The 288,358-nt window shown below is 39.1% G+C and overlaps 1 protein-coding gene across 7 annotated transcripts; it reads right to left on the bottom strand.

Annotated features, from left to right (window-relative positions):
- Positions 1–124,587: 124,587 nt before the first annotated feature.
- EYA1 (EYA transcriptional coactivator and phosphatase 1) lies at positions 124,588–270,976 on the bottom strand (the record flags this gene model as incomplete). 7 transcript variants are annotated; one of them, XM_079533783.1, is made up of 19 exons in its annotated part: positions 124,588–124,668; positions 132,965–133,065; positions 135,015–135,136; positions 135,421–135,535; positions 135,710–135,870; positions 136,065–136,123; positions 158,191–158,280; positions 164,776–164,859; positions 166,045–166,184; positions 176,150–176,336; positions 176,771–176,849; positions 183,213–183,354; positions 187,454–187,599; positions 187,974–188,043; positions 189,938–190,021; positions 202,009–202,071; positions 203,944–204,071; positions 205,467–205,516; positions 270,944–270,976. In XM_079533783.1, the coding sequence occupies 19 exons, from the start codon at positions 270,974–270,976 to the stop codon at positions 124,588–124,590; spliced, it is 1,935 nt and encodes a 644-aa protein (XP_079389909.1). The 7 variants fall into 7 exon arrangements, with proteins under 7 accessions (XP_079389909.1, XP_079389910.1, XP_079389911.1 ...); XM_079533784.1 differs by lacking the exon at positions 202,009–202,071 and having other exon boundaries at positions 166,045–166,187; XM_079533785.1 differs by lacking the exon at positions 202,009–202,071.
- Between the last annotated feature and the right edge of the window lie 17,382 nt (positions 270,977–288,358).

Below are 288,358 nucleotides of genomic sequence, written 5' to 3'. Positions count from 1 at the left end.
TTCTGAAGAGCTTTCCTTCCAGACAGGCATTTCCACAGAAGGCTGCAGTGGTATACAGCTAAAAATCGTTCAGTTCTTTGTTACCTGTTTGCACTTGATGAGATTCACAACATGATTACATGTAACATGAAAGAATGAGTCAAGCATTGCACTGAATTTGTTCCCACAATTAAAATGAAGGAAGTTACATTTCCATCCTGCTGAATGACTCAACCTATGGCAGCCATAAGACTCAACTGCAGATAAACATGTGGTCAAGACCCATCACGTTAATTAACTGACAGTGATCATCAACTCTAAATATCACTAGCTGTTATCTGTCCTGAGTATTTCTTGAAATTCTTATACAGAATCCCAGAATGATTTGGGTTGGAAAAGACCAGTAAGAGTGTTCAGTCAACTGTCAGATCATCCCCACTATGCCCAATGACCATGTCCCGCAGTGCCACATCTCTGTTTCTTGAACACCTCTAGGGATGGTGACTTCACTACCTCCCTGAGCAGCCCGTTCCAATGCCTCACCACTCCTTCAAAGAAGGAACTTTTCTTAATATCCAACCTGAAGTTATCGAGTTGGTTGATCATCAGTTCAAACAGAGGAGAGCCTCTATCTCACAGCATCCTTTGTCGGAGGAAGAGAACGAAGGAAAAAATATATGTATACGGGAAGTTTTCAGATTTTTTTCCTTGTTGGCTTTCAGCACTGACCCAGCGAGGCGGGAGCTACAAGCCCCGCAATCCGGCTCCTCACCGACCCGCAGCCAGGCTCTTCTGCCCCGGAGGCCGCGGCGGATGCTGCCGGCAGGTGGCGCTGCCCCTACACGGAACACCGCCCGCCGGCCCCACGCGGGGCCCCGCCGAGCCGAGCGGGTCGGGGCTGCGGTAGCCGCAGGTCCCGGGGTAGTGCTCCTGCGGGGGCTTGGGGTGCAGCCGGTGCATCCTCCTTAACGCAGGCTTTTCTTCTTATTATTCACGTTTGTTTTTAAAATCATGGGTTTTCTGCTTTAGCACTTCTTCACATAACAGACTGGGTCTGAATAAGTTGATGCATCAATTGTGGAAAGTATAGACAGCATTTAAAAAGCTCGCTGCACAGAAGTGAAAAACTAATAGCAGACCGTGTGTCTGCTTTGTACAGAAGTAACAGTGTGGCAACTACTTCATATTTCTGGGAATAATTACTTTACACTTTATTATTTATTTTTCTTTTTAAAGATCAATGTTTCTAAGACATTCCAATTTTCAGAGTTCAGTGTTCAGCTTGTTCCAAAAATGAGGCAGATGGAGTCTCAAACAGAGCACCCCCAGCTACTGGTTGCTTCTGGAAAACTAAGCCTGAAACTACAAAACTTCTCACTGCCACTGTATTTGCTGATAGAAGCTCATGCTGCCATCTGAAATATTTTGGCCTTCAGAGCAGACACAATTATGCTGTCTCATGAGCTCATCGCCAAGTCAAAAGTATTTGCTCAAATCTTTCTTTTTTTGCTGGACAAACCTCAAAAGATCTGCGTTCAGGTTTGATCGGAACAACCACCCAACGGGAACGCAGTAAGAAGCAACGGTCAGTTTTGGTTTCAGATCCAAATTTATTCAGAGCTCAAGGAAGAAACAGAACAGAAAGGTGATTTGGGTGTGTTTTGATTCACCCTTTTGTACCTGAGGGGCCCACAGAGAATTTTGGATCTGAATCCAAGCGTGTCTGAAATGCGGGAACTTTGGTTTGGTTTGGATCTACCTCTCACTGCTTTGAACTGTTTGGGTGTTTACTTGAAACCTAGCCAACCTGTTCCACATTTTTTGAATTTGGAAAACTGAGTTGGAAATGTGACAAACTGACTTTTTTTCTTTCCTTTTTTTTTTTTTTTTTTTTTTTTTTTTTTTTTTTTTTGGTGTTATTTAACAATTTCAGTTCTGAACAGAAACCAGAAATGAAGTCTACACATTGCAGAGCTTCTGGCACTTCAGCTGACAATGAGTGTTTGGTAGCAATGAGGGCAAAGAAGCACAGATGCAAGTGTGCCTGCACAGTTCTCAGCGTCTCCTCACTTTTTACAGAGTACCAACAGAATGAAATGTAATTCTATTAGCAATGATTTGAGAAGGTGCAATGTTGAGACACCACATTTCCATAGATGTTTCAATAAAAAATAGACTTTCCTACTCTTTGATTTGCAAATCCAAAGGCTGGATGTAGCTGTGGGCAGCCTGGTTTGGTGGTTAGCACCCTACACGTAGCAGGGGGGTTGAAACTAGATGATCATTGTGGTCCTTTTCAAGCCAGTCCATTCTGTGTTTCTATGAAGAAAGTTTGGTGAGCCTCATTAACAGAAAATTGCTTTCATCGTGTGTGCCTTCAGTTTTCTGTAGTTCTGGGCACCTGAAATAAAAGATCCACTGACTTTGGGGGGTTTTTTCATCTTCTCATACATAATATGGTTTGAATCTTTAATGCATCATGTATCCCACTTTCACTTATTCAAAAATGTAATTATGTAAATATAATCAGAGCATCAGCACCAACCCTTGGCTTCAGAATCCTTCCATAGCTACACATGATTTTTATTTGAATTCTTACTTCATGTTAGTTCTGATGATCAGTAAAACATTATTTTAAAAGTAACCTGTGATCTGATCAAGAACCTTGAATATTGGAACATTCAAACAGCTTTTTTTGATTGTGTTTTTTCTTTTCCTTGCCATTTCACCTTTTACATACTTTAAGTTATCTCAATTTATTACAAAGGCTATTCATGTCTATAGATCTATTTAAATCTGCTTTCTAGCAAAGAGAATCTGCTGACTTCCCTTAAAATCTCACTGAAGCAAATATTTATACAATCGAAAACTGGAGCATATGCGGGTTTTGCTCAGGTAATTTATGAAACAAATGAGGGCCAAAAAGTGAAAAATCAGCATTTATCTTGTGCTAGCAAAAGTGCATCTCTCAAGTGAGTGTATAAAGCTGTCTGTGCATGCAGAGGGGAATCATATACACAAGTGCTACTTGCAGTCATCATACTCGGCCCCTTTTCAGGTACGTATATTCAACAGTGGCAAAGAAAATATGAGAGAATTAATTTTTAAAAAAGTCTTCCTGAATTAAGTCTGTATAGCAAATCTCTGCAGATAGTGATCTGAAAATTCTGATGTAAAAGAATAAGTATTTTAGCATATTTCTTTTGGGTTGGCAGAGTAAGTACTGAACAGCTTTCTGGGAGCTTTACCATGACAAGGAGCCGTGCATAGATCTCACAAAGTGCTTGAAGGATGACTGCAATAAGTCAGAGATAGTAGCTAGAAATGTAAGTAACAAGGTCACAGCTTATTTCTCTTCTAAAACAAAATAAATTGCTTGATGCTTCAAGGTGAAGAGCTTTAAATTTGCAGAGTGGATTTGCTTGAGCTGACAGTCTTTGAAGAGCTTGACCTGTAACTTGTATGCTCCTGTTCTACTGCCAGCCCAGCCCCATAACTCACCGAGATGGAGAGTGACAGCCTCACCTACAAAGTCATGTCTTCTCCTCGCTGGAGTTCACAGGATTAGCCTCCTTGGAAATGCTAACAAAAGTCTGAACGTATCGTATCACTGTTTGAGACAGCAGTGGGGATGTTTGTGGAACCATTCACTGTCTCAGGGCTAATCTCCGGGATAATTTAGATTGACCTTACAGATCTCTGGAAACCCCATTCCCCATGATGGACTATCTCCATTATATCCATCCTCAACCTCAAAGGTTTAACCCAAACTGACATCACAAAGTTATATCAAAAGCTTCAAACTGATATATATCTTTATATCAGTATAACCCTCAAACCCTCTTCAGTTAGACTTTACCTTTTGCTTTAAGGTCTCTGAGCCCCCTCGCAAAAACACTGTATCTACTGTGAATAATGCTAACCAGAGAGCGCAGGACATCTTGACATCTTCTTGTGTTTACTTTTTCGCAAGATGGATCGCTGTGGCAAATAGATGTAAAGTATCAAAGAGCTGCCCCTCTTGTGTTTGGGAAGGTTTTGAAATCGATCGGTGAGGGCTGGGAAGGGAGCAGGGTTCTTCACCTTAGCAAAGGTACCCCCGGGGCAGGCTCTGCCTCCTGGCATGGGAGGCCAAATCATTCTCTGTTCATGAAGGTATTTATAGCCATAATTACAACTTTGACTGCAGAGTACATGGCCAAAGGCCACTAGAAGCATGGGGAAATATGCACTAAGAGCATAATTCCAGTCTGAAGCTGAGTAAAAGAAATTAATCATGCTACACAGATTTATTAAAAACTATTCTGGTTTCAGGTGAGTAGAGTTGATTTTGTTCATATTGTCTGATATGTTGCTATGTATATGTTGTCTGATATGATGCTTTAGGAGATAAGAAATGTTCATAACACAGATATGTTTTAGTTCCTGAGCAGTACTGTACAGAGCCAAGGATGTTTCAGCTCCTTGTACTGAGCTGGAAGAGAGCAGAACCAAGATAGCTTTGGCCAAACAGGCCAAAGGGATGTCTTATACCATCAGTGTCATGTGAAAACTAGAAAACTGAGAAGGGTTGGCCAGGGCAGCAGTCGCTGTTTAGGGACTCAATTTTGTCGCTGACACTGTTTGGGCATCAATTGGAGGATGGTGCTGGTCCTGCAGCTCCTAGGATCAGGAATCTCCTCTCAGACATAAACTTGCTTCTAATGGCCCCCATGACCTGGCCTGCACTGCCTGAGCCTTCTTGCTGACCGCTGACTGCTCCCCACCAACAGGCTCAGGATAAAGCTGGCTGAGCTCAGCCATGCAGGTACTATTGCTGCCTATATAAAAAATGTCCAATTAAGCACAATTATTGGAGGGCGAGGAAGATGTAATTGACTTTTTAGCCCAGGAAAAAAGCTGCCCCTCACACCCCCAGTTTTCATATGTGTCTTGCACTGAACCACACTATAGAAAAGGCATTATCCCTCTGATAACTAGAGATTACCCAGCTCCTTGGCTCCATCAAGATGTTCCTGCCATCCCTGGGTCACAGAAGATAAATTTTACTTTTTGGCAGTTTTGAACAGGTTGAAGAACAGTTACAGAATACAGAAAAAAAATACGTACCTGAAAAAAGCAGGTCAACCATCATTTTGCTCTGGCAACTGTGAAAGTTTTTACTTCCAGACTACTTTTCAAGCACTAGTGTCAAAGATGGAGTAATAAAAGCAGATGAAAAATAATGATGCAAAGAGGCCATGTGTCTTATGGTTTATGTACAAGACAGAAGCTGACATAACATTGAAGGCTATAACTGTCTGGGAGGCACCAGCCTTTGGAGAACATTTTTTTCAGTTTCCATGTTGGTGATGCTCTGGGGAGTACTTATGTGATTGTTTCTCTGGTCTCTATGATTTCACAATTATGCAATCTACCTCCAGGGATGTGATCTCTTGACTCAAGAATAAAACAAAGATCTTAATAAAAATGAATACAAAGGTACAATAGAAAAATGGATTTTAGGACAAAGCATGGAAAATTTGAAGCATTCCTACAAAGGCGTTTAAACAATGCCACTCACTTCCATGTACAGAAAGAGCAAATTTTGGAGCAGACAGTGAAGTCTCCTATTCTGGTGGTATAAAACAGATTTCAGCAAAACACTGGAGAATTTCTGGTGGAAAATCCTCCAACGTAAAAAAGAGCTGATGATCCATAAATTGGAGGATTTTCTAACAGAAAATATGCCAATGTACAGATTATTAACTCTTTTTGCCTGTTTCACAAGAAGAGATTATCAATCCCATGGAGCTCTTACCTATGGTATATCCATTTTGGGAGTCCTTAAAGAACTGCTACATAAATATGCCTGCTGTGCCTGGCAGCATAACATTTTGACTGTAGTAATAGTCCTAGTTCTAAGTCCTAGGACTTAGAAAGAAAGCCCATGGGCTAACCCACCAAGTCCATCCACTGATAGGGTCAGAGAGGAGTAGGTGCGCATCCATGTAAAAAGTAGTTTGAATGGTGAGCAGGAAGTCAGGTCAGCTAAGGCATGTATGACCTACAACTGCAAGAATCAGGTGAAACCCCAGGAAATGTGTAAAATGAATGGTGTGAATGAATAATGAGAATGTTTTCTCCTACTCTAATATAAAAGTAGCTTTGTTTAAGAAGTGCCAGCCACTTTTCTTTCCTAGTTTTTCACATCCAGCTCCCCAAAGTGCAAGTACTAAAATTCAGCTAGTCATTAAAAAGAACCCCTATTCAGTCTAGATATTGATGTTAATAAAGTAATACATTCAACAGTCAGTATAAGTGACTTTGTTTTTAACTGCACATGCAAGCATCCTTCCCATTGCTCGCTCCAAAGATCCTCTCTCTGTTACAAGTGATTTCACAACTATTTCCTTCCGTCTGTGGTGGATTTGGCCTAAATTTCAACTACATTTGTGCATTTTTTGTTCTGGAATCACTAACAATGAGTCAAAGAATCAATTCAAATGATGTGATTTATGTGAGAGTTAAGTGCCACTGAAAGGCAGGGTAACTCATTCTCAAGACTGATTGCTGCTGCAATATTTGGTGTTTTTCTTAAAAGTCCCAGGGAGAGTTTCATGAGAATCCAGTTACTTTAAAATAAAAACCAACAAGTTTCAGGAGACTCAAAAATGGTTATGGGAATGTTAAAAGGGAGGCTTCTTAAAGGCCTAGAAGACAAATGCATGAATATTTCAGCAAAAGAGCTGAACTTTCATCATTTGAATGAAAATTTTAAACCAAGTGCTTAGATAATAACTTTTGAATGATTGCTTTGGTGATGCTGAACAGAATCCTCAGCTCTCAAACACTCTATCCTTTGTGCCTGTTTTGGCCTTCAGGAAGAACAGTTTTACTCAAGGGTTAAGAGGTGGAAGAAGATCCTTTTATTAGTAGTAGGGAGAAATCTGTTTGAAGTGTTTTGGTTAGGATACGAAGAAACATGCCCTAGCTGTGTTTGGCAACCTTGGTGCTAGGACATTCAGCAGTGCTGGGCAGTGCTGGGGCCCACAGCCTGCCCCAACAGCTGTCAGACAGGGTTTGGGGTGCTGCAGGCCTCTGCAAATGGGCACTTAACTTACTAATATATGTGTGTAGATGTATCCAGTTAGATGGGGACTTGCATATCTAATGATGGCAGAGACAACGCATACACCCATTGTAGTTGATTCAGTGACTGCAACCTGCTGCCATGTAGCTGTTGGAAAAGTGGTCCTCGTGGTGTATGAGAGGGAAGAACTCATGACTACCATGTATCCACAAGCTAAAGCCCTTTCACAGAGACTGAAATCAATTAAGACAGAATGCTAAAGGAATGGGATCAATAGGGCTGCCTATATGAGGTCAGTATGGCTTGGGAAGTGTTGCCAGAAACTTCTTTGATAGGCCTGGGCATCCTGGGGCAAAAAATGAACTATCAGCTATCAGGTATGTGCTTGGATTGGCTGTGATCCTGAAGGCAGCCTGTGGACAGATCTGGAGATCACAGTATCATAGAATCATAGAATTGTTTAAGTTGGAAGGAACCCTTAAAGGTCATCCCAACTCTACTGCAATGAAAAGGGACACCTATAGCTACAACAGGTTGCTCAGAGCCCCATCCAGCCTGGCCTTGAACAGCTCCAGGAACAGAGCAGCTCACCCTTATTGTAAAAAACTTCTTTATATCCAATCTAAATCTCCCTTTGTTTAATTTGAAGCCATTTCCCCTGGTCCTGTCACAACAGACCCTGCTTTCTTATAGTCCCCTTTAGATATTGAAAAACCTCTATCAGGTCTCCCTGGAGCTTTCTCTTCTTCAGGCTGAACAGCCCCTGCTCTCTCAGCCTGTCCTTGCAGGGAGGCGTTCCATCCCCTGGATCATTTTTGTGGCCCTCCTCTGGACAAGTTCTAGAAGGTCCGTGTCTCTCCTGAACTGAGGACTCTGTATCTGGAAGCAGTATTCCTCACCAGTGCAGAGTAGAGGGGTAGGATCACCTCCCTTGACTTGCTGGCCATGCTTTTGATGTAGCCCAGGATATGGTTGGTTTTCTGGGCAAGGACACATTGCTCATGACCAGCTTGCCATCCACTAGTATTCCGAGTCCTTTTTGGCTGGGCTATGTTATATCCTTACAACCACTGGTTTGTATTGGTAGTAGGGATTGCCAGGTGCAAGACACTTGGCTTTGTTGAACTTCATGAGATTCTCCTTGGCACTTGGGCACTACTTGAGCCTGAGATGAACTAGAAGATTCATTAACAGCAAACTGCTCTGGGGAATAGGCCCTCAAAATAGGCAAAGCTGTACCTTTGAGTTAAAGGCAGTAAGAACCAAAGCCCACTAGAATGGGGAAGGAACGGTCAACTTTAAGTTGGATACTGTATAAATGCAAAGTATCTGGGACTTCCGAAGAGCTATTTTTTACCTGGTGTGGCCAAAAGGAATTGTTTGGTTTGAGTTAATTTCATAAAACAGACCCCAGGAGGGAGATTCCTGCATTGAATCACCTGATGTGTGGTGTGCAAGTACCCCTGGGACTCATCAGGGGGAAATATATGGAACGGCAGCAGATGCTGCTTGGGGCAGGAGTGACGTCTTGTCAACACTCATACATCAGCGGTTAAAGGTGCACTGTTCTGTAACAAGGATTTCATGTTTCTTGAACTTAAGCTGCCCATGCAGCAGCCTCTCTGCATTGGCCAGGAAACAAGAAGGAGAAAAAGTTCAACTGCATCTGAGGCCATGCATTTACTGTCTGTGATTAACAGATCAGAGTAAGTATAAATTTGGTTTTGTAAGAAATATGCTTCATGTTTTGACCTAAGTCACATCACATGGACATGGCTGAGGAGTAAGAAACAGTCTAAGCTGAAGTAGTGAATCTAGCTAGCTGTTATTTGCAGGTCATGTCACCCATGTGTTTTGAGTGCTTAGAGGCTCTAACTCTCCAAACTAAAACATTTCACCATAATTGATTAATCGTTTGGCATAGAACTTCTTAAACGTTTTATTCTCTGGGTGCTATTTTTCACGTTTTGTCTCCTTATTAAAAACTGTACTCGTCCAATCAGCTCTCAGAAACAATGACCTATGACTCATGTAACCATTGACAGACTGTTTTGGAACAACTCACAAAAAGCTGAAATGCATTAAATGATTCAGCTAATGCATAAATAGAATACAGGGTCAGTTTGCAAGCCATTTGTTAATAGACTAAAGGGCTTGCTTCCCACAAAAATAATTTAAAACATAGTTTATCCAGATTCTTTCAGAACAATTCATTCTTTCCAGAGTCTCCCCAATGTGAATTACAGATGTAAAGACTAGCCTGAATATAGTTGTCAAAGGCATAAAATTTTTGCAGATTTTGGACAATTTTTCTTCCTTATATGTTGGCAAAACACTAGCTAGCTATGGTAGTCTAGCCTGTTGGGTAAAATTCAAGAGCCTTCTTTATTCTTTCTATGGATTCAACAGTGAAACCCCTTTTATGCTGAAGTATTGGGCATTTTCTCTCTCTATAGAGTTTCTGAAGAGCTGTAACAATCCTGGTTGAGAAAGTCAAGAAAGCAGAGAGGAAGATCTTTGCTAGAATAGAAAAGGGCCAAATGCTGAGCCTGTAAACTCAAGTTGCCTGGAGGACTGGATATGACTGGAAGAGGGTTGGAAATTACTTTCTCCAAATTTGGTTATGTGGGAAAATCTTTTACTGTTCTGTGTAGTTGCCACGTTTCATTACAGAAAGATGGAAATGCCAACTAACTACTAAACTAGATATTCCCCCCTTTTCCTTGCAATGCAATTACAAACATATAGATACCAAGCTGTACTACAGGTTAAAGGTTATCCAGACCAGTACTCTGTTTTCAGTAGTACCCAGTGGCAGATGCATACCAAAATGCAAAAGAGTAGAGCAAAAAGATAGCGAAAACTTCAGTAAATTCATCTAGAGTCTGCTGTTCACAATCTTCCTCACTTAGACATAGCATCTGATTTTCTGATAGCCTTCAACAGATTTTTTCCTTGAGTTTATACAATTACTCCTTAAATCCCTGTAAACCCTTCACCACAGTTTTACCAAGGTTAGGGTTAAGATTCTTCTATTCATTTTGAACATAATTCTGTATTATTTTACTTCCACTCTCCGCTCACTACATATAGCTCCAAATAGTTATGTACATTGTACCAGCTCTTTCCCGTTCCTTCCTTCATTCCACTGTGCTAAAATGGCAGCCAGACATAACATGGCACTTGCTTGGTTACAGTATGCAATTCCTTTTAACATTACTGACCCCTCTAATGACTTTCTTGGGCACTCACATGGCTGTCAGGGAGTTCAGGCTTTGGCAGCGGTCACCAACCATTCTGTGCTGAGAACTGCCCTGTTCAGCAGCAAGCTATGTTTTGGTCAGCTGTGTCTGCCTTGTGGCTTCTCTGGGATCATTTCCACACTGTTGAGAACCCATGGGCTGTTGGCAGACACAGACTGAAGGGCTCTGGGTAATCCAAAGTGCAGATGTGCTTAGGTGCACTTTTTGTTGAGGACCGACTTGTCCAGATGCGTGAATATACAAGTCATATTACGTCACTGAGTGCAGCTGGAATGGTCTTACTGCATGGTCATAAGTTTGCATATAACTATATGAAGTCTTCCTGGTCTTACAAGGCTCTTCTTTCAAAGGTCAATCATGTTGTTCAGATATATTCCTAATGCTTTAATGTTTAATTACGATATTGCAAAGAACTATGAAAGGTCTACTACTAGAATTTCCTATTAACATACCTTCTAAATGATCCATATTGTATAAAGTAATATATTTTGAAATGAAATATAAAACTAACAAAAGCAAACAGCTTTATAAATGAATACATCAGTTTTGTTATAAAAGGTAAAGGAAGGTATAAAGATTCATTATTTTTCACACATGGTTGTGCTTTAAAAAGAATCAGGTGCGCAGAGGTAAGTTTCACAGCCAGTTTCAATGGCATTGTCTATAAGTCAGGCTTTCATTTCTTTTCCTCTTCATGAGATCTGAAACAGATGCTCTAAAGGGTTACCTCCAGAATTTAATTTTTTCCAACTGGAACAAATAACACTATGTAGAAGCAGGGACAATAGGTGAAATTTTGTGCTTTTGAAAACGTGTCAAACAAAACCAGGAGTTGGTGCTTTTCTTGTGAAATGAAAATTACAAGTTTCCTGGGACCACAGGGAGAGTGACATTAGAAAGACATTGGAGGCTAATCATGATTGCCTCTAAATAAGTTTAGTTGATTAGACGTGTACATATATATATTAATGTATGTTTTATGTTGTTGTGGTTTAATAGAAATTCTTAACTGTGAAGGTGGTGAGACACTGGAACAGGTTGTCCAGCAGGCTTGTGAATAACCCCTCCCTGGAAGTGCTCAAGGCCAGGCTGGATGGGACTGTGAGCAACCTGGTCTAAAGGAACGTGTCCCTGCCTATAGCAGGGGGTTGGAACTACATGATATTAAATGTCCTTTCCACCCAAACCATTCTATGACTCTATATACACCGTTAATTTGTAATTCTGTAAGAGGAAAAATGATATTGTGCTGGATACTCTTGCGTAAAGTCTGGTTGCCCCTCCCACAACTGGTAAACAGAGATGGCAATAGATAGGTTATATACATCTGTAGGAATTTCTATTGCTCATTCCTATGGCAACGAGAAACTCATACAGTGGTTGTTCACCTTCAATGTAATTTGCAATAATGCTAGTTTTAGTATTCCTTAACATGCAGAACAAACAGATTTCTTATCTGTGTGCACCAATGCAAAACAACTGAAGTATCCTTTGTAATTATTGACAGAATCAGCTCACATGTGCCTCATGAGGATGCAGTGACTAGTCAAATAAGTACAGGCATAGCAACCTGCAGTGAGCTCTATTTGGATTTTACCAGTTTTAATAATCAAATACAGACTATTTCTCTGTATTTTCTGATTACTTTTGATGACTTGGGAAAGTCAAGTCAGAGGTTTGTGATTTTACTCACCTATCTGCTTCTCAGAGAGGAGGAAATATTTCTGAATGTCATCTAACCCACAAACTATATGTATCTCCCATAACCTCTTTATATTAGCCAACATAAAGAAATTCTTAAGGTATTTTCTGAAAATTTAGTTTTCTGAAAGTATTCCCTGTCAGAAAATACAAGATGTTATGGAACCTTTTGCTGTGGGGCTGTTTAGAAGATAGTTGCTGGATACACCTTCCTGGGTAAAACCAATGAGCCACAGCAGAGCGTGTTGAACAGTGATGAAAATTGAATGCATAGATTAATTTCTTTTGTCTGCATTCTTAGGAAGGCTGGAAGAAATATGTAGTGAATATATGAAAACCTCATCTGAGCATGTTGCAGACATATGAAAGCACATAATGATAGATCAGCCTTGCACACAATGAGAGATCTAACTTCCCTCTTGGACTTGCAATAATATTATTCTCCAGAAACGCTCAAAAATCAGTAAAAAACTAGCCAAATTAATAGTGATTGAAATATATCTCATAGCCAGACAAAATATTTGCTATCATAAGGTAAATAAGGATCAAAAATGAAGAGATTAGTGAAACATATACAACATTGTCTATACATTTGTATGAACAAGCCTCAATCTGAAGAGATACAATTTTCACCCAGAATCTTGCTGTGAACAAAAACAGACTGTGTAGATATCAGTAATATTTCACTGTTGTAAAAGTAACCTGAAATATAAAATTCACAGCGTGCATACATCTGTGATAGAGTAGCAAAGAAACCTGACATAATCAAGTTAGTGTAACCTGTTAGAATTAGGGTCAGAAGTACCCACTGCAGCAGCCTGTGTCATCTGGTTCCCTGTCAGGTTTAATGGGGTTTATAATCGAGTGTAGGCATTTGTGTTAAGATTTCCTATGGGAAAAGAGAGAGGAGGTGGCTAATTTGTTACTGATAGCACTAGACACAAAGCTATGATATGGCCTAAAAACTATTGCTATTATCTGTAAGGAAATCCGTAGCATGGTTTGCTGGATGTAAGTAGACGCAGTGGGAACATGCTTAACACTGAGCTGTTACCAGGGTTTCATCAAGTGAAGCAGCAGCCACTCCTTTATCTGCAAAAGCGATTAGATAGCAAACTCGCACATGATTTGGTTGCTGAGTGGTGCCTGCACGAACTCGCTGTTTTCTCTTCACACCTGCCCTGTGTGGCACATGACAAACAGTAGTGAGCTATTAGCAGTTATTGACATTTGTCAACTCTCTGGTTTTCCAGCAGGAAAACGGAAATGGCAGCAATCATGCCCAATTTAGTTTCTCATGATGTCAGGACTTCGTGGACTCACACACACATCAAGAAGCACCCAAAAAAGGTTTACAGATGTGCGGAAGGCAGTCAGCTATGACAGTGATGTTGCCAATGTTGCACATGGATCAACTAACGATTAAGATATCAAAAGCGATCACTGTAGCTTACTGACAGCAAGCTCAATTGTTTGCACCTGTTTCCCCTGCATTACACATGAGTCTGGAATGGATTACCCTAGCTTGTGCTAGACACATTTCACCTTTCCACACCATGATGTACTCCAGCAACATCTCTGCTCAAGATCACACAACTCACTTTTCCATAAGGACCAGGAAAGAGAAGGAGACGATTTGCTGCCTGTTTTCTCCTTGGTGAAAGGCTTCAATTGCTATGGTAATATCTTTACTTATTGCTTCTCCTCTGCAGAATCTGGGTACTGACTGAGAGCTGTAAATCAGGCATCAGCCTGACTGCTAAAATCCAGAAACAGGCCCGTGCTTGATCTCCCACGCATTAAAACAACCTCTTACCATACAGAATTTGTGCAGGAACTCTGAACGCTCCAAGGTCAGATGCACAGTTGACTGAACTAGCTCTGATACCTGTAGTAATAATCACGAAGCAGCCCAGATCTTCTCCCTGGGAGGAGAACCAGAGCCCCTGCAATATCACAGTGGTATGATTTTCCTGGACTTAGTTTCCAAAGTTAGCTGAACTAGTTAAACCTAAGCTGCCACAGGTATATCTATACCAGGCTGCTGTCTGCCTCCTGCTGTACTTCAGGGGCAGCTCTTGTATCAGACTGCAGGCACACTGCTGGGATCAGACAGCTGGAAATGTGCACAGAATGTTTCAATAATTATTGTACAAAGGCTGCTTATTCCAGAAGCTCTTATCAAAATATATTGTTAGTAAAAGGCTGGTGTGAAGACCAGGCTGAGCGGTCTAAATTGTTGTTAGAACCATTCAGAAAAGAGGAGGATAACTTCAGAGAAAACCAGTGTTTATTCAGAAATGGTTTTCTATGAAAACAGGCTAAATTTATTTCAGAACATTCAGAACAAATAGTCCTTCTCATTGTGTGTGTCACGTACCAAATGTGGGAGCTGAGATGTGCCAGTTAGTTAGCAATAACTTTTGCATGAGGTCAGAAACAAGAAGACTTATGCCAAGCTCAAAGCAAATCACACTTAATGTATCACAAGTATCTTGTAGATATCACAGATATCGTGTTGTCTACTATATGATGTTGCCATCTACCATAGACTTATACATGCATACAGTTAGTTATTGTTGCATTTCAGTAGGTGTGATTTATCTGAATGTAATAAAATAAAATTCCATCCTTAAGGCAAATAAGATTTTGCTTTATCAATACAAATCATTTAGCTCACTGTGATTAATACAACTTTTTGATCCATTTCTTTACTTTGCAATGTTTTGTCCTCATTTTTCCATGTAAACTAATGCAGATTCTAGTTAAGAAATTATAGAACAGCATAGATATTTTGCCAAAATGAGCACCATCAGTATTTGTTAGATCACATGGGTATGTTTTACATATTATTATAGTTGCTAAAGATTAAAACTGTAAATAAAAGTTATAGATGATATGCAGGAATAATCTTAGTTATATGGGTAGAATATTTCAACTTGATGGGCTTGTTTCATTATGGTAAATTTGCAGAAATTTAGAGAACTAAACAGACAAATACTTTCAGCAGCTGATTCTTTAATCCAACACTGGATATGACTTTTTCTGAAGAAGCTTTTGCAATCAGAACTTGATCAAATTAGATAGAAAGTTATCTGCAGATCCCAATGGAATAAATGTAGGGCATTAAAATGAAAATCAAACTATTCTTCACTTGTGCTCCTGTGGCTTTCTAGTGCATAAATATCAACACAGGCATTCTTTAAACATGTTAAGAATAAAGTATCAGCTTTGAAAATAGATCAGCTCTTTGTAGTCTAAGCTTCTTTTCTTGTTAGACTATTTTTTTTTTTAATCATCATTCATGTTGTAATTATTACACTTAACAAAAACCACCGTTCTCCATTCTCTCACCATTGCTCTCACTTGTGTTCACAAGGTACTGTCCTGGGACTGAAGGGGCTGAATGTTATTTCTCATTTTGCTGCAGATAGCTGGTACTTTATCACTACAGACCACTGTTTTCCAACCTATAAGGTGGATATAAAATTATTAGTCTACTGGATCAGAGAAGAAGAACTAACGAAAAAAAGTCACAGAAAAAAAGTAAATACAGAAGGTTGGTGCTTACTTCTGTCACTGTTTACAGAACCACAGCATGGCTGAGCATGGCAGGGAGTTCTGGGTCCATCTGCTCCAATCCTCCCCAGCACCCAGAGCAGGGTGCCCAGGTCCACATCTAGGAGGATTTTGAAAGTCTTCAGGGAAGAGACTCTACAGTCTCTCTAGGCAGCTTGTGCCAGTGTTGGGTCATCTTCGCAGTCAAAAAGTATTTTCTCATGTTCAGATGGAATTCTGTATTTTTTGTATCATGGAAGCCAGATGCAACCTCACTGGTGCTGAGTTGAGGGGAAGGGCCTCCTCCCTCCACTAAATGAAAATTTAGCAGATTGACTAGGTAGCTTATGTGTAATTCCCTATTCAGATGTAGCAGCATTTCCTGGGGAAGGATTCCTGAAACATGAGAATCATTAAACTAACCCTCTGGAATCAATGGAACACTGACAATTTTGGAGAACAATAACAGTGATAGCTAATTAAGATCACAGATTTTTCTGTTGTTTGTGGTGTTGATAGTCTAATATTTCCCCGAGATTATTTCATTAGAGTAGTATCCCCCTTTTTTTTTCATATTAGTAATCTCCAAGAATTAGGAAGAGGTATCTTAACAAACCAAAATACCCTTGTGTTTTAAGTTGTTTCTAGATTAGAAAGGCTCAGTGCTAATGTCATGTGTGGACTCCAAGTGCAAAAGTCTCCACATGCCATTTTGGCAAATCCACTACTATGGCTGAGTGAGACAGAGGTACTCTGTAAGATTCTTGGGAATTTAAGGAAAAGTAGGAGACAGAGCAACTTAGCACTTCTATTTCCCCTTTAAGGTAGGACATTTGGGTATCTTTTGATTAATAATAATAATAATAAGCATTAAATATTCAGCATTCCAACAGCTTTGTTATTGCTCTTATTTCTGTTTCACCTCCAGGGTTCTGGCCAGAGCCAGGCTTGTCTGAAAGACAGGCAACAGCTGGACTGCAACAGAGATTGCCAAGAAAGCCTACCATGTGTTCAGAAATCTCACTTGTTCATTCCAGGCACGCATTATTTAGAGAAACTATGGCCGCCACACTAAACTGGAAAATACTCTTTTTGGTAAAAACATCAGAATTTCCATATAAACAGTATATATATATATAACAGTAACATATATAAAACAGTAGTATGATTGCTTTTTCGCTTTTCTGTATTTTACAGTAAATTATTATTATTTTTTTTTTTTTTGTGGGATTTTCTGATCTATTTTTCTTCGTGTATATTAAAACAAAGCCTACATTTTAATTAACATTACAAAAGATTTCCTTTAAAAAATCTCTCAAATCCCAAACAAATTCCTTTGGCATATATGATATCACAACATCAAGCCCTTCGACCTCAGAAAAAAAAATAGCCCAATAAGAAACTTTTAAAGGCTTTTATTATTTTTTTTAAAGTCATTTATATGCAACTGCTGCTGATCGTTACCTAAAGTCATTATTTCACAAACATAAGCAAAGTAAGTGGGTCATAGAAATGGGACAGACATTAACTGAGGTATGTGGTCAGATTACACAGATAAAGTGATATGTAAGAAGGCCCCAGACTACTGGGCCATAGTTCTAGGAAATATTTTTTACAATTTAGAAAGATGACTCCACTATTACTGCACAAAGAATTCATTTTATACCATACCACAGGTAAACAGAATAAAAAATGCACTATCACAGTTGAAGTGCATTTGTTTATACTTTAGTGTTAGACTGGGCCACTGGCCTTCATAAAGGCAGAACTCCTGATTAAGTCAATGACATCTAAAAGGTTTAAGAGAATAAAAGCTTGCATAGTCTAAATAGCTGTCCAGAATTAAAATTGTGTGCGCATATATAGATATACCTACATGCTTGCACACAATTGTATATATATATATGTATATATTATACACACACACAGATATATTTGTGACATCTGCTCCAAAAATAATGCCTTCTATTTTGTTTTGTAGTCCATGCCATCAGATGGCAGATGGTGGTGGTATGGCAGTAGGAGTGAACCTTCCTACCAGTATTCCATTACATGTTGTAGTTGTGTGACAGATGGCAGCAGAGGGGCAGTTTGACAAAATGGCATGGAAGTGTGTATGGAGCAAAAGTGTGTCATTGAATTCCTCTATATGAAATAAAAATGCACCCACGGTCATTCATAGATGCTTGTTGTACATTTATGGAGATCAAACAGTGGATGTGAGCACAGAGAGACAGTGGGTGGCTCATTTCAGCTGCAGTGACAGTGAAATGATCGGCAAACCATGTTCTGGAAAGCCACGCTCAGCTGAAACACCATGATATGAAATGCATCTTGATCATCCACATGAACTGGCCAAGGATGGTGACTATATTGAAAAATAGTGTTTTGTAACTGAGAATTTGCACTATCAAATAGTGTTATTGTTCTCTTTGTGTCTGTTTAGGAAATAGGAAGCATTACTTTTGGAGCAACCAACATATATATACATATATATATACGTATATATACACACACATATATTTGTTTATGTATCTTATTATTACTACATAACATATATATATAGATAAATAAAAGAGTCCAGAGAAACAAAAACATAGAAATCAGAATCAGAGAAAGGAAAACACGAACATATATTCTCAGAAATGTGTCCTACAGGGCATTTTCTAATGGTGGCAGCACAGGGGGGGAAATAAAGCAGATCTGAGAACAAAATTATTAGGAGCTGATGTTGCCAATTTTACTTTATGCAATGCATAAAATACTTATTGGTCATTGATATTCAGAAATTGCATGTCATTCAATATGATGATTACTGGTAATTAGCTGAATCGAGATCTTCCGCCTTAATTTAATTTTTGAGGTACCAATCCATGCCAGCAAACTGATGTGGCTTAGCATTGCAGATAAGAGCTGAAGCGCATTTGGCATGATTACAGACAGGCAGAAAAGGAAAACTAAGAAACTCTTAGGTGTGCAAGAGATCTTGAGGTACAAGGACTTCGCTAAAATCATAGGCATGCTCTCAACTTTCTATGCATTTAGAGGGATGAAAATCCAAACATTTAGCAATTTGGTGTGTGAGCACATATATGTAACTTCTCTAAAGGTGTATTATATATCGTCTTCTTTAAACCTGCCACCTACTGCTTTTGTTTGATGCTTCTTAGGGACAGACAATGAGCAGTTGATCTGTATCTGTCGTGCTGCTCTTAATTATCCAGCCCTCTCTCACAGCCTCCCTCAGATGTCTTTTCCAGGCTGACAAGCCCTTGCCTACTTAGCTGTTTCCTGCCTGAACCCTTCTCTGTCCCTTTGATCATCCTTGTTGCTTTTCTCGAAATCTTTTTCCATTCCCTCTCATGTGTTATGAGAAGAGGGATCTGACCTGCATTCAAGACGTGGGCAGACTCTCTGTGCAGCTGCAGGATGACCAGTAGACACTGAGTACACCAGATGACATCTAACCTTGGTACAGAGCCCTGAGAACTCCCTGGTGACCCTCTTAGTTGTGAAAGTAACTTTGCAGCCCTAGCTTCTGCTTCTATTACCACTCTTGCTTATGCAAATGCTTGGTCATTCCTTTGAAGTACTGCAATAGTTTTCTGAGCTATGATTTCCCTTTATGAAAGATTGTCAGATGTTGATTGAGCACAGAAGCAGTAGGTGACACCTCCCCTGCTGGCATCCTGGCACAGATGCACAAAAGGCAAAGCTAAAGACAGCATTTAGTTGTCCATAGGAGGTGAGACTTGGAAGAAATATACAAACTTTCCACAATCAGCTAGTGACAAATTTAGTATATAAAGACATTTTGTCTGTGTAGCTTACTCCTTAGATTTGTAGTGGTTGTAACATTCACACACAATTGTTTATATATACACACCATATTGATAATTGAACAAAATGCCAGTGAGGTCTACAAAACTCATGTGCTACAAGCTGTTGTGAAACTTGAGCTGAAACCACAGTCCAGGTTATATATCTTCCTTTTGAACCATAAAACCTTGATGTTTATATTTGTTCTCTCTCTCTCTCTCTCTTTTTTATTTTTTTTTCATTAAGTTCTCTAAAATAAGATGAAGAATATAAATATGAATATAAATATAAAATGAACTGAGGCAGAAAAAGAGCACATAAACTGCTGAAAGTCACACAGGTACAGGAGTGTGTGGGGAAGAGAGTGCACATTTCCAGGCTCAGGTTAATGTTAAGCACAGGGCCATGCCACTTCAATAAGTTGGGGCTAATTTTATCGACAGTATCAGTAACAATGGGGAGAAAGAGGTTTCAAAAGGGCGATTATTTCTCTCTAGTCCCATTCAAACTAGCTTTGTGAGTACAATCTCCTGATTGTGAACACTTGCAGTGCTTCAGTGCTTCTGTGGTAAAAATGTTATTTGCCTCAGGGCTATTTGAGCAGAAAAAGAATATCTCGCTCTGGTAGGAAAGTCTATCTTAGGCAAATGAATCACTCCTACATGACCATAAGCAGTACAGATGCGTTGTAATCACTGCTTAATAATTACTTTCAGATCAAACAATGTTCAAGAGATTACCACAAGTGTAAGATGCTCTAAATGAAAGGACGGGACGTTTTGTACAGATTGATAGAGAGAAGCAAGCTGTTACTTATAGGGGCAGCAACTCTGTGTTACTTTGTGTTATATACTCATGCATGGTGAGGCAGAACCTATGTTCTAAGCACAGCAGGAATATGAACAATCTCCGAGCTCTTGTGATTATAATCTTATTTAGCCAAGCCTTCCTTCAATAATATTATTGATTCAGAAAGCCCCTGTAAAACTGTTTGTGCCTTCTGTGGAATCTCCCCCTCCTCCTGGATGATGTTTGTTATTCTACATGTGTGTTATGAGCATTGGTCAAATTATTTGCCCTGATTCTCAGAAGCCTCTCATCATTGTTTAGAATCAAATTAATCATGCTGCACACACATTTCCTTTTAGTCTGGGGAATACCCAGCAACAAAACACCCACACAGTATCCACAAGATGAGCAGGTTTCAGTCTCGTGACCATTAGGTTCGGTTTGGTTTGGTTTGGTTTGGCTTGGCTTGATTTGGTTTTCTCCTGCTCCCTCCCCTGCTCTTTGTAAACAAGTGGTATTTATCTAAGCATCCTGCACTGGGCAGCTGGCTGATGGGTCCCTCCAGCTGGATATCTTCTCTACATTTAGCTCGACCACACCTGCTTCAGATAGCAAACAAGAAGTGTTTTTATTTTCTGCATCTGAAAGAACGGGGAAGGGAAGGGCTACATGAGATGAGGTTGGGGCAGAGGAAAAGGGAAAATCTTGGACAAATCGCACCTCTTTCAGCTGTAATACTTCATGATGTTTTCAGATCCCATCTGGCCTTGTACAGAAAAAAAGAATGAAGTTCAAGGGCTTTTTTCTTTCTTTACTGCTGCACTACTCTCTTTAACACAGTTATTTCATTATCTCTTGCTATCATTTGATCAAATTTATCTTCCATTAGAACTTCCTTTCCCTTGAAGTAGACAGTGACATGAGAATGCATGCCTTTCCAAGCTTTTATTGTTCTGAATTAAGAAATGGTAGAATGGTCTCCTGAAAGATTAATGACTTCCCGTAAGCATCTTTGTACCTGCGGACAAGCAATTACAAAAATATGTTCAAAAGAAAACAAGAAAGGATATGAGAATGTGTTGGCCAGGTATTTCTTGGCAGGCAGCAAGCTTAGCTTGTTACACTGCCAGCATATTTAGAGCTAAGGCAACTTCTGTCCTGACCTCATGTATCATATTTTGTTTTGTACATTAGTAGCAATATTGGCCTTGTAAGAAGAACTGTCACTTTACAGGTATTTTGTTGATGCTTTGTTGTACTTAATCTCATGTATATGTGCTCGTACCTGTTTCTGGGAGGTAGCTCTATGTTCAAAATTAAGAGTTAAGGACTGAGTATGCTGTTCAGCATTTATACAATTTCAGCAGCTATTTCATGCTGATGGATTCTTGTTTTCCTTTCTAGCTTTTTGTTTTTGTTTCTCTTGTGCAGAGATTTTCCATAAAGTTTCTCCTGGGCTCACAAAAACAGTAAATTGAAGAATCTTGATGATTGCCTAAGTCTTAAATATTCTCTGCTTGGATAGTCTAAATATTGAATATCCTTCATTTGACAGTCTTCTGTCACAGCCTCTGAGGGAGGATGGAAACCTCCAGAGCCTCCAGTTTCTGACACTACAGTGCGGACTGATTGTAACTTCTCAGCTTCAACTCATCAGCGTGAGCAAGCAGGAGCTGGTGAAGGGGTACTTGGAGCTGGAGAAGTGCCTCTCCTGCACTTTATCCTGCTGTTATGTTCAAATTAAAGGGACTGGATTGGGTGTAGCCATGATGCACTTGATCTCCCTGTCTACATACTCAGCCCTATGGTAACTTCAGCACAGACGTCTAATCAATGTGAAATTGCTTAATTTCAACCATTTTCTCAGTAAAGCCAGTAAATCATGATTTCCTGATTCTGAGAGCTCAGCTGTGGACTCAGATAAGCACATTTCTTAGGCGACCACATTTTGTTATTTCTGGGGTTCTTCAATGAACTGTAGTATAAAATCTCTCCTTTGAAAAAGATATTCCATGCCTGCAGATAGCTAATACAACCCATTTTTTGTAAACATATAAGAATATACTGTTCATATACGACCAGTATAGTACAGTCTATTTTGATGTCAAAGTAGTTTCAGTGGTTAGTGGACCAGGTTATTGCCCACAAGTATCAGCTCAGCCAAGTATGCATGCAGGAGAGTACAAAATTAACAGCAGTAAGCAGAGAATGATAGAATCAAGGCAGAGACAACTCATGTAGATGTACTTTCAGACAGGAGAGTAATTGCAGGACTTGAGACCTTGGCTAGCTTAAAGAATAATTTCAGAATGCTGTATTTGCAGTTATTGCCTCTAACTTTGTCTTGGAGTTCTGTGAAATACAAGGAGGGCTCATGTAGAGTCAGCTGCTCCAAGAGGAGTGCTGTTGGAGGTCCGGACGTGATTTAGTGGAGGGCTATTAGAGTAGTATGAGTAGTATGGTTAGGTTGCAGTTGGAGTTGATGGACTTAAGGTCTTTTCCAACCTGAGCAGTTCTATGACTCTATTATTCTATGATTCCAACAGTTCTAACATCACACCATGGCTTCATAAAATAGGAAAGGACTGAGTTTCTACTCATCCTAGTTTTCGAAACAAAAAAGCAAATATTACTAAATACCATGCAGGTGGGGACTGCAGTTTTAGGGACTCTAGGAAAACTCACCTATGATCTGTTCACTTTCAGTTTTATTTCTGTTTTATTCTCAAGTCCAGATTAACTTTATTGTAGTGTTTTATTTGGGAGTATCAAATCTTGTTTTGTTCGCTGTTACCTTTTCCTCATTAGAGTTACCATAATTTTCACAACTATTTAGTTATTCCTTTAAATCCGTTCTCTCTTTTGAGTCCAAATCTCATTATCTAAAGGATATGGAGTAGGATAATTTTCCATACAGCTTTGAACGTATCCAAAATTTTCTGTGAAAGAGCATGCAGAAGTGAAATGTAATGTACACAAAACCACAAAGAACTGCTCTCCTTTATAGAAAATCTTTCCAAGAAAGCTGAGACAAACAGTTCTTGTCCTGTTCATTTTGATGTCAGGTGAAAGGAGGATTAGCCTGAACATAAATACATTAAGAATGTGAATGTTTAAAGTTATTGTTTACAGAGAAAACAGGAAAGTGTCTTCAGTTTCTAATTTCTACATGCATCTTTTCTTCATTGGAAGTGCCACATGCTCCAGCCGGTGGCCCTGAGTAACTGAAATGCTCATACTGAGCTTTAGCTGGCTGCATGGAGGTCTTTCAGCAATGGGATTTAACATTCTGACCTAACATTTAATGTATTAATCCCAATTTTATGCTTATACTAAGACTCTCTGCTGTATTAAATCAACCTAGGTTAATTCCAAATTAGGTCTCTCCCACCCAAGATCAATAGGGCCAGTGTTTTGTTCCCCAGAACTGACCACCCACTTTTATGAGAATCTGCAGTGAATTAGAAAATCTGTCATTGCTGGAGGAGCTGGACAGCTAGGATATGGCCTGTCATTCCTTCCATACAATATGCACCCTTTGTCTGCTATCTCTTAAACTAACCTGACATAATTTAGCCTCCTGGTCAATGGTATCTTTATTCTCTCCGAAGGAATGCTTCGTTTGCCAGCATTATTAAGAAATTTCTGGACAATGTTTAGTGGCTGTGCAATCATCCAAGGTTCTATTAAAAAGCCATCTGGGTAATTAATAGCACATTTGTTCTCAGCCTCCTCCCAATTTGTCCATTAGTGGAATAAAAGCACAGGACAAAGGCTAATGTGGTTCGCTTATATTTTACAAGAATTCTTCAGGAAGTTGAAAACACATGATAGTTTTCTAAAGATGCTTATGTTTATGGGCACTCTATGACAGTGGCAAAATTGCATAAGGCAGGGGCTCCTAAGCAGACTTCTTCCCTGCCAATGGTGGGTTGAGCATTGCTGGTGTGCTGCCTCGCAGTGACACTGCCTGGCCTGAGATGAGGAGGGTCAGCAAATTGTCTCCTTCATCTCCATCCAGTTACAGCTGATAAAACTGATTCCAAGAGCCATGTCAGGGAACCACATCAAATACAGCACAGACGACTTTTATACTCTTTAAGTTGATATTTGAAGGCTTTTCTGAGGTTTCTTTTTAATGTCTCCTTTTGAAAGCAGGATTACAGCCTCAGGCTGCAATCTCTGAGGTTTTTTTTTTTTTTTTTTTTTTTTTTTTAAATTCTTTCCCTTTCATTTACCCTTTCTTTTTCCTGTCCCTTGAAATCACCTGAAGAAGAAACACTTTGAGATTTTAGAAGTTTGTTGTTAAAACTAAAAAACTCTCCACTTGAGCTTGAATTTTTAGTCCTTTTATTCTTGTTTTCCCTCCTATAAGGAGGATAGTTACTATTACTTTGTGTCTATTGACATAGAAGCCAAGTCTGCATCTTTCAAACTACTGTGAAATGAACAATTGCTGAATAGCTATGCTTCAGCAGCAGGGATCTCTCTTGTACCACAGACAATTAAAACTAATATTTGTGTGTATGCAGTTATAATTGGGTGTAGGGCTAGAGCTGGTGTAATCCCAGTGGTGAACTCAACAGGACCATGATGATGTACACCGTGGGTGGATCTGGCCTCATGAGAAAAATAAGTCTAGAATTCATAAACTGCTTTGATGAAAATTTGGGTTGTGCACAAAATGTGATTTTTTTTTTTTTTAATTAAAAAAAAATATCTTTCTGTGGAAGTTTTGGTTTCTTGGGGTTGAAATATTGAATTTCTGAAAACTAAGACTTACCCATTTGCCTATATTGCCTCAGAGGCTGAAAGGGATTACATTTCTGTTGTTTTGTTTGTCTTCATGGGCTGTGCTCTGGAGGGAAAAATGCAAATCCCCAGTGAATCACAAGACGACATTGTCATGGTTCACAACCTCCTTGAGATTGCTGTGCAGCTTCAGAGAGTCAGTCCAGAGAGCAGCTTGCATTCATACTCTACAAATGCAGTCCAGAGTACAGAGCACCACACAGTGTTTCTGAAATCACTAGCCTCCGCTTCTAGTTAACTGCTTGGATTTGATTTTAGTTTTCTGGAGGTGAGTGTACCAGCTTGTTTATGTCAGTTTTTGTTTCAGCAGATTCCGCAGGTACAGCCTACTTGGTGACATTTGAACTTTCTTGGGTTGTGCTTCCCTTTTGTACCAGCTTTCTGTTTTCCATACTAGCAGTACCTTTTGAGGCTCCTTCATCTTCTGGTTTAGCAGATAACTGAGATCAGTAACAAGAAGACTGTAAAATTAACACTGTCACCATCTCCGCTGAATTTTCACAGCTAATGGAATTTCTACCTGAGCGATAAGGAGTCAGTTCTTTATCTTTTTTTTTTTTTTTTTTTTTTTTTAATCTTTTCTTTCTTTATCTTTTTTTCTTTAAAAAGTGAGCAGAGTTTTTTATATATAGGATTTCATTTCTAAAGCAGTTTTCCACTGGAAAAATGGAAAAACTTTCCTGTTCCATATTCAGACCTCCTCCAAGAGATAAAAGTTAAAGTTCCAGAGATAGCTTTTTTCCCACCTAAATGGAGTGTGTTGGGGTTTTGGCCTGGATTTTGGCCAAAACAAAGAATGTGTAGAGCACAGAAACAACACAGCAGGTTTTTAATTTACTTTTCACTCCAATGCTTCCCCCACACTTGTGTGAAGAAGCTCTTTCCACAGCAGTATAAATGTTTGTTGACACTTCACAACCTCAAGTGCCTATAAGAAAGTGATTATAAAGGAAGTGCTCTGTAAATACTCAAAAGGCTCAAGCTGGTATGTCTAACTGTGCAGCACCCATAGTTAATTTTGTTTGCATGGTGTAGGCCTATTGACATAAGTGATGCTCCCAATAAAGGTTGTTTAAGGTAATTAAAGCCCTTAAAGCTTCCATTCTGAGCTAACTGCATTAAAATCAGCAATGCACTTGTAGTACCACTGATTCTGATGGACATGTAGCTATCTTGTTTCTGCCACATCAGTCAGAAGGCTTAAAAATTCTTTTTTTTTTTTTTTTGGCAAGGCACAGCTTCTCTTACACAAAGTGCTCCTTAGTGTCTTAGTGCTGTATGATGTCACAGTGTCACATTTCATCCTGCCATAACATCCCAGCTTTCTCTGGGCAAAATCGTTTTCCATCTGTGGTACTGAAAGCACAGGACCTTACTCTATACATAGCCCTAAGAACTTGAGAACATTTATTCTCAAGTGAGACTAATGAAGACCTTTTGGGAAGTACACACATCTTCCTACATCTTCAATAAAAAGAGACAGAAAGATCACATGGAAGAATAAAGGATAGTGAAATGTGCTAGAAGTCTAAAAAACAGTCCACGGGAAGATACCTTTTGTAGAAAAAGAATAAAGAAAGATTTCAGCACAGCTTCAGTTCACAGCTTCCACATATTCCAGCCTCTGCATCTACAGCCTCAAGTTGCTTTTGTGCAATCCCTCCAGATCTGCCAACACCACTCCACCATCAGATGCACATTCCCCTCTTTTACACCTAAGTTAACTCACAGAACAGAAACCTCAAAATAATGTTTTGTCTTTTTTCCCCCCTTCTAGATTCATGTTGGTGTACAAATCATTGAATTTCTGAATTATGAATGATGCTAGTTGTGTCTGGTACTTTGACAGAAGCACTGAACCCATTTTGTTTAAAGTTTTACAGGCTTTTATTTTTCTACGCATTTCCATTCTAAGTTTGACTTCCGCATTGGCTCACATAAAAGCTTTCCTCCAGGAGACCCACAAATTTTTGTGATGGGGCTCAACTGAAACGCAAAAGAATAATTTTAAGATTGTCCTTTTGGTTACTGTAATTCAGTGAGGAGAGTGGGGCATTTCTTGGTAAGTCTTAATTAGCTGCCTTGAAATTGGGAAACGTGTACTTGAGGTTTTTAATTAACTCATTTTGGTGATATTGGTGTTTATCCGGGTCCAACATAGAAATGACTGATTTTGTAGGTCACTTAGCAGGAAGTCTTCACTTGACACCAGTTGTGTTTTAGCTGTGCCATCCTTTTCCACACTGATCTAGACCTTTTTTTGTGAGACTGTGCTGGAGGAAGTCTGACTGACTGTGAACTACTTCTGTAGGGCATTTTTTGTCCCACTGACTTTCTGAAAAATGAAGGGTGCCTTCTGTAAAACTTATAAACAGTACAAGCTGAACTGCTTCTGACCTGTACTCGACCTATTCAGCTTCTTCTGCTCCTGACAGACTTTTCAACAGTGAGCTCGCTTTTTTTCCCCCTGTTAGGACTTCTCCTCTCCCCTTTTGTTTTTCCTTTCCCTTCCATTTTATCATTTCTTTTCTTTTTTCTTCCCTCCTCCTCCTCCTCCTCCTCCTCCTCCTCCCCCCCCCCCCCCCCTCCATTTCCTTCCTTTTACCTTCCCCTTCTGCTTCCCTGTTTTAATTTCAATTAACTTTGTTTACCACTATTTGTGCTCACACTTTGCTCCCCCCCAGGTTCCTAAAAACATTCCTAAGAGCAAGAAAAGAACCAGGAACATTTCATTTACCACTGGTAGCAGAACGTGATTACTGAGAGCATTTGGCCCATAGAAAAATAGTACAATTTGGGAGAAAGTCTCCCAGCCGTTTCATAGAATGACATACTATGACAGAATGTCTGCACAGAAATCTGTACATATTGAGCTCACATACTCTGGGGTTCTGATGCATGTGTTAGAAGTGGTCGAATAGGGAAAGAAAAGTCTGTTTTCTCTCTTGTGATTTTTATATTCTCAAAGCAAAGTTTCATAGTCAACATAATTTCATTTTAAGTATTTCTATTTTCTGTATTTTCTGTTCAGTTTTATGACACATTAAGGACAATTCCTGAGGTGCTAGATATGTGTTGATGAGTACAAGTTAAACACAAAGTATTTCCTAGGAAGCTTTTCACTGTCAGATAATGTATAAGTAACACTTATCCTTTCTTCTCCATGGTGCTGTTTGCCAAGAGAGAGCCATTTAAGATGACATACTTAAACTAATATTTTTATTTATATTGCACTGATTTTCAGTTCAGTTGGGGAGAAATGCTGGAGATATGTCTCTTCAGTAGAAAAATACTAAGGGCAAGTAATTAGAAATTATGTAGAACAGATTATTGGACTAGATGATCTTTTGAGGTACCTTCCAATCCCTGACATTCTCTGATAATGTGATACGAAATCACTGAAGGAAGATCTGTATGCATTCATTTTCACAGTAAGATACAGCATGTTAATTTTTGCTTCTATCAAACTGCTCTAACAACTTCTTTCACTGATTAAAGACAAAAGCCTGCTATATAGAAATCACCACATTTTTTTCCCCTATTAAGTCAAACTCATTAGAAAACCCATAATAGAAACACACGGACTGCATTCAGGTGAACAGATTATGAACTAAATAAACCTTGTAGATCCACACTGTCTTGTTCAGTGCTTATGAACTTCAGCGTTTGAGGGGTTTTCAGTTGTTTATGGAAACAAAAGCTGTTACTGCAGTGTCCTGTTCAAGAGCCACATCTTTCAGTTTTTTTTTTTTCTTCTCTCGTGTTCCATTTCCTATGTTCCAGCTACCTTATTGCTGGCAGAAAAGGAAGGAGACCTGGATTGCTGGGTTCTGAGGTAATAACTGAGTTAGATTTGTAAATAGTAAACAGATGATGAAGAAATTTTTGTTGACTGATAATGAAAGCCAACTGAAAAGTGCAAACATAATAACATTTCTGGAAGTCATACACTGTAATTAATCTTCTTGTCCTGTTCATTCAGGATCCTTCTGCTAATGGGTCTTTGCCAAAACACAGTAATCAAGAAGGTGGAACATAGCTAATTCCCCATGTTCTTACAAAATGATTTCCTGATCATAACTTTACATTTTCAAGGTGACCCCTCCTTATGCAAGGTCACTGAAAACACTTAATAGCATTAGTTAATTCTTTTACTAAGCATTATAGTTTATAATGTTACTGGTTCACTTGTTAAGAAAATCAAGTATGCTGCACCCAAAACAGTTACATGAATAGCAGTTTTACAGTTACATGAATAGCTGTGTAGTTTCCCCATGCCTTAAGAATTTCACAGAATAACAGAACTGCGGGAGTTTGAAGGAGCCTCAAGAGATCATTAAGTCCATTGGGTCTTGAATATCTCTGCAGAAAGAGACTCCACAACCTCTCTGGGCAACCTGCTCCAGTGCTCCATCACCCTTAGCATAAAAAAAAATTTTTTACGTATGCTTGTAGGCATCTTCCTACCTTCAAGTTCTAGGCCTATTGCTATGCACCACTGAGAAGAGCCTGGCCTCATCCATTTGCATCCCACCTCCCTTTAGATATTTATAAATATTTATCAGATCCCTCCTTAGTCTTTGTTTCCTCAGGCTGAACAGACCCAGGTTACTCACTCTTTCCTCATAAGAGAGATGCCCCAGGCCATTAATAATCATAGAATCACCAAGGTTGGAAAAGACCTAGAAGATCATCCAATCCAACCGTCCACCTATTACCAATAGCTCCCACTAAACCATGTCCCTCAACACAACATCCAGTCTTTAACCTTTGTGGCTGTACAATCAATGAATATACAGATGCTGTAACCATGATATATAAGAGAGTTTGGCTAAGCAGGTTATTACACCAAATAAAAAAACAAAAACACAGATAGAGCGCTTACCCTTGTCCTGGGCTTGCTGTAAAAGTCCAAAGAAGAGATACCCAGAAGAGATCCTTCCCTAGTGGTAGTCAGCTCTTAAATGGGGTCTAGGAGAGGTGGAGCCAGGCTCCATCCCTTCCAGCAGCACAGGTGGATTGCCTTCACCTGTGCTCCCAGGGCTGACTCATTGCTTGTCTCAGGTGATCAATCAGAGGTTCAGGCTGTGATTCAGCAGTTCCCATACAGTGGCCCTCTGCTGGACTCCTTGTAGGAGATCTCTGTCTGTTTTTAACTGTGGATCCTGGAACTACATGTTGAACAAGACCAGACTCAGCACTGATCTCTGGGGAACACCACTGGTTATACGCCTCCAAACTCTGTGCCACTGATGACCACCCTCTGAGCTTTGACAGTCAGCCAGATCTCAATCCACCTCGCTGTCCGCATATCTATCCCATACTTTCTAAGTTTCATAACAAGGATGTTATGGGACATGGTGTCAAACATGTCATGTTTTGTATTTATTTGCCTGTACCTTCCTCTCCTCCTCTTCACATCCTTCCTTGCTGTCATCCCAGTCTCCCACTCCCACCTGATTTCTACGTGACTCAACCCTCACATTTTCTTTTGCAGCTCCCAGCCTCTTCTGAAGTTTGCCTTTTCGGTGTAACCCTGGTCCCTATGATTCCCCCGTCTGTATCCCTAGGTCCCCTTCAATAATTTCCTCTTTCTCAACAGTTTTATATCTCATGATTTTTTTTTTTTAATGTTAACAAATTTAACATACTTTCCAAGAAAAAAAAATTAAACAAAATCCTTTCCTGTTACTGTAAATATGAGGTCATGGTTCTGCATCTGATTTCTAATGATTTTCAATTTTTTTCCTGCTTTTCAGGAATCTTTTTAACTCAAGACCATAACATGGATGATGCATGATGACTACGCGAGCAGCACTCACACATTCTTCATCATTTTATAATATTTTAGAATGGATCTTCTTAGGAGAATAATTTACTTATACATCCAGAAAAATCCAAGAATCAGAATGTTATTATCCAATTGCTGGTATGTTATGCCCAATTGGGAAGTATGCAATGAATTTCAAGTCTGCATTTCACTGAGGAAGTAGACTCCCAGTGTCCCACATGTCTTGTTGAAAAAAGGTAAATGCTTCCTAACATTTGTTTTGTTATTCTGGGACTCTGGTAGTGCAGAGAAGGAAATATTCGACAAGTTCTTCACATTGCTCTTTTTTTTGTTTGTTTTTTAAATCCTGAAGGTTAAACTGTCTGCTCTTTGTTCCTCCTTTTAACCACGATGTGCTGGAGTATACATAGCATTTCTGGCAACATAGATGGCAGATTTAACATTGACACGAATTAGGAACTTCTGAAAGAACTGTGCTTTCTGATCTACCAAAAAATGATTGCTATGAGAGAACTTAACATAAAAGGAATAAATAATTTGAAAGATATTTAAAGATATTTTCTCCGTTGCATTCCTCATATTCTAGAGGTTGTCATCCCGTTCCTCCAAGGGTTTCCTGAGATTTATTTGGGAAGGCAGAGGGAGAGGATGGTTAAGGTTTAAGAGTTAGGATATTTCAGGAGGTGTGATTGTGGTCTTGGATGTTGATCTCGTGTATAAAGTTTCCCTTAAGCATTAATATAAGCTGTAGATAAATTATTCCGAAACAAAAAGTAAGTTGGGTTTCCAGAACTGAACTGCAGAAACCAACCACAGTTATGGGTATGTGCAATTATAGCAGAGGTTTTAAAAATAACAAAGCACACACACCAAAAAAGCATGACTGCAGCCAGGAAAGTAAAAAGATATTTTGCATATCTGAGCGAGCTTATCTATTGCTGCTGAAGGGCTTCAGAAAACTGTTATAGCAGAGTATGAAATTGAGTAGTCTTAATATTAAAGCAGTTATAAATCTTGGGATAGAAATCCTTATTTTCTTCTGTGTCCTTAAAAGCATACTTGTTTGAAGCATCAGCATGAGATACTGTTATATATTGGGACTACTTTTAACATAACTCAGTAACAAAACATAAAACACAGAAGTAATATCTCTGGTCATATTTATCACTAATAAGTTTAGCCAGAAAGATTTCACTGGAATAAATGGACACTTTATGTATGACATTTGGGAAAATTTTCAATCAGTCAAGCTTAACCTTAGGGCTCCATGAAAGTATAGAAACACTCTCTTATACAAAGCAAAATTGTAAGCAATAAAATAATGAGAAACATTAATAAAAAATAATAAATAATAAGAAGATGAGAAGCAGTCCAAACAGATTGCCAAATACAGATTGAGCCAAAGCTAGCTCCAAATCTAATTTTCTTCCATGCTGAATAAGTAGTGTGATGGATAGGCAGGAAACAATAATAGTGACAGATTTTGCCTCTAGGAAAGTTTTTCAAAAATGTGCTCTCTATGTGCCATATCCATAAAGAGTGGAAAAACTGTACCCTGACTATCTTAGGTCAAACCTAGGTCAAGATCAGTAGATGCAGAATTGCTTGAAAATCTGTACCCAAACAGCAGTTACTTAGCAGTTACTTATTACACATACAGGTACGACTGCGCAAGGACATCTTCATCCAGTGTCCTTCAGCAGCACTGTCAGTATAGACTAGACTGGTAGAATAGCAAATATGCTAATCAAATTCAGAGGCAGCACAAATTTGAGAGGGGACTCTATAGCAGACTATAAGAAAAGATCAGAATTTAAAATAAGTTCAAAAGTCTGAGGAAGTCAGAAATCAATTAAGTGGATTAATAGAATTCTACAGAGAAAAATTTGAAGGAAGGAAAAAATTTGGCCTTTTCAAGGTGCAGTGTAATTGGCTGTGTAAAGTAAGTAAACAAAATAAAAGCCAAAGGGAAATGTGGTTCTAATACCAAAAGCTAAAACTTAAGAAAAAATATTTTATTTGTTTTTTATTCAGCTTTATCTGGACCACATAGGCATCTCTCCTTTCAAAAAAGGTGCAGATCATTTAGAGACAGACCAAAGGGGCAGCAGGAAAAAATCCTTATGAGACATAATCCACAAAAGGTATGAAGTTAATGAAGATGCATATAAGGGAGAGGAAAAGATTAACTGTTTCTTAACACATCTGTAGAAACCAAAACATCATCTGCTGGGAAGAGCCTAGGGGTAGACTTGAACTGCCTAGGGGTTGGCCATTATCAGGTCCCTCCATTTCCATGCTCTGCAGTTATGGAGATGGAGACAGTTCAATTTAAGCATCTGTCATGTTTTCTTTCTTCACGCTTTCTGACCTGGTGATTCATGGAGCTGGGGACAGGTCCAGGCGTGCATTAGAGTTAATGGATGTTTACCCAAGGAGAAATGTCTTAGCACTTGAGGTATTCAAAACTAGATGAAATTGGGAAAAGGCCCTCAGCAGTGCTAGGGGAATTTGAATGCATGTGTGCATCATGTAAAAGCCGGATCTTCCTTGACAATCCAGAACCATTAGTTAAAGCTCAGGCTTTATTTAGACCTATGCCAGTCTGTTATGTGCCAAAGGTGTTGCACACACTGTTGGCAGGCAGTGTGGAAACGTGCAAACTCCAGCATTTGCAGCATGCTGTTGGGTTTCTATCTCTCTGTGCTCTGTGCATATGGACTTCTAAAACAATTAACTCGATTTTTTTTCAGTGAAGAAAAGTATTTGATGGGGACTGGGACTGACATTTGGCTTGGAGTCCCCAGGGCAGCCTCGGGAGAGTCTTTTCTGAATTATGGGTTATGTGATGAAGATCATGTAACTTCTTAATACCTTATTTGTGACGGTGGAGAACACAGGCTAAATAGCACAAAAGAAACACAGAACTGTCATCTGGTTCCTAAACGGATCTCTGTCTGTTGTTGCTGCATATTCTGACAATAGTAGCCTTGTCCAGCTGAGTCCTGATAAATGAAATATACAATATAGCATTTGTGTGCCTGCAGGGAAAACAGGCTTTGATTTCTAATTTTAGTTAGTTCAATACCTTTAAAAAAACACACACACATCACAGGCACCACCACCAAATAACCCATCAGTACAACAACCAGAAAGATGTGTATGATGTTTTATTTTACTAGTGATAGCGTCTTTTTCAGTGAAGTTAGACATTTCACTCATAATGAAAATACCCTTTAGTTAGAATATTGAGTATTCAGTTCAGAAAATGCACAATAAACCTGGGGCAAAATATTGTGCCTCCCCTCTAAATTTTTCAGACAGTAAAGTAATGTGTTGGTATGAATAAAAGGTTTGATTGTGGTAGTCATTTGTTTCAATTCAGTTTGATTTGAAAATGAAAATTGAAATATCTCTTCAGGTTAGATAGCAGTGCTGTTCATCCTTAACTTACAGCTTGTGCTGGGATAGCTGAATGCCAGCTACAGCAATGACCTTGTTATGTTCATGTGTCAAGAAAAGAATGAATAAGCCTGATCTGGTCTTTTGCAATACCCTAAAAGTTTTCCATCCTTTCAGCTCTCTTCCTTTCCTTTTTCATGCTGGAGTCCAGGTGTCCCAGTCCCAAACAGCCCAAAATGCTGTTCAATGAGGCGTGTCTGGCTCACACTTGTCCTGCTGTCTACATGTTCCTACCACAGCCCCCACTCCTCCCACACAGAGTCCCTATGCACGTTTTGCAAATGGAAACCCTCTAGTACAAAAAAATCCTAGAGCTTTATAAGCTTTAAAAATTTCAGTGCACCCTCGGAAGAGATCAGTAGTCACTAAGAGTGCTGTCAGTGTACCAGGCTGTTCTTACAGGAAAGGAATTTGTTAGCTGAAGTTATCTGTGAATATCATTTCCTAAGATAATTCCTCAGAGCCACCCCCGTTCCCAGAGAAACACAAACTCTCTTTCCTCTGCAAAATCCTCAGCAGTCTCTGCCAATCTTATTCAGGCAAAAAGTCATTAAAATTTAGTCACAGAGCCTTGCTCGGTCCCCTTCCCAAGGATTCTTTTTTTTTTCAGGTACCAAAAGTACTGCCTCCGTTACTACTGATTTTAATTATGTTTAATTTTATGCACGTAAGACTTACAGAGTTGTATCCTGAAGTTTCTTTTTTAATTTTTTTTTTTATTTTTAACTTCATATATAAATTTATTAGTTGCCCCTGTTTATTCATATTGGCAGAATCCTTTAATGTAGTGTTAAATAGACTCCTTTGACACACTTATTCTGATAAAAATGATGAAGTAAAAAAGGCTGATGAACAAAGTAATGAGTAATTTGTGGGAAATGGTATAAACAGGCCTGACTACACATCGGCTTTGTATACTCTAGGCTTTTGGTTTTCAGTATCTGTCAAGATTTACCTTCTACTTGTAATTTCTAGGTGGATTCCTGTAGTCACTCCAGGTCTCAAAAACTGTGCTTCTTATGTCCTCCATATCACAACTCCTTATAAATGGTGGTTTTTTTGGTTTTTTTTTTTAAAAAAACAGATGCTTCCCATATAAAAAGTTTCTTAGAACAAAATAGATTTCAGGATCAAGGGAATTAGGTAAACTGTGCAATTACAAGAAAATACATGCTCCAATGCAACTGGAAAGCACCATATGGGACATTTCAGACTGCAACAGTCCTGCAAAAATCTACTTGTTGAAAGAAACAGACACTGCAAGGGCATTTAATCATCTCACTTTCTTATATAAAAGGAAATCCCTGAACTCCTTTAGAATATCAGCTTTGGATATAATTAGCCTGGTGACGATAATGTACTTCACAAAAAGTGGTCTTTTTTTTCTGAAAGATTTCAAGTATCCGAGAAACACATATATCAACAGATGTTAGCTCTTGCCGCTGTCACCCTGTGACTTCAGCAAAATAGAACTGCAGAACAGTTTTGCCTTAGCTACCTTGAAAAGTGTGAAAGGTAAATAACAAGGCCAAGCAAATGCCTTTAAGACGTGTCAGGAAGTTTAGTTCATGGAAAATGTTGTGATCCTTCTATTCACGTGTTGTGCTTTTGGGCATCCAAATGCTGTGCAGGTACAACAGTTCTTTGAAATCTTAGTTCAGAATATGAACTATGGTGGTAAGACCTAACTGGTGACAAATCCATCCTAACTTGTACCTAACTGGTACTGGAGGAAACCCCCAGCACAGGCACAGGCTTAGGCTTGTTGACAAGAGCTTTACTTCATTTGATGCAAAATTTGCCCTAATGTGACTGCTGTCATTTATGATGTAGTTACCAGAACAATTACATCCACATTAGGGGTGGCTAATGTACCTGCAAGGAAATCCCAACGTACTCATTACCTAAAGCTCACCCAGCCAATATAACCTGAAGTCTAAAATTTCTATTACATTTTTTTTCTGTGGTAAACTCAGTAGCTGGCATGCTTGCTAATACATTTTAGTGGCTGAACATAAAAGGGAATTTGCAAAACCAGTGTCGACTGCCTGGATCCCCCTTTTCAGGTGTGAAATGTGAATCTAAAGCATATGAGCAGCTACAGCAATGGCAGCTTGTTACACAATGACTGTCTTTGTTAAAAGAGCAAGCCAGTCTTACTAGAACCTGAAATTTTGCCATCTATATGACTTTAATCAAACCAACAGATGTTAATCAGCTGGCATTGCTTTGTTCACATAGAGTGTTATATGCTGCTTCTGTGGAAAAGGACTTAAAAGAGAAAGCAAAGCACAGATGTCCTAAGCTCTAAACCCTGGGACCAGATGATGAACTAAACTGGAGCTGCTTGTGTGAATACCCCTTACAAAACGTTCAGAAATGAATTAATGTTTTTCCTTTCTGCTTCTCACACGAGCTGTGCTGTTGTGTGATTACTGTCATAACATCATCCCACTCAAAACTCAAGTCTTTGTCCGAAGTGTATTTTTTTGTTTCTAAGCAGGACATTTTCATTTTTTTTTTACCAGTATGAGTAAATCTGCACACATCCTTGGAAGCCAATAAATATTATTTTAATCAAGGGAGTAATGCTGCCTGACCTCTGTTATTCATTAGGACTCTTTTCCTACTATGAAGCTTTTAAAAAACAGCTAGAAATTTAACTACACTTCAGCACTGAAGCTAAAATAAATGTTGGCTAATATTTTTGGCTTGTTTTGGAAAAATGCAATCTGTGTGACTGAGTGAGACGTTATTTTAACAGTACTGGTAATTTGCTCTGGCAGAATGATATGATCCTTTTCTGCTGTTTTCTAATTTCTGTTTTTGAATTTTTTTATGCCATTACTTTTTGTTATATAAGAAAAAGGAGATTCAACTTTGACACGATTAAAGAGTCCTGACTCAGCACAGCACATGCAAGCCGCTTCAGTTCAAGTGTTCAAACTCATTAATTATGTCAAGACTAGGCTAGTTCACTCCATGCTCACAAAGGAGAAAAAAATTGGAGTAATCATGGATAGGAAGGTAACATCTCTAAAGAATGCATTTGCATAACAGCTGAAAGGGGGATTGCTCATTTGATGGTTCCTATGAGAGAGTGGAGAATGGTTGGGGGTGTAGACTGAGATCATGATGTCAGTTAAAGCACGATGTCCATGGGTGTTCACTGATTCAGCCGTAGTGCTGGTATCTGGCAGACCTCGGCATTAGCAGTTCTGTTGAGCAAGAATCCAACTTTAAAATGCTCCTTCTTAATAAGATCCAGAATTGGTTCTAACTGGGAAACACTGCACAGCCTCTGGAGAAAGAGATTTAGGGCTATTCCAGGCACCTTCACACAAGAAGTACAGATGGGAAGGACAGTATAGAATGTAGTGGGCATTTGGGCTGTGACTGGGACAGAACCCACAGGGCCATGTCAGCACATTTCCAAACTCAACCTAAGGTTTTACGAATATGTGGAAATATTAGGAGAGTCTTAGAGTGCTGTAACTTGAATGAACATTCGGTCGTATCTTTCAGTGTATTGTAGGAACCTATTCTATATCACATTTGATATCAGCTTTAGTATTTGATCCACTATAAAGAGAATGAATATGCTGGTCCTCCTTAGCAAAGAGAAACAAAGACCAATTTAGTGCTAACGATGCCTAATATTATAGACTTCATGTAAAAGCTCAGATTTTGACAGAACCTGTGGCTGAAGTTGTCCCAAAAGAGGTGACAGCAGGGACTCCTGAGATGTGATGGACAGCCAGTGTTGATCAGCACATCATCCCATATGCTTTAGCACAACACAGTCAAATCTGAATCAGATTGGTTTGGTGAATTCAGGTATACAGCCTCTTGAAACATCCTGATAAATGATGAAAGTAGCTAGTAAATTTTGTTCTATCTTTGCTTAGCAAATTTGATGGATACCCTGTAGCTGCTGTGTAACCATAGATATCACAAGAACATCCAGTTCTCTTAGGCCATAAGAACTGAGAACATCCCTTCCGAAAGTCGTATCACTGTAGCTTTACAAAGTTTCTTGTGGGATGCTCAGAGAGCAAAAAATTAGCTGACCTGTCTTGCTGAGTTTACTCTTCTGTCCTGAGCTCCGCAGCACCACTGTTTAGCAAAAACATTCAGCATTGCTGGGATGTCTAACACTGACGTTCTGCAACTTGATTAATAATTACACTATCCAAATTCAAGGATTGGATGTTGCTGGGAAGGCATCCTTTTGATCCAGATTTGAGACAAAAAGTTGTTGCTATACTGGCACAGTTATTTTTGGAGGTTGCCATTCTTACTGAATTGTCCAACAACCACAGGAGCAGATGAATCAAGTTCTTTTGTTTGCATATTTATGTCATTGGTTTAATGTCATTTATGGTAGTGAAGTATTTGACTTGTCAAACTAACTTAATGGAAAATTCACAGGAGTTCCAGCTCTTCCTGTGGTTCTGCCTGTACAGTATGAACAACTTGGTGCAAACCACGGCGAACCGCCACTAGTCACTTCTCATTACAGAGAGCAGACATTTAAGATGTAAAAATCCTACATCTTGTGGTGCTGTCTGGAAAGCAGAAACTGTGATTTGTGAGACAATCCTGACAAAAACTGAAAATTGTGGAATATACCACTCCTAGAGAGTTTAGGAGAACAATGAAAAACTGAGAAGTTTGTAACCCTCCAGTCTCTAAATCTGGCTCTTCTCTGTCTTGGATCAAGGGAAGGGAAAGAAAAAGGGAAAGAGAAAGGAAAAGAAGAATTAGGAAGGGAAAGGGGGAAGGGAAGGGAGATTAAAAAAAGGGAAGGAGAAAAGGAAAAAAAAAAAAAGGAAAAGAAAACAAAAAAAGCAAAGCAAAACAAAGGAAAAAGAAGAGGAGAGGCGAAGAGAGGGGCAGAGCGGAGAGGAGAAGAATATGTATCTTTTATTTGCATCATAATGAAGATTTTTGTTCCTTCCTGAGTATGTTTTAATTAAAATATCCTAATTTCTCTGTTGTTTATATGCATTCATTTTATCAGTTTTAGAATACAAATAATTATTGAAACTAGAGTAACCTCCCAAAATGAAATGTGAACTGTGGATAAATAAACCAATTTATTTATGTCCTTTCTTTGCAATACGCACAAACACATTTTCCTCCATTATTTTTACATAAGTAGTTTAGACCCAGTCCTATTTTTTATGAAAATCTACAGGACTGACCTGAAAGTTATTTTGAGATCATTAAACAAACTTGAGTAACAGGGTATTTTTATCAAAACAGTGCAAACAAAATACCTTTGAATTTTGAATTGATTATTTAAATCAGAGGGGAAAAAAAAAGAAACACTTGCAAGAAAGAAAACATTTTAGAAATTCCTTACTCCTTCACTTCAGTAGTGAGACCATTAGCCATAATAGTTACGAGCACGTTTCAGTGAATTAGAGATGCATTTTTATTCACAAGACTTGAATGTCTTTTTCTACTCACTTTTTATATTCACTTTTGTACCCACTGTAGTTCATACTAGAGTCCATGGAAAATTAATTTTCAGTCTATACAAAAAATAGTGTAAATCAAGTACAACAATCTCTGGAGCAACAGAAATTTTGCCGACTTTTCTTGTTAAGATGATTTTCAACATTTTCAGCATTTTCTGGCATTTACTGTGTTTGCTTGGTTGAATTGCCTTCATCCCAGCTACATTTTTTTAAAAGATCTTTTTCCTGTTTGGTTCTCTTTGTTCTTCATTGTTTGGGCTGATGCCTAGAAACCCAACGGGAAAGATCCTGCAGGGGTCTGACCCTACTTTCTGACAAAGACCATGCACGTTCATATATGCTGCAATAATCATTGTTCTTTCACAATGAATTCTGCTGAAATAATAAAAAAGACAAAAAAAAAAAGAAAAATTAAAAACAATATCCCATATAATAATCATGAGAATGAATCACCAGGGGAATTAGAAGCAGACATTTCACAGAATCAACATAGATATTAGAAATTTGAAAAGGCAAATGAGATATTCACATGCAGAGCAGAGAAGCGAAGCTGCAGTGCAGTCAGTCCTTAGGAGAGTTGAAATGATTTAATCCAGAACTGTTCCTATGGTAATCTTGAATATGTAACAAATCTCTGTAACCAGTTAAACAGTGAATCAACAGCTGGTGATGGATTAATGTACTATTTCTCAACGTTTATTCCAAGCCATTGCTGTTCATTTTTTGCAAACTGGAAACTAACACATTCAGATAATCACAGAATCATAGAATTGTAGAATGGTTTGGGTTGGAAGGGACCTTTAAAATATCTAATTCCAATCTCCTGTCATAGGCAGAGTTGCCACCCACTGGAATGGGCTGCCCAGGTCCACATTCGCCGTGGCCTTAAACACTTCCAGGAGTGGGGCAACCTGTTCCAGTGCCTCACCACCCTCTTGGTTAAAAATTTCCATCTAGCATCTAAATTAAATCTACCCTCTTTTAGTTAAAAGCCATTCCCCCTTGTCCTATCACTATTAGATCATGTAAAAAGTTGGTCTCCCTCCTGCTTATGATATTCCTTCAAGTACTGGAAAGCTGCAATGATGTCTCTCTGGAACCTTCTCCCAGCTGAGCAAGCCCTACTCCCTCAACCTTTCTTCATAGGAGAGTTGCTCCAGCCCTCTAATCATCTTCATGGCCCTCCTCTGGACTACAATATTGCTTTCCCAGAAAATGTCTGGATAATTGAAATCCCTCAGCATGATGAGAGCCTGTGAATGCAACACTGCTTGCTGCAGAAGCAAGAAAGCCTTATTAACAGACTCCCTTTGATCAGGTAGCCTGTAGTAGACTGCAACCACCAGATATCCTTTATTTGTTCAGACCCTAATTTTAACCCTCAGGCTTTCAACCTGGTCATGGATGTTTTTCAGAGGCAGCTCTTCACAATCTATCCAGTTCTGAAGTTAGAGGGCAACTGCCCCATCCCATCCCTCCTGCCTTGTGTATTTCTTCTAAAAAACTTGTAGCCCTCAATCATAGCATCCCAGTTGTGCAATGTCTATGCAGTAGCAATCAGGTAATGGTTTTCTACTTGCACCGTGGTTTCCAGCTTGTCCTGCCTGTTCCCTATACTGTGTGCATTAGTGTGGAGGCACAGTAGTTGGCTATTGGTTGTGTTACTTTCTTGGAGGAGGCCTCCCACATTACACCAAGACAAATCTGAGGTTTCCTCCTGATGCTTCCTAAAGTGACCCTGTTCCCAGGCTCTTCTCTGTAACTTAGAATTACATCTCTTTCCTGTATCAAATCCAGTGTAAAGCTTTGGTACTCATCCCAGCCAGCTTGCTGCCCAGTGTATTCTTGCTCCTTCTGGTCAGTTGTATCCTATCTGACATCAGCATGCCCAGTCTATCAAAGGTGCTTGCAGGACCATGGTACCTGCAACCCTGAGCATAACAATACCCATGCAGCCACTCATTCAACTGGTCTGTTCTCTTCCTTCTGCCTTGGTCCTGGTCTCAGACTGGGAGGATCAAGGAGAACAGTACCTATACTCCTCATCCCTTCAACATCCTCCCACGGGATATAAAGTCTTTTAAAATATTTTTTAATTTCCATGTTGCAACCTTATGTGACACAGCTTGAAGGACAAGGAACAGATAGTGTTCCTCTGCCTTTATCAGATCTGTTAAGCTCTTTTTGATATCCAGAATGCTGGCCCCTGGCAGGCTGCAAACCTCTCTGGAGAGATTATCTGGGTAGCAAATGGGTGCCTCAGTGCCTCCCAGCATGGAGTCCCCATAGGAATATTCTATGATAACCTGTAGAATGAACACATACATATTACTCCATGCTATGTTCGAAAAGCATCCTACACTTATGGTATTAAGTAAGATTGTTCACAAAGCCTATCTTATCATATTAGCAATTTCATACATCCCTCTTAAGAGTAACATGAGTTTGTGTAGGGTGAAATTACACCTACTTGTGAAGAGAATGAAGTTCCTCAGCAGTTTTCTCACTCACATGGTATTAAACTTGCTATTCTGAAACCTGACATATTATGGATTAGAAATGTAGATTTATTTCTCTACATAAAGACTTGCCATTGTTTTTGGCAGCAGCCTACTTCATACAAGAGTATCTACTATATAGCCTTCTTTCTTGACATCTACCTAGAGCAGAGCAGAAGTGTCATTTCTATGTTTACAATGGTGGATATTTGGGCTAGGAAAGATGATGGGGGAAAGACTTTTCTCTAACCAAATGTAAGCCAGCTATGCCAAAATTAGATTGAGAAGGAAGATAGCACGTGGAAAATTGCAGCAATTAAGGCACGGTATTTTAGTGCAAGTCCAAGATGATAGCCGGAGTGCAGTGACATTTATCAATAGCTACAACATAGTTTCAACAACAACAAAAGAGCAACAATCTGCTCTCTGCCCTTGGCATGATAATTTGCCTTTTACGTTCTGCATTTTCATATATTAGTTTGGAAATCAGAGGACCAAAACAATCAATCAGCAACAGATGTTCCATACAATCAGCATGGTACGTGAATTCAGTTAGCATGCAAATTGTCATCCCTTGGCTATTCATGTGGACTGCTGGGAAAGCAGGCAGCCTGCTTTGCAAAAATAGATGGAAGGAGTATGATTAAAATGTCTGGATTCAATCACATGTTTAATCGCCATCCCCTTTTTAATCTCAGATACAGTGACTGGTAGCTATTATGACAAAAATTTGAAAATGTGCATGACACACAGTGGCACTCAGGAACCTGATAGGTGGTCTGTACTTGATCAAAGTGATCAAAGCTTTTTCCTCTGTTTCCCCTTGTTCCACCTCACCACAATAACATTAAATGTAAAAAATATGATTTATATGGGGTTGTGCTATAGTCCTTTGTTTTTTTTTTTGTTTTTTTTTTTAGGCTAGAGTGTTAAAAATTGCATCTCAGTTTTTCAATGAAATCAATAAATTATTAATTACCACTCCTTAAAATAACAACAGATGACTGTGCTATCTTTTAGAAATGGATTCTCAGAGATAAAACAGGGGAATAGATATCTGCAAATACTTTATCACTGCTTCCCCTGCGTTAACACAGGGTAGTAAAATCCTAAGAAAAGTTTTGATGTGTTCCAAAAAAAGCCTATTCAAATTCTCAAACTTAAGGGTCAGATAACAGTAATTCTTGCATTATTTTGGCATGTTCTAGCTGTGGATATGTGCCAGAAGGTCAGAGAAAAGTAGTAGAAAATATTATAATCTCAATTTCCTTTTTAAAATACAAGAGATTGTTCAGTTAGAATATTTGGCTAAGGTATTTATTGTTTATTCAATGAACTGACATGCCAAAAAAGAGCAGACTCTGAGGAATAGGAGGGTGAGTAAAATTTCCACAATCTAAGTGCTTGCTTGTGTGAAGAGTTCCACTGGTTTCAGAGGGACTATTTTTGTGCGTTGCATGATCTAGCTCGAAAGTAACCCAATTGACTTGAGAAGGAAAACGAAGACTTTCAGGACACTCTAAACTGGGGATCACCATAAATGGCAACATGTCAAGTAAAGGGAAATCCTCTGATGGGATATTCTGAGGATCAGATACAGTACAATTGGGTAATGATGAAGAAATAAAAGAAAATTTGAAAGGAGATTCTAAACTGAGAAGATTTACAAACATGGCAAGCTAGCAGAATCTAAGACTAGGGAAATTAGCAACCTGGCCAAAAGGGATAAAATAGTATCTGACTTGGGAACATGCAAGCTATGAAAGCACAGGAAAAAGGAATCACACAATTAATACCAGAAACCTATGAAGCAGAAATGCCAGTAAAAAGAACTGAGCAGAGAGGTGGCTCCTCATCTGCTCTAAGCTGCAGTTGGGAACATGAGATCATGACAGACCACATTCAGAAATTTGCACAGAAGGGAGAATGTATGAGGACTCACAGTTTTGAGAAACAAATGGAGCCTGAGATGATCGTTTTTCAGAGTTGTGTCCCAGCCTTTATCTATCAGCTCTGACCTTTCCTGGTATAATGGGTTTAACTTTCTGAGGAAGGTGGGTGATTTTGGAGAGTCAAACCTTTCAACCTGTGACAAATAGTGCATCCAGTTCCCATGTCCTTTCAGTGTGCCTCTAGCTATGACAACCCAATCTCTCTCTGGAGTACCAAAACAGTACCCTTCCACTATAGATCATAAGTTATGGAAAATGTGAAATATTGGGAAAAGAGATAGCAAGTTAACAAATAGAGAACAACGACGCTGCCTGCTTTTACAGCTAATGTGTTATAAAAAGACAACATTTGCCCCTGTCTTGTAGCAACTCTGCTAGCAATGGGAGGATCACGCTGTTTCTTAGAAATGAAAGGCTGTATCTGAGCCATTTAGGTTGAGAAGAAACACCGAGTGCCATAACAACAAGGGTAGCATATGCCAGTGGATCAGATGCAATTTGTATATTTTAACATTGAAACATTCTGTCCTGATTAAAGCTTAATCGGCCAAAACACTGACTGCAGACTTCTTGGCTACAGTGAACACAAATATTTAAAATGAACGGCTCTTGATTAAAACAGTGAATGCGTACCACGACTAACACTGCTAATATTTAAACATAAAGGGAAGGAATGAAAATACAGAAAGTTCCCAAGTTGCCCAAACAGAACCACTGTGAAAGTGACTCTGAAGTTGGTCACTTCACGTTATGATATTATCATTTTATTAAGACTAAGAGAAATTAAGTGACTGTTATTTCTGGTTTTAAATTGGACTTGGCTGTCCAGCTGGCCTTGTTGCTATTGAAAACAATATCTAAACTTACTTTTCATCCCATTGTTTGTAAGGCAGCTCTTGATTCCCCAGTATTACAGGGCATTGAGCTCCAGAATGAAACTGAAGGAAATTTCATTTTGCTGCTGGCAAGATGACCAGGAGAAAAAGGTTCACTTCCATGTTGTTACATGGCTCCTCCAGACACAGCTTTTAAAAGTTTTATATTGTTCATTTACTTCCATGAACTTACTAGTCCTTCCTTAGTAGAGGACACATTTTGGAGAAGATGATGGAAGATGGAGGCAGGAGCAAGCAGAAGACTACATAGCTGTCACTCACAAAAGCTGTCCCAGTTTTCAGGTCTTTCTATTTGTCATGGTTTTATGACACCATTCTGTTCCATCAGTGTTTGAGTTAGCAGCCTTTCTTTCCTAGAAGTCTTATGGAGGACTTTGCAATTCCCCCCACAGACCCAGAAAATGATGGAACATGCATTCTGGCTGGGGCTTATTCACAAGAATGAGTTGTAGTATTAATTTTAGATGAAATTTCCCATCCTTCTTTTTCCAGAAGAACTGCTCATTTCATAGGAGCAGGTCTCATGTTCCAGCAGTTCCCTGATGTACAGAGTTATGTGACTGATAGATCTGAAGAATCAAAACCCCTGGACTTACTCTCTTAGCACCAGAATTAAAAAGTGAACTTGTCCAGTCATAAATGTAGTAGATGAAAGGCAAAAATTGCTGGCTATTTCATGAAAAAGGCCTAATATTGTAGAAGCATTGCAGCCTAGAAAGTATTGTAGCCTTGTTCTAAGGCACTAGGTCTTTATTCCAGTTGTTAATCCTTTCATTTGATTACATGTGAATTGCTCACAGAACACGAAGCATATACAATAGCAGTCAGGCTATGGGAATATAAAACAATTCCTCCCTCCACTGAGTCAAGGAATGCTTCTGCCAGATTCAAAAAGTTTTTCGGATGGTCATGTATTACTGTTAGTGGTGTTTTTGAGTTTGAGTAGAAGATGAGGGGAATTAAATACTCATTTATGCAGTAAGAAAAATTGGAGAGTAGGCAAAAATTCTGCATGGTCCAGGAATTTGCATATGCATTTTAAAATAGATTTAAAAACCAAACCAAACAAAAATCAGTAAAAACCCCAACTTCCTCTAAAGTTTCCAAGGCCTAATTCTGTCATTTTCTTTGTTCAAAAGAATTTAAAATAAAAGATGTTAACCCATACTCCATTGTTACATTATAATGGCAACAACACATTTTCAAAGCAGTGAATTTCTAATGGGACTTCAGTATCACCCAGGCCTTGTAAAGATTTTTTGAGTAACCATTTCGTCTCCGAAAATACAACCCAAAACCTTTGTAGACAGGAACTTTCTGTAAAAGTCATATTTGACAACCATTGAACCAAAAAAATGTTTTGCAATGAGAAACTACCATCTGTTTACTATATTAAATACTCAGATCTGTGTGTTTTTATTAGAATTTTTTCCTTTACAGCATGCAGTGTAGAAATAGCATGACATTTGGGAAGATTACAAATTCTCTCTCTGGGTGCAGGTCACAGACAAGAAACATTATATTTGATTCACTGCTGTAGAAGTGGATGTAAAGCTAACTTGTCAGAGAGAGGATAACATATTTTCATATCAGCTCTGGTACTTTTATTTGGCTACTGGCTCTAGTTCTGTTTAACATCTTCATTAGTGAACTGGATTAGGGGGCAGAGCATAACTTCAGTGAATTTATAAATGACACAAAACTGGGCAGGGTGGCAGATACATCAGAGGGCTGTGCTACTGTTCAGATGGACCTGGAAAGGCTGGAGAAATGGTTTAGCAGGAACTTCATGAAATTCACAGAATCACAGAATTGTAGGGGTTGGAAGGGACCTCCAGAGATCATCGAGTCCAACCCCCCTGCCAAAGCAGGTTTCCTACAGCAGGTCGCACAGGTAGGCATCCAGGCAGGTCTTGAACATCTCCAGAGAAGGAGACTCCACCACCTCCCTGGGCAGCCTGTTCCAGTGCTCCGTCACCCTCACTGTAAAGAAGTTCTTGTGCACGTTTGTGCAGAACTTCCTATGCTGCAGCTCCTGGCCGTTTCCCCTCCTCCTGTCCCCACATACTGCTGAAAAGAGTCTGGCCTCGCCAGTCTGCACCCACACTAGGTATTTATAGACCTGGATCAGGTCCCCTCTCAGTCTTCTTTTCTCAAGGCTAAATAGACCCAGTTCACTCAGCCTTTCTTCATAAGAGAGATGCTCCAGGCCCTTCACCATCTTTGTGGCCCTCCGCTGGACTCTTTCCAAGAGATCCCTGTCTTTTTTGTACTGGGGAGCCCAGAACCGGACGCAGTACTCCAGATGAGGCCTCACCAGGGCAGAATAGAGGGAGAGGATCACCTCCCTCGACCTGCTGGCCACACTCTTTTTAATGCACCCCAGAATGCCATTGGCCCTCTTGGCCACAAGGGCACACTTCAGGCTCATGGCCAACCTGTCGTCCACCAGGACACCCAGATCCCCCTCCGCAGAGCTCCTCTCCAGCAGGTCATCTCCCAACCTGTACTGGTGCATGCAATTATTCCTCCCTAGATGCAAGACTCTACACTTGCTTTTTTTAAACCTCATCTGATTTCTTACTGCTCAGCTCTCCAGCTTCTCCAAATTCAGCAAGAAGTCTGCACTTGGGAGGAACAATCCCAAGTACCAGGACATGCTGAGGGCATCCAGCTGGAAAGCAGCTGTGCTGAAAAGGCTCTGGTGTCCTAATGGACACCAAGTTAAACACAAGCCAACAGTGTGCCTGTGCTGCAAAGAGGGCAAATGGTATAGTGGGCTGCATTAGGAGGAGCATTGCCACCAGGTCACAGCAAAGAGGATGGAGCCAGGCTAGGTTCAATGGTGCCCAGTGCCAGGACAAGAGAAAATGATGAACTGGAACATGGGAGGCTCCATCTGAGCATTAGGAAGCATTTCTATTCTGCGCAGGTGGCACAGGTTGGCCAGGGGCTGCGGAGATGCCTCCTTAGATATCTTCAAAAGCTACCTGAATGTGGTCAATTCAAAAGCATAAACAAAAAATAAAACAATGAAAATAAAGAAAAAAGAATGGAGAGGATAGGATGGAAGAATAGTTACATTTCAGTCTTCTAAGAATAACTTCGGAGTAGCTGGTGACAGAATATATTGAATCTGGATTTGAGGCCAAATTCTCTGCTGCACTAAGTGAAACTTGATTGATGACACTAGAGCACTAATCACTTCAGCTGGCAGAGGAAACAGGCCTTTATCCTATGGGATTCTTTTAACAAGACATATATGACGTGGATTGATAAAGTGAATTAAAGTTCTTAAAGACATCAGCCATTTTAATTCATGTCTTTGTAACATTTAAGAACCTATGAATCTTGTCCTGTGGAGAAGTAGGACTATTACTGGGTCTCTATTTAATATTATATGTTCAGAAGTGTTCAAGAGAAGATATGAGCATTGAGTTGCAATTTATTTACTATAAGACATATTTCTAACAAGGCTTTTGAAAAGATCCTTCTGCCAACAGCTCTTTATCCTTGCTAGAGGTTCTTAGCATGTTGTGTCACATTTCAGAATTATCTCACATTTCCTCCTCTTTCCTTGCTTTAGGCCACCAAATCCCAACTAACAAGATGCTTTACTAGAGAAGCATAATGATGTTAGAGAGGAGGCGTGGCACAGAGCCCAAGCTAATATTCTTTGCTGTGTTTATTATTATGGGCTCTGTTCCAGCACTGCTGGGGTGGTTGGTGTGGGAGGGATAAGGAAGAAGAAAATGGAAACAAACTGATGTTGGGTATAGTGTGGGAATGGGGCAAGAAAAGAGGTGTATGATGCTGGGTGGAGGGATGCAGATGAGGAGAATCCATCTTCAAAAGCATAATGAGGTTGACATAACAATCTTGAATACTGGAACAGAGTTGGATGAAGTGAAAATCAGCAACTGTGAAATAATTTAGGAAGCTTCAAACAGTTATCTATATTCATTTGGCATCTGAATTAAAGAGGTAAGAAAATGAAGCAATGCAATGACACTTTGAACTTTCTCACAGTATGTAAATGAACACTTTTTTTTTTTTTAATTATTAGAGCAGATTACAGTTATTTGGCTAAAACCTGTACCTTGATAAATCCTGACAGATCTGAATCGCTGTGGTTCTGGCATTGTATAGGGGAAACTAAAGTGGAAGGGTAGTTTATGTCACTGGAATCAGCAAAGAGTTAGTGATGATCATGGAGATGATGTGGATCCTAAATCCAGGATCCTATGATACCACGGGAAGTGTTTTGCTTCTGTGCTGGCTGTTCTTGCTCTGAAGGAAGCCGTTACACTTCTGGCAAGGCATGGGACCAATCTGTCCTAGCACAACAGATCACCTAGCTGTCCAGAGCAGAATAGATGTCCAGAAGATGTACAGGGCATTTGTTGTGCAGTACTGATTTCCTTTGTGTTGTCAGTAGGTGGTGAGAATTACAGCAGATCAGATTTTCTGCTGTAGAAAAGAGCTGGCACATAGCAATTACAAATAAAGGGAACACAGAAGTTAAGAGTAAGATCTCTTTGAAGCCACCTTAAAGTGCAATTTTCAGCTGCAGATTCAGACTTGGACATTGACTTTATTGTTGCCTATTCTGCAGTTACTCTTGCATCCAACAGCTGGGGCAGCCATAAGCAAACACACAGCATGGGGTGAGAGCTAATGTTAGCTGATGAAAACCATTGCTGGGGATCAGAACAACTGACAGAATCTGTCTTGCTCTTCTCTGCAGTCACTCTCTCACCATTTACAGGAGAAAATCTGCTGTGTCCTCGAAGACTCAAAGACACGTTGGATCTTTACTCTCCACTGCAATGGTCAGAGACCTCTGTGTTCTCATCAGCTCAGTTCAAACAACATTAATTGTTGGCGTAGCAGAAGAGGAAAGGAAATTTCACATTTTTATTTCTTTGTTCTGTCCACCAGAGTAATTAGAGAATAACTGTGCTTAATGAGGTTAAGATAAGAGGCTTTGATACTCATCTGCCATCACGGTATCAAAGATAATATTTACTCAAGTGGGATTTATATTTTTCTTATCTCTCAATACATCTCGTCAGCATCGTGTATGTCACACTCTCTTGCTGTGCTCTGCGAATATGTCATCTTTCTCTTTTTCTTCCTGGCTGTTTTTGAAGAGTCTTGTCCAGACTTCTTTCAGCCCTGGTAATGTGTTAACAATACAGAGTTGCACTTTGGAAAAAGAGCTCCCCTCAAACTATGTTTCTATTATTCCAAATCCGGAAAAGAGAATGTAGTGAACATCCTTCTACGTTTCTCTCATTCTACTGGATTGACCCTCCCATACATTACATCTGGAACAAAAAGCCACCTCCTAACACCAGCTTTAAATCTTAGTTGCATATATTGTCTTTGACCAATGTATTTCTCAGGCTCTCTGAACCCAAAGAAGTTGAATATCTTCAAAATCCACTGCATGATGTTATTATTATCCAAACAAGGCTAGCTTAGTGGCTGATATTTTAGACTGCATATTTCTGCTTTAAATATGTTCACAAGAATATTATCAATCCCAAAGTACTGGAAAATCCTGTCTTCATTCAGAGTCAAACAGATTTGATGCCAAACATTCAATATTTGTGATGTAAAATCCCATGAGATTTAAAAAAAAAAATAACTTAAAGTTTCTCCACCTGTTTGTTCCTGATCTTTTAAAGTTATACTTGGAGTACATCTCTGAGATAGTCTTCAAATCCAGAAATTTTTTGAAGTGATTGTAGCTTTTAAAATAAAGTTGAGAGTATCAAATGTTTGTCTGACCTAGGAGCACTATAAAACACAACACACACAGTCAGGAAGCAAGAAAAAAATGCAAAAGTTGGCAACTGCATTGCAAATCAAAATGTTAGCTTAATTGCTTTTGAACAGGGAAGAAGTTGATTAGTCTAATTATCCATTTTTATTCATTAGTAACTGAGTATTTATGCACTAAGAGTATCCTTTAAGTAAAGGCAGTTTAAATAATGATTAAGTGCTTTTTCCAGTTCATAAAGCCTATGTTTTCTGATGATGGTCTAATATTAGGGACCTTTTTTCTCTTTTGTCCTGGACTGAAATGTATGTTGAAATCTTGTGTAATCATTTTTCAACTTGCTGCAAAATAGGTATTTTCATTACAAGTCCTCAGAAAGCACAAAGAAAAAACTGTTAATTGGTGTTGACTTTTTTGTTGTTGTTGTTGTTGCTAAAAATCTCAATTAAGTAATAAAACACAGTTCAAAGAAACAACTTGATATCATTTTGTCTGGTCACATGTTGCATCTCTGGCCATCTCTTTCTTTGTACATTCACTGTACATTCTCAATCAATTATCTTGTTTATAGTGCAGTCAAAAGAACTGCACTGCTTCTTTCTGAATGTTTAAAAAATGTGTAAAGACGTGCTCCAAACAGGGATTTAAGTGGAAAACATTAACTAATTGATCTGTTAAACGTTTCCTCCTCATTTCCCCTTAGTCTGGAGACTGAAGGGAAGAGCAGCATTTTTATGATGTACTAAATGAGCCATTTGGCAAATGTGAATGAGCTGCAAAGTGGAAGGAACCCAGTGCTGCAGTGCTGCTGATTTATATCATGACTCTACGTATAGCAAGGGCTTCTTACTGCAAAGCAGGACTATGATCTCTGCTTGATGTTCCAAAAATCTGTTTCATCAGGATGTCTGTTGAGTCAATCAGTCTCCCTTTTTGCTTGTCCTTGTAGTTTAGACACAGTTCTACTTGCACAATTTGTGCCTGTATCAGAATGAAAGTTTGCAGTAAACTCTATCTGCCAATGAACAAATAGATATACAGACTCATATGGATGCATGCTTCTCAGCAGATACTTCTGACTTATCATGAGTTGTCAGGGACTCCCAGAGAAACATACAGAAAACTGGCTTAGCACATGCACACATTTTTCCAGTTGTGTAATGACTTCACTGAATAAGGACCAAAGGACATTGGATTTACCACCACTCACAATGGGTTATAACACTGTGGTTGCTGGATGATTTGTGAAATGCAGCAAATCTACCTACTGATGGACCTACTCTGGTTGTTAAGCTGCAAAACCATCTGCTTCCAGCATGCCAGTCCTTTTCTCATTACCAAGGCTCCTTGTACAGAGATCAATGGCTGGCTGGCCACGTCCTTGTACAGCTTCCCCAGCAACCTGCATCTTGAATCAGTACATCTGACTGGGATGTGAATAGAATGGTGACACAAAGATATTTTCAGTACCTCAAGTTTTTCTAGCAATCTCCTGCTGATAACCATGCTTGTATCATCTTTGAGTGTGTGTACAGTTATACCAGCATAAATGCAGGTATACAACTGTAATGTTTTCCTATTTTGGGAACTTGGCACCAGACCAAATCATGCTCCTAATTAAATGATCAGCGAAAAATCAAAGTGCTGGAGAACTTGCACTACTGCTAAGATAACCTTCTACAAATGTCTGCACTGTTACTTCCCTTGTTGTGAAGTTTTTCGTGTGTGCATGTGACAAAGCAAAGGAAATAAGTCTGAATTTAGCAAAAACAAAGGTTTGTGTTTCTTCTTGCACCTGATTAACAGCATGTTTAAAGCCTTGACTTAACTCAGTTGGTACGATTTGTTTTTTGTGCATGGAAATTCAAACTATTTGCAGGTGTTGGTACAGGGCAAATAGCATCTCAGCATTGAAAAGCATTATTTTTCTGTGATTATTTGGTTAGCCTTGAGTTTTGTTATGTTAGTTTTTGGTGGGTGCATTTCACTTTCATTCTGTTCCCATCAAGCAAACATGTTCAAAGCTGAACAAAAAAACCTGAACCCATCTTCAATTTTTCTAAATTTCAAGTTTTCTACATAGAGAAAATTACTTTCTTTAGGGAAAGGATATTGTTGCATATTAAGCTGCTCTGAGACTCCCGCATTATAATTTCCTACACAGAATTCCTCTCTTGTATTATGTTCTGCCATACATACAGTTGTATTCACTGTTACTGAAAGACTTCATTGGGTACTGTGACTGCAGCAGAGTAGCCTGTTCTGCTCTTCCTAAAATATATCTTGGATCACTTTGAAGTGCATCATGCAATCAAAAATAGATGTACTTACCCTGTGCTTGCAGATTTTTCCACAGAAAAGGAAAAATATTGCTGCATGTGTGCATACTCAGTCAGAGACCAAACAGCCTGGCTGATGTTTTGAGAACCCTTATGGTAAATAGCTGGTATTTTTAAACAAGGTTGGCCTTCATACACACTAATGAATTTCCAAAGAGAACCCATTATGAGCTCTGCCAAAGCTTTCCAGTGTCCTCTAGTTTCTTCCTGAATCACCTCCAACTCTGCTGATGTGGTCTATTTTACACCTTGTAGCAGCATCACTTTCTCTCTTATTCATTGCTGATCACGAGACTGTCAATGAAGTAAAAGGCAACTTCAACAACCATCAGACCTGCATGCTGATATCTAAGTACTTTAAAAATATTTTTTACTTCATATAGCTGAAAATGTTGGAAATTTCCAAGATAACCCATTTAAAAAGATTGCGCTCGACTAGGCAGGGATCACTAGCCAAGTATCAAGACCGTAGCCAGTAAAACTGAACACCCATTCCTCTTTCTGCTCTCCAGAGATGCTGCCCTATCCATCCCATGGAAGTTCCATGACAGAAGTAATCAGTTAAACTGGTAGTGAGGACTTCAGAAAAAAACAACAAACTTATATTAATAATCCTGTTTGCTTCAGCTCATTTCCTTTGAGGTCAGAAGTTACTAAGTGATCCAAGGAACTGGATTAGACAGCCTTTAAAGGTTTAAAGGTTCCCAAAATTTCTGAAATCAGGTCAGCTTCAGGCTGTTTTCAGTCACAAAAAAACACAAACAAAACCCAGCGACTACAAAACAGGAATGACTTGCGACTCCTGTCGAGACAATTATCTGAGGATGGCAGGAGGATGAATTTCAAAACAGAGATAGTAAAAAACATTTATTTTATTTTACTTTAATACTCTTTCCATTTTCACTTGGGATCCTAAACCTAAAAGAAGCTACCAGAATAACAAAAGAGTGAGGTAAGTTCCTGGCCAGGTTTTAGGTTCAAATTTTCTCCTTATATGGCTAAAGCTTATTAAACCACACATCTGTCTTTAGGTAATGGGGACATAAAGTGTACACTGAATGCTGACAAAGCCAGGTTAGTTTATTTTCACAGAATATTTGAGACTGCTCTTGCTTGTACGGAAATGTCAGTGAGTACCCTTCCTGAACGTTTGATTCTTCCCTTCTTTTTTCCTTAAAATTAAAGCAATTGAAAGGTCTGCCTTCCAGATTCTTTAATATTACTAGACTGAAGAAACAGGCCAAAAATTTATATTATTCACTATTCTGAATATCAAGGCAGGCAATATTTATCACCTGACGTATTTGTTATTCTGCCCATCTGCTCTTGCACATATAAAATGGCCATAAAAATCAAACAAATTCTCCAAGGTGAATGGAAGATTTTAAAACTGGTTTATTTTCACACACATTTAAAAAATATATTTACTTCCAAAGTTCCGAATATAAAAAATCCTGCTTAAAATGTAGTCTCCAAAAACACAACTGGCAAGGTAGCAATGACAAGCAGATTAAAGTGGGAATAAATGTTACAATAAGATTAAATATTGCATAAGAGGGGGGAAAAGTATCTTAAAGTGTCAAAATACCTGCCAAGTACCAGAGTATCCTTCGGCTATGTTGAATTTGAACAATTTCCCATTGTATCACCATCATCCATTTCTAGGCCACCTATAATTTTTAAGTTGGCTTGTTAAGTAAAGCACAAAACAACAACTCAATAAAATTGAGTAATTCCCTGGAAACATTTTTCAGTTCCTTCCCTCTTCCTTTCCTTTCACTGCTCTCTTTTAGAAAACAGGGAAATGAAATAAATTTAGGACCATATTTTCCTTCAGAGCAGCAAGCTGTAAATACCAGGTCTTAAAGACCTGTCACCTGCAATTTTTTTTTTTTTTTTTTTTTTTAAGGTTCAGAGAGTTATATTTACCACAGACACTGAAATAGTTGCCATTCAAAGCCTAAAAAAAAAAAAAAAAAAAAAAAAATCACTGCAGAGCATTAAACCCATAGGACTTGAAAAATGGTCTGTGTAGAGGGTTGAACACTGAAATATTTATTACCAAAACTTGACATCTACTAAAATATTTTTTTTTTTTTGTTGGTTTAAACCATCATTCAGAATTTACGGTTGTCACTAGGATGATTTCTGTGGGTGATTCCTCCGACTGCTTCCACCCTGCAGGGACTCCTGTGGGTCTCTATGTATTATCACATACACAGCACCAGAGAGACTCCAGGGCACAGGGAATGTCAGTATCCCATCAGGGCTTCCCAGCTCCTGAGCACTACTCTTGCTCTGCATGGAGACATGAACATAAGAATCACACAGAATCACAGAATGATTACTCAAGATTCTCAAAACACAATTAATATAGATGTGTAGCACTTGGAATAATTTTTAAAATATTTAGAAATGAGACAGATACTATAAAATTTATTGTTTGTGATTTCCCTCCTGGTTATAGGCTCCCTTTAGGTACTGAAAGGCTGCAACGACGTCACCCTGCACCTTTTCTCTAGGCTGAACAAGCCCAGCTCCCTCAACCTGTCTTTGTAGGGGAGGTGCTCCAGCCTCCTGATCATCTTTGTGGCTCTCCTCCGGACCCTCTCTAACAGCTCCCCATCTTTCTTGTACTGGAGGCTCCAGACCTGGACACAGTACTCCTGATGGGGCCGCACAAGAGCAGAGTAGAGGGGGACAATCACTTCCCTGTCCCTGCTGGCCACCCCTCTTCTGATGGAGCCCAGGATACCATTTGCTTTCTGAGCTGCAAGAGCACACTACTGGCTCGTGTTAAGCTTTTCATCCATCAAGACCTCCAGGTCCTTCTCCGCAGGGCTGCTCTCAAGGACCGCTCCTTCAGGTCTGTATGGATGCCTGGGATTCCTTTAGCCTAAGTGCAAAACTCTGCACTTTGCCATGTTGAACCTCATCAGGTTCAGCCAGGCCCACCTTTCAAGCCTGTTGAGGTCCCTCTGAATGGCATCCCTTCCTTCTACTGTGTCAACCGCACCACTCAACTTGGTGTCATCAGGAAACTTGCTGAGGGTGCACTCAATTCTGTCATCAATACAATTGATAAAGATGTTAAAGAGCACTGGTCCCAAGACAGACTCCTGGGGGATGCCGCTCATTACTGGCCTCCACCTGGACATAGAGCTATTGATGACCATCCCTTTCAACCAGTTTTTTATCCATCGAGTGGTCCACCCATCAAATCCACATCCCTCCAGTTTGGAGAGAAGGATGTGGTGGGGGACAATGTCAAAGCCTTGCTCAAGTCTAGGTAAATGACATCGGTCGCCTTTCCCTTGTCCACTGATGCCATCACTCCATCATAAAAGGCCACTAGATTTGTTAAGCATGACCTTCCCCGGTGAAGCCATGCTGGCTGTCTTGGATCACACGCTCACTCCTCATGTGATCAAGCATGTCATCCAGGATGATCTGTTCCATGATCTTCCCAGGCACAAAGGTGAGACTCACCAGTCTGTAGTTTCCAGTGTCCTCCTTGCTCCCTTTCTTTTAAACGGCAGTGATGTGACCCTTTCTCCAGTCATCTGGGGCCCCACCTGACCGCCACGACTTTTCAAATACGATGGAGAGCAGCTTGGCAACCACCTCAGCCAGCAACTTCAGAACCCTCGGATGCACGCCAACCAGCCCCATAGACTTGTACACATTCAGTCTCATGAGGTGGTCTTGGCAGGGTCTTGGCTCAGAGCTGTGAAAGCCTCTGCAATACAGCTGGGATGCATGTAGAGCATGGAACTGGAGGAGTGTGGCCAGCAGAACAGGCTCCTTGTATGCCATTCCAAGGTGGCTTACGCCTGCTGAGCTTCTACCTGCCTGTCATTTCATACATGCCTAAGTGAGATATGAGTGATCAGGAGGGACTAGAAGGAGAATGAAGGTTGCAGGCTTCAAGAGACCCAGGCATGAGGTGTGGCATTTCTCCTTGGTTTTTGTTGCTCTTTGTACCTGCTGTGCATGTGCACTTAGCATGGCAAACAGAGATGGAAAACTGTTCTGTTAGAAGAGGCAAAGATGTGTGCCAGCAAATCGCTGTGGTTGTCTAATAGTACTTTTTGTTTCTGCAGAACTTCCCTGTCATTGCTCATGGCCTCTGCACCTTGATGGCATCTCCTGAGTACCAGCAGTGACTCCACATGTCCAGCCTTATGTGGAATGCTCTGCAGAGTAATATGTAAAGATGAAATGAGTGACATGAGATGAAAAAGGACAAATACCCATTCTCTAGAAAAGGCTAACAAGGGGACTGTCTATGTATGTGTGATGCTGCAAGATCAAGAGCACAGTCACATCTCACCTTCAGCCCTGCAAGCTCAGCTGTAGCAGTGTTAGCATGCTAAGTGGGTGTGAAGGAGTGGGGGGTATCAGCTAACAGAAAAAACCTACATCCATGCAATCCTTCACTGCACTGGAATGGAAAAAACTGAGAACAGCTTGCTTCGTTGAAGATGTAACTGCTGTACACCTTCATTGCTGAAACCAGTCTGAAAGGAATAAGCAAGGTTTTTACTAATGCTGCCTCTGCCACCATTGTTTTTTTTTTTTTTTTTTTAAATAACTCCACCTTTCTTTTTCTAGTGCTTGCTGCAGCTTTTAAACCACAGACAAAGACTGAACCCATAGGAAAACGTCACCCAGAGAGCACAGCTGTCCTATTAACTCAATCAGTGTAGTAAGGAGTGCTTTTGGAAATTTTAAATCCTACATTCTTATTTCTCTGCTCTAGAAGAGAATCTCCAAAGATTGCACTCATATCTTTGGCATCATTAATTTTGGTTCTTCACTGAAAGCCAGACAAGTTGTTTGTATATGCATTAATGTTGCCAAACACTGAAGTTAAATAAATAAAATCTATATCTGCTCCAGTCTGTGGTTCACTGATGAGAAATGTACAGTCTCAAACTATACCTGTCTTCTGGAGTATTATATTCTTTTTCCAATGGTGCTAACTTGTTTAAACCTACAGTATTGACCAGGAGAAACTACAGCTTGGTGTTCAGATGGGGAGGAGATGAGTGTCCTTCCAGTTCATGCTGATGTTTCTGGAAGAAAAAAAATCTTCTCTACTTAAGCTTAAAGGGAGAAAGTGCTGAAGTGTTGAAAAATACATTGCTTCATATTTCATAGAAGTGTAGTGTAATAATGACACAATTTCATCAATCAATATATTTTTCATAAACACTGTAGTTTTATGGAAAAATAATTTTTAGGATAAATAAGCGACAAAACACAAGTCTTTTTTTTTAAAATAAAAACATGGGATGTAATTTAGTTCAAACAGAATCTGAATTCCTTTTCTAATGTGAAATGAAACACTTTCGGGAAATGGTTATTATTATTACTTTTAAACCCTCTTAAAAAGACTGGCCAGATACTCTCTATATTCTCAGTATTTGAATACTGCCATCAAAGTGGAAAGATGGACCCTTATTAAATGGAGGGTAATTGAGAAAGGTTAACATTTCAAAATATAAAAATAAATCCCATTTTAAGAACTGGTGACATAAGGTGGATTCAAATTAAGCAATACAGGACATACTAATTATATATAATACAGTAATCTGAGGAAAAAAAATATTAGACTTAAAATAGACAATTCTTGTCAATAAAATACAAGTCTTACATTAAAACAAAAATGTGATTCTAAGCACTAGTCACCATAGATAATGAATATGAATTTACTTACTTTTATTTGGTTGAGCCATTCAAAAGTAATATCACTTGCATTGGCTGAGGAGAAGATTAATGTTCGTACAGACATTTGGTTTCTTATAGATCCATAAGCATTCAATATTCTTTTGGCTTATTTTGGGAATATGTACTATTGTTTGTCGCATATAGAGCAAAGGAATCTGAATATGAGCTTTACCTCTGGAGTTAAAGTTCAGGAGGAAAATGGAATTGGGAGTTTTAGTAGAGAACACTGGTGCTGTAATACTTTCTAAAACTGCAAATGCAATTTTTAATTCTTGGATGGACTTCCCATGTTATGTTAAAGCAATTTACCCCCACGCACCATGCTCTTTATTGTCACTTGATGCATCCTTATTACTTCTCCAGGTATTAAAGGGGTACGATATGTTTTCATTTCATTAATCTTCTCTCAGGGGGCAGTGATGAGTTCATCCAACTCTCTGCTCTCAAGACTGAAAATTCTTTTCAATTAAAAAATCATCTCCACAGATGGTACTGGCATTAGCAGCAGCCTATTCTGTCTACAACAACAAATATTGAGATATTTCAGGAATTACCCTATAAATCACTGGACATGGAATGATCTCCAGGATTTGAAAAAAAGAAAAAAAAAAAAGAAAACCGCAACCAGAAGTTAAGATTATGAGAACCTGGCCCATATGGTTTATTGTCTCGTCAATGTATCAGTTTCATCACTGTGTCTGGACAATTCAATTGCATGTTAAGGTGAAATATAGTGAAAAATTTAACAAAGCTATTAACTGTAATTATGTTACCCAAAACATCAGGATCACAAAGGTGATATTAGAAATGGTTTAAACTCAAGGAAAAAGCTCTGTTAAAGGGGATTAAAGAGACCATTTATGAATAGGATGGATTTCTTCCAACCCCCTATGTGCAGAAAGCATGCAGTGCGTGAATAATTCATCCAGAAATTCTATCGTGAAGTTGTATCAGTTTCCACAGTAAAACCTGGCTGTAGAGGAGGAAAATACATCAACATCTGTGACAGGCCCTATGAAGAGACAGTTGCAAAGCCTTTCAGGCACCAGGAGCAAACCAAAATATAATAAATTCACCGAGTGTCAAATTTGTGTCGGCTGAATAGTGACACCATATGTCTGGGTTGCTGTGTCACTGCGGGCTGCCCCACAACAGCAGCCCCTGCACCTCCCATTCTCACCCCACCCCAAAGACACCCCCACAGCTTCATAAAGCACACCTTGGCAGGAGAAGTGCTTTAGCTACTGTTTTCCACCCCCAAGATGGATAGAGACCCACTTGATATATGTGATGCCTGACTGCTCCTTTAAATCAGAGCTCGACCATGTATTTCTATCTCCATCTCCTTCTAGGTGAAACGGTCACTTCCAGTCCAAGGCAAATCCTCTAATTTATTGTGTGATGAAACAGAGGCATCTGGGCCTGAGAAGATGGTTAGCATTCCAGGAGAGACAGGCTTTTCTCAGCCTGAGGGGCATGAAACAAACCTTAAAGCTTTAGCTGAAACTGGCTGACAGGGCTGGTGGCAAAGCTTCGCTGCCCTGCATGAGGCTCTCTCTTGGATGCAATTGTCTTCCCTGCAGCGAATAAAGACAATAAATTCTGGTCTGGTGCTTGTGCCCCAGAAAAAGGTGCTGACTGCACTGTTCCTACTGTCTGATCCCTGCTGGCAACTGCCAGACAAATAAAACAGGGGAAAGAGAAGGGGCGGGAAGTGGGGGAAACACTAAGTTTTATGCTGTTAAGTTGGGTTTGTTCAACAGAAAAAGAAAGGGCTAAAGAAAGAGGACTCAGTGTTTCCCTGGACAATCTGTGCTAGCAGGTGAAATCAATCCAGATGACATATATGACTGAAACCCTTGAAAAAGCACCTGAACTTCTCTCAAGTTGTTCTACAAATTGTCTCAGAAGCAGCCAGCTTGCATTCTGTTTCAGAAAGCTCTTTGTCAGCAAAAGCCTGCCCATTTCAGTGCTGTGCCTGTGGTTCCTTACGCCAGAGCCACCTTGCCTTAGCTGGTACCTTTAACAATTCTGTGTTACATAAAGCTCCATTTAAAAACGGAAGGTAAAACATTTTCTGACCTGTGTGAAGATGATGAGAAAATAGACTGCTATTTAATGTGTCACAGCTAGCATATTATCCAATATGGTGACAGAGACAGATGAGAGCTCTTAAGAGAATATCAAGGAGCTATTAACCTCCCTTGTTAAGCAGAAGAATATCAAATAAACATAAAATGAGCCCAGTTAGAATCACAATTTTGGATTTAGCAAATTCAAACAAGTGTGAATCTATGCAGAAGAAAAACCTTGTAGGAAACTTTACTGCCCAGCAAAATCCTGCATTTTTGACACCTGGTCATTGGAAATAATCCCTAAATACACTTGCTGTGGAGAATAGGGAGCAAAGTCAGTAGAAAAAAGCAAAAAGAAGCAACTACGAGAACAAGTGAAATCCACTGCAGGTTGTTCAGTTACAGACATCTATCTGTCATCATTGCTTTTATGAACATCAGAATCAATGACCAGTCTGTCAATAGCAGGAGGAGAAAATGAAACCATGTCTTTAAAATAGAGGAGAAATATATCGCACATTTATCTGTGGGCTGTCAAACTCACATGCATATGGAAAATGAAAATCAAATTGCCCTCTAAGCAGATCATAAGTGGGGAGGATAAACTCATACTGGAATTGTTTTGGTTTGTACATTTTACTAATTTAACTTTTGGAGACAGGCATACAAAGGTGCGACTGGTGAATTTTAGCAAGTTAAAATGTTTTCTGCTTTGAACCAACTAGGCGCAAGGAGATGCCTCTTAAAAATGTAGGTAAATGTCAGGTTTATTAAATAATGAAAAAGGCTGTCTTATCTTACTTTCACTCAGCATCTGTTTAAGTGCGAGTAGCATAGAAGAGAGGTGACATTTTTGCTGCATTGATTCCTTACTTCCAGTTAACAGATTAGCCATTCCTATACGCTCAAAGATTCAACAGATTCAATCTCTGTAAACATTTCTATTGCCAGGGCTTATAGTACAAGTTCTCTAAGTACTTGCATCAGTAAGACCTGGTTGTGAAAAGAAACACCGTAGTAGTTGTGAATACTAATAATTAATCACAGAATGGCTAGGGTTGAAAGGGACCTCAAGGATCATGAATCTCCAAGCCCCCTGCCACATGCAGGACCACCAACCTCCACATTCAACACTAGACCAAGCAGCCCAGGTGTATAATCAAAGAATATTAGGATGCTATGATCACAAAATAAACAAGAGAATTAGGCAAAGCAGACTATGATAACAAAAGGGAATAAATTGAAGGCTTACCCCTATCCTGGGCTCACTCACAAAACACCAGCAGAAGCAATCTCCAAAAGAGATCCTTCCCCACTGGTAGTCAGCTCTTAAATAGGTCTAGGAGGGGTGGAGCCTGGCTCCATCCCTTCCGGCACCACAGGTGCATTGCCTTCACCTGTGCTCCTCTGGCTGACTCATGGCTCGCCTCAGGTGATCAATCAGAGGTTCAGGCTGTGGCTCAGCAGTTCCCATACACCAGGACCCCATCCAATCTGGCTTTGAACACCTCTAGAGATGGGGCATCCAAACCTCTCTGGGCATCCTGTTCCAGCATCAAATTAATAAATAATTATTAAATAATTACTGTTTCAGTTTGAACTTAATTAACTCTTGACAAGTTTATCAAGAATTATTGGCAGTAGAGTTTACTAGCTGGCAGCAGCGGTAGTAAATTCTTTCCAGAACCAGACTTTTGATAGCATGCTCAGCTCTAGTTGGTCCCCTCCTGCCTTCTTTCTTGCTTCTTTAACTCTAATATCAATTTACACAAGAGCTTTCTCATTTTGTCTCCAAGCACTTCAGCTTATGCTGACATGACAGAAATTAACCAGAGCACATGATGTTCTTCTCTATTCTCCATGGCTTGGTCTCAGGGGAAGGTCTCAACTGCAAAGAGAACATCAAGGTACATTCAGTGTCTACAGCACCATATTCTTGAACGTGGCAACAGCTCTTAGAGTAACACACAATACATTCCAAATAAATAGCAAAAAATGAACAAAAAGCAATGGTGCCATCCATCTATGAAAACTTTCAAAAGAGCCAAATGGAGTGACCTTATCTTCTGAACTACTGTAATTCACTTATTTGAACATAGTTGTGAGCATGAAGCTGGGATGAGGGAACCCACTACTTTCTGGAAAAGTAGAAACATTTGGAGAATTATACCCGTGAAAGTGACCTTTACCCCTAGAGCAAAGAGCTCTCTGAAGCATAAATTGCAAAGAGAAAGAAGAAAGAAAGGGCTTTAGCTGCTGATCAAACTCTCTTGTTCTCAGCAATCATAGTACCAAACAATTAAAAAAAAAACATCCCTGAGAGAATGGTTACTTAAGATACTAAGAAGTCCTTTCAATGAAAGATTTTCCCCTAAAACACCAAAGAAATTTCAGGTTAATGACTGATACACTCACCATGCTATATTTAGCTGAAGAAAGTACACTACATTTATTTATTTGTTTGTTTATGAACAGGTGTAGTCTGAACTCCCTCCACTGCAAAATCAGGCTGATCTGTATGTCCTCGACTGTTTCAGGTTTTATGCAGTTACAGAGTATCTGTGAGAAAGCATGGGATATTTACTATAGTGAGATAAGGCTGTGTGAAAATGCCTGCACATCTCCACAAAGACTTAAAGGCTCAGAATCTCAGGTGGCCCACTTTGCACTTAAAACAAACGTGAAATTTTGTGAGCACAGCATGGTGAGCAAAAGTGATCCATTATCTTCAGTGGGTTGCAGGCAAAGAAAAGCTTTTCCATGTACCCCACTCTCCAATTATCTAATTTAAAAAGGCTCTTCACTACTGCACCCCCAAACCTTGTGTAACAAATCAGATGCAGCAGTAGCTTTCTGGGAACGGTATCATTTCCTTTATTCCCTTTCAAATTCCCCATAAACCTTCAAAGCTGATGCAATCAGTCTTCAGCATTTTGCCTTCACTTGGGTGTGTGACTTTATTTTTGTGCTACAAACGTGCTTACATATATAGAGCTAATGATAGGATTGAAACCTTGGCATCAACTTCACTTCACTACTGTCTTGTCCAAAAGTTCCGTGGAACTTCTACAAAAATACTCAAGAAAACAAATGAAAGCACCAGCAAGATGAATGCCTGCTTCTTTTTTCTTTGCTTGGCACTAAATAAAATGAGCATGGAAATATGATTGCCATGGAATGTATTATGCAGTCACCTCAGTAAAATGCAAGAGTTCCCTGGTTATATAAATGAAAGGGATTAAAGAGGCTAGTAGCCCAGAGCGAAGAAGGGCTTAATTGAGTGAGTCTTTAGACCTTTGATGCCACAGTGATTTTCTGGGCACTGACTTCCACCTTAAAAAATGATGTAAATGGAATGTGAAACTATTTTAAAACACAACCAAATTCAGTCTCTGCAATAAATATCTAGATCATGCCAGTCTTCATAGACCATTTTTATCCTCCTTCTAAGAATATGAGGGAAAAGAACACATGAATTTCATAATGTGATTCAGACAACCAAGGAACAACTGGGCATCGTAGCACATGACACCAACTTCATCATGGACTAAAGTATTTCCAGTAGAAATAAACTGGAACATTACTGGTATCCAAATATACCTTAGTGAAACCACTAGGATTTCTCTTCAACTGAAATTCCAAATCTGAAGAATATTTTCTAGAAGGTTGATATATTTTTGTGGAAACTGTACTCAGAGAAAAAAGAAAGAGAAAGAGAGAGGGGAAGATGGATTTTATATTAATAGATATTTTTTAATATCTTGATCTGATGCGTTAATAAAAGCACTGATTATTTGTTATGAATGATTTCTCATCTCCAAAAACCTTTTTGGTACATGATCTATCTCCTTCACAGTTATATTTCAAACCAGATTTTCATTTCCTAAGCAGAGACAGAATTGTCTGGTCATCCAGTTTATCTTGCTAGAGTGTGTTGGATTTATATTACATTTACATAAATTCAATATCACACTCAGTGTAATAAAAATGAAAAGAAGAGCCATATGTTTTACATAACAGCATTGCTGTTATGTTACAGGAATTCTAATAACTTGGTAGGCTACAACAGCAACAAGTGAAATGTACCAACTTGAGTGGAACAGACTGCTCTTACCAATTTTCAATAAAATTAAGTGCTGAGCTCTGAACAAATAAAACCTTGTAGATACCCTGACCTGTTCAGGTCTCCCTGGTGTTTTGATTATTTTCTGTTTCTGCTTCTGTACATCTTCTCAAGAGCTCTGTTGCTCACTTTGCCCTAAATTGCAGTTATCTTCACGTCTATTTCCTTTTCAGTCTAGATTCTTAAATGTCACACTCTCATTCCCAGATTATTGGGTTTTACATAGGAAGCATCAGTGAGCAATAACAGACTTCATATTTGGCCATCAGTCATTCAAGCTAAATAGTACAAAATCAGATTTTAGAAATCTTGTCTCAGGTATAGATCTTACCAAAGCCAAGATTATTTTTACCATACTTCTCTGAACTCTCTCCAATTTGTCCTTATTTTTCTGGTCTACCTCCCCCGAAGTTGAGCACAGACTTTCAGGGCTGGTTGTGCTATGGCTGCACAGGAAAGAATTTGTTCTGTGTGAGGTGAAGCCTTCCTCTGAGGAAAAGAATTGGAAAAAAACCCAACAAAGCTCTTGTTTTTAAAAAGCACTGTGGTTATATTTCAGCATATCTGAGAACAAAATACTTACCTGAATATTTTATAATAGTATTATGACACAAAGTATAAACATAGCTTATTATGTATTTCACATACACACACACACACACACACACTGTGAATGCCACGATAGTGAATTTATTTAAAAGAAATATACAAAACACTATTAAACTAAATATATTAAACACTATTAAACACTATTGAACACCTCCTCTTCTGAATTTTTTTAGTGAGATATTTGCACTGTCAAAGAAATGCAAATATCTTTCAAGGATTTTTTTAAAATTGGTCTTCACTTTTGGGTTTCAAGTAGACATTTGAAGTCTTTGAAGCAGAGTTGCCCTCTGTTTTACCTAACGCAAGAGCAGAAAACCTGTGTGGACCAGAAATCACCTTTAGGCATCAAACCTGCAGCCTCAAAACCAGTAAGTGAGTTTCACACGTCCCTTCTACACAGCAAAATTTTTAAAGCAATGCCAGAAACAAAAAGAAGATGAGCTACCTCATAAACCCTTGGCTACCAATGCTTGCCCTGGAGTCACAAGCCCATTGTTTACCTTTTCTTTTGAAGCCTGGGAAAAAATATATCAAAGTACTTCGGGCTGCCAGAACTTTGCACACACAGACACTGGCATTGTGACAGGAAACCAGATGAGAAAAGATGTCTAGGCTTAAATATCACACTCACCCCTGAGCTTTTCTTGAGAACTTGAAAGCTAGTTTGCTTCAAGTTGATGATTATAAAATCTTGCACAGAAATGGAATTGCTGTACAAGTAACCTGTTCTTCCTCTGTGACTCTGCTGGTCCTGACATAGTGTGGCATTTTTTTCAGCCAAACTGAAATAGGAGAAGAACTGAAATGGATTACTTTGTTTTCCAACCCATGTTCAGCTGTTCCTTACAGTTTGACATTGTCCAGTGGAGATGAAAGTGCCAGTTTGCAGAGAAAGTGAGTTGTTTTGTAGAATCACATATTGATTTACAGAATGGATACAGATCCATTTAATATTGAAATACCTGTCACAAAATCATGATGCTCTACTAGCAAAACTCCTAGCTATAAGAACATTGTTTCTTCAATGAAATATTCCCTTTTCATCTGACCTTCCAAGAGAAGATTTCTTTTCTCAGCACACTTTTCATCTGTACTTTGCCTGTCTCCAAATAGATATTCCATTTACTAGGGGAAACTGTGATGCAAACCAGTAACTTTTGACCACACAGGACTTGCATCTTTCAGATACTACAACAAATGACTTCAGAGAGCCATCAGTATAACAATCCCATACAATGTGTTTTCTGAAGTATTAGAGAAGATAATTATGCTATTTAAATGAAAAATAAAACTTCCCTTTCTTGTTGTAAATAATTATCAAAGAACTCAGGCTTCCTGAAGCAAAGACAGTTTTTTTTTGTACTAGTTCTGTGTATCAGAAGTTTTCTTTTAGATCACAACTCCAAGATGTCCAAGACTTGGAATAAACAAAGAAGACAGAAAAAGACATCCTCTGAACACACACATTTCTGTGTTGCAAAGTATCTGCCCCTTCTCTCAGTGGGTTCCTTCAAAAACATGGAAATTGGGCAGTAGATCCAGTTTCCTCGGGTATACTTAGCTTCCAAGGATGTTTAAGCTATTACCCTTTGTTTCTATGTCTAACACACACATCCCTGTTGGCACTGTCTTATAGAGATTGCAGGGGCTGAGGAACTGAAAGACTGCAGCCACATGTAAACATAATAAAAAAAGGATAAGGCATAGTAGTGCAATAATAATCTTATATTATGCATATCCTACTCATTCACATCTACCACTGCTGCAACATTCCTCTGAGAGACCACCCTGTTGCACAGTATAATAAGGTGATACCTTCTCCCATCCTTCTCTAGGTTTTCTCTCTACTTAAGCAACTTAGCATCTTTATATTCCAGATGTTCCCACTGAAAATCATTTCAATAGCATATTGAAGAATAAACTGTTCCAAGATGTTGGCAACTACCAACTGAAATTCCAGTAACACACAATCTTAACATCAAGATTCTCTGTTTGAGCAATCTCTTTGCTCTGGGCTGTATTCCAGCAACACCCTTCTCCATTGTCCTAGCAGCAGAAATAGGAACTGTGAACATGAAAAACCTTGGGGACCAACTCAATTTGAGCAGTGCATTCCTTTTTGAGGGGACAGCATTCACAGCTGTTGCCCCTATAAAGCCCACCTGGTCAAATAGTGTAAGTGTCCCCAAACCTATGGGTCTGCCTGTGAAGCTATACTGCAGCCACAAATTAGGAATTTTTATTATTAAGGATTTTTGTAAAAACATATGTTTTTTCTTGACTAGAATTTTGCCTGATAAAGGTAAATTAAAAAATAAGTCTACAAGTAAATGCAAAGGATTGTTATTTCATGTAGGTCAGTATTTTTTGTCACAGAGGGACTTGCACTGTAACTCATCCAACACTTCCATGTTCTTGTTTCCAGAATTCCTTAACATCTGCACCAACTGTGGACAGAATTTCAAAATGCAGATTTTGTGACTCTAAGACCCCTTGAGAACCATTTTGACCTCTGCAGGTTCCAAACACAGAGAGTAATATCGTATTTTGCCCCTCTATCCCAAACCAGGTTTTGGTTATATGGAAATTGACCTGTACTGATAATGTAGTCTTACAGAAGTTCAAGGCAGAGTATGCCTGTGAAATTAACCAGATCGATACCTCTTATATTTTCACATGGCGATGGAAATTCCCTCTGTGTTGAGCATGTACCTGAGATAAATGACCTCCTTCTGAAAGAGCTCACATTTCTTTAGATCCCATTTCCAACTGATGTACTTAATCTTATAACAGCTATCTGTAAGTTCATGAGTTCATTCAGGAAATGGTGAGTGTGCACTAAATTCTCATCCAGTCACATGCAAGCAAGAGGTATGTCAAGAAATATCTTCTCCAGGGACGTTGTAGATGTCTTAAGAGAATGACATGAGCTAAATCCAGAACTCTCACTCAAATAATAATCTTGTCCATATATTTTGGATCCAATTCCACCTTTTGAAAGGTGCCTTTAATAACAAGTTTGAAAAAATATAGATGAATCTTCTAGCTCACAGCCTTACTCAGCCAGTTGACAAAAGGTAGGACCTTTAAGATACACAGAATCATTTAAATGCCAAATAGCTCTAGTCTTGGTTTTAGGTTTTCTTTTCAAATAATTGGAACTATGAGCGAGACCCCACAACTGGTTGAAAGCATAGTTATGCTTTCAATGCCTTTTTAATGCTATAACAATCTTCTTAAAAATGGTAACCACAAAGATACCTATGTGGTTGTACCTGATCTTGCCTTACCCCAACAAATAAAAGACAAATTTCTGCTGTGTTTGGAGAGCAGTTTCCTTTTCCTCATATTTTCAAATATTTTTATGGTACTCCATTTAAATGTACAGCAATGTCTGGAACCACTCCAATAAAAACTCAGAGTCCACAGTCCCTCATTATCCTGTAGTGTTTTCCTGGAGCCAACAGATATGGAATTGCACATCTTGCAACCGTGGATGTGTTTTTTATCTGCTGTTGCTTAAAAAAACATTTAGTCAGGGATTTGAAATAGGTCTTGCTACAAGCCCATAGCAAGGCTAACTGTGAGAAATTCCCCCCGTTTTTTTACGTCCAAGAAATTACCCTGATGTGGTTGTAATGATGAGTACATTCAGCACAGATCAGACAAACTCCTCACTGCAATTCAGCTTCATGAAAGCAATTGAGTCCCATAATGCTTTTATCAGCACATGTTATGAAACCATGCATGAAATTTATGTGTTTTGTAATGTATTTGAGCTTTAAGTTACCAACACGTAGCAGAATTTTGTAATAGCATTGACATGATCAATATTTTATCATTTGCTTACTCACTTATTATAGTTATAATTAGAAAAATTTCATCCTGCTTTATCACAATCCACAACAGCTTTCTTTCCTCACTTGTTCCCACTTCATCTTGCTGTATCTTTGCTCACATCATGAAAACAATATGGTTAAAATTCAAATCACATGTGAAAATGTAGTCTTACTACATTTATTTATCTATCTATCTATCTATCTATCTATCTATCTATCTATTTATTGTCCAAGAAGCGATTCGCAAAAACAGCAAAAGAAACACTAAACAAAAATGGTGAAAGGATCCTTTCCTGGCTTGGGAATTTGGTTGAGATTTCTGAGTTAATAACTCACAGTGATTGAGCTATAACAAAACCACTTCATCCCCAAGACAACAGAAATTATGAGATGAACTCTGGAATAAAATCAAGGATTTTTGTGGGGAATCTCACGTGGTCCTGTGGAGCAAGAAGACTTGTAGGAAATGTCTTTGAAATCAAAGTTTATGAATCACTAGTGTCTATAAAAATTTGCCTGCAGATGTTATAATATACCCCTTCTGTTTGATTGCCAAGAAGGTAAACTGGAAACACAGTAGATGTATAATGAAGGCATGCAAGGATTATCAGTGTTATGTACACAGAGAAAACCTTCTGTTGATGCAACTTCTGCAGCTGGTATCAAAGTGCAGACATTAAAAATTACCTCTTTGACTCAGATTAGTCCTTCTGCATATGTGCTGTGCTCTACTATTTGCTTGTAAACGTAATGTAAGAATTCTCATCAGCATTTCCAATCCTTTTCTAATCTTCAATCTGCAATCTACTTCGTTAGAGCACCATTCAAACCTCTTCTCAAATTCCTGCACCACTGCTTCATGACTTTCTTGATTTTCTTTTCCTCCTTCATTTTATCTAGTGTCCTATGCTTGGGAAAGACTGCATCACCTCACTTCCACCCTTTTTTCCTGTGAACAATAGCTAAGTGTTAAAACTTACAAAAAGGTATTACAGGTGCCAAGGATGGAGCCTGTTTTCCAGCCACTATCCTACCACTTATGCAGAGTTTCACACAGGCTGGAAAAGTCCTTATCTAATGCACTAATACAAAAAACAAGTTAGCTGGTGACATGAGCCTTGAGAGGTGCTGAAGCAGAGCAAAGTGTTTGTAACACAGACCAGGATTTCTGTCTATGGCCATTTCTTAGCCTAGCTAGCTGTTGCTGAGTGCCACGTCCACTGATATTATCCATAACTGTTATAAAATATTCTCTTCTCATTATGAAGAAGCTGGTGTAGCAACTCTACCTGAGTTCTTTCAGCAAGTTTAAAGACATGTCTTCGCTTGGCTGTCATAGATCTTGGCTTTTCTCAGTTTTCTTGGTCACATATTTAAGAGATAGAAGTAACCCAGAGACCTTGACTTTGGTTTCAGCTAAACAAACTTGGTGGGCATATTTTTTGTAACAAAGATCCATGGTTCCACAGTTATAAAACCATTTTTTTTTTCTGTAGAATGGAGGATGGGGAAGTGACACGTGCTTCCTTTGCTTTCTTTGCCCTTCATATGGATGGTTGGGCACATGTGAAAATAAAATCTGGCTGGGAAATAATTCACTGAGTTTAAGTAAGTGATGAAACAGCATGATGTATAGACTTAAACAAATTGTTCAGGCATGTGCACATAATGGCTCAGATATGTAACAGGGCATTAAGAAATCTGGACTTCTTACCATATAAAAATGTGGTATATATTACTGAACCACTCCCCTGAGCATCTGTATCAAAGACAATGCTTTAAGACTCTCATTTTCACTTATGCCACTGAATGCTTTGTGATAGAGAGGGAAAGAATTTGAGCTCAGCATTTCCTGCTTTTGCTTATTTTTTGAATATAGAAGTACTGTATGCGTTTGTGAAACTGCTACATCAGTACAAAGGAACTTATGCCAGGCTGCTGTAATATTGCAGCAGAAGGAACTGAAGGCAAGGATCAAAGCAGGTGGTCGTCTGAGAGAGCCTCCATCTGTCTGCAAGTGTGAATGAAGAGGGCATGAGGTGATAGCGGAGATGGTGATTATGCAGAGCCCAGGAATATAACCTCTTTCTCATTTTTTTACTTTGTTTGCCTCCATTTCCATTGGCTGGAGACAGTTTGGAGTCTGCGGGGTTTTCCAAGATGCTTTTAGTGATTGAAACAATAATCTATTCTAATTTTCCTTGCTTGCATTGTCTACTTCGTCTTCCCAGTGCTGAAATATCATATTCGTTTCGGAAATAAGAGAAGGGGCATTGGTGGAACAAGTCAAATTAGAACAAATTGATTTAGCACTAAAAAAAGGTAATCTGCTATATAAAGTTTGTAATTATTTTAAAAGGAAATCATTTACAGAGCTGCAAATGAAATAAAAACATTTGGGACAAAGTAGCTTGACATCTAAAGAGAGATGCCTCTTGCAATGAGGAACAGCAGCTCCGCTACAGCTGCAGAAATAGAGTGCCATAAAACACAGTCTGAAGTACTCATAGGTTTAGTTCTCGTCTCACTGAATACATTTCCTCCCGTGTTCTCAAAGACTATTATCCAAAACTCCACAGAACCAAAAAGAACTTTTCAAGCTCTGTGAATCTTCACTGTTGATCTTGAAAGTTTGTGATTCCTTTCAGCCATACTCCACAACCAATCATATAGTCCCTGAAATAAAGTTCTCCCACAGTAGAGCCCAACTAAATCCTGCTTGTACTCAAGACATAATGCTTCTCCCACTCTTAGGCAGAGTCAGATTTTCCACTTACCGTGGAAGATAACTTCTAATCCAACAAACATAAGAACCTCTACACTATTCATGTGCTTAGGGAACTCATGTTTTTCTCTTTACCATAGTTCATACTTTATTTCCAAAAAAACCTGTCAAAATATTCCAGCAATCCTATTCATTTTGCATAATAGTTTTTGTTTCCTTATTTCACTCATTATGGTTGCTTCCTCTTGTTCAAACCTTTGTACATTCCCAAAACAATATGTACACTCTTAAACGCTTAAGGTCTGTCTGAATCCTGACTGTATAAGAGGTATCGGTATATTTACATGAGTATATGTTCAACATAGGTCTTCTGATGATGTATATCTTTCTGCTAACTCTTTTGATTTCTTTTGTTGTGGCCATATCCCAAGAATTAATTTCTGCTCTTGTCAGGTATGTGATTCAACTACAGCATGAATTCACTGAAAGGCTCTATAGCACTTCAAAATGTATCACAAAGTGATTTTCCTTCCACAGAGGAAAAAGGTAAGTCGTTCCTAAAACCATTGCTAAATTATCTGATGTTGGCAATGATTCAGAGACTATCTACAAACACAATTATAATCATTATGTCTCCAGTTTCCACAGGTCTGGCCAGAAAACATTTCTCTCCCAGACTATATCTCATTTCATCTTTTTTCCTTTGTCCCTCTTGCTCTCTTCTTCATATTTAATTTCTCACACTTCTCCCTGAATCATTTTCTCAGTCTCCACTTTGGCTTCCTATTCTAATTATACATCCATCTGTTAATAACAGTCAGTGCAAGAAAATTCCAAATGAACCTGATTTGGCTCAAGATATTGGGTTGTTTTTTTTTCCTTTTCTAAATAAATCTCAGATAGCTAATAAATTCTTAAATGTGGATACTAAAACCTGTGTGTATGAACTTTGTTCCTAAAATACGTATCTTTGTGTACAAATATAAGTTATTCAATAGTTTTGAAAATCTGCAGATGCCTCTGAAGTGCCAAGTGTATGTTTAGACACAGACCTATTCAACAATTTTAACTGCAAAATTTAAACATTTACAATATCCTCAGTCTTCCATAAGGGATCCACAATCTTGTATAGAAATAGATCCTTTACACCAGTAAAGTTTTAAGTTACTACATTCCAGCTTAGGGGAGGCAGGAAACAAATCTGGTTGAGTGGGGATCTGCTAGTCAAGCAAAGGGATAATAAGGAAATGTGCTGTTAGTGGAAGCAGAGATGTGCGGCCTGGGAAGAGAGCAAGCATGCCTGTAGAAGTTAGATTAGGAAAACCAAAGCTCAGATGAAACTGAACTTGTCAAGGGATTGTTGCTGTTAAAAATAACAAAAAATTATTCTGTAGGTACGCTGGTCAGAAGAGAAAGGCCAATGATAGTGCACCCCTCTGATAAGGGAGGAGAAGGGAGAACTGGCAACAACAGTCACGGGGAAGGCTGAGGTATTCAGCAAGTTCTTTGCTTCAGTATTCACTGGCAGTCAGGCTTCTCATGTCTCTGAAACTCCAGGCAGGGGTTGGGAGAGTAAAATCCTTCCCAGTGTAAGGAAAGAGCAAGTCTGAGAACACGTGAGAGTGACCACATACAAATCTATGGAGTTTGATAACATGCATCCCAGGATTGTGAGAAAACCAGCTGATATGGTTGCCCAGCCAGTCACCATCATGTTCAAAAAGTCATGGCTGTCAAGTGAAGTTCCCAGTGACTTAAAAAAGGGAAACATTATTCCCATTTTTATGAAAGGCAGAAAGGAAGACCTGGGGAACTACAGGCTGGTGAGTGCCACAACTATGCCTGGGAGTATCATGGAGCAGATCCTCCTTGGAAAGATGTTGAGGCACATTTGAGATGAAGAAGTGATCTGAGACAGCTGTACTGGCTTCACCAAGGGCAGATTGTGACTGACCAGTCTGGTGGCCTTCAGTGATGGAATAGGGGCAACAGTGGATGAAGGAAGAAAACTAATGTCACCTACTTGGACTTGTGCAAGGTCTTTGACATGGTCCTACATGAACCCTTTCCGCAAGGGTTCTAATGATAGAGTGGAAAAGTTACAATAAATATACAATTACATTGCATTTTTGTATTTCTTAATGACTTCAGCATAGGTAAACATATGCAGCCATAGCCTGAAGAGTAAACTGAATAATGTCACATTTCTCATAACTTGTTTAATAGAGTTGCTTCTTAGCCAAGTTAATGACATAAGAGTTCAAAATGAGCTGCAAGTCCCTAATTATTAACAATCCCCTTTCTAAATAGTATACAGAAATTTGAGAAATCACTCTGAAGAGAATTACTGGTCTTTCAAATCCATTCTTCTTCTTTGTCCTGCTATTCATTAACCATGCCCCAAAATGCTCTCCACTCACTGCTGTTAAACTCCATGCCATTTGAATCTTCATCTTTTGTTAGACTTCAATATCCTAATTATGATTTTAAGTGAGAAATCTTTCAGTAAACCCCAACTTAAACCTACTTCTCACTTCTAATTTCATGTCACAGTGTAAAGAAGACATTGGCCATGACAAAGTCAGCCTTTTTTATATTATATTTGCTACATTTAAATTGTCCTGTCAGCACCAAGGACATTCGAGCTCTGCAAAACAAGAAACGGCTGTAATACAGCCAAAAGAAAAACCAGTAAGGAATTTTCAGAAAGGATCTTTAGGGAAGATTTTACAATGTCAATATTTCCTTAATTTGATGTTCATTATTTAATTATTAATTATTTTATTTGTTTAGACCAGCCAGATAAATATGAACAAAAACCTCACAGCTAATAACAAATTCTACGTGGATTTTATTGTGCTATTTGTAAATAGAGCTTTGGTTCCCAGATTCAATCTCTTTCTCTAAAACAGGGGTCAAATGTAAGTTGGGAAGATGTAGGTAAACTGCTTTTTTTCCCCATTAAAAGTGATGAAGAACTTCCTTATACAATTTAAAAGACATGCCTGTGGTGGTATGTGACAGATTGTCTGCCCACAATGCATTTTTTCTTTCTAAACATCCTGTCTGTTTGCTTCAATGAGTTCTGAATTGTCTTATCTGTGCCCCAAGGGAAAAAAGTCAGTTGTCTTAATAATTCTGTGTTTTAGGATGTTTTAAAAGACTGGTGTTGTCTATGAGGAAGATGCACTCTGTGGCGCATTCATTAGTCCTGGTACTGGTTGTGGCTGCATTCAGAGAAGATGCTGGAAAATTATAGAGGTCCCTTGTGGGCTCAATACCTGTGAAAAGTAGAAAAGAGGACAAAAGTCTGCTTAGGTCTTCTCCTGAAATGGATCTGCATCATGTAGGCCAAACCCTTCAGGCTACAGAAGTGTTCACTGGTTCTCCCAAAGTGGTCATAGTTGAAGAACAACATTTAAAAGTGTTAACCAGCTGCAAGTAAGAATGTTAAGCACTTCCAAAAATCATGATGTTTTTGAAACAAAGAAGTGCCTCTCTACAGCCATATTGGCAAATAGCTTCTCTCTTACATGCATGACAGCAGATGCAAAGTCTGTAAAAGGGATTAGCGGATGAAAGCCTCAGGAATTTTGAAATGAAGTAGTGAGGGAGGAAATTAAACTCAAAAATTGAGATGCCAATTTAATCAGTTCCCTCAGAACTGATATGAAATGCTAAAACCAAATCAGTTGTTTACCAGTACTATCAGTATTTTGACAGCTGTAATCCACTAGATTCTCAGGACTTAGTGCAGCTGTCAGCCCAACACGGTCCCTACTCTTAATGAAGTAAATACATTACCATATGCTGTAAAAACCTGGCCATTCTGTATGTTTAGATAGAATGCTAGTCAATGTAGTCAGCGTTGCTTTTTGTGCATAGACCCTTGAATTCACTCATGATTGTACTGTATTTTTGCTTTTGTAGTAACCATGGTTTCTTTGACTGCAGATATAAGCTGGCAGGCACATTCCCCAGCTGACATACCTCGATGTGGTTCCATCTCACAAGTTCATGTTAGGACCAGCTCTAATAACTAATAGTACAAAAATTCAAGAATACCGCACAAAGCTAGATGACAGATGCTTGGCTTTCTTCCATGAGCTGGTAAATGAAAAGATACAGCTTTCTGAACAGTCTTTCTCAGATACCTCATCATGCTGGACGTTCCCCAAGCATTCAATCTAGGATGAAAACATTTGTTTTTTGCTTTGTTATGATCCCTATGACATAAATGTACCTTATAAAGTCCCAAGAGTGAAACTCTTTCCTTTCTCAAAGCTGGGATAGAAGCCACTGTTTAAGGAGCAGCCAGCAGACAACCACACAGGACTTGAGAAGGTGACCTTTCATGTGCTTTGGCAAATAAAGCCTCCCAGCATCATTGTCTATACAGGACTAAAATCTGTTAGGATAATTAGCTAACTTAAAAGACATATCTGTGACTTTCTCTGCCTTAACAAGAGGCAAGACTGAAGTAATTCAGGATGACTCAGGATGATTCACTTTGATTAACTGCATCCCTAGAAACTTGCACTCATATATTTTGTGGATTGCTACCAAAAAGTGCACTAGGAAATAGGCTCAGTAAGGCAATAAAATAAGGTGGGAGATAGGCCACTGCCAAAGGACAATGTGCATTTCTGCCAATGTCAAATTTTAGCAGCAAGTGAAAGGAAAGGAATCAAATGTGTTCTGTAACTAGGTTGCAAGATAATGATGGCTCGAGCAAATAGATTTTCACAACACAGCAGGTGATGCTGGCTATATGCAAAATATAATAGGCAGGTGGATAGGACTAATATTATTGTCAATTTATTTCTTCTTAATATTTAAAAGAAGAAATGTTCTCACTTTTTGTTGTTTTGGAGAATGGAATTACAAAGGTCCTGATGAAACACAGTCTTTCTGAAAAACTCCCAAATGTCTGGGCCCAATATTTCATCAGTGTTTGAGTATATCCAGGTCTTCTTCTGAAACACTTTTCTGCCTTCTTGAATGTCAAAAGTGATCTTGACAGCTCTCTTTGACACCAGAAAATATTCCACGTGGGTGCAGCTTGTCACTGGCAAAAATGATGCAACCAGCACAAAGTGACTTAAGGAGGTGATTGGAGGCAATGGCTGCCCCATGTGACAGGACTGCTGTGGTCCTCTTACCTGCACAGGTGTGGTTATCCCCACAAAAAGGCCAACAAAAAGGCACACTATGCCCAGTCAGGTCAGGTGCTGCATGGCCAAAAGGGCATGCACAGGCTTGGGCTGCAGCTGACAACCTCAGTGGCCCCTTGCACCTGGCACCCACACAATGCTGCTGGTGCAAATAAGGGCCAGATGGGTGTCATATGCACAAAGTCAGTGAACCCACATGTCTGCCAGTGTCTTCTGCCCATTCAATCACACTATGTAAATCTCTCAGTAAATCCATCCAAAGAGTGGCAGTCCAAAGCATCTTCCATCAATACTAATCTTACCTGAACCACTGCCTTGGCCATGCAGACAACCCTATGGGCATCTACCTGTGTGCAGAGGGAATACCACAATCCTCCATCGTCAACACACCTTGCACCTTGTTTTTGGACTGCTGAGCTGCCCCTGTATGCAGCCCTGGCTGAATTTGTTGTTTACTTGTGCCTAAGGATAGCTCACTCCAGTCAAGCAGAGGTCCCACTTGTGATCTTGGATAAGGGAACCTGAGCATCTCTTGTGATGAGCACAGAGCTGCATGTCTCTACACCAGAACATGAGCATAACTTCTGCCTACCTTCACCTCCTGATATTCATCCTAGACTGAAACACTGTTCTAATAGTATTCTGAGGCTGGTTTAGCAACACTGTAATTTACTCCTACTATCCTCCCAGTTCGCTATGTGACTTTGATACAATCCATTCATAGCATGCACAAAAAACATTTTTTAAATTTTCCTAGCTATTAAATTCACAAGGACTATTTTTCAAATGTTTATGAATTATTTTGAAAATATTAGATACTAGTGATTAAGCGCTTACACTTTTGATTCTCTTGGAATTCAGTTTTGTTGCTAATTCAGATGGAGGATTGGGCCCTAATAAAATTTTATTTTCTGTATTTAGATAATCACCAGATACATAATAATTTCTATTTAATTTATATTTTAATATGTTTTATTTTTTTTAAGTTATTTGAAAAAAAAGTAACTATTTTAAATATAATTTACTTTAATTCAATTCTTTAAATTATTAAAATATGCAGATTGGAAAATTAGAAAATTAGAAATTACTACTGAAGTCTTCATTACCTTCTCTGCCACTGGTCTCTTTTGCTATTTTGTATGTAGCAGTAGCCATACTGCCACATATGGAAAGCACAATATACGTTTTTCTTTCTGTTAGTGTATACTATATTCTCTTCATTATAACAAAACATCTCTTCATCAAATGACTCCCAAGATAACATGAACTCTGTGTTGTGATCTAAAGGGATTGCATTATACATTTGCCTGAAGCTTCCATTATTAATAGACCTTCCTTAGCTAACTGACATTCATTTGAGACCACTGGATTCCTAAACTTCCCTGTCCCTGCAGTGTTAACTCAAGATTCATGGTCTCAAGTAGAATGGATAAATCAAATAAAATATTTTCATTATGGGGTCTCAAATGTTGGTAAGCTGACAGTAAAATAGACACAATAAAATTATATTGAAATATGTTTCTGTAGAACAATATGGTTTTATTCCCCAGTTTATTATATTTCCCTATTACTTCAATTTAAGCAAAACAATCATTTATTCACTACACTTGGTTCTAGTATTTTAAAGTAAAAAATAATACTAACATCATTGTGTTGTAATTGTAATCAAATTTGCATGGAAAGATCTTCTAAAATTATTTTCATGAATCTTTGAATAGTGTAATTAACATGACAGGTTTTTATACAGTAGTGTTAGACTGCACCAGCTATACTATGTCAGTCAGTACAGACGTAATATGATTCTCTGGTAGGGACAGGTATGAGATTTGTTTTATGTCAAGGCTTCCTTTAGATTTTTCCACAGACTGTGATGAATGGCTTCTCTTTTTAACCTGTCTTGAATCTCTCCTGTGTTTTGAGTCACTTTGAGGTCTTTATTCCTTTGTTTTCAGCACGTTGAGAAGCAGAGATTGAGAAGACACTCACAGAAAGATCCCGACCCTGTGCAGACAATGCCAAAACTCTTTGATTTTTGGGCACCAAAACGTCCTGAAATTCATCAAGGTGCAGCAGACAGCTTGCAGCAACAGTGTAAATCTGCCCTTTGATATTCTTTCCACCACTGAAGCTGATTTTTGTACCACAAACCATGACCATTTCTTGAGCCTTCGTAAAATACCTGTATGTTTATAGTGCACAGTATGTAGCAGAGTCCCCAGGGTTCACTCCTTCAAGCACAGCTGAAGTATCTAAGGGAATATTCACCCACTTGGCTTGATGAGCAATTTTTCCCTCTGTTCCTGCTAGTTCAGGAGAACATGGATTCCCACTCAGAGCTTGTGCCAGCAGGTGATCTAACCCTTAGCAATGTCCCGGCTTCATGGCTGGTCCTGAAATCCTCACAATTGTGTCATATTGCCCTCTGTGGGGTATTTCTACCAGAGGAAAGTGGTGTGGCATGTTTTCAGAAATACAAGTCTATCATTTTATTTTCTATACACTCAGTGCATTCTTTTTTAATACATTGCTTGTACTTAACACTTAATGCACTCTAAAAAGAGTGATGATAAGATATGTGCAAGGCTACTTCTGTACACAAGCTTTCTAAATTTCCCTTTGAAAGCAAATCACTCTGCCCAAATGCAAATAAGAAGATTGCATCTGATGTGTCACCTTAGGAACTTAATTGAAGAGATTTGAATATATGCCTGGAAGTATCTTTTTCCACTGACTACAGGAAAAGTCCAGGTTAATTGTCTGGGATAAATTATTCACTCAAGTGAGGTTCCTGAACTTAGACAGTATGAATGTCTCTATTGCCCAGAATTTTTGTCTTAGAGGTAGACTACTAAATGTGGGCAACCAGCAGCTGGGAATACAAAGGCATTAGCAACCACATTTGGACAAAGAGTGAAGAAAAAGTAAGTCAGAATATTTACAGAGGAATGTGTTCTTATTTTCTCTATTTTTAATAAAGATTATTTTGCTGTTTCAAAGATTTGTCCTCCTTTTCCATACCTAATAGAGAGGGACACTTCTGAAAGTTGTACTCCTTTTTGATTAACTCAAAACAAAATATTGCTTTCATCTAGAGGCTTGAGACGTGTGTGAGCCATGCTTGTGTTCCACGATGCCATCCCATCCATGAACCAGGCTGGGCCTTTCACAATAGCACTGCATCCATTTATACTGTGGGGTCCAATAGCCACACACCAATGGACACATACACTCCTCTGTGAAGGAGCTCAAAGACAATCAAATATATAACATTAATTGCGCTTGGGATTTAACCAATGCAGGACAACATCTCAGGAGGCTTCATGTGTTTTTGAATGCCCTGAAACTCTTAAAAGGTTGTAGCGACTCTCAGAGAGTTAGGCTAACACTAAAACAAATGAGGATACTGAGCAAGAATAATATGAGCTCTTTTCCCAGAGATGTCTGCAGCAACTGGCATGTCTGCATGCAGAGCTTGGTGGCCTCTCTCCCGTGGTGTTTGAGACAGCACAGCAGCAGCTGGTGAGGGCACTCAGGCTAAGTAAGTATCAAGAGTGCAAAGCAAAAGGGGGGATGAGGTATCCTTTGCTGTCTTGTGCACAGGAGAAACTGGGAAATGTCACAGCAACAGCAATCTGAAGGCTGCAGGGCAGACCTGAGGGGGCTGATGGTGACATTCCCCAATGGAGAATAAAGTACCCACACTGTTTCCCTCCCCTGGGAGGGAAGCCAAGGATTTAACCCATGGGGAATAAATTATACTCATAAAATATGAGGCATCAACTAACGTAATTAGCTCAATTTAGATGCACTATTGACATGACACTAGCGCTTATTACTAATGAATATGCTGCTAATGAATCATTAATGATGGGAGTATCTAGCTACCATGCTTATGAATGCTTTAGTAGGGAAAGGTGGAAAGTTCATTTAAGCTGCTGGATTTTGTAGGCCAGTTTGTTGTCTTACTCTCAAGCTTTCTGTTCTGCTATTCTGAATTAGGTTTTTGAACAAAAGGAAAGAATATGTGTGGATGTTTGAGGAAACTGGTTGCCAAGGGCAATGGCACCTGAGATCTTGAATTATTTCCTTACATTTTGTGTATATCCAGCTACTACTTAATTGCCAAGATACATGGGCAGAGGGCATAGAAACTTAGAAATATCTAACTGTGAGTAAGAAACAAATCAACAATGAGTAGACCTAGGAGAGGATATACTGGGAAAAGAACATTTAAACATTCAGAGGCGGAAGAGACATTCTCAGAAGGTATTTGCAAACAGAAACAGCTGCATAAGTGTGGTAATTATGAAGAATAATGGCTGCAGAAATCTCTGTTGCTGCAGGGGCCCTATCGTGAACCTCGGCCCTGATCTGAAAAACTGGACCTACTCAAGCAGGCGCACAGGTAGGAGCAGAGATTTTGTGAGCAGAGGCATATCACCAGTGTACCACATGACCTGAGTTGTAAGGAAGGGAAGGTTCTGATCAAGCCTTGTGCAAGGTTGTTAAAGTTCAGCTGTGACTTTTGGCACAAGAGAGTTAATTACAAGCCCTAGTGTGGCAAAATGATGTTTTTAGAGTGTCAACTCTACTTGATACGGGGAGAGTTGGATAGCTTTCAACGCTATCCTGTAGGCTACCTTGGAGTGAACTCATCATTTATGCTGTAACATTTCTCTTCTAATCAGACAGCAATTGGACTTACAGAGATGGATCTAGGGGAGATTTCAAGCCTTTCTCAGAACTTGTAGCTACACCGAGGGAGAGATGCTACTCAATGAGATAGAACAGGTGACTACTGATCCTGAAGGCATGTCATACTTTGTACTGGCAAGACTAACTGGAGCCTCACCAAAACCAACATATTTTACAAACTGTTTGCAATATGAGCAGCAGGACGTATTAATGTGGCTTCTTTTGATAAGCTGGCTTAGTTGCTGAAACTATTCAACTGATGGGATTTTGCAAGCCCAGTGTTATTCCTTGTTATGCCCTTGTTAGTTGTCTGAAGTTTCTCTAACATCAAAAATTGTCTATTCAGAAATGGGCACCTTATAGAGTTTTCAGTTGAGAAGGATAATTTCTCTAAATTTTGAGATATTCATAATTACTTTATCAGTTCAAAGCCCAGGCAACCATGCTGGCACCTTCATAGAGATCCTCTCCATGTAATCCCAGTGTAACCTCCATTAGATATTCATTTTCAGAACCAAAGCCCATCCTGGATTTCTTGGTTCCATTCTACTATGTACTACCATGGTACTTAAGACAAAGTCATGTGTAGGAAGGAAGGACACTGTTGGATGTCAGATGAATAGAAATTGCACAAATATTGTCTTAAAAAGAAGAGTTGTCTGCAATAGTTATCTGCAACATTACTTAATTAATGCAAAATCTCCCTTTGATGGCAATGCCCCAGGCACAAAATGAATAGTTTTGAGTAAGATGACTTGTAGAAGGCTCTGTTTTACATAACCCCACAGCTTTTGTTAAATTTCCACTTGACAAGCAAACTACTCTGTCATGAAAGCAAAATTTAATCTTCTGTTTCAGCTTGTGCATTGTTTTTCCCCCTAAGATTCACTAATTCAAAACCAAATTACATTTGTTGGCGGGTAAACTTTTTATGAGCTTAAATCATATTTTGTTCTGAATTCATAAGCTAGTATCTGATCTTTGAGGGGAGAAGGGCATCTCCATTGCAACCCCAGCAGCCAGTGGAACACAACTAGTCAGGATGTTTCTTGTTTCCTTGAAACAGCCCCTTTTGCATCATTTCTCTTCCTCTTTCTTAGCCCAGATTAGTCATATATGTCATAGGAGTCCACTGATCCGCACTGTACCAGATTGTTTCAAATTATTTTGCCACATACCAGGTTTTTAAAAACAGTGAACTGCAAAAGTCACACAGTATTTACAATTTATGAACCGAAACAGTTTCTTATCTAGATGTCATTTGATTCTGAGTAAAACAATAACTTGTAGAAAGACCATCCTCTGATAAAAAACAACAGAACAATAATTGAACATGTGGTGCAGTAGTGCATAGATTTTGGAGTAGTTCAGCATGGTATGTGGATTTGCAAAGGAAAACAAATAGAATTCAGGAAATGCTGCTTGTAAACTAGATGGTTTGTCTGTGCAGTCTCCTGGCTTCTGTTTCTTTCTTGAATTACAGTATCTTGGAGGAGATCGTAAGTGATTCTCAGTTCAAAAGAGAGTACAATAATTTCCCTGGAAGTCAGACTTGCAATTTTTTGTGTTGTGCCAGATGTCAGGCAGAGTGTTATAACCTGGGCTACAGCAGGTAAGAACTCTAAAAATTGGAGTCTTCCCCTCCTTACAAAACATGTAAGCGTTTGCTAGCATTTGCTGCGATTTTCCCCAGCAGAATTTTTCAGTGCAAATATGCAGTAAAATACCACACATCTCCAATAAGTAATGAGTGTGTGGAGCTTATAAAACAATAAGGATTGCACAGATTGGAGCCTTGAATCCACACCATGATGGCTCAGGTTTCAGGATCAATACTCTAATTATCCCAAACTTTAAAAGTATGCTAAAAAATGGTTTTATGCCAAATAAAGGAGAAGAAAATGGAAAAGACATTTGCAGCATGAACAGGCATGTCTATGCCATAAAGACTGGGTTAGTTTCAACAGAGTTGTCAACCCTGGGAGCATTTAATCATTGTGGTACTGATATGTTCTTAAGTAAGAGAGGTGCCATTACTGTGCTGTATTTCTTTCAAAAAGCTTCAAAGCATTTTCAAAGCTTTAAAGCATTATGCTCCTGTACATAACACTTCACAATCCGCATACATGTACTTCTAGAAGGCAAATTCTCAGTTACGTTTGCCTGCCTCTTTCTCCCATTCTCCCATCTCCAGGGGGCCATTCTCAGAAAGTTATTTTCATTTTGGATGCCTCATGGAGGATGATGTGTTGTGTGCCGAGTTCCTCTGATAGTCTGGGCATAAACACAGTATGGTCAGGCTGTAGCATTTGTTAGAACTTGGTGTCTAGCAGAGCTTCAGAAAAATCTGGGCCCACCAGCAAATTCTGAAATATTTGAAAACCTGGTTCATGGTAGGTGTTTTTCCATGTGTTTAACAATGTGCTTTGAACAGAAAATGAAACAGCAGTATTGAGAAGACTGACTTCAGGATGGATTTCAGCTTCCCAGTGGCTGAGCTTCTTTCTGGCTAGCATCTCCCAGCTGAGGAGTGACCATGCCATGCCCTCTGCCCGGCACAGCTGCGAGTGCGCTGGGGCTGCATTCCAATGCTACCCATGGACAGGTGATGCTGCATAGCTGGAAAGCCTGTGGCTCCAGTCACCCGCTCTGCCCAATGACAAGCTCAACTAACTCCAGAGCTCAGCTTAATGCATTTGGGAAAGGATTCCTTGCACTGTGAGTTTGGCCATGTCATTTCAGTGCAGGGCACATGAATGTGCAGTTCTACATAAAACTCTGGTGTTTATAGTTGTGCACTGAAAGGTGGACAGTGGTTCTGACAGCAGAGTTTGGTTGTGGCAGTAAATAGTCCTAAGAGGTTTCACATAGGAAACAGTTTAAGACTTGTAGTGCCTGTTCAAATCACAGATGTGCATATCTTTCAGTCATTCCCTGAGTATCTCACATACTGCAGAAGCCAGTGTCTGAAGTATGGATAGAGTAAATTATCAATTAGTACATTACAATTCACTGAGAAGAGAAACATATCTCTCCTACCTCAGATATTTAAGTAGTCTTTTATAGCTGGTTACTCTAGTGGTGATTAAATACAGTTCTGTGTATGTATATGAACATGTTCATATATATTGAGAAGCCACTGCAATAATTCAGTAGTGTTCTCATCTATATTTGAGCTGGTGAATATTCTTAATGTTAATTTATCTATGTGTGGAAGATAAATATTAAGTCTCTCTGAGTTTTATATTTGAGACCTTTTTATATTTTCTTCTGTCTTCAAAAAGGGATAAAGTTTTAGGAAACTTCCATCCCCCCAACATCTTGCAGATCTGTCATCATTTTTTGCAGTTTGTTGCTGGTGGTGATTTGCTTCAAGAGAACAAAATGGATTTCTAATGATGATGAAGTTTACGTGGTGGTTTTGTGATAAAATAACATCCTTCTAAGTCTTCACAAAACCCACAGGTGAGGTCACACAAATCAATGAACATGAGTTCTGTAGTAGCTATACATTAATGTAATGTCTCTAAATTTTTTGTGGTAGAACTTAGCACTATTGAAAACACATTTTTTAGTCGACTGAAGCTGATTTACAGCCTAGTTTATAGCAAATTTCTGATCAACGCTCTTCACTATCCTGTCTGATCTTGTTCTTCCCTCTGTTCCTTTAATCACTCTTCACCATCGTATAACTGGGCCAATATCTGACTTTAAAGTGACCTCTCAAGTGCTTGGTGTTCGCGTTGGCTTGAATTTGGGGAAAAAGAGTTTACACAGGCCAGCAAACGTGAGTGCCCCACAGAAGTGCCCAAAATAGCCACGATAATTGTTTTCATATTATCTGTGCCGTAACTCCACAATGATGTATTTACTGCCTGATCTGGCAGAGATACAACAGCGTTATTTGGGCAAGTACATGTCAGACATTCCTGTGTTTGTAATTATGGTTCCTTGCACATACCAGATGAGCTGAAGCGTGGCACAAGTGTCTGTGTGTTTCTTCAGCCTAAATCTGTACAGTTGCTCTAAGCTTTCACCAGTCTGGCAGAGGAATCTCTTGTATTCAGCCTTTCCTCTTCAGCATGCAGACATTTTTATTAAATTACGAGAGTGCTGAAATGTTGAGACCATCCTCTGTACATCTGATACAAATCAGAAGGCCAAGTTTTTACTCATACGAGTAGTTCAATTAATTTCAATGGAATCATTTTTTTTTTGTTGTCATGTTATTCCTGCCGTGTACGGGCAAACATTGGGAAGAATTGAGACTTTTGGTTTCTATTATATTTTCTGTGAACGAATGTGACATAGCTGCAAAACTGGGAAGTGAACCTGGTGAAACTGCTGTGTACCACAAAGGGTACTGCCAGAGAAAGTCTCATTCCAGTCACATTAAGGGGAAACCTGATGTATAGGGCAAGCATCAGAAATATGGTGTATAACCACAAGAATTCCCAGGCATATGCTGCTAGTTAAATGGTTTAGAAATTTTACTTCTCACATAAAATCTAATATTAAGAATATGTATTTTTTAACTTCAGAACTCAAAACACTGGAAGAGCTCTTCATTTCAGCAGATCACCATTCACATGTTGATTTTTTTTTTATTTAATTTGTGGTGGAATACTGAAATTTATTTCCACTGCAAAACTTAATCGTGTCTGTGTGAAGAACTGCAGATGAGTTGGGAGTGTAAGGTATTTTTTCTAATTAAAGCCAGGACTTTTGCTTAATTAGATCTGAGTAAGGATTTCAAAACTTGGGTCTGACATCTTTTGCGTGTGTGATAATTTTATTGTGGCAAATAAATTAGATTCAGCCTTAAGAAGTTACATTCATTGCAAGATGGAAAAATAGGATAAGGCCAAGACAACTTCACTGTTGCAATTGGTTGAGCTCTCTTGAGAAACTTAGCAGTCTTGGGAATATTTTGCAATAAGAGCCCATGTCCAGGCTGCAGTGAGGCTGTGATGGTGGATCAGGGCTCCTTCCAGATATTACAGTCACGTTACTTTTCCTCTGCTGGAACTTACAAAAAAAAAATCCCTGGGGATGGAAAAAAACACACTGTATGATATATATGATGTATGCTGGAGGCTACAGAAAATAAAAAGGCTGCTATGATTTTTGTATGTCAACTCATTCTGAGTAGTCCTTGAGTCCTCTTTTTAAAAGCCACCCAGAAAATATTTACAGTTATTTAAGTTCCCCATTGTCTAAACAAATTTACTCATTAAAAACAACTAAGTACAAAAAACAAATGTACCCAAGCATGTAAACTGAATGCAAAAATCTGCCAGTCATTTGTGAAAATGGTTTTGATTTGACTATATCTAAATTGGTGGGGATATTATTTTCCCTCAGAACTACTGATGTGGTTTTACATAAGGGGTTTAATAAAATAGGTGGCATTAGCAAAATGCAAAAAATCTGTCAGGGATGTTATCACCTAATGCTGAGAGGAAGAAGCAATAAGCACTGTGCATTTCTTTGAGTCAAATGTACCCCCTGTCCTTTCTTATGAGAGGGAATCCAGAGCTAGTCTGATAAATGTTCTGTTGTTTATGAAAATAAGCAACATAAATGGTACTGTTATAATTCTACTTATCCTGTAGCACACATGCAGGTCTCTCAGAGTGAGACCAGGGAAGCAGTCCCTAGCAATTCCTATAGCACTGTAAGCACCTTGTGTATAATGATAAGCAGTGCCTGCAGACCTTGTTTGTTTCATTACTGAAATGGAGCATCTGTTGCCCAAAGTCTCAGTGTAAATAAAGATCTCTTCCATTTGTAGGTGGGAGAAGAAGCAAAACGGTGAACTGAGGGAACAGGGGTTCTTAAAATCAGACCTACGCACAGCACAGCTGGCCTGACCAAACCCTGTCCCTGCTGAGAGATGTCTGAGTCCACATGCATAGTCAGACTATGAGAGCTTCCAATGATGCAGTGGAACAGGTTGCCCAAGGCGGCTGTGGATGCCCCATCCCTGGAGGCATTCAAGGCCAGGCTGGATGTGACTCTGGGCAGCCTGGTCTGGTGGTTGGCTACCCTGCACATAGCAAAAGGGTTGGAACTAGATGATCATTGTGGTCCTTTTCAACCCAGGCCATTCTATGATTCTATGATTCTATAATTCTGTAAAACACAGGAAAAAAAGTATCTCCTTTAGGAATCTCTCCAGGAATAAATATCTGTTTTTCTTACAGAACCACTGGCACTTTTATCTGTGTGTGACTTGCAATATGCTTCTCTGATTCACAGCAAAGAAAGATGTTTGTGATTTCAACAGGTTTATAAGTGTCATCTCATTATTTGTTAATGGATCAAGAGTGACAATATCTGAAATCTGTAGTGGTATGAGAAGTGCTGGATGGCTGCTTCCTGACTGTTCTGTCCAACAAGAAGGCTGATGTTTTTTGTAAATACAGATATCTCAACTTTATGTCAAACCTCATTTTGGGTAATATCAATTAAAAACATTACAGATCTTTAGTGAAAACAGAATGTACTGCTTCCAATTTGCTCAATAAAAATACCATTTAAATGCGGTGAGAGTCAGTCAATATTTCCCAGCCAAAATTTTTCATTGCAGCAAAATATTTTACTCTGTGGAGCAAAAGTATTGGTCAAAATCCTGGAGCTTAGCACATTTCCCACAAGAAGGAACGATAATCAGGGCTCATTCTGTGCATAATAATTGCATTGCTAAAGCTTTGTGGGCAGCTTTCATTATACCTTTCATTATACCTTTCCTGTGCAGTATGTTAGTTAAATTAGGGCAGTATTTACTTAAACATACATGCTAGCACAAATCTGGAACAAGACTCACTGGCTTCCAGAGATTTTGTAAGGATTTATACTGTTTCTAATAGAGGACAATATTGGGCGCTTCTTCTTTGCTCTATCTGCAGATATAATTTATAAATCCCCAATTTGGGCTCTTCCATCCTCATCGTATATGAATCTCTTTCCCTAATTGAAGAGCTTTAGGACACATGCTGAAATTTCTGGCACTGGGGTTTAGTATCTCCCTGGGTTCTGTAGAGAGATACTAAAAGGTTCTGAATGGTCATTCACCCTTCAGAGACTGGGGGCAGCTTTGTAGCAGCAGTTCATCACTGACTGCTCCGAATAATCAGTGCCCACTCCACACTTCAGTAATTTTAATTCTTCCATGGCATTTTGCATTGCCACTGCTGTCCTTGGACAAAATCTCCACCTCTCACCTTGCACCCATTGTGCAAGCAGCTCAGTGGCTCTTCTTCACCTATGAGGCATGCACATGGTGACAGAGAAGTAGTTATGTAAATCACAAAGCACTCTGTTGTCCTATTTTGTTTGTTTTCCAGAGGTCTCGAGTGTTAAACTATTATTTGCCAACAAGGGGTTGCTTTTTTTCTCTCCCAGCACTGCACAGTACCAGGTACACTCTCAAGGAGCCAGCTATGATAATGATGAAATTTGGACTCAGCGTTACAGAGGCAGAGGAGAGCTGTCAGCCTACTTCCAGACCTCATCCCTCCCTGGCCAAATACATCCTGCTGCCACACAGGAGCTTCTCTCACAGGCACCAAGTGGGAAGCATGCAGGGTTTGCCTCATTCATAGGCTTAAATGGATTTGGCTGCAATTATGTTTACCATTTTTTGAAGAAATTTACATGTGTTTTTTTACTGTGAAGTATACTGGGAAATGTGTAAAATATCATAGCCTGTGAGATGAGCAAACCCTTTTTCCTTCAACAACATCAATGATTTCCAGCAAAGGTAGTGCCCAGCTGCATATGTTTGCAGTAAATCTTCACCTTCTCCACATGATTTGCTGTCTGTAGGAATACTGATGCCTTTACTCAGTAAGAACTTTATGGTTTGATAGCCATAAAGAAATAGCTGGCCTGCTAGAGTGGTTACTGTATACTCTCTCCTCCTAGTTAGTCAGAGTTGAAATGTGTAGAAATGCACATACAATTCTTGTCTGTAACTCAATCTTCAAGAGATGTTTATTTATAAGCTTATTACTGTGAAGATACGTGTCTTAGGTCAGCAGTGCTCTAGAAGTCCCTTTTGATAGCACAACAATTAGCAACAGCCTCAGCCTGCGGGGATCCAGATCCAATCCTCAACCAGAACCAACAGCTCAGGCCCATTTCTGTCCTTGAGCACCTCTCCGCACACTGTACACAAAAATCAAAGGCATGGGCATGTTGTATTTAGGAAAAAGATTTAGTAACAAATTTAGTAAAAAACTGAAGCACTTCTGTAATATCCCTTACAGTCAGGCAAAATGTATGTTTAAAATCATAGTATCATAGAATCATTAAGGTTGGAAAAGACCATTGAGTCCATCGGCCCATCCCCACCATGCTCCTCAGACACATGTCCTTCAGTGCCATAGCTCCACATTTCTTGAGCACCTCCAGGGATGGCTGCAGGTTTCTTGAGTACCTCCTTGGGCAGCCTGTTCCAATGACTCACCACTCTTTCTGAGAAGAAATTGTTCCTAATATCCAACCTCAGCCTCCCCTGATGAGACTTGAGGCTATTACCTTTTATCCTATCACTGTTACCTGAGAGAAGAGGCCAACCCCCACCTCGCTACTACCTCCTTTCAGGCGGTTGTAGATAGCAATAAGGTTTCCCCCAACCCTCCTTTTCTCAAGAGACTTAAAAATGGAAGGCAGAAGAGATTTAAAATCACTACATTTAATTTCAACAGAAGAATTCTGACAGGAAACCATAACTATGAAAGCAGGGGCCTTAGCCTGAAACACCTGTGATGCAAATACAAGATTGCTGTGGATGAACAGGGAGCTTTTCATGAGGATCCAGCAGAAAAAGAGAATCTACCTTCTGTGGAAGAGAGGACTAGCGAATTGAGGAGAGTACAAAGACGTTGTTAGGATGTGCAGGGAGAAATGGCAAAAGTCCAGCTTGAGCTCAATTTGGCCATTGGGGTAAAAGAGAATAAAAAACTCTTTTACAAATATATTAACATTAAGAGGAGCGTTAAGGAGAATCTCCATCCTTTACTGGATATGGCAGGAAATGTGACCACTGAGGATAAAGAAAAGGCTGAGGTTCTCAGTGCCTTCTTTACATCTATCATCTTTGGAAGTCAGACCAGTTATCCACAGGATACTCTACCCTCTGAACTGGAAGTCTCAGATGGAGAGCAGATCAACCTGCCATGATTCAGGAGGAAACAGTTAAGAGACTTTGTACTTCACCTGAACTGCCACAAGTCCATGGGGCCAGATGGGATCCACATGAGGGTTCTGAGGGAGCTAGTGAAGGTGATTGCCAAGCAACTTTCCAATATCTATCAGTTCTCCTGGTCAACCAGAGAGATCCCAGAGGATTGGAGGCTTGCCAATGTGATTCCCATCTACAAGAAGGGTTGTAAGGAAGATCTGAGGAACAACAGGACCATCAATCTGATCTCAGTGCCTGGTCAGGTTATGGAGCAGGTCATCTCGAGGAAGATTATACAGCATATATGGGACAAAGGAGCGATCAGGCCCAGACACCATGGGTTCACGGAAGGCAGATCCTGTTTGACCAACATGTTTGACCTCCTATGCTTGAGTGACCTGCTTAGTGGATGAGGGAAAGGCTGTTGGTATAGCCTACCTTCAGCAAAGCCTTCAACACTGTCTCCCATGGTATTCTTCTATAGAAGCTGGCAGCCTATGGCTTGGACAGGTACACTCTTTACTGAGTAAAGAATGGGCCGGAAGGCTGGGCCCAGAGTGGTGGTGAATGGAGTTAAATCCAGCTGGCAAATAGACATGAGTGATGCTTCCCAGGGGTTGGCACTGTAGCTTGTTCTGTTCAGTACCTTCATTGATGACCTGGATGAGGGCACTGAGTGCATCCTCAGTAAGTCTGCAGATGACACCAAGTAGGGAGGAAGTGTTGATCTGCCTGAGAGTAGGAAGGCCCTACAGAAGGATCTGGACAGGCTGGATTGCTGGGCTGGGGCCGATGGGATGAAGTTCAACAAGACCAAATGCTGGGTCCTGCATTTTAGCCACAACAACCAGAGGCAATAACACAGGTTTGGGGCAGAGTGGCTGGAAAACTGTGTAGAAGAAATGGACCTGGGTGTGTTAGTCAATGCTCAGCTGGACATGAGCCAGCAGTGTGACCAGGTGGCAAAAAATGCAAATGGCATCCTGGCTTGTGTCAGGAATAGCATTGCTATCAGGAGCAGGGAAGTGATCACCCCTCTTGGCACCTGTGAAGCCATATCTTCAATTTTCAATTGTTCAATTTTGGGTCCCTCACTACAAGAACATATATGTTGTACTAAGGGACATGGTTTAGTGGAAAATATTGGTAGTAGGTATATGGTTGGACTGGATGATCTTAGAGGTCTTTTCCAACCTTGGTAATTCTATGATTCTAACTAATGTATAGTTAGGGAGTTGTATTTTGTCACTCATTCTCTGTACCATTAACATGAACTTTTTCCCCTGAAATCCTATATGATTTCAGCACAAAAATCTTATTTATGGAAAGATGTCAGTTTTTAGGCAAGAAAATGAAACAAAAAAAAAATTTCCAATTGAAATATTCCAGAAGAGAAAAAAAAAAAAAAATCAATAAAATTAAGTATTGTTTAGACAGTGATTCTGTTTTCCTATTTGATACATTCTTGGAATGGAAAACAAAGAATTCATTCACTTACTTAAGATCCAAAATTTCATTCATTTAATGTTCTAGTTCTCCGCTAAACGTATTTTCAGCCAGATCAGTAGCACTGTACATCTATGGTTCTGCTAGTCATATGCTGTAGGGTATTTTGTTACCTCAATTATATATTTTGAATACCACACACATGCATTACTCTAGAATGGGCAAGCACTTTTCTTCTGGATATTCCCTTACACTTATGACTGACATCCTTAAATGCTTACTCCATTTGTTAAATGTGTTTATAATTTGATAATGCATTCCAAGAAAATTGCTTAGAGCATCAGGTACTTGGAAAGTCTGCAGAGCAAAGCCAACACATACTTGTACACTTCATGGCCATTTTTTCCAGCACATCACATATTTTCCTTGTCCTATTGCTTGCTTTTGCAGCTTATTAAAGTAGAGCTTTCCTTAAATAAATATTTAAGGACTGTAATCTCTTGAGCTGCAGATATCATTTCTATCCGATTTGAGGTCTGCACCTACAGTCAGAAAAATAGTCCAGTCAAGAATCAGAGCTCATGACCATAAAATCATAGAATCATACAATCATAGGATTACAGACTCATAGAGTCCTAGAATCAGAGAATCATAGAAAGGCTTGGGTTGGAAGGGACATTAAAGATAATCCAGTTCAAACTCCCCTGCTGCAGGCAAGATTACCACCCACCGGATTAGGCTGCCCAGGAATCCAGTCCAACCTGGCCTTGAATGAGTCAAGGGATGGAGCATCCGCAGCTTCTCTGGGCAGTCTGTGCCAGGGCCTCACCACCATCTCACTGAAAAATGCCACCCTGACATCTAATCTAAATTTTCTCTTTTTTAGTTTAAAGCCGAAAATAAAAAGTTCATTTTCCTACTGTTGATAAGTTCTGTTTAAGTATTGGAAGGCCATGATCAGGTCTCCTCTAAGCCATCTTTTCTCCAGGCTGAACAAGCCCAACTCCCTCAGCCTTTCTTCACTGGAGGTATTTTCCAATCCTCTTACCATCTTTTGGGCCCTCCTCTGGACCCACTCCAAAAGCTCCATGTCTTTCTTAGCTGGGGACCTCAGGCCTGGACACAGGACTCCAGACGGGGCCTCATGAGGTCATTGTAGAGGAGGACTACCATTTCCCTCAGCTTGCTGGCCACCCCTTTTGATACAGCCCAGGAAACTGTTGGCCTTCCTGGCTTTAAGTGTGCACACGAGTTGGCTCATGTTAAATTTGCTGTCTACCAGAATCTCCCAGTTTTTCTTGGCAGGCTGTACAAATATCTGGAATTGTCCCAACCCAAGTACAACACCTTGCACATGGCCTTGTTGAAACTCATTAGCTTCTGGTGGGCCCACTTTTCATGCCTGTCCAGGTCCCTCTGGATGGCATAACTTCCTTTTGCCATCTCAGCTGCACCACTCAGCTTAGTGTACTCAATCTGATCATCTGTGTGACAAAGATGTTAAAGAGTACCAGTCTCAAGACTGGCCTCTGGGGAACAACATAATCATCAGCCTTCACCTGGAATCACAAAAACCTTCTGGCTGTTACCATTCAACCAATTTCTTATCCACCAAATAGCTTACCATTCAAACCTGTATCTCTCCAGTTTAGAGATAAGGATGTAGTGTGGTACCACCTCAAAAACCTTGCACAAGTCCAGGTAGGTGACATCCATTGCCTTCCCTTTGTACACCAATGCTGTCACTCTATCATAGAAGACCATCAGATGGTCAGGCACAGTCTGCCCTTGGTGAAGTCATGCAGGCTATGTCAGACCACCTCCTTGTTTTGCATGTGCCTTAGCATAGCTTCTAGGAGGATATGCCCTATGATCTATGAGGTGAGGCTGAGGTTTATTTCCCAATAACTTTTGTTCTTGCACCTTGCTGATTTTCTTTTCACAGAGAGGGTAAGAAGTAGTTGTGTCAATACTGTGCTATATTCCCTAGTAATTTTTCTAATGCAATGCAATTTCTATTAAGGCTCTATAGTTCTTAAGCTTTTATATGGAAAAGAATTCTCGCAATAGTCACACTGATATGCCTAAAAGTGGTGACAGGAATATAAGATAAATAGAAGCTAATGAGAAAGTCCACTTCCTTGGCAGAAGGAGGAGAAAAAAAGCAATTATTTCTAAAATTCATTTAGAAAGATATTTTACTGTGATTGGACTTTTTTCTTTTTGATACAGGTAGACCTTCTAAAGGTAGATTACCAGTGAGAAGCAAAAAAATGATGTGAGACTGTAGTAAAAGTCACTTCCATGCTTGCGTTACCTGACAATGAATTTTTCTTGAAAGTGGGAGTCACTGGCTCAGTGAGGCTAGAGGAGCTTTTCTTCTGCAGGTGGACATTATCTGCAAAGCAAAGGCAATCAACCCTACTGCAGAACCCTCTCAAGCAGAGAGAAAGAGCAGTCTCCTGACCTCCTCCATGTTTGCTACATGCCTGAAGCAATGATGGCTGGCATGGTACTGCCCATATAGCCCAGGGAATGGCACGAGGGGCAGGGAGGAGGATGAGAAGGCATAAGGAAGTGCTTGCTTGGACCAGGATGCAGCTCGGAATTCAGCCAGTGTCACAGCTCCGACTGGCAGCGAGGTTAAGGATCATAGACACAAGGAGAAAAATCAATAACTGCCTGTAAGCATCCCTGGTTGGTAGGTGAGCTATCCCAAAAGCACTTGTCAGATTAAAAAAAAAAAAAAAAAAAAAAAAAAAAAAAATCGCAGCTACTGAGGAACTCTGTTCTAATTACAGTGCGAAAAGTAAGCAGAGATTTTATGACTGACTTCACCATTTTAACATTGCCAAGCAGCCCCAGAAAATTAAATTGGTTTGACCTGACTCTATGACTTGTGTTATTTTTCAAACATATCTTACTCTTGCCAAGAACATTCCTTCAGGAGTTTGTTTATCAAATGGCAATTATTTTAACATTATGAGCCACGAGCCGTCACTAGGCTAACCACAGATTTATTATTGCGATAGGCAAAGAAAGCAAGCCCACCAGTTTCCAGTGGGTGTGGGGTTGTTCTGTCCCTGGAGCCAGCTTGCAGCTGGGCTGCTCCCCTCACATGATCAAGTAACACCGGGGAAGACTCAACAGGCCCTGCCTGTGTGACTTTACGGATCCCCATCAATGCAGTAAGGCTCTGTGTCTGCTCACAGCGAGCTACTCCTGTGGGAGGAAGAACTTCAAGCAGAGTAAACACAAATCCTTGGAAGAGTTCTCTGCATTGCTTTATTTTCCTGCAGACTTTCTGAAGGGTCAACAAAGACTTGAAGCTAGAAGGGATCTCTGGAAGTCAACTATTCCAATCTCCTAGCTCCAGCAGGGCAAGTGGCACACTCACTCAACTTTGCTGTTCCCTTCTCTAGGACTTTTTCCCTCCTGTTTTAATTCGAAGAACCTCAAAGCAGTTATTTAACAGCTGGGTTTTCCAGGTGAATTGCTTACCTGTTAGAAACAATTTGCACACTCGTAGTAATCTGAATGACTTGACTTTTGGCTGGTGCAAGTGTGGAGAGTGTATTTCCTCAAAAGGCCGAATGCTGGCTTCTCTCTTGATGGAAGGTTGCTGAGACAGAGGTAGATCAGAGCTTGGCAAGACATCACACACAATCACTGCCGTTGACCTCAATGGAACTGCTCCTGAGCTGTGGGTTAAAGAAACTAAGCCAGCTCTCCTGGCTCTCGGCTTTACCCTGCACAGACTTTTAAGGCACAATTTCAAAAACATGGTTAATTTTTTCTTAAGCATTAAACAATACTTCATCTTGCTGCAGGCTGATATAGCAAGACAGGTTCACTTTTTACGCCAAATTAAAAAATAAATCTGTCCCCAGTTTTCACCTGAAGCTGACATTTCCCTTGCTCTCTTTGTGTATAAATTGCAAAGTGGTAGCCTAAGGGAAGACGTTTGAAGAGCTCAGTGTTTATAAAAGGTCTATATTATATTTTATATATATAGGCAGCAGCTATAGTCTCTGCCTTTCGGCCTGAGGGGAAGGCAATGGTTTCCTGCATTGTGGAGCTGCAGCTCCTGTCTGTAAGCAGGTACACAAAGCTCCCTTTAACTGCCTTGAAATGAGCAGTGAGATGAAACATGCCCGCTGATGGTTAACAGATCTGTCCCTGAAGGCTGCTTTCCTCAGAACATGGCATTTGTTTACACTCAGCTAAAGCTTTTAGCATTTTCGGGCCTATAAGGGGATTTGGCTGGTAGCCCTGCTGCTGATTGTCATATTCCCTAGCTAGAAATGTCAGTTACCACTTTCCTTTCTTCTTCCGTTCATTACACTTTTTGTATATTTTCTCTCTCGTTCCCAGGAATTAGTGATGACATGTGCCATTTGCATATTACTGTAGTCCTTCCAAGGGATGTGAGCACATACACAGCTTGCAGCTTTTAAGCCTCTGGGGATTCAGGGGACCAGGGCTACATAATGTCATCTGAATACTATTTGTAGCATCTTGCTTATAGAGAAACCTATTGAAAAAGAGGAACTGTTCGGCTGGAACTGATTATGCACAGATATTTCTTTTCTTTCTGATCTACCAGGGTGTATTTTCTCCAAGAATGACAGAAGGCATTTTTGGAAATCTATCACAGTATAACTAACTGGAAGAGTCTCGGAGCTAGAACTATTTAACCTACTCTTTTATTACCACACGGCCCTGAGTTGCCATACAGCTGATTTCTCAGGTTTCCCTTTGGCAAGCCCTGGTGGGGTCATTGCTCCACAGGGTCTGCCTGAGAGCCACCATAGGCTTTCTCTGCTCCTCTTCTGTGTTAACCCCTAATGTACAAGGGAGAAACGCTCTCAGAAAATAAGATCCCCTAATGTATAATCAATGGATATTAAGATGTTACAACCACAAAATAAACAAGAGAGTTAGGCAAAGTAGATTATGATAACAAAAGAGAATAAATGGAAGGCTTACCCTTATGCTAGGTTCACCCACAAAACACCAGAAAGAGGGATCTCCAGATGAGATCCTTCCCCACTGGTAGCCAACTCTTAAATAGGTCTAGGAGGGGTGGAGCCAGGCTCCACCCCTTCCGGCACCACAGGTGCATTGTCTTCACCTGTGCTCCTCTGGCTGACTCATGGCTCACCTCAGGTGATCAATCAGATGTTCAGGCTGTGACTCAGTAGTTCCCATACACCTAACATGCAGAATGCACCACGGTGCCAGGCTGAGGCTCAAGCCCACAGAACAGAATCTTCTATCTTAGTCAGATAATGCAACCCAGTTGCTGCTGACACACCTTTGGGATTTCCTAGCCTAGTTCCAGCTGCTCATTCCAAGATCCTAGCTAGACAAGACCTCCATTACCTATTAAAGTTCTTACCAGGGTTCATTCACAAACAAAGTGCTCTGACAATGATGTAAGCTAGGACTGAGAGGCAATGACCTGGGGGAGGCAGGTAGGAACAAGCAGCTGGGAATCAGTAGCAGCTGACTTCATTTGCCTACCACAGCTGTCTTCAGCTTTTTGCAACACCAACCTGAAGGTTTTAACTACCCTGCAGTTGTTTTACTTTTGTCAACCTAGCTAAAAGTTTGGAGCTTGTCCTAGGTCATGAGCTAAGGTCCCTTCTCTAGAAAAGGAACAGGCACTACCAGAAGAAAGTTCATGGCTTAGGTATGTGTCTTATGTACTTTCAGAACATCTCAGATCACCTGGTTGATGGTGAATGCACAGGTTAGGCAACCAGGCTATATGGATTGGTCATTCAGGGATCTGTGGAGGCTGCTAAGTTACTATCTTGTCCAGATTTTAATGCCACTGCCAGACCAGTGAACACTCTGCAAGGGATTTATCTAGGATGTGTCTTCCTCCTTGATATGAGTTAGAATTTCTGCAGTAAGACAGGAGACTTTCTGTCACTTCCATGCCACCCATCATGCATACCATTGCCATTATTGCCATTATTTCTGTGCTGAGTCAAGCTGCCCTATCCCAGATAGCTGTATTAGACTATCTTTCTAATCTCTAAATCTAGGGAAAATTAATTGCATTTTAAAAGGATAAGTATGTTCTAGTCATGAGCATGCTGGCTATAAACTAGTTAGATCAGAGAACATTAGTAAGTAGCTACAGCAGCAGGAAACTCATCTCAGGCTACCAAACATGTCCTTACCAAAACTTTATCAAATACTCAAATCAGCACTCCTTTTAAGCAGGGTTGCATTCACAGCAGTATCCAGTAGTTACTCAAAAACTAAGGCTGCATCACACAAATAACCTGTGTGGTAATGAAATGTGCACGATCCTATTGCCTTGGTCAGCCCCCAAATGAGGTTCCAGATTCTCTTTAACAAAGATTCTGACCTAGAAAGGCTGATATTTATTAAAAGACCCACAGTAATCCCAGCTCAATTTGTGGCCAGGCACTTAGCTTTTATGTATGATGTATTAGAAAATGAGGTTGTTCCTCCTCACACTACAGGTTTCATTTTACTCCTTTGTGAGAAATTCCTCCTTTTCAACCTGCAGTCCTGGAAAGCATTTCAAAGCCTGCCCTGTTCATGTGATAGTTTGGTAATTCTTCAAGAACCAGTGAATTAAAAAAGTGACACCGTTCTCCACTCTGAATTCCTGAGGTGTATGTCAGGGCCACTTGGGTTGTTTCTATTTTGTGCCAATGCAGGAATTTCAGAGGTAGCTTATTTGATCTTAGTTGGTGACTAACAATGCAACCACCTTTCTAATAATTCAGCTGGAACAGCTGAATGTCTGTGTCAGTATGAATACTGCAAAAGGAGACCCATCCTGACAAAATCTTTGTTGGAAATGCCATGCAGGAACTTGCACAAAGTGCGTGTACAGATGCCTACTTTTTTCAAAGACACCTGTTTGGATTAAAGCTCTTATGCATATATTCACTCATTATAAAGTATAATGGCCCTGCCATTCAGATAAGACTTACAGAGATTTCAGTGGGCACTTGCGCCTTTGAAAATTCACTTCTATATCTCAAAGAGAATCAAGGCATGTATACTTTGTGCAATGGAGACTTCTGGTGTAGCAGCAATTTGAGCTAATGCCATGGGTGTTATACAGGGGACTGTGCCTAAGCTTACTGTTACTGTTGAATGACAAGTGCTTTTGGAGGAAATTGTGAAGAAGGTAATATTCTCTCTGCTTCAAAAAACCTATCAAGATATATATTTTAGTACAGTCTGTTAAAAAAAATCTACATCTGTTTTTTAATTGTAAATTACAAATGTGCTTGCTAGGCTTCATATCCTCCTGCTATCCTCTGGACAGTCCAGTGAAATCTCTGCTAGACACCTCATGCTACACAGCCCAGCTGCTGTCGGATTCAGTTTCATTAGCCACTTCCTGCCTGTTCTGTGCTATTACTGGGACTCTTAGTTATGCTCTGTCTCTTCTTCCAGTCCACTCCCCCCTCCTTCCCCTCCTACCATTTATTCTCAATAGAGTCATATAGTGTAAGGTACATCAGCTCCAGTGTCTTTTCTGAGCAGTTTTCAAAAGAACTGATGCTCTTAAATCATGCACAGATGAACATATCCAGTTTCACAAAAGTATACATAAATTATTAGGAAAGAAGGAAAATTTAGGCAATGACCTCAGAACCAGCAATAGCAGGGCTGCATTTGTAAGCTGTACTTCATAGTGCCTGACAGTGCAGTGGAAGCATTGATGGGGAAGGGAAAAGACTGCTGCATTTTTGGAGAATGGATGCTGTGCAGGAGATTAAGGTTGCATAGGATTTTTCTCCCTTTACTTCATTACTACTTTTCTTGAAATGTCACATTTCCAGATTGATTAGATTCCCAAGTGATTGATTCATTTGTCCTTTTTGTTAATAAAACACAGACCAGTCATTTTTAAGTGCTCAAAATAAATTTTGATTTTGCAAAAAAAAAAAAACAAAAACAACCCTCACACACATGAATACATTTTTAGAATAGATGTACATCCTGGCTATCCTTGAATTTGACATACAAACAAAATATACAAACAAAAAAATACCCGTGGTCTGAAATATTCTTGCATCTCAACAGCCCAGTGAAAAGTCTGCTTTCTGTTGTCCAGATTATCACAGCTAAGTATATATGGCTTTTAAAAAAGCACGAAGTATTTGTTTTCCTATCTCCCTCAGTTTTCTCTTGCCTCTGTGCGTGGTTGTGTAAGTAATCTGAGGTGAATGTTCAGCCTCTGAGGCTACAACTCTTCTAGAAAATTAAAAAGTGGCAAGGAATGTTCCAGGTGTTGAACTTCAATTGCCCATAATGCTACATTTTTAAAAAAGTCCCAGAGACGTACCCAGGCTTGATGTACCCAGGATGTACCATGGTTTGAGGGCTAGCAAGGAGCAAGAACCCTTCCCAGAGGGTCATCTGAATGTGGGAGGGCAAGAGTCTGATAATGTGAGCACAAGTGTAAGTTGTCCTGAGTGCCTGAGAGTGGTTTCAAGAAAATTTAGTTTATTAATGGAGGTACATTTTGAGTAGTGGTAGGATATAAAACACCCATCTTATTTCAAAGGAACAGTTAATGGGCCCACAGAAACTTTGATGTGCCAAGATACTTAACCAAGTGAATAGCCACTGTGGCAGGCAGCAGTGTAACTCATACGCTTGAGGTTAGCATTTTCCTTGTGACATTTCTGGGCTGAAGCTAAAATATGAAAGCTTTGGGCTATCTGCTCTCTCCGAACTTGGGTCTTCACAGGACAGTGTTTAGTTACGTTATGAAAAGTATCCAAGGAGAAACAAACTCAGCCCAACTTCAGAAATGAGCTCTTTTGTAGTACATCCACTCACTCTATCTGTCCTGACAGGTTCAGCTTCTGGCCACTGGTGTTGTTACTCTAGATCTGACTTGTATAGCGTAGAAACAGGAAAAGGCACCAACGAAACCTCACCTTTCCTGCCTCAGTAGTCTGATGATAAGACCTGCATTGTCATACCAATTTGCATCTTTGAAATTGCACAGTTGAGGGACAAAGCCCATACAGATGTGGCCACTGTGGCTGACTCAAATCTGACAGCTGTCATTCACATATTAGTTGTAAAGCAGACAAGTTGATGAAAAGGGGAAAGTTTCACTGAATTTTAACCATCTGAAAGCTATATTTCTGATACAATCTTAATTGTTTCCTTTGAAGGAGGAACTTCTCTAAAGGTAAATTTTAGTACCTCAAAGAATCGTCTTAAAATGGATGACTTTTGAAAGTGCATTGATGTACACTAGGCAGCTTTTATGTAGCTACAAGTGAATCCTGCTTTAAATCCTTGCACTGGGATTTGAATATCTTTCTAAAAGTTATGTTCTGTTTCATTTAGATATAACAGACCTGGTGTTGCTCAATAAAATTGTGTGGTCTGGTCTGTAATCACATAATAGGGACTTCGCAGCATCTCTGGGTTTAAAAGCTACTGGTAAGTGAAGTTTTGTGAAGAGATAGCATACCTTAAATGAAAGAAGCATGACATATAAATAAATATATATCTATACATATAGATGTCTTGGCATGCCCAGGGCCTACCACAATCCAAAGCCACATACTTGGCATCAGTTTTGACATGGCATCATTTAATATCGGACAGTCTTTGCAGAAGCAGCCAAAACAACAGTGTTGGTTTGAATGTGGGTTTTGGTTGCCCTTGTTGACTGTAAGAAGTGTCAGCAGAAACACTGACATAATACAAAGAGATTCTGATGGAGACAACTGAGCTGTGATGATTGTTTTTTCATATGAAACTGTGGATGTGGTGACAACTCTGGCAGACTCGGGGCAGCCAAGCACTCACTGCAGTTGACTGAGAAATAAGATCATTCTGCCAGGATAGATTAGAAGGGCATCTGCTAAAGCTGACAGGTTTAGAAAAGACAAACATTTCCTCACCACCTTTACCATTATTTATCAGTGATGACAACTGCCCCACTCTTTCATTCTCCCCTTGATTCTGTGCCCCCAGCAAAGCAAACTGTACATCTGGATTTCCCAAAACTAGGGAAACAAAATCTCTGTAAATTTCAGGGAAGTCTGCTGATCAGGGCCAAAGGCAAGAGGCTGCAGACAGGGAAGGCAGGATAAGCAGCCAGGAAAAGAGGAGTCTTGCTATTTATTCAGGCCACAGAAAGCTCAGAATGATGAGAGCAAACGTGGCATCCCAGTGAGGACCAGTCTAGGAGATGTAACCTCAACACTGCGCACCTTGTCTGTTGGTGTTCTACTGTGGTGTGCATGCATAGCACCAGTTTCAAGAGAAACAGAATAAGTGGGATGCACAGAGGTTCCAGGGAGTGTCTGTTAGAGTAACACGATGATCAGTTCAGCCTGATATAGTAACTAGTAGAGAGCAAGCAGCCTGAGTGTGAAAGGACAGTCCTGTCAAAGCTGTACAGCTTGATTATAAATAGCTGGGCATGTGGTCTTCTACTACTTATTAAAGACAATTTACCTCTCCTTCTACTGCAGATTAAAATGCAGCAACTTTTTAGAAAGAAGTCAAGCAACTCAGTCAGACAAGAGGATTTTCCAGGTCCAGAGAGCACACCAGTCTCAAAGTGGAAAACACAAAAGTTAATTGCAGTTTCTCTTCTCCTGCCCCTTTCCCTTGACCAATTTGTCGTATCTGATTGAGGCTGGCTGATTTTATATTTATTTTTATTTATTTTATAGTGCAGATGACAGATCTAGGCAGGCAGCACTACTTATACAGTAGAACTACCAGGGAAGCCCAAGCAAATCTGTGCCAGCTCATGAAGTTAAAACAATTTTGCATATAAAAAGGAAACCATAGCTAATTAACACCAGGCAGGTGGTCTAGTTGGTAATCTAGAATCCAAACTAGGTCACAAGGGAATATGGGACTTGGCAGATGAAACTGTAACTAAAATCATCTCCCAAGACCAGCCAAGTGAGAGCAGAGCCAATTACCCTTACGAAAAAATATGCCCGTGCCAGTCATTTCTGGGAAAAACAAGCCAAGGACAAATGACTGCAACTCTCAGAATGAGCATGATTACATTTAGTCTTCAGGGCTTTGTTTCTAAAAGGGTTTTTCGTTAAATGCCAATCTTATTTAGTCAGATTCATGGTGAGATCAACATCAGTCTTCATGGTGCTTTAAGGAAATCTGCAGGGAAGAAGACAGGGAGGTGTCAATACGAAAGCAAAGAGGAGGTTGTGAAAATTTATGTTAAATTTAGGTGAGGCTTGAAGGAGGCAATAGACCCTGCTGAGTTACAAAAGTAAAAGCAGATACCAGCAAAGCTGGCTGTGTATCAACTGCAGTATCAGAGACTGTAGCTGTTACCAAAAGGGGGGAGGAGTTTTTGTCCAGAGGAAAGAAATGGAGAAAGTGAGATTTGTGAGGTGAAAGGCTCCACTGTTATACTGAAAATAAGACATGATCAAATACAAGAATGGTGTCTTAAACCTTACCATGAGTAGTGTATGTGCTCTTGGAAACTGAACACCCAGATCGTGTTTTCAATCGGTGGTCCTTGGGGATACAGAAATTATTCCCTCCCCTCAAGCTCCTGAAATGTAATCTCATGACATACTGAAATGAGAGAACAGACTGATGGGGACTTACCCACAAGTTAGAGAAAGAGCTGATAGATTTGGACTTTTAAAAGCTTATGAAGAGCTTGCAAATGTGTAATGTAACAGTATGTACAAAGCCCCAGCTTTTTCTTCTGCTGAAGGGACGTTCTTCCATCCGTCTCACTATTCCCATGGCAGAGTTCTCTCGTGTGAAAATAACGCATATAACGCATACTGGGAATACAGCCTGTAGGGTCAATTGCCTGCAGTTTAGTGGAGTCCTTTGGCAAGCAGTTCAGTGAAGCGCTAATTGTCGTCCGTGAGCAGGAAAGTAGCTCTTTAGCTTTAATCAGCCTCATGGTACCATTTATTCCTACTAATATAAATGCTATTATGGTAATTCTATAACAATTCATGTTTATACTTAACTAAGATTATGATTGCTCTCCTTTGCATTGCAGAGCTCACATGCAGTCGCTCATACCATTACATACACATGCCTAAAGCACAAAAGGTTCTTAGCTGGTTCCCACTTGCATGACCTACTGATACCAACCAGCTGGAGCCTATGTACTTGCGTGGAAGGCTTGCCTTGCAAATATTACTCAGCACAATTTAAACATACAATGCAACCCTAAAATTCAAAGGGATTGGGATTTGTTGGTGAAGAAATTTTGCGCCACGGAGCGAGGTTTTTTGCCAGATCCAGCTGGACTACTTGAAGATCTCCTGTCCCCATTTTCCACTCCTGTCTCTCCAGGCTTTTTCCCAGCCATTAATTCCACATCATGCAGGGTCAACACAGCCAGATTAAATGCAAAACTCGTCAACATGGTAGCATGGTTTGACCTAATCCCCCAGCTCTGCACTGAAGACAATTATGAAACATTCACCATGCTTACCACAGAGGCTGTGTTGGCATAGGAAACATTTATCACAGTAACTTCTTCTGGCACCACAAAGTTTGCAAGGTAAATGTGTCATGCACAGATGAGAAATGAGGCTGATCACAACAACTAATTCTTACTCCAGGGATACAGAAGAGAGAAGCGATGTGTCACAAATGGCACTGAAAGCTATTTCCTCTGGAAAATAATAAGAAGGAGGGGAAAAAAAATAGAATAAGAGGGCAAGAAAAGGGAAACGTTAACGCTGGTAGTTGGAGTAGCAGTATGAGAACATATTTTATAGCACTGAATATATGAGAAGAGCTGTCAAACTTCTATATCAGACTAGGAATGGACCATAGAGAGCTATATCTATTTCATCAATAGAGAGGGAAAGTTTATTCCCCCTTTTCATATCATATTCTCACTAACATACTTTTCCCTAGACATGCTCCCTTGTAACTGCTTCTCTTATGTCCTCAGTTCATAAAACAACATACGTATATATACTTTTAAAAGAAGTGCAATCTGACAGCTGTGCAAGCTGTATCTCTTTTCTTAAAGTGTTCTACTTTAAGGAAAATGCTGTTGCCGTTTGTTATAGACTGATAAACTAGCTAAGCACCATCATTTTACAAATCCATACATTGCTGACCTGCTGCAGGAAGTTGTACAATAAAATCATTTGGGATTCCGGCGTAGTTTGTGCACAGTGGAATGTTGGACTAATTATGTAGTTGTTATAATCTCTATAGAAATACTTTTCATTTTCTTGAGGGAAATATGTCTGAATCTTTAAGAAGCTTTGTTGCTTTTATTAAAATTATTCTCTTGGACCATTATCATACTTGTTGATTCGGGCATTCCATTGAAACTGAGCTATTATAAAACCACCCCATGGTGATCTTTGTGAAACTTTTAATTATTGAGTTAAATAAAACATCAGTTGTCTTTTAATGACTAAAATATATCCCTGCGCTCAGACTTTCCCCAGAGTTTACCAGGTGCATTCAAATAAATACTGAAAGACAGCTCTGTTATTATCATTATTACATTTATAGTGCCAGATAAGTGCCTCTTGTATTCTAGAGAGAGATAAATAGAAGTCTAAGTATGCTTGGGCTACTTAGCAATGTAAATGAAAATCACAGGAAGAGCGATTCTAGGAGAATGAAACAGAAGAAGGTCAGTGTTTGACTCCCATGGAACAGAGCTGATAGCAGTGCATAGCTACTGTGCTCCAGTTAGAATGTTAATTAATGTGTTCAGCATAGGTGACACAGCCAAATGCCATTATCTCCCCAGTTTTACAGAGGTGCCGTTCCTGAAGCACAGGAAAGCAATGCCCAGGGCTGGACTGCTCCTCTGCAGAATACAACTGCTGTTCATATGGCTCCAAGCCCAAGCACACTGCAAATCCCATTATGGCTTTGTTGTGCCTGAAGCAAAAAGGAAGAAAGAGTCCAAAAAGGCCTGGGAATCACATTATGGAACTTCTTGAGTTTTGCCCGGAGGCCTTAGATGCTCCCATCCCCTCAGGACATGTGCCAGCTGCATGCGTTCATGGCCCCAGCTCCTGGCAGGGGCACTGGAGTTACTGATGCTTTGTGAAGCAGGAGTGGTCCTCAGCAGGGTGAAATGCCTCACTGAAGCAAATTCTCTTCTCCAAGTTTAGCTAGAAGCATGAAAACGTCATTAATGTCTTCGCCATCGGTGTTGCTGCTTTGCAAAATTGGAAGTTAAAACAATCAACCATGTGATAGCGCTTTGATGATGCAGGTGCTACTGCTGAGCAGGACCCAAAACACCCTTTGGGTGAAGACAGACTCATCCCATTGGCCTCTCTGTGGTTCAGATGATGTCAGCTTTGCTGCTCCCTGACAACCAGTCCGTGCAGATGATAGTGTTACCTTCTCCATCTTGATCACTCGTACCAAAAAGATGGAAGCTTGAAGGCTGTTGAGAAAGAAGAGAAATTGAAGAAGGAATAACGTAGCTTGTAAACAGCTTTGGTTGACTATGAGCCCTGTGTTCTGAAGCACAGGTAACACTAAGCAAAGGAGGCACACTTGTTTCTACCAGCACCTATTTTAGTGCAATTTCCCCAAGAGCACTCCTTTTCCTCATGATCACTCTACTGAATCAGGCTATTATTCAGCTTTCTGTCTGCTCAGCTTTGTCTCTACATTTTGTGCAGCCCTTTGTACAAGCAGCAAACACATGGAAACACATATACACAAATCCAGCTACATCCTACGTAACATAGGGCCAAAGCCCAAACTGTTTATTTCCATTTTGGAGGAGGATTTTACGTCCTTTGAGCAGAGCATAGGTCTATGCTCTGGGTTGGCAGGCTGTTAGTACTGGAGCCATGAAGTTCCACGTTACTGCTTAACGGTTTCTCCTATTGCTGAGTATCACCTTAGCCCACTTACTTCAGTAAATTCATGCCCAGCCTGTTCCATACTGCCTGCTTCAGTGTAGCTCTTCCTTGGCCAGCATGATTCTCTCTGCACATTGCTCTTTCATTTCGTATCAGATTTTCTGCACATTTTGTCTATGCTATGCACTAAAAATCAATAGAACAGGTTGAACAATTAAATGCTAATAAATAACAACTGAGACAAGACTGCAGTTGTCATTCACTTTAAGATGTTTTAATCTCCACTAGCGAAGCTAACGTCATGCTCCTGAATGACAGCAAACACCAAGTCAGTGCCATCACCACTGGCAAAAAATTTCTGAGCAATCTGCACAATTACAAGATTGCAGTGAGTGATGCAAGTCTATTCAGAGAAACTCCTGCACCAAAACCAAGGAGTCCCTGTACAGTATCATTTTCAAACACCCAGATTCATGGAATCATTCCACAAAGTGACTACACCAACGCAGCCCAGACTTTCCATGTCTGCCTATTTGCCTAGGGACACGCAGGGAAGTGCAGGCAAACCAGCTCGAGGTGGGAAGTCACTGCACATAAATTACAGCACACTAATCCCTTCCACAGATGCTCTCATTTGGGTGTAAAACGGTTTAAGGTTATTGAAGTTCCATGCCACCCTTGGCAGGATTTATTTACATTTCCTGTGTGAGCCTGTGGTTTGATGTTTCAAAATGGTCAGCAGCAATAGTAGCTTAAGAGAAACTTTCTCAGTTTAAAAAATAGAACAAAACACCTTTTTTTTTTCTTTTTTTTTCTTTTTTTTTCCCCCCCTTAACTGATTTTTCAGCCGGATCAGTTCTCCAATCTTATTGACAATGAAGCTGCATAAATGTCTGGTAGCATGTTGGAAGCTTTCCTTTTTTATTCAAATAAACTTTATTCTGAATACACTGAGGTTTTGTGCCCAAATTTAATTTTGAGCAGTTCAGGGTGATCCCATTGTAATTAATCCTGTTCAGTTATGCCCTACTTACTAGCATACTAAATGCAAAAGTAATTTCCAATGAACGTCCTAATTAGCTAGCTACATATACGCATGAATCTTAAGACATAAACAAAACACTGTACATTCAGAAGCTTTCTTCTTCATCCTATGCTTCATCAAACCTGTTAAATACTTTCACAGTGGAAGCAAAGCCCAATGCAGAATCAGTGAAAGAACATGAAGTCAGTGCAGTCACTCTTTGGTTAGTAAAGCATAGTTCGAGAAGTATAAAGCTTACGTCCCTGAGGTGAGTAGGTACCTTGGACTCAAATCACCTCAGAGAGGCAGGCTGCCTAAACCACACATATCTTTACTGAGAAGGTTGGCTAGGGAAGTCAGGGGGAGGCTGGAAATAGGACTGAAAGCAATAGCAAGTCTGGGGAGCTCATACTGAGAGTAACACATAGGATTGCAAGTCTCTCTTATCAGTCTTCTACCTCAGAGGCCTATGTGGAGATAAAGGAGTTCAGGAAAGGAAGAGAGGAGTTGGAACTAGAAGTGTGAATGAATCTGTACAAAGTGGAAGGAAAGTATACTGTAATACCAGCATGGAGTAGTACCTGCTTCCAAGATCCCCAGGAAATGGCCCAGGATTTGGCCATGGAATTAAACATGGAGGTGATACAATCTCTGTCATGGAGATAGACTGAAGAGTCTTCCTGTAGTAGGGAAAGCCTCATCAGCTCTCCAGCTACTGAACTGGACTGCCTAACTAAACAAGAAGCAATGACATTTATTCCACAGTTAAGTGTGGTTGGGCACACTGGACAAATACTGGGAGAAATTTCACAATAGTACCTAGGGCTGCCCAAGAGTATTAATCTCCAATATCTCTGCTGCTAAAGAATGAGAATACACCATTCAGGTGCATTTGAAAATGTTTGAATTTAAGAATTCTCTAAATTCACTAAATCTATTATCAATTTAGGATTATTTCAACATCAGTCAGGAACATTCTTTGAATAATGGACTAGTTTCCAGCTCCCTGGCGAAACTCACCTTGATCTGTGTTATCATTTAGACTCCATCTGAAAACACCATTAATTTAAATAAGCAATAGAGACTGAAATAAAATTCCATTCATGCTTAACTCTCCAGTGTGGTTTTGAAAAACCTTTCTTCTTTAGCCAGTCTTATGTTACATGCTGGATGGTCTTTGCTTTGACCACCTCATAAAAAAAGGCTCATAAATACTTTTCATGTGTTATTTAAACTAACAGTACTCCCTGAGGCACCGTGCTTTTATTTTTAAAAAATCCTTTGTGTATTCCAAAAGCATTTCTCAACCAGTAGCAGAGGTAAACGTATCTTTTAACCCAGGAAAGCCATGTTCTGTCAATATCAGACCACAAATTTTCTTTTTCCATGCTGATAAGGACAAAACATTTCCAACAACTTCCACCTGATTTATGTGCTTTCCTTCTAAAAATCATCAATTTTTGAGCATAAGTGAAAATAATGGGAATGGTTCTGCTTAACTTGATGCTTTCCAAAATGAAAGGTGCATTCCAAGCTCCTTACCTGAAGCATGAGGAATGGGAGCCCCCCACTGCAGCTGCCTGGCAGCTATGGGAGAAGGCATGAGAGCAACACCTGGGCTGGCTGGGAGGGAGCCTGCCTGGAGGAGAATGGTGCTGGTACAGGTGTGGTGGGCACTGAGAAGGGAGCAGGTGGGTAAGTGGGAATGCAAAATTGCACCTGGCATAAGGGATGTTTTGTTCTCCGCACCTGACAAGCATACATATCAATGGAATTAAGACCTACTGCAAGCAGAAGGACCTGTTCATGATAAGAATGGGAAACAAAAAATTCAAAGCAATATTGATGGGATATTACATTTAACCAGATCAGATGTAAAGGAGGATTTAAACCAGAATGCTTAGAAACTAGATAGCCCATGGCAGAGTGTTGGGCTAGATGACCTTAAAGGTCCCTTCCAACCACTCTACGAATTGTTATTATACAATTGGATAAACACAGATATCCCAGAAAATCGAAAGTGGTTCTTCCACATTATGGTTCTGCTCACCATTGACTTCCTGGCAAAGTCAAAAAACCCAACCACTCTTTTTGGATCACAGCCCAAGAGTTTTCTTCTCAGCAATTTACAATCTGTCACTTTCTTTGTATTATCATGAACTGGGGAAGAAATGACATCACTTGAGTGAGACAGGTGTTCTCATCCCAGCCTCCTTGAATGACTGCAGGCTGCAGTGCCTACAGAAAAGGGCTGGAGATAAAACCAAGAGACAGGGCAAGATTTCTATGCCAAATCTTTTCCTCAGACACTGCTGCTATCGTGGCATCTCCTTCAAGACATGGAGAGCAGCTGGCAGGAAATGTAACATCTTCCTAGTGGCTTAACTTGATGCTTACAACAGAGCTTACAACCTCTGCCAGGACCTGACAGGCCTTTAAAGGTTCAAGTTTGTTTAATACATAGATGCCTATGTAACAGTTTTGCATCGTTCAGAAGAACATGCAAAAGCACTAATTCTTGCTGAGATAAATCACTAAGATCCACTACAGCTGACTTGGTAGATATTTTAGAATAAATTTTAAGGAAACTGTTTACATATTATTTTTAACACTTGCTCAGTGAAATGCTCTTATTGTCAAGGCTTCTTCTCCATTTCTCTTCACCGTTTTGTAAAAACAAATACAGAGGGAAAGAAAATATCATCTCCCCACCTTCTTCCTCAGCAAATCAGATAGTAAAAAGTATGAGGGAGTTCAGCATTGTATTTGGTGAGAGAGAGAGAAAAGTGGCTTCAGAGCTGGCTTAATAACACTGGAACTGAAAGAGCCTTTTCTGTGTAATGATTTCTTTGTCTCTCTCTCTCTCTCTCTCTCTCTCTCTCCTATTCGGATTATACTCTTCAGACAAAAGCAAACCTTTCCCAACACCAGTACCATTCAGTGGACACAGTAGCTCTAGATTCATTTTCAGCTCAAATTTCATGAAGTGTGAAAGGCTGCTGGGCTGTAATCATCTGGCATACACCTTGAGGATAGCCAGCAAGAGACATGGCCAGGGCAGTTGTGGAGGTACAAACATTGCTTGTAGGAGGACTTCTCCCCCAAATGTCCTACCAAATTTAGCAGGAGACAAGATTCCTCTCTGTTGAGCTACCAACCTTAACCTTAGAGAAGTGGGAAAGCAGGAATTGTCATCACTGTCATCACCATATGCTTTTGCTGTGTGATCACCAAGGATAACTTTTCTCTGTTCTGTATTGCGTTCTATATAGGACTAGAAGCAAGAGCTGGACATAACGATACCCTCTCAAGGGACACAGGTTCAGCAGGAGAAGAACTGTCACAAAAAAAAATCAAGGCATCTGGCTGAGCTATGGAGATCTTGGGGAGTGCATGCTGTTCAACTCTACACTATGTTTGGTAGTCTAGCTCTAGCTCTGAAAGTGCCCAGGTGCCCCTGCAAGCATAGCAGAAGTAGAGCAAAGATTCAGTGTTCAGGAGTGGAGCTGCTGCAGCCAGATCAGCCCAGCTGCTCTGGCCATGGAGCAGGGCTTGCACTCCTTCCAGCTCTGGAGACAGATGGGTTAAGCCCCAGACAAGCTATTACAAGATTTTTCAGCTAACATGGACTTTAAAATTAACCGCAGGTGCTGGCATGGCACACAACATGTTCTCTAAGCCAAGTCCTTTCTCCCAGCCTGGCCAATCCTTTCTCCTAGGCTGCTGCCCACTGTTTAGTTTAAGAAAGATAAGTAATAATTGCTGTCTTTCCAGAAGCTGTGTTATTCAACCAAAGCCATTTATTTTGCTGGTTTTTATTCTTTCCTATCCTTTTATTTTATTTTATTTTTAAAGATTCGAATTGTTGTTATTTACTCGACGACCTCAACAGTGCTTACACAAAGGATTAGTGGAATATTCAGACTGAAGCAGTCAGCATCTGGCAAGCTAGGTGCCACGGCAAAGTCATGGAGACCACAAGCTAGGTTTCTGGGCAGAGACTTTTACCATTATCCTATTTGTTTTTCTGGGGTCTTTGGTCTTTTTCAGCAGCTATGCCAATTAGTGTTATTAAAACATGGTTCTTTAGGATTTACAGTCTGTGCCAGAGCTGGGGAGCTCTGGCAGAACAAAATATCAGTGCTGATGGATAAATAAAATGACAGTTGCACAGGTTCAACTTTTGGCTGAGTAATTTCAAGTCACAGCAGTGCCTTTCAATTGTCATTTGTTCACCTTCTGTGCAGCTAAGAAAACTACAAACCACTGTAGATTTACAGAAAAATATAAGATGTCAGAGTTGGTTATAGTCTGACCACTAGGACTCTGTAGCTTATTTTTCATGGGCTATATTGCTAACACCATGCATAATAAATGTGTAGAGAACCAACTTTATTCATAAAACTAACGCGATTGCTTCCTCCTATCATCGTTTAGACAGGCTTAAATTCTGCATACTGTTGTAATGAGTGTTGTAATAAGTTTGAAATATGGACTTTCTTTTAGCCATAAACGCAAATACATGCTATTTTGTTTATTTTATCTCAGGCCACCTTTGGTACACTCTTATGTATTTCAGCATGAGCTTGGGTCTTCATTACCTTCCATCATTCAGTGATTTTCCCTTCTAATAATGATATATTCAGAAAAAAAAAATTGCCCATGTTTACTATCTCCACAATAATCCATCTTTAGTGAAATGAAGATATTTTCTGAAACTTAAGAGGTACACGTGTTTGCCTGTTCTGGTTTGGATGTGATACAAATTGGTGGCAATCTCTATGTCAGATTTGGTCTTTATATCACAGCAGGTTGTTTGCTAACACTTTCCTATGCAACCTACTGTATGGGACTTGCTTTAGCAAAGAGCTGGACAAGATGATCTCCAAAGGTCCCTTCCAACCCCTATGATTCTATGATTCACATGGTATTGTGAACAGAAAAGTTATGGGTATATGGCTCCAACAATAGAATTGTTCAGGACCACACTAGATGGGGCTTTGGACAACAATGTCTACTGGGAAGTGTCCTGCCCATGGCAGGGGAGTTGGAACTAAAGAATCTTTAATGTCCCTTACAACCTAAACCTTTCTAAGATTCTGTGATTGTATGAATACTGACAGATCAGAACCCATGGATCTGAGGAGTATACTCTGGAGGAATATTGAATAGGGCTGTACATGGAATAGCTTGACTTCAGCTGTTACAGAGCACTCTGTGTATTGCATTGAGGTAGTTAATGAGTAAGATGAGCATGGATCTAGAGAATACTCCTGCTTCCTAATATATCGTGTCACATGCTAGATAGAACAAAAAATAACTGATGGCTAAAATACTGATTTCTGCATAAACATCGATTCACAGACAACTTTATCAGAAGATGAGTGTGAAGTAAGGCATGGTAACCCCAGTCCATTTGGGAACTTATTCTCCCTCACAGTGATATTACCTGTGCAACTCATGCTGGAAGTGAAATCCAAGTGACTGGGGACTCTACCGCACTGATCAGAGAACTAGGGTATGCTTGTTAAGTATGTGTCAGCATAGAATCATAGAATCATAGAATCACCAAGGTTGGAAAAGACCTAAAAGATCATCCAGTCCAACCGTTCACCTATTCCCAATAGCTCCTACTAAACCATGTCCCTCAGCACAACATCCAGCCTTTCCTTGAACACCCCCAGGGTCGGTGACCCCACCACCTCCCTGGGCAGTCCATTCCAGTACCTGACCACCCTTTCTGAAAAGTAATACTTCCTAATGTCCAGCATGTTTGTATACTAGCTCAATCATGAACTTACTGCATCATGGTTAGCTTATCTCCTTTAGTGAGGTAAACTCTTGTAGATTAGAAACAATGCCATTTGGTTATTTTGGGGGATTAGTAAAGCAAAGGACCAAAATCTAAATCTCAGTCTTTCTACCAAACTGTGGGAATAGTTGGGTTGAACATAAAGACTGCAGCTGCCCCTCATTTATGCTTCCAAGTATGACTGAAAGGGGTCTAGTTTCCATTTCCTGTTAGAAAAGAGTGGATTAAAGTACTTTTTCCATCTAGGAAAGCCAAAATCTCCCTACATTTTATGCTGCTAAATTAGAACGCAAACCCTTGAATCTCACCTACGAGTCTAATAAAACCAATCAACTGGTTGATTTGAAAGCAGCATTCATAGTTCATCTTTAGACTTAAGTTACACTATCAACCATTTACAATAGTCTATTCCTCTTTTACAAAACAATTAGGTCATTTAAAATAAGATGTTTATTTCCGTGAAATTATTGGCAATTAGTTTGTCATTTGGATAGTAAAATCATCTGTCCAGAACCATTCCCGCCAGGAAACTGAGGGTTTAGAAATTCCATGCACTTCCACGCTTTACAATGATACCACAAATATTCAGCAGAAAGCCACTGTCTAAGAATTAAACCTGTGTCTTATGGAACAGACTCCATTTGCCAGCATGTTTTCAAAATTACTAGAATGGTTTTAGAAACCTGACCAGAGACAACATAAGCATTCAAAATCCTGCCAGAGACCTACACAAGGTTTGAACATCAGTCTATATTTGGTACAGATGAAAGAGTAATTAGAAGCCTGTGGAAAATATTAGTATCTGAGCTGTAACTTTTTTTGCACATTTCAGGTACAGTACTCTCCATCTCAGAACAGAAGGAAATGTATTATACACTATTATGGAAGTATTAAAGAGATTCTGTCTCAGATGTCAATGTTTAAAACATTGGGGTATCATAGAATATGGAGGAGGATATTATACCCAGCAGGGAGACATTAAAATGGCAAGAACAGCATCAGAGAAGATCAGCTCTTCATAGGAAAAATGTAGGAGAAAAGATGGTTAAAAAAAACAAAAACAAAACAAAAAACAAAAACAAAAAAAACAGCATGAAATCAGTATCTTCTCTCATCACCCAGTGGCCCGGCTCAGGACTTGGACTGCTCAACAGGAAAGAGGAAATAACAACAAACCACGTTCTCAAGAAAAACAAGGTTCAGGAACCAAATAAAAGTCTTCAGAAAAATCTCTGGCTCAGGAATGCCATAGCAATGGTCAGGCTTGTCTAGCTTCTATTTCTAGTGCTTATAAAAGGGCAATTATTAAGGAAAAATGCCAGTCAGCTTTCATATCTACACAGATGCCTGTAACTTTTATGGATACTAGCGGATGTCCTAATGTTTCGGTTGTGTAGTAAGCAATTTCCATTTAAGTTTTGGTGGAAATTTTGTCTTTGGATTTAATGGAAGTAAATTTTAGCCACCATAAATGAATTCCAGCCCTGCACATCTGCAAGAAAGAAAATTACCAAAAAAATTTCAAGAATTTTGATTGTCAAAACTCCTCAGTTGTCATTTAACAAGCAAATATGTTAGCCCTTTTCCTATGTTAAGCAAGGACAGCCAATGTCAGCAAGCACCTTTCCTCCTAAAAAGATGCTAATATTGTCTCTGTCACCTGTTATTTGCATCCATCTCCTGACTGGGGCTGGGGTTGAATCTGGGCAATTTTAGTAGAATTGCAAACTGTAATTTTATAAGAATACTGCAGAAGCAGTCCTAGAGAACTTACCTGTGATGTAACAGAGATACTACTGCACTAACCCCTCACAGCCCCAAATTAATGACAAGCACCAAATGGCATGGATGTAGCTCTCCAATATCTACGACATAGATGCTCTACTGAATGATTAATGAGAAACATATAGATAATGAATACATAGATAGATTTAAGAGCTGGAACACAAATTTAGAGCGAGGTTAATAATCCCTTCTGTAACTATAACATTTACTGAGGTAAAAGGAAATCATATGATTTTGTTTCTATTCAGTTACTCATCTCTGTACATAGAACTACATTTGTTTATTCTGGAGAGGACAGAAAATACTGTTGCATCTGTTTTAGTTCATCCAATGAATTTTGCTGAGAGCAATGGGCACATCTGTAATTCAACAGCATGAGTGCATGCTGCAGAGGCAGGAGCCCGGAATTTAATACCAGCTTCTAGGATCTCCTGAATTTTGCATTAAGCAGCTGTACAGAGGCACAGCATTCTTGCTCTGCAAACACTGTATTGTTCCCTCTCTGTTCTCCTCTTCTTTCACTTTGTATTGGGTTTACATGGCTTCCACATCTCTCCGTGGAGAACACACATGCCCACCTGAAAGTTGGGGAGCTGCCATGTACAATACTTAGCTTTGCTGAGCATGAGGCTTTTTGGGGACAGAGCTCAAGTGACGGTTGGACTAGATGATCTTGAAGATATTTTCCAGCCTTGGTGATTCTATAATTCTATGATTCTACGTGCCTGGGTCATCCTGTGGCAGTTCTTAAACTGGAAGCACTCCATGTTGGGCAGCTCTTCATTCTTTCCTATCCCTTGTTTGGGTTATTTTTCCCTAGATTCATTATGTAACATTTTAAAGACAAATTCATTCTCTTTCTACTTGCTGCACACCTCCCCTGTATTGCATCTCCCGTCTCTGCAGTCTCAGCCACCCAGTCCAGCACAATTTCTAGCTTTCATTCATTTCCACATTAGATCTGACGTGAGCTGGCAATGAAGAAAATGAAGCAGTCAGGTTGATCTCTTTGCAAATGCTTCAATTCCTACTTTGGAAAAATAATGCTGCATCTATACATACGACTGGAAAAAGCACAGTGTCAAAGGCCAGCCCAACCCCTCAGGGAGCAGCTGTCAGCGGCCCATGCAGGGGATTTCAAAGAGTGGGGGAAAAATACAAACCAAGCCACGAATAACATCTTCCCATCAAGTAACTGCCAGCAGCGGTGAAGCAAAGGAAAGGACAGATCGCATACAACATACTCATGCACTGGGCAGAATTCCACAAGGTGTTAGCTGGCAACATCAGGTGTCTTCTGTTGGAGCTGGCAGTCACATACTTTCCCATTGGATAAATCCAGATTTTTATTTTTCTTCTGCTGTTATTTTAGCACCATTAACAACTAATATCTAGAAACCAGAAATGGCAATGTAGAATATCAGTACAAGCTGAAAAGTATATTTTTTTCCTGTGTATGAGAATGTGAAAGCTTTTTTGCACTAACATGAAGTGAAACAATGATGCACAGTTATATGGATGATTCAGCTGGGCAGATGTAAGAGTTTTATTTATCTCATAGCTCTTCTGCAAACAAGAGCGAAGGGCTTTTTTTTTTGCAAATCATTTGCTATGAAGTTGGTGGGACAGCAGGCTCAGTAACGCACCATTCTAATTTCATGGACGTGACCCAGCTTGGAAATATCTGTATTTGTTAAGGAGAGGTTCATACAATTTATACATGTTACAAAAAGTTCACACAGTAAGTTATGTATATTAAGGAAAGGTTCACACAGTCGGTAGGCTGTGGAGGGGCTCCAGGACACAAACGCACAGATTTCCACATCCTGCTGGGGATTTCCTGGTGAGATTGTACAGGAGCTGCACAGAGGTGACAGGGACATTGCAAGAGAGAAGTTGGGAGAGGAGCAGAAGTGGCAGCTGTGCAGCCTCCCCATCTACAAAGAACATGGGAAGAGTGGTGCAGGACCACACCTGTCCCCTATGCAACACAGAGCAACATGTCTCTTTACAACCATTCTCTGCTTACACTGCAGGGCAGAATTCAAGACCCACATGACATAGAGAAGCAGGAATTTGAAGGAAAATGAAAAGGAGAATTTCTAACAGAAATTTTTTGGCTTGCATTTTTGGGTCCTAAGCAAGCTTTCCAGACACGAGACATACATCATAATTGCTATAATTAATTTCATATTTTTTTGGCACTCACTGTTACATAGATTTAATGATTTTGCAGAGAACTAAAGCAACTGCAGCTAAACATTTTTATCAGTGAGCATCTAAGAAATGGAAACTTCAAGCAGTAATGACATTCCAAAAAGCAGACTCTGATCTTACACATTAGCTGCATAATGCAATGCACTTCTACTCTACAGGAATCTTATCTTTTTTGCAAGTTAGCTTGTTTTGTTAAGATTTAAATTGTGTCTTCATATGGAATTCCTTAAAAAATCATTAATTTTCTGAGTGTTGGGAGCTCAGAAAGTAAAGCCATCGGCTTCAGAGGGGTGTTAGCTGCCTCTTTCTGTACACTGATTCCCAGAATAATTGAAAACTTGTAGTCAGAATATAACTGTGACCATCCAACTTCCACGGTGGTGCCAAATATATAGAAGCAGTTTGTAGCTGATCAGTTTAAGATGTTAACATAAAATATTTAGGCCACACAGCCTTCATTGGTAATGTCAGGTAGTGTTTAGCTACAGACCTCAAAGAACCTGTAGCAAATGTTTGGAGCTAAGCTACCCTTGCAATTGCACATTCTTGGTTTAAGATTAATCTGAAATGAGAAGCAATGGTGAAAGAGGATGTCTTTAAAACACTGTGACCATCCACCAGCCTAAACACCAAAACAGAAAGCACATTTTCATGGGCAATGCGGGAGCACTCCTGAGCAGTGCATCCAGAGAATTGTGGGCTGGACACTGCTTTAAAGACAGCTTCCTAATGCCTTGCTCTCTGGCAAGGGGGTTTCAGTTTCCAAAATGCCTCAAACTTTGTAATCACAGAAGATGTCAAATCACATAGGATTAACCAAGTTGCAAAATTCATCAAATTACAAACGCTATTTGTGCTCCCAAACACTCTGAATTCTACTGTTCAAAAGAATCAATTCAACTTTTATGTAGCAGAGAAAACTCCTTGAGCCTTCTAAGGGCAAACAACTTCCTAAGCAGCAATTTCTGATACCTGGTTAACATAATGGAACGGAGTCCCTCACATGTGGTGGGACTATAGATCTTGCACTGCCAAAGAGCAAGCCACACTGCAGCAAAACCCAAGCAAACATTTGTTGTAGGGAAGGAAAATGATACAAGAAAGGAAGGGTGTTTGGAACATGGAGACTGATAATACTACAGACTTGCTTGTAGTCCATAACCTTTATTTTCAGGCTATTTTCCTCTTCTACAGGATGGAGGGAGATGCTAAGGGTTAGACACAGAAATAATTTAAGTAACTTGAAGTGGGACACAGACAAATGCTGCAGTGCAACTCTTCCTTCCAAAATCATCAGATCTATCAGTTCAACTTCCTTGTAGTTAGTTGTCTGATCTCTTTACAGATGCTCAGTCACCGTTGCCAGCTTGCTCCCATGGCCAGTACAGAGCTTGAAAGTAGCAATTTCTTCTAAATATTTTGAGGGCCCAACCAGGCAATCCCAGTTCATCAGACACCAGTAGGATCAAGTGTCACAGAATCACAGAATCATAGGTGTTGGAAAGGACCTTTGGAGATATTCAGTCCATCTGTCCTACTAAACCAGGCTGCCTACAGTTGGTTGAGCAGAAAAGCATCCAGGTGGGTTTTAAATATTTCCAGAGAAGGAGACTTCACAGCCTCTCTGGGCAGCTTGTTCCAGTGCTCTGTTACCTGCAAAGTAAAGAAGTTTTTCCTTGTGTTCATACGGAACTTCTGATGTTCAAGTTTGTCCTCACTGACACTTGTCCTCCCACTGAATATTGTTGTAAGGAGCCTGGCCATATCCACCTGATTCCTGCCCCTTAGATATTTATAAGCATTGCTAAGATTCCCTCTCAGTTGTCTTTTCTCCAGGCTGACCAGTTCCAGGTCTCTCATACAAGAGATGCTTCAGGACCCTAATATTTCTGTTACCATCCCCTGGACTCTCTCTAGAAGTTCCCTGTCTTTCTTGACCTGAGAAAATTAGAACTGGACCCAGCACTTCAGATGTGGCCTCATCAGGTCAGAGCAGAGGGGGAAAATCACCTCCCTCAGCCTGCTGGCCACACTCTTTTTAATGCACTCCAGGGTACCACTGGCCTTCTTCGTCATAAGGGCACACTGCTGGCTTATGGCCAACACATTGTTCACCACTACACTCAGCTCCTTCTCGCAGAGCTCCTTTCAAGCAGGTCAGGCTTTAATCTGTACTGATGTGTGTGGTTATTCTTCTCCAGATGTAGGACTTGTTCTTGCTGAACCTCATAAAATTTCTTTCTGCCAAGCTCTCCAGGCTGTCCAGCTCTTGCTGAATGGCAGCACGGCCTTCCGGTGCATCAGCCACTCCTCTCAGCTTTGCATCATCAGCAAATTTGCTGAGGGCATTCTATCCCTTCATCCAGGTCACTGATGAAGATTTTGAATATTAAGATGCTGAACCCAGTACCATCCCCTGGGGATGACTAGACTCTGTGCTACTGATTACAACCCTCTGAGTTCTGCCAGTCTTCTAGTTATTAATCCACATCACTGTCCACTCATCTATCCCACACTTTTTAAGCTTATCTACAAGGATGTTACAGGAGACAGTGTCAAAAGTCTCGCTGAAGACAAAGTAGAAAACACCTGCTCTCCCTTCAGCTACTCAGCCAGCCATGACATCACAGAAAGCTAGAAGATTGGTCAAGCATGATTTCCCCTTGGCGAATCTATACTGACTGCTCCTGATAACTTTTTTCTCTTCCACTTGCTCAGAGATGAAATCAAGAATAAGCTACTCCACCACCTTCCCAGGGATGGAGGTGAGGCTGACTGGCTTGTAGCTTCCCAGGCACTTATTCTTGTCCTTTTTGAAGACAGAAGTGACATAGGCTTTCCTCCAGTCTTCAGGCACCTCTCCCATTCTCCATGACCTTTCAAAGATAACAGCAGTTTACCAATCACTTCTGCCATTTCAGCACTCGTGGCTGCATCCTGTTAGGGCCTATGGATCTGTGTGTGTTGAATTAGCCTGAACAATCTGACCATATCTTCATCAACAAGGAGCAAGTCTTCCTTTCTCCACACTCTCGCTCTTAACTCCACGGTCTGGGATTCCTGAGGGTTAGTGTTAGTAGTAAAGACTGAAGCAAAGGTAGCATTCAGTAACTCCACCTTTTCAGTGTCCTTCATGGCGAGGGCACCCACCTCATTCAGCAGCAGGTCCACATTTTTCCTAGCGCCCCAGATAACATGGCAGACATCAGTTAATTCTGCAACATGCTGGGAATTGGTGCAAAGCACTCCTTTTGGTAACTGCTGTTGTAATTAGACAATCAGTTCAAAAAGGAAGTTTTGCAGACTTAATCCCCTTTCTCTCTGAAAAGACACAAACCCTGTCTTAATTAAGCCTTGTATTTTCCAGCTTGTGACACTGTCCGTCTTTCCCTTTGAACTTATATTTCAGTGTGGCAACAAAACCCAGATCTCATTAGACAAGAAAGCGGGCACTATTGTTCACCAGCTTCCTTTCAAATCTCAAATCTTGAATTCCCATAGATGTTCAGGCCTGTAGATTCTAGAGAGTAGAGACTTGCTACAGCCCTGAGTGCAATGTCTGAATGATCAGGTTAATTCATTCACAATATGTGTGATCTAGATGACCTAAACAGGCACCACAGCAACTAACATTTAGTCACTTGCTTTTCGCCAGTCATCTAGGCACATGTTTCCAGGACAGCATGCACCAAGTCCGAGTCCTACTACATGTTTCTGACCTTCTTTAGCTCCTCCTCCTGCTGCCCATCAAACTTTTGTAAACCAGAAGCACCTATTTTTACACTATTTGACATCTCAGGTGGGCACAAACAGGTGAACAACTTGTGTCTTAGGACAGTGAAAAGATGAGAGATGTCTCCTCATTACAAACCTAGAGAGGAGAAATATCATAGACCTACATACAAGAGAGTTGTTTAATATGTTCACAAATCAATTTTATTAATTTAAAACAAAATTAATGAAGAAAAATACTGTACACAATTGTGGACACAACACACTTTTTGTACAATAAGGCCCAGATAAACTGTTTTTTTTTTTTTTTTTTTCAGTCCGCAAGTGACTAAATATAGAAAAGAGATGGAAAAAAAAAAAAAAGACAACCAACCTCCATTACTGTCTACTTTGAAGATGCTTACTTGAAGAAAGGGCTAGTTATAGTCTTGGTTTTAAAAACTATCCACAATGTGCTTCATGTATGTATGTGAGTACTGTGTGAATTCCAGTACTCATACTGGGTAAAGTAAAGCACAGGTGAAAGTCTTGGTAGGATAAAAACCTCGTTGTTGGTAATAAAACAATCCACAAACATTTAATTCTAGCAGCAACATTATTCCTCCAATAAAGAATGGTGTTTCTTTGCAGCTACATTGGTGCTTTGTAGTTTTGCAGATAGTTGTTTCAAGGCTGGTGTTTTTAGCAAAAAAAAAAAAAAAAGAAAAAGAAAAAAAAAAAGAAAAAAAAAGAAAAAAAAAGAAAAAGAAAAAAAAAAGAAAAAGAAAGAAAGCAAAGCTGGAGAATGAAACAACAAATCCAATGCTTCTTTTTAATGAAGAGATTTGAATCAAGCAAAGGGAATTGGTACAATTCACGTCGAATAGTAAGACTAACAGTTTATCTGATCAAGTACCTCACGGCCTTCAAGATTAGAAAAGTCACAAGTCACAGACAGACACGGTCTAGGTTTGTCCTGTAAAATGGATACAGACAAAAGCAAATTTTAACTCCTTGGCAATAACTATTTCTGTATTTCCATTGCCGGCAATGGATGTTATATCTTAGGAAAATCTGACTCCTGGTGGAAGAGGATTAAAAACCTTAAATGTATATGAGTATCTTGTTCAATTTCTCCAAAATATTACCATTCCTAATTTCTAAAAATAATGATCACAATAATTTCCTTTATTTTTGGATGAGACATAAACTAGTTGGTACTCAGATTCCAGTTTAAGTCATGTCATAAAATATATTTGTGTTCTCTATTTCTTTATGGAATCTGCTAATTCATTTGTCAATACTCTAAAAAAGTGTTAAGAGAGCAAACAGAAGACAGCAAAGTACTCCTCTTCAGTTGTGTTTTATCTATATTTCCTTAATGGGGGGAAAGAAAATCTTTTCATAATCAGAACAGATGAGAGAGGAAAAAGGTAGAGAAATAGCTGAAAAGAACAAAACCCAATTCCTATTGACACTTGACATCCATGCTTTTGGTCTTGACAAATTTATCTAAAAAAATCCATTATCTACATATTTATATCCAACGTGTTGACAAGGCACTGCACAACATTTTGTGCACACGTAGCCTCATTCTTCACCAACAAGGCATTACTATCTTTCAATAGCATTTACCTTAACAATATGTAAAAGAATCATTCATTATTACAAATTTACACAAAAATTCTTCCTGTACATGATTGTCTCAGTGATGTACCTATTAGTTTAAATTAGACATATTTTAAACTACTCTGTAATGTGCTAAAATCAAAAGTAGTTGCTGTATCGTAAGGCAAAGGCTTACAATAGCCTTTCTTCCTATTACACATATCCTCAGTTATATGATGTCAAAATACAGTCTGTTCATAAATAAGTAAAGATGTACAGAGTACCCTGGGTATGAGAACCAAAAAGTAAACCTTCTTTAGAAGAAAATTACTCCACTGGTATTTTGAAAAATCTCAGTCTTCATTGTGCAATCAAGTTTGCTGTGTTGAAGAAACGGCGTGTGTCACATTGAAGAGTTTAAAAACTACAAAGCACTTGCAGGTCCTTTTTTCACAGGTATGAACCTTTATTTCCTGTTTCTTCCTTCTCCATTTCTTTTTGGTAGCAAATATAGTAAAGATGAGCTGTTAAAACATTTGCATGGCTTATTTTTGTTGGACTCGCAGTACCAGAGTCAACAGCTGTTCTGAAGAAAAAGACATGCTCCTCCGTTTACTGAAAGGGCAGGGGTTAAGACCAATTGCAGCTGTACGTCAACATGTTGAAATCACAAAGTTCTGTAGTCCAATGCTGACACAAGACACAGGCATACCGTCCATGGGCAGAAGGAGGCTCTGGGGTTTCAAAGTGCTGCTGGGCTGCTACAAGTACTCCAGTTCCAAGGCATGGTGAAGGGCCATAAGGTCAGAGTGGCTTGAGATCCTCCAAAATGGCATAGCATGCTGTGAACAGCACAGACAACATGTAAAAATAACCCCAAGCATTTTGGTATTCAGACCCACCCATTGTCTTCTGCAAGAACAAGGTAACAGTGGGAGGAGAGAGCAACTCAGAGCTGTTAAAACCTCGAGCCCTTCACACTTCTCTCTGATTTCTCTGACACTCGAGCACAAATTGTCAATAATACCAATAGTAGCAAACCTATTTGCCAACAGGAAAGACAGGAGATCTTAAGGATCTTAAGAAAAACAGACTGCAACATTTTGAGGAAGAAACTGCTGTTTTCTAGGAAAAAAAAATTAAGAAAACTGTTCCATACATGAAGCAGGTGGGTAGTTTGAGAAAGAGAATAGAACTTAGTTAAAAAAAAATATATATATATAAAAAAAGGAAGTAATATTTACCATCAAAACATATTATTTGGAAAACTTTCCCTGGCAGGTGAGTTACAAACACAGGAAAGATGATTCAGAATAGCTCATATGTTGCTCACATCACTTGGAAAGGAATTTTATCCTGGTGGTTTGTATAACATCGCTCATTGTTAGCACTGATCTTAAAACATATTTTCCATATGGGACAATTTTAAAATAAAATCATATTTTTTTCCTAGTAACTGTAATAAGATCTCAGTCTGGAACACATATATATGCAAAAAAACACGCATATATGCAAAGAACCTGAGGGAACCAAAACCACAACTACCAGGAAAAAGTACACATTACCTCATTCATGAAGGGTAAAAATCTGATTAAGAATACTTGCTATCTTTATACTGTAAAACACCGATTAAACTGTCAGCAAGACTTTTCACATAAATACAAATAGATAACCATCAGCTTTCTTCAGGAAATTTTCTGTCAATTTCATGGGAAAATAGTTTCAATGCACCAATATTTTGAAGGCTCAACATGACCATGTTCATCATCTCACTGGGTCAGCTTGTGTCTGACATCTTTAGGAGGCAATTTAATATCACAATAGCTTCTGGGATCCCCAAGCATTTTATTAACAGCTTCACAGGAACTGTTTTCTTCGTTCTTCAGTACTTCCTGCACAAATTCCTAATTCTATTTAAATCAGCAGCAAAACTACATCTCTTCTGATTATCATTGCTATGCTGAGCCCCCTTTTTCATTCAGGCCTTCATTCTGAAGGAATTAGAGAACAATTCTGAAAACAACGTAAAAGCACAATGTGAAACCCTCTGTTTCCTGGTCCACATTTACTGTAAACCCTGCACATCTGCGTAACAACTATCCCATCAATCCAACACCTTAGCACAGAGCTTGTGATAAATTCATCCCTGGAACTCAGGTAAACCGGTCTGTATATAAATAATAATTATTTTTAGGAGGACAACGCCGCAATCCAGATAACACTGTGACGATGAACTGAGTTTGATGTGGGGAGTAAAGCACAGATTTTAAAAGAAACGGAAGTGGGTAAGTAGTGGCAAGTCTCTCTGATGTCAAAAAGCAGCCATTAAGGATGAATCAACTGCTGCACTTGTAAGAGGCAGAGGAGATGAGGCTGGAATGGTATTAATCAGCTAGACTGGGCTAAAAAGAAGTGCAGGACACACACAGCAAGGAATCTGGAAAATGCACACCAAATAAAGGACAGGCGTTAGCAAAAAGAGCTGTGCAATAAGAGAGACTGCAGAGTGATGGAGATATCCATATTTCAGGGTTTTCATTTCAGAACAGCTCTAGCTCACTGTTATGGAAAATATACCTACTAGCAGTTGGAGAACATTTGATAAGCACCTCTTGTTTAGTTCTATCCAAAAGAGATCAATTTTTTGCCCTAAAACAGATGTTAGCAAAAGCAGAGTAAGGGGGAAGTCTCCTTCCTTACAACACTCCTTATCTGGATTAAAATGTAATATAGATGTATCAACAGCTGCCCACATGCAGGGTTTCACTAGCTTTTAGAACCAAAAAATTATTCAGGAAGATAACAAAATGACTCACAAGGAAGCACCACTGGATCGGTTTCTATTCTGCTTCGTTTTACCTTAGATTGTCACAAAGACTTAAGATACAGTTGTCTAAGATAAGGGAAGTAAGTGAGCCACGTTGCTGATGAGAAAAAAATAATATTTCAGGAGACAAGTGAGACGTTGTTGGCATAAATGCTTATAGTATTTCCAAAATGCTTTACACAGTATTCCTCTCCTTAAGAAAGAAACATTAAACATGACTTCTACTATTTATTCATCTTCAGTGCAGACTTCTGTGCCCCAGCAGCAACAGAAACTAAATGCAATCAGCTCACTGAGTTACTGCTCCATGTCCCAACACCCCGCTGTTACACTATACAGACTGTCCTCTCTGCTCTGCCAGGTCAGGTATTACTAGTTTCCAGCTCAAATCTTTCCTAAAAATTTCATTTCTTGCATCATGCTCAGTAAATGTACGAACAATAACAAATAGAAATAAAATCGCCTAATCATGCTGTTTTCTGGGCTCTCCTAAAGCTTCTGTGTTCCTATCTCTTCTTTAGACTGCAAGATCAGAATTTAACACCTGACGGGGGCATTACATCAAGGACAAACAGACACGGTTTCTGCTTGCGGCTGATCCAAGCTGTGCTTGCAACCAAGAGTACTCAATTTTGCTGTCTCCATTTTTGTGTGGTTGCAGCTTCCCTCTCCTTGCCCAGGTGCAAGGCAGCACCTATCTGTTCTCTCTGTCAGCTTGGAAACTGCTCTGCCTCAACCACTGGCTCAGAGAGGTGTAAACAGCATACCTAAGTGTGGTGCAGGGTTTGGTGGACACCTGCCCTTGAGTAGTGTCTGCAGAAGCCAAGAATCAATGACATGGAAGCCCTCCAAGGACATACAGCAAACTAATGAATAGGGAGAATTGTAGTAATAAATTCTTGGCTTCCAGCTCCCCACCTCATGCAGCTCCATCAGCATTATACTGCTTCCGTAGTAACAACCTCAGCACCACAGAGCGTATACACACCAGGCGTCAGGGTTAGTTAAAGACCCTGATTGTTTTCACAGAAGGTTTAGCTTCTGCTAAATCAAATCACAGTGATTCTTGCTATGATGCTCATATGCAATATCAAGTTTTGGATTACTCTCAGCTGTTTATGGTCAGAGTTTAAAACAAAAACTTTAAGTGATCATTATTTTGGCCGTCTCTTTGCAAATCTGAAATTCACTTAAGAGTCCTCTGCTTTATTTATATCTGGTAAAGGAATATACCTCCATTTACTCTATTCGGTTATAGTAGCGAGACGTGGAATGAGAGCCCGGAGAGTCCCATGAAAACAAAGAGGTTGTGTAAATCTCAGGATTATAATTATTTTAATTTCTCCTGCGTATAGGTCAAAGGACCAGCCGCACACTCCCAAGAAATGAAACACGTCAGGAACGCAGCGGCTGCATGAGGACTGGAATCTGCATAGGCGCTCCGTGCATGGGGCCCATGTGGCTGACTCAGATCTCTATCAGTCTCACCCTACGGCACAGACTTCATGGCTAAGGGGAGGGGAAACAAACCTGATACAGATCTATATATAGCTACATGCATGCATCTGTGTATGTATATGCAGCCTCACACATGTATGTGTCCATATATATGCATGCTTGTTTACTGGGCATATACAATAGTTTTCAACTTATCTGATATAATAAATGACTGTACAAAATGATCAAGCAAAACCTTATACGTATTTCCTGTGTTGGCGTGCCCTGCTTATCCACAAGCACTGTCAACAGTGAGACAGAGGCTCATTTTTTTTCTTATGAAATGATCGGACAAGAGTTTCAATGGATATATATTCACTAAAAATTACCTTTAGAAAGCCCTCACTGCCAACACTTAGCACACACATTGTGCCTAATACGTGTCTTCTACTGTGAGCACACCAAAAAATGCTAATATATCATTGACTGACGCTCGAGAACAGATGACCAACACTAACTGCTAACAAACAGCAGCCTAGCTGGATGCATTATGAACTAAAGAAACTGTCAGAAAGCTTTTCTTATTGCTTACAGGGGGAATGAATGCCTAGGCTGGTAGTAAAGCAAGGGTTCTGCACACTATTTCACTGTGTTCCAAGTAAATACCAAACTTCTGTCTATGAAAAAGCATGAATTGCGTTGTAGGTGTTTAATAATGTGACACTTGACAATAAATAAAGCTATGAACATTTCAATTCCATTCTTAAATTCAATACGGTGGCAGAAGGTTCACTTTGCGCTTAAGCAAGAAAAGTTAAATTATTCATTTAGTAAATCTAGTAATTATAAAATTATTCAATAACCTAAATTACTAAGGTATCTAAATTTTGAACTAGAGGCAGTATTATTTTCAGCATGTATCACTAGAAGAACAAAACTCCAAGTATTCACCAAAATAAACAAAGTACTTCAATAAATGCACAAAACAAAATCATTTTTTTGACTGAGTAACACTGGAAACTGCAGGCTATCCTTCTTCCCTTAAATGAATTCATATTTCTAGAGAAATCTCACTCCTGAGATTTGCGACATATTTGAATTGAAAACTCATAAGTTTCTGTCATCTTTCGCAGTATTTTTGTTGTGTTTCTGCCAGATTTTTCTAAGTGGTCGCCTTTACTTCCTACCCAAACCTAAGCAGCACAGTGTGACTGCGAGCTTTAAAGCAGTTGCAGACTGGATAGCCATTTATATTCTATTTATTGCTCTGTGAAGATTTATGATTTTTCCTCACAATTTCCCTCCAAAGCTGAATGACCATTTCTCCTGACAAAGGAAGAAACTGATTTGCCCAGGCTCTCCTGAATCACCTGATGTAAAATCCAGCTCCTCCATGAAGAGACGCTCCTCCTTTTGTCTCATCTTGCAAATCAGAAATGCTTTGCAAGATTCTCCCAAGTAGGAAACCTCAGGAGTTTTTTTTCGTTTGGTTGTTTTTTTCCTGCCTTACGAATATTTCCCAACAAAAAACTCAAGACAATGGAGTTTCTGGCAGAGAAACCCAGGAACTGATTCTGCATATGTCACCACAGAGGCATGCAGACACACAGGGAAGGAGGCAGCCCCATGCCTGGGCTTGCTGCAGGCACGTGCCCCCACAGCACCCAGCCGTGAGCACTCCCTGCCTTCTCCTCTCTTTTCCCTTTCCCTTCCTCTCCCTCTTCTCCAAAGGTAGCAACCTCCACGTGAACTCTGCTGCTGCGGCTGCCCTGCCTCCTGAAACCATCCAGAAGGGTACAATTTCTCCTCAGCCTGTAATGCAAACGGCCTAAGGATTTTAATTGTCTTATATTCTGCAGGAAGTGACAGCTAAGGCAAGGTGTTGATACCATGGCTTGTCCTGTGTTACATGAAACTTAAGAGTGTGCCGTTTCCTCAGTGTGCTGTATTTATTTCAATCGATCAGGAGAGGCATTTTACAAAATACCAATCTCTCCTCAACACATTTCTGAAAAGAGCAGTGACCTTTTAACCTGTATGGAAAAGAATGTATCATCAAATTTTTACTATAATGGTAATAAAAAAAGATTTAAAATGCGTCTTTTTTCTTCTGTTGTATTGACTCAGGCTTTTCAACAGACAAAGTACAACAGTAAAAAAACCTTGTCTCATGAAAAAGCAACTGGCTAAATTATTAGTAAGTTATTTTAATAACAAATCTTAATTCTATGATCTCCCAGGCTTGAAGCTCTTTTCACTGAAGGAGCAGAAAAAAACTAAATAGATTTTAATTTATACAGTCATTTAAATATACTCTTTATGAACTATACATAAGCAGTGAAGAGCTATTTAAATTTTAAAGAAGGGTGTACTGTCTGTGCGCTACGTAAAAAAAAGTACATATACTAAGGGCTTCTCCACAGGTCAAACTTCTTCAGCAAAGTGCAGTACAAAGGAATGACATAAACACTGTTCCTGCCTTGACAATATCACAGAATCACAGAACTGTAAAAGTTGAGAAGATCACTAAGATCACCATTAGCCTTTCACCACCATACCAGTAAACCATGCCCCTCAGTACCACTTCTACACTCTTCTTGAACACCTTCAGAGATGATGGCTCCATTACTTCCCTGTTCCAATGCCTCACCACTCTGTCTGAAATGAAATTTTTGCTAATATCCAACCTGAACCTCCCCTGGTGCAACCTGAGGTCATTACCTCTTGTCCTGTCACTAGGTTTCTGGAAGAAGAGTCCAACCCCCATCGCACTGTAGCGTTCTTTCAGACAGTTGTAAAGAGTGATGAGGTCTCCCCGAGCCTCTTCTTCTCCACACCTAAGCCACTCCCCTTAAGACTTGCGTTGCAGACCCCTTACCAACTTTGTTGCCCTTTCCTGGGCAAACTCCAGGGCCTCAATGTCTTTCCAGTAACGAGGGGCCCAAAACTGAATATGCTGATAGGAAGGAAGCTACTATGTGAAGGGATAAGCAAGGCAATGAGACACTTAAGACAGTTTTGGCTGACACGCTTCACATTTTCTGTGGGAATAGTCTCAATTTTGCTTGCAAGCACTCTACAGAAGGTATATGTTTTTGCAGTTTTCTAATACAGCAGTACTACTCATTCATTAGACAGGTCATATGTCTTTGAAGTGAAGCACAACATACTCTGTGGCACACTCCTGTACCTATTCCTCCCTATAATGCTAAAAAAACAACCTGAGGAGCAGTCAAAAAACAATGCACCATCTGAGCTGAGATTAGCTCCAAGTACTCTGTGATTCTCACTCTGGCGCTATGCAAGGACAAAACCAAGGATCAAGTCCTGCTTTCACAGCTTGCAAGGGGGAGTTCTTTTCAGGAGGAGCAAGGAGCAGGACAAGAATCACAGAGATGTTTCCTTTAATCAAATTAATAGTTTTTGCAGAAAGGCAAGGTTACTGATGTACTTAACTGACTTCTCTGGAATTGTTTTAAAAAACAGTTTAATCCAGAGCCTAATCTAGTATGCTTTAAATCTACATTTCTTCCAATAAGAAAGAATATACAGAAGCAATGGGACAAAGGAACTTTCTGTGCTGCTACACCTCTTAGCAACTGGAAGGGCTTTCTCCTATGCTTTTCTGAATAGTTTTTCCTGTTGAAAAAATGCAGTGAATTAGATAATGTTACCAAAAGGACTACTCCTGCCATTATCACATACGACACTATTTCACCAAGCAACAGAAAAGGAACAAAGAAGATTTTTTTTTTCCCCCCCTGATCTTAAATGCAGCTTTTAAAATGTAATCATTTACAGCGGGAAAACATTTCTCTGCAAAGATGAAAGGCATTTCTGAAGGAAAAAGAAGCAAACTGTTCCCGTCCGTCCGCCAAAGGGATATATGAAACTGATGCTCTGCAAAGTGCTGGGACGAGCCGGGAACCTGCCTGAAGTGCTCCAGGGGCACAAACCCCTGATTTCAGAAGCAAAACTAGTCACTGTGCATCTGGTAAAATGTCATCTGAACTAATTAGTTTTACTCTGTCAATCTAGTAACAGTGGAAACAGATATAGAAGCACCGCAGAGATATTTCTGTGCTAAAAGTGAACTTGTGTCAAAGCAATTTACCTTTAAAGGGAAGAAATAAGTGAAATGCTCATTTTCCTACTCTTTCTCCTATTGCTCAAATAGCCAAAATTATGCCTTTTTCCTTTGAGTAAAGACTCTTGCTCAGGTAGATGAGCAAGGCTATTATTTGCCAGCGGGAAGTTTTGCTTTCTATGGATCTTACTCCACACTGGGAAAAAAATGTATTTTTCCCCCTCTCTCCCAGAGGCAGGGAAAAAAACAATAAATAGACATGCAAATTGCATCCTCTGCTAATTTACTGAGGTTATGAATGCAGGATAAGACATGAGCATTTACCTGAATACAGAATCCAAGTTACGGTCCCACAAGAAAACTGTTAAACTACTCCAGACCTACATGCATATGCAAGGTGTGACATATATGTATTTCATCCGGTCAAATTTCACACTGCCTTTGATCAGTAAGAATCACCATTTTTTGCTTATATTCATAACATCCGATGTGGTATTTTGGGATGCCAATGAAAACAGAACTATTAGTTCTTGGCACAAAAACCAGGACCCATTTTCTGGCTCCTTTCTGAAATAAGCCAAATATACATAGCTAGCATAATGTGTCTTTTGGAGAACAGCGGGGCACATTATTATCTAGTTTTATGCAGCTTTCTACCAGATATGATCAAAACATTATATTTCATAAAGCAAAGATATTAAAATCAAATGCCAGTACACACTGTTGCATATGTAAGAAAGGATAATTTTGGTTTAAGCGTCTTGAAATCTTGAAAAAGGGCCATTACCTTTTTAGCGCCTTGCTCTTCTTCGACACCATCTCCTATAACCACATACACTACTTTTCTTCCAAATCTTTGAATTATTCGCTCAAAACAACTTTCCTTTCCTGAAAAAAAAAACAAACAAAAAAACAACTGAAAAGGATAAGTGGTGAGGAGATATCACCAAATCACTAGTTAGTATTAGCCTGGACCTCCCCAGTACTTTAATACATAATTATTGCAAGAGAACAGAGAAGAGCCTCTCCTGCAGGATGGTGTACCCAGGCTTATTGCAGCTTTGTTCCTGCCAGAACAGCTGACAGGCAGCCTTCAAATCTGCTCTGAAAGGTCATTTAATGCACACGACATGGTAGATGTAGCGTACCACAGGTCTGCAGTATCACCTTTCTCGTCTCCTACACTAATCTGAGACATGTTTTGGTGGGGATTCCCCCACCAGGAGAATTCTGAGTAGAAATTCTAGCTTTTTCTCCACAACCTGTGACAAGATTAATCACAGCTCCTGAAACAGTAGTATCCTGACTTAGGAGGTCACAAAAAAGATTTAGGTTTAAATGCCTGTAATCCAATACATGGTCAAGGTCCTTGATCCTGCACTGGGATCCATTAACGTAGCTCATTACTTCAGTGCGTAGACCTATGGAAATGATCCCAGTTCTGTACAGTGTTTCAGGCATCGATACTGGGAAGCCAGAATGTAAGTAAATGCCTGCAGTCGAGTTTCCTTAAATGCTATCAGTCTGAAAGATCACATCAGCCCAGCCAAAATGCACGCTTACCTGTGTACCTACTGCATGTCTAGACCAAAACCAGGAAAAGTTGTGTTTTTCAAAATAATTATTTCAGCTACAGGACAATACCAGCATAAGAGCAAATAGATTGGAAATATAAAAAAGATTTCTTGTCAGCAGAGAAACCACACTACTCAATGACATCCTTTCACATTAGCGCCAGGTATAAGGGACCTGCGACATCCTTTCACATTAGCGCCAGGTATAAGGGACCTGCAACACTAGGTTAAAATGGTGCTGAAAAATCATAATCGTGCCACATTACAAAAATCTCCTGATTTCCTGTGACAGTCAGTGACTGAAGACAGTATTCCAAAAGTACTCCTTGTTCTGTGTACTTAAAGTCATAAATGAATATTTATTACAATGCTTCATTTAAAAGGTGTATTTGAAGTATTAAAATTGAAAGCTCTAACTCACAAAATTTCTATAGTCACGTAGAGTGACATTTCCATCTCAGAAATGGTTTTAAATCCTTTACAGTAATGCTTTCAAATTTCTATATAAAATGCTCAACCAAGGTATTTAAAAAAAACAACAACAAAACCAAACAAAAATAACCCACCATTTTTTCTTGGCCATTTGAGCTTCCTGTATTACAGATACTTAAGAACACATGAAAAATGTTTCATGTTGCCAACAATTTTGAGGGAATCTGAGACAGAACAGATACGTCATAATCATGTTAAAAATTACAAGCACCATTGCCATCTGGTACCATGTATTTCTACATACTCAGAATAACATCTTTCATATTGAACCAGAAAACAGAAATAAACATTTGCCTGGCTGAAGATTATTACAGTCAGTATGAATAAACTTAAATAATTACATTCTGCAGCAAAATATTCTTGCTTCTGGTAAGCTGTTTAATAAAATTTGCTCCAGAAGACATGAAAACGAATGCAGCCAGGTTTACCTTTACAGAATTACTTGTGTTAACCTGAGGTGACTGCATAGGTCTCTACTGACAGCCTACCACAAAAACACCTGCATTGCTACATACGCTCACAGTTTTGAGAAAATGTGACACAAAATGATTATATTTCCTCCTAACAGAGGCTGCATCTGTGTTTGTAGAGCTATATGAGGTTCTTTGCAAAGTGCTTTTATGATGTCTTAGCATGAAATGTCCTTTCTGAGATATAACATTAACCCGTATGCTTCTAAATATATATTCAAGAATGTGGACTACAATTGCTTTTTATTTAGACTTACTTTTATTATTTCAAATATAGCACAACATTATAAAAATAGCTCACCTATTTTAGTTGCGCTGTAAATATTCTCTATGGGAAATACAACCCCTAATCCATACAACAAGACTTTTGCCAGAGCTGGAATTAGCTGTGTAGTTGTTACAAGGATATTCACACAATTTGTCCTGTGGAACAGAAAACACAAATATCCTTTTTAACAAAGCAAAGCAAAACAAGGAAAATCTTACCCCTCCAATCAGAATCCTTCACTATTATTATTGACACTTCTCAAAGAAAGTTACTATTCTCTGCATTACAGGAGAGCAAGGCACAGAACATCAAGGTTAGATCAGAACAGGGAATGACAAGAAGGACCCCCATAGCAGCATTATGCCCACAAGACCAGGCAACCTCTTCTAAATCAACTGCACACATCTTTACGTTCTGTAACTACCCCATCCATACTCACCTTGAATGAATAAGGGTGAGTGCTTTCAGTGCAAGTGTTAACCAAGAATCTGTCAAAGCTTCAATTTCTGCTCTTAGTTGTAGCCAAGCCTCTCTTTTTGCTGGACCAAGAAGACCTGTGGAGTAGATAAGGGCATGTCTGCACTGAAATTAAGTGACATTCTGTCGTTTTCCTTTGCTTTCAGTAGTTCAGATACAACTTCCCATACAGTGCAAAAAACAACAACATAAAACTCCTTCCGTTTTACTGGTTCTCATTTAAATCTGTTACATGCTTCATAGTCACTTGCCTCCAACATTGTTTTTGTAGGTATTGTATATTTCTTTTACTCGTCTGTAGCGGAATGCCAATTTTCTCATCCAATCCACTCCTCCACGCACCCCTGTCGCAAGGCACAAATTAGCACTGGTGGCAGCTGCGGGAAAGCCATCCGTTCCAAAGTTATAGGTGCTATTTGGAGATAAGAAAACCCCCAAATTAACAAAAAACAACAGGCTACATTCAGCCACCAGCTACTCGCTGCTAGGTTGGAAAGGCTAAAATAGCTAAGAAGACAATGTGCTACTGTAAGCATTACAGCAGTTATCGCTTTCCCAGGGAGAAGCATGCAAAGCAACATTTTACCTTTTTCAGTTCTCTCGTACCTTAAGTCTTGACCATTGTCATCCGAAGACACGTCATCAATGTGAACCTGGTCGCATTCCTAAGGTGACAGAAAGACTTTAGGATTTTCTTGATCTTGCAAATCTTAAGAAATAAAGCTATTAAAAAAAAGTGAACAATCTATTCATCAGGGATATTTTTAATTGTGGAAATCAGTAGATGGCAGTCTTGTTAAAACAACTATTTTACCTATTCCTTGCACTCATTTCTTAGTATGAACGCACACCATCATTAGCTACTACTGTTAAATGGCTTTCCAAAAACATGTTTTTGTGTTTAGAAAGGAAAGTGGTTAAAAACAATTAGCATATGTGTTCCATAAATGTTCTTGTAGCCTTTCAGGTACCTTAAAACATCATGCTGCTCAAAGCTGATTCAGTCAGTGCATAAGTGTAACTGAAACCAGACATTTTGGTAAATGTAACATATTAGAAAAATTAAACCTGATGCTAACCGCCAATGAAATTATGACCTCTGATTGCTGTTGAGCCACACACCAACACAGCCTGAGGCCAGTGTTTCAGAGGAGCGCAGACGAAAAATCTGTTCCTAGTTTGCCATTCATTTGAGAGTTGTGAGTTTCCTTCTCTCTCTTTGGTCTTAGTGCATGAAAGCAACATGCAAAGATGAAGAAAATCCAAACAGAATAGCCAGATCAAACCATCTTTCTTCAGTGACTTGTATGCAAACTAACACGGCACATTTATAATTAGCTTTGTCCATCACTAAAATTAAAAATCATAATGCATATTGTTTACCCAATAAAAACATCACTATTAACGATTTCAACATTTGGCAGGAAAACAAACAGACCTCTGGCACTGTAGATCAATCTCAATTCAATGCTTGAAACAATAATGGATTTGAGTTACTTTAATAATTTCCTCTTCTCTCACTTAATGTGAAATCCTATAACAAACATAATCTATTTTAAATATGAAAATATTGCAATCCTTTATTTTTGTGTTACTGCTTTCCTCTGAACAAATTTTTCTCTCTCTATGGATTTGTGAGGAAGGGAGGGAAGACAGAAGTGGAAAGAAACTCAAACCAGCTGTTCCCTAACAGAATTAAAATCATGACCCTCAACCCTTTTTCTAAAACATCTATTTTCCAGCCAACCCTCTCCCAGCAAGCAGCAAGCTCCAAGGAGGAAAAGACTTTGACCCTGTAACCTTCTCCTCCTCTCCTGAGGTCAACAACCTCAGATAAGAAAAAAGCTGAAGAAATCTATTTAGCCTCACATGATGGCTGTGATTTCTAGATTTTTAAAAACATGGGTTTAGGAAAAATACACCAGAAACTTTTCAAATGATTTAGAAGAGCCATGTGTGGTCTTTTGCACATCTACAACTTACTCTGATGCATACTCTTGGGTATTTTATGCATTAATAGCTCATGCTAGATGAAGAGGTAAAAGCAACCATCACAGGAAAGACAAAGGCACATTTGGTCATATTTAACCACTATGTCATGAATTTCCTTCAAAGGCAGACCAAATGCACTAGATGTACAGATACAGCTGAAATTACAAGTGTGAACATATGTTGCAAGGCTTTGAAAAGCAACTTGGCTACAGAAATTCAGAAGCTTCTTCAGCAAGCTCTCAAATTCACAGAAATTACTTTTTTTAAAATTTAAAACTGAAAGGAGTTTCCCATTCAAATGCCTGTGAAGAATTCAAGTGTGAACTGAAAATAAGCAAATGAAGGCACACCTCCCTGAGTCTGTGAATTTCCCATTTTAGTTTCTCTTCCACTGTTCACTGACTAACCTATGGCTCCATCCATAGAAAATTTTAGCTTAAGTTGTCAATGTAGCAGTGAAAACTATCAAGTTAATAGCCTCCTCTCTCAGTATGGAAATGATGAATGACAACTGGAAAAAGTTGCTGGAGGATTCAAAATAGAAATTTTGGAAAAAGAGACAATTTCTTTTTTTTAGCAACCACAAAACTAAAGGAAGGAGTAGAAGATCATCTTAAAAGCAAGTCTGAAAGAAGGAATAATTCTTACAAACCTCAGAACTCAACTATCTCAGGTAAAAGACAGGAGTAGAAAGGATGAAACCATTATATCTTAGATCCCACAGTCAGAAGTGGCCTGAGGACCTGGACGCAAGGTCATGGGACCATCACAAACACTTGGACACCTTTCCCTTTTCATATAACCTACTAAATCTACTCAGCATGTAGAAAGTGAGAACTAAAATGATGCATTAAAAACAGAATCATCATACTGAAAGAAAGAGGGATTTTGGAGAGACAAACCTGGAAAAGAAATCAAAACCAAAAAACGGTGGTGTAAAAGCAAAGGAACTATCAAGAAAGCAAGCAAAGCGAAGAAAAGGTCATAAACATCACAAATTTCAGGTGAAACATTGCAAATAACGGAAAGGAATAGTGTCCTCTCGTCAATAGTCAAAGCAGAAAAAAGTCAAGCCATGCAGAGAAAGAAGAGAATTCAAAGCACAAGAGATAAGCATTATAATTTGGACAAGAATGAAGACAAATCTGATTGATGCTATGTTACAACTAGACAGTGCACAACTGGTTTTGCTCCTCTTGAGTGGCAGGACACAGCTTTCAGGCTGTGAGATCCGAGTGCCAGGTATTTTTTCCACTCTGCCTAGCTGACCTGGACTTTGGGTTGGCGAGTGATGGATGCATTTCTAAACCCCTGAGCACAGGAAGGAAAAAACTATCATTTAATAACTGTTCTTTTAGCAGGGAAGTTATTTATCAATAACTCTCCAAATTAGCCAATTACTTGTCCGTTGTTAATTGATCTGTACCATCTTTCCTTTTCAACACCTCGCGTTTGCTTTCATCTGCTTTCTTTGTGCAGAGCATTTTGTTCTTGAGCAAAAACAACTACTTGAGACACTGTCCAATTCTCTGGTTAGGTGCAACATTTTAAAACAGTAGTTCTCTCAATATGCATCATAATCACAGGTATACTAAAATGGAGTTTTACACAGACCAGCAGATAAAGCATACATTTCCAAAAAGTACATTTTTGAAAAAATGTATCGTTCTACATATGAGATAATAAAAATAAAAAGGCTACCAAATCCTTGTTTACTACCTCCAAGATTTTCTCTGATGGGAACCAGTTTAGGACTAAACTAGGCCTACCATTTTAATACTTTTACAGATATATTTAATACTTTCGTAAGATTTTCATAGGAAATATAGTACTGGTATTCACCCTTCACTTTCTCTGGCAAAGTTATTTCTGAAATTAATATTGAAAGTCCCTGTAGATACACCATAAATTCATATTATTCATACAGTATTTCATTATGTATTTTATTATGATATAATCAATTTAGCAGTCAGATCTAAAGTAGAACATTAAAATTGCTGCAACCACTTTTAAAAAATAGGCTGTGTCTTATGTATAAAGATTATGCAGCAAACTGTGTTTTGCTCCTAAAGGTGCTGACTTTGCAACTTCAATGCATCCAATCTGAAATCTTCATGAGGGACAGTGATGACATTTTTACACTGCACATTTGCCCTTCTAGCCAGCAGAGACAGATTTGCCCATGGAGTGACTCAGACAGCCCAATTGGGACTCCTGTGACTTCCACTGAAAGGAGGTTATTCCCTTACAACAATGGTAATAGAACACAGGAAAGTTGCATTAGAAAACACCATCCTAGAAAGCCAAGAAGGCTGATGCGATAATGCTTGCTCAGTGTTGAAAATATGCTCTGTGAAGAGGAGCAGTACTGCCCTTTATAGAGATACGTGTGAGACAGGTGCAGAGCCAAGTTGCACAGGCTAGGAACATCAAACTAGGAACATCAAATTGCTGTCCCACAGATAAGCTTCCCCCTCCCTTATAGCTAAGGCCAGAAATCACAGAGCACACACCTGGATCGATTCTTCTTGGTCAGTTTTCTGAGAAATCAGAACACTGACTTGCTGGCTCTGCAGGGATGGACAGGAACTGATGCTTGGGACAGCAGCCAGGCTGCACAACAGGGCTGCCTCAAGTAAGCACTCCCTGGAAACTGGGGCACCTTGATCAAAAGGCTTCATGGAAGAACTGCGCTTTATTACATTTGCATTTAATTGTAAAGAGAGACAACAGAGCTTTTCAGTACAGGAATGGCAGCATGAAAGAGAACAAGCTGTGAAATACAGGTGGATTTAAAAGCCTTGAAGGAGACCCCCAAAAAATTAATTGTCACGGAACAGAAAGGAAATATTTCATACACATATTTAAAGTATGGATGAGGGAGAACACAAGGTAAGTGACACAGAAACATTAGATACTTGCTTACAGCATGTTCAAAGCATGCATGCAGATTAGCCTAGGGGAAAATGAGAGTGTCAGTACATACAACTTCACAATGTACCCACAACAGTTCAGGAAGTTACTTTCTACGTTGCCCTTCTCTCACACAGCTGCTTGTCTTCCTCAGAACTTCCAATGCCATAATGGGTAGCTTAGCTTGACACACATCTGCAGCAGCTAAGTTAAACCAACAGAAGTTGCACAGAATAACCAAGACTTGTTTCTACATTCCCTTTCATCAGCTCTGCTCTGATGCTTGAACCAACAGCAGATGTGCCTGCAGAAACTCCTTAAAACGGCAGCAGTTGTTTGCTAAGTTAAAATACATCTCCAGTGAAATGCACTAAGCCAAAGAAAAGCAACAGTTGAAAATTAACAACCAGATGAGTCTAGCGTAAATCCTGTATATGGAAGCTTTTGTCTTCTCCCTCCTCCCTTCCCAAGGCGTTTGCTAACTCCTTCCTGTTCACTTCTCTTTTTTGTTTTTGTATGATGAGTCAAAGACTTCTAGAGAAGCTCCAGTCATCATTTACAGCTTTCAAAATGCCTGATCCTACACAGCCTGCTGTAAATGTTACTTTAAACTAACAGGATCTTCACAAAGATTCATATGCAAAGCATTAAGTTATGGCAGAAATGTTCTGCAAATATTTATATTACTTTGCTCCTTCTCTACCACCCATCAAGTTGTGCACTTCTGCCATAACTGAGTAAAATATACCTTACTACTCAATTTACTGTAGGAAAATTAATAATAATAATAAAAAAGAGATTAAGGCTGTTACAGGAGTTCCTCTTATCTCTGCCAATACCGCATGCCAAGTGCAGTGATGCAATGGCTAGAATGCTGAGCCTTTACATTTTCATGTTACAAAACTAATAAAATAAAGCTAGTAATTTTGCTGTCTTTGAATAAACAGTAGGTAGGATAACCCCGGACAAGTTTACACATTATGAAAAGGAATAATGTGAATAATATTATGAACATAACCTCAAAGGATGTCAAAGTATTACTGTTCCTAATCTCCTGACTATAGCTGAAACACATTTTCATATTTTCTTAATATTCCTAATTTACCGTGAGAAAACCAACACCATACTGTCAAATAATTGTTTCAATACTTCAGTGGACAAAGTAAAATGACAGGGAGGGAAAAAAAAAAAAAATACCCCCAAAAGTCCCAAAACAACAACAACAAAAAGCCCCAAACATTCAGAACAAGCTATTTTCATTTTGCCTTTACATCAGCATGTCCATTGAGAAGACCTGGAAGCTGGCCAACTCACAGGAAATGACTGCTGGATTCTCTGTTCCTCTCATATCTGTCATTATGCAATTATATACACTGCTTCATTTTCCCTACTGAACGGTAGAGAAATTTGGTCATGTACATGTGAGAACAGATCTGGCATAACAAGTTAAAGCTGCAATCCTTTATAAACGTGGAGCATCTGAAAAAAACCCTCAATTAAAAGAAAAAAATCCTCAAGTGTATGTTGTGGTGTGTAATGCAGCTTTTTATGACATCTCTGTGTATGTCTCTTTCTGAGACCAGAAATATGCATTTAAGGTTAGTATCGGCCCCACAAATACTCCGCACTTCTACAAACCATCACAGTGCGCTTCTCTGGGAAGCAGGCTTACAGATCATCAGGGAATATTTTTCCAAGCAACAATTGCTTATTCCAAAACTATATGGTGAATGACATTTTTAATCACAAATTAATCGATTTCTACTTACACCTGATTACTCCAACTAATCTCTATTGTACTTTCAGCATTCAAAGATCACAACATAATTTAACTGCAGCCATTAAACTCAACCAGTATATCTCAATTTTTTGCTTGACTAGAAGGACAGCAATACCTCTAATACATGTGCAAGTCAGAAAATCAAAGTAATACATCATACCTGTATACCTACATATGCCCAGCCGGTGCAAAATACCCTTCTACTGTACCTGCTAAACATAAAAAGAACACTACACTTCCTTTCAAGCTGAGGTAATAAAGGCTTAAGTGCTGAACTTCCTAACCCATCGTTCTGGAATGCCTGCTAACGTACAACATAAATCCATGTGAAAAAGCAGAGACTACGGTTCGCAGGTTCTCAATGCTGGCACTCAATTGGCAGGACCTGTCATCTCTGTCTAGCCTGCACTTTGTGACCCTAACATTTTCTCTTCTTTCCCACCACAATTATTCTGCACTGAAGAAAAAAGGTGCAGATTACCTGTGGGCCGGGCACAGGATATGAAGAACAAAGAGTTCTTGAAATACACTTCATTCTGTCCAACAGTTTGTGGATGAACAGTCAAAGAATTAAATCGGGCTGTGAAGAATTTCAAAACACTCCCATTTTAAACTTAGGACTATAAAGAGACAAAACACAACAACCAAAACCCCCCAAAATCACAAACTGCCTTTCACAGTTACAATACCACATCAAAACAAAGACATAAAGCACTTAGCTATGAAAAAATGTAAAATTAATATTATAAACATGGAAGACTAAGAACTGAACAAACTCTTTGTAGGAGATGGTTCAGAAGTTCTCTAGTGCACTGGACACACAGTTGTAGAACACAACAGAGCCCATTCTTTTCTAATAAAAATTGATTAAAATCCAATTTTGCTTGGTCACATGAACAACTGCGTTGGGATTAAATATGATACTCCTAAAGTAAACAGTATTTGCTCCAAAATAAATACAGATTTTATTATGCAACTTTATTGCAGTAGCTACACTAAAATCAAGGTTTACATTTTCATTTCAACTGCACCTTGTAACTGGGAGAATCCAATTTAAAATAAAACATGGTCTAAAGAAATACTTTTACAGCAACCACGATGTGCCAGTTACATTCCCACAGCTAAAGAAAACTGTGTTTTGCTAGTTTTCTTTAGCTCACATACGTAAAGAAGTACTTCAAGAACTGACATCACTTTGTATACAATTAGAATACTTCACAGTATACCCAACATTAAAATCTTTGCATTTTCTGTTGAAAACACATATCAAACTGCAAAATCATACCTCAGGACAATCACAGTAAGTGCTGACCTCTAAACCCCTGTAACTTCTCACTTGCTCTATGATGCAGAGTGTCAGCCCAACAATAAATTGTTGCTACAACTCTGACAGAAAAATCTGTTATCCTATTTCCATATACTTTGTAGGGTAAGACAAAGCAAGAGGAGTGTGTCAGAGGAAAAATTTTACCAGACAGAAAAGGCTAAATATGACTCAAGTTTATCTGTTTAAAGAGCCTGAGTCACTCCCAGAAAGGACAGCATTAGGTTCAAAATGTCAAATTTACTTTATTTTCAAAGTTCAACACTTCACATTGTAAATACCTTCTTTATGACATGATTCATGTTATCTACAGATATATATTTCTGAAAAAAAAAAAAAAAAAAGACCAACTACCTATGACTAATGAAAGCCACTGAAAATAAAATACGAACATATTTAAAGAAGTAACAAGAGTCATGAACCTGGTCAGCATGTCATAAATTATTTCCAAATGTACCAACTTGAAAGTATACTTTCAGGAGCACATACCTTTTTTTTTTTTTTTTTGAACTATGTGCTGAAGTTTTTTCAAATATATTTAAATTTCAAACAATTACAAAATAATAATAAAATAAACTTACAAAATGACTGAAGTTTTCACGACAGCCTGAAAGCAATGTTGCTCCTCTCAGGAAATGAGAGTTTTCTTGCTGTTCACATGGAAGCTCTTCACAAGAAGATTTCAGCTCTCTCTCAGCTCTGTGTGACCATTTCAACGTATGGTGCCTTGGTGCTATTGATTTTACTTGTGTTTAAGTGTAAGCTACAATACTTTGGGCTAGTGAGTCTCCCAGCCCTGTAATTCTCTGCTAACCAAGACTGGGATTAAAGTTCTTTGCAAAAACCTTTTGAACACAGGCAGATAAAAGTTTAAAAGTTTTGCTCTGATGGACAGCCTGAAGAGCTTTGCACAATGCTGCATTTTTCTCCCTCCTTTTCTTTTCCTCCCCAGATGCTGCTGGGCAGATGTTGATCCCTATGCTATTGCTCAGCACAAGAAGCAGGGAGTCAGCTGAAGCAACGCTGTCTTGCCCAGCTGAAGCAGAGGATGACATCTATTTTGCCAAAGCTCTGGGGATGCTAGCTGGCTAGGCAGGATCTTTAGGGCTCCTGTACAGCATTTACATTGACACAAAGGGGGAAGCAACAGAGAGGTAAATTAGATGGTAACTAATGCTATGAACTTGGTAGGCTGTCATGCATTTCAGCTGAGCTACACGTGAGTGAAGATTGCTCCATCTGATTCTCTTGAGAAAGGAAATCATACAGGGCTAATTTTCAGTAGCGTGTAATGTGAAGGTGCTCATCTCCAATCCCATGAAAGAACTTATGTGGTTAATAGCTGCATAAGCCTGCAGGAATGATTTTCTCACCTATGGAGGTGCTATTATTCCTAATACTCATACTCATGAACCACAGCAGTGCATTCCACAAGAGCCAGGCATCATGCATTTCAGAAGGGCTTTGCACTCATCAGCAAAGCCACAGTTCTGCCTACAAACACTTTGTCTCCCTTTTTGGTTCATTTACCTACAGCTACAGGAACAGCCTAATTTAGCTCAACATTCATGAAGCAGAACTTCATGAGCTTTCTGCAAGTCACCCATGGTTGCAGTATCATGTACTTGAAAAAATGTTTCCAGTCATTCCCTCACTTACATATCAGGAAAAATTCCTTACTTTAGTTTGTATTTCCTTTCCTTTCTTTACTTTCTTCCTGCAGTGAAACTGAGCTTTTCTTGGATTGCTACTGTGGAAAACCAAATGCAAATGGACTTTGTGTCTCAGCTCAAATGCACTAAGATAACTTTATTGCTTTGCCTGCTAGAAGGGAGTTCACAGTCATTGATTCATTAGAAAATGAAAATTCTGACCCTTCAAAGGACTTGAAGTACCTTAAAAATTAGTTTTGTATCTAAACAGAAATACAGCACTGTAAAACAAACAAACAAACAAACAAAAACCTCTTTACTGAAGTTCTTGAAATTATCATGTTTTCCTAGAAATCTCTATTGCTGAAGACAACCTGTCGAAAATTAAATCATGGAATCCTCATGAAGTACATCTAGCCACAGTCCACAGCCACTGCAAACATCAGGATGCACTCTTTATTTCAGTCAAAATGAGACAAGGCATTTTTGAACAGATATTCCCCTGTAGGCTCCTGAGTGACTCAGTCTCTATTCTGGATGACCAGGAATTAGGACAGCAGAAATTAGGACAGCTGCCATCCTTAAAGTATTTGGGAGTGAGAGGGAGATAACTCAGCCAGTTCTATTTGAAGTGTTCTCTGCAACCATCCATTATATCTCATCAGCAATAAACTGTTTTCAACAGCCTGGCCTGTAATACAACTATTTTTTTCAGTCTGACTGCCCAGAAATCTATTTTCAGCATGCTCTACATTCCTTCCTACCTATTTTTGTAATAGCTGGCTGCAGTTGTTTCTTATTCAACATCCAGGTAACCACTTGGAAAGTAAAGTGTTCACTAAGACTCACCAGGATCCATCTTCCAAGCCAGACTAACTTTGCCAAAATCAGACAGATGCCTCAAGGAAACCAACTATTTGTTGTAGAACAAGACCTAGTGATCCAAATATGAACTTCTGTCCTAGTCTTCATTACTAAATGAAGACCATACTGCAATCACTTTATGACAAGCTGGCCTGTTATATTCCCAACACTAGTGTTATTAGCAATAAATATTCACACAATCAACATGAATGATTACATTCAACAGCCATCAAGAGCTGATTCTGTTCTTCTCAGCTGCATTGCTATCATGCTCTCTTGAAATCTACTTTCATACAAAAATATTTATTTCACAGACTGGCTTCTAAACATCTCTGAGGAGCCATTTACATTATGAAGAAATGAACCTGACATGTTTCCAACCTGAGAGAAAATTTAAAGTAATGTTCTTAAGAAATTTATTTTCTTTTGGTATCATCTTAGTCAATATTTACTTCTTAGTCAGTAAATCCACCTGTTTACTTCAAGAGGTGCTAATCTCCACCCATCAACAGCACTGTCTCTCTGTGCTAGATAAATATTTTTTTATCTGACTTTGACACAGCCTGGTTGATTTTCTTTGCTGGTACGTCACTGGTGAACTCAGCACAACAAAGCAAATTCATCTCATAGTGTTACACTGAGGTCTTGTATTGTTCTGAGTATAGTTTGCAAACAAAATGTTTCAAATAGAACAGGGGCAATTGTACTGGAGAGAAACAAAAGAACAGGAAGCACTCTAAGATGCCATGTTTACATCTTAAACAGCTCCAAATAAAAAACATCCGAACCCAAACAGTAACATTCCCCTCCATCTTTCAACAAGTTTCTTTATGAATGACTGAACAATTTAAACCCATAAAGTTACCGCATGATTTTTGCATTAATTTCTATACAACTTCACTACTCATCTCAAAGGGGTGATGATACCTGCTCTAAGGGAGGTGCTGCAGATGGAACCGATGATTTTATCATTGAAGCATTCTGAAAGACTGTCACAAACAGAATCTAAGTGCAGTAACTGTTGATGGCAATTAAGTTCATTAATATGTTAACTCATCCTCCATCACATTTTCCTTATAGCAATATTATTTCAAAAATCAAAGAAGTTAATAAAAAGGGATACTGGGAAATTTTAAACATTATGAATATTATAGTATTAACTAAGAATTATAATAATTAAACATCCAATCAAAGGAAAAAATTCTCCTTTCTCTTGAATTATTCTGATTTGTACATACAAATATTTTATGTTATCACAAGAACAACGCTATAAATCTGCAATAAATTTACTGATCTCAGAAGAATTATTTTACACCCCTGCAACTGAAAACCAAGAAGTCTCATTTGCTTTATGAGCAAGAGAAATGGGAGCTATTAAACAATACACACACACTATCAAAAGTAGTTTGCTTTGGAACAGCAGCACTTAAAGGAGCAAGGCTCTGATTTACTGTTGTTCTGATTTTTTCTTTTATAATGGGTTATCCCGTTTTGTAAACACAATTTGTCACCAACACCAGCCAGAGTTCTCTGTAACTACTTTTTGCCTTTCTTTCAGATCTGTTATCCCTGCTGAGAGAATCTACTAAAGAAGAATTTTTCATACTGACACCAACTGTAGTCTTGCTGTGAATAACCACATTCCCATAAAAATCATTCCATTTATTGCAAAGTTGTTGGCAGACCATAGGAATAATAGTCAACTCAGGAAACCTTTTATCCTGAAATCACATAGCTTAACCCCTTACGTGATCATATGAAGTTGATGTATAAAAGCTGTATTACCAAAGTGCTTGTTTAATGCTCTAGTCAAAGCATTTTTGTTGCTGGCAAGCTTTTAAAATAATGTTTTCACAGTATTTTTTTAATTAAAAAAAAAAAAAAAAAAAAAAAAAAAAGACTGATGCAGAATAAACCAAGCAGTATTCATTTTTTTCTTAATATACAAGGTTATATTTAAAACTATAGAGTCTTTCCACCCTTTTCCAACCCTTACTTGTAGGTAATTAGAGCTGAATTTTTACTTTATTCATTTGGACAAGTCCAATGGGACAAGTCCATAATGGGATTTTTGAATTCGTAAACCTATTTTGAAGAAACATATACACCTTTTTTTTTTTTCCCCCCAATAAACAAGTATTGGAATATTTTAAACCCTTCAGTTAGAGAAAATTCTTAGAACATTGTAATTGTTGCTGCATTTGGCTCTCCTCCATTCCCAGCAAAGTTAGGGAACAAGTTATTCCCCTGTGTATCCAAACTTTACATTTGCAATGCGAATATGTAAAGTATGTGAAAGAAAAAGAGGAGATCCTTTAACTGATTGAAAAGATTTTCTACAGTTCAGAAAGGATCATTTGCTTAGCTATATCCAATCTTTCTTGTGGCAAGAGCATTTCGGCTAAGCTTAGCATTCATGTCAGCAGTCTGAGTTCTGCTGTCACTGAACGTTTAAGAGCTATAACCTCACAGCTGCACAGTACTGCGGGTGACGTTCAGAAACACAGCAATGACTGCCTGGACTGCTCAGGTCTGACTGAGCAAGGATCGTGGAAAAAATAAAGCAAAAACTCTGTTACCTCAATAACTTACTGTTTCTTTTGTTAAGCTTTCCATTTACATTTCTTAAATCCTCTTTAAATACTCACACTTTAACACATTACAACCATGTTAGCTCATTTCAGAACTGCCCAGCTTCCTGACCATATCTAAAGTCAAACTTTCAAAATAAAATTAACAGAAGTCAAACTTTATTTTAAAACACAGAAAAATAGAAGTGATACTGCAGTGAGTGAAGGGAGCAATCCCCTCCCCCCTTTCTTTAAAGTTTCATTAGACCATTGAACTGGATGAAATTCAGATAGAGGCCTTATTGTAACCACACTGAAACAGTAGAAATCTCCTGAGACCATGAAACTCAAACATTTTGGGAACCGACTTCAACCACTCCTTTCGTGCTTTTTAAAGGAAAATGAATGGAAGATGTTTCTTAATTTTTATCCCTGTAACAACATTTGAATATGATTAAAAAAAAATAAAGAAACAGCACAAACAAATCTGTTTAAAATACACACGTGCAGATCTTCTTACAATTTCAACTACAGTCATAGATGTCATAAGTAAACAGCCCAGCACAAACTGCATGATATCTCTCAAGACACCAGACGACTGCAGCAGTTACATTACAAATTCATGCTAAAACTACACTGGGAGAAACAATCTCCCATGCAAACTGCTGATACGGTTTTAAATGTTTGTATTTATGTGAAGATTGGCTAACATGCTCTCAGTCTGAAAAATGGCATGTAAGACCAGCTTTCCTAAAATTCTTCAGATACTAAGCCACTTAAAACATCAACTCAAATAACGTGAACCTGAGGTTTGCTGTTTTAAATAGTACCCATATCAACAAGGGGACAATTTTTTGGAAGAAACTATGTTCTTTTTCTAGTTTATCTTCTGTGCACTGGAAAAGTTCGCTTATGGGGAAAAAAAAGAAAAAAGAAAAAAGAAAGGTTTGCTTGCAAGTGGTTGAATCAGCATAAATTAACTGTGTTACATGATCAGAAAGTGTGGACTGGGAAAGATATTTGAGTGTAAATTAATATTGAACTTAGCTAGAATAATTTTCTCTACAGTGTTTGCAGCTGCACCAGGGATGAGAGTGGCTGTATGAGATTTTACACATCTGTCAGCTAAACCAGAAATCCAAACACAAAAACTACTGGTCAGGAATGTCATTTGAATTCGTGAAATTTTACTTAGATTTTTTGGTTATTAAGCAATAATGGATTATTTCAGGAACTTACGAATGTGTTATGAATCAGTCATAACTAGAGAATGTACAGCTATATTTTTGCTCCAGTGATATACATAATGTTTAGAGAAAATGTAAAAAACATTTTATTCACATCAGTTCTCTGAAATACTAGAAGCTGAAAAGTGTCCACAAAAGAATAAGTGGAAAGCAACACATTAATTAATAGCAACATTAACTGCTTTTACCATTAGTAGCAACTATGTACTCGTTCATTTGACATCAATTTCTATTATTTCAGACTTCAGGGATGAGTTAAATAATAAAAAGAGCCTATTAAAATCTGAAATGACACTTCTAGCGCTAATAGGCCTTCTAGATGAATCCCTGAAGAACTATTACCTGGTTTTGGAACCAACATGCTGAACCATCACACAGTGTTTCATGTTTGTGCTTAGGGCAAAGTCTGTATTGCAGAAAAAGCTCTGTAGCAAGTAGCAGGGAAGCTGCAATCTTTCAAAAGGAAGAATTCACTAAGGGCAAGAGTTTATATGGGTCAACAGTGTAGCAAGTCAGTGTTTTGAAATCTGATAATGGATTATCTACAAAAGTAAAGTTGTTGACTGCACTATCTCTTCATTGCCTTTGAGCCTTAGGCTTTTTTAGAACAATTTGTTTCATTATTCATTATAGGAGAATTTTTAAAGCACTATGACATCATTTATTAGATAAGAAATTGTATGTTGTGGTCCAGAGGACAGAAACTGATGTTTCTAATGCTTTTCTTGCAATGAAAGCTGCCAAACCCAGGGCTGGTCTGTGATTCCAGTAACAGACCCTGCCTACACACTGCTTTAACACTGATAATCACATTGACTTCCAGATCCCTTACTGCTGCCCTTCAGTATAGAATCTCCTGGACTGGCAAGTGCTTGCAACTGTTTCCTCAGAACCAAGCTATCATCAGCAGGCACTACTGTAGCCACCAAAAACATGTCAAAATTAGATATTTTGTTTCCTGCAAAGGGCACAAGAAATTTAATTCTTTTACTTGAAGGAAGACATCCGAATATGCAATTTGGGCAAAACATTTTGTTATCTGGTAATAATTACTTAATACCACCAAGAATTAGTTTGTTGCCACTCACAAATCTAATCAGCACATACTCCACCAAAACATGCTATACTGGGCAATTTGCATATCAATGCATTTCATCCCCGTGCATGTCTAACTGATGTTTAGCTCATTTGTATTGCAGCAGTATCTAGACATCGCAAACAGAAGCTGTGCTACAAGATGGTAGAGTACATGGATTTCATTCTGATTATCAGTCCACAAACAGAGACACTAAAACACTGCAGTCAATGGTGAAGATAGCCTTCTTCTCTAGACACATTTTTGTCCCTCTTGCTTAAACAAATGAACTTTATTTGAAATGTATGATAGCTTGAACTTGACCAACTGCAATTTACCAAAATAACAAATAAATAATTTAAACAAACAAAAAAAAAAAATACAACCAAAACCAAATCCACTGGAAAAGTTTTCTTGGAAAACTGTTATTCCCCCCCCCCTCCTTTTTTTTTTTTTTTTTTTATTGTTTGAATACATTCATTTTCTCACCATGTCAGCAGAGAGTATGTTTTTGCTGGAGTGTTTCTAGTAAGACATTAAAGAGACCAAGTAGAAGGATTATTAGAGAGTCAACAACAACTGATACAATGCAACAATACAATAAGCAGCAAATACTGCAACCACCAGACTCAGCTGTGCCCTTTTCCCGTGTCCTTTCCCTCTTGAGTTCTTTCTGATGGAATAATCACCCTTGTATCTGTAGATACCATCCTTATCATCCTCCTTATCTGTAGACAAAGGGATTCACGTCTGCAAAGTAGTGACAACCACAAAAACAAACATCATGCTGCTGTGTTCTACACAAAAATGTATGCAAAATAAGAACAACCAAAACCTGCTTTTTAATAATGTCAGCAAAAGCTTATCTTCTAAACATAGAGGGTGTAAAGCATGGCCTCAACCACAAAACAATTTTGATCTGCAGAGGAGCTGAGCAAGTTTTTCCCATGGTGACCATGCCTTGCCAATCCTCCTTCTCCACTTCTCCACTCTGCCTGGTTCTGCCAACTCCCATCACTGTGCACCTCTGCCTAATTTCATCATGTTTCAACCTAGGCAACATCAGATCTGACACACTTGTCCAAAGCTGGCTATGTGACTTGGCCACAAGGTATGAGAGATTAAATGATGGACTCCGCTGGACTCTCATGAAAGGAGTGCAGCGGAGAGCCACAAAGATGATAAAGGGCCTGGAGCACCCCTCTTATGGGAAAGGCTGAGTGACCTGGGTTTGTTCAATCTTGAGGAAAGAAGACTGAGAGGTGATCTTATTAATGTTTATAAATACCTTAAGTGTGGGTGTCAAAGGGACATGGCCAACCTCTTTTCAGTAATCTGTGGGGATAGGACAAGGGGAAATGGCCATAAACTGCAGCATAGGAAGTTCTGCACCAACATGCAAAGGAACTTCTTCACAATAAGGGTGATGGAGCACTGAAACACGTTGCGCAGGGAGGTTGTGTAGTCTCCTCTGGAGATACTCAAGACTCTCTTGGACGCTTACCTGTGCAGCCTTAGAGGGACTGCATTGCAGGGGGGTTGGATTCAATTGTCTCTAGAGGTCCCTTCCAGCCCCTATAATTTTGTGATTCTGTGGATTTTGTAACTTTCAACTGCTAATCACGGGCAACCTGTCTTCTCAGCTTGCTCTGGAGCTCACTCAAAGCCTGCACTCGAAGGCTGGCTTGCATCCAAGCAGTTCTCTTCCTTAGATTACTTGACTCTAGGAACAGATGTGCTAAAAATGCCCTGAGAAAAAACAGTGTTTTACCCTCCAGTGGTCATGGTTCTTTCAGATGTGCAGTAACCTGCACACAATAAGTCTGATGAATGTTATTATTCAATAATGTGTATTATCATAATGCCTACAATCCCAAATTATGCTTCAGAATGCTACTGTGGTAAGTTACCAGCCTGGATCTGTGGTATATTAAAGTCTCAGGTCTGAGGGGAAGTAGTTTCCCTTTCTCCTTCAGATTAAAGAACCAGAACATATGGCATTATTGCTTCAAAGGCATTCCTGCAGGGCACCGCATGGTACGCTGGGGACATATCTGTATGCATGGTCACTGAAGGACCTGGGAGCAAAGTCACTTAGTCTCCCGTGGTGTTACTGAAAGACCTACAAAGGAGAAAATTCTCAGACTGAAGAAAAGAAGAATATACATTCCTGTCATGAAGAAAAGGTCTCCTTGATGCTCAGAAGTGATTTATATGGTGCATATGTTTCCAACAGCAGGGAGGCAGCCTTGTTTCACCTGTAAGAATTGAAGGCAAAGGCCAAAGAAGGACTGATTTTGGAGAAGTTTTGTTCTGGGATCGCACTTTATGTTTGCTGTGAGAGATTTTACCTGTTCTCTTTCTTAGGCTTGAGCTCTCTCTTCAGCAATTCTTCAGGGTTTAGTGTCACCACAGAATGTGTATAGCTATTTTTTGCTTCAAACTGTGAAAAGCATCTATGCAATTAAAAGTCTCAGTGTTTCAGGAGAGCTGGCTACGCTACCTTATACGTAAAATGTAGGATTTGTAAAATGTTCCTGTATCAACTGATTAAAGCCTAACAGGGACTGATGAGGTAGGAGAGCCTGGGGGACTTCCTAAACCGTGCGACTGCAGCAGAAAAAAGGCCAGAGAGGAGCTGGGGGCTGCCTGGCACAGGTGTGGGAAGGCAGCACTGCAGATCCAACAGCCTTGGCTCTGAGAGCATCATGGAAACTGCATGCAAAACCAACATGGGCATGGAGGGTCAGTGCACAGTAATACAACTTAAACTTTCCCTAATCTGAAGTAGTGACAGATTTGTATTGTAACCATAAAAAGATTACACTGCTCTTTTTGTCACACAGAAAGGACTATGCTCTCAATATCTGTTAGGAAGACAATAATGGATATCCAGGAAACAAGAAGTTAAAATACATCCCCATTGCAGTGACAAGCTTTCACCTATCCCAAGGTCCCTATTTATTCTTTCTTTTTATTGTCATAGTAGGAAATATATATTAAAAAAAAAAGAAAGAAAGAAATAATAATCACTGAACAACAGTATTGCCTGACAGCATTCTCTTTTATTTTATTAGTAAGAGAAATACGTCAACTAAAATTGCTTAGAAACTCATATCATGCTGCCACTCATCATAAATGGCAGTTATACATATATCATCACTTTGCATACAGAGCCTTCACAAACAAAAGTGAGTTGTGAGGCCATGAGTGTGCAGGACGTGTCCTTCACTGATGGAAGAAAATGAATGCTAACCATCATTACTGTGCCCTTATACATGAATTCATTTCTTAGGGCATTGAAATATTTTTTTAATAGTTTCATAACTTATAAAACTGTATTTTGAGTTCATCCACAAAATGAACAAACAGTAATAAAAAGCCTAAAATAGTCAAATAATCCTGACAAAAATCTCCAAATAACTGAACTTTATTTTAATAAAATGCAACACTTAAAAAAATTATCTTATTTATAGGAAGCATTAGATAAGATTAAAAAAAAAAAAAGGCTTCAAGTGCTTGTAGAATGAATAAATTGACATTTCCAGATTCAATAAATAGAATTATAACTCTCTAAAGCTACAGATCTAATGAGATAGAATCACCTCAGAATAAAGTTTGCAGAACACTGAATTCACTTTTTTTTTTTTTGAAATAGGACATTCATAATCAGTCACAACCACCAATTTTTCAGCATAGCTGGTTATAATGTGCACCTAATATGCCAAAGAAATGAAAAAACTAATCTTTTAAGAGGATCAGCATACATACAGAAATGTATACAATCTTTAAAGATGTGACAGGTAGATGTCACGTTTCAGTCCTATCATCAGCTTCTTAATTTCCGTAAAACACTTGAGCATACATTCTAAAATACCTAATATGCGTAATTGCTCCATACATGCCATTAAAATATTATACCTTATTATCCCTATCACAACATAATCAGCATGTAAAATCAGACATTCTTTCCTGATGAGATAATTTTGGTTCTCTTGAGAGCTCTACATCAATGTATTTTTTCCCTCCTGTGCACAATTAAAATTCTACTATTGAATAGAATATTACATGCTTAAATAATGATTTTCAATACTGAAAACCTGAGCTTTTATTATGGAGCCTAAATGCAGCCTTCAAAATATAAATTTTGGAAAATACTGCACTTATTTTACTAATGTTTGGCCTTGTGCAGTTCTATAATGCCACTGCAAAATTACTATTAATTCAGTAAATCATTGCTTTTGATGGTCCTTAGATCAAATTATACATTAGTAACAATATTTTATTTTCAATGTGCTGAAATACTTGTCATATATCTTTAATTTTAGATTTTATAAATGTTCCTTCAAGATTTCAAATTATCTGTATCAATTTGGAAGCAATTACAAAAAAAATATTTGTATATAGTGAAACAAATGAGCCATGCCTTTTTCTGAAGAAATAATCTAAGAACAAAGAGAGCAATCACTAATTGTAAATCCAAGTACAATTCACATACTAATAAGCAGAAAATTGACTTTAGAGCTAGACAGTGAAATCACAAAGAACTTTTTCACTGAATTTTAAAAAATACCAATAACAAATGGCATTATTAGTACTGTTGTTATTACCTAAAGACCAACATATAGGAAACTAGCTGATTCATTTACCTCTCTGAATCCCATACTGAATTACAGCGGGTACACTGAAGTTTTCAATGCCACTAGTACACATTGGCATTGTTTCACTTTATACAAACTAAAAAAACTGCTGACATTTAGAGCTTCACCTAATAAAATCATGGAAATCTCTAGGCTTAGATTTGAAAAGTCAGCTAGGTAATACAAATCAAGTGATCCTTTGGAAACCACGACTACAACTATGTCCTTTGCATTTAAAATGTAAATCATGCCTGCCCCAGTTTTCAATAAGAAGTACATTCCCCTCAACTTGGATGACAAGAGAAGTGTTCTGATTAGAGCTTTCTGGAAAGCACTGGATGAACTTGTGGTATCTGGAAAAATGTGCAGCATAGGCCAAAGTTATGATAGATGATTGCCTGCCTGAAAATCCAGCCTTTCTGTATGTCAGGAACAGTTCTCTCTGAGCCTGGGTAAGGAAAGCATGAGCTTTCAAGTTCCAGCTTTGGATTATGTCTGGACCCAAAGATGTTTCTGTGCCGTGGGTCAGGCATGTTCCAGATCCCGGTTTGCCTCTCTTCATACTCTTTTCAGCCAAGAATGCTCAGTTTCTGTGGCTCACTGGCATAGCTGCTTACAGACCTCTCAATCAGAGCCCAGTCTCTCACGTACATGAACTAGAAGCCTTAGCCCTGAGCAAGGAGAACAAGAGACATTCCAAACTCATTCCTTTGACAGCAAGAACAGATGCTTTAAGTCTGGGCACAGCCAAGCCAAAACAGTTTTGATGGAATACTGTCGAAGTATTGGGAGCCTGAACTTCCAGACCACCAAACCTAAGGCCAAAGACCTTGGGAGCCACAGATACCCCGCTAATAATGGTGACACTCAATGACAAACTGAAGGTCCAAGAGGAAAGGCCCCATTCACGGACAACATTCACGTATGGAACTTTAAGAGAAACCACTTTGCTACAGGGAAACAAAGAACAAAGTTCATCCTCTAAGCTTCTTGCTTCCGTGAGTTATCTGAATCAACTGTTTTTTCCACATTTCAAAGTTCTTCAGTCAATAAATTATTGTATTGTACTGTCAAGAGTGTAAGTTGCCAACTATCAGAAGATAATCTGCTATCCCTAGCTAATATTTAGTTGGTTAACTTCCATTAAAGTCACTGACGCATACCAAGCTGAGACTATTAAGCATTTGGATATGAAAACACACTGAACTTTATTAAAAATGCTGCTAAGATATAGTAGTACTTCATTTTTCTGCTCTGGATAAATTGAAATATATCTAGAAATCAGAAACAGATTTGGAAAATAACTAGCATTGCTATACTTTTCAACAAATCCGAAAAATTAATCCTATGCATGTAACTCACTAATTACATTTCTTGTATCCCAAACAGTATCATCTTTACATAAAGCTACCTCAATGAAAGAAATCAATACTTGAAAATGTAAAGAAATCATCTATTTTATCAGAAGTATAAAAATAAATACTCCACTAAGGAATGGGAGAAGGAATAAAACACATTTAAATAATTTCATTACATTGAAAGATGCCAAATCATCCATGAGTGGTTTCTTTTTAGATGAAAAGAAATCAAAATATAGGACAGATGTTGGACAAACCACATTTGAGGTCTATCACACACTGGCATTTTTCAAATGATTTTGGCTCATCTATTAAATAAGGTGTATTTTCCTTGATTTTGAAAAGGGAAACATCAGGAAATATTTAAAGGCCAATTGCTGCCAATTAACTTTGATCAGCAAATGTTGCATTTGAATCTTTTAGATTCTTTTGCCTGTCTGGAATAACACACTATTCTAAAATCTAGCAAAACAACAACCTGATGATTAATGTGTGTTGGCAGCCTCACCACAAGCTTGCTTAACAGTTGGATTTTAAATAAACAGCTGTCTTCATTATGATGGGAAAGAAATCTGACTGTTTTCATGTTTTCTTGTTATTAAAATATGATCAGAAATGGCTTTTTCCCTTTTAAGACAAAACAGTAAGGCACTATGGTGACAGTCTCTTTCAGCAGTTTGGATAGTTTCAGAGCAATTTCACAAGAATTGCCAAACCAGACTCTATACAGGCTGAAAAAGCCCTTGGCATGTTGACACCAACTCCTCACAGCATACTGCAAGGGAGGGGCATGAGTGGCAGAGAAACCCTAGCACATAACAAACGGACCTGCCACTGGGAAGGACTGAAGACCCATAGCGATAGGCCACTGAGATGGACAACATATACAACATTAATGATTTCCCTTGGGTTTAAGGTAATCCTTTCCCACAGTAAGATATAAGTGAGAAATCTTTACCCAGCCATTAACTGTTTATAGAAGCTGAAGTTTAATATTTAATGATTTCCATAGCCTATTGCATTCTAGTATTTATAGATGCTTTCTGTGCATCCACTTCTAGAACTTGTCGACTGTGGCCATAAATATAAAGACCTGTGAGGGAAAAAAAAGCTCCTAGAATTTCTACTGCAACCTTTGAATGTCAGCACATTTAGTGTAGATATCTTTGTAAATTTCAGTGACTAAACTACGCAGATTTTTCTGAATGTTTCCATATTAAACCTCTGAAGTGAAAAATAATTGCCAAGCCATTTAATAACAAGTAAAAATAGACAAATGTTAACAAACCTCTGTGTTTTAAAATAATGAACACTTACTTCTAAATCATTAAAGAATAGATGCGTGTCTGCCAAATTGAAAATCATCTCTTCCATTCGAAGTCCAAGAGACACTGAGGTGGGTGGATCCTTAAAGAAGAAATTAAGAGTGTACTGTCAATACCATGCGTAACATGGTACATGCTACATTCTACATAGTAGAATACAAATGACCAGAACTGTTTCTCAAGACCGATTATCTGCTGCATGGAATGTAATATCCATATGTTTGATTTCATTTCAGCTACTATTTAATCCTGTAGCCAGGATTAAAGTAATCCTCAAAATATGTCTTTAACGTGACTAATACCATGATTCTGCAGTAAGACTTCTGTGACCACACCTGTGTCCACACACCCTTATGCCACCCTTGCACACCCATACATGGACTTCTGCTGGATTCCACCAGTAGCACATGCATTTTTCCCTACACTTCTACAGACTCTGCAACTGCTTACAAATTCTACAATAACTGAGGACAAGATAATGTTATCGTTATTGAAAATAAACAGACACTGGTCACAAATGAAAGGATTTGGTCCTTGGAATACCTAGTGACATTGAGGCAGATCACCATTACTTTTTTATTTACAAATGGCAGTTTTATTTAAAACCACTCCTTGACTGTCCACAAAAGCACATTTTGACTATGATCTCTGTTGGGCCCACCCATACTCAGTGAACAAGTCTATTGTTTGTTATTAATACATAACACACTTTAACTTCTCTACTGAAATTACCATAACAACTTATTTCTTACTGAGCTAATAAACTCAAAAAGCATGTTCAGCACTGTGGTTATCAAATGCATTACAGATGTTTGTCTTGTTTTGATTTTTTTTGGGTACGTTTTATGTATTTTCAATCTGAAAAAATTGAGAAGTCTAGTACATGTACTTGATACACAACTTCTCATTTATAGTGCCAAGTATACCCAACCACACAGAAGCACAAGTTTGAAAGAACATGTATTATCTCACAACACCTTCTTTTCTTTTATTTATTTTATTATTATCAATATTAGTTTGTTAGGAATTTATTTTAAATAAAACTGCAGAAGTGACAGCACAAAGTTTACTTAAAATAAGTTAATGTACTAAAACTGCTGACAATTCAGAGTTAATACCAAAAGATGTGGTTCCTACTTTCTTTTTTCACCTCTCAATCAAATTAATAGATGTTTCAACGTGATCTCTGAACTTTCAAACATTTTTCTGTAACTGCTGGTCAAAAGGTAAAATGTGTAAGTAACAAACAGTTGGAAAAGAATGGCAATCTAGCAGCCTGCCTACTTTCTGGAAAAACCAAAACAACTGAAACTAACCAGCAAAAAGAAATGAGTTTTTGGAAAGAAGCATTTAGCAACTAAGCTATATGGAATACACAAAACATTTATTTCTGAATTTCCATCGGCTAAGAGTAAGTAAGTTTTCTAGCATCAAAAAGCATCTAGCATCTAGCCCTCATAAATGGGACACCAAAAAATGCATTATGCCATTTTCATCATTATAATGACATCATCCTTAAAATTAGTCTTATATTTAAAAAAAAAAAAAAAAGAGAGAGTATTTGGTTTCCTAATTAAAAATGGAACTACTTGAAAAAATAAGCAAAATTATTCTGCCTTTTTATTTTACTATTGCCCTACAAGTCTTCCCTTATTTTATTTCTGGAGCAGGAAAGGTGGAAGGCAGGTGACATTCCCTCCCTAGATAGGCCTGAGGCTACATCTACCTCACATTCCTGCCTATCTTTGAGTCTAGCTACAACACTGCCTTTCTTCACAGCTCCTCATCCCCTTTTTAAACCAAGCAAGTATTTCTGTTCTTCCTGAGCACTACCAGAAGTCATGCCACAGAATGCTTTTCTCTAGTTAACAGAAGGAGTTAAATGCAGGACTAAGGGTCTAGCATGCAAATGAAGATTGCTAGCTACATCTTAATTATCAAATGATAATATAACATTTTACAATTAAACCCATGTGGAGCTTCCATTCATAAAAAGGGGCACAATTTTGAAAAGCTGGATGATACAGAAGCAGACACAGCATACAGTTAATTTTAAGGAAATGGCTGTGAATAAAGTCTTTCGGTTTTAATTTGTTACTTAATTATTTATACTAGTTTCTCCTTACACATTTGAGTCTGAAAAGAATGGCTTTTGGTAAAAATATCTGCCTGCCATTTAACTCAAAGGCGTTTTAAAATGATAGACAAAAGAGAATGTGGATTTCTTCGGAGTAATATTAAAAGAATGTCATTTACTAGGTTAATTTAATTAGGAGAAAAACATAAGAAAATCATTGGCACATACTGAAAATGTCGGATTAAATACCATAAAAAAGAAGAGAAGAAACAAAATAGGTTTCTTTTCAAAGTAACCCTAATTCCTTGATTAAACAAAATCTTGTTCTATAGAAAGTCCCACATCGCACAGAAACTGAGTTAAGCTGCAGCTCTGGGTAGCCACGTATTTTAATAGATGCAAAAGCCTTATCTACATTAGGGTTTTAAATGTCTGCGTAGTTACAATCTTGCAGCAGTTCTAGCAAAAAGCACAAAAGCTCTGGTTTAAGGATCTGCAGTAGATTAAATGCTGATGCCAGTCATTAAAGTGATGGCTGAAAACTTTTTAAAAAGACAAGGCTAGAATAAGGTTTTAAAAAGATCTCATACCAAGCCTTCTTTTGCAATCTTAAGCCACTAATTGTAAACTAATTATTGTGAGGTGTCACACAATGAGCAGGAAAGCTAACAATCTGTTCTTATTTATCAGGATTTGCAGGTTCAGTCTGAGTGTCTTTTCAGGTATGGTCAAAATCAGGTACAAATCTCTGGGGGAGGCACACAGTTTAGCTAAAGAAAAGAAATACCAACATCAAGCTGCTTAAGCAGGCTTCTTGTTTTTGAATACTGGTATTGGAGCCAAAACATTGTCTGTATGTCATTTCTAAATTCTACCCACTTGATTTCTTTGTTTTGTGGAGAAACAAGAAGCTGAAAAACAGGAAAGTTCACTTTAGGTACAAGGCTTATTTTCCACTTAAGCCTACAGGTCACAAATGAAGGGTTAAGTGAAACCAGGCTTTGCTTTTCTCTACCTCTGAAACATAATAAACCATATTAAAATAACTTAAATTTTAAAGGAAAAAATGTTTCTAAGCATCTGAATATATATTCTTTCATGGAAAATGGAAGTAAAGACCACAGTAGACTACTGCAAGTACAAAGATGTATTTCCACCTGCTTCTAGACACTAAAAAGGGTCCCAAATTCTTTCTGAACTCCAAAACTTCAGCAGTTGTCATCAAAACTAAGTGTTTGTAGGTCAATGTCAATCAAAGTAACTGATAACCTCATATTTGATCAACACATCTTTTTCAAAAGCAAATGGAAAAGTATTTTTTTCCTTTCCCCCTTTCCCCATCCTCCCTCTCTCGATGTACAACTCATTTCCTCCACTAGTTTCATACATTTCTGTGAAATCCACAACATTCAAATCCTTAAATAAAAAAGTAACAGTGTCTACCATAATTGCACAAACTGCAAAACAAGCATATTATTTTGTTCCAACGTTGCAGAACAAGAGTATGAAGAAAGTAGAGCACAATAGCAGCACAAGGAGAGCAGGTGATAAAAAGAGATGAATAAGTATGAACATACAGAAAAGGGTGGCATAAACAAGAAGTTATGAGGAAGAGAATAAGGAAAAGAAAACCTATCCCTTCAGCAACAGGACTGCTCATCATTCATAGTCATTCACCATGAAACTCACTCATGCATTATGAGAAGAGCTGAATGCCAAGTTGCCAAATCCTCTATTTAATTAAGACATTTTTGTTCGTTTGAAGTTCCAGCTTTTGTATTTTAATGATTATGTGAGCAGCTTAGATTTAATTTAAAAAAAAAAACAAAAAAACATTTATAGTTCCAACCACAGTGAAGAAACACATTAGGGGTGAAGTTAAATAGCTCAAAAAACAGTTGTAAACAACAAAATATCCCCCTGGCATTGTGATTTTAAAAGCCAGAAATCAATAGCAAACACTCTTTAAAAACTGCACACCTCACACTGTTGTAAATACCTCTAAATTTCTTCTATGGCACTTAATAACCCAAGAAAAATTGTGATATGAATGACACTTTGTGAAAACGAAGCAATAATAGCACACCTGCACAACTGCCTCTTAGTGGACGTGCGCACTGCAACCCTTCACCAAAACATTCTAATATTTATGCACAAACACCAATGCTATCGGCTCTCTTAACATCAAGCATTGTTGGTTTTTTTTAAATCAGAGATGATGCCCTGTATCTCTTTGTATACGTGTGTGCGTGTGCTATAGTATAGCAACAAGTATAATGAAAAAAACTCAGTCTGACCAATGTTTGGCAGGTGATTTAGCTTAGCAATTGACAAATCATAGAATCAGTCATCATTTAGTGATATCTATGTATTTTGCCACATGCCATGCAACCAGAGGCAGCCAAGCAAAAGCTACATCAAGAAAACAATGTCAACAATGATGGAATCGCCATCAGGAGGCAGTTGCCTCCTTGCAGCACACGTATCTGTATCTCTGAGGAGCTGAACGCCAGCCACTTTCCTCAGCCTCAAGCAGACAACAAAAAAAGGTGTTTATGTTCGGGCCCTAATTATAAAAAAAAACACTACAGGAAACAAGAAAAAGAAAAAATATGCTCACCCAAGTACTTCTCAGCAACAACTAATCAGTTCTTTTTCCAGCAGAACTCTGGTCCCCGAAAGTAAGTGGTGATACTCTGTTGACGTTGAACTTTTTTCCTGTGAACACTAGGGCTTGTTGTCCTGTCACTGACTTAGTGATTTTGTAGTACAAAATCACAATGTTTAAGAAATCAAGGCTGTTGAATATCCTTGCTTTTTGTACACATAATGAAAACAACTAAGTACAGTCTTCAAACAAGTAGGTTGCTATTATACAAAACACTCGTGAAAATATACCACACCACTTTGAACTACTTTTGGCTGGGATAGAGTTAATGTTTTTCACAGTAGCTGGTATAATGCTGTGTTTTGGATTTAGGAGAAAAACAGTGGTGATAACACAGCAATCTTTTAGTTGTTGAGCAACACGAAGTCAAAGACTTTTCAGCATCTCACATAGCTCTGCCAGATAGGAGGCTGCGTGTACACAAGGAGCTGGTAGGCAATGAAACCAGAACAGCTGATTCAAACTGGCCAAAGGCATATCCATGATACATATCCCATGAAATACATATCTCATGATCCCACGACCGTACTGTGTCATGCTGAACAATAAAGCTAGGGGGTTGGCTGAGGGAGCTGCCACTGCCTGAGAACTCTTTGGGGATCCATCAAAAGGTAGTGAACATCTGCACTGTGCCTCACTTGTTTTTTTTTTTTTTTTGTGTGTGTGCGTGTGTGTGCGTGTGTATACATATGTTATTATTATTTATTATTACCATTCCTTCCTTTTTTGTCCTATAAGACAGTCTTCATCTCAACCAAACCATTTTACCTTTTTCCAATTTTCTCCCTCATAACCACTGGGAGGGAGTAAGCCAATGGCTGTGTGGTGCTCAGCTGGGTTAAACCACAACACACCTGAACATGTCAGATAAGTTATGCAGAAGTGTTGCTTTAGATTTTTACAATGCAGAACCTTAGCAAGGCATGATCTGAACTGAAGCAGAAGCTTTACTTTTCCCTCGACTGGCTGTATCATAAAACTTTTTAGTGATGAATATAAGGCTTATGAAAAGACAATGTGATTACATGAAGTCAGACAGAACTATCTGGTTATTTTGTATGTGAAATATTTTTGAAGATTAACAAAAGAACCTCACATTCTAGTTATATTTCACTCGAGGTGAGCATGAGAAGACATAACACAGATTTTTGCACAAGCTGAGCCGTTAACTTTCAAATACAATTCTGAAAAACAAAGTTTGATCTCACAAGGGCATTCAAATCGTAAATTGTTCTTATTCACCTAAGACAGCATTTCTCTTTTGAGAATTACCTAGGGGAACCACAGTCTGCAGGCATAACCGTAAGTTCAGTTACGATTTATAGACTGTGCATAATTGAAAGATTTGACTCGTAACCAGACTTTCAAAAACATCAATCAAAACAGAGATTAAAAAAATGTGAGGTAAAAAAGTTTACATTATTGCAGCCATATATATATCCAGAAACGTACTCTTGCCTTCTCAGTACAGAGTACAGACCACTGCTGACTGCTTGGGACTAAAACGTTATTTTAGTGCTCAGTCCTGGAAGTTCTTCACTAGTTGAGAGGAGCTAAATATTTGCAGATTTTGATGGTATCAACAGGTATCGCACACTCTATATCAACAAAAAAACCTCAAGTGTTCGAAATATTACTCCCAGTGGTGTTTAATTATTTAATGACACAAACGCAAAGAACGGACATATGAATGAGCTTTACTCCTTGAATTTTTATGTCTTGAAACATCAGTAGTGCTTGGTCTCTGGAAAACAATTTCCTTGTTTTTCTTACATATCAACCATAAAATAATAAATATTAATGAAAATTTCCATCAGTTTCTTGACACTTACCCTTCCATATCTGTTAGCATAGGACCCTGTAAGCAAGGAATGGAAAATGATGATTGTCTCATCCAAATCCCAAATGAATACTCTCTGTAAAAAGAGAATCAAATCAATGTGTTCCTCTGTGAAGCCGATACTTGCAATGGAAAGTTTAAATTTGAATCAGTAAGCGCACAAATGACAAAATTGTATTGAAATGGTTATATATTAGAACCATAGCTTCCTTGCAATTTCTTTTCAGAACTAACGTTTTTCCAGAAGAGGGTAATACAATCTGTTAGCTTTTTACTACAATTGCTATTATATCAAATTATTCTATTAGAATAAAATGATAGTCATAGTCCAGTACACAGAAAAAATGAGATTGTACAATACATTATTTTAAAGCCAGATGTAAGATAGAACCTGAAAGAAATTAAGAGAAGCGTCTCAGAATTAAATATTCTGCATTTGAATTCTATATTTCTGCAAGTCTTCATACATTTGCTCTTGACAATAATGTCTAAAACCAAATAAAACTAGTGAATTGTTGACAAGCAGTTAAATTCTCTCAGCCTATGTTATGTATTTATGTATCTGAAGAATTAAAATTGTCACTTTAGATTTTGCCTGTGTAAGAAAGTATGGTGTCAGTAAATAATTCTTCAGCTTACAGATCGTAGAAAAAATGTCTTTTAAATTTGCCCTCTGACCATTACTAAAATTATGTTACTGAAAAATACAGTGTTCAAATATAAGTATTTTAAATCCTGATAGGATTGTATTTCCTGTGATAACTAATGGGCTAAGCTTTCAGAAAGAAAAAGAAATGCAGCATGGACACCCATAGCTGTGACGAGTCATTGGAGACGTGCTCTCGACATATAGCATAGGCCACTGAGAAAAATGTGAACATAGCAAGAGAGAATAAAAACTGCTATTGTGCCAGAAGTGGCTCCTGCCCAAAGAGAAACCTTACTTCAATTTGGGAAAGGCTTTTTACTTATTGCTCTCTTTTTCTTTTCTCTCTCTTTTTTTTTTTAAATTATTTTTTTTTTAAAAGAGAAAGAGAATGCTTTTATTTTTCTGAGAAATTAGATGCTCTTCACAAAGAAAGTTCTTTAGAATAAAAGTTTCAAGAAGATCTTCAACAAAAAAGAAGAACAAACACAAAAACAAAAGAAAAAAAAGGGCTCAAATGCCATTTTATTTTTGATTTGTAAATTATGCATCTCTCTGCAAAATAATTATAAAAAGAGAAGCTATGACACGTCAAAAACATCTAGGACAATATACCTCTAGGTCAGAATCAGGTGGTGGTGAAGGATTGTTGTTTCTTCTGCCACGTCCACGTGATTTCCCATCCGAACTACGACGCAATCTATCTGAATCTGAATCTTTTATGGGTGTTGATGGACTGTGAATTGTACTGTATTCTGCTGTAGTAAAGAAATAACATTTTTACCTTTTAGCTTAAATTCAAAATATTCAAATTTCTTTCTAGATATGACACTGAAAACAGGATCTTTTCTAAAGAGTTCTAACAAAAATAATGAAAACTGCAATAACAAGTGGTAATGCTAATGCATAATTTAATCAAGTACAGGTTACATACAATAACAGAGATATAATAATTTAGTTCAGTAAATAAATAAAAAAAATAATAAAACGATCTTCATTTCTTCAAATGATAGAGAAGATCACATGACTTCAAAGAAAAGATCATACTGTAAAAGGAAACTTTTGATTGATTTACTCCTGAGTTTTCAAACATGTTTTAAGATAACTATCATGGTGACCAGCAGACATTTTACTTTTTGATGACTACATTTGTGCTTGATTAATACCATGCCTTCTAAAGGTAGCACACAATTTTATTATCTTCGTACAATAAGTTCTATAGTTGAACAACTTTCAAATATGCATCAAATGTGGAGATGAAATTTGAAGTATTTTTCAAAGGTCTACTCAATGAGTATCTGCAAGAACAGTACTGTACACCAAATACTACATATCAGCAAAATATTCACTGCCATTTAGTAGGAAAAAACAAAGAAAGATGATTTACTTATTTAAGAAGAAAATATGTTGGTTGGAAGATGTTTTGCTATCTCTAACATCCAATAACAGTGCAGTGCTTGAACATTCAGAGAGCAAATACCCCACTGAAATTATCCTTCCTAATTCATATAAGTAGAAGTGCCATGCCCTTCAGAAGTTTTTACATCTCTTTCAAGACTTCTTTTTGCAGCCTTAAGATCACACAGAAAATATTTTATTTTTATATTATTTTTTTCCAAAAAATAAAATATTTTCTTTAAAGCCAGACAGAATTTTCAATATATGATGTATTTATCAACTTTAGTTCTCAGTTAGCATTGACTCTTCACAGAGTTCAGGAGATCTGTATATTTTTATCAATATTAATTTACTTTTTAATCAGTCTAGGTCATAGCATTCCAATTTGAACAGACAGGAATAATTCTTACACAAATGATTCTTTTTCCTAAAAAAACATCCTGTTGAGGTCAAAGGTTAGATTAAGGAAGAAACTCTGGACATCTGCGTTGCAGCACATACTCACAATTACTCAAAATAATTGTTGCTTGTACTCAGTTTAAAGAATAAGGTCTTGAAGTCTTCACATTCAGCCTTTAAATCTACACATAACTAAAATTCATATATATTATGTATTTTGTACTATACTTTTAGCTAAGTATCTCAGTCTATACTAAACAAAGCAGAATAACAAGTTAGTATGTAACATAAAAAAAAGAGTCTTCAAAAGAGACAATCTATACCAAAACCAGTGATTCTGTGCATGCCATACTACAAAAAGTCAACATAGCCATATCAGACCAGATAACGAAAGGTAGAAAATGAAACTTGGAATATGATGCACATTCCAGTAATTTATTTCTTCCATGATAATGTGCTCTTCACAATTATTTAGATTAATACATCAAATACTGATTGCTCTTTCACTTACTGTTCTAAAATATAAATAAGAAATAAAAATAATTAAACTAATTCCAATATTTTAAATATAAATGAGTCATCTCCTAGAGATTATTTTATTTTACTTGGTTATAACTCACTTAAAAGCTTTTGTGCATTGTTTTCTTTCATTTGTATTTTTTCTTAAGGTTTTTGATAGCAAACAGACCAGAATTCATTCAGCAGGTAGACTGCCCTATAAAGCTCTAAATATCTGCTCTGAAATTCAGATTAACAGAAAATTGCACTTCCTATTGATTAACTGAAATAAGGGATGCTCTGGGCCTCTGACAGTGTTTTGGTGTAGCTTTAGATCACAGTTTTTGAATTTCCACAGGCATGAGGTGCCAAAAATTTATAGTTATTAAACTTAGGGTGGTATTGATAATACTAAATAAATAAAAAAGAATGGAGAGCACGGAAAAATTATACACTAAGCTTCATAACAAACAAAAACAAATAAACTTAACAGAGTGCACAGAGCACAGTGTAGTGAGGGCAGGGAAGAAAGCCTGTCAGGATAGAAAGAGCCTTACAGCTTTCTACTTTCAAAAACGCCTTTATTTAAATACACTATATTCTAAGTTTCAAACATTCAAAAGCAGCTATGAGTGAAGATTCGCATTCAGAGTAAATCCTGAATGGGGCAGATCCTCACCAGACAGCTCAACCTGGGGATCCCAAGGTTGGCTGAGCACTCAGTGGCCTGCCCTTCTTGAACCTTCTGTACCTGCACTGGTGTAAGCAGAGAAGTGCCTCTCTTGCTCTTACAGCTCTCTCCAGGCAATCTACTCTGCTGCTTTGACAGCCGTATCGTTAGAAACAAGGCATAAAACTTCAGCATTCCTTTACAGCATTTTAAGTTCAATCTGTGAAAAGGGAGAAAAAAACACCATTCCCTTCACTGAATTTGTGCGTTTGAAATCTGTTCTCACTTCCTCTCAGTTCTAATGTTTATCTTAGAGAAAAATAATCAGATCCTCTATTCAAGGTCCTATCGTTTCTCTGGTCCGGATGCAGTAATCCAAAGCAAAGTAGATAAAAGCTTCCCCTTGCATGCTACCTTTCCATGGACACCACTCAGCAGGGGAAAATTTACATTTGCAGCAATATTTTCACTTACTGCTAACTTCACCATCCCCAGATCATCTCTGGTGGAAGAAGTGGCACCTAACTGATGTTGCTCAAAGATCTAGCCAAACACTGCACATAAACTGCTAGTATGTCGTTAACACTCCACTTTACTACTAATAACCAGAGCTCCTGCTCCTACTTAGGGGATAGCCACAGAGACCATTCTGCTATAGCAGCACGACAGATGGCAGCAACCAATGGGTGAAAACGTGACAGTGTGTGAAAGAAACTTGTCCATGTATGTAAAGGGAAACCACAGCATGTATTCTCTGGATTAAGGCTGCTCGACCCACGTGCATGACTGGGTTACCAGCTCACTGGCCAACAGTCACTCTCAGGTTCCCATAAGGAAAATCAATTAAAGAATCCAGTACCCAACTGAACTCTGAGCCTCTAAGAGCCTAAGCCCCGACAAATTCTAAAGCAAGAAAAACAACAGTGGCTGAGGGTACTCTGTGTACCACTAGTATGTGGAGTACTGAGAGTGGTCTGCAGGGAAAGGTAGAGCCTGGAAGGAGCTGCCAACATTCCCCATCCCACATTTGTGCAGTTCATCATTCCTGCCTAAATGTATACCTCACACCTGCTCCTATTGAGATCACATCTCCATTTTTTGAGTTCTCACCCTGTCTCCAGAGAACTCACAGCCCCTCTCAGCATGGTGTCTTCTACATATTTAATAGGCAAACACATTCTGTTCCGTCATTTAAATGATTAATGAAAATGCGGTCTGGTCCTGGGCCCAAGACAGACACTGAGGAATGCTGCTGTAGCCATCCTTCTATTTTAACAGCAGACTCTTACTGGCTTCTCTCCTGACATGGTTTCCTAAACAGCTTTATATCATTCTGTTGTAATTTTGGCTAGATTGTTTTATTCCAGTTTGCTTACAAGATTGTTAAATAAAAAGGCGTAATTGCTCAGGTAGTAAAAGCCTGGCTGAAGCCAAGCTGTATAACTACAATACATGTCACTGTTATGTCCATTATTCTATGTTCCCGGATATGAGTGTTTAATTTGTTCAGCCTTAGTTGAATTCATAGTAGCATACTGTAGCATTAGCCAAGGGAAATTACTATGTTTGTAAAGCACTGAATTTAATTTTATCCTGTTCTTGAGCACCACAAACACAGGGAGGTGCTGGAGGAAATCCAGCCTTCTACAGTACCATGAGAGGAAAAAAGAGAAAAGATCAGCTCTTCCTTGCCTGTCCCAGTACTCAGAGTACATGATCACCAAAGCAAGGTGGCAGAAACCAGGTTAAACAAAAGAAAGGGGAGGTCATATCACAAGAAGGAGACCTGTGACACCATTTCCCCAAAAATGGCTTGGCTCCCAAAAGATTACAAGGGTTCAAGAGGAACCTGGATAAGTCTTTGGAAGAGAAACACTGAGGGATGTAATGGCCATGTCCACATTAGCACGTAGAACCATTGAATTTGTGAACCAAACAAATGGTGGCAACAACCCCGAGGCCTCACAGCCTGTTTCTGAGACGTCATTCCAGGCAAGGTCCAGCCTGGTCTGGTGTCCTAAGCACCCTTGTTAGAAGTTGAATGAATTAGATGATGGAGGACACCTTCCAGGTTACTTTTGGCAGGTGGGGCTCCAGGACTGCTCTGCTGAGACAAAATGTTCCACTTCAAAACAGACTTCTCTAGTCAGTAAGAGAAACATTTAAAATCCAGATTCTACAAATCTTAATCCATACAAAAACCATGCAAAACTGTGAAAAACATGCTTGCATTCTGTTCTACCTAAAATACACGAACCATAATATAGCAGACCTTCCCCTGGGCCAAGAGGCAACATTTAATTACAACGTGACATGAAATGTCATAAACATTTACTTGTGTTATACACATCAGTGCGTGTAGCTTTGACAGTTATGTGTCACACAGGAAAATTTTCCATCACCTCATCAATTGGAATATTACTCATGAATAGACAATAGACCCACATAGATGATATTTACAACACTGTATTTTGCGCCTCTTGTTTGTTATAGAAATTCCACCCCTCCCCTCCCCCCCCAGGTAATTGCTGCATTTTCTTACTATCAATTTCACTATATAGGAGTAATATCAAGTGATAAATATAAGGAGAACTATCTGTCCAGAAGTAGAAAAAAGAAAAAAAACCAAAACTATATATATATATATATATGTATATATATATATATATATATACTAATATATATATATATATAAACACACTTATCTAGGTAAATCTCACTGGAGATTTGTGTAGGTAGACTTGTTGACAAAGGCATTGCAAATTTCATCAGACAGTTTCCCTACTAAAGAGTATGCAAAAATGAGCAAATTCACGTAATCAAAGTAATTCTATCTTATGTCACAATGCAAATTACATTGATGAGATGGGCTTAGAATTGCTAGTATAATCAAATGTCTCTTGAAGCAAGTACATGCAAGTATTTTCTGTTTTAACTGTGCCTAGATTTCCTCCAAATTTCACATTTAATTTTGAATTAAAATCTTAAGTACTCAGTCCAGCATTATTTCAGCTTCTGCACAGCAACAAAATTTGAATATGTTTATACTTTTGCAAAAATAAAGCTAAACACAAGATCTATAAGCACTACAGAACTTCTTCCTTTGCAGCTCTGAACATAAAATTTGACCAGGATTAAACAATGCAATGGAATCACAAAGGTATTGAGGGATTTTCTTCTGTATATAAAAATATGACTACTACATGAGTGGTAAGTAAAAGTACTTAATATTACTTTAATTTAATAAACTTAATATTATATATTGCAAGACATACCATAATGCCTGCTGACAGGATTATAGGAGGAACCTTTAGTGCTGTTCTGACCAAAAGCCATTATCTTATCTACCTGGAAAATAAATCTGAGATCTGTCTATTGAGGACTATTAGCATATAATTTTAAACTTGACAGAAGCCCAAAATAATCTTTGGAAAAAAAAAAAGCTGTTAGAAGTATAGGCAAAAAGGCCTATTTATTTTGAGGTTTGACTGATCTTTTCATTATTAATAATAATGACAAAAAATATCTTAATAACAGTATACAGTATATACAACATTACACAGTATGTATAATAATGGGCAGGCAGGACCTCTTTCCTGTATAGGCATTTCTTCCTCACTCATTATTTATGGTTTCAAACAACTTGGAATAAGTATTACTTTTAATTCTACTAAAAGTATCCTATTTATTTATTAAAATATATATTGCAAGGTACATCAGTTCTTACCCTTAACATATCATGTGATGGTATCATAACATATCATCAGGTGATATGATGGTGAGTCACTGCTGAATGCAATGTGGGAATTAAAAATTGAACACTCTCAACGCAAGACACGGGAGAATAACCAATATCAGAAAAGCAAAAGCAGTGTTGCACTTCACTATCCATTAATGTATTCTGTTTTTACAGAAGTTTCATTGCTTCCTTCCTATATAGACTCTAGATTTACTCTTCTCTTTTATTTATGAAAAAGAGCAAATGTTAAAACACCGGTAATGTACTGTTAGCACAATGCTGGATGTTTCTGCATACGTATTAGTGAAAAGTCGCCTATAAAGTATCTTAGCTCTGTGTTGTTTTACAATCTTTAATTTATTGTTATGAAACTTAGTAAGGGGAAACTCTAAAAGTGGCTTTCTCTTTTGCAATACTAAACGTGATACAGTGTTCGAGGAAAAAGCAGTCTAGCTTTAAAGAGCAAAATGGTGACCCACGACTGACTGAGAACAATTTTTGTTGGCTAGCATAGAACTTGTGGTTTTTTTAATCTGCACTGTAAAGTACATGAGTAATTTGAAAAAAAAAAAAAAAAAAGAAATCTTCCAGTAATATTTTAAACAGACTTACTGCAGAAAGAAAAAAAAAAACCTGAAAGAGATCAAATCTTAAAAACTGTGCAACTCAGAGAAATATTATTTAATACATTACAAATACAGCTTTTTGTGAAATAAAGGACTGTATTACCAAAACTTGCACAAATCAAGAAATTTCTGTTACCAGAAACAATAATGAAGCTAAAATACTGCAAAAGAAAATAAGAAAGCTTTAGAAAAAGTAGTTGTTAACTACGTTAATTCCTAGAAATGAACGTTCTTGTTGTTCTGCTTATTTGAGAGCACTGGGTTGGGCATCAAGGATTGAGGCAAAATGTCTTCTAGACCAGTATAAATAGCAGGTGACAAAACAGAAGGTGGTCAGAAATGCACTCATGCACTGTCTCCAGAATTTTATTATTATTATTATTATTTTACAAAGCATTTCTTGAAACCAAGCTTGTATCTGTATAAGTCTGATCTATGAGCTTGTTTGAAGTCGACAGTGCTGCCCAGCTTATACAACACGAAGAAATACTTTCTTTTGTTTGCTCATTCATACTGTAATGAATGTGAGTCTTGGAAGGGACAGTGAGTAATTGCTCACAAGTCTTTTATTAATTTTATCATGACATGAATTAGTATGTTTGATTCATGGAGACAGGGAATATCAGGGTTTGTGCAATTAAAAGGTTTTACAATTAACACAGAAGAAATTTTTCGGATCCATAAAGGCTTCCCTTTGTGGAAAGAAGTAACACTGAGTATGAGGAATCTCAGGCTCTTTTGCAAGCACCCCTCAATGTCCTTGACTGAATGTGAAAAACCTGCATATTTAACTGAAGATTGTGGGAAACCATAAAAGGATTATTTTATATTTGGACAAGGAATTAAATATATTTTAAGTGAAATTATCTGAGCTTTCTGAGTCTGCAAAACTCTCCTAAAAATGTCACAAGAACACATAATTACTTTCTCTATTTTCACGTTTCTTACCAAACTGCCCTGTTTCACTTACTGGCCCAAATTCATAGGAATCGTATATGTCTGTCAAATGATTCTGGTGCCTCTGTGAAGTCTGAATGCTGTTCCATGCTTGTCCTGGCATAGTTCAGAACCGCAAAGATTATATATGTATTTTTTTAATGCACAAGATGTCTAGGGATATCAGCGTCCACAAAGAACAGCTGAATTCAGCAGCTGCTGCCCATCCTAATAAAGGGGAATAGCAACATAACACAATGACTCCCCTTTGCTCCCTAACGCACATACAGCATGCCAATCATGGCAGAGACTCAGCAGTCTATCTTGAGCAGATGAGGCAAAATATTCTACAGTAATCTGTGATGTTTTTTCCCACTGTTAAAATTCAGTTTGTTTGCTTTGCTTTTTTTTTTTTTTTTTTTTTTTTTGTGATATGGATCCAACTGTGAATTTCCTTCTAACATGTTTTTCACTTATCCTCACTCAACCATAATTCCCCTCCTCCATGCTGCTCTCTCTTTACTTTGACCCCGTTCTTGCTTTATCCCAAACCGGCTGTGTATGAGTTCACCTGAGGCTGAGGAACACAAAAATTTGTACTGTCCAAGGAAAAATGCCAGACACAGAACTGGATTGACTGAGTGGTCCTTGCTTCTTCCAGGGTTGGAGGTTTGTGAAGCAGTGAAACGATCCCACCTGATTTTAACATAGGAAGTGAACACTGGTAGTCAGCCAACTTAAACTTCTTTCACACCAATGGAGAGACTTTGGTACCTCTGGATGATGATTACAGTTAAACTGAATGCTAAATATAGCTCTGGAGCTGCTAATTTCTCTCCACTGACTAACTTAAATGCCTCAGTTAAAGTGCATACAAACAGATGGAGAAGTTTGAGTCCAGCCCTATACCTTATGCCAACTGCGACCATGTGGTGAAGAGGAACATGGCTTCATTCCTGCCCTGCTCCTGCTAACAGAGAGTAGTCCACAGCAGGTGCCTTCCTAAATGTGTCCCTAAATACAGGCATTCAGTCCAAGAAAACCCATGGTTACTTCAAGACTTGTTATTTGCAAACCGCTTGAAAGAAATTTTTTGGGAATTATTGTAGTATCACTATAGTAAACGGAAAAGAATGACACTGCCATCAGTATCTGAGTTAAGTGTGCATCCAAATGATGCAATGATTCAACATAAATATATTCATGAAAGCTATAGCTTAATCACATTTGGCTTTGGGGGTAAGAGAAACTTACTGCTACCAACTTCAAAAGAAAAACAAATAAAACCACAAACAACAAAAAAAAAAACAAATAAAAAAAATTAAAAACAATGTGAAAAGCAAAATAATTAGGCAGACTCCAATATGCATCCACACATTTGAAAATTGCAGACTACAATACACATTCATACATTTAAAAAGATTTGTTTCTCAAATACATTGATGCACACACACATCGTGAATATATACATGAATATAAACCCACACATAAAATGTATTTTCTTCTCTACCTATTTTCAGTGAATGCGTGAAAAGGCACAACAACTCATACCTTTCCTTCAGTGAGATTTACAGAAAAACAGCAGAATGCTAGCAAATTATATCAGTGGTCATGCTGCACGTGCAAGATTGGTCCTGCAAAGTACTTCAAGAAAACAATCTTCCCCACCAAAACTTCAAAACAAAACCTCAAAATAGCATTCCAAATCAGACCTGCTTTTTACCACACGGCTGAGAAACACATCTGCAAACTTGGACTTCCTCTCTGACACATTTCAAACTTCTGCCATCTACTAAAGTACTGACATGCTCAAACTGTTGAAAAATGTATTTTTTTTAGTAATGGGAAAAGTATTTTTCACCCCTCATTTCCAAAAACAGCTGGAGCAGTTTGGCATAAGAAATACCTCAACTAGTAAAGGACTGCCAAATTCCAAAAGAAAGGTAAAACGACTGGGAAAAAGGACAAGCCACTGAAAATCTTTCCTTAAAATGGAAACACTTGTGCAATTTCAACTACCTAATACAAGCATTATTATGTCCTCTGAAAGTGAAAAATTCAAAAGCTCTCTTTCAAGTGGACACTCAGGCTACAATCCGAAGGCCTCTCAATTTCAGTCTTAGGAAAAATCAGAGTTTATCTTAACAAAGACAAAGCTTAAAAGCAGCAGGTTCTGCTTTAGCATAAAGACTTTCTTATATCCTGCAATTTTTCACATAAGCATTTTACAAATAATATAGAAGCCTGTATTTTGTACAAGCCTTAAACTTTTACTGATCTCCATTTCTGTTTAGCTTCTGTTTTGTCAGACTCTGTGCAAGACGTGCCACAGGCTCAGGATTAAGAAATAACAACAACAAAAGACAGCGACTACACAGAAAAAGAATCCAATTCAACCCCCCTTTCAACTTACAGAAACGTGCCTCATAGGGACCATAAAATCCATGTAATTACCTGCTGCAGGATCTGTAACTGCTTGACTGGTGATGCCAGATGGTGGTTCTTGAAGCTGGTATGTTGCGTTTGTGGAGGGTGTCGTTGGGCTGGTGTTGCTGTTTGTCATGTAATGTGAGGGATATGGTGAACTATTATAATACTGTGCATATTGGCCTTGGCCAAAGCTGGGATAAGAGGGATATTCCTGAAAGACAAAAAAAGCAACTGAATCAAAAGTTTATCAAAGTTTTGCTACTTTTTAGTACAAATTCCAAAATATAACTGTAAACACATGTCAGGCTTTCAGCACGTATACTTCCTGGACTGGATGCTATAGGACCTGACGGTGAGGCAGTAAAACAAAATCTACATTACACATAATTTAGTTTGTCTTCTCATACAAATATTTTATTATATACACTACTGAAGATGTGTGAATATAAATAATCTAAACCCAGACCATTAATTCTATTACTGGAGGATGACAATTTGAGGAAAAACATTCATAAAAATTAATATAACTTGAAAGAATAGTAATTTCTTTCAAAGACATATTTAAGAGCTATTTTTCAGTTATTTTTCAGTGGATGAGAATTTTAAGTTTGTTGATGTTTCCTCAATTCATATTTACAAAATTACCTGCTGTGAACTATTAAATCCAGTAGAATTTGTGAGTGAATTATTTCCTGCATATATTCCTGATGATGTTGTGAAACTGCTGCCTGAAATAAAATGAAAAATCATGTGAATTACTAAAACACAGTATTGGAAAATAACTTCCATCTTGCAATTATATCATAAGGCTATGGCATATTTTAATACTTCCCATATGCTGACCGATTTGGTTGTCATCAGCTCTGTAACATGTTAATAGACAGAAAGTAATAACTCATTGTTCTTATACCCTATGTTTCATTACTGAAATTAAGAAAACCCTGCTTTGATGGAAACTAAATTTTGACAGGAAGCCAGAGCCACCTCAGATTGATAACTTGTGAAAGTAATCAGAGTTTATTCCATATCACTTTTGTCAAACAGTAACTGCAAGCCCCCAGTGAATCCCTAGGGCTCAGTTTCTTTTGCTGTCTTGAGTATGGCATCTTCTCTTATCCCTAAACCTCAGTGCCTTGAAGGAATAAAAAAAAAAAAAAAGCCCTAACACCCTGCTTGAAACAGCTCAGCCTGCCTATGAAGCCATTAGAATTCACTAATTGATGATAGACAGCCTTGGGCCGCAAATCTACTTTTTTGATAGAGCCTATCAGGCATGACACAAGGGAAAAAAGTACCTCTCTTAGAGGAGTGACTGAAGATTGAATTTAGCCCAGAGACTGAATTATTGCCTTCACCTCCCTCCTCCCCTCAGATCCCCCTTGTGAGCCACCAAAAATAGACAGATGGGTCTCTTGTTTAATACCTAACCTAAGAAGTTGTTCCACTAAAAGGGCAGCAACCCCCTTTCAGCTGTTTTGCTCTTGCTGGATATAACCCAGCAGTGACATAGCCACCAGCTGGGACATATGGATGCACAGAGAAGCTCCATAAGCCACCAGAAAGTCCATAATGAGGCAACCTATTGAACTCATACAGCAGGAGAGCATCAGTGTGCAAGGAACTCGCATCAAAGTCACAAGCTATTTGCAGCCTCCCTCACCACTGAAACCTGCCTTAGAGAAGAGGCATACTGAGATCTTGGAAGGAAATGATGTAAAGGAGGCTAGAAGGGATGAAAACCAACAGGGATCCAAGGTGTACAGATGCACTGCTGTATCCAACACGATTCAAAAACCGCATCTTACACAAACCATTAGAAAAAGCAACAGTTCCTGCAAATCCAAACAGTAAGAAATGCAGGCAGGGCTGTATGCTTAGCACAACCCCTAGAGACACAGACAGGTATCCTCGCTATAACAAGCCAGAAGGAAAAAAAATTTAAATGCTTCTGCTGCAAAAGGTAGTAAAGTAGTACACAGTTTAAGTCTTGGAAATGCAACAGCAGTGGGAGTAAAAAAATAAAGTGTAAATCCAATGTGAGGTAATGACTGTAAACATTTTCTGTTGTATTTGCTGTGAGCGCTAAAGCTCTAAAGTTGTTGATAGATGCTACCAATCCTGTGAACTAAAATCAGATTACTTCAGCAGAAGAGTTGACATCCAAGTTTAGCAGATAGCACAGATAAACAGTACTAATGAGAAAAACATGTTGTTTTAAATTTAATTTAAAATTGGAAAACAGATGTTATTTTTTATTATAACAAACCCCAGAGCCAAAATACAGCTGAAAAATATTTTAAATTGCAGAACTTTGAAATGCTATTTTATTTCTAAGAGTGTTTTGGCTGGAAGAATGTAAGTTATTGTGTCTCTTTTATTCCTACAGTTACTTCTGAGTGATGCAGTAATACACTCAAACACCAGTTTTATAGGTGTGTAGTTTGAACCACTCTTAAAAGGCATAAAAGCTCTCCAGGATTGTAAGGAAAAAAAAAAAGAAAGAAAAAACACAGAAAAAAAAACTTTTGGGGATGAATATGTACTCTTTCTGCAGAATATCCGGCAAATAATTTGCAAGAGCAAATGAGAAAAGTAATTACATGGCAGTCAGCATCTCTGCCCTCAGACAAAGACACACATACTAACACACAGATCTCTCCCTTTCATCTTATGGTCAGTGCTGGCTCCTATGGAAGGGGGGGGGGGGAGTCTCCTAGACCGTAACAAACACGAAGCAGGTTTCACAGAAACTGCTCCATGGGCCACCCAGAACTACCAGCCTTAAGTTGCTTCTAAAATACCTTGATTTTACTTTTTGTTTTTTAAATAACCAGCCACAGCACGGCATAGAGCTGCTACCTCTGCACTAGCTGGAAAAATGCAAAAATAAGAACCCCACAAAGCGTGCAAGATTTACTGAGGTAAGCTGGCCAACTAGGCAGCTTTAAAATGTGATAAAAGCTGTCAGCTGTGGGTCAAAGGTCTATTTGGCCAAGGGCGAGGGCCCACATGAAAGCTGGGAAGCCCAGGCAGCGTCAGAAGGCTGCCGGCCCTGCTGGGCTGAGTGCGATGGCTGTGGGCAGGCATTGCACCATGCTGCCGCCGCTGCAGGCAGGATGCACACCTCCCCTGGGTGTTTTCTACAAGGTCCATTTGCTTTCCTAGCTTGGTCTCTTTGCCATGGGCTACGTCTATCATCAGAGTACAATATATGTGGCAGAAGTTTACTACAGCTCTCTTGGGAAAGCCGAGGACGGCCAGATGGGCTATTTAAGCTCAAGGTTTCTTCCGTTTGCTTACAGTGTTTAAAAATCTTTGGCAAACTCCCCCTTGTTGTCCTAGTAACTGCTTAGCCATCCAGCACAATATTTTTATACTGTATAATAATAACCAAATACCTTAACGTTTACTTTTTATGGATGAATTCCCAAACCAATTGGTTAGTGTAGTCTGAGAGACCACAGTTGTCATAACTAAAACAATGCTGGTGCTCATCACAGGTTCCTCACCTTGCAGCAATAGGCTACCTCAGTTTATGATAAACTCTGGATCATTATCACAGCAAAGAGGATACTCAATAAGACAGCTGCAAGTGAAGCTCTCTCCTAGGCCTTTCCCCCAACTCCTTTCTGCTCCATTTATTTTCACCGAGCAAGCCTCGAAACAGTGCCAGTATAGGAAGAGTGGCCCATTCGCACAGCCATTAATCGTGTAAGTGGTCTTTCAACATCTATGAAGCAATTCGTATGAAAAACAGCTTCAGGAACAAATTCATTAACATAACGGCAGGGGCACAGACAGGCAGGCAGAACAGAGTAGGTGCTCTCCTCACCCTCTCCCTTCTCATACCCATTACAGGGATGACAAATTCCCAACAAACAAAAATCCAATTACCAGAATAACCTTAGTGAGGAGTCGCACAGAGAGATTTTCCTTGTCATTTCTGTAAGTTGGCAGTCTCTCCTCATGCTATTGTTCAGTGACTAATCACGCTGTAATTTTAGCAGGGTCAGGAAAAGCACTGGGTTAAATTGGCTGCACACGCACCACGATGCAGCACCGTGATGTTTTGGGGAGACATTTGCCCCAGGGAGACAAACTAGAATAACTCCAAAGCTTTCAAGGGCGAGGTAACCCCAACCAGGGAACACAAACAGAGCAACTACTAGGCTGCTAGGAAATCCCATTTACCGCAGGCAAGGATGCCAGCAGGGCCCCAAGCGCACTGTCATGTAACACTTGTTTATTAAGGAGGTTGTGGGATCCATTATCTTCATTTAGCAGCTCAGCAGCCACACACAGGAGACGAAGAACGGCTATGGCAGACTATGACAGGGCTGCAGCCTGCCCATAGACTGCTTGAGGGAAAAGCAAGAATAAACTTATTTCCCTCTCTGGAGGTTTCTGCATAAACAACCAAAACAGCAGCAGCAATACCCCAGTATTCTGTCAAGAGAATCAATTCTATCCTTACATAACAGTTGAAACTATGAATAATTTCTCCATCCAAAACTAAATAAGGAAAGGGAAACAAATGTTCCTGCTTACTTTTAACATCTGGTCAATCAAAAGGAAGAATAAAATCAATTTAAAGTAATTCAAAATACAAAAGTCAGCCTAATGAAAATATTTAAAAAGCATACATTCAAATGTATGGTACAGATACATACCGCCAACATTTAACAGCAAGAAAGATCTAGTTAACAGTGAGATTTTTTTTCGTCTTGAGCTTCTAATAGTTCTATCAACATGCATTTCAAACCTACTCTTTATATTCCTTCTTATGGAAGGTTTCTGTAAGGTTTTGCAGGGGACTATTCTTTCCCTATCCATATGCTGTGCTGTTCATAAGCATGACAGAACTGACATGTGCTCATTAACTCCCAGACTCTCCCACTCCAACCTGTGGCTCTTCTTCCCGGACCAAGCTCCCAGCCATCTGTTGCCTCCTACGCATGTGCAGCTCTTTAGCCCAAGCACAGCCTGGCTGGAGAAGGACCCAGACTCAGTCCATCTCCTTTCTCATCTCTGTAAACAATACTGTCGTGAAATCAATGCCTTTGTCCCTCCTCCCTTTAGAGCTTCACAATCAGGTCATCTTTAATACATTTCTGCTGCAAAATATTTTTAGATCCTGGCCTTTCAATATATATTGCTGAAATGCTTTCCAAGATCTTCATGTTCTATCTCTTGACAGGCACCACTCTTTGAAGACCTTGACAATATTGTTCTTATACACATTTTGCATATCGCATAAAGCAAAGCAACACCCTTTACGACAGATCTCCACGTAGATCACTGACTGAGAACTAGCTTTGCTCTAATGCCAGAATTCACTGCTTACTGTTCAGATTTTCCAACAATCAGTCCTTCACGTTATCCCACGCTGCTTCCCCCTTCCTCCATCAAATGAGCTTCCCACAGACATCTGTAAAACCACTTCATTGTTCTTCCTAAAACCCCTTTATATTGACATCCCTCTGCTCTGTATCCTACAAAATAAACCTACAGAGTCGTTAGATAACCAATATGGGGTGATGGCTATTTATTTTGCCTGAGCAGTGTCTGCTTTATTGTTACATTATGTCCTGCTAGCCTATGTGTTTTATTTTAGCCTCCAACTTATATGGGAACTCTATTTTCATTTTTCTTTATAAAGTTAGCACAACAGGAATCCAACACATAACTGTGGCAGGAAGTCAGGACTGCAATAGAAATTATAGGTAACAGAGACATGATTTTTCAATAACTGTATTTCCTAGTGGCCATGAATTATCAGTTCCTTAAAAGCTGGAATGTCTATGCAGCAGTTCCTCATAGCTGCTGGCAAGCATTCTGAGCTCTTACAGAGAGGTGTTTTGTTTAAAATAGCGAGGCTATCTGCAGGAAGCAAAACCAGTGACCTGATTATGGATATACCTACTCATAGGAGTAAAAGTTCACTCCTAATCGGTGTTAGAGGAAAGTTAGCACACCAATCTTACACCATCTTCCTCTTCCTTGCCAGAGAGCACTATGAGTAAGAAATGTTTCAGATGTAAGAAGGTTGCTTCTGAGCTACCCAATCACAATTCAGAAAGGGACTTAGAAAAGAAAAACAAACAAAAAATCCAACAACCTCTGTCTGAGCAAAGTATAACCTCAAAGGCAGGGAACAAAAGCAAAACTAAAACCTAATTCACGTGGTCTCTGAATGCACTTGTGCCTGAAGTACATTTCAGGGAGTGTTTACATGATGGCACGCAGTTTGAAAGGTGCACAATACTGAAGATAGGTGCTAAACTTAAAAAATGTGGTCCAGTTCTGTCAGGGATATGCAGAATACCTATTAGAGCAAAGCCAAAACCTGCAACGGTAACTGATTTCAACTGTCACATTCAGGAGTGAAAAGCCCTAATGCAAACATCCCCAAAGTAGTTATTTGTAAATAATAATAGTAAAAGATTTAAAAAATATTTCTCAATGTGGATCCAGAGTCAGGCAGACCAAGAGGTTTCCCAATACGGTAAGGGAAAAGTGAGTCGGGAGGAACAAATTGCAGAGACACTAAGTGAACTAAATGGGCAAGTAAGGCTACAAAATATAATCGATAATAATAGCCCACACGCACAAAGACTTACAGCTTTTAAATAGACTTCAAAGAAACAGACTTCAATCATTACTTAGCTACCTCCACAGCTGCTGTAGGTATTTTTATCTTCTTTTCCCTCCCTGAACACACTCAGGTGTCAAATTATATTTGGCACTTCCTAAATTCATAATCCTGACACGTTTTCCAGCACTCACTTTGTCACATCCATTATTTCTTCAGCTATTGCTATTCAGAGATAACATTTTTACTGTAGTAACACTGCAACACTTTGCCATTTAAAAATTAATGAAGTCACTAAGTGAAGGATCTTCCAAACTGCTGAGAGCTGGCCCTCGCTGCTCCCAGCAAAGCCAATCATCATTCCAGCTCCAACTGCAAAAACAACAGAGGCAGTGCTCAAGCAAACATTAATTTTTATCCCAACAATGTAAAGGAACAAAAAACCAAACACTATAGCATTAACTGCATCTAATTAATGGTAGTATCTATTTATACAGACCTTGCATCTGGTAGCTATAAGGAGCTTGTCCAGGTTGAGGCGTGCTAAAGCTGGCACTGTAGCTTAGAAATCCTGTTTGTCCAGGTGATTGGGACTGTGACAATCCACCTTCTGTCTTGATGCCTGCCCACAATGCACCTAAATCAGTTAGTGACAGCAAATCTATTTGTTCATATTCAAACAGGGATGGATAATATAATCATTTAATTGATAGCATTTTTAACACATTCCCACTGTTGCATGCATGAGAGAAAGAGTACTGAGAGCATGCATAAATGAAAAGTGTAGGAGCAGTTTAAAAGAACACATAAAACTGAAGTTCACCAGGGAGAGGTTAAATTCAAAACTGTGTTTCCAATAACTGCAAAAGAAATTTATACATGAACAGGAAGTTGCATTATTCCCTTTTTCCTTTCCTGCCAGAGGCTAGCTTTTCCATATATTCATGACATTTCACAGAGGCAGATTAGCAACTTTATATGATTTTAATGAACCATAGCATAGCCAAGCTCTCCCGCTATCCGCCCCTTTAATGACATATCTGAGATTTGCACTGGAGAATATTCCTATATGGCTTCAAATGCGTTCTAAGGAATTAAGCACCCTTTAAACAGTGGATAAAGTGAGCTATCAGCATACAGTACAATGTGGATTTTCAAAGCTAATTAAACACTATAGAATGAGTTCAGTCTTTTAACAAATAAACACCTAACAGACAGGAAATATTCATGAAGTAATCTCCCAAACTGGGAAAAACACAACAGAGAGTCATTAATCTGCTCTGACAGGGAAATCCATTACACATCAACTCCTCATTACCAAATTTAGTAATAAAAGAATCCAAAATTCAATTAAAGGAATAACTTGCCTCCCAAATTTAGTGATTCTTACACAGATTTGTAAAGTAATAAGCAAGTAAATATCAGCAAATGAAATACTCAGGAAACGCACACAATTCAGCTTCTGTCTCTTAGTTTTAATTAGAAGGTTGTCCTGACATGAACTACCATTTAAAAATAATTATAGCCAAAGCAATGGAAAAGTAATACAATACTCTTACATTTCACTATGGCATTCAGTGATACTTCATTGCTCAAAAGCCACAGTTATTTGAACTGAATTAGCTAAGTGAGAATTAGTAACGTTCTTTTTAAAATGGCTCTTAATCTAAGCCCATTTCCTGGTGCAAAACTTAAATAAATAAATAAAGAGTAATACTCAACAATGTTTGAAGGTGGGAAAGAACTGAAAAGCTGTGGCGTTTATAAAACTTTGGTATCTCCCTATGTACAAAAGGAAAGATATTTCCCTGTGTCAACTGAATCATTTTTCAGCTACTGCCATTAATTATCCTTAATTCCTTCTGCGACACTCGTTAGCTGCCAGACTAACCCTGTTTGCTTGTTTTCCCCTGATGCTTGCTTCCTCTGTTTCACGTTACAAATAAACAATCCCAATGATGAATCTGACACCTCGTTTCCAAGAGGAAACTCCTGCTACAGATGCCTTGGTATCAACGATCTATGTGTTTAAGGACTTCTGAAACACTGATTGAATACTACACAGAGAAAGTTTAATTAAGCATTATATTTCTAGACTTCTCTCTTTAGCAGCCTGATTCAACTCCCAATCTCAGACAAAGCAGGAGGAGGTGATCAAAGGCAGTGGCTGGAGCACGCCACTTGAGTGAAGACAGCTTGGCACTGGCGTGCCCTTTTGCAAACCTCCATGCTATGAAGAGCCTTTCGTCTTCTGAGACCTTCTATTCTCATCTTCTGTCACCCGGGCCTTCACTCACCAAACCGTGGTGCTCCCTTCTCCTTAATCTGAGTCCCATAAGGGACAATGGAAAAATGAAAGGGTACTTCTGGAAGTGAGACCTTTGCCAAACGCTGGTACCAGGGCATGTAGGAGGAGGGAGCCTCAGGAAATTCTCCAGCCTCCTCAGTGGCTTTACAGATGAACCAGAGCCAGGAGTGGCGGGAGGCAGCTGTCACTGGCATTCCTCCACCCCCCTTCCTGCCTTCAGGGCTGCACCATGGTGGAGATGTGGGAGTGGAAAAATGCCCAGAGTAGAGGTGTATTCAAGGCAGCATCTTCCCAAATTCTGCTCTGAAGAGAAAAGCTGAGGGGGAAGGGCACTGGCATGTGAATTTGTGAATGCTTTTTTTCCCCTCTGTAAGTCCCAGTGCTAAGAAAGAAAGCAGAGAATCTCCCTACTGCAACCCAAAGTTTTTCACATCTGTCAAAAGTCTCCTCTCTTTATACCTGCTGGAAACTCTTTAGCTGGTAGAAACAAAGGCAAAGCATAGGATACATGATCTATGCTGCAGAGCCAAGAGGAGAATTTTGGCCCCAGATGAGTTCTTGCCTGCTGCAAATCAGCATCCCAGGGTTCTTCACGTAATTTATTCTGGGAACAAGGATTATACAGTGTGCCCTGAATATGCAAAGCTGTGGTCTTAGCTCCCAAAACTTTGCTACAGTTATTTGCTGTTAAATATTTCTGCTAGTTGATCAAGCACATCAGCAAGAAAAACCTTCACCCCAGTCAAAAAACACTGCCTGAAGAGAGCATCAAAGCTCACTTGGCTCAGGAGCTGGAGGTTTCAGTGGTAAAAGCAGATCTTCAATGTAAAACATTAAGATAAAATTATCCAAAGCCCTAGGCACAGGGGATGGACTGTGCAATAAAAACTCAAAACAAAACAGAAGAGCAGGCAGGCATGTTAACCCCCAGGGAGCAGCTGCCAAGTAAAGCAACTCTCAATTACAGCTGCGACGACAGTAAGACAGCTCAACTGAAATTGTGAAATGATGGTACTGCTGAAGTTAGTGGGAGTTTTACAGTTGGCTTCAGTAAGGTCAGGATTTCATCCAGAGGAATGATCCAAAACCTAAAAGGCCACTGTTTGGGCTGCCCAAGCCACCAAGGATAACAAAGGATAACAATGCAAGGTGTGCAAAAGAGAAACGTGTCAAGGAAAACACAGTGGGGAAAAGGGTCATCCGTTATCACACATAAACTCTCAACAGGAACACAAGCTTTTCTTCTTTGCAGAAGACTACCTACCTCTTTAGCCTTGAAAATGTGTGGAGAGGGGGAGGGGAGTGTTGTTTGCTTTGGTTGTTTGTCTAATATTGTCAGTATAAGTTTAAAATACATGGTGCTGAAACTGAAACATCCAACTTCTGTTTATAAACTGGTTTTTGGCATTTAAGTAATCGAGATTCTAACCACAGGAAAAAATGCTTCCTTGGATCACAATCACTGATGATATATTAATGAAATACTTTTTTTTCCAAAAGTGAAAATAACCTTCTACTTGCACCCACAGTCCACAGCAGTCTTACACAGAATTTACTTAAGACCTGGTGGATTTCAGCTTGCAGATTTCAGGATTCACCAGCCTTCCACTGAAAAATTTTAATACTTTTACAGGGCACAGCTTGCGCTATAAGTTCTTTCCTCTTGGTATAAAACCTGTATTACCTGAATGTATTTTTACAAAATGTACTGCTAAAAGCATATGGATCATATATTTTCAATATATTCCCCAAGAGGAATGTAAGACCTATTTTCTAATAATGCATCTTTGCTGCTGAACTGCTATGTGGTCTGCCAGCAGACAGTCTGGCAACAAAATGGTCTCACCCGCAGCAGCTTGTTTTTAAATTAAATTTTTTAGAGGAAATATTTGCTACTTAGTACTATCTTCTTCATCAGGCAGACAGAAGTCTGGTGGCAAATCACCTCAATTTTCACCTCCAAGAGCGACAACGAAAGGGAGATTTTTGGTAGAGGTCTTTTTGAATCAGTTCTTCCCCTGACAGAAATCACTGACTCGTTTGGGTTCCAGTAACATGTATCAGCCAAAATCCAGACCTTTATTTACCAGCTTCCCCTATTACATTGCTGGAGAGCACAACTCCTCAGCAAGTTACTAGGAGCTGTGCCTGTCTAATGGAAGTCCCTAGATCTCCCTGCTTCAGTGTTGTATTTTCATATCACCACTAAAAGCCTAATGAATCTCTCCTTGATCTCAAAACACAGACATACTCTTGAGTAACTTCTTAGCTCCTAAATACATAAATTAAGCTGCACAACAGGGAAATCACCACTCTTTCATGAGATGCGCTCAGAGCATGGCTGTCCCACTAAGCACTGATCCAGTCATGTAATTTTGCTCAAAAAAACGTTTACGTTGGGAATAAAAGCACAGCAGTGGTTTCTTACCATATGAAGGGATTCCATAGGGCTGGCCGGGCTGTGGGTAGGTGGCGTAAGCTGTAGCTTGTTGCATCCCTGTTGTAAACTGCGTCTGCCCATATGCAGCCATCGTTTGCGAAGAAGGGGTGGGAAGAATATGTGGGTATGGTCTGCTATTGATTACAAATGACAGAAAATAGGACAGACTGCATTAGACTGACGTACATGTATTTATTTTTAGCTGTATTATAATCCCGCTACCTTCATTAACACTTAATCATAGGCTGCGCTAGGCAAAAGAAACTAAGATAGAGAGAAAACAGCAATAATAAATCAGTAATAAAAGAATAAGTAAAATAAGAACTTTTCAAATATTTTTCAAATACATTCTTAGCATTAAAGAAATATATTTTTTTCCTAGAAGCTGCTGTGGTTTAAATTATGACTTAACAGATGGATCCAATTATTATTTTAAATGAGGTTAAAATCTGCCTTTTTCAGTTATTATTATTACTACTACTATTATTATTTTTAAAAGATATCATACTTGGAAGGGTAAATCTGTGGTGGGGAGAACTGGTGTGTTTGTCTTGGGCTGAAACCACTGCTTCCAATTGCTGCACCAAGAAGAAAAGAAAGCACACAGAAGTGTAAATATACACACCAAAGATAAATATTATTTTTCCTAATAGTATTTCAGAGTATTAACAAGATTTTAATTAAATTCAAATATCATCGATATCATTGGTAGAAAATAATATTTTATCAGCAACTACACAGGAATGCGTAACAGTAAAATCTTGATTACAATTTCAAGTACTAAAATGCTCCTTTGTAGAACTCCTGACCAATAGTTTATTCTTTGCTTGCACACAGACAACATTTTCAATGCAAACAATCTATTTCCTATTGGAAACATTTTCCTTCATATTTTCAAAGGATTACTGCTATCTCAAGTACGACATTTATTAACTTTTAGAATTTTTAAGACCTACATTTTATGAAGGAGCTTTATGCACGTCTCTATTGAAAACACATGGCCGGCTTCAGAGCACGTGCCTTTTAAAAATCATTTCAATAACGCATAAGGATGTACTACCATATTACACCTCCTTCTCTTTTACCCCGTGTTGCCCGCTTTTTAAAATGCTCTCAACACCTTCAAAACACTCATTATTACACAAAGACGTCATGATCAACGTGCAAATTGTCTTAGGAAAACACTTAAGCTTAAGTGAGTTTCTCCTCCCGCAGCTCAGCCCTGCATGGTTCCCCCAGACCGGTCACTGCTAACGCAGAGATTTTTGTCAATTCCCATGAAACTCCTGTGGTGTTTTGGGTGCTGTCGGGAGCATGCCAGATGCACCCATGTGCTCTGCTCCTGGAGCTCTCTGCAGAAGCACTAGGCAGATAGTGCTTCCCTCTCTGGTTACCATTTGGGTGCCACTTCTTCTCCACATCCCAAAGTCGATTTTGAAGCCTTTGCCAGGAAGAGGTCAGCTGCAGGTTATGAGACTACTGTAAAATCAGACAGCCAGAGAAACAACAGGCCCTATTGCTAAGTACTTGGAAATAAACAAGGCATGGATAATTACCCTTTGCCAGCTACCCCTTTCCTGGCCAACTACAGGAAAAATCCATCATCTTTACGCTCTCAGAGCCCTTGTGAAGTGTGGAGCAAAGCAGCAAATCTCTTTCTGTTCCTTCCACACCTGATATTATCCTTTTCTGTGGTTACAGTCCCACCTGGAGCCAGATCTCTACAGATGAATGAGCCACCATTAGATGTGCTACCTTCCCTTCCATCAGACATGTAATATATTCTAGAAACTTTTTTTTCTTTTCCTTCAAAGATTGATATTTTTATAAACTGCAGCACGCATGGAAAATGGAAGGTGCTGCAAGATCAAAAAAGGGCTGGCTACTTAGATCCTAACTGGTGGCAAGCTGGTAGATTTTGCTACTCTGCCAATGTAACTGTGATCTTTTTTCATATGATTTGCACTATAAAAATGATGTGCTAGAAATACCAGGGTTAATCCATAGGTATGCAAAATTATGCAAACATTTTAGGATTTTCTCACAGTGTTTTATCTCCTGTGTAGTAGCAGCTAAGAAGGGTTTGGCTTCGAGGACGATTAAGAGACTGACAAAAGAATGCCTTGATAATATAAATACAAACAAACTAAAAATTGCCCATCCCTCAGTTACATCACAAATTACAGAAGCAGGTATATTTACACCCTGAAAACTAAAAAAAGTAATCCCTTTGGGCCAGAATGCTTCTCAGCTCCCTAGTGAAGACACCAATAGACATCAATAAAAGAGATGCTGTATTGCTACTTCCTTAAGGAAAGCTCCTACTTCCTTATACTGCCTGAATAAAATGAACAGAAATCAGCTGCAAAGTGTACAAAATCTTTCCAGCAGCCATGCAAAGGTTTAGATTGTACAGGGAAAGAACATAGCAAATGAAAAATTGCTGAGCTTAAGCCTTTGTTTGTTCCTTACCTGATCCTGAGAAATTGTCTAAAGACCCGTCTGTGGTAGTAGTAGTAGTAGCAATCTCACTGCTGCTCATTGGTTCTGTTTTAACTATAGAAATATAAATAAAATATATTCTATATGCGCCTAATATTCTTGCACACACATGCACACACATTCACTACAGTCACAAATCCAATGAAACAGAAATCTACCCAAAAGTTTTAAATCATGGTTACCAATAATTTGCATATTGTGCATTTGTGTATACAAACAATGCAAAGTACTGGTAGCTATGATTTGCACATTCATATAAAATGACCACAAGGGTTATTTCTGTCTGCAAGGAATAAGAACTACTGTAATAATCCAGAAGTCCCCATGCAACTCTCTGCACCTGTCCTGACTCCTCTTAATCCTGCAGACCCAACAATAAGGGTCCGCATTTAGATCAGATCATACAGTCATTTATAGGCTTGAAAGACAGCAATTTGGATAAGACAAAAAAAGGAAATAATTTTTAAATTGGGTTCTCTGAGGGCTGTTCCAAATTTTTTCCATCCAAACCACTTTTCAGAAGAAAAATGAGAACTTCCAATAAAGCAAAACACTTTCCTCATGGTGGATTTCTCCTTGCAAAATGGAAACCAATTTAATAGTCAGAAACCTTGAATGCACAAAGAGCAGAAATATACTTTATGGAATGCTTTACATTTTATTCCCTTTGTGCTCCAGACCCAAAGTGGCTGTCAGAGAACAAGAAAGAATGAGAAGATGAGAGATACCCTCTTGCCACTCCATATTCATGTTTGGATTCATGGTTTTCAATAAAGCCTCAGGAGAATAAGCATATTTCCCTTGGTGTTAGCACAGAGCTCTCTCAGTGCTGATGGCATTCCAATACATAGATCTACAGCAGGGCTGACCTGATGTGAATGTAGACAGGCACAGTGCCCGCTACCAGAAAGTTATCACATCAGCACAGCAACCTCTCAAACCCATTCTACATTCCTAGCTTTTGGAATTACAAGCACATCAAAGGCACCTGAGGTTTCACTAAACGTCAGAGCTGACCTTACTACTAACATCTCACTGTTTTTGCTCCTGTTGACACAGTCACTGCTTCCCACACACCAGAGCTGGTGCCTATCATCTCAATGATAGGGAGAAGCAGTTCAATACTACTGCAGAAAATAAATCCACAAAAAGCAAGATAAACTCTGTTCTATCTGATTCATAAAACCACTTGTGTGAACTTGTATGTCTCTCTCTCTGTCTAGGAATTGCAACCATCATTAGCAGATGCCCTTTGGGTGCAAGGTTTCCAGGGAGCGAGGGAGTGGAACCTTCCCCTTCTGACGAAGGACCTTTTCTTTCCCTGCCAAACAAAATCCTTATTTTCACATGGCTACTTCCTACACTTGATCTCTTCCAAAGGATTTACATGCAATCTCTCGAGCTTTTGTTAATCAACAACTATTTCCTTTTCTCCCTCACACAGGATGTTTTGTTTGCACACGCTAACTCAGAGATCACTATAAGCAGAATTCTGCCGCATCTACATTAACAGTCTAACAAAGTAAAACAATTGGTGAAGAGGGTCCAGTATCACAATTTAGGCATTTAAGAGGGATTACTTCATGCAAGGATAGGCTTTTCCGAGGAGCAAGGGCCCAGATGCAGATGGATCACACTGGCTGCACTGTACAGAACACCTTTTTCTAAAGGGGTGGAGTCCAAGAACTCTCCAGAAAGGGACCTAAGCTGTAGTAAGAAGTGGTGGCCAAGAGGTTCTTTCGAAGAGGATGCACTCATCATCCAAACCACAGTGCTAATGTTGGAGTATCTCTCAGAAATATAACACATAACATGTCTGACACCCATTTCACACTTAAATACTGAAAATCTAATAGACAGATGCAAAAAAATGTTTGAAGTGTCTACCCCAAGGCATTTGCTGGAAACTACTACATAATACCAGACAAGGTTTGTCATTTAGATATCAAGAATTGAAATTACGTTATCTCTTGTTTTTTTTCTAGAAGTTCATTACAACATTTTACTGTCTGGCTAATATAATTCTTTATAGATTACTCCAACTTTCTCCAAACCTTGCAAGTGTTCCTCATCTAATTTCCATAATCCAATTATATCTTTGGAGATAACAATAAAACATGCTTTTCTCAATTGCTGACAGCTGTGGAGGAGGAAAAGAAAGAATGATGAGACAGAACAGCCTAACTTGGGCTGAAAGGATGGAAAACTTCATTATCTGATTTCTCCAAGCTCCTCTATCAGAGAAAGAATTCTTCTACTTCTTATAAAATAAAACATAATTCTTTTCAGTAAGTTTGGCTCACTGCAAACTAACAATCTAAGGTCAACAATGAGACATATTTGGCACTGTTTGTTCTAAATAACGTTTTCCAGGATATTTTCTTTCTAAGTGGATGCACCTGCCTCTCCTGTCACTGGTTTAAAAGCCTGCTTCACATGCACCACTGGCCACTCTTCTTGTATTCAGAACCTTGTAAAAAAAAACCAACATTTTGAGAAAAACCTCCTGAAAATGGGATTTCTGTCTTCTACTTGGTGTGACAGTGTTCATAACTGAACGCCATTTAGTAAGTACACTACTTTTGAAGATATAGGAAAGGAAAAAAGAAATGAAGAAAGCACTGCAGTGGATTTCATACACGGGGGCCAATTCTATTTGCTGACTGAGATGCTCTCAAATTCTACATCACAACTGTTCCATCTGTCTCCTCTCTCAAGTATATGAAAAATGAGTGAAGAAAGGATGTTCACATTGTTCCCAGATACCTATTTGTAGGGTCATAATATATTAGCCCTATCAGGTCTTCTTTAAGAATAGCCATGACCTTGCACAGACCTTTGTTGCTGGTGCTAGTTGGGAACTGAATAAAGAGGGTAAGAACTGAAAAAGCCTTAATTCCCCAAGCATTTTAACTAACATGGCTGTAAATGTCAGTGTATTTTCTTCTGTCTGAGCTTAAAACCATTTCAAGAGGATTAAAGCTCACTATACAAAAAAACTGAGACAAAACAACCAGGGTTTTACCAGTCAGAAATGTTTACTGCATGGACTCTCACAGCAAAGGAAGGCCACTCATTTGCTCAAGACAAAACATGACCTGCAAACAGAGCACATTTCTCCCCACAGCCAAGGGGAAGAGAGCTGTGAGAGGTTTCCCAAGGTCACAAGTCTGCTATTCTGTACCAGAAGTGCTTCAGCAACCTGCATCTGTTTGGAGGATGCACAGAGCTGCCCAAGAGGCACAGATCTGGCAGGGTACAGGTATGGCCACGCAGCACGTACTGCATGCACACTCTGGATTTCAGCTGGCTGTGTTTTTCTCTGACCAGATCATTTCTGCCATGTCTTATGCTTTTGTGGGACAGCACCTGTGTGGGAATATTGCCTCATTTAGACTGAACACATTGTAAATATGCCTTTCCAACAATGTCCAACAGCATTCTCCACTGTGGCAGAGACCAGAGAGAGCAAAACAAGAGTTCCTGTTTCTGCTTCATTATCAAAACAGAATTTTCAGGGGTGCAGAATTATCAGACTTGCACTACAGAGACAGGCTTTGATTTAGTAATTTCCACTAAGTTTTAACACCTGCAGAATCACTCATGTAATAAGTGATTGACTCACTGAATGATTTGGGATGGAAGGGACTTTAAAGATCATCTAGTTCCAAGCCCCTACTATAGGCAGGGACACCTCCCACTAGACCAGATTTCTCACAGCCCCATTCAGCCTGGCCTGGAACACTTCCAGAGAGGGGGCACCCACAACCTCAGTGGGCAACCTGTTGCAGTGTCTCACCACCCTCACAGTTAAGAATTTATTCCTAATATCTAAATCATCTACAAGAATTTAAAGTATAAATATATTCCTAATCTACTGAAAAAAAAAATAAATAAAATCAACAGTTATTTAAAATAATTGGTAGGAATTTGGTTTTATACTGAGAACTCTAAAAATCTGCGTGAATGGAAAGCATTTTTTCCTCCTTATTTTCTAGTAACTTATGGGATTCTAAAAATAAGAAGAAACCACCTAAGAAAACAACAGACTTGAATAATAGGAAAACAAAATAGGACTAGTAGATAATCAATAACACACATGCTAGCCCTGATAAAATAAGCATAAAATTTCTGAGCTAGCATAACTGCTGACCCAACATCATATTGATTGTCAAGATATTTCATCTTAGGTTGTTCACAGATTGCAAGTGCAACATGCAGTTTGGTCAGTCCTATTACAGAAGGTGGTCGATAATGACTACACAGCAGTTTCTGACCTGCACTGAAATAAAGAAATTCAGACCAGCACCCTTATGTTCACTTATTTGCCATGTAACAACTTTCTGAGCTGACAGCTTGTTATGAAGTCACTGGCATATAAAACAGTAAAGACTGCTTCAAGGGATGTGATGTTGGCTGTTTTAAAGTTGGATTTAGAAGCCTAACGTTTGGCCATTTTTAACACAAAATTCATATGGATATATTACAAAGATTGCACCTTTAAGCATGCAGAAATATGGTTTTAAAATATTTTTTGAAATAATTTGATTATTTAAAATGCATCCAAGGCTTGCTTTACTGAACTAGGCATAGTGTGTTAGCTGCAATATTACACATATTAAACCAGAACAGAAATACTGTAAACATTGCTGAACTATTAAATCTGCATTGGTAAAGCAGCGTTGCAGTTTTAAGACTGCATTAATACATAAGTCACTTCAAATGTAATGACCCTCTTTATTTCCACAGAAACTGCAATAGATACTAAGAATAAAATAACACTATCTAGGAGAGCAAACTCTCAACTACAAAATACTATTTTTCAACAGTCACCATACTTAGCTGTGCATTTTCACCAGCGATGAGCAAGAGCCTTCATGCAGACTCGTAGCTATCTGCATCAGTGGAGGTGACCCACTGTTGGTCTTGCCACTGCTGAAACACACCATCCACCACCTCAGTGTGCTTGCATCCACTGCTCCAGAATCCACTGGTCTCCAGAAATGTTCAGCAAGCATTAGTGGGTGCCATTTTTTCAACATGAAGGAATTAAATTCCACACCATTTCTTCAAACACGTTTCCATGTCGGACATCATTTTGTCAGACTTCCCTTGCTGCCATCTGTCACACAGCAACAAAATGTAACAGGGTATTGGCAGGAGGGCTCAACCTCTACCATACCACCAACACCCACCTCTGATGTTGTGGAACATCATAAAATAGGAAGCACTCCTTTTAGAGCAGCCCTTGTACTATAAGTTATATTCTTTGCATTATATGGATAAGTGGACAGAGTGAACTAACACCTGGCTGACAACTCCCAATGTTCATGAAGTATAGCAGTCTCAACAAAGTAAATGAGACTGTTGGTTTGTTTACTGACATATATGTAAGTACAATTTCTAGCCCTGAATGTGACATTTTCTCTGAATGTGACATTTTCAAATAACAGTAGCAGCTAAATAATACGTTGATATTAATTTTCGCTACAGTTACTGCTCTGCTCTATCTTAAGTATTTCATGTAGCCATTACTATTTATGTATTATTTTGCTTGATGCCATCCTTTCTGTGCCCAATACAAGCCCGAAGCTCTCCTGAAAGCTCAAAGATAATTATTAGTCACTAAAAACAGCACAAAAATTTTACTTTGAATCTCTAAACTGATTACATTTTTTACCATTCAAATTCTAAACTGAAGGATCTGGCAACTGTGAAGAGGTTTAGCAGTTACAGCAAGGTTACAGCTTACTTACAAAGAGTCTATGAAATCGTATCAATTCCTATCCAGGACGTTATTCTCTTTTTGTCACAGTATCAAATCATCAGCTCCTGACCATGAAGCCTAATAGATCCACTTTGCTGCTGCTTCTCAAATTTGAAGACTCATCCTGAATCACATTTGTCTGGAAATTACCAGATGGTAATTACTACAAGGTAATTTCCAGCCTAAATTTATGTTCAGTTTTCAGAGAAAGTCCCTGCTCAAAGAAGCACATTCTAATTCAAGCCCAGACTGTTTCCTGCTCTACCCTCTTCTGATGTCTGAAGTCTAGAAAACTTGTGTGGTATTCTGGCTGTGACTGACAGACGGCTTTCATTGCATGCATGGCTCCTCAAGGGCCTTGCATTTCTCTTACATTGCACTTTACAACCAAAAGAACTTTAACTTCACTGTACCCACCCATCTAGCAGTACAATCATTGAATTTACAAAAAAAAAAAAAAAAAAAAAAAAAAGGCATCATCATTACAGTACAAAATCAGACAGAAAACTCAAAACCAAAACCATCTGGGTAGAGACAAGTTTTCATCAGAATATTACAGAACATACTGAATTGAAAAGAACCCACAAGGGTCACCGAGTCCAATCTCTGGCTCCATAGAGAACCATCCAAAACTTAAACCCTATGAGTAAGAGCACTGTCCAACTGCTCCTTCAGCTCCAGCTGCCTGGGGCCATTCCTACTGCCCTGTGCAGTCCGTTCCATGCCCACCACCCTGTTGTGCAGAACCCATCCCTAACACCCAGTTGCCCACCCCCCCCAACACAGCTCCATGCTGTTCCCTCGGGCCCTTATCGCTGTCACAGAGAGCAGAGCTCAGCACTATCCCTCTGCTCAGCAGCTGCCATGAGACCTCTCCTCATCCTCTTCTGCCTTGGGCGGAATAATCCACGGCACTTCTCGCATAGCTTGCCCTCTAGACATCTTCACAGCCCTCCTAAAAGTTTTATGTCCCTCTACTATTGTGGTACTCAAATCTGCACACAATACTCAAGGTGAGGCCACATCAGCACAGAACAGAGCAGGACAACCCCTCTCCCCACCCAACAGGCAGTGCTGGGGCTGATGCACCCCAGGGTATAGTTGGCCCTTTGGCTGCCATGTCACAGTGCTGACTCAGATACAGTTTGCTGTCACCAGAACCCCCAGAACCCTTTCTGCAACTCTGCTCTCCAGCATCTTGTTCCCTAATATGCACATGTATCTGGGGCCAGCTCATCTCAGGTGCAGAATCCAGCACTCACTCTTGTTAAATTTTGTACGGTTTGATAGCATTTGTAGCTGCTAATCAAGATTTAACCTAACTATTCATCTGAGAAGCACAGCTGTGAGTTAAAATTGTTCCATTTACTACATTTAGGAGATGACACCATCTAAACCTAACGTTCTTATCCTTTAACACTCACACATCAATTTATATCAAACGATTGTACTTCCTGCCCTGTCCCAGGTCAGATAGTGAAAGTAGCATATTATCTAGAAACAATCCTTTTAGAGATATTACGAACTATTTCTTTTTTCTTTTCTTTTTTTTCCTTCTTAAATCCTCCACTGGGAATCCAGCCATTGAAACTCCCCTACCCTAGTAGCAATTCGCATGGTGTGTGCAAAATATCTGAACTCTTTAATCAAAGACAGATGTAATGACCACATGATGCTACAATTACAGCCATTTATGGCAAAGAAGACCATCTTCAACTATCTTTTCAACACGTATGGCTTCAAGGGAAGTATCAAAAGAAATCAAGGTTCTTTGGTCATTTGGGTGTACAAGATGTTTAACTAAAATACAAAGACAGAAGCAGAGCGACAAAGCACACAGGGCCTTTTATTGATGGGAAATAATATCTTCTAATTCAGCCAGGGCTGCAAGACTTAAAGTCAAATTTGCTCAAAGAGGGATAGCACTAGCTTGTGTTCCTCCCCTGTCAGCAGAAGCAGGAACCTTTTTAGCTTGTCTAATCAAACCAGGTGGCACAAGAACTTCTCTCCAAGTTTCTGCACTCACTGGCCAAGGGCCAGATGATGGCTAACCCTGAAGTGTGACCAAGTTTCATGCTTCTTTATCTTCTATGATAAGCAAAACCCCTCAGGACTACAAGATGCAAATAGAAATGCTAAATCATCTGTAGCATCACAGGTCTTTTAAGTTACAAATGCTTTTCAAGCACTACCCTATTAAGGTGTGAGACTAAGCTCAGATGTCCTACTGCTGTTCCCTGGCGCGCACACCAACAAAAAGGGATGGATTTTCTTCTGTATTACTGAACATAAACATGATATTTCTAACTAAAGCTGTGTAATCACACAATTGTAGATGCGTTCAATTATCATTTTTGGAGAAGCAGTGAATATCTTGACAGATTTCTGACATCCTGCAACCTGTGCAAATTCAGCCTGTTAGCAGGGCTTTGGCCTTCAAGCACATTCAGAGGGTGCTCTCACACCACCATGCTTTTTTCTGCAGTCCAGAACATGTGCTATGGATGTTTTTACAAGAAACTTGCATAAAGAAATAATGTTAAAATTAAAGTGCCCCCACTTTTATTTTTTGGATGAGGAGTGGGGAGTATTTTATTACCCTCAAAAGGATCTGGAAAGCAGTTTTGCTAGAGCCCTTTCATTCAAAAAAGGTTCTTTTTTTCAGGAAAATGTTATGGGTGTTAAGGTGAAGCCTTCAAAACAAGATGCACAGATGCAGAAAAGACAATAAATACACAAATATTTATTTATGCTGCTCTCCTTTTCACTCAAAATTCACATAGGACTTATTGGCCGGAGCCAACCAGGGAGTAGAAAAATTGTTTCCCTGTCCAAAGAGCTAAGAAAGAGGAATAATAGAGCATTATGCTACAAGCGCTCAGAACAGACGGGAGGACTCCTGGTGAAGCAGGGGAACAAAAGCACAGATAAGACAAAGAGTCTGGAAGGAAGCCAGTGTAGAACAGCAAGAAAAAAAGGTAAAGAGCAAGGAAGAAAAGGTAGTCCAAATCACTCCCTTGCCTCCACATAAACCAGGCAATGTGACGCGTATCTGGGTTTTATCCTCAAGAAGTGGCAGCAGGTTAAAGAATATCATTAGCCCCTAGAGCCATCCAGGTTACTTCTACCAGTCTGACAGGCCTAAGACTGCTGTGTTCTTTTCCTCTGGACACACAGCTGTCCTCTTGTGCTCTTCCAAGGCTCAGTAAATAAGTTGGTATCAATAGTTCATAACACTAACATTCCACAGAAATGCAAAGATTAGATTCACCTTTATAGGACTATCATTTCATCATGTCTAAATGTGGTGGCACTACAACACTTACACGTTTCATACCATCAGTCTTTTCATCACAGACACATGCAAAAATTTCAGCATATATAATTGGCAGTAACTCCAAAAATGAGGGTATAGGATATCAGAAACCAAGCATCTCCCACAGGACAATCATTTTATTTGATTGCCATCCCCCACCAGAACTTTGCACCCTACACTATAAAAAATGATGACTAACTAATATTTTCTTTAAAAAAAAAAATCTAAAAAAAATTACTGCCATACTTACATCAGTATGTGCCATTTCAACTACAACTTCTATCAATTTTAACATTTTACTACATTGTAAGTTAAGAAAATGGTGAAAAACATTTTTCTCCATTCAATAATACTGCAACTAGCCAGCAATCATACTACCCCCTGCTTCTGAAACCACTGAGATGGATTTCCATTCACTTAGACCTAAGACAACATTTCTAATAGCCAGTCGTCTGATAGTTACATAGCAGGGAGCTTTGAATGTCTTTGTGTGGAGTCTCAATCTCATGTTGCAGCAGGTACTTTAAGAGCAAAACTCCTTTTTTTCCAACCGAATTTTGATGTCCAATTCCCTTTGAAGGCTCCCTTCTTATGTATCTTTGAAAATCTGATCTTCAATTTGTTAGCCATTTCCCCCTCCCATTTGATATGAAATTCCTTTTCTTCCTCCTGAACAGTCAGAAATGAGGGCAGAAGCAGCTCCATAGTCACAGTGTGAATGATGTGTAGTTGCTGGGCAAACCAGGACTCCTTCTCCCAATCTTCATTTATTTTTTTCCATCCAGTTGCATAAAACAGCTTCATAATGGAGCAGAGGCTTCTGTGTGTAATCCATCAGAACTGATTTACATTCTTAAGATAAAAGTAAATATTACTGTAGGTAGGAACTAGATTCAGTTGTCTACTGCAGAAAAGAGTTTTGCAAATCCCTACAAATTTCTATGTTACTCTCAGCCTGTCCCCTTCATCCAAGTGGACACTATTATTTAAATAACCACTAGCTATTTGATAAAAATAACTAATGGCAGGTTTTTCTGTGTTTTTCTTGCTATTGTCTCTGAGTCCTTCAGTATCAACCTTCTACAGCAATTTCCTGATGAAGCAAGTCTAAAGATAAGCTCTGACTACAAACATTTTGAGCCCTACCATAATTCTCTACTTTGTCACAGATTTTCTCAGTCAAGTCATGCAGGGCCGAACTTTTAATAGTGTCAAGTGTCTGCTCTTCCCTATGACAGAGGGTATTTTGTGGAAAAACAATTAGGGAGATCATGGAAAACCCAAATACTGCATTATTTATATCATCAAGATCCACGGTGACAGGCCAGGACTGCTTCTGCTGAGTACCCTTCACCAAACATTTTACTGTTACTCTTCTGCTTTTGTACTGAGAAATTTGTGCCTGGTTAGGATCCATAATATCCTTCTTACCACCCTGTCACTGGTTTGAAAACCATGCTGCCTGAACCAGCCCAGAGAAAAAGAGATAAAAAACATCCCAGCCAAGCACTGGCAAATCTACTCATTATTACTTATGGCTTTTTTTACTTAAAATAGTAAGGGGATTTATTTTCTCCTCGCCATGTATATATCCAAAGTTAAGAAGATCATCTCACAATCTGCAACTAACTTAAATGAATAGTGTGTGATTTACAGAAAGTACCATATTCTAAAGTGTGCCTGATGAGGAATTGATATCTAAAGTAAAGACTTGTAAACCTGACTTGTTTAAAAACCTTCAGATAGAATGAATTATATGGCATTCACAAAACAAATAAATAAATAATATCCTGCAGTGACTCTCGGCCACACACTACCAGGTCGGTTCTGTACCACAGCAATTTTGTTATACCAATGAGAAATTAAGCACACGAGGAGTTGTGATATAAAAGCGGCACTCAGAGAATAAATTCAGATTCAATCACAGAAGTAAATCCTCATTCAATGCTTTGAAAATTTACCACCAAGTGTGAAGCTAAAAATATTAGCTCATAACAGTGAGCTATCTTCCAACCACATCCTCTTGTAGAACAACATCAATAAGAGACAAGTCTGAAAATGTGCCTTAGAGGAATTAAAGAACGTTTGTTTGAAACGAGGCCATTTCACTTTGGGACATTTTTTTTGTGTTTGCTTTTTGTTTTCCTGATCTATAGAACATATCCTGCACTTTGGGGTATGGAAACCAGCCTAAATCACACCCACAGTCAAATCAAATTTAACATATCTTTACAACACGTTTGTAACATGCAAATAGCTGGAGGCCCTGCTTCTCACTCACATAATCTTCCTTTGTGCCAGAGAAGGAGAGCAAGAATGAGTTTGTAGTATATCAAAAACTGGCTACATATACTGTATTCAACATGTGAACCTTCAGCAACCTACACCTTCACTCCATGTGCATCAAAGAAGCAAACCACACGGCAGCATTGTAAAAAGATGCTTGGCAAGCCCATAGGGCTACATCCCTATAGTCCGTCATTTCTTTTCCAGGGTTCTGCTTGAAGGATCTCAGAAAAATTCATTTTACATCATCTTTCATTAAAAATAATTAAAAAAAAATAATCATAATAATAAAAAAGTAAGAAACCCTGGCTGCATTCACTCATTTTTTTCTTAAGCTTGTGTAGCAGCTCAAAGAACCCAAACCAAACATTTTCTCAAGATAAAACTGATTAACAGCAAAATTCCACCTTCAAATTCTTAGGCATCCACCTCACTCACAAATTTTGTCTCTTGATACACATCTGATTCAAAAATAAACAATTTGATTAAGTTTCTTTCCGAAATTTTTCATTATTGTGTCACTTAAGAGCAATCAGAGACAGGAACTTTAAAATTTGGAACATTCTGACCCAAATCCCCACGAACAAGCTACTTCTCAGGACACTTTCTGGACAACATCTCACAACGCATGCTGACTGCACACTCCTGGTGTGGCCACCACAGCTCACAAACCTGCAGCGGTCTGTGTGCTAGCACTGAGCAACCAGTCTGCAGTGCTGAGGAGAGTCATGTCACCTGGAGGAAAATGGCAAACAAACAAAAAAAAAGCAGTTGGCTTTGTCTCAGAAGGTAAACATGTATTTCACGCTTTAGCTTTGCTGGTAGAACTCCCTCCCAAATGAACAAGCCTGGGCTTTAAAATTCCAACATCGGAAAAAATGGTTACTTGGCTCTAATTTACTCAGTAAACTCCAACACCTACTGAAAAACTGGGATATAATTTTCAGAATTAGCTTCTACATGAGGTCAACATATGAATAGATAAAATATCTAACTCATTTCCTAACAAAGCGCTACTGGGCACCCAATTTTTCAGAGTGTAATTCTGCACTCAACAGCTATTTGGAATAAAAAGTCCAGCCACAGGGCAGGTGCCTCTCTGTGTTACAAGGAGCACATCATTTTTTTTTTTTTTTTTATTTTTTTTTTATTTTTTTTTTGCTGCTGGAAACTCCACAAATTAAGCAGAAGGTGCAAGTTTACAGCTAAGGCTTTAGCAAGTAAGAGTGGCTTTAATTTCAAAGGGTTGAGCTACTTTATCATGTACCAAAACTGGTATATACATGATAATATGGTAAAAAAAAAAAAAAAAAAAAAAGGAGAAGCTTGGTATTAAAAGCAAGGGCAACTCATAGAATCATAAGAAAGAACCACAATGACCATCTAGTTTCACACGAAATATTCTTCTCCTTAACCTACTTAACACATTAAGTGCATTATTTATTCTTTTAAAAAACCTTCTTAGTTGTTGTTTTTAATGGCTTAAAATTTGATTTCAGCAATACTTTTACTGCAATAGTAAGAAGTAAATTACACACAACTCCGGCACAAAAGCCTGTTAATCTGATAACCCATAAACCTTCCCCACTACTGAGGACTCCAATTAGAATGAATAACAGAGATGTTTGGGGAATTGAGGGGGGAGAACATCAGTTTGACTGACATGTGCCTTTCCTGGAAATATGCAGTTCACGTCCATAAACTTCCACAGTCTGACAGCACTAACATGACTCAATTTTTAGGAAACAAATTTAAAAAGGCATTTCTTTGCTACAATACTTATTTAACCTTAAATTTTTATTAAAAAGTTTCATATAAGGATGCATGACTATAATTTTCAGAAATGCATTAAAAACTCTGCCCACAAAATTAGCCAAACATCATTTATGTTCCTTCTTACCATTGCCATATAAATGCATATAAATGCATACAAAGAGTATTTTCACAACTTATATAAATCCTTCTGTACTTCATTATACATAATTACTGGCAAAGCAGTTTGGCTGTTCTGCTGTTAGTATTCTACTGAGAACAAACATAACTTATCAACTGCCTGATTGCTGCTTGAAAATTAGGTATCAGCTTACCCCGTTCAATTATTACACCTGTTTGAATTTTGGCTACTTTGTCAGAGCAGCAAGCTAGCCCTAGGAAATTTCAACACTCCGTTTCATTAGTCTATTTGACAAAACTTCCATAGCCTTAGGAGCTTGCAAAAAGAGTGAACGTAACGAAATACTGAAATGGGGAGAACAACTGAAAGACTGCATTTTGTGGTTTGACCACTGTAAACACTTCCTCTCTCCTCATTACTAAACCAGCCTTTCGGGTTCTTTGGATGTTTTTCTAAGCTCTGCACACACTACCTGCTCAGTCCATTCAAGCTACCCGAAAGGAACATAAAACTGGAAAGAAAGCTGTTGCTGAAACTTGATAATAATAACTGCTGATAAAATACTGATCATAAGATTCATGCGCTGCGATATAGAAACACATAGCACTTCACACAGTAAAACCTCTTCCTCTACATATCTTACTGACTGTAAGAGGACTGATGCAACAAGGAGAAGAAACAAGCAACAGAATACTAAAACAATGGTAGCTCACCTTCTGTGCCATTGGGTGTCATGGAATTGGTATTTATATGAGAGTTATCAAGCTTTGGACCACTGGGGGATTCACTACTACCACTTAGTCGGCTGTGTGGGCTGGCTAGATCCTGCATTTCCATAGACCTGAAAGCAAGATGCAGCCAGTTTTAGTGACACATTCAACAGAGATTACGTAGGAGTTACTGATACAATGTGCAGCCCGCTACGAATCGAAATCCTCAACTTAAGTAGCAAAAAATGAACAGCTTCTTCCAGTGGGATTTTTTCTAATTTCAAACTTCTATCATGCTACACACAATTAGTGATTGCATTATTTCTGTGGCTTAAAAGAATAAAATTTAGATTTGAAGTACCACACTTGAAACACTCACGTCCCCTTGTATTTTAAAGATATGTATAAAGACAGAATCCCCACTATATGAAGACATATATTCTCTTAACAACCAATTAACACTGTGCTTTTTCAAGATTTACCACTTAGTGGCAATATAATGGGCCTCTAAACCAAATAAAATACTTGTAGCAATTGTTGAAACCCATCATCTACTGACAGGGAATGAGATATTCCTGATGTATGTGTTTACTCTGGCAAACTACTTAATTGTTCCTCTGTTTCCGCTGAAACAAATGCAGCATTAAAACAGTATTATGTCTGCTCACTTGTTTGCTTTGTGGATTACATAAAGCGTACCCAATTGGAAAGGGATATGACCAACATACAGTGAATCCATACATGTGTCAGTATGCCTTAGCACTCTGCAGTATCTCAGCAGCTGTTGTTTAGTCAAAATAATAAGAGAGCAATTCAGATTCAATGTAAAACTTAAACACTTACAGAGTACTCAAGCAGCTGAGTATGTCTGATTTGTGCTGTTAACAGCCTTATATAAAAAGGACAAGAATCACCACCATGATATATACCACCGTATATGTTGGAAAACTTGGAAATTCAGTGCCCCTTATTCATTGCTTTATACCCAAAATTTTGATGATGGTATTTGACATACTTAACACAAGTAAATGCTCTCAGCAGAAATATCATCACTCCAAGGCACTTCAGGCAGTATCTTTTCTCCTTAAAATAAATGCTTGGGCTCTTACAGAGACCTTATTAAAATTATATAAAACAATCCCTCCATAGCAATGGTGTAAATAAACATAAGTGCCATTTCTGCCATGAAGCTTCCACATTTTGACTGAGATTTTACCACAAGTTCTGAACGCAAACCCTCCATTTTATATTTTACTGCTTAAAATCAAGTACGCAGAAAAAAAAAAAGGACAGTCCCACAATGAGTTAACCAAGCCACTATCCAGTACAAGGTAAAATGATTTGGTGAAAATACGTGCCTGCAGCTGATAGACTTTGGGGCACACATATAGAAGCAAAGCTCTTACGCTTGTTGATCGGCTTCATGTGGAAAACAGGGATAATTATTTACTTATCACGTGAGGAAGGGGAGGAGAGGGAAGGAAAAAAGCTTGCAGAAAAATAGCAATTTTCAATCATATCCTTACCTGCAACTGGAGGAAACAGCAACATCTGAACTGGTTTGGGACTTCTGCACCTGTAAACCAGGGAGACAAACAGAAGCCTCTATTACTCCGCTTTCATGTGAGGCCTTAATTTAAACAAAAGATCATCACCGCAGATGACGATTCTGTCCTTTAAACCAAAACGGAGAGGAGGAGGGCACGGTGCCGGTGAAAGACATATTGTCTTTAAATTGAAGGCTCGCCTGTTGTTTCCTCGCAGGTCCCTCTCCCTCCTCCTCGCGCTGGAACGGCGGCCAAGTGCCGGGACAGTGATTCATCAGGGGCCCGTGACAGCTGCAGAGGGGCTCCCTCCTCCCTGGCCCCACTGCCGCACGCCCCGCTGAGGGCAGGACCCCAATGGTGGCAGTGGAAGCGCTCCCCCTGAACCCCTCGCACCTCCGTAACGCTCGTCTCTTCCCACCACCGCCCCACAACCCTCTCCCTCCCAACCCTCCAATCTTGGCAGCATCTTGCCCTCCTCGCCTTGGCTGTCCTCTCCCTCGGCACTCAGCCACCCAGCCGTTCTCCTGGGAGCCACCTCACCCCACATGCGAGGGGCAAGGCAAGGCTGGCGCTACATTTTGTCCTTTCCAAGGAGATCTGCCTGTTGTACAAATTTTCAGTACCTCAACAATAGCATTACACAACCCTCCCCAAAACAAGCCCATCTCCAAACACGGCAAATTAAAATAAAGCACACGGCACTGCACAAGGTCTTACTCGTAAAAATTCTCCTCTCTAATGAGATTTCTGATAAAATGACTTAAAAGAGCACTTCTGGCTAAACAAATGGTAGGAAGCTGCAACGTTTACCTCTGAGCTCACTCATCAAAAGAGGAATTTGGTTCCAATGGGAAGCCAGCAATAATTTTCCAGTTTAATAAAACGACTCCTTGTATAACTAGGTGAGTAATAGATTTTCATATCCTATAAGGAGAACACTCCTGCCCCGCTAACAGGAGCTGCTCTGTGGCCGGCTTGGAGTGTCAGCAGGTGATAAGCTCAGGTGGAGGGACGCCGATGGCCGCTGTTAACCCAAAGCACACAAAGGCTGAACTGGGAAAGGTAGAGACCGCCCCAGCGTCTGCACTGAGACTTTTTCATGCGCCTCCATTCAACCTGAACTGACATCTCTTAACTGATCACAGAGCAGAGGCTCTGTGAGATGAGGCATTTTAAGTGCCATAAAAATCATCCAAGCAAATCCTACTTCTGTGCCCGTAGTTTTTTTTGTTGTTTTTAATCACGGGCAGAATTACTACCAGCAAAAGTAAACAACAGTTGGGGCGGTCAGGCAGCACCAAACATTACAAATGATGGCAAGAAGCATGCAATAAAGTACACAGAAAACACCAATATCTTTATAACTGGGTACTTTTAGTTCTGCATAATGTGATTCTCAGTACATTGCTGCCTGCAAAATCAAACAAGACGAGCAGATACATTCAGAACTGTGCACTTTGTCTGAAAGATCTCTTTTTGCAATCTTTTTGCAATCTTTTACGCAGCAGAGAGCCTTAGGATACATTTCTGCTGTTACTTCTAAACACCTGGAAAAAATTATAGGTGAGAACTAAGTTTGTTTACAGAGCTATCTTCACTCCCTCTTGCACAGAATCCTCTAAAACGTACCTTTTATGATAGAAAAAAAACTTCCTTTTTCAAATGGATGTTTTAATTAACTGATATTTTCTTAAGTGCCCTACAGGTTATTCATACTTCACTGAACTCCAAAATGCACTTAATCCTCCCTGTTTCACTGACCCAAATTAAAAATAAAACAAAACTTCTGTGCACTTCTAAATATGTACGTCTGTTTATGGTGAGAGAGATTTCATTTAAGGTTTCATGGGAGAGGGTAAGAAAAAACCTCAGTTCGTTGAGAGCAAATTGAATATATACCTTAATATATACCTTCTACATCCTCTTACGCTCTATGATTTGTGAAAGTTCATATCCACAATCTTCATTTTCATTAGACATACTTTGGATATATTCCTTTGTGTCTCAAGGATTATTTAAACCATGTGTTGCACGTTACTGTATTTAAAAATGACTCTTTAATCAAAATAACTTTAAAACAACTAATCCTCACTTAGGCTGGTCAGCTGAATCCACAGAGTGGTCCAGGAAAAATAAATCTACTCTCAAGAATGCGAATGCAGACAACAATTAGACACAGATGTGAGCGAAATTAGTTACAGTTTACAAAATGCTACACTTCACATGCTTTCAGTTTTTTATGCGTAGGACACAATTACAACATAGTAAAGGAACCACACTTAGGATGACGAGCTCACAGAATGAAAACATTTCTGGGTGGCATTCGCCAGCTCTCAGGCATTCTCCTGCTTTGGCCAGCAGATTCGCGGAGAAGCGGAGCGCTGCGACATAACTCACATATCAAACAAAAAGTGCGGAAACCCCGCGACGGCCTTCCCTGTCCGGCCAAAGAAAAAGGAGCTGTCAGTCAGCCTCCTGCCCTGCGCTCTGCCCAGCTCCAAGTGCCCCCCGTGATAAATGACACGCACATTCTGCTTAATGCATGAAAAATAGCGCTGCGGATAATTCGATTGCGGGAAGCAACGTTCACATCTCTCTCTCTAGCGCGGGCTACGCTACGTGGGCACACGGCGGGAGAGAAAGGACGAGGATAGCAAAGCCGCTTCAAATTCATCCATTTAAGGATCTTAAATCAGGAACATCGAATTCTGATTAGTTAATGAGGTCTTTTAAGTTTGCCTTTTTTTCTAATTAAATTTATAATTCTTCGCAGATGGAGGTTTTGTTGATGTTCAATTTGTCTCTCTCATTTTGTTAAACCTCACATAGTACTCCACCAATCCATTGAATAGCCACATTAAATCTGTTAATACCATGCTCTTCAACCCCAGAAATTATTTCCAGAAGGCAAACTTGCTTTGAGAGATCATCAAACAAGACTTAAGGTACACATTTTATCACAGTTTCCCTACCACAGAGCTCAGGATGCGGAGGAAAATTCATGACTTTTGCAATGTTTATTATACTTCGCTAAATTACAAATCAAAAGCATCTGACAGAAGATCGCGTACAAAGCCAAAAACTTAATAATGTTCTGTGAAAAGTAAACTGTAAATGGGAAGGGATTCTAAATTTCAGCAGCACAGAGCAAATAAAATGTAGGTACTTGTCTAAATTACAGGTTTTCCACACTATTTTTACTTGCTAGAAGCAATTTTTTTTTTTTTTTAAATGGCTATAATTTAAAACATTTTTCTAGCTGAAAAGAAATTTTTTAAGTGAAAATAAGACGTTACCCCACAGAACCATTGCCAGCACACACACCTTCACATAAAGCACATTTCTACAAAGAAATTTCATGGACAATGTAAATTTTCAAATCAGACCATTCCCTTGTAGGAAAAAAGAAAATCATTTTTAGCAGAGGGCAAAGGAAGACCTATCCCCATACAGCCCTCTTTTCCTCCTGTAAATGCTCCGCGATCTCTATGTACACACATACTGGTTTCAGCAGCCAAAAAGCTCAAAACCCCAAACACAAACCGGCCACAAACCAGCACCTTGCTGACAGCACACACAACTGGAGCAGCCCTCCCCTCCTATTGCTGGGCTGAGAGCGAAGAGGTAGAGCTTGTTGTGCTGGATACTCAAAGACAAATTGCACTTCTTAAAACAGAAGCAGATAATTACAGCCATTTAATTTTTAATTGCTAGTTTAAATTCTTCTGGAAGCGCCAGGCTGTGTGCTCAGCTCACACACTTATGAATGAAGCGCTGGGAAGCACAGCAAGCTCTCCCTGCTAAGAACGAAGTGCCGCAGCGTGACAACACTCCCATTATAACCAGACATTTCAGAAAAGCCTCTCCTCTCCTCCAACACTTTTTTTTGGCTCCCGAGAAATATCTCATACTTATTGCCATTGATCACTCATTCTTCTCGCTGCTCTCCTTCCGAGGGTGCAGTGTGGCTCCGGCTGTGTCAAGGGGCTGCAGGAAGGGAGCTGCACCCTGAGCAGGCCCTGGGAGTGCTCCGGCGGTGAGCAGCGCGTCAAGTGAGCTGTGCATACGTGCTGATGTATGGCCGGAGTATGTCATGTGTGCTCCGTGTACACACGAAAAGGCATTGGTTGACATGTCAGAACAGCAGCCTGAGCCCTGGTAGATGCTCTGCACTGTCTCAGCATGGGATGGAAAATAAGATTCCCCCTACACGCTATCCAGTGTTCAAAACTTTCAGCAATGCACCAAACGTTTCCACGGCTTTCCTAAATTTCTCTCTGCTTTAAGCAAACTATGGGAAATACACTATTTTTACCCTCTGAAAACTGTGAATTCTTCTGCTTGCACTTTTCTAACAAAACGACCAGCACAAAACCCAAATCCCTCCAACCCTTCTGAGAAACACTATAAAATGCACTGACACCTTTAACTTTTCCAGCACAACCCTTACACTGCCAAAGGCTGTCCTGCCCTCACTGCTGTTTGCCCCAAACACTCACAGAAATACAGACCAGGGAGTGCTGTGTGGGTCCCATCGCTCAAGAGCATAACACAAGTTTTGCAGTTCTGCAGCTCTTTGCCTTCCTACTTCTGAACTCGGAGCCACCATGAAACATCCACACGCATCGGATATTCCGGCACTGCAGACATTCATTCTGTCATCTCAAAAAGTTCTCCTGGGGAGGTGGTGGTGGGGGCTCTGTGTTTTCCTCAGTATTTGGGAAATTCAAACACATTAGGCAAAAGGATTTCCTGCTTCAGAAAGCGCTGTCAAAAATCTCTGTCATGCATTCTTCCTTCCCCCCCCCCCCCCCTTTTTTTTTTTTTTAATTTACTTTTTCTCTCACGCTCTCGTGTCACTTTTAGGAAGGACTGTGGAGTCCCCGTATTGCCATGGAACCATCCGTACCGGTGTTGGGGAAATCTCAAAGGAGGACCCCCGAACTTGGCCAGGCACAGCAAGCAGACCCACGGACAAACTGCATCCAGAACCCCGGCCAAAATTAACCGCTTTACGCGGCGCTCTATCACCGACCGCTGAGGCGGACAGCATCCCCGGCACTCCGCGCAAGCCGGAGCGCAGCCCAGTGAACAACCGCGCTCTGTTTCGCAATTCGCCTTTCTCTCTCTCTCTCTTTTCTTTTTTTTCCCCCCTCTTTTCCTCCCCCTGTTGCCATCTCCCGCCACTGTCAATGCCCGCCCCGCCGTTACTCACGGTGCTCCGGGGCGCGCAGGGTGCGCGGCGCCCCGCGGTGCCTCCGCGCCGCCGGGCCGGGGACGCGCAGACAAAGCCGGGCGGAGGCGGGCGGCAGCCCCCGCCTGCTCGCTGCGCCGCGGAGGTCTGCCCAGCAGTGCCTGGGGGCACGCTGCCGCTTGCCGCCTCACTCCCCCTTCTTTTTTTTTTTTTTTCCTTCCTTTCCTCTTCCCCCCCCACCCCCCCCCCCCCCCCCCACTTTCGGGTCGTGTTTTTGTTTTTGTAATGCAAACCGCAGCTCTTCTCTCTCTCGGTTTTAAAAGCAGTGCCCGAAGCCGCCCGCCCCGGCCGCGCTCCTCTGCGCAGCGCGCACACTGCGCGTCCCGCACCGCCCCGAGCGCCGCGCCCCCCCCCGCTCTGAAATGCTTTAATTGCGTGTGGACGCGTCCCCTCCCGTAAGCTGGCTTTAAACAAAAGCCGTCCTAATAGAATAACTGGAATTAAACCAACATTATATCAATGAGAGGAGCTAAATCAGGATACTCACAGCGGCTCTCAAGCGCAGCCCGCCTGCACGCCCGGACATGCCGTTTTGATTGGATATGTAACAGATTTGTTCTCAAATATCTGAGATTCTTGCAACCTTGTAAAGAAAGGGTCTGCTAAAACTATTGAAGCCAGCCTTCTCCCATTTAGAGGTATTTATTAAACGAAGTCTCAGGAACTTTAAAAATAGCCTGAACCATGCAGATGTGTGAAGAAATCAGTACTTCTAATAATGATTGTAAACACGGTCAAACTTGTATTTCAAATTACTGCTGCTCACTTACTACATTTCTAATATTTACAGCCGTGAAAAGGCCTTTTCCACTGACCTGAGAGTATTTCCAAAAGGAGCGCTGGTTGCAGAGTTAAATGGGAGCGTTAAGTAACGGTAACTCTCTAAAGCTTAGCTTTTACCAATCAATAAGTAATTAAATAATTCAATTAGCAAGCCATTAAACTGTAATGGCTTTACGATACATTCCTATTACAGCACTTTTAGTAGCTCATAATTAAAAAAATAAAAAAAAAAAAGGTTTTAAAATATATACGTTATAGTAAGAACCATTAGGGCGAACACAGTAACTACATTTGACCGGGGCTCTCTGGAGCGCTCCCACTGTGCAGACAGCATCTTTCAGTTTGTGTCACTCTTATTTTCCACAGTTTTTCAGTATGCTTAGTCCAGATATGACGAGGAAAACAGCCTGATGATTTGCAGCACCAAAGGAAAAAAAAGATATTAACGCTATGCCAGGTCTAAAGCACTAAGTAAAAGAAAAAAAAACCCACCCACAAACATTATTTTGTAAAAACAGATTCAGACAGAACATTTTTTCTTTTAAAAAAATCTGTGGTTATTCACTGCTTGTATCTCCTTACCTTAACTACTCTGTGAATGAGAGCAATACTTTCAGAGGATGAAAGTCTTCTGGCTACTACATCCCAGAAAGCGATACATTATTTTGTAGGAAGTACATTGGGAATACTTCAGGAAAGCAGATGGTTTTGCAAAGCTACAAGTCAACCTCTGGCTGCAATCGCACCTAGGATTTCATTTTGTTTAGTGGGGAAAAGGGATCTGGGGATAGACCCATACCATATATGGGAACCCATGTCAAAATAAGCCAGTTTCTATTGGGCCCGTCAGCACAGCCAGCACAAACAGAATCCGTTTACTTCTTTATATTCACAAAACAGATCCCTTGCCAAGAAAACTATTTATGATGTTCTATATTAAACTGTGAAAGAACGGCAAGTTACTCATCCCAGAGACAGGCAGCTTTGTCAGGTAAAATTCACTCAGACAACCAAATGCAGAGAAGTGCACTCATTCTGAACTACAGTTCTGAGTCCTCAGAAAATGCTCACGCTGAATTGCTTGGAACTGTTCAGGGGATCATTTTTAAATAGAAACCAACCCAGTCCCTTAAGAGTTAAAGACACACGTCCTGCCTCACTGTCTCTAGAATCTCTATCTACTTAGATGAGAAAGGTCAGGGACGTGCTCACAGGGAGCAGAAGCTCTGCTTTCTCTGGAAAATTCTCAAAAAAATTCATATTGTTGTTACGAGGCTCTATCTGACACTGGGAGATGCAACTCAACACCCTCTCTCCAAACTAGTGATATTTAAATGACGCTGCGGAAATCCAGAAATGATTTTAAAAAAACTACAGCTGTGACTTCCCCTGATGTACACGATTTTTTGCATAAACACACTTTATCTTCTAGTCAAAAATAAAACCAACAAATAGAGCAAATATACAAATACGTGTCATTGTTGAGAAGTAAAGCTTGTTGAAAAAAGGTTTGCTATTGGAGGCTGCGGTCCCTAATGGGACTTTTGTCTAAGTAATAACTTTAGGAGTGTGCCCAGTCCCTGCATTTAATTAAAACTAAGACAGATCCCCCCTCCCCCCTAAACACACACTCGTACAGAGCTTGATGATGTGATGATAAAGTGGGGATAAATTACTCTGGGGCTAAGATGATCAGAGAAATTGTATTGACAACGCACTGAGAGAAAGTATCAGCTTTGAATTTTCAAATGTCTCCTGTACTAAGGCATGTAGATGGTACGGGAACAGAAGCTACATAAGTGAGGCTCATAGAAGAGGGATGTAAGATGAAGTAGCATCCTTTGTATTTATCCAGCCATTAAACAGTGCCTTAAAGGTCTTTATCTGATGTCTAAAGATTGGATTTTAGATTGGCGTTTATCATTACCTCATGGCATGTTCTAACTCATGAACTTAATATACAGTTGATACCATGGACCAGATCTTCATTTGGCTTAAGAGTGTGTGGATTATTTTTTTAATTTTTATTCTTTCAATAACAAATTAATTATGCCAGAGTACTTCACCTATTAGAAACAAGGAGATATGTTCGTCCTGCATAAAGCAGAATTCTGTATGCTTCGTTTTTGGTTTTATTCTTCCAACCAACCGCATGACAAATCAGTGCCGACTGGGTTGTTGGTCACTGACACCGAACAACAATTTTAAACCACAGTTACACAAACATGAGGTTTGGGATAGAGATTTCAGAGGGATTTGTATCTGCTTATATCGAGCCTGAATTTGCTCCAATTCTGCACTCCCGTTGACTCAGCTCCGATCTCAAGAGTAATAGGGAAGACCAGGCCTGTTACCCAATATTAACGAGCTATTGAGAATATTGTTACCCCTATTTCTCATGCAATATGCTTTTCACACCATAGGCAGCATCACACACTTGCTTTAAGACAAGTAAAACTGGTCCACTCTTGTTGCACTATTGAGCGCTGCTTACACGCCAGAATTACAGGCGTCCAAATAATTAAGAAAAAACAAGATTGATAACAAACAGCGTTTGAGCATTTGCCTCTAAGTAGGAAATGCTGCTGAAATATTTAACATTATAAATACACACAGAAAGACCACACTAAAGCAAAAAGTGCATCCTATCGCTCCTCTCATAACAACTGCAATGCAACGTCAGACCCTCTGACACAAGCAATATCTGTCCTATGTCTCCATACAAGTTTTATCTTACACATAGCAGCTGTTGCCTAGAGACGCCCCTGGCTGCAGCAGGAGTTTGCAGCATTTGACAGGAGCCCTTATTGTCTCATGCTACTCATTTGATCAAAAGTAGGAAGAGCTCAGTAATTACAAGCAAAAAAAAGTGACAGAAATGAACCGCATTAGCTGTTCTGTCCAGAAACCATCAGGGTGACCAAGAAGAACAATTTCATTAGATTCCTCAGAGATACACAAGATAAAGTTAATAATGAATTAGGCTTAAGTGCCATTCGTTGTAAGAAAAGGTGCGTGCTGCTAACCTTTGCCAAAGTGTGCATGAACTGCTAGCCCAAAGGACATCTCTTGCATAGGATTAAAAATATATTCATTTTGTGTAATTTCAAAGAGGAAACAGTAGATTTATTAACCTGAAATAGGTACTGCATTAGCTTTTTTAAACAAATTCATGACTTTCTATGATTCTGAAAACATTCGTGACAACAGTGATATAAACAAATGCAGAGATTTCCCTGGGAAGTGGTCAGACTCGACGGTGATAGCAAATTGCATTAGTCTTTTTCAATTTCTCACTTTCCAAAATCTCAATTTTTTTTCAAAAGGTTGATTATATCTTAAAACCATTATATAATAGGGAAAAAATATAGATATCACATATATATTTGTAGACACAAGCAGTGTAATTACATTCAAAACTAAAAAAAAATTACCTGAAAATAAATAAGCAGTTTGGCAGGAAAGAAAAAAAGGTTTCCTACATGAAGGTAAGTTGAAAAGTTTTAAACATTTATAATGCTGTCATGTTTTGGTACTTAAGTGTACATCTCTCCCATCCCTTTTCTCTTCTACAGGTCTCACCAAAGCAATTGCAATCACCGTGCAAAGATACTGATAAATGTTAGTCTCCAGATCATCTGCAGTAGATGCTTTGCTCAAAAGTGATGGCATTGCTTTTCCCCAAAGTCTGGGAAAATCAGACTCCATGCCACTCTGGGGCAGAGCTTTAAGATCTGCTCCTGATTTAAGAGTAATGCAGCTTTTCCAGTTACACAGCAGCCTTAATTGAGGCAACGCCTTATCTATTAAATGGATCTACTGAAAATTAGTTTCCGTTTTCCAGTAAAGTTCAATAGCTTTACAGGGATATTTTCAGAACTCTCAGTGGTACCTAAGAACCAGTGAGCACATCACTTTGCACAAAAACCTCAGTTTGAAAGATGCATAAACATGTTAGGAAATGTTTATAAAAACAGTCCCACTGAAGACTATGTAATGAACAACGCTGTATGGAGAATTAGGTGTTTGCAGGAGAGGGGATGAAAGAAGTAAATTATGACCTGTGAGCTTCTCAAGGAAAGGGTTGATTTTTTTAATTTATATTCAAGCTTTTGCTCCAGCTCAGCATGGAAACGGAGCTGCCTGGAAATTGAAAATGACCATCCTTCGCTATGATGTGTGAATAAGAATTTGATTACAAAAATGAACACGTTGAACCAAATGCACCAGAGATTGTGAGGAGCAGCTTGCTCTCACTCAAACGGGCAATAAAGCCAGACTCAGTAGCTTCTCTGAAGACTGAAACACACGACGAATGCAGTACAAATGAGAGATTACCAGGGAGCTGACAAAACAATCAAGTACCGTTGTTCTGTAAAGACTATAAAACACATCATTTCACACACATGCAGTTTTTCCATACTTCAAACTCCCACAACTATTTAAGCCTTCCTCATCTTTCAGTGAGTGCTTATAGAAAAAGTTAGAATTCACAAATCACTGCAAGGTTTTTTTCACAGCAATAGCGTACATTTTGCCAGTGACATAAATGCAGCACATTGTATAACATGAGTCAGCTCGGTAATGCTAGACCGTCTCTTCTCTAACTAATTTCCATTAACATGAACAAAACCAGTGTTGTCAGCAACTCCTGTAAGGTGAAAAGGGAGACGGAAAGTTTCTCTTTGCTTTTCAGGTCTGATTTGAAGTGGTACTCAGAATTCTTAATTCTGCAAGAAAAAAAAACATGTTTGTCCTCTAAAGACAGAAACAATAGGTTTACTTGCTGCAAATTCCATTTTGTTATTATTTCCTTAATGCATTCCGTGCTTTTTTTCCTGAAGCACTACGAATGTCACTGTTCAACAGTAGATGGAGCAGTAGATCATTACAGTCTTAGTTATCTGTGCCAATTACTGCATAATTTTTCAGCTGCTGACATGTAAGCAAATGCCAAAAAGATATAGAAAAGTAATTGTTAAAGAATTTAGAACTGTGAAGATGACAGTAAAATAATCCAAGCAAGAGTCTGCCAAATGGCAAAGAAAAGCCCGCGTTTATGACTTAATAAATAAACTTAGAAACACACATTCACAAAATCACAAACCGTATGTTAGTTGAATATAGTAAATATGAACATTCTTAACCTTGAAATGCTCACTCACAAATATTTTCTAACCGTTCACAGGAATGGTGAAGTGCCTTCCAAAAGTGAAGTTCAAAAATATTCCACATTTTTGGCCTTGTAATGAAAAGGTAAAAGTGGAAGTCTAAAGTTAAAATAATAACTACAAGGACAATTTGCTTCACGCTCTAATCAGTTGCTTTTCCTTTAAAATGTTTGTATGAAATTTACCACAATAAATTGCTTTGAACTTAACAGTAATTATATCATGACCCCTGTTTGTTCACCAGGGATTAGAATCCTCTCACCAAATGGGAGCCACATGAAACGATGCATTTAATTTAAATTGGTCACTCCAACCCTCATCTTCAGTGGAGACAGAGAGACATCCACATGGTGTGTAGGGAAGGTCCCAGTTTTGAGGCTTTCTTCTCCCAGTCAACATAGAAGATGGTCTGAAACCAGATTTCAAGACTGGATGGCTATGCCTCCCCCAAGATTTAGCGTAATTTCCCTTAAAATCAACTGGGTCTTAGTGGAAATTTATTCACAAAAACTGCAATTGCTGCATGTTCTATTTTGAAACTTCATATAATTACTTAGTCATACAGCCAATATTTGTCATTACAAATCAAGGCCAGAGGAAAATTTCTCCATTGCCTTCAAAGTACCAGTTCTCAATGGCAAGCCCACTGCCCTCCCCCGCTTCCTTCCAGCAGCATTAACTTTTTCACTGCAATCTCACAAATCGGAAAAAGAGTAACCTCTAAAGCTGTTTTAGACTAAAGGTCAGAATTCAAAGGATTGGTAACTCTATCCACAGAGCTCTGCAATGATATTGCTATTGGAAACACGCTCAGAAGCACCAGTATTCAAGATGTTTTTATGAAGCAATATCAGTAAGTACAAAATATGAAGGTTTTTTTTTTTTTTTTCCTCCATATTGTGAGTTTATCAAGACAAGTATTTGCTTTCTGTCACCGAATTTTAGTTTGATGTTCTCTGAAGTAACAAAACTGGGCTCTATGTTATGTGCTAATGAAAACAGCAGCTTTGGTTTGTTTATCTAAATACTTAAAGAGAGGCACCTCTTGCAGGCAAAATGTAAACAAAGCTTAAACTCCTTTTACTGCTTGGATACTTCCAGGCTGCTAATAAGGATTTTTTTTTTTTTTAATTAAGTGCATTTTGCAGATTTTCTGTATTTCCTGCTTGACAATCTGTCTTCCCAAAGAAATATTTAATTCCTAAACCAATTATTCATGATTACTACTATATTTTAAGTCTATGAACATAAGATAACAGATACCTGTCAGACTTAGGCTCAGAGGAAAAAGACGACAAATGGCAGTCAGTACTTTTGTTTCTGCAAATCTGACATTAATTTAGAGGGAAATAGGTTAGAATAAGGATGGTTTCAAAAGAGCTAAGAACAAGGAAAAGTTTGATTTGGTATCAAAAAAACCCCAACATATCATATACCTTGCCCTTCTGTCTTGTATCAACCACACTGCATATAGAAGAAGCTGAAGCAGCCTTATCTACCCTGGAGATTTGCCTTACCAAGTTCTGAAATCCTGTCTTCAAGGATATCTTTCCTTTTACAGTACAGGAATTTCTACACATAACAGTCTGCTAAATAATATAGTTAAATGACTATTTCACAAAGACACAGACAAATGAAAACACACCTTATGCTGGATGCCGGTTTCTTTGTTGAAAGGTACAACACATACTGTACACCAAGCAGAGGCAGAAGGCTTTTCCAAAAAGCAATACCAGGAGCATACAATAAGGTAATCAAGGAGAAGAGCACACAAAGATGCACACAACTGAACAAAAGTGTATGAAACAAAGCAGGATGATTAGAGATAAATGGTTTGTACTTGCTATAATCTGATTTTTAAAACAGAATTAGGAACTAGAACCACTGAGTGCAACTCAAAAATGCTTAGTCTTCAGTGTATCTGGTGCCAGTTTCCTTATATCTATGAGTAGGGCACCTTCACATACACAGGCTGATTTTTAGCAGCTCTTCTGGAAAGCAGCAAAACACTGCTTAATTAGACACACCTAGGAAAATTAAGTAGATTTAGCAGCTTAAAATTCAGTAGCCTCAAATGTTCTCCACCAATGTATTCCTCTACAGACAACTACTTCATTAAAATAAGTCATAACTCTATGGCTGGAGACTGAATACTTCAAGTGCCCATTTCTGGTGCTAGGGAAGCAATGCTCCGCTGCCCCAGGTGAGGACTCCATTGGTGCTGCTCTCACATCAGGCCCTGTGACTGGCCCCACCAGGACAGCATGCCCATCCTCAGCAGACACTGATAAATTGCTTCCCTACCCCTCACTGTGAGGAAAAACAAGTGTCCAGAAAGCTCTCCCCTTCCAGAACACACATGAGAAAGGACTTGGAATTCAGGAAGCACCTCAGCAACTGTGTGGTGCCTAAGTTTGGAAGGGGAATATCAAAGGGACTCAGCCCCCAGCTGGGTACTGCTCAGGCACCATAAAGCTCCCATCCCTCTCTGAGATCTGTAGGAGCTGCTGCAAACCAGCAATGATATCCCTACAACACATTTCTCTTCCTGCCTTTTTCTCCCCTCTCATAAATTCTCATTATTATTTATAGTTGTAATATTTTATTAAATAAGAAAACACTATCAATATTTTCACCTCCAAAATACTATAAAATATTGTTATAAATCTTAAAGCCTAAATTAAAATAGGATTGATGTTATGAGTTTCTTTTTATGGTACTGGCCTCAAATATATGTGGTGTACCAAGCACAGCTGGAGACGTATAGAAATCTTTCTCTATTAGTTGATGAGTTCCAGGACTTGGCTTTTGTTTTTCTGGTCAGGAAGTAAATAAAATACAAGTTAAACAGCATGCATCATAAAGTAACAACTGGTAGATCAAATATTTTTTAGTCTAATTTAAGATGGAGTTGCCTAAAAATCTTTTTACTACCTCCTGAATATGTGGGATGTAAATTTCAGCAGACCCTACACTGGGAGGTTCCTATCAGCCACTGTTGGAGTCAAACAGGGTTTGAGCCTCGGCTACTTCAAGTTTGATTGAAAGTTTGGGCTCTGGTACCCATTAAAAACCCTTTTGAGATCAGAAGAGCTGTGTACTGATGTTCGGAGCCTACAGCTCACATTGCACGATACAGGTATAGTTATCTCCTAATGTCTGGATGCACTGAAGACTCCATTTTCTCAAAATTTGAATGGATACCATAAATTACTTGATGTGAAAATCAATTTAAAAAATAACTGGAAGTTAATATGCAATAAAAATGTCACCCATTAATTCAGTAAGATAATTAGACTTCAGAAACCCCAAATAAAAGGTTTGAAGACTGGTGCTTAAGTTTGATTTACAAATTCAGGTCTATGTATAAAAAAGTATCCATCATAATGATTTAAGAGACTGGTTTAAGATACTGCTTTGCTAAATCTTTATGCTCACCTAAACATCACTGTAACTTTGTAAGACATAAGTTTCTTTGTTTTAATAAAATCATACAGCACAGTTCAAAAGTATTTCAACTTCAGTTCTGTTTGAGCTCACACAAGTCTCCTGCTAGAAATGTCCATGCATAACACCAATAAGCCTTCCATCAAACACCTGAGAGCCAACTGTAATGGAAACTATTAGTAATTAGAAAGCAATGATATCATTTAACTGTCAACAAACATGAAGTACGTGTGCAGACATCAATAGGAATGTGATAACCTAATAAATAATAAAAATGGCAACATACAGACTTCGCAAGATTTCTACAGCTCAATGTGACATGAGCACATAGGTGTCATCTGCTCAAGGAAACTCATTCAATATCTCCTTCAGCATGTAAAAAGGTGTTTCTTTCTTCATAAACTAGAAGAACCAAGAAGCCACAGCAACCTTTCCCAACACCAAATGTAACAATGTCCAAAGTAACATTTCTGTAAGATGATGTATACTCAAAACACCCTAAATCTTGGATTCAATCCGTGATTTGGAAAACCCCAATGATGGACTTACTCCTTATTCTGTTTATTTTCTGAGATATGACAACGGATTCACCAGGATTCAGAAGATACTGAGACAGAATCCAGATTGTCAAGCAAATGCAATTTTTTTTAGGGTCAGGAGGGGTGGAGAAGACCACTCAATGGAATGTGGGTAGGACCACAGTGAGTGGTCCCTCCTGTGCCTCAAGACCTACATGAAGGATCAAGCTGAGCAGCCTTTAACCCTTCAACTCTCGCTGTCTAACTCAACTCTCTCACTTCTTAGATGGCAATCTAATGACTCAGCTCTTTGGAGAAGTAGCACACAGGAAGGTCTGGGGTCTAAGTGTGAAGCCACTTCATGGAGAGGCACATTTGCAGCTCTCAGATTAGAAGGTGGCAAAGAAACCCACAACTACATGTTGCCTCCACAGTGCAGATGGACTTCTCGGATAGAAGAGGTGTGTAGAACCAGGCTCAACTAGAATTTCCTCCATCTTCTTTTATGTATGTAAAACCTATGTGTAATCTAGCTTTTAATAATCATAGCTAAACTACTGCTGCAGAAGCAGCATTTCCTGAAAAAAGACTCTCATCAAATCAATGTTTTTCACACCTGCCATGTTCATGTTTCTACAAGACCTTATCAATACGAACATTATCAACACGTTTACTAAAATAATTCTTCTGCTTTTTTAGGTTTATTGGAATCACTGGGTGAGATGATAGTGAAAATAAAGCAGTATTTAATGAAAAAAATCAATACACAAAAGAACGATTGCTAAAAACATTTTCAAGTCTCCTGTTTTTTTTGTTCAACCTCTTAGAACTGAACCCTTGATTTCATGCAAGTCTAAATAAAATAGATAATATAAATACTAATTTACTGCTTGAAATTTGTTTGTTTTCCTCACCAGCCTGCAATCACAGCTCTGACTTTATTAGCTGAAACTCGCTAAAAGCATCCTCATCATCTTCTCATAACTGCATCCTGAAAGAGTGCCTAATTTCTCCAGTCTTGATCAGCTTATCTGATTACTTCTCCATTTACATAATTCCTTGTTAGCTCCGGAAATTACTTTTCAGAAAGCGTTATCAGAAAGGTCAATGTGCTGTTGAACACGGTGGTGCTTAGCCCCCTAACCACATTATAAATACTTTCTCAGGAGTCAGTCCTCCCACGCAGGAGTGACAGTCTTACTGCACATCAGCAGCTTATTTCTCTCCTCTTAACTTTGAAGATGTGAGAAAGGAATGGACATATTCACTAAATCTCTTTTGTGTTTACTCTCACAACTCTCTTCATCAGAGCTACCAAAAGGCTGATTGTAGATACACTGACTTACATTCACAGAGGACACAACCCCTTGGCAGTGTAGGACACCTGGCATTTTTCCACAGTAGGTTCTACTATCCAGCTGTTCACAAGTCACTCTGAATGGCTAATGATACCCACATTTACCTACCATGATTTTCCAGCCATCTCTCATTTTATTCTTTGGTTAATTGATTTACACAATTTCTTTACATAAACTCATTTTTCACTGGAGAATTTAACCAAACCTATTTCCCAACACAGTATATTGTCTTAGATTTTCCACAGAATAGAGAGCTTATATTTTGCTTGTGACATTTAAGAGTTCACTCTATGACTTAATACTATTTATTACTGCTATACTAAACACAGTAATGAAATGATTTATTGTACATACTAAATATGCTTTATTATATTATTTACACGTTTCTATTCAGCTCTTTAACCATTGCCACACTGAGCCTTGCTGGAGTTTGAGCAGTTTGGCCTTACTGGAGATGCAACTGTTTTGTTTCCCAGTTTAGGGTCTCATGGAGGAATTTCACTGCTTCTCAACTTCAGGAAGGGAGGATGTTTGGGTTAAGGCAGTGTTATCCAGAGAGAAAGCATAACATTTCTTTTCTCTTGATCTTTATTTGGTATCCAGCATTCAGTCCATAGGGCAGAGAAGTTAAGATAAACTGACAAAGCCTATGACAGAATAATTGGCAACGGAATTATTTAGCAGGAGATTGCTGCTTGGTTTGACAGGACTTCAAGATGTAGCTGGCAGACAGATGCACAGAGAAAGCTTTGAAATAGCTAGTTCTCCTCACTGCTTTTTTTTTTTCTTTTCTTTTTTTAAGGTTATACTGATTCAGAAATATTCTTATTTTGTAGGCATTAACGTTATTTCACCCAGCAGCAGCCATCTCAAGAAAGCAAAGGTACAATCATACTACTTTTTTTCCAGGGAGTCTCAAATTTTGGCTGAAGTACAGACAGCATAATTTTTTTTTTTTTTTTTTTTTTTTTTTAAGACATAAATACTCCATCTTTTCTTTCTTTCCTAAACTGATGCTCAGGAACCTGGCTCCTTCCTACTTACCTGGCTTTGGATTTGTGATGCAGAACAAGAGATCATTGCATAATCAAATTAAAATTATTCATGACTCAAGTATCAGCACCCTATCTCTTTTGGTACACCAGTGACAGCTGGTCAGAGAAGAATGTAGATATGTGGATTCTTACTCCAGTGCGCACGCCTTTTCTTTCACCTCCTGTACCTTTCTGATACAGTCTTACAGGGCTATCTTCAGAACACAAAGAGCTAGTTTAACCCAACACTGAGATCCACCACCATCTGATTGACATACATATCTCCTCAAGTGATGCAATCATCTGCCTTTTATTCTTTTAAAGCTAACTTTGGACAATAACTTTTAAATACGCTCGTTAAAATTACAAGCGGATTCAGTGACTTCTTTTTAAACTACTCCAGAAAAGTATTTTGTGTTTTAATAATTGCTGAAATTGTTTTCCTTTGTGTTTAAGCACTTTATTCAGCCACATGCATTTTTTATTACTGGACAGAAGGAGCTTATGTCAATAATTAAAAACATGTAAATTATGTGATCACTTTGTATTTACACTGGCTTTTTCTTCATTGTCTGCATTTTATTTCTGATTGCATAAATATTCATAGAGAAACACCTAGGGAAATTTTCAAAGTGGTGTAGAGAGACCGAGCTATGCAGTTCCTATTAATTTTAATAACAGTCACATGGTTTTGTTCTCATACTCTAATTTGAAAATTTCCCTCCTGTTTTCCACCATCTAAAATAACAGTATAATTCCAAGTATGCTCCGTCTGTGTCTCCCTCCCTGCAAGCTATACACGGGGGACATGCAATATTTTCATACAAATACTTTGGGATGCCTTGGTGGCATTTTTTATCTAGAAGAAAAGTCCCCAGCCTAATCAGTGTTACAAAACTCCTCCTGCTGCTCCTAATCCTCATCTTTACAAATATTTCCATTCATTCTTCTACTGAAATGCCTTTTCAGATGCACTGAAAAAATATATTGTGGGAACCTCTTGCACGATTAGAAGTACAATTACCAAAAAAATATGATCAAAAGCATCACTAAAACCAGAATGAGACATAATTTATAACCCACCAAACAGTCCCAGAAACCATACTTTGACATTCCTACCCCAAAAGCTAATGATGGCAAGCTAGAAATGAAAGATTTTTGTCATTTGATTATATTTGAACTTTCCTCACAATGTGCCAGGAAGGTCAGCCAGGGTATTTTAGAGCAAGACTTAGAGTTACTTAGTGCCTTGCCAGAGATTCCCTCTGTTTTACAAATCATAGGCAGCAGTTTTCTCTGTTGTTTCTTCTAAACAGCTTTTTTATATCTCCTGGAAACCAAAACTGGGTGAAGAAAAGAAGGGGAGGTCTGCTATGAGGATAGTGCAACTCCCAGGGGGGAAGGGCTGGGCTTCTGGGATGCAAGCTGCTTAGGAATGCTCTCTCTGGGCTGGGAACTATTGAGAGCGTATGGCTCAGGGTTGATAGAAATCAACTCTGCCACGCACCTCTTAACAAGACCCACACACCTCCAGACTGTCTGTGGTCAGTAACCTGCCTTATTCTATGAATTTTCAGGTATCTGTTGAAAGACACATTGGTCTCTAGCTTTCACCAGCCAGTGATGTATATTTACAGTCTCCACAATCCAACTGTCCTGCCTATTTTCATAAAACTTAAAGGAGCATGGTATCTCTGAGACTGGTAGCTCTCCATCAGGCTCAGTTGAGACTTTCCAACAAATCGAGAAGTTAATAATGAAAGATGCACAGCTAGGCAGACATGTCCAAAGAATGTGACTGCAAAAGCCTTTTTTCTTTAGGAAAGCAAGCTGTAACAAGAAACTGCCTAACCTCCATTCACAATTCTGTTCAGTTAATGAACTTTTTCATCTTGCTGACATCCATTTTGCTTACATAGCAACTTTGTTTTATGTAGAAAGACAGCTTCCCAGAGGGTGAGATCTGTCAGATGTCACAGGAAATCCTGTCAGTCCCTACTTTTGTAAGCAGAGCAGTACCTCAAGAAATCAGGTTCATTGTCTAGAGGAAAACAATGCTACAGACAAAATCCTTCCTTGATTTGGTTGGTCTTCCCTTTCTGTCAGAGCCCAGCTATAGCTACAATCGAGAAATCTCTTCTTCCACATCACACTACCATCTGAGTCTTCTTCAGCAGTGTCTCAGGCTCAAGGCTACACACAGCTGGAGTGCCCTGCCTCATGCACCTGACCTTCTCTTCCTCACTGCTTAGCAGCTGCTCGTAAGTGTGACATCAGTGAAAAGGATCTTCCCTTTTTACCCAGTTTCAGCCTACTATGTCAAGCACTAGAAAACACTAATACTGAGGGTAGCATAGGCTTATAGAGAAGGATTATATCACTAGGATAAAATAAGCTTTGTATTTAGTGCCCTAAAAATTTTACTGCATTCTGTAATTTTCTGAAATCCACATTCTTCTCCGTTTTAACAAGTTTTTTCTTTTAAACATGTTTTCCATGATGTAATATTACTTTTGTGTCTTAATCCCTCCACAGAAACCAATTTCTAGTTAGTTACAGGAGAAAGCAATAAACGCAGAAACTAAGTAATTGTCATTAAGCTTTACATCCAATTTTTTAATTATTTTAAATTACTTTTAAATAACATTAAATGCAGAAATCATACTAAGCCTATTCTGTAGCTGTCCTGTAATAAAAAAAAAACAGGACAAAAGGCTACAAGCTAAACTGGGCCACTTTGTGTGTTTGCACCATAATTGTAAAAAATATATAACTGGAAATATAACAAGAGCCAAAATTGACAGCTTTATAAAATATTGATGGCTACTATCCTATTTATGGTTTTCTTTCATAAACATAAAAGCAAAAGAATGTTAATGAAAATTCTTACCTTACTCTATACCTTATATCCTTATACCCTATACTCTTATACCTTACTCTAGCAAGCTATAAAGGAAAGGGTTACCTGTAAGTTTTTGATACCGATGATGAAATTCATCGCCATTTGATTTTTCCCATACCTCATGTCTTTGCTCAAAGGAAATTGATCAAACTCTTACCAAAAGCCCTGTAAAGCTGTATGCAAAAAAAACCCTGCTCCTTGGTGCAAACTGGATCTGCAGCCTCTTTACTCTTTCAGCATCTGAAAATCCAAGAAAGCTTGCCTCTCTTGAACCACTCAAAAACCAATATATCATCCCACATAAAAGGATGAGAGAAGTATAAAGGGACTTGCAAAGCCACAGCCAACTTGCAAACACTTCATATGCAGCACGTTGGGCACACTTATCAGGCCTGATCAGACACCCACCATTTACGCGAGTAGCTAAGCACAGCAATTTTGATGTCTTTAGTACACATTCAAAATTGTAACATATTGCAGTGTTTAGCCTACATGATCCTTAAAGGATATTCCAAAGTAAAGTTCAAAGCTGCCAATTAATTTCACAATAGGAAAAAATGAGAATAGGTGGTGCCAGCTTCACACCCTCAAGAGAAAGGCGGACTATTCCAGAACTGAAGCACCAAGGTTTCAGAACACAAAATAGAGCAATCATCATATTTTGTCTGTTTCTGACTTCAAAAATCTTAGTTATAAATTATCTAAAATGTATCAATAGGTACTTTTGTTTTAAATTAACTGAACAATACAAATACTCATACCATATCAATGCCCCTACACAGACTACAGTCTTTACTGGACTGTTACTTCTTACAATCTCTTGTTATGCTTTAGCGAACTAAGTTTTTATACTACTCTATCCACAGGCCAGAAACATTTTAAAGGATGTCTACTGCAATGTTTCCCTACATCCACTCCTCTTCTCTGAGCCAGTCTCTCATTCACAACTGTCTGTGTACTCTCAAATTGGCTTGTGCTATACTATTAACTAAGCTCATCAGAGGTAGAAGGAAATTTTTGTTGTAACTTACTGAAAATATTAAAATATTGCTCTGAAGCTGAAAAAGATGTCAAATGTAACTCATCCTTTCAGCTTTCAAATGTTTGTAACTGGTAACATCATTTACATGTAATGTTGGAATGGCTTTGGTCTAGTTCCCACTTTTTAGCTTCACATAGAGGTTTGGATCTGTGGAGGAAGTGTCAGAGGCCAAAATTACTAGTTATGGCACTGCCACTCACTACATATATTAACCTAGGACCTAGAATGAAGAAACATACTCATGTATGAGTACTTCTCAGCCTTCGTGCATGTGCAAGATCTGGACTTACATGTGAGGGTATGTATCCAAATGTAAGACAGTATATCTTGGCAAATTAGAGCTAGATCCTCAGCAGACATGAACAATGCACCAAGAAGTGAACTTTAGTTACGAGTGTCATCTGGAGACCCATCTAATTAATGTGATCACTCTCACAGGAAGAGAACTATCCTACCAAGCGTATCAGGATACATCGAGACTTAGCAGTCCCAACAAAGTGCCAAATAACAAAAAATTGTGACGCTGATAAACTTACTAGTACAATAAATGCCCTTTTTCACAGAACAGTCATTATTTGCTTTCGTTAACAGATGCATTGTGTCTCGTTTCTTCAAGATGAGGACTGTAATATTCCACAGTCATCTGTCAGACTTCGGGGCACATTTACTTAAATCTTTTAAAATATGCCGTCTATTTGGCCAGTGAATTTCAAAGTTAATGAAGCAAACATCCTCACATACACAAGTGAGGGAAAAAAAGGGCATAATTCTTTGTTTGACCTTTATTCACATCTGAACATGAAACATGAGCACTCTCAAAGCGAGGTAGAATTTTGTAATGTACTAAAACATCTGCTAAAGCCTAGTGCTCCAAAAAAGCCTCCTGCTCCTAACTTTACCTATGCACTATATGTCTCACCAAGCAGGTATCTATGAATTTTGATATATTTACTTCTTCAAAATGTGAAAAAAAATGAAAAAAGTAGAAACAACCTAATGATGACTTGGCAGTTTGCAGAGGAAAGCTCTTTGAAACCATGCCTTGAGCCACACAGAACTCCAGTTGAATAATTAATTACATATTGACAAGGTCTTATAAAAGAAAAGCTCAAAGCTGTATTGACATTTACATCTTCTTAACATTCATCAGAAAATGTCATTCTGCTTGAAACAGTTATTGGTAGTGTTCATGTTTTTGACTTCTTATCCAAGTTCTGAGCAAGAAAATGTGATGATACATAGTAGAAACTTCCCTAAGATTTAATCTTTATGATGAACTAATTTGCACTAGCAGAATCTTAATGTGCATATGTACATACAAGAATGAGCTACAGTGTGCTGAAAACATTTCTGAAGTATTCTAATTAGGCATTACATCTGAATTTTCATTTAATTGGAAACTATTAACACACAAAAGAACACCAAAGAAGTGAATTAAAAAACTGTCCATAAATTTTACACAGTAGGGTGTAAAAAGCAGATGCAAATAACTACAAAACGTGCAATTCTGTCAGTGCACTGTATTTCAAAAGGAGAGGAAATACATTTTTATTTCTCAGTTTTTCTATTTCATTTGCAATTAATTGAAGTAAGATGGCATGCACATTTCTACCAGAGCTCCTCTGTTACAGTACTTCAGATGCACTTAATAAATTGCACCTTCCATGAAAAGAAAAGGTGATGGATTGAAAAATGTTTAGCACAACCATGCATAATTGATAGGTTCCCTAGTGCAAATAAGTGTCTAATAAATAATTAAATTTAATCTCATTATAAGAGTATTCATAATGGGATAATTTAATTAAATGAAAGCCAAAGGGTTTCTAGGGGTTGAAAGATGCTGCTGTTGCTATATTTGGCTAATGGTCTGGGGATAGCATAGTGAAGAAGGGTAATTCGCATGGGTGCATGCATTATTTAATGAATCCCTCTGAGATGCAGGAAAGGACAGATCAATGATAACTCGTCATTTTATCATTGCTTACAATGCACATTTAAACAACCTGGGAAACGTTAAAAACAGAGACAGAATCTTGAAACTCCTTGAAATGCATCAGGCCCCTTTCCGCCAGACGAATAGTGAGCACTTCCTTTCATAATACACATTTTCATGATCATCTACTGTTAATCTTTTTCTTTCCTTCAGACCAAAAATAAGAGGAAAGCCTTATAAGCCACTGTATAGTTAGGGCAAGTCTGCCCCTAAGTGAAAGTTATAATGGATACAGCATGTATATCTGATACTAAAAAATTGATAGCTGTGTCATGTGGGACCCATTAACAAGCTTTTTGAGTGGGCTGAGTTTTGAGCTTTAAGTCTCCAGAAGCACTTAGCTAGGCTGGGATACTAAAACCATACAAGTCTAAGTAGCTAGCTCATTTGCAGGTAATCAGTTATGAATTAATATGAACAGTGAAGGTTATATCTTTTCAGATAAGACAAGTGTCATCTTGCACACAGCAAATGTGCAAGACCCAAAAGCTAAATGGAGTTGGTTTGCAGTCAGAACATCCATTTTCTAATGACCTGCACAGGCATAAGCATTTCTTCGTTTAGAAACTTTTATCTTTATTGATTAACTCTGAACACAAGGCCTGCAGTCTTGTGGTTTGTCCATCCAGAGGGTCTCACCCATCTGATTGTACCAAACGCTTTTACCAGAGATGCAAATCACAACAGTAGGACACAATTGCCCTTGGTTTCATCTTCTGAAACATGAAAGTTAAGAAACACCAACCAAAAAAAAAAAAAAAAAAACTTGTTTTCTGACTGCTCATGTTACCTGAGTTATTCTTTTTAATATCCTTTTAAATCCTTCTGATTTTGTCTCGTATGGGTAACACAGGCTTATTCTTTATAGAAATAAACCATTTGCCTGCATCAGTGTAACCACTTGAATTCTTGACTGGTGCCCTGGTGAGCTGGAGCAACAGGGAGCCACACAAAAGGATGCCTGAACTCCTTCAGGAGCTCTGACCGCTGTAGCTCACACAATTCATCGAAATAGTTTACAATACTATCAGCAGTTATATCACATCCTATAGGAGTTTCTCAGCCTTTCCCAATCTTCTTCTCTAACTATGCCTTTCTTGAATTTACCTCTTCTCTTGAATTTACCTCTTCTCCATTGACCATATATATAACTGATTAATAAACATAGTTAGCAAAATATTTGTAGCATATAGATGCTGACATTTTTGCAGATGAATGCCAGTCTCCTCTTTCTACTTGTTCTCTATTCTTTCTGCCACTTTTTCAGAACCCACAGAAGTTTAGCATTAATATGCTTCTTGAATTACTTCCTGCAAGAATCCAAAGTGTTTCTGCAAATCCAAATATACTGTACGCATCTGTTTTTTGTTTGCCCATGAAGAATGCACTGTCTCTATGTTCTCCAAGGGATTTACACCTCTATAATCTGCTTACCTCAATCAAAAATGACTTACTGGTTTCTAGAATGGCTGCTCTTTTTTTTTTTTTAAACCAGCTCCTTACAATGAACAAACACTGCAGTTTGGTTTTTTTTCCTGTTCATTCTTGTTCAGTTCTTTTGGTTAGCAGCTGCTTCAGCATTGTAAAAGAAAATGGTTCCTCAACTTTGTATACAAAGTGTTTAATTTTACACTAACATAAATGAATCATTCACAAGTCACTACATGGGAGATACAATGCCTCATCCCTTCTCAACCACAAAATTTAGTTTCTTCCAATGCAGCAGACTTGCTGAATATTATCATGTTGGGGATGAAATGAATAATGTTTTTTATTTTAGTGTCAGTTAGCAAAATACTCCTAAGAAAATACCAGATTATTTTCTGCTATTTTTAAGTTTACCTCTTCCATCTGTTACTCCACATGTAAAAATTTATTCACAGCCTGGGGAAATATCAGGGGCTGTATTTTCTGAATTGGGCATCCAGAACTAAGTAGCTTGATTTCTATAGAAGTTCAATATTCTCAGTGCTTATGAAATGAGTTTGAGACAGTGAGTTGAAATTAAGATGTTCTTTTCTATAGCTTCCTCGGGCACAGTCCTCTCTTTAAATCTCTGGGAGGATTTGTGCACATTTTATTACAACTTATTTAATTCAAACAGCTGGGAGGTGGAATCTATGCTGATGATTCAATAATGTGTCCTATCTTTCAAGAACTAACACAGTTCTCCACCTACTTCCTCTATTCTGTAAGGAGATCGCCAGTAAGCAGGCTAAAAATATATGCAGCATTATGAAATGAAGATTTTTTTTCCTTGCCTTGTATAAAATACAGAACTAATAAAATAGCATTTATTTCTTCCTTTTACAGATTGTTTCCAAAACTGCCTCTTGGAATGACCTTAATTCTGAACTACTTTGAACAGCATTCAAACTTTAATCAGTTATGGGTGGAGGGATTTTGTTTGGTCAAGAGTGGCACTTTCTACTTATTTGTCCTATTAAGTAACAAACTATCTTACCCCCAGAAAGTAGTACCCCTATAGCAAAACCTCAGCAGACAGATATAGCCAGTGCTGCAATAACTATCATAATATAGACTTTAATTATAATCTGTGATTTTTACTCCCTGTTGAAATGCTTCCCAAACAGCAAGACAAAATTCCAATCAGTCATAAAAGGGAAAAATGAGAAATGAACAAATAACATGGAAAAATTTTGGTGAGAAATCAAGTTGTAAGTATATTTTACAGTAAGAAACAATGAAAAGGACTCAGAAGTTCTTTTTTTCATGCTTTTTTTCTCCTTACAATAATTCTCATCAGTTATTTTAAACTCCAAATACAGGCAGGCAGAGATTTCATGCAATACTGCCTTATATTCAAGATTTAACATTTTCATATGGCTGAACAGTGGCTACACCTATTCTGAAACAGCAGAATAATCAAAGAACAATATGGATATATTGTAACTTCTGCTTGCAAACCCACTTTATCCTAACTGGTGAATCCATCATTTTCCTCATAAAGAGTCAGTACTGGCATTAATGATTATGCCAATAAATGCTTTCATAAAGCTCCGCTTCTCACATACACGTGTTACTAAAGCTCGATGCACAGGTACTAGGGGAAGAAACGGAAAGAAAGAAGAAGTGGACGCAATATTTTTCCTGTTAAATGTATTCCAAAACTCCCCCTGAAAACTTGTACCAAAGTTGTGTATTTGGGGCACATTTGGTTTACTTAATTTTTAATTTTTTAAAATCTACCTCTGTAAACACAGTTGCTGCACTTCTATCACTTAAAATAGTCAGTCTACTTCATGATGACACTAAGATATACCTTGGGTGACCTATTAAAAAAATATGCATTAAACTTGAGATGAGTTGATATTTTATTATTTCTGTAACTTATATGATTTAGCACTCCACATTAGCTTTTATATTAAAAAAAATAAAAAATCAAGGAACAGCACAGGAATTTACACTTCATTGCTGAAGTTTGAAATACAGGAAAGATCCCCAGATAGTTTTCTTTTCCTGTGTAGTAATATCTCATAGATGTTCTCACCTAAACATAACTTTAGTAGACCTCAACAACCAATGAAACACCACCAGTTTTGCTGCCATTTCTAGACTCCGTCCTGCTGCTGTGAAATCCTCCCCCTGCCGATTTCCATGACCTCAGTACTCCATGAGGCATACTAGCTGGCATAATGAACAACAGAACTTCAGTTACACTGGAGACAAAATCTACTTAAAATAGAAAGAAAACAAAACATTAATATTTTTCCTACTTACAGCCCAGGAGGGATCCTCTGAATAGAAGTGGTCAAAACCTACAGGAATTGGACTGGGTGCTTCTTTCTAACTGAAACCTTCCCAAAGGGCTACTGGGAAGCTATGAGACCAAACTCAGGTATATGTTCAAAGAGCTAGCTCCCCATCTATCTTTATGAGCATACTGTTCTATCACCAAATCCAATAATTCTGATTTATTTAGAAGAGCATGGTGATCTGCTCTCTTCCCATCCTTTTTCTGTCCATCTACCTAATACAATTCTCTGCTGATTTGCAGGAGATTCTACGTCTTGTGAACTTTCCGAGGATGAATACGAAACACTAAACTGCCACTCACTATCATAAATGCAGAAAACAAAAAGAAGCTATTTCAACTTCCTGCTAAAGAAAATCATCTCTTTACAACAGGAATACTAGATATTGTGGGGAAACATACCCTAAATAACAAACAAAACGATCAGATAATCTCATGGAATTCCTCGTGTTTCTTGCCAACAGCTTATGTGCTAAATGATCTGCTGGATACACTTCAGGGCTTTATGAAAGTTTCACCTTCACGCAGTCTAGCTACAAATCCACAGTTCTCTTGCATGGATAAAAACACTGATAGGGAAGTATAAAGTGACAAGATGACTGAGGCTTTGAAAATATCTGTGAATCTGGTCTCCCCAATGTTCCACAGACACTGGTGTGTTACAACTACTATATGCAAACCAGTTAAGAAAGCTAAGCAAAGTAGCTGTGCATTTTCAAACTGCTGGCCAATACATCGCAGATTTTCACTTGTGTATACTTGGAGATACAAGAACTCTTCTTTCAAATGAAAAATATTAACAATAATATTGATGCAAACAATGTTCCTTTTGGTAACTTCTGGCACATTACTTTGCAACAAATCATAAGACATTCTTGAGCCTTGAGCTCGTTTGGGAACATACAGCAACATCCCCATGTACTCTCCCCAGTTCATCCTCAATCCAGTCAGGGAAGCAAAATAATTTTGAATGGAAACTAATGAAGACAATTAAGGGCAACTTTGAAATACATTCTCAGGAAGCCAAGATTCATTTGTTTGCATATAAGCCCACGTTCACAACAGATCAACTCTTCATAGTATGAACATTTACAACATCTTGCAATGAAAACTAAATGGCAATGAAGAAATGCCTAGCAAACCAGATAAGAACCTAAAAAAAAAAAAAGTGGATCTCCTAAGATTTTTACTACTTGGTAAAGCAAATGGTCAAATTTGGTGAAGACAAGTTCTCTGAAGATTCTGTGTTCCAAATACACCTTTTTGGATTTGGCTTTCAGTTTTTCACACTTAATCTCTAAACTTAAAGTTTAAAATCCCCACAGAAGGGCAGCAAGCAAGAATAATGCAAAGAAGAGAGAGAATATCTTCCTCTGCAGATTAAGTGGAAACAGCACAAGAGAGAAGCAATCCACTGACCTTTGGAGGAACCTTGCATGACTAATGTAAATAGCAGATTACTCTTACGATGTGAAGAGACACTCAAAACCAAAACCCCATCTGGCAGTGAACAGAAAGCACTAAGCATCCACAACCAACCTCTGGGCACAATGCTCACAACAACTCACTGATTTCAGACCAACACTCTAGCAGTGCAGTGGCAATGCATTAACAAAAAAGCAAAAAGATTGGAAGGATCTAAACATGCAAAAAGTGAGCTGCTGGGAGCCATTTAAGGGAAAAAACATGGCCTTCAGTTCTCATAAAAACTATGGCTCAGCCAATGCACTAAATCTGGCAAATTTGACCAACCCTGGCAGCCTTGAAGTGTACTAATAATATATGTCCAATACGCATATAGACATAATCAAGACAAGAACCAAATGGCAGTGAGGCATGGCAGGGCAACAGATAACAATAGGCATAAGCCAAAACAGAAGAGTTTCGGAGCAAATAAGAAGAAAACATTTTTCATTTGAAGGTGAAAGCCTTAGAGATTTTCAAGGCTTGGCTACATAAAGCCCTGAGCAACCCAGTCTCATCTGGCTTAAAGCAAGAAGTTGGACTAGGGACCTCCTCAGGTGCTGAATTTTCCTATAAGCCAAACATCCTAAGTTATTAACTGTCTAAACAGATAAATGGTTCAGTAACTGAATGCTAATTAGAGAAGAACTCACAGCTCAGAGAACTTGTACCCATAGCATATTGCTCAGCATTAGCCACAGCATCCTGGTCTTTCAGACCCACTACATCGCTTACTACAGAGCAAGTACATTGCTAAGCCTTTGGGTAGCATATATTACAAACAGAAGAAAACTGCCACAAATTTTAGTTAATTATTCATAAATTAAATATTTTCTACATAGATTTTAGCATAATACATTACATTCCTTTCAGTGAGCACTGACATGGCAAGTCACAATGATTCATCTGAGATAGTGATTCATAAAATAATACAATATACATAATCCCAAATCTGTGTTCAGGAATAGCAGATGTGGCAAGAAAGCTTATCCTCCTTATCTAGCACTCCTTCTATCGACACAGCCCAACAATTGACAAAGCGTGGATAACTTGGCCCAACATGACATGTCCCTGACTCTAGTTCCACTTCCCCCAGTAAAAGTGATGTAAGAAAATATCTGTATCATTCCCAATGCAGAGCAGTGAATCCTTCTATTACCAAAGATTCAGCAGGCTGCTTATCACACAGTGCAGAAAAATTTAACAGTCTGAAGAAATCAACATTAAAACAAAACGTTACAGCTTTCCAAAATAACTTCTGAACATTTAAGGGAGCTTACAAGCAGGAGTGGGACTGACTTTTTACATGGTCTGGTAGTGACAGGAGAAGCAGAATGGCTTTAAACTAAAATAAGGGAAAGTCAGATTAGGTGTTAGGGAAAAATATTTTACTCAAGAGTGGTGACGCACTGGAACAGGTTGCCCACAGAGGTTGTAGATGCCCCATCTCTAGAGATTTTCAAGGCCAGGTTGGATGGGGCCCTCAGCAGCCTGATCTGATGGGTGGCAGCCCTGCCCATTGCAGATGGCCTGGGACTAGATGATCTTCAGGGTCCCCTCCAGCCTGAACCTAATATTTATTCGGCAAAGGCAATTGATTGTGTGAATTACTCACTTGGAAATTGGTTAGGGGCTTCTAACTTGTTGTCTTCAAAGACTTGATGCTCTTCGAACATCTGTGATAATGCCTCTCCTTAAGGTCTGAACAAACATTTGCTGTTGTTTCACCCCAGCAGTGTCTGTAAAGTTGTACCTGCAGGAGGACTGCAGGGGTAACTGGAGCATCTAGTACCTGACTTCGCTGCTGTAGGTCTTCCACAAGCTAATGGAAGTTTTTCATGTCTACAGTTCATGCACAATACTATATATCTCTGTATGTCTAGGCATATATTCATACAGATACTCATATGCACATAAATACCACACCTAATTCTTCCAGGAATTTTTAGTTTCCTGTCAGCAGTTGATTTGCCAAACCTAGGCAGTCCCACTAGAACTTGGAGAATGGATAGCTAAAAAATGGTATTTACGACCCACTAAATCAAAAGTATGCAGAAAAATCAAATTCTATTTAGAGCCTCACTTTATTTGCAGTATTCCTCCTGGTGCAGTGAAAGCTTAGGAAATAGATTTTTTTTAAAAAAAAGTTTTTCAGTAGTTATTTTGCAGAATTATTTATCACTTACCATGCAAACTGCATTGCAGAGCTTTCTTAAATAAAGAATTGTATTAGTCAAATAAAAAAAATCATGGCATCACAGGTTATTTCTCAGTGACGCTAAATACACCATAAAGGTTCAGAAAGGTACAAAAACATACCTTCACAGTGATATATCTATTAAATGTACAAAAAAAATAGGTGCCACTGTGGGAAAGAGTTATTCTTCTCTTATCCTCGATGAAGGTACTGCTTCCACAATCTGAAGAGAAGACTTACTACTGAAGTTAACACAGAACATCTGTTTTTCATTTAGGGTACATTCAAGTGTTCATTAAAGTGTCCTTACTAGTCATTCGCAGCATTTTTTCCCTGCTTCACAATGGTTTTTATCCTAACATCATGGCAATTTCTGCACACTACTAAAAATGGTCATTGTACCATTTCCTCTGAAAAACAGCAAGAGAAACATAAAAGAAAACCAAGCATGGGCCTCATCTAATTTCTGTGTAAAGTGTAAGAGCAGCTTCCATAGATCAGCTTTTTCATCCTTCCTAGGGGTGCTTATTGTCTGCAATTATTCATGTAGGCTTCACTTGAACACTAATAAATTTGAAGAAATGAATCAAGTCTTCTTACTGTCTTCAGGGAGGCCAACTTGGTGTTTTATTTGTTTTTTTTTTTTTTTTTTTCCTGAATACACGGTTATCTCCAAATCCATGCTGAATTTAAAATGGAAGGGTTCATCATAATGTATACACATTCTTCAAATTTGTTCTGTGGCACTCTTATTAGATGCGTTTTTATAGAATCATAGAATGGTTTGGGTTGGAAGGGACCTTTAAGATCATCTAGTCCCAACCCCCTGCTACAGGCAGGGACACCTTCCTCTACACCATGTTGCTCAGAGCCCCATCCAATCTCCATTCCAGGGAGGGGGCATCCACAACCTCTGTGGGCAACTTGTTCCAGTGCCTTACCGTCCTCACAGTAAAGAATTTCTTCCTAATATTATCTAAATCTACCCTATTTCAGTTTAAAGCCATTTCCCCTTGTCCTGTCACTACATGTCCTCATAAAAATTTTCTCTCCAGCTCTCCTGTAGGCCCCCTTCAATTTTTTTGGAATATATATAGACTACAAATGAAGTTAATATTTATAACTAAATTATGGGAAAATTACTAGTTAAATTACTAGTTATTTAATTACACAAAGCTTTCTACATTACTTATATTCACAGTTCAAATTAAAGCACAGCACTATTTAGTCTCCTTAAAGTTTCCATCTCAGTGCTTTACTAGATCAGATAAAAAAATAAATCAGCAGTGTTCAGTAAATCCAGCTTAAATAAACATTGGTACATGTAGCAAAACTATGAGCATCCATGGCACTTGACAGGCAAGTAAAAAGGAAAGATTCCTTTAAGCACTCATATACCTGGAGTTAGACTGTAATGACTCTGAAACATGCAAGAAAAAAAATGACAAAAGGTAACAGAGTGTAAATGGAGGCATTAAAAACTGTCAGAATGCATGTTTATACTGTTAGGTTTGTTTTCTGAAACTAAAAGTAATATTTTAATAATTGCATAAGTTATACAAAGACAGTTCCAGTAACCAGTAAGCATAACCCAAGCACTGCCTGGTTGATCTGGACTATGAGAACACTTAGTAGCCTTGCAGCCTGCAAAAGAGTCACAGAATAGTTGCAGAAGAAATGGGTTTTCAACTTATTTTTCATCTTGGCTGGCAGAGGCATAGAAAACTTAAATATACATGTTCTTTAGCTACTAGGGAAACAAACTCCACAGTAAATCTCAAATAAAGACCTGAAAAAACAGAGCTGGATTTGTTAAAAAATAATGAAACTCAGTAAATCACAGCTTGTGGAAATCATGACAACAGATCACATTTTAACAAGTCAATCCTACAGATGATTCTGTTCACTCCTGGCATGCTTTAGGGAACACTGAGTGGGTTGCTGCCTGAAATTAAGGAAGAGCTGGGTTTTTACTTTTTTTTTTTTTTTTAAATAAAGATCTATTGTTATCTTAATCATTCTCTGCATTGTATCCAGAAAGAGAGGTAGGAAGGCCCTATGAATGAAATGAGCTGAGCAGGAGAAAGAAACGCAACCAGGAGGACCCACTCAGGAAGAAACATCAGAACCACAGTGCTAAGATCCTGTAGAACAAAGAATAGGGAATATCCAGGAGAACAGTCTGGTGGTCAGCCACAGCCATCCCCAGCAGCAGATGGCTGATGTGACTCCCATTCATGAGTTCTGGCCAGTCTGGTGACAGTGATACACACTAAGGACAGACAGGTAGCAATTATTTGATAAGCCAATGCTACTAAAGCACATAAATGCTTAGCACAACAGCTAAGGAAAGAAAACAAACACATAGCAGGTAGAAAGTGTTAGAAAATGTTACAGGCAGTACATAGCATAAGTAGGTGTCCAGATGGGTCTTGAACATCTCCACAGGAAGGGATTCAACCTGTATGGACAACCTGTTCCAGTGCTCCTCACCATGAAGTTATACCACATGTTAATACTGAACTTCGTATATTCAGGTTTTAGGCTATTACTTCTTGTCCTATTGCTATGCACCATAGAAGAGCCTGGCTTCATTTGTTTGCCTCCCACTTCCCTTTGGATATTTATAGACATTAATTAGATCCCCCCCCAGCCTCATTTTTTCCCCAGGTTGTTAACAGTAATATTGCTAAACAGAGAAAGTAGTTTATTCTAAGCACTGCTGTTCATAGGAATTTACATTCATGCCACCCAGTCTTGTTTTGCTTGTTTTTTCCTACTGTTTACTTGAACTGACATCACCTCAAGCATCCTAAAAATATTACTCAACAACCATCCAGAAAACTCCATTCCTTTCAAGTTTTTGATAGCCCTTGCCTACAACACTGTTTGCTGAGTCACTTAGGATCTCTTCACATAGTAAAGATTAGCATATAATCATACAGCATTTTTCACTGTAGTTACCTTACCTAAGTCAAGTATCCAAGAAAATACTATTGTTAAAGACAACACCAAACTGGCTGAATTTTCTGTGCCTCTAGCAAAACTACAGCAGCCATGGACACTAAGCACATCACAAAATCATGCTCATGATTAAACAAACCTCTGTAAACCCCATCAGTCACTTTTCAAAGTGTTACCTTATAGATTGCCAAATTTCAAGACATGTTTTTACTGAGACTTTAGTTCTTAGATATTTTACAAATGCAAATATTTCATTTTTATCCTACATGTAATCTGTGTAATACGCCACAGCACTGTCTGCATAAACACTGCAATTTACTACAAACAGAAGAATAATTTGTTTAAGCTCTATAATCAGCAGAGAGGCAGAGCACAATAAAAGAAAGCATTCTAGCTTTAAAATGAATAAAAATTGATTGTGTCCCTATAAAAACTAAATTGGCAGAGTGTTAATTGCATTTCACATAAACATCTGTAGCAGTCAGTGACTCGTTACTGTCCTGTAATGCAATACAGGACACTTAGGAATAAATGCATCCTCTAGATGAGTTCATAGAGATTTTCTAAAAGCGCCTGATGAGATTGTGAAAATCTAATTAGTCAGAACTGCTAATGACACATAAAACAAAGGGAAATCTTTAAATACAATTATTTTGCTTTCCTTTTCTCTTGATAAATTATATTCAAATTACTGTTGATTGAAAAATGCCTGCCTTGAAGGGAAATTCATACTAATGAAGGAAAGGTCATCGGACTACAGAAGTATTTGCTAAAGAAAACTGCAGGCACGTGAAAATTTGAAAGAACCTAGTTTTCCTCTGTGGACAGCAGTACGATAGAATAACCAAATATAGCTGTCCTTACTATTGTTTACTGTTACCATCACGCATTATGCACTCTCCAGGGAAGAAAGCAGGCTAAGTTGCTTCCCTGAAGGCCTCAAAATAAAGACTTGGTACCTACAAGATGTAAACACATGTTTAAATGCATGCACAGCAAGCACGTTCCTCAAATTCAGCCACATTAGTTACCTGAAATTGTACATCCAGAGGAAAACAGTAGAAAAAAAGCAATGCTTTGGAAAATCATCAAAACCAATAGTTCACATCTGGCACAAGAATAGTGTTTCTCTAAGAATTCAAGTAAAAATTAAAAAAAAAAAATTGATAACATTATAATTACAGGACCAACAACCAAAAATATGTAGGTATTTAAGTAATCTAACTCCGTTGGGGTATACCTGTAAATTCAGTGCTTACTTCAAAAATGACAACATTCAGTTCAAGATCAGCAAGGTTAAAAAAACAAAGTTAAGTGAAATGAAAGAAAAAGATGGAATTAAAGACACACACTGAGAAGCAATTTGGATTTCCTTCACTACCAGGTCAGAAAACAGTCTGTTTTTTAGCTCCTTTTAATTATAATAAACTAGAGTTACCTATGTATATGTAATGCTATAACAGGATGGAAAGCAATAATGACAGGTTAGCAAAATCCTAAGCTGCAGCAAGTGAGTATAAGGCAGCCAGGGACGCAAAAAACAAAGTAAAAAATCTGCTTACCCTTGAAAAGCCTCAGGTCCACAGACATCTCCAGCAAAACTCCCTTACCTCCACTGCCAACCCTTAAATGAGGTCTGGGAAGCAATGGGTCCTGGCTCCACCCCTTTCAGTCACTCAAGTACACTGCATGCACCTGAACTCCCCTGGGTGGGTCCTACCTTCCCACCAGGTGCTTAATCACTGCTTCAAGCATTGACTTAGCATCTCCGCTGTGGTATAATATGTAAAACAACTGAAACGTCTAAAGAGATGGCTGGGCAGAGACAATAAAGAAAATACTGTATGGGCAGCATTTCTGGAGAAACAAGTTTGGAGCAGATCACAAATTTAGTATAAATAATGTGTGAAAAAGAGCAGCATCCAAGTGATATCCTTCTGCTCACCTCCACTTCAATACAGCCCCAGCCTGTGTTAAGTAACACACGCCAATGAAAATGTGAGACAAGAGAAGAACCACGAAAAGAGTGAGAAAGACAATCAAGTTCAGGTTATTAGCAATGATTGAGTCTGGAAAACATAGAGAGGAAAAAACTGGGAAGAGGTAGGAAAATCCCTGCCAGTTCCTAAAAGTCTATCACAAAGAAGGCAGTAAACTATTGTGGGAACTGGGAATGGCATAAACTCCAGTATTATAGGTTTCAAAGTGCATATTAGATAAGCATCCACTGATAAAAGGTAATGTTTGATAGAACAAGGGGAAATGGCTTCAAGCTCAAAGAGTTTTAGGTTGGATACAGGGAGAAAAATCTTACAGTGAGAGTGGTGAGGTACTGGACCAGGTTGCCCAGTGATGTAGTTTACGTCCCATCCCTAGAAACTCTCAAGGCGAGGCTGGATCAGGCCCTGGGCAACCTGATCTGGCTGTGGTGTCCTTGTTCATTGCAGGGGAGTTGGACTTGATAGCCTTTACAGGTCCCTTCCATTCTAAGGGCTCTATGACTCTAAGTTGAGTCCTGCTTCAGAGTGGCGGTAGTTGAAACGATCCACTGAAGTAAGTTCTCTCTCATTTATGTCTGTATTAATGTTACAGTTCACAGCCAGCATATTTAGAATATTATGGTGATATGTAATGTAGTAAAAAATGTTATTAGGAAAGAAAAAGTCCATTAAAAGTTTTAAAAGTCTAATTTTATTCTTGTTCATGTTTTAGTAAAAATTAGTTTCAAACAGGCCTCAAATATGTGTATTTAAGAAAGATCCTTTTTAGATAAATGGTAAAACAACTATTGTTAACAAGATTAGGAGTTGTCTTCTATTAGTTTTAATATTACCATTTAGAATACCATATCAGAATAGACTTTATCTTCCTTGGATTTCTATAAAGTCCCACTCCTGACAAAATCCTCTGGAAAATGCTCTTCCACAGCTCTTAAAATAACAACTCTAACCTTCAAGCAATGGTTTTAATAGATTAAGCTCTCAGAAAATTAGTAAAAGAAATAAGCTGTGATCCTTGAAAAGAGGATACCAGGAGTTTCAAATAAAATAGACATTTTCACTCCAGCATTACATGGAGCATGCTTTTCTAAATGAACAAGGCTTTGCGTCATACCACACTGCACTCTGTACATTCCTATCTCCCGCAAATTATAATAATATGCTGTAAAGCAGCTTGGTCTGAACTGTGGCTGGTTCAGCACCTTTCAATAAATGAAGGAAGAGTGGACATATGGAACCACTAGAGTCTCTTCTATTCATCTATTAATGGAGGGCCCTAAATCAAGAACCATACATTGAGCATGTTGGTAGCTGCACTGATTATAATGAGAGCATTTACTCCCGAGGTTAATGCTTAAACTGATTCAGATTCTTAAAGCAATCAGATATTGCTGGCCAAAAATGTGGTGGAAGGCATAAGTGGATGTTCAGAATAGTTCAAAAGGATTTCCCTACAGTGAAGCTAAATAGAAAGCCCAGCAGCAAGGTTTTTAATTGGGCTGCCAGGTAATACGCTTTGCCACCAAGCTTTAGCCTGCAGAAGCTGATGTCTTTTTGTTAGCGCCACTAAGCAGCTGGGAGTCTTACACCATTCATTTGGAAATCACGCTGCTTCCTTGACTTTCTGAAATATGCAATGAACACAACTTTTTATTGGCAAGGATTTTAGGATGGGGCTTCTATAATGAAGAAGTTTGGTTACCTCTGTTCTAAAATCTGAATCCCTGTGGAGTGAAGTGAACCTGTCAAGTTCTTCCCCTGAGATCTCAGCACAAGACCCTGGCTTTTATTTAAATCTTAAATCATGCTTAGAAAGCATACCAGAAAATGTAATGTAGCCCTATCAATTAATATTAATTTTTATGTACTTTCCTTCTGAAAAAAGTAAATATAGGGCACTGTTAATTTGATTTTGCTTTGTTTCGTAGCAGAAGTTTTATATATCACCAATTTACATGACCGATTGCATGCATCTTGATGAGTTCGCTCTTTCTGCACAAATGGACAATTGTCTTGAACTGATCAATCTGAGGTGCAAGAATGAAACTTTAATGTTTTTAGAGCCAGTCCCATATATTCACATGCTATATCTGTTTCTTTCTCTATCAGAGTAAAAACTGCTCTTGCAGCAACCACAACAGGAATATCACTAGAAGGTAGCTCTGGCAAGTAATCTTTCAGAAGAAGAAAAACAGTTGCTTCTCAGTGCAATATCCACAGTACTTTGGTCAGATATACAGCAAAGTATTTTTCAAATTCAGATATTTAAGAAGTCAAAAAAGCACCCCGATGAGAGATCACAAATATTTCTAGATATACCTATAGCAGATAATCTGTTCTTTAAAATCTTTAATACAGGCAACCTATAAAATACCCTGTTAAGACTGTGTGCTGTAGCAGTCTGGTATGAATATATACTGAATATGTACTATTTTCAGCGCATCATGAAATGAAATTATGTGTTCCAACCCACTGGCTGCTAATTAAGGTAGCACAGTAAGATCTGGATTCAAAATGCTGGTTAGTCTGTAAGGGGCCTCCTGTAGAAGATTGTATATTAGGCTATTGACTTAATTTTAGCTGGCCTGTAGTTATGTCATGTACTTGAATTGAAAATAAAATTGAACATTTTGAGAGAAAACTGGTCAATGAGGCGCTTATACGACTGTTCATGGGGAAAACATTTAGATCCAATCTTCATGCAGACTACAATTTCTAGTAGCATCCGCAATGTCTTCACTAAGAATAGCTCATGCTTCCTTCCTTTTATAGACAAGCATTTAGATAAGAGAGACAGAATTAGTTCTGGGTTAAACATCATCTCAAATAAGCATCAGATTTAAACTAAAAGATACAGTTAATTGCTTCTCCCTTGCATGTAACTGAATCATCATCTCCTCTGGAAGGAATAACCAAAAGTATCTCTTCCATGCCAGCAATGTTCCATTTTGTCAAACCATTCACTCCTCTCTGTTACACTTTAAATAAGTTCAGTGAGGGAAGAGTCTACCACAGAGAGTTCATTTTTGCAGAGTGTTAGTTCAGCTGCAACTTCTTTTGAATGATTTAATACACATAACTATTATGTAACTGAGATTGTCTTCCAATGTTTTAATTTATTCAGTCATTTCCTTTTCAAAACATGTGCTATAGGGTACAGCAAACTTACTGGTGTGATTCTGAAAGCTCTTATTTTATTAGTTACACTTCTGACACTAACATATCTAGTTATAAAAATGTAAAGACTTAGAAGAGTTGGAAACAATTGTTTTCATATTTTACATAGGCTTTTGTCCCAAGGTAAATGTGGTAATGAAGTAGATGGGATTTGGATAAGCCCTAGATAAGGTATTTTGTTCCAGAAACACACAGAAATAATTCTGTCAAGAGAAAAAGCTATGAGAATTGGAGCAACCCACCAAGGATTAAAGAAGGAAACTTGGAGCTACCTTTCTTCTGGTGTTCAGCTATGAGGTAGTCCAACTCATTAGTTATCTTATTCAACCTTGACATTCATTTATATGGAGGAAAAGGCTACAAATGACTTTAGCAGGCATGCAGAGTCTCTTCCTGAAAGGAATATAGCTAGGAAGAAAACACAGTAGTCATTTTACAGTAACTTGCAAAAGGAATGCAGTCAACGCTAGGAGCTTATCTCAAGACATGAATTATTTGTCTCCCCTAATAAGCATCCTTTTACGCTGGCTACTATGTTTAAGCTCAAGATTGACATGGAGGCCTTGCATAGCAAAGATTTAGCTACTGTCTCATGGTGCTGCAGACCAGATGCTGAAAAAACTTGCCTCGTTCAGCGCTGTTTCAATATTTGTGTAAAGCCAAGCGGGCAAGCTTCCCTTATAAAAAGAACATTTGAACTTTAGGCGTCAACACTAGAAGAATTCTTGTTCCTTAATTAGGTTGCTGATCCCTCCACATTTCCATGTCTTGACTAGTCCAACTTTTTCTGGTCCTCAAGACAGTCAGCCTGTCCCCTCTAGCTCATTTGAAAAAGGATGGTTATAACTATTGTTTTGGTACATTCCTCCAAATACCCTGCCTGCACTTTGCATTGTCATTTACATACACATTAACTGTTTTTAAAGGAACATAAAACCGTATCAAATAAAATCAATAATGTTTTATACTCCTTTCCAGGGATGTATGTGATGAAGCATGAAATACTGTAAGTGAGAATATGACCCACAAATCTCTAGATGAGGTATGATTACTTCTAATTATTAGAGAGCTACCAGTAGTTGCAGGTGACTTCTAAAAGTCTGTTGGCCTACTAGCACTGTTTAAGATAAGAAAAAGGGAAATAAATATTAAAAGACATATTCAAATTTACCCTTCATCATTTTTGCATCAGCTAGAAACCATTGGCTGCTGTAATTTTGGGGTTTTCTTGATTTGTTTTCTTTATTATTATTGTAAGTTCTCTTGCTCTTAGTCTCTTTACAGCCATTAAACACCAAGAAGTGTCATCTACTACTAAGAACAGCTATTACATAAATAATTCACTTCTGAGGGATAATATGGTACCTGTTAGAGAATTACGTGTATTCCTACTAAAACATCAGGACAAAAACGTCAAATAGGGGAGGCTACATCTCCCTGTTAAGCTTCTTCATGCTCCTCATCTCACTTCTTTCAGCACCTTAAATAAACACCTTTATTTCCCTGAGATGTTTTATAACCAAACTCTCTAAAAGATCTGAAATCCTATTCTAGCATGTGGTCTGTTCTTTAAAATGAGTCAACAGAGTGCTAAAAGACTTCTTTTACTAGAAAGCGTATTTTAGTACAGGATGAAGTTGAAGGATTTACACAATTATTTGTATTTTCCCATTATTTGTATTTTACATTTACATTTACATTTACATTTACATTTGAGAACGTTGCTTGCTTTTTTTTTTTTTTTAAATTCAATGGTAAACAAAAATACAATTTCACGTAAGAAGAATAAGCATTTCACTGTAGGCCATGTGTCTCTCATTCTTTGCTCGGTAGACAGAGGGCTGCTTCTACAGCACTAGGGGAAAGAGATGCCCAGCTGGTAGGAGATCCTGATTAGCTCTTCTCCATAAAAGGAGAGGCTACTTCATAACCTCAATCAGATTTTTAGATACCAGAAAATCCACACAGCAGACAGCTACTGAAAACTGAACTTCATAAAATTTACCATTCAAAAGTCTATCAACTGACAGAAACTGGCAGGCTAGTGGGATTCTGGCAGTTAAAAAGAAAAAGAAGGCATTTGGGTCATTAAATCATTTCAAGTAAGACAAAGATAATAATTGCAAAAAATTGTGAGCACGGTCCCTCTGAAATCACTGGAAATCCTCTTGCTGATTCAAATGTAATCACAATTTCTCCCATGATATTTGTGTTAGCAATCACTACACGTAATTACATATTTTGTCATTCACCTAGGAATACATCATCTGCAACGCTAGACACTACAGTGAAGTATTTATACGTTGCTAGTGTTACAACAAACTAATAATAATTCATAAATGTAGAAACAGAAAGACTGCAAAAGCACTATTTGTGGTAAGGCTAACTATAGTATGACTGAAATGTTCCACTTGGTTCATAGGCAGATCTTTCCTGTAAAAATTAAAGCTCACAACCACAAATCAACCAACAATGGAAAAGCAAACAGCATGATGAACGACTTGCTTAATCATTACCTTGGCTCTGATTCAGAAGTGTCAGTCAGATACCTTGAAAAGTATAAATTTCCCTCTTACTAGTAACCTTCAGGGAGATGCAATTGCTAAATCAAGACTTTTGAGATTTTCAGTTATTGTAATACTTTGTTCCCACAAAGACTAGAAGATAAATACAGAAGGAATGAAAGCAAATGATTCTGTATAAACATTTATAAATTTTAATTAGCATTTAGAACAAAATTTCCTTTAATAGATCAGTTTTCAAGAATGTAAACGAGATCCATTCACAACAGATGATAGTTATACTTTCAGTACTATTATAAAGATTTCTACATCTTCTTAGTTCATTTAATACATATATAACTTATTTATATGTGTATTTACACAATACATAGAATCATAAAATCAGTAAGATTGGAAAAGACCACCAAGACCACCAAGTCCAACCATCAACCCATCCCCACCATGCCCACTAATTGGGTGTGTTGTACAGAAAAAGACAAGTCACTGGTATGAAAAGCCTAAAATCAGTGGTATCCTCATGGCTGAAAACAACTGCTCTACCATTCAACTATGCTTTTCTTGTACGTTTTTGAATACTTGTACAAATCTCATTAATAAAACTCACAGCTATAAGGGATGCAAAAATACTATTAACTTAAAATTATTTAATAAAAAAACTCAGTAACACTCCCTTATATCGTAAGCAGTCTCTAAAAAAGTGCCCTTTATTAAGGTCTTAGAGTTGCTCAACAGTTTCAACAACCTTGACTATTTCAGAAACCACTGAGAAAGCCTACCTCCTACTGCTAAAGGATTATGCAGAGAAGAAACTTCAGGTCCTTTTTGAACTATTTTATTATTTCATGCATGTTTTAGAAAATAAGGAAAAGTTATTTTGATGTTTAACACCCTGTGTCCTAGGTTCAACAAACATAGGACATGAAGGGAAGCATCTGTGATGGCTCTGGTTTAAACCCTAGGTAATGCAAGCTATGTTATAAGACTAAGATTTCATAATTTAGTAGTATAGAGGAGAATTTTGTGTTAATATTGTCTCCAGACTTGAGGTCACCAGGGCAGTACTTTACTCATGCAAGTAGGAAGGGATTACAGAATTTAGACTAGTTTTTGGTAATTGCTCTTAAAGTCTCCCTAGCAATTTGTAAATTAAGCGTGTTGCTTCCAGCATTCAGTAACATAAAAATGGCCAAGGTGCAAGAGGCAAAGGAACTGCTAACATTTTAACACCCATATTTATATAACTCAATCTCTTCAACAGTTTAGCTTCTTCACATCTCAATCATGAATCCAGCACTGTATTCGTGATTATACCTTACCTCACGTAAAAAGATTCCTCACCACTACCAAAGAGTTATTACACTGTCAACTTAGCAGCAAATTTATTCATTTGGTGTTTACTGTCTTTCTCTGAAGAGAATAGTTATTCTCTTATAGTTATTATAGTTATTTAAAAAAATCTGGCATAGTTATTAAAAAAAATCTCCAAAATAATCTCAGAACTGTAAGCATCCTAGGAAGAATGGAAAAGCATTTTTATTTTTATTTTTTTAACATTGCAGATCTTGAATTTGTTTTCTGCGCTGCATAATGGAAAATGTTCAGGCCCTGGAGTTTAGCTGCATTAAATAGTTTTTGTGGTTATCAAATTTTGTAACCTATCTTCAGCTTTTAAAAGTTGCCACAAAAATGGTCTACTGTTTTGTACATTGTATGGGCATAAACAGTATCAATTAGATAAAATGATGTAGAAATTACCGCTCTTTGGAAAGCAGGAGCTTCCCCCAGGAATTGATAAAATTCTATCAGGATCTCAGAAGTCAAAGGCTCTGCTTATGAAATAAACACTGTGCAGAAACAATGATCATCCAAGATGTAATAATTACTCTGCATTCTTCTGTAAATAAATAAAAACACAATTTCCTCTTTCAAGCCACAGTTTATATCCACAGTCTGCATTCATGTTTTATTGTTTGAATTATTTTTTCACCTAAATGGGCCTTCAGACAGCTTTAAATTTTGCCAACTTCTAGGCAAATGCCCACTTATATAAAGCAATTTCCTTTGAAGTTTATGGATAGAAATAGCCACGAAAAAAATGGTTCCCTCATCTTGACACAAGAGTTTGTTTCAAATCCAGCAGCATGGCAGAGATGAAGCTGCCATAAGGAGCATTCTTCCAGTTCAAATGCAGCCTTGGAAAAGGTAGCTAGTACACCGGCACATTAAACAATGAATATGGACATTTTCCATAATTTTCATTTTGATTTAATAATTCAACAGCAATAATTAAAACACAAAGTCCACTGTTTTCTCCCTTCTTGTCATCAGGACTATTCAGTGATATGTTTTCCTCATCAGTTTACACTAAACAAACAAACCGATTTCTCTGAAAAACTGAGAGAAACAAATCAATTATATTCTAAGGTTTTAAAATGCCTCCTGCCTCAATCACTAAATTAAAAATTATGTAAGGTCCCACTTATGTGCAAAACTTCAAGCTTTCCACCCTATGTTAGCTCTGTAAAACAAACAAACAAACATGCATTTGGATTCAGCTTCATATTTAATGAGGATAAATCATACATGTATCATTTCAGACACACTGGGAGAGCAAGTTTAAGATCTATTTACTCTACTGGTTTTAATTTCAGTGGCCTTGTAATGTCAGTGAATTATTGATTTATTACAAATATTAATTGATGTTGGGGTCTAACATGCCATTGGTGTACAAGGAAATTAACACAGCGACAGAAACATAGGTATTGCCATATACAACATGCAATTCCCTCTTAGCCATACACAGTTTAATAACAATCCTACTGATAGCCTGGAGAAATAGGCCTAGAGAACCTCATAAAGTTCAACAAACAATAAAGCCAAGTCCCAGGTCAGGAGCAGACTGGATAAAAGTACAGAAAGAGATGGTATAGAATTTGACATGAGCTAGCAGTAGCAAATAGGGACAAAAGGATATGAGACAGCACTGGTAAAAGTGCAGACAGCAGACCAGAGGGTACGACCTCCTTCGTTTTTTTCCTCTCTATTTGGTCTATGCATTTTCCCCTCTATTTGAGCTTTGCATTTAGTTTTGGAATTTCCATTATAATAAAGGCATGGTCATACTCTCCAGTATGAGTGAGGCCTCCAGTGAGGCCAACAGAAGGCTACTGAGAAGATTAGAAGGAATATACCATATGAGAAGAGGCTGAGGGAGTTGGATTTGATCACTTTGGAGAAGGTTAATAGAAAATTGTATTACTGTTTACAACTAGTTAGAGGGAAAATAAGGAGATGAATTTTGACTTTTCTTAGAGGCGTGCAACAATGGAACAAGAGGTAACAAACATCAGGTTCTTTGTGGGAAATTTCCATTAAGAAAATAAATAATTTTTTTTCCATAAGAAAAAAAATGATTTCCGTATGAGTAGCTAAACACTAGTATAGGTTTCCCATACAGGTTGTAGGAACTCCATCCTTACAGATGTTCTAACCTTACCAAATGCAGCCATGATCAACCTGGCATAGCTGGACTCACTCTTGGCAGAGAGGATTTACTTCAGAGATCCCTTCCAGCCAATATTACCTGAAAAAAAACAGCATCTGACTGGAAGGAAACATCCATGCAATAAGCATGCTTGCCTCTGCTTTGAAAGGTAACAATAATAATGCACTTTTTTTTTTTTTTTAAATTTTTTCCCCTAATGTGAGAGACTGCTTCAGTCCCTTTCAGAGAACATCTGCATTCTCTTCCCTACTTCTTAAGTGCAAGATCAGCATCAGTTTTTGGTATGCTAAATGTATCACAAAATGAAGAAACTAACTCCATAAAATCTGATGTTCAAGTTGTTCATGCCAGTAGTCATCTACGGCTAGTTGAAAACACTAGAAAGGCTGAGAAAAGGTGAAAGTTATTGGAACTGAAGGCAACAGTGTAACGTATTTCCACAGGCTGTCATTCTGCTCTTTTGAAAAATCAAACTCAGTTAATTGGTGATTCAAACGAATGTTGCATGGCTAAAGAAGGCCTTCTAATGGGATACAGGCACTGTGGAGGAACAGTAGGTAACAAAGAAGGAAAATTTCCAACAACCAGCGACGACTCAAGAGAAGTGCAGTCTCTACTCCTCTCTTCCCTGCTAACCCTTGAATAAAGATGAGGAAGTGCACTGCTTGCACCTGACCTCCCTGGGTTAGCCATACCTTCTCACCTGGTGTTCAACCATCGGTTCATGCCATTACCTGGCAATTCCACTGCGAATGTCAATACTGTTTGTTTTTCTTTTGTGGTAAATGGGGAATTCTTTATTGTTCTGCAATAGAATTTACTGTGACTGAATGGAAACCACTATCGGGAGTACTTCCACTATATATAACAAGACTGACATAGCAAATGTTGGTCCCATCCTGTAAACATTTTTTATGTGCATGAAGATCGCTGCCCCAACAAAACAACTCTTTCTTCTTAGCTTAATTACTGGTCATAAATCATACAGTAAAAGAAATAACTTTCAATGGGAACATCAAACTATGACAACTGGCTACACAACCAGATGTTTCTATATAACACATCTGATGTAAGGAAGCTATTAATTTTCTAAATGCATGGCCAAACTTCTTCATAACACCTGACACAGCATTTTGCCAGGGTAATAAAAGAAACCCTGACAGCTGCAATTTTCTAGAAATATGGATTAAGCCTTGCACTATGCTCTTGGGAAAGTTTTCTCTTCTATAAGCTCCTATAATTTGTTTTCAGAGGGCTTGCCTCTGATCATTCAAACCCAGAGTCCTTCTCTATCCACTCCAGCTACAACTTATTTTTTTGGCATGAATAAAGACTGCACATATCAGAGCATTAGAAAACCAAACGTATATTCTTCTAAATGTCCTCTCTGACATTGCTTTAAAAAATATTTTGTTTAAAACATTTCTTTCAGGTACGCTTAACTACCAAGACAGTAAGAAAAATCATGCTGATAGTCCCGACTAATGCTTCCTTGAAAAAAAACCAAACAAATTATATTAATCGAAGGGAAACATCGCAGTGCAAGTAGCTGGCACCCCCCTCTGAGAACGAGACGCACTGGTGCCTTGTGCTGTCTGGTGACAGGAACTAAATATATTATCTGCATTCTCCATGACATTCCACTTTGAACTTAACATGCCAGTAGCTATAGTACAAGTGAATAGACAGCTGCCATGAGGAAGGCATTTAATGTTTGAAACATAGATTAATAGAGGAACCACCGCTAAGTATAAGAAAAATGTATGATAAATAGAACATCTGGCAACTAATTTTATATTTATTATTTTAAGATATCTGTTCTAAAATTTACATTTTTAAAAAAGCAATCAACTTACAAGATAATAGACCATTGCTACTATTAAAAATGCATCACGTAGGCCTCTGTTCATGCAGTATTATTTGCGCATAGTAGCCACAGCAGATGACTAAAAGCAAAACAAAGCAGCCTGCGTCCTATTTTAGAAAGAGCTAAAGAACAAATTTAAATTTTGCTTTATTTATCCTGGCATTCTCTTCATTCAGTACCATTTTGCATTAACTGAACAAACTACTCAGCTGTCTAAAAAACTGCTAAACATATCCTACAATATTATCAGAATATTCCCATATCCTATTCTGTCCAGATAAGAGCAAAGAAATGAGTAAGTGAACACTGAACAGTGTCAATTAAATATGTAAACTGACACTGTAAAATGCATGTGTATTCACAAAGAGTACACAAACTGTACTCACAAACTGTACAAATGAATATGTTTTAAGGGAAAACTACTATATAAATTACTGTATAAAATTGCTATAGGACAAAAGTCTGAATCAAATTCACAGCTTTCACTGTGTTCACATAACTCCCACTCTCCTCCACAGGGACAGATTATACAGTATCCAAATTTAGACTTCAGATACTTATCACTGCACAGCATATGGGTGAGTCCTTTTGTGCTTTGGATTCATCTACTGCAATATAGCCGCTATGAGCAAAGACTTTCACAGGAAAAATATTTTGAGTTTCTTCATTTTTATTACTGTAGGCAGAAGCTTAGAGCAGTTCAGTGCTCCCATTTGGCACTCCCTCACTCAGCTTTCAGGAGGAAGCATGATTTCAATACTTAGAGCTGTTAAGAAAGTGCTTAGTGTAATATGTTTACATAACAAAGTTCACTACAAGTCAAATGAGTTACACTAATCTGACAGGAGAGAAAACATTACTACCCCTTTTATTTTGTACCCCATTTTTCAGACAAAGAACAGGCAGAGCCAGACAATATGGCATCACTGTGGTCCTCTAAGTTAGCAGGGCAGTCTTGGAAAGGATTAATATAACCCAAATCTCAAGTTAGTGTCTTAATTACAAAACCCTCCTTGCACCTAACATTACCTTCAATTAGACAAGTACATCTCAAAGCAGAGAAAGCTAGTTTCTTTCTCACTGAAGTTTCACATCTTTGAAAAACATCAGCAGACAACTATGACATCTCCAGTGAAAGCCTGGGCATGCCAGGATAACGCAAAGATTTTGCTTGAAAGACATCAGAGTTTACAGCCGGTTAACCCAGTCCTTCAGTTCTGACACATTCAAGACTGTTAAAAATAAGAAAGTTTTAAAAGTCCTTTGTGAACATTAAACAAAGTCTGTGCTGAAAGAAGATAATCCCTGGGTCAGAGTTCCAGTGCCTGCACTCTGCATGGTCATCCTGTTCACAATCCTGGTGGTACTGCTCCATGTGCCTCTTGGAGCCTCTGCAGCTCCCCCAGCACCACCATCACAGACACGTTTATCTTGGCAGACCACACAAGTCCTGTGCAACACTTTTTAGCGCTTAGTTCACTCAAATGTTACTATTATATACACAGATGACTTGCAGAAAACAAATGTGATATTACAAAATACACCAGATTAATCAGCGCCATTGGCCCTCTGATGTTGTGGGCCAGCTTAATAAAACAGGAGGCACTGCTTTCAGAGCAGCCTTCGTAGAGGATCTTCAAGGTCCTTTCCAACCCAAGATATTCTATGATTCTGTTTGACTTGCAAGGGCAACTCACAATTCCTCAATGGGGCATAAGGTTTACAGACAGAATAAAAGAAACCTCAGAACTCCCACCTCACAAGGAGTTGGGGTTAAAGGTGTTTAAATGTGGAATATTTGCCAAATAACCCTATACTAAGAAATAATACTAAGACACGAGTGCTGCAATAGCAAATCCCATTTGTAACAGAGAGTATGGCAAGAGTTTATAATCTTCTCTAGGTAACAGCATTAACAACTGTGTAAAGTATTGCATCTAGGAGTTCAATTTGACATGAACTATCAACAACTGCTCAGCAAAACCATGAAGGACACAACTTCTATTTTTGGCAGTTGTCTTTAAAGCCAAGTTCCCTAGTGTGGTTGGGAAGAAATAATGTTTATCTACTTACCCACTGACAATGAGAAACTAGAATGGCAGAAAACATCAGTGCATGAATATGATGAGTACAGGAAAAAAAATCCCAAGAGGAGCATTGGCCTTTGGTCAAAATCAGCTGAGATTCACAGATTATTATTAGCACAAGCTGACTGTGAATGGGAGGAAAGCCAAAACTGTACCACTACTGAAGGAAAGGACTCAAGATAACTTAAAAAGTGTGAATGCAAAGTTGGAATGAGTGTGAAGTAAGCAAATAGTCACAATCACAAAGATAATCTGCAGAAGATAGGTATGTAACAAATATATTCAAAGACATGGTGGGAAAATGTCTAACAAGCATTTTTTCATTGTATTTTCATTTTGATATAAGACCTGAGAACTCAGAAGCATAAACAATTCTTTAGGCACGACTCTGCATGATCCTTTGATCCTTCTTGGTCATCTCAAATGACTGTGCAGGAGATGTGAAAACAAAGGCTAGAGCTCTCCCAAAATCTATCCAGCCATTTTGAATCAGCCCCAAAATCAGAATTTTCCAGAAATTTCACTTGCAAGGGGAGAAGAAGATTTTGGTGAAAGTTTTTAACAAAAACATGACATCATGGAAAAAAAGGAGGGACAGGGAATAGAGCTGGTGTTTCTTACTCCCCTTACTCCTGCAGTCCAAACAATTCAAAATGGAGTTTAATCCCAATTCTGATTGACTAGATCTGGAATTTAAACTTCTCCACCAGGAAAACATCTTTGCTCTTGTTCTTCTGGAATCAGGTTGCTCTCAAATCTTTCCTTCTGAATACTCATGCTCAAGGGGGTAGGACACCTAGAAAGCATGAGGTGTTTGTTCCTTTCCCTGCTCTGACCCAAGCTGTCAGCCATGGCCACATGTCCCACAGCACCACCATCAGGGAACAAAGAAGGGTGTGGGCAATGACATCTTCCCAGCTTGCTACTGATGCCAATGCCTCATGTTTCTGGCTTTTTGGTCAAAACTATTAATCCCAATTCAACACAAATTCACAAAGAGTTTGAGTGTCAAAGCTATTTTTTAAACTGAAAAACAATCAGTAATAAAGGTTCTGAATGTTCTGATATCTCGAATCAATTTTATTTTTCCTTCCTCTTATTCCATCACTTTGATCTTACAAAATTATTTGGCTTTTTTCCTGCAAATCTTGCCTCATGTACCTCTTCAGTTCATCACTGCTGTACCAGCACTAGTACTCTCTGTTATGAGCTCTACTATTCTACTCATGAATAAGATTTGCTGCATACTGTGTGAAAGACAAAATTCTGTAACCTCAGTTCTCAGTTGCAGAAGGGACCAACCTCTTTGGGGGACAATCTATTCAGCTTAACTGTTCAAACAACTCTAACAATAGAAAGCTTTACTCAGATCTATCACCAGTGCTCCACCTTCACATCTGTGAGGATTATAAAAACTCCGACTGTAGAAGTTAGTTTGGGATAGTAAGTTCTGTTCTAAGTCATTGGCACATAATACAAAAGCTTTACACATCATTACAGGGTGGTCTTGTCTCATGCAGAAGACTTTTGAGAAAGAAAAAAAAAAGCAACTGGAAAATCTCATACAGTTACAGGAGATTCATAAAGAGAACTGGTTGCCTCATATAATAACAAAATGTATACTTTGCTTGTTTTGCAGCTTCATTTCAGTGGTGATTTTTGCTGTAACGGAATGGTCTCAAAAATGCTGTTTTTGGAGAGCTCACCTTCAACAACAACAACAAAAAGGCAGGAGGATGAAATGCAAAAAATGGGATTTTAAAATTCTTCAGCGATATTAAAATACTTCATTGTTTTTGCTTGGAGAGAAGTGTGTGACCCAGTTTTTTGAGTTTAGATGAACCCTCAAGACCTGAGAATGCCTTGGCAGAGCTCCTGGCTGGACATGAGTATCTGCTACCCCCACAATCTGGGATACAGGTAAGGCTGCAACCCACCTACCAAAACACCTACCAAAATCTTTCAAATTGGACCAACCAAAGAGGTTTACAGACCTCTGGTTAAAATTCTGGCTAGGACTGTATGGGTGGTGACTTTCTGAAGCATAACTAAACAAAAAAGAATTAGACCAATAGTTCCAAAAGGAGGTTATGGAACACCTGGACTCCTATATTGTATAAACCAGGAGAAGTTAATAACCAACTATTGCATTTCATTACCACAAATATTTCTTTCATTTTCGAAGAAATACGATGAGGCTCCAAAGGTGCAAACATGAGTTTAGTTATGTCAGCAGACAAAGTTCACATCACTGTCAACTGACGTGGTAGGAATGCTTCATATACAGCTTCTTGGAAAACAGCTTGTAATTCATAATTGCACCTCCTGGAAGTTGGGATGCAATTAATTTCCCCCTTTTTCTTGTTTCGTATTTTTATGTGCAATGCATGACAGTGTCGCTAAATCAAAGGTTTATAGAATCATAGAATTGCTCAGGTTGGAAAAGATCCTCAAGATCAAGTCCAACCTACCCTAACTCTAACAACCCTCCGCTAAATCATGTTCCTGAGCACCACATCCAAATGGTTTTTGAACACATCCAGGGATGGTAACTCAATCACCTCCCTGGGGAGCCTATTCCAGTGCTTAACAACCCTCCCTGTAAAGAAGTGTTTCCTCATATCCAACATAAACTTCCCCTGGTACAACTTGAGGGCATTTCCCCTCGTCCTGTCACCTGTCAACAGCAAGGAGATATATTTTACATATACAAAATAGTGAACAACACTCTTAAGAGGTGAATGGTCTGTAACAGTACATTCACTCCGTAATCTCCAAAGGTAAAAAGACAACGAGACTGAATAATGGGATAAAAGACTAATAAAATAAAAAGACTGGGAACAACCTCGATGTTGAAACAAGGCCCTTTAGTATTATTTTAGACACCTGTACAAGGTTAGATGACCGGCACAAAGAAGACCCAAGGTTTCCTAGGGAAGATACTGAAGATTCAGAGACATATACAGTGTGTCACATACATTATGGCTAAATATTTGAAACTAGAAAAGGAGTTGAACTTTGTAAATTTAAATGCAAGCCCAGGATAAAATGGCTAGGGGAAAAAAATGAAAGAAAAAGAAATGGAAAGGAAAACAAAACAAAAAACTCAATCAAGACACACTGCAGAAAAGCTAAATGAATTATCTTCATGGTACTATGTAAGAAGAGAAGACCTTGACAGCTCTAAACCAAGGTATTAGCAGAGGAAGCTTTGAGACAGACTGACAAAATGAAGAGGCACAAAACACCCAGACTCAAGAGTTCACCCAAGAGGTCTAAAACAATGGAAGCATGATCAAATCAGCTGCTATAATAAACAAGAGAATTGGTTGGCACATGGGAACGTGATGTAATGTGGAAGAGAAGGTACTGCTTTATAAAGGGAAGTAATAGCTTCAAGATTGCTAACATTTCTGTAAGGAGTTAATGATTATTTGGATAAGGATGATTTGGTTAATGTAGTATATTTAGATTTCTGAAAATTTCCCATAAGCCAAAAGCTCTTAAATAATTTGTCACAAGATAAAATAAAAGGTTTGTCATGACTTACTATTTAAAGGATGGAACAGAAAAAGTGAGAAGTTTTCACAATGTTACCAGTCAGATTCCCAAATGACCTGCTCTGTTAAACATATCCATAAATGCGCTGGAAAGAAATGGCACACAGCAAGATAATAAACCTACTACACTACTTGGGCCAGATAAAGTAAAGCTGCCTGCAAAGAATTGCCAGGATGGTGACTACATACTACAACCAGAGGTGAAATTCTGTGTTGATAAATGCAAAGTAAAACATTCAAGCTGAGAATGAGCAAAGGTAAGTTCTATATTAAACATAATTCCCAATAATGAAATCTTGAAGTTGCCAATAATTTACTGAAAATAACAGTTCAGTGGCCAATGGCAGTCAAAAGAGTTAAAATATATAGTGTTGAATATATGTATGTAAAATATATTGTGTTAGAACTGATCGGGAAGGAAAGAGAGAGTAAAACAGAAAACATCATAGAGTCAGAATGCTCACATCTTGTATCATCACCAGCCCTGTGAGAAACCCAGGCTGTTCAACTTGCAAGAGACAGCTCGGCGCCGTGAGTACAAGAGCAGTCTGCAGAATCAGGGATGATTCCGCAGGAAAGGAACAGAAAGTGACTTTTCATTGTTTATCACCTCAGGAACACTTAACACCCCCATGTCTTTTTAAGCACTTATTAGGCAGCAAGCTTAAAACAACAACAAGAAACTGTATAATTAACTTGTAGAACTCAGTGCTGTGGAGGCTGAAGGTATAAGCATGTTCAGATAAAAGCGACTTCACGAGGGACAGCGTTAGTTAGATACAATGGTTTGAATATAACTGCCATACAGCAAGTCCCCAAATGCCCATTTCCAGAAAGTAAGAGATATCAAAAGTAGAATTTCATCTGTTTTCCTACTCTCATTGAACTCTGCTGCTGGACCCCAGCAGATGCACAACAGCAAGCTGATTTATCACATCTAACCCAACGCAGTGGCACTTACGTACCTCTCTGTCTTCTCTGCTGGTCCAAACCTGAGTGCTCTTCAAGCTGCAATAAAAGGCTCCTCTTTTCCAGTCCAGCCCCCAAAGAGTTTGTTTCTGAGCAGCTTCTGAGTAGCTAGTTAATAGCTTCTGAGGAGCTCTTTAACTATCCTTAGTCAGACTAAAATACTGTCAAATTAATCAGAGACAATGATCTTATTTAAAATTGCAGATGGAGAGGAGATGGAGAAGATGGAGCAATCACCAAGGGCAAGATACATTTTACTCCTCACGATTAAAAGCTGTTCTATACTGGCAAATAGAAGGCAATCTTTGAGCAACAACAAACAAGACAAGCTAAGAACAGAATGAGCTGGTATCCAGCGCTGCAAGGTTTGGCAGCGTGCTTCTCTTCTGTTTATAGAAAGCATAATGGCAGTACACAGCCATTCCAGGGAAGGCACAGAGGATTTATGCAGTGTGTGCACTATATAAACCTGCCTGATGTGCCACTCAGCTTTTACAGCACCTTGCTAAAAACGGAGGAAATTAAAACATAGATCTGGCACTTTCTCCCTTTCCAAAATATTGCTGCAAATCATACAAATCTGATGTACCTATCAACACGCCACTAAATACACCTTGTTCTAAACAAAAAAATATGCTTCAGACCAGAGCAAAAAAATAGAAGCGAGACAGGTAGATTTAAAAATTTAGATTTTTTTTTCATGTGCAAATAACTGAAGGTGAAAGCAAGGCATAGAAGCCTTTAACTAGTTGATTCTGAATACAGAGATACTTTTAGATCTTTTAAATTATTTACAGGCTTAAAAGGGTGGTCAAACATGAAAAATATGCCCATTTATTAAGAATAAAAATAAAATAAATATAGATCATGCTTACTTTCCTAAAAATATCCAAAGTACTAAACCCACATCTCAGTAAGAGCAAACGTCTGAACCTACAAGCACACAGGTAGTGCTTAGCTGAAAGGTCTCTTTCTTTCACCCTGTTTGTTTTGCCCAAATGTAAGAGACTGTACAAGGGCTGCTCCAAAGGTAATGCTTCCTATTTTACGACATCAGCATCAGAAGCAAATGTTGGTGGTATGGTAATAGAGGTTGAACCTGGACCCCAGTATTCCATTACATGTTGTTTCTGTTTCACAGATGGCAGCAGAGGGGCAGTCTGACAAAATGGTGTCTGACATGGAAGAGCATGTGAAGCAAAGGCGTGTCACAGCATTCCACCATACAGAAAAAACGGCACCCACTGACATTTGTCAATGCTTGCTGTATGTTTATGGAGACCAAACAATGGATGTGCACACAGTGAGGCGGTGGGTGGTGTGACAGCGACATGAAAGACAAAGCACATTTCAGATGACTACGTGCAGATGTCACACCACAAAATGATGATCATCTCCATCAGTTCATTCATACAAATTGGCCGATTATGACCAGGGATCTGAATATCAGCTTTGATGTGTTGGAAATGATGGTGGCAACATTGGAATATCACAAAGTTCACGCCAGGTGCATTCCACAGATTCTCACACAGGATCAGAAGGAAAACCACAAGTTTGTATGTATGCAAAACAAAGAAGTATGCAAGTTTCTCAGTATTTATTGAGCCAATATGAGGATGAAGGTGCCAGTTTCCTGGATCACATCATTACTGGTGACAGGATGTAGTGTCACCATTACCAGACAGCTTTGAAATGGCAGTCCATGAAGTGGTGACATGCAATTCCCAGTCAAAGAAAAAGTTCAAGACACAGCCCTCAGCAACTAAAGAGATGTGTACCATCCTTTGGGATAGGAAAGAGATGACCTTTATGGATTTCCTGGAACCCAGACAGGCTATCTACTCTAACCGCTACATCATGATACTGACTAAGCTGAAGGCTTAAACTTGCAGAGTCAGGCCAGAGGAGCACAACCTTTCCCTTGCAATACAATAATGCCAGGCCCCATACCAGTTTGAAGACCATAGAGCACCCTGCCAGTCTTGGGTTGATTGTCCTACAACATGCACCATATTGTCTAGATTTGGCATCTTCTGACTTCCATCTGTTCAGGCCAATGAAAGATCAGCTGCATGGGCAACATCTTCCTAGCAATTATGCTATCATAGCAGCTGTGAAACAGTGGGTCATCTCTGCTTGTGCAAATTTTTATGAGTGCAGCATGAAGGCTCTTGTTCATTGCTGGTGAAAATACAAAGCAGTGGTGGTGAATATGTTGAAAAATAGTGTTTTGCACCTGAGAATTTGCTCATCAAATAGTAGCACTGTTCTCTTTGTATCTTTTATAGTTTTCATAGAAATAAATACAAGGCATTACTTTCAGAACAACCTACATAAAAAATTATTACATGAAACTAGCATGAAAGGGTGCCTGAATTTTCTTACTCCGCTACTTACTCATTTTAAAACAGATTGAGAAAAATAACCCATTTTTATTATCAAGCAATTTAATACACTGACTCATGACCATTAACAACATTTATAGCTCTGTAAATTATAATCAGCATAATCAAACCCTTCTCTTTGGGGCATAAGCTGATCTCCACAGGAGACAGGAAGAAATTTTCTCCCATCTGCTGCATTGCACGGTTATATAGATGCGTTGCTGGTATGATGTAAAGTTCTCCCTACGTGAGTGCTGGTGGCAGAATATAAGGCTTTGAATAACAAAATGTGACAGTGACAAATTCTGTATGATTGATGAGAAGTCCCTGTGAAGCCTCCCTACTTGCAGACAGACTCTGCTGTTGTGCTATATACACAGACACAAGACTGGTGAGTCTGCAGCTTCCAAGATAGTCCAGACAACGCAGCTACTACTAGGCAGAAAGAAACAGAGAAGCATCTCTTTCCTACAGACTCTGAATTTTAATTTCTCTTGTTGTAAACAGGTCCTTGACTGAATAATCTTACCCCCAGCAAGTATAATTTGATTTTACTTTAGCCACATATGTAAATATAATATGAGAAAATCTTGACATTAACATTATTAACGACTAACAAAATTATATTCCTCAAGTAAAAGCTGGAACATAACCTAATTTAATCTAATACATTCCATGCACACAGACACACATATATACACTCACACCAAATAACATTAATTTAAACATCATGTTTCTGAAATCCACTCATCTGAGATCAGTGTGTATAGGATGGAAAACTGCATTTAATCAGGATTTCTCTGTCATTCTACCACATTTGTCTGTTACCCCTGCACAATGGTAAGCAAAAATATTTCAGAGAAATCTGGAATCTAGAGAGACTTAAATTTAAATATCCCATGTAAAATAAGTCAAGTTTTTCATCCCTTGTAAAATAATGAGGTCTTTGCTGTATGCACAGGAACAATACCAGCAAAAGCTGTGTTTCAGTCGAGTACCTTAGGGTCCCAACTTTAAAATGTCGCTTAAAATTGCTACCTGCAAAGTTACTGGCACACATTGAGGAGCCTCGCAGCAATGTTTTGCAGATCTCTAAGCTGGCAGCTGATGGCACAGGAAATGGTGTTCACTCTATACTTCATCTGTGAGTGCCGTATTCTGAACAGCTCCCAAGTGCTGTCAGAAGGAAAAGGGTGAGCTGGTGACCAGTATTTTTGTCCAAATACTGTTGTAAGGAAACATAACATACTTCTGTTAATCCACAGTAATCACAGAATCATAGAATGGCTTAGGTCAGAAGGGACACTAAGGATCATCGAGCTCCAATCCCTGCTGTGGGCAGGGTAGCCAACCACTAGATCTGCCAGTCCAGATGTAGTGATTCCTCCATACAGACTTTTTCTACCAGAAAGCCCCATTGCAGGTATGAGTCAGTGTCATGGGGACAAAGCTCCCAGCTGGAGATGGTCAGTGCCATTAGTGCTGTTAAGTACCAGACTGGCCATATCAATTAAATCCACAGGGTAGATTTGATAATCAGTGCTTCCAATGAAGTTGTTGAAATCCAGGCGATTGCTTCACATCTTCTTTAACAGTCAAACAGCTATTCAAACAGTGGGACATGAAGTATCTGATCTGTAATGTTTTAATTTTCTTTACTTATCTCTTTCTTTCTTTGTAACTGTTCACTGAATTGCAGTTTTACAAAATATATACATAAATGCCCTTTGTGTCTGTGAGCCTACTTTAGACTAGAAATCTTAAAAATTAACAGAATATTTGCATTTATTCCAACAGCACTAAGACAGGGGGTGTGAGAGAATAGGTATGGCAGAGGAACCTTTGCAGCTGAGTGGACGGCCCAGATTCTTAAGCAGCAGCAGGAACACATCCTTCTAATTAAAAATGATTGTTTCAAGAAACAAATGAAAATACATACTTAGGCATTTCAGGTAGCTCATTTAATACTGCATAGAGAAGTTTTGTTATAAAAGTGAAATTCAAAAAGTAGTTTAGGTGTATCTGTGTGTAAGTAAAGCAGCATGTGTGCACATGTAAATACTATACACAATGACACAAGCCCTTGATGCACTGTGTAAACTTCAGCTGTATACCTCAGCACTCAGCTCTGAGTCTGGTTACCTTCCGGATTGCTAAGTCTTTCTAAATTAGAACAAGCAATTTCTCTTTGTTTTACCTAATATTTGAAAATGGCAAAAAAGTCCCATGGGTCACTGAAAATTATCCCTTCATTCCTGCCGCCTGTTTCAAGTCAGTCAAAACATTCCAGACTTCAAAAGGGGGCTTTGCCTGCTTAGGCCATTTTGGTGTCCTTCTATGGTTGGCCTATGAGGGATTGGTTATTTGGATAAATTAGTTTGTGGAGCCTGCTGGCCTTCTAGAGGACCTCAGTGTCTGACTGCAAATTAGTTCTACTGAACATGTAGAAATCCCTGGGCAGACGAGAAGAAATAAATGGTGATAAAATCTAATACTATAATGTTTGTAATGCGATTTTATTCTGCTCTGTGTCTTGTAAGCAAAGCTAATGTTGAATTAAAAAATGTTAAATATAAAAATGTCCATGAAAGCACAAAATCAGATCAGTATCCGAGTCACAGCAAAGAAGGCTGAATGCCAACTTAAAAGTTAAGCTTCCAGCAGGAATCTTTTAGAAGAACAAACACAAAACCTCCCGGTTTTCCACAAAATCAAGTAGGTATTTACATTACGGATGCACCCCCGCTCAAGCCAGGAAGTCACACAGTTGAATTCTGCTGGAGCTTAGTCAGTGAATAAACTGCTATGCAGCCTTCTAGTGCATAGCTGTACAACTGCCTAAGGAGAGTTTATCCTTAAGGAAGAAAAGTCAGAGAGCCAAAACTAACAAACATGGCTCCTCAAGTGGAACAATGGTCCAGAAAACGTCGTAAAAAAGAAAATAAACTTCACTGGCAGTTTGCTTTTTACTGGTAAGGGCTAAGCTACAGCTTCATCAAGACTTTCAAGGGGAGACCTCATGCAGAACATATGTGTATAGCACATACACGGTGTCTGGAAAGAGCCAGATGAGCTGTATACTTTTTATATACCTGTATATATATATACTCATTTTTAACAAGGCCATCTACAATTCTAGTATTTTATGATAATTTAAAAATATGTCTGACCATAAAAAAGGACTAAGATCCATCTCTCTGAATCAGTGCATTCAAAACCAGTGCTGATATCTATTGACTGATCCCGGTTGAACCCCTACAAGGCTGCTCTCCTACCCCTGAAGTTGTGACAGTCAATCACCTCTGGTGTGTGTGGGAAATGTGCTAAAAATTAGCTAGTTTTTCTTAGGCAAAAAATTGCAAGAGTTACAATGACTGCTGCATTTCAGCTCTGCTTCTATGAGGACTTATGAGTATATACAACACTACAAACTGCAGGTACACAGCATCTTTCAGTGATACAAGAACTGCTGCCTACAACACTGCAGGATCTGTGCCACAAGTTACAGAAAGTGTGTTTTAAGTAACAGGAATTCCTCTGTGCTGTTATCCCCAGACACAGAATAGTTTGCAGTGAATAAGGTACGCTCATCTGTCTACAGGCTATCCACAATTACAATTTCCATTAGTATTTTCATGAGTATTTTCACTAAAAGATTTTTTTGAGGGAAAACATCTACTAATAGTTCCAGACCAAATGCTTATCATAAGCTACCTAAAAGCTGCTTGTTTCAATTTTGGAACCTTACCTCACCTAGTTCTGGCTGTTCATTATTTTTGACTCTTAGTGAGTGTTGGAAGTTGGTTTTGTGGCTTATGTCTCCAATATCCGACCAATTTCAGATAGCAAGGGGAAGGGGAATGGGAAAGGTGCAGGCGGTTACATTTTTATGGGATCAGTTACAGAATGCAATTGTATGGCCCTTGTTGGTTTCAGCCTTGAAGAGCTTTCCAAAAAGAAAGCACATTACATTTCTTCAGAATAGCGTGGAAAGGCAGAAGGGACACAGTGCTGTGTCAGCCTTTGAGAGAAAGTAAAGTAGCATGAACATATGCAGTCTTCACTGGTGACAACACTGTGAGTTTTCAAAAGAAGTTAAAATACTTGTATTTCACCTGTTTTCCTAACAGACATCATCCCCCAAGGTGACAAACAGGTAACTGGAGTGGTTCTGCAGTTGATGTTGTTTTTCCAAGCTGGGGGTCATGTCTGGGTGTCATCCACTGCTGCAGCTGGCCTCTGCACTGCTTGGGCTGCAGAGCTGTCCTCCCAGACTCCAGCTTGCCTCCAAACAGAATGAACTTTCTAGCCTTCCTGGTCGCAAAGATAACCTTGAAAACGTGAAGGGAGTGTAATCCGATGCCTCAGTAAGACTGCAAAGAGCTTGAAACAAAGACAGAGGAGACGTGAACTGCCCCAGCCATCTCTCTCTGGGCCCCATGGACTCAGCATTTCTGTGGTCGTGGAGTCTGGCCTTGTTCCAAGATTCCACAGAATCTCGCATGTTTGCTGCAAAATTCATTATTTTGCAGCAGCCAGGTGCTGGATGTTGGTTTTTGTGTTGGTTTTTTTTTTTTTCCTCTTTTTTTTTGTCTCTTTTTTTTTTCTTTCTTTCTTTTTTTTCCCCCTGAAACCAGCTACTTGCTCAGCATCTTTCCATTAGCAGAGGAACAAAGGGAAATTTTGGTGTGATTCCATCACACATGGCACCTCCATGCAGCCTGGGGCACCCAGGAGCAGTGTCTGGGAGGAGCCAGAAGTTGGAAGTATGCAGTCAGGCTGACCAGAGTGCCAACAGAAAGCTGAGGTTTGGGGGCTGCAGGGGGAATCGGAGAAGATTAACTGCTGCAGCAGACTACGAGCACCTCCTTTCTTGGCTCGCTGGGTATGCACTGTTTGGAACTAACCTTAATGCTGAGAGCCTCAGAGATTTCTCTCTGTTTTCCAGATGGGCAAAGCCCATCATCAGACAAATTCAGTGCTGAAATCACTTCTTGACATACCATTTTGCCATGAGATTTTTCAACTATAAGCCTGGATAGTGTAAGAGGGAAAGGTACTTTATGCTATATAATACCCTAACATTATTACCAAAGACATACAGAGAAGCAGTACACTCCAAAACATCCCCATGGGGTTTAGTATTCTAGTATACTTATGAAAACTTCCTTGTCCTGAATCTTAGAAATTAGTAAAAAAAATATATATTAAAAAATCACTAGGCAAATAAAATGAATTAAAATCACAGAATCATAGAACGGCCTGGGTTGAAAAGGAACTCAAAGACCATCTAGTTTCAAATCCCCTGCCATGGGCAGGATCACTAACCACTAGACCAAAAAAGCACCAACTTCCTTCTACAGTGTCTTTCTGGACTTTTTTTGGAAGGTTGTTATCAAGGCACCTCTAATAGAGGAGTGTATCTATCTCAAGTGCATCAAGTCAGAATCTTCTGATGTCAGTGTCTGTCATGTTTATGAGGCTTCTAAGTTTCTAGGGCTCAGGATTCAATGTCAAATTTTGAATTAGTGGAGATATAGTCTACCACAAATGTATGCCACAAAATTTTAGATCAATTTTTTCAAATGAATTTGTTGTATAGTGTACCATGACCCAGTTTCGCTACAATTGGAATTTCTCTACCAACAAAACTGGCATTTTCATCTCAAAAGCACTTAAAAGAGCATACACTCTTTTCTTCTCAGACTTGTGTGAGCAGAGGGACTCAATGCAAGTAACTGGCAGGTAGAAGTGAGTCACCTTGAAGAACAAGGCATACAAACTCGAGCAGGTTGGAGCTGTACCACATCACACTTGGCATGGGATGCATCCCTATGCATGCACAGTTTAACCATGTTGAGTGCATACCTGACATTAAGATTTCAACAGCAAGCCAAATAATATTACTTTGTTTGCTCCAGAGACAATCAGCTGAAGAGGCAGATCCAGAGAAAGATCAGGGAGGTGAGCAGCACAGCACTCTGACAGACTTTGAGATCCAGCCATTGAGAGGAATTGGTAAGACCTCCACTTTCACTGAGAACTCTGCCTCACTGACAAGTTGGATTGAAATTAATGACTACTTTATTAATACAGAGATGCCGATAAAATTTAAAAAAAGCCACAGCAGAATTACAAAATTCAAGAGCTCTTCTTCTAACTTGGTAAAACAAGAGTGGAATATCCGCCCTTAACAGATGCATATATCATCAGCAAATGAGCCTCCCTGCATTAATAAAGCCATCAGAGCACCTTCCTTTCATAGATCAGAGATTGGTATCAAGATCATCTGGCAAAGAAATAAAAAAGCTGCACCTTGTATTTTGATCTAAACTTTAATAATCCTGCTCCTCTCCTCCCAAAAGAGCAATGCCAGCCACTCCATGACTGTTTCTTGACATAAAAGAGAAGTCATGTGAAACAGATAAAAGTGAGCAATCCACCATGTGGTGTTTCTCCCAGAGGAGCCCTTAGGAAGAACAGGTACAGTCATAGTGTGAACTGCAGACCACCTTCATTCATACATAATTCCAGGCAGTAAGGTGTATCCTTAAGAACATCCTCTTTCTGTACCTTTTCAATTCCTAATCAGTCTTTTGGACATAAACTACCTATATTGACTGAAATGCTTCAGAACACAATCACACTGTGGACCATGGGCAATAAACACAAAATTAAACAGCCTTCCCTTTCATTAGAGTAATTGAAGGTTTTGTTTCAATGCCTTCTCTTTCTTGGAAAGAAAGAAACTGAACATTGGTGACCTTTTCAGGTAGGATAATGCACTGATATCCTCTGTCTAGTCAGCATCAGATTTGTGTTGTATGTCTTACACACCTAGTAAAAGACAGGCAGAGCAGATGCAGTGTTCAGGTTTGCAAGCACTTCATGAAGCACTAGCCAGGCACTTCCTGCAGAATGTGAACCAAATGCATTATAGCACCATTAGGACCATTTCTATAGGTGATGAGACTGTTGCTTAGATACTAAAATCCCCTCTCAGCTGTATGAAAGCAACAGGGAGCAAAATTTAGCCTACTGGGCTTACTCTTGTGCACGTTAACACCGACAGGCATTCCCATGTGAAACACCATCCTGCTTCTCATCTGGCAGAAATCTTGGCCAAAGAAAGCGGCAAAGTATCTACTCATCTACTTTTTCATAGTGCTGCCAGATAAACTTTTTTCCTTTTCTTTTCCCTTCTCCTGCTACTTCCTCCATTGTCCATCTAGCTGTGGTTTCCTAAGACATTATACATTATTATCTCAGTTGCAGAATAAAGGTCCTCCCCTTACCTATGTGTACTTGAAATTGCTTCCCCAGAATAATTTGCACTGCTAATTTGCATTGCCCAGTTCCAAAATCAAAGTATCTTTCAATTGGCACACGCAGAAAACTTTCTCTATAGACTACCAAGAAGCTTTCGCAATGGCTCTATATGTTAGGGATCTTAAGTCACAAACAACTTTCGATTTTGTATTGTAATTGCAGCATTTTTCTCTCTCTCTTTCTTTCTCATCTTCTTTCATGTGTAAACAAAAGCAAAGCAACATACACAAAAACACTGTTCACACCATCATCTTCATTTTCAGAGAGACTATTTTAACTTTGGATTGCTGCTTTTAAGAAGTCTCCACGATCTCCAACCAACTGCTGCAAAAGTAGTAGCCTGTCCAATTAGGAGTGAATTAAAGAGTGGCTTAATTGCAGGATTTGATCCACCAGTGTACTACCCAAGTTTTAAACCTATCTAATGACATGGCAGCCAGAAGAGTCACAGTGGCCCACAGGCGAAATACCACAGTAATCCTGCCCTGGGTCATATACCTTTGGGCTGTCTGGCTCTTGCAGTTACAGAAGCCTAAGTGCTTTTCGATGTGGCAAGTCTATTCAGCAGTCACTGTTTTAGATTTTGATAATCCTGATAGCATCCATGACTACCACCCACTTGGGTAATGGGAAGGGAAATTCTGAGCACGATGAAGTGTTTTACAGGCTCTCTGGGCTAAGTGGTGAAAAGAAGGAATGGAATGAATAACCCCAACAGGAGCGCTGGTGGTGCCAAACCATGAACAAATATTTCCCTTAATACTCCCGTTATGTTAAGTGACAGTTACATTTGTCATTACGTACAACTCCCGCGTACAATTACCAGACTCAAGCCCATGGCAGCACACAAAGCACAGGCTCTGCTGGCCAGCAGAGAGGAGAACAGCAGTGGGAGCTGCAGGCAGTCTGAATGGCTTCAGAGAAAGGCTTCTCATGCACAGAGAAAATGCTGATCCAGGCTACAGCAAGGGCCAGGCTTGGGTGGTGCTGAGAGCTCCATGCCTACAACAGCAACAAGGGCCATCCCTGTCTAGCAGCACTCAGTAACCACTGCCACTCCTTTCTCTGGGGCTGAATTGCTCCTTTTCATGCACTGCTGTAGCAGCGATGGATAAATACCCAAACCTACACATAGAGACAGACTGTGGAATAAATGAACATCGGAAAATAATCAAAGCCATATTGCTTCAGACAGTAAAAATGACACTGGATGAGACGTGTAACAAAAACACAACGCAGCAGGCTTGCTATTAGGTGGCTGATTTCTTCCCACTCTGTTGCTATGTGAAAAACTAACACAAGTGTTGGGAAAACTGGTTATACAAGGGAAACAGTGAGAGATGGTACAGAGCGCAGACAAATGTAGAAAACAAGCCAGAAAAAGAAATGCAGGAAATAAATTTAATCAAATTTACTAAATAGTAGTTTTTGGAGTTATTTTACAACTCGTGAAAACAAGGCAGTCTTAATGTATGCTGTTTCTGTTAGAACAATCATGAATAAAGCCATCTACACGGCATTATGGTGCTCACTGAGTGCCAGCAATGATATCACAAAACAAACTAACAAGTCCATAGCGTACACCAGTCATTACATGGAGCATGAAGGGCTACTTTAAAACAGCATTAACCAGGTCTGATAGTTTTCAAAACTCTTTATCATTGCAACTTTCTAAACAGCATTTACAAGAAACAGCGAGCAGCCAGCGACATTTTTTTTTAAGAAGACCACATTTTTCCCCACTCCCGAAGGCAGCATGAATCGCATTGGTTTCTACAAAAGTAACTTTTGCACAGATTCACACAGGCAAAAAGAAGTAACTTCAGACAGTGGAAAGAAATCTCTGTAACAGATCAAAATGTTAATAATGATACAAATGCAGGAACCTGAATATGTCTTAGAGAAAGCAGCAATCATCATCAGGCAATCAGTGAATTATTGCAGATAAACACTTCTAATCAGTACATACTTCCTTATCCAATGTAGCTTTCACGTAAGCCTCCACCTCTGAAGCAATTTCATCATCTGCTGCTTACAGTCATTAAAAGTGTGTGTGGCTTCCTAAAGCCTTCCAACCACTTGGTTGCAACAAAAATAATTACTACTTTAAAAGCAATCACTTTTTTCCTTAGGACTGACACGTTGTTTACTTACAGCCTTCCCATTTATTCCCTGGGGGTCTTCCATTGAAGATTTCTTCTTCCCAATTACATATGGGCTATTAGTTACAGTGGGGTTCAAACACTCCTAGTACACACACACCTGTGGAGAAGACAGTACCACAGAGCTGTATTAATCTGTTGGCACAAAATTAAGAGCTGATGTCTCCATCTGCAAGTTTCCATTAACTATCACACATTCCCAGGTAGGGAACAGCTATCTTCAGCGAATCAAATTAATCTGTAGAATAAATATATGCTTCAGCTGTTTATTGCGGACCCACAGGAGCCAGAAGCAAGCAGCGAGAGCCCTGCTGCACTCGCTGTCAGCAGACAAATAAAGGCAGCCAGGAACTCCTCCACGGCTGTTATTTCTGTGCCAACAACACACGAAGGCTTTCTTCCCCCCCTTTCTCATGAAGTTCGGCTTCTCCCTGATATCTATCAATGTCAACTGTACTATAATACTAAGAGGAAATAATAACAAAGAAGTATGATTCTAGATTGAGCCCAGATAAAAGAGAAAATCTGCAACGTTTTCAAAATGTTGCCCTCAAGCTAAGGATATTATACTAAATCTCTTTGAGTTTACATTAGGTCATAGTTCTGGCCCCTATAAATCATAAATATGGGATGCTTTGTGTTCCCTCACCTTTGGAAACCATGTTCTTTGATGTCAGAAATAACAGCAAAGCACTGAGGTGAATTAATGAAGGCTCATCCCCCCACAATAGACATCAGCTTATAATGCCGCTTTCTTATAGAGACAGTTTTCTTTACAACACATGTGGTGACATTCTTAGAATTCGAAACTGATTGTTTATATAACTGAACCAAGCCAACTAATACATCCATTAAAAGAAAATGGTGTTTTTTAAATAGACATGGAGTAAGTGTAGTCTGCTAAATGATGATAAAAATGTAAAACTGAATTTTTAGAAGCATATCTATCTCACTGTCTCATACTCAGAGATGTGTCTAGCACTTTGCTCATCTGTGATGAGAGAAGATCCATCAGCCTGCAGATATTCAATTTCTCCTAATTATCCCCTGCATTTTAAAGATATGTGTACGTTTCGGGATCCAAAATCTTATTTCTATCTAAATGGGACTTTGGCAAGAAAGGAAACTCCCTTCAAGTTCAGTGCTTCTGTGCATAACAAATCCATACTAGGCACTACTTATTGCAGAAATTTGGCTACTTTTATAAAATTTCAACATTAAGAAAGTGTTAACAGGTCCAATCCACACCCTAAGGAAGATGCTAATATGAAACATGTTTCTGTGGTGCGTCCACTCCCCTGCTTCTAGTTTCAAATTGAGAGACTAATCCAGTCCTGCTCCTGCTGAGAACAATGGCAATCTGAAATATTTTTCTGAGATTGGGGTTTGGTGCTCACATTTGCTCTGACAGGTTTTAAAAAAGGCTTTTAAAAGTGACAATTTAATCGAGGGGGGGAAGAAGAATTTATTTTAACTTAAAAAACAAATAGCAAAAAGCACAAGAAAACAGATCTCTAACAATGCCCCGCTCCTAAGCAATGACTGACATCTGTTTCAAAAACTCCTTTATTGCAAAATTCAATAAATGGAAAAACCGCACAAGCTGAAAGTCTGCCATTTCAGCGAGAGAATAAAATGGAGCCTTTTCTAATGGAAAAATATTCAGAAGTCAATTGATGTAATGCTGGTATGTGGATGACCTGACAGATTCTCAGACCAGCAGTGCTCTCTTTACTAATGGAAAGGAAACTTTACCAAGACTGGTAATCATCTACGTTTAAAATGCACTTCTATTAAAGTCCATAAGGAAAAAGCATATACGTTTTAGTGTGTACTGTAGTCCAAGTGTAATTAAGCAACCAAACTTGCAGAAGCTGCTGCAGGACACATAGCCTCTCTCCAGGAGAAGTTCCTATGACACATCAGCGTCAAAAGAGCTCATGGTTGCTTATTCTGCTCTGGCATATTCTACTATACATTACAAAGGAGACTTAAGAAACGGTCCTATACGTACCCTCTCCGTTTTAGGGGCAACAACTTGTCTTCTTCGGCAAACACTACGACCGCTGGCAGCAGAATCAAACTAGCAGTAACGTTTGGGCTTAGATGTTAATGCAGAACAGCTGATCTTCAATGTAATTAAGTCATTTTAATTTAAAGGATTCAACTTTTAAACTTAAACTTGGTTACTCTTATTATGATTGTCATTTGGGGTTATTTTTAACTTTTCGTAAAGCTTTATGAAAACTAATTAAATTCCCCTGAGTTGTTAATGTGTCAAAAATTACATCTAAATTACATAGAGTATCTATTACAGAGAAGTTGTTATATGCAAAATGCGCCATCCAATATGAGGGAAAATACATTAAATTATAGAGAAAGACAAGATCTAAATCGAGGGGAAGTCATGAAAGCGTATATCCCCTTTTATTTTTCTCGACTACTTTTGAAGTCATTTGCTTGGTTAAATATTATTACTAAATACATGATGGTAGCAGTTGGAATCCAACCAGATAGCGAAACCCTAGCACAGCAGGCAGGATAAGTGACAGCCCCCTCCTCCAGGCAGCACTTCCTATTTCCAAGGGAATGAGAACACAGAGAGCAGAGGAGCTGCCTGCTGCACCCCCACGCGCAGACCTCAGGACACACTGAGATCACCTCCGAGGACCAGGCAGTGCTGGTGGAGGGTGATGTCTTACAGAGAGGTCATTAAAGACAAGGCTTTTACCAAAAAGTATCTGGTCACAGCTGACTCCCAGCACTTACCGACACGGATGTTTATGACGCTGAACATGATTTCTTATGCTTGCTGAGCTGTTCTCCATAAAAGCTTAGCATTCCCATTGCAATTCTTATCCTGCCACAAACACAAGCATCTCAGAGCTGTCCCAGGGCTGCCGTAACGTACATGCAGCTGCACTGCACCTCTGCTGAAACTGTGACCAGAAGCAGCAGGGACACAACCACACCCTGTGCTACCTGCTGATTCCTCATCACCCAGAACATCTGAAGGAGAAAGGATTTGACTTTTTCCCCTGTTCCTGTGCTATTGGTGGGGCTGCCCGGATGCAGATGTCCCATCTAACCACACCACTGCAAAGTCTCCAAGATGAGATCACTTTCAGTCTCAGCACTGGATACCACTTTGCTTTTCCTTTTTTCTTTTTTTTTAAATTGACACACTGATCATGCATTCTTTTAAACTAGAACTACTTTCTAATAATGCCTTGATAAAAATCTGTCCCCCAACCGTACCCATCTGCTGAGAGAAAACAATAAAATAAAAGCCACACATGCTTTATCATCAGGTATCGAGAAAGAGAAGGAAGTTTTGAGTCTGGGTGAAATGGTCTTTTTTTACCATCTTGCCTGTATTGCTTTATGGCTATTGTTACGGAAGTTGGTGGTTTTGATTGTAGGTGCTATATTTGGGAAGTTTCCTTTTTAGCACTTGGTAAAGGAGCACAATATTCACTTCATTCCCAGGTAGGTCTCTCACCCCCGCTTCCTTCTAAGGTGTTAAATTTGGCAGATATCCTGCATAGCATTTAGAAAACAATTACTTCCAAATGCTAGGAAAGAAACTTGCCAAGTCTAACAGCCAAAAAAAACCCAGAAAAAGAAGAAAAAGAGAAAGGAAATAAGAAGGAAAAGGGAAAGATATTAAAAAAAAACAGCAACAAAAACCAACAACGAAATTTAGTAAGGACCTTTCTGCAGCTTTATAAACAATTAAATCCAGTGCTCGGACTGAAGACCACCTCTGATTCAGCCTGGAACTCCTGCGGATGCAATATGGCATCCTCCCTCCCGGCACGCCTTGGGGACGGGGAGGTGCCCAGATGTGCAGGACCTTACATGCACATCTGCAGGAAGACACCCCGCACTGCCTGCAATGCTGATGCTAACTTCAGCGCAGAGCCTGGGCCAGTGACAGAGCTCTCTGGGGACACACGGCCCGCAGACACCTCACCCTGCCACAGCATGCAAGGTAAGTCACTGCTTCTGCATGCCGTACCCTTTCCAATGCACCTTTTTTTCAATAGCAGTGGCCAGAAATATATGGGGCATCAGGACTTGTGGAATGGGCAAACTTGCAGTTGAAGTTTGCAGGAAGAGTGCTGAAAAAAAAATCAGTTTTATTGGTTTATTAGCAAGCTTTCTGTTCTAAATGAAAAATAAAGGATCCCAGTGTCCCTGGCACACATGTGTAAAATTCACAGAATCATAGAATTGATTGTAGAATGGACTCGGTTGCAAAGGACCGTAATGATCATCTAGTTTCAACCCCCCTGCTATGTACATTCACAGAATTCACAGCAGGGATTCTCACTGTGAAGTTTAGGTCAGCACCAAAGCAATCTCACTCTTTGTAGATCGGTACTATAAATTAAACATCTAGATTTTTTTGTCTACCTGGATGAATCACTTACAAGTTTAAAATAAAGAGAATGAAAATTGCTTAAAAACTAAAATTATGATGTCTCCTTAATATCTCAAACCTCACTGAAAACTAACATTTCTGCTGAAGATACACGAATGAGGTGTCATCAATTTACAGAGAAAGCTCCTGGTTCTGGGCCAGGTTAACAGTAGGAGGAGAGATGAGAGCACAAGGAAGAAAGAGAAAAGGGAAAGAAGAATGATAAAAACAAAAAATACAGCCCAGGCAAATGATACTAGTGACAGCCTGGAAAATTGATCTGTGCTACTTTTCACATCCTACTTACATTTATAAAATGACTACAGCACAGTAGTCTGTTTGTTGAAAATATTTGACAGTAGATTTTGTGTCACATTTGTCCCACATCACAGAATGTTTTAGGTTGGAAGGGACTACTTAGGATATCTAATCCAACCCCCTACTTCTAGTAGGGTCACCTACAGCACATTGCCCAGGATCTCATCCAGGTAGGGTTGGAGTATCTCCATAGAAGGAGACCTCACAACCTCTCTCGGCAGCCTGTTCCAGTGCTCCATCACCTCACAGAGGAATTGAAGAAGTTCAAGTCTAACAAGAAAAATTGGGCAGTGAGAAAACAAGGACAGCGATATTGGTTCAGTCCAACAATCCTTCTAGTCACATCTGCAATAACAGCCATAAATGAGTGCAGAAGAGCCATTTCCCCAATGTTTTCCCAGCCTCTTGCTAGTTGAGGACTTCCTGAGTGCCTGATACCCTCAACAGAGCTCACAAGTAGTTGTTCATCTTCTTGAACTCATGCAAACTTTTTGGATTCCTAACAAATTTGAACATTCATTTTTGAGAGGACAGAAGCAATACTGAGCACTGAACTTATTTTCTTGGAATTATCTTTGATGCTCAGATCTCATTTCTGAATGGTGAAGATCAGCTTAGTACCCATCACTAGCCACGCACAGCTGTAATTGTTTTGCCCAAGGTCTAGCAGTTCACATTTATCTACAAGGAATTTTATTCATCTTTCTATTATTTAGTTGGCTTGTCTCATAAGCTCCTTGCACAGTTCTTCACAGTCTGCCCTCACTGCTATTCAGCTCATTCTCTGCGTCATTTATGAATAATTTGCTAATTTAAATCGCTAACCTGAAATATCTTCCATTCAAGCGGAAACCACCTAGGAAAATGATTGTGCAGAGTTGTTCCAATGAAGCTATTTGAAGAAAGTGAGGTTAGAATAATGGAAAATTCCTAGAAGAAAATCCTTCTATTGCAGAAGAAATAAGCAGACAGGAGATGTTGGCATGCTTATCAAAGAAGGAGATTCTGCTGACTGCTAATTTCAGTAAGCTCAAAAGAGCTCTCCAGTCTCCTAAGGTGGAAGGGACTCAGTCACATACAAAGAAACTGCTCCTGAGGAGTAGAAAATAAGCTGACAAAGGAGTTAGCATAACTGTCAGAGAGAGGGGCAAAACGAGGGGCAAAACTCCAAAAGTGAGGTTATTATTTTACCATTATAATTACGAGTTCAAAAACTCGAACGCAGCTGCTTCAGAAAACATCTTGATAATGTTTTTGTGCTGCTTGCTTCATCTGCCGTGTCTGGGAATGGTTTAAATTGCCAGGGGGAATGAGGCCCTGGTGAGAACGCGCATCGGGTATCAGAAGCGGTGCCAGCGACGGCAGGACGGCCTCGTGCATCTCCCTGGAAGAGGCACCAAACAGGCAGGCTGTGTTAGGAAGTTCTACAAAGAGCCAAAGTGAGAGACACACACATATATAATTTTAAAGCAATAATGTTATTCTAAAAGCAGAGCTCTCCAAACATAGCAAAAGATCATATTTTTTCATTGAATACTAAATACACATGAAAGTCAAACTGTAAAACAATGTTAAAATTATACTGGCAACTTGCTTGCCAGACTTCTTTTTTTAATAACTTACAAAATTAATACGATGTTTAAACTACGCAGTGGGATCAACTTTATTTGTATCTGAAATGCAGTTTGAGACCGTTCAGCAAAGAAACGCGTTACCAGTTTAGAGTGGGAAATAAAGAATATTTTTTAAGGTGAAAAAATTAATAAAATCACCATTTACAACCCAAATTCTGCACCTCAAACTAACATTAACCAGCTTTGTTCTGAGCATCCCGTGGGATCTTCTCAAGAAGTGGCAAGGACCCCCACTTTCCTTGGATTTTTCAACGTGTTAGTAGCAAACAGAACAGAAAGAGAATGTGATAGCCAACTCCTTTGCTTGCGCGTTTTTTGAACAGTAAATCCATTTTCTGTTTTTTATGTGCCAGATGTACTGAAAAGGCCTGAGGATCCACACAGATTAACACTGACTATTAGACGAAACGTCATAGTTAATAAAGAATATGAAATACATATATAATAAATCTTGAGCTATTGAACCATAACGTGCAACAGGAATACCTGCCTAGCTCAGGAACGAAGCACAAGATGCTTTACATGCAAAGCTGATGTGTGGTTCTGTACAACATTTCTAATGAGTAATATTATATATGTGCTCTATGAAGCCTTTCCACACCTATTATAAATTTAGATTAAAGGTAGAGCGTTGCTTATTATTTTACATGGGCTTTTAAAATACTTGTAAAATACATGTAGTCCATAAAAATGTGTGGCCTAACAACAAACAACTGCTCTGCTTCTGCACAATTCAGTGCAAACAAGTAAGGGTTTGTTAATTATAGGTAATACAAGTCAGATGTAAACATTGTGAGGCTTACATAAAACAATTAAATCTAATTTTCTTCTTGTTGAAATAGTGTTTTATTTTTATCAGGTTTTTTTTTTTTTTAAACTTCTATTCATTTCTTCAAATAAATCAGATTAATTTGGTTTGAAATTCCAATAACCTACGCTAAAGCCCAAGCCTCCACCATTCTAGTGAAAGCATTTAAGCAGGAAACACTATCAGAATTAATTTCAGCAGTGAAGCCACAATAGAAAAAATAGAAAAGCAGAAAAATATGCCCAAATAGAATGGCTTATAGAAAGCAGGTGTAAGTGGGCCTTGCTGGTTCTGGAAAGCTAACACTCAACTGGAGAACGCACAGTGAGTGGTCCTGCCCCTGTCACTGCATCCTTTTCTGCAGGGGTGGGTACCCAATGGTATGTTAGAGCCAGATTGGAGCCAGATGGCCACAGGACTCACACGGACCATAGCTGCATGTATGCGGCATGGAGCCTGGGCTTCCCAGTCTGGTGACAGCCCTGCTGCTCCCGTGGATCAGCATAGCAACTCAGTGTCCCTCCCAGACCAGCCATCAGCTGAGGCTCAGCTGAATGTGAGTATCATGGCCTTCCTCATATTTACATGAGTAAGGCTAAAGATGCTGCTTTCTTATTTACCCACCTACATGTTCTGCATGATGGGAAACGTCCCCTGTCTCTCCAGGTCAAACAAAATGTTCACTGATAAATTACAACTTTCACATATTGCCAGAAGCATCTTATTTGCAACCTGTATATCAGATCAAATGCCAGAATTTCTGCTTTCCAACTAAAAAAACCTTCACTCATCATCATGCAGTAAAGTTCTCACTTGACTTGCAGAAGGTGTGAGTTTCACTAGCGGGTGGAAGAAGTCTATTTTCTCAATTTGGACACATCTATGAGATCTCTTTCAATCTCTGTTAAAGTCCCACTGAAAGTGTATGACCAGCTCTAAGCCCATGAAAACCAGGAGGCTGTATCACTGAACTGTCAAAGTTGCCAATGTGAGGTCCAGTTGGACATTTAAAGCACATCATGAAGTTAAGCATCTAGAGTCATTTCCACCCATTTCTTTATTTGCACCACGAGCAAATAAAATGAATGACATCAAGCACGCAGCTGTACCTTCAGCCACCTAAATACTTTGGAAGCCTGACCCATGGTGACCAGAGATATCAAGAGCATACTAACTGTAAGTTAACTTCAAACCACGTGTGATGTTGTATTTACCTACCAGCGATGCCAGTTTCTTTTCCAATTCTTCTGCTACATCCTTTGCCTCTCACCTCTCCACAGGTGACCATGGGCCCCACTCCATCCCCTGTGCGGCTCCTTGTCCCTGTCACAGGGCCAGAGGCAGAAGGCACTGCCCGTGGGATGTCACCACCCATGCTGGGCATGGGGTGGAGGCTCCGATCAGAACCTCTGCACCAGCCCAAAGTCACTTCTTACGAAACTGAAAGTTCACTAATCAGTCTTCACCAGATTTGGACAATTGGTGTGAATATTACGGGGGAAGAGAAAGCCATTACTGTGAGACCGCCTGTAGGACTCCCATTTCACTCTGAAACAATGCTAAAAAAATGTTTGTAAATGACGGTTTGTTCAACTTTGTCATATTTCTTGCTTAACAGATAATATTCTGTTCCTCTATTTCTGCCAAACTGTTTCCATGAAAATGAATTCAGTAACTCAGCATTTTTAACATCATAAAAACTGAAAACTTAAGGCTTAGAAACCATGGTAAATAGGTTCTGCTCTCAGAACTACACAAAGATGCATTATGTGCTTCTGGTGAGCAAAAATATACCAAGTTCAGCCAAACAGCAGCATTCAGTTTCCATTCTCCATGTTTCAAAACTGTATCGGCTAATGGGAGTAGCTTCTACAGACTTATATGAAAAATAGAACAAAAAAAAAAAAAAAAAAAAAACAAAGAACACAGCTGAAGTTACTTAAGCTATTAAGCTGACCCAGACATGTCCTTTATCAAAAGCCACACTTCTTACCAGTTTGCTTATCCAAATGCCCTTGCAAACTTATTCACTGTCACAGTTAGAATAAAACTGTAGTAAAGTTGTGCTGGCTGCAGTAACACCAAGCATGAAAAAACACAGAATCATAGAATGGCCTGGGTTGAAAATGACTACAATGATCATCTAGATTCAACCCCCTTGCCATGAGCAGGGTCACCAACAACTAGACCAGGCTGCCCAGAGCCACATCCAGCCTGGATGAGGCAGACATCAGATAGTTTTCATAGCTATAGCATTATTTTCATAATTTGCTATAAAATATGAGTTGATGTTACATTTATCCAATAATGTTACAAATAAATTGCAGTAAGTATTTCAGACTAAAGGAAAAAGTAAAGAATGTACTGTTAAGGTCCTGAACACAGTGCTTCTCTTTCCTTTGAGAACCACATAACCTAGAAGTTAAAAGCAATAAATTCATTCACATGACATCACACAGTCCTCAACGTGAGGATGATAAAAATCTCAAGCCTCAGTAATTGTAAGCGAGAAACTACAGGAATGAGGCCAGCTGCCCTAAGTGGCAGTAGGTGTGACTTGCTATGGAAACAGCATGGGAAGGACAGAGAAACAACCTGGAGCTGGAAAGGCTTTAAAAAGAGTACAAAGTACCCAGCTGTGGCCTCCTTGATTTTAAGGACTTTACACACAGTTTCCTTTCTTGTAATTACAAAGGGCTTCCTCCCAGCTCACTGTGTTATATAGGGAGCTGTGGACATGCACACCCACCTCACCAGCCAGGAGCTCACCATAGTGATTTTTCCAGGCTGTTGGCATGGGGCAGCCTTCAGCCTTCACTGCCCATGCAGGAGATTGTCCTAAACGCCACATGATGGCTCAAGAGCTCACTCTCACCATCAGAACTGGTCACACCTCGCTCTAAAGCCTTTTCCATTCTGAGACAAGATATCTTGTCCTGATTCACAGAAACTGAAGGTAAACTTCTTGCTAAAGTTCCCATGGTCATGAAGTCGGGCTAGCACTTGGAGACAGTGAGAAGGAATACTGTGCCACAAAGAGGTTACAAAATATGAAATAGCACTAAAAGCATGCAGACATTTGAGAAATCAGTGTTATGTGATGATTGCTGTTTCCAAATGCACACCAGAAAATGAAGAGTAGAAAAGAAAGGAAGGAAAACTCAAGCCTCTTAATCTTGCTTTATCTCTTAAATTTATACCTCTCCCTCTCTCTAAATCTAGAAGAAAAGTTTATTATGAGCAATGACATTATGGATACTCTACCTAAATCATTGAATGAAAGACACAGAGAAATAGCAGAGGACACAGGAGGCCCCCAGCTTACAGCTGACCCGAAGAACTCTTCCAATGACCTCCAAAGATGTACAAACTCTGATGCTGAGGAGCCTTCCCCTTACCTTGCACACAGTGATGGGAGTTGCAAGACAGAGCCTTCCAACAAGCCACCTCCTATTCATTCCTAAACTTTTCATGACTCAGTTTACATGCAGATAATGAAGTAAATCAGAAGCGAAACATCAAGCCTGGAATAAATAACACAGCTGATGGGAACCAGTGATTTGGTCTATGCTTCCAAGACTTGTAAACATTGCTATTGATGCTATTATGCATTCTGCAAGAGGGTATTGCCTGGGAGCTGAAGATTGCTGAACCATTCATCAAGAGTAATCTGTACTTTTTCCAAGTTTGTTGAAGCGCACAAAGAGTTTTGTGTTTTACCTTACACTGAAATTTATGGTAGGACAAGATGTATGGTCTGGGGGTATCCAGAGCAGCTTTCAGAAGGCAGCTGCCCCTATGAGCTGCAGCCCTCATGTAGGGGCATTTCCATATACATTGCCCTCCTGCCCCATGTTTTCTGCTGCAGACAGCCTACCTGCTCCTTGGCTGCTCTGTGATCCTATAGCTACACTCATTATGGTTCATGCTTACACAGCCTTTGGCAGAGAACAAACAGCTCTAATCTGGAAGTTGTTTCGTAGGGACTTTCCACACACCACATTCTCTTTTAGAAAGAGAGGAGAATTATACTTCTCATGGCGCTGAATGACTGATTGCTCTCCTTACAGCCTTAGTTTTGTTTTATAAAAAGACTATGGAAAGTGTGAGCATTCCAAGGCAGCGACTGTTCAGTGCTGCTACTTCTAATGCATTTTGCTAGTGCATATGTAATCACGAAAGTGTTTTGCAGCTCAAAGTCAATGCAAACGACTCCAATTTCAACGCAACACCACGTTCCTTAGAGCCTAAAAGAAAACCGCCTTAACGATATATTTTAATAATTAAAGAAAACTTTGTGATAGAAGGAGTGTATAGGATAGTAGATTTAAAGAACACGGCTTTTGCGTCAGAAAATAATCTAGGATCCAAACAGCGATCACCTCGCAACCAGCCCCATCCTCGGAAAAGCTCAGGTGTGCGGGTCAGCGGGCCGGACGGGCGGACGCTTGCTGTGCGCCCAGCCCCGCCGCCTCGTTCGGAGGGAAAGGAGCCGAGAGGATGCTCCTCGCAGCCTTCCTTCTCCGGCCCACCTGGAGGCGGGCGGCGGCGCCGGGGCCGTGCCGGGATACCTCGGCAGCTCCGAGCCGATCCCCCGAGCCCCGACACCCCCCCGCGCCCTCCCGCGGCCGCCCCTCCCCGCCGCGCTGCGCACCCGCGGAGCCGCCGCTTCTCGCCCGCACCTGAGGGCGGGCAGCGCCGGGCCCCGGCTCGACGCGGCGCGGTTCTCACTTACTCCGCGGGGCCTCCGTGGCGGCGGCGCGGGCCCGGCGGTGCCCCGGGAGCGGCGGTGAGTAGCGAGGAGGCGCGCTGGGCGGGCGGGGAGGGGTTTGGGGGAGGCGGCGGTGGGGAAACTTCCCCGAGCGGAGCGGAGCGCAGCGCAGCGCAGCGCAGCGCAGAGCAGCTCGGTCGCCCGCCTCCTCTCCTCCTCCCGCCGCCGCCGCCTCGCCCGGCGGCAGCACCGCGCCTGCCCGGCTGCCTGCGGCTCGTCCGGCGCACCCAGAGCGCCGCGCGCCTGGCCGCGCTTTTTGTTATTATTTGATTTTTTATTTTTAAAAGGGACGTGAGGGTTTTTCTGTTTGTTTTGGTTTAGTTTTTTTGTGGTTTTTTGTTTGTTTGTTTGTGTTTTTTGAGGAGGGGGAGGATAGGCACGAAAAGATCTCGGCTTCTGCAGTGTTTAGCAGGGGAAAAAAGGGCTCCTTGGCCAACCTGGGCAATCCGACTGTGCCCAGCACAGTTGTGTCCAGCAGGGAGAGAGGAGTTGGAGTGGAGCTGCGCGGTGCTGCATGCCCCACCTAACCCGGGGATCTCGCGTTAGGTTGAATTGAGCGCATCATCATCCTTTCCTCTTTACCTGTGAGGGGAGAAAAGCATGGCTCTGGGGTGTCGCGTCATGTGCTTCAGGTCGGGGGTTGGTGCAGGGCAGCCGTAAAGCGTTCCCTTTACTTGTTCTATCCTAAGGGTATGAATAGAAAGCCTTTAGCAGGGTCTGTTGTGATAGGATTAGGGGAAATTGTTTCAAACTAAAAGAGGAAGATTTAGGCTGGACATAAGGAAGTTTTTCATGATATGGGTGGTGAAGCACTGGAGCAGGTTGCACAGAGAGGTGGTGGGTGGTGAGCCATCCCCTGGAGACACTCAAGGCCAGGCTGAGCAGTGCTCTGAGCAATCTGATGTAGCTGTAGGTGTCCCTGTTCATTACAGGGGAGTTGGACTAGATGGACTTTAAGGGTCTCTACAAGCTCAAACGATTCCATGATTCTACAATTCTAAACTCTGCAGAAGCATGAAGCACTGGCACCTGAGTCTAAAGCAAATGAATGTCCTCTTCAGTTTGATAAGTTTGTCACTACAGAACAGCACAGCTGCTGCCAGTCTGTACTGTAAATATGAACACTGCAGCCCAGGCTTCATTCTCCCTTTCTTCATTCTTAAACCAGAAGGTGTGCTCCCCTAGACAAGCTAACAACAACAACAGCAATAATAAAGTTGCCATTGCTTCAAGCTCCTCCACTAAATTCAAACACTTCCTTGCCTTCCATACCTATCCTTTATCTATTTTCCTTTTTCAGCTCTTCACACCCGTAGACCAATTTCAGAAAGTACAAAACATCTCTGTACTTGTAAAGGAAATAAGGTTCTGTCCCCACAGTGATATTCCTTCACCACAGGTGCACCAGCATTGCCACTGAAATCAAAAGAGTATTTCACTGTTTGTCCCAAAGGACCTCAATCAATTGGAATCAATTCTTTCTTCTTAACAATGATATAGAGTTTTTCCCCAGTTGTTTATTTTCTGGTGTAGCAGTCCTGGGCTGTGCACAAACATGCCAACAGAGACAAAGCGCAGATTTTTCTTTAAAGTAAGTAGACCTACTAGGCCATGTTAGTATTTATAAGAGCATAGACTTTAGATTTCATAAAACTATTTCTAATTCACCACAATTTTAAGATATTAAAGAAAGGTTACAGTAATTCCCATTAAATTCAGTAGTCAGACTCACCTTGATCCATGACAATGGGCTATAGTAGGAAGCAGCAGATCGTGCTGCCTCAGGTGAGCTTTTCCTTCCTGTGGTCTAGCAGATTAGTTTGCCCTAACACACCTGAGGGGAGGATGTAATCTCTGGGTAGTAAAACAGTGGTCCATAGTCTAGAAGACACTTAAGTAAGGATGAAGTCATAGGTCCACCTGCTCCCTTCTGGTGGAGTGTGAAATGGATAAGAGCACAAACGCGTCAACAGAAATCTCAGAAGCAAGAAGGAGAATGGGACATGTGTAACATAATTTCTCCTGTGCTCATGTGATGCAGCCTAAATTCCACACTGTACAGAGAAGGTTCTTGAGAACCTTAGACAACCTCTGACTGAGGTTGAGCCTTACACTGTGATCATTACAAGTATAAGCCCACTTATCAAAGTGAAGGAATGGACCTCCTTCCAGCTGCCCTGGACAATATGGTGATGAGCATTTCACATTTGTTAAGAACTGACTTAGCAGTGTTTCTGTTGGCCTTTTGTAGGTTTTTGAGTTGTTCATGTAAGAAGGGTCAAGTGAAACCTATGTAATTTTTAGGCACAGAGTAAAAGAATCATCATAAATACCATTCACAGTAGGTGATCGATAAATGTGGGCTGTGGGCCAAAATGTTTAAGATGAGATGTTTAAAATAGTGTTTTTATTGCCATCCTACTTCCTAGAGTCCAAATCTCAGGAGCTTCCAGCATCTGCCGCTTCCACTGTGGTAGCAGTGAGTTTTGCTCTCCCATGCCCAAAGCTGTCAGCTCGTCTGCTACAGTAATTCCCTTATCTGTGTCAGAAACCTCCAAAACGTTACATGGCTTATACAGCCTACAGCTCTATCTAAAAACAGTTCAGTGCTTTCTCATACAGCTGAAGAATTTCAGGAGGAATAGTAAGAAAACGTATTTGGACTGACTAACTCCAAGTCCTGAAGCTGCAATATCTTTGAGAACTGACAGAAGCTCCAAGGTGAATGGTTCTCTCTCTGTTGTTCTTTTACTCCTCAAAGCAACCGCCTCTCCAGTCCCAAGAGCTCCTGGCAGGTATGATGAATGGCAAACCCTAATGAAGGGTCTGGTTTGGCTGGAAGCATCAAGACTTAGCACACTGTACAAATTCTCATCTGAAATGGGAGAATCAGGAGCCAATTTCTGAAACATAATTTATTCCAGACACTAGCTGGAATAAACAGCATTCTGTAACCTCCTCAGATATTTTGCCAGTAGGGAGCTGTCTTTACACTTCTTTCAACCGAGTCAGTGATCCAAATACAAAATTCATCACTCAAGAACACAATGTGGTTTTACAGACTCGAGGATTTGAGTTCATTACCATGGACATTACTGTGCCCTATCTGGATGTTTTTCCTTCTGTATCAGACCCACAGCAGCAAGCTGCTTGCCTTGCCCTGAGCAGTAAAACCAGCAGCCCTCGGTCCATCATGTGGTTTAACTTTCTAGAAGCAACTCGAGCATGCGCTGAATTTCTAAAATATTCATTGTTTTACTTCAATGAAGTTTCGTCCTGGAAAAGCAGTATAAAAATAGGACCTCCTCACTCAGTAAGTGCACTCTTGTCTGCCTCAGAATCTGTTGGTGTCCTTCAGAAACAGAAAGAAAACAGTTTTGCCTTTGCCCCCAGTCCCGTGCAGCAGCACATATGTAGCTGTGGCTGGGGATGAGCTGGATTCCAGCTGCCCTGGTATTGCTGTTCAAAACAAAGGTATTGCCATGAGTGCAAACCTGGGTGCCCATGCCAACATAGCCTGGTGAAATGCAGCTTTCCAACCCCAGAAATACATGTCATCCTCAGCTTGGTGCCACTAAAAGCAAAGTCCTGCACTGAATTTTTATTAGTAGAAAAAATGCAAAGGGAAAACTTTCTGGAGTGGTTTCTGATGAAACATTTTGGAGGAAGATGCTGCTCCCTCTGACTTCCAGTGGATTTGGAGCAATTTTTTCAGTGTCTGTGAAATCATCAACTGCTTTCTAAGATCCAGTGTTGCAAACAGTTGTGCTTGTAATTATAATGAGCCTCCTTATGGAGCTAGGTACAAGAACATACGTATGAAGTTTCCTTCATGAAACAAATGCCTCAAATCAGATTATAAATTGTTGCAGAAATCCTATTTTATTGCCTTTTTATAATTTCAGCTCCCTGTTGCTTTTAGTTGTCCCCGCTCTTCCTGATATGCATGAAGACCTTCAAACTGAGCGCTGCATGTGAAATGGAACAATATCATTTGCTTTGGTCTCTTTAAGAGCACAGTTCCAGACGAGGTTCTTCAACAGCAAAGGCCTGAAGTTAGAAACCTGCGTGCATAACAACTACACCGATGGGGCTGAACAGTTTTGAGTGACAACCCGCGTGTTTAAGGTCTTGCAAACACAGCTTTGTACATCAGAGCTGTGTGAGACACTCCTGAAAGCTGCCCGGCACAGAGCGACTACTGCAAATTTGAAACAGCAGTTTCCCAAATTCAGTTTAGTCAAAGGTGCCTTATCTGGAATCTCGGGAAACTTCTTTGTAAATGTGCCTCATTTTCCTGAGAAGGTTATGGCTCCATTTAACTCCTAGCAGTCCAAGAGGCTGGTCTGTGTAACTTAATCATCTTGTTTACGATCTAAGCCTTGCTTATCTATCATTATTCCATCCTCAGGAAGATCATAAAATAAAATTACTCGGTATATTCAAGAAAACTGTGTTCATAAGAAGATGTTCAAATGGTTTTAACATTTTCACCCTCAGATCTCCTTGTAAATATTAACCCACAAGACACGGACATGTTGCAATGATCAGAAAATAGAAGAGTAATGTTGTTCTAATGAATGAAAGGATATGAAGGCATTGCAGCGCATTTTTCACACATCAAGAGGAAAAAAATATATATACATGTCCTCAGCTGTGTTGGGAAAAGTTGTTTATCACCTTCTGTGGCCTTTTCTGTGCACACTTCTGGGGTTACTCCAGACAGCGAACTCATGGGGAATAAATTGAGGGAAACGCTGAAAGTTTTAAGGAAATATTCTCCTATGATCTAAGTGAAACTTGTGGGGCAGAGACAAAAAGCGGTGTTTGTGGCACAGAGCTCCTGCAGTGCTGCGGGGCCGGGGCTGCTCCATCCATGCCCTCGGGGTGAGCGAATCCCTCTGTGCTGCGCCCCGGTGCTGAGTTGGGCGCTGAATTCTTTGACGGGACTTCCCGGCCTGAGGCCCTTCAGTTGTTTTAATTGGGATTTGGGGTTGTGCGTTTTTGTTTTGTTTTGTTTTGTTTTGTTTTAATTATTTTGTTTTGTTTTTGTTTCGGTTTGGTTTGTTTGTTTGTTTTTGGGTTGGGTTTTTTTTTTTTTTTTTTCATAGAGACAAGAGGTGGGACTGGGCCAGGGTGTTGCAGGGGTGACCTCCTGCAGCACCTCGAGGGTGCCGGGGGAAGGATCTCAGGGCTGTTCCTTGAGCGCTGCCGTCGGGGGGGGTTTGATGCCCAGCTGAAAACTGGGACGTCAAAAAGGATGGGAAAACAAAAACAAAAACAACAAAAAAGACGCACCCTCCCAACAAAACAAATACAACAAAACCAGGCAAACGACAACAAAACACCCCGCAACCTTTCGTCTATAAACCGACTCATTGCTGCTCCGTAATAGCCTCCTAAATACATGCAGCTGACGTGACTTTGTCCCTTTCGCTGCTTGCAGTGTC

Source organism: Tetrao urogallus (genome assembly GCF_951394365.1).
Source record: "Tetrao urogallus genome assembly, chromosome: 3".
Classification (NCBI taxonomy): domain Eukaryota; kingdom Metazoa; phylum Chordata; class Aves; order Galliformes; family Phasianidae; genus Tetrao; species Tetrao urogallus.
Note: the sequence above shows the minus strand (reverse complement) of the source record. Positions and strands in the feature narration are given on the sequence as shown.